The sequence below is a fragment of the Bufo bufo genome, chromosome 2 (genome assembly GCF_905171765.1).
Source record: "Bufo bufo chromosome 2, aBufBuf1.1, whole genome shotgun sequence".
Classification (NCBI taxonomy): domain Eukaryota; kingdom Metazoa; phylum Chordata; class Amphibia; order Anura; family Bufonidae; genus Bufo; species Bufo bufo.
This window is the reverse complement of record NC_053390.1, coordinates 391,076,994-391,365,351: the sequence shown is the minus strand read 5'-3', so window position 1 is coordinate 391,365,351 and position 288,358 is coordinate 391,076,994. Positions and strand designations below refer to the sequence as shown.

The following is a 288,358-nucleotide window of genomic DNA, read 5'->3' as shown; positions in this document are numbered from 1 at the left end:
AGTCGGAAAAAAAAAAGTGCAATTTCACTCCAGTGAGGACCATGCTTATCTTATGAGACTTTTTATGTTTCAAATGCTTTATTGAAAAATAATTTTTTCATCTTCGTATAAACATCATGATGCAGCAAAAACATATGCATTTCGGTCATACATAAATTGTAAACAGGAAAGAAAATAATAATAAATAAATAAAATAAAAATGACAATAACAATCGTCAAAGGGAGATCCAATAGTGATTATCAGCTAGGAAGTAGTAAGTAATATTATAACATCATATAATTGAAAGATCTAAGTACTTTTTATTTCTGTGAAAGCTTTATACGGCATAGTTTTCTTTACAAAGATAGACTTTGTTGCACATTGGCGGAGTAGGAAGAGGAGACCCAGGGTTCCCATAAGAGAGTTTTTCGTACAGAAGGATTCTATTAACTCTATCTAAAACTGCTTGGTAGCTTAATGTACTCGTTTTCCATTTTAGAACATGCGACTTTTTCGTAAAAACGTGCGACTTATTCATAAAGATGTGCGACTTTTGTAAAGCTGCTTAGTGATGGATAAACTGCTACCGTCAAACCACATTTATTACAGTCTCAAAGGGCCGATCATAAATCTGACTTGGCTAAAAATGACTTTAGCCATATGTGAAAGTGGAGTGAGCTGTCAGAGTAATGATAAATCTGGCCCTATAACTTTTACCCAAACCAATAAATATACACTTTGTCACGAGTTGGAGATCCCAGGAGAGACCACCGTGTCGTCAAGCAATAAACAAACAGAAATCAGGTACAGACACACAAGAGTTTATTGCACAAACAAAATCCAGGGAAGGCAGCACAGACAAAACATGAGCTCTATGTACCGTCAGCACAGTAGGAGAAAACCCCCACTGCGCCACTGTCTAGCAATACTCCAGAGGGGCGTGACTAAGCAACTCCTGGTATTCACTAGGGCCCCAGATGGTAGGGTTAGACTTTGCAGAAAGAAGTTGCTAGGGTCCACTCTGGAGCGTGAACTAGACAGTGACAGCAGGAATGAATGGACAACAGGTACCAGAAGGTACCGACAGCACATAGGCATACATAACATAGACAGGCAAATACAAACAGGGCAACTAATAACACAAGCAGGAGTACATAGCAAGGAAACAGGAGTGACAATGAGCAGAGAAGGACTTGCTCCACCAGTAGTAAACTGTATGGCCTTACCCATGGCACTCTGCTGCAAAGAAAGGTGCAGCAAGGGCTTGCTGAACAGAGACATGAATACACACAAGGTAACTAAAACATAACTGGCAGAACAGATAACAGAAACACAGGAAAGAGGACATCAATGAACAAGTAGGGAAACCCACAGAGCACAGACAGACACAGATCCCATGGGTCAGCAGCATGGGAGAGTGGGTACAAACAAGGAGCAGGACAAGACAACACACACCAGGAGAGCTGACCCAGAACTGAGGAAACCTCAGCCTAATATTCAGGTTCCATGGGTGCAGCAGAGAGGCCACACCCATGGAGCAGACAGAGAGGATTAACTCCTAATAGGCACACAGGGGAGTTAACCCACAAAGAACCACAAATAACACACAGGAACGGAGCTGCAGCGAGAGCATAGACAGAAGGTCACAGCCAGATGTAATGACTGTGACACATTTATTGCATTTTTTTTATCAAAGACATGTAGAACAATAAATTTAGAGAAAAATTTATATAGAAATGTAGTTTTTTTTAAAAAAATTTACAACTGAAAGTGAAAAATGACATTTTTTTGCAAAAATTTCGGTAAATTTCGATTAATAACAAAAAAAGTAAAAATGTCAGCAGCAATGAAATACCACCAAATGAAAGCTCTATTAGTGAGAACAAAAGGAGGTAAAATTCATTTGGGTGGTAAGTTGTATGATCGCGCAATAAACCGTGAAATTAGTGTAGTGCAGAATTGTAAAAAGTGGTCTGGTCATTAAGGGTGTTTAAGCTAGGGGAGCTGAGGTGGTTAATTCCCTTAGAATAGGGGGGTGTATGCCATCCGGTCCTGGCGATTTGTCTATTTAAATCTTTTTAAGTCGCTGTTGTACTTCTTCCTGGGTCAGACAGGAATTCATCTGCTTTATAAACCAAACAATGATTGTCTTTTAAAGTACATTTAAAATTTTTTATTTCCTTTACTTTTACAGCGACCGACAACTTGTTAAAAGACATGCAAAAAGTGCAGCGGGAGCAGTGTGAAAGGATGAAAAAGTTGAGGGCCATGCAGATGAAAAAAATAAGGGAGATGAAGCTCCAATTCTCCCATGAGCTGACCGTAATGGAGGAGGCCAACCAAAAGGCCATGGATGAACTGTTCCAAAAGCTCCAAAAAATGTAAAAATTATCTTAATTTTTTTTTCCATTTGTTTTTTGGGGCTTCGGTTATTTATGTTCTTAATATTTTTCTTTATTTAAATATTGTTTTATAAAACTTTATTGTTCTATAAAATTTGTTGTGTTTTGTTTTATTGTAACCAATAGGGTTACAGTACGGACAATTTAGTCTGGGCCAAAGTAATAATTCATTATCATTATATACAGCAGCCGCCATTACATGGAAACAGGGTAATGGACATGGCGCCGCTTATGGTCGCACCACTTATTCACTATGACTATTTTCTTGTGCCGGTGGTCATGTGTGTGCCACAATACAGCAGACTGTGTCGCTCATAGCAGCACGCGTGACGGGACCAGGTCCAATCATAGACCTTTTACAACATGCATACATGTAATCAAAAACTTTGAAAATACAAGTATTAGTACTTAATGTGATCATGTCATCAAAAAAATAAAATAATGATGGCTATAAATGGAAAATATTTGATTTTAGGTTACCGTTATACCATTACATTGTATTTAAATTGTAGGTGTGTGGGGTATGAGCAATGGGGTATTGGCCAATGGCCATCTGAGGAGAGGTGTACCTGTGTAGTGAGGTGACGGTACGGTATGGGGTGTACAGCTGGTTTGCCTCTACGTGGTGCACCCTGGGTTATGGTAAATGAACCAGCCAATACTGAAATACTGGAGGTCAATCATTACTTCTCATACAGTGTGTGTGAGTGAGGAGGTGGGGGGGGGACGTGATGGAGGGGGGTTTAAGTTGGTGGAGGGTTTAAGGTGGGAGGGTGGGGTTGGTGTGGGTTTTATAGCGTGGGATATACAGTGTGTAGCACGTAAATAGAGGTGCTATGTGCATATGAGAGATATTTGTCTGCTATCCATACATACATGTTACAGACATTGTAGTGTGATGTAACCACTTTAATTTGTGCCATAATCATTTACCGCTTCACACGCAATGACGTAGCTATCCTTCATCCAGCAGAATAATTAAACATGGATCAATCTTTATGCGGCCTCGTGGCCACCTGCTTTGTGTGGCTGCATACACCCACGGCTAATGTCCATGACCGTCAGTAATACCGATGGTGGACATTTAACCCATAAGATGTAGTGGTCACTTGTTAACTATAACAATACAAGCAATACGAATATTTTAGCAATAGTGTTGAATTCGAAATGCAACTAATATTTTATTGCATTGCAATTCCAGCTTTGGAGATTTTGCTATAGGTGGTATTGGTAGAATTAACTAATAAAACAAATATAGTACTGTATGTCAGAATAGTGCATTATAAAAGTTGGATTCGCAATGTGGTAATAATAATAGCAAATATTATCGCATTGTGATTAAAAATTAGCACTGCTAGATTCAATATTAGTTAAGTTTGTTAATTCTAGAAAGCGGACCCATTCCATAGAGACCCAGCAGCAGCCTCAAGTTGAAAGCGCAATGCGATTAATACAACTTGAATTAATCGCATTGCGATTTCAACTTGGACCTGGTTTACTATGGTTGGCTTGGAAGAATTAGCGAATATGACGAATGTATTCGTCATATTCCTCAAAACGAAGATAACAAAGTATTCTCCATCTTCGTTTTAGCTCCATATTCATCAACTTCGTTAATTCTAGCAATCAAATAGGAAAGTTGACTATAGAGACAGCTGTGTTTAATTCGCTATGCGATTATATTACTTAGCTTTTTTTTTTTAATAAATAGAATAATTTTAATAATTATCAAGTATTATAATTATTCTATTTATTTTTTTAAAAAGTTGGGGACTATATGTTGAACGTGGCTGGGGAGGGGGTGATGTTGTTTACACAGGACTGTATGTTTAAGGCGGCAGGGTGGGTAGAAGGTGATGTTTAGAGATGGCCTTGCGGTTTGCGGCGAACTTTACTCATTCACGGTTCGCCGAACATGCGAACATATGGCGATATTCGCTGGCGCCATATTCTTTTACATTGTGAAGAACTTTGACCCATGACACATCCATCAGGTGGTACAGGACAGCAAATTGAGACGTTTCAGCACATGGACATACCCCCTACCTTATAAATAGACCTGATCTGGCCGCCATTTTACATTCAGTCTTTTGTCAGTGTAGGGAGGGGTTGCTGTGTGGAGCAGGGACAGGCTGTTAGTGACACAAATCGCTAACTAATAGGGCCACAAAAGTCCTTTTAAGGACTGGTATAGGTGTGCTATTGATTGGTGTGCAGTAAATAGGGGTGTAATACACATAATATAGAAAGCATATTATAGTGGATTTGTATAGTGCAGCATTGTGACTGGAGATCGGTTCTGCAGCGATACTACAAAGAGTGACAAACGCAATTAGAAAAAAGTATTAGAACTAGTGTGATAGGCCAGTGGCCCCCAAAACCACATATTGAAGCGGGTGTTATCTAAGAATATACTACTCAAATAGTGTATTTGGGTGCTGCAGAAATGTATCCGCTTTCACTGCGTTACCTCTGCTACACACAGTGAGAAAATTTTAAGGATTTTTTTTTTATAACTGGTGTGATTATATACTAGTGGCCCCCAAAACGACATATTGAAGCGGGGTGTTATCTAAGAATATCCTTTTCAAATAGTGTATTTTGGTACTGCAGAAATTTAGCCGCTTTCACTGCATTACCTCTGCTACACACAGTGAGAAAATTTAAAGGATTTTTTTTTTAGAACTGGTGTGATTATAGACCAGTGGCCCCCAAAAGAACATATTGAAGCAGGGTGTTATCTAAGAATATACTTTTCAAATAGTGTATTTTGGTACTGAAGAAATTTAGCCGCTTTCACTGCGTTACCTCTGCTACACACAGTGATAAAATTTTAAGGATTTTTTTTTTATAACTGGTGTGATTATATACCAGTGGCCCCCAAAACGACATATTGAAGCGGGGTGTTATCTAAGAATATCCTTTTCAAATAGTGTATTTTGGTACTGCAGAAATTTAGCCGCTTTCACTGCATTACCTCTGCTACACACAGTGAGAAAATTTAAAGGATTTTTTTTTTAGAACTGGTGTGATTATAGACCAGTGGCCCCCAAAAGAACATATTGAAGCAGGGTGTTATCTAAGAATATACTTTTCAATTAGTGTATTTGTGTGCTGCAGAAATGTATTCGCTTTCACTGCGTTACCTCTGCTACACAAAGTGAAAAAATTTCCTGGACATTTTTTTTTATAACTGGTGTGATAGACCAGTGTCCCCCCAAAACGACATATTGAAGCAGGGTGTTATATACCTTCTTCCACATACACTGCGCTTCTCTAGAGACTTTTTTCACAGTGTCATTTAAAAAATGACAGGCAGAGGAAGAGGCTGGCCCTTCCGCAGGGGTGGTAGGGGTAGGGCAGGAACACCAGGCCGGAGCCAAAGTGGGAAGTTGCAGAAGGTGTGTTCAATTACGTCAAAGGACACACCAGACTTGGTTGAGTGGCTCACTCAGCCTTCTGCTTCTGTACCCTCCTCATTCTCTTCATTCTCTGCTGTGTGCACCCCCAAAGACACCACCACCAACCCCACCATATACCCTCCACTTGAGTCACAGGAATTATTTTCCGATCCATCACAAGACATTTCCGATGCGCAGCCATTCTTCAGGAAGAGGAGGTAGCAACGGCCGCCACTCAGCAGTCTGACGACAGTACTCAGATCAGCCCAAGGAGGTTGGTCCCCGCTGTTGCTGCCTACTCCGAGATCTCTAATGTTAGTTGTGGGGAATGTGATGTCGATGATGACGTGTCTATGGACGTAACGTGGGTTCCCACAAGAGAAGAGGAAGAGGAGGGGAGTTCAGAGGGAGAGATGGACCAGCAGATAGGGAGGAGAAGCAGGCCGAACTTACATTGCACAGGAGGGACAAACCAGACTGCTAATGTATCAGGAGCAAGCTATCAACCATGTACGGTCACATCTGGCGCTCCCAGGACGCCGGCACATGGCTCCGCAGTGTGGGCTTTTTTTAATGTGTCAGCTGCTGACAATAGTGTTGCATCTGCAGCCAACGCATAAGTCGCGGTAAGCCCAACACTCACCTAGGGACGACCGCCTTAGGCACCTTCCACATGGGCGAGTATTCCACGCGGATGCGATGCGTGAGTTGAATGCATTGCACCCGCACTGAATACCGACCCATTCATTTCTATGGGGCTGTTCACATGAGCGGTGATTTTCACGCATCACTTGTGCGTTGCGTGAAAATCGCAGCATGCTCTATATTCTGCGTTTTTCACGCAACGCAGGCCCCATAGAAGTGAATGGGGTTGCGTGAAAATCGTAAGCATCCGCAAGCAAGTGCGGATGCGGTGCGATTTTCACGCACGGTTGCCAGGAGACGATCGGGATGGAGACCCGATCATTATTATTTTCCCTTATAAACATGGTTATAAGGGAAAATAATAGCATTCTGAATACAGAATGCATAGTAAAATAGCGCTGGAGGGGTTAAAAAAAAATTCTAAATAATTTAACTCACCTTAGTCCACTTGATCGCGATGCCGGCATCTCCTTCTGTCTCCTTTGCTGAACAGGACCTGTGGTGAGCATTCATTACAGGTAAAGGACCTGTGGTGACGTCACTCCGGTCATCACATGATCCATCACATGATCTTTTACCATGGTGATGGATCATGTGATGACCTGAGTGACGTCACCACAGGTCCTTTACCTGTAATGAATGCTCACTACAGGTCCTGTTCAGCAAAGGAGACAGAAGGAGATGCCGGGCAGCGCGATCAAGTGGACTAAGGTGAGTTAATTAATTTATTTTATTTTTGTAACCCCTCCAGCGCTATTTTACTATGCATTCTGTATTCAGAATGCTATTATTTTCCCTTATAACCATGTTATAAGGGAAAATAATACAATCTACAGAACACCGATCCCAAGCCCGAACTTCTGTGAAGAAGTTTGGGTTTGGGTACTCGAGTGGAAAAATCGTGGGTGTTCCCGTAACGCACCCGCACATTTTCCCGCAACGCCCATCTGAAAGAGGCCTTAAGAAGGCACCTGGCCTCCCATCACCGAGCCCAGTGGGAGCAACGCTGTCAGAACCCACAAAGCCACACTCCAGGCTCTTACCGTCCAGCCTCTTTTCCTTCTCCTCTCTTCTCACAATTGTCCTCCACTCCACCTAACATCATGCCGTCCTCACGTTTGTCAGGAAAAAGGCAGGCTTCCGTGGCCCAAATGTTTGAGCGTAAAAAAATGACGCCGGAAAACCCTCTTGCCCAACGGTTGACCGCTGGCTTGTCGGAACTGATAGCCCGTCAACTACTGCCATATAAACTTGTGGACTCTGAGGCCTTTCGAAAATTTGTGGCCATTGGAACACCACAATGGAGGGTCCCAGGACGGAAATATTTCTCGCAAAAGGGCATCCCAGAGGTATATGGCCACGTTCAGAGGCAAGTGAATGTATCTCTGGCACACAGTGTCGGTGCCAAGATACATATGACCACAGACACGTGGTCTAGCAAACACGGGCAGGAAAGGTATATAACTTTTACTGCCCACTGGGTGAACCTTCGGACGGCCGCCAAGCATGTAACCCGTGGCACCAGTGTAGATTTGGTTTTAACGCCACGGATTGCATGCAGGCCTGCCTCTTCTTCTCCTCCTCCTCCTCCATCCTTCCTCTCCTCCTCGGCTGACTCTTCCTTTTCCGCTGCTACCGTCTCTTCCGCTGCGCCCGCCAAGATCCCTAGAACCTATTCGACATGCCAGGTGAGACGTTACCATGCTGTGCTGCGTCTGTTGTGCCTGGAAGCCAAGAGCCACACTGGTCCTGCACTCCTTTCAGCTTTGCGTTCACAGGCAGATCAGTGGCTAACACCGCTAAATTTGACAGTTGGTAAAGTGGTGTGCGACAACAGTGCCAATCTGCTGAGCGCGCTGAAAAAGGGCACAATGACACACGTGCCGTGCATGGCACACGTCCTAAACTTGGTCGTGCAGCGATTCGTTGTCAAATACCCTGGTGTCCAGGACGTCTTGCGGCAGGCCAGGAAAATCTCGGGCCATTTCAGAAGATCTTACACAGCCATGGCTCGCCTTGCTGACATTCAGCGGCGACACAACCTGCCCGTCAGACGTCTTATTTGTGACTGCCCGACGCGATGGAACTCAACCTTGTATATGCTCGATAGGCTGCTCCAGCAGAAACGTGCAGTTAATGGCTACCTGTACGAACTCTGCGGCAGGACAGGTTCTAGGGAGCTTGTTTTTTTATCACCGCGACAGTGGCTGCTCATGCGCAACGCATGCAGACTTCTGCGGCTATTTGATGAGATCACCAAACTGATCAGTCGCAGCCAGGGCGCCATCAGTGACATTGTACCTTTTGCCTTCTTTCTGGAACGTGCATTGCGTCGTGTCATTGATCAAGCCGTTGAGGAGCAGGAAGATGAGGAAGTTGCAATGCTGGAGGAATTCTCAGGGGAAGCTACTCCATCTGAGACAAGTCAACAACAGGAGTATGAAGAGGAGGATGGTGCTGGGGAGGAGAAGGAGCAAGAAGATCATGCTTTAAACCTTTCTGGGATTCCTGGTGTTGTCCGTGGATGGGGGGAGGAGAACGAGGACGACATTATCCTGGAAGATGTGCAGGAGCCGGGCCACTACACCGCTTCCAGTTTAGTGCAAATGGGGGCCTTCATGCTCCAGTGTTTTAAGAGGGACCCCCCATATAAAAAGCATAAAGGGCAAGGACCAGTACTGGGTGGCAACGTACTTAGACCCCCGGTACAAACAAAAAATGGCGGAAAAAGTTACCAACAGAGGGCTGTCAGAATGCAGCACTTCCAGGCCTTGCTTAGAGAAATGCTGCATTCTGCTTTTTTTGGGCGCTGGCAGAGGAATTTCCACTCACAGAGAAACAGTTGCGGGTACCAATCCAACAGCGCCTGCAAGAAGAGGTCGGTTTGAAGATTTGTTGGTCACTTCTGATATGAGAACATTCTTTCAGCCGACCCATCGACAGCTGTCCTCCGGATTCAGCCTCAGGGAACGCCTAGGCCGGCAGGTGTCCGACTACATCGGGTTAACGGCCAATTTGGACGCTCTGAGAAGTGATAAACCCCTGGACTACTGGGTGGGCAGGCTTGACCTCTGGCCAGAGCTTGCACAATTTGCAATGGAACTGTTGGCTTGCCCCTCGTCAAGTGTCCTGTCTGAAAGGACGTTCAGTGCAGCAGGGGGGATCGTGACCGATAAGCGCACTCGCCTAGCTCTCGACAGTGTTGACTACATCACATTTCTAAACATGAATGAGGCATGGATCTGGGAGGAATTCAACACATGTGACCAGTAGACCATGTTTGATTCAAATTCCTCATGACAGCCCATATCCGCCACCACCCATAACAATTTATGGTCCCTGTCTTCGGTAAATACAGCGGCATAAAAGGCCTTTTATGTCCGTTGAATGCCTAATTTTTGGGGCCTGTAATGGCCGACACTTACTTCTGTATCCTGCGAATGCCTAATGTACCACCAGCCACAGAATACAAATTTTGTTGCTGTCAGGGGAACGCCTGTCGGCTAATTTTTGGGGCCTGTAATGGCCGACACTTGCTTCAGTATCCTGTGAATGCCTAATGTACCACCAGCCACAGAATACAAACTTATTTGCTGTCAGGTGAACGCCTGTCGGCTAATTTTTGGGGCCTGTAATGGCCGACACGTACTTCTGTATCCTGTGAATGCCTAATGCACCACCAGCCACAGAATACAAATTTATTTGCTGTCAGGGGAACACCTGTCGGCTAATTTTTGGGGCCTGTAATGGCCGACACGTACTTCTGTATCCTGCGAATGCCTAATGTACCACCAGCCACAGAATACAAATTTATTTGCTGTCTGGTGAACGCCTGTCGGCTAATTTTTGGGACCTGTAAAGGCCGACACGTACTTCTGTATCCTGTGAATGCCTAATTTTTCAGACTGCAATTTAAAATCAATGGGTCCGTAAACGTTCCTCTCAATTGTGAAACGGATGCGGACACATTTTACAGACGTGTGAATGGACCCTATATGTAATTGACATGTATTTACCGGCTGCTGTCAGTTCTGGCTGATTTAGGTCAAGCTATTACACTAAAACCGAGCAATATTACAAAAAACAAAATACACGTTATAACTGTACAAACGATTTATATAACTTATTAGAAAAAAATAATAATTATGGCAACTTTTCCAAAAGCATGATCATCTCATGCACCCCCTTCATGGCCTGGCGTTGCCTCTCCTCCATGGCCTTCATGCGCTCCTGAATGGCATTTTGGCCAATTTGGCCTTCAATGTCTTCATTCCTGTTTGAAAAAAATATATATGAACATTATTAAACTTTATGATTGCTTTTGTAATAAAAGTTGTCCCAAAAATTTTTTCCCCTTTTTTTAGTTAGCCTTTTTTTTTTGTCTGTTAGGTTTAGGGTGAGTTCGCAAACACCCGTGCCCCCACACACACGCACACCAAATAAAGATTTACACACACACGCAGACACACACTCCCCTATGGCCCGCCGGATGTTCTAGGCCGAGGAGGCATACGCCCAGCTTGCCTCCGAGTCTGAGAGACCCAGTGAGGACGACCCCACTTTCCTTTTGTCATCCGCGTCCTCCTCATCATCTAGCGATGATGAGCCCCCAAGGCGGCAGAGACGCTGCCAGGCGGAGCAAGGGGACCGCCATGCTAGGGACCCTGTGGCCCACCCTAGTACGAGCAGCTCTGGGGCTCGTACTAGTTTTCCAGCCCACCAGTTAAATACACCGGAGCCCCCTGCCGGTGAACTTGTCTGGTGTACCCCAGAGCGTTATGAGCCCATGATTCCTGATTTTGTAGGCCAACCAGGAATCCACATTTCCACAGTGGGCTTCACTGAATACGACTTTTTTAGTCTTTTTTTCAGTGACCACTTTGTAAATGTAATGGTGGAGCAAACAAACCTGTACGCCCAACAGTTCGTTGCTCAACACCCGGGCTCCTTTTTGGCTAGGCCCGGTGGCTGGACTCCGGTCAGTGCAGCCGAGATGAGGACATTTTGGGGCCTCGTGCTGCATATGGGCCTAGTCAAGAAACCTAGTGTCAGGCATTACTGGAGTGGGGACGTCCTCTACCAGGCCCCACTTTACAGTATGGCCATGACACGCTCCCAGTTTGAGGCCATCCGTAAATGCCTGCATTATTCAGATATGGTGATCCTGCCTATGACCGCCTGTACAAAATCAGGCCGGTCATCGATCACTTTGGGGCCAAATTTGTACAGGCCTATGTACCTGTAAGGGAGGTCGCGGTTGATGAGTCTCTCATTGCGTTCAAGGGGAGACTCCTTTTCCGCCAGTATGTTCCCTCTAAGCGGGCGAGGTATGGCGTGAAGCTGTACAAACTTTGTGAGAGTACCTCAGGGTACACTTACAAGTTTTGTGTGTACGAGGGGTGAGATTCCCGTATTCAACCCCCAGAATGTCCCCCCACTCTGGGTGTTAACAGGAAACTTGTGTGGGACCTTATGCACCCACTGCTAGATAAGGGTTACCACCTGTACGTGGATAACTTTTATACTAGTATCCCCTTGTTCCAGTCCCTCGTCGCCAGATCTACGTCCCCTTGTGGGACTGTGCGGAAAAATCAACGCGGCCTCCCTACCTACCCCCTCCAGGTACCTATCCCCAGGGGTGAGACCCGTGCCCTTACCACTGGAAACCTGTTGCTGGTCAGATATAAGGACAAGAGCGATGTCCTTGTACTGTCCACAATTCATGGTAACGGCATCACCCCTGTCCCTGTGCGAGGTACCGCGGCAACGGTCCTCAAGCCTGATTGTATCATCGACTACAATCGGTATATGGGAGGAGTTGATCTCTCTGATCAAGTCTTCAAGCCATATAACGCCATGCGATAAAACCCGGGCATGGTACAAAAAAGTTGCGGTCTACTTGGTGCAGGTTGCCTTGTACAACTCTTTTGTGCTGTCCCGGAGCGCTGGCAACACAGGGACATTCCTTCAGTTCTATGAGGCAGTCCTCAAGGCCCTGATCTTTTCTGACCGTGAAAGAGCAGGCCGGAGTACCTCAGGAACTGTAGGCGCCCGGATCGTCCCTGGCCAACACTTTCCAGGTGTGGTCCCCCATACTGGAAAGAAGGGACAGACCCAAAAAATGTGCAGAGTGTGTCACAGGAGGGGGATACGGAAGGACACCACTACTCAATGTGACACGTGCCCCGATCATCCGGGCCTCTGCATTATTGGTTGCTTCAGGGAGTACCACACTTCCATGGAGTACTAAATTTATATCCCAATTTAGCCACTGACAATCGGATAAAAAACTGGTTCTCAGACTTGAGACACAAAAAAAAAAAAAACGGTGCCACAAAAGCAATTTTTGGGCAAATTTTCCATTTTAATCCGTTTTTTTCCAATAACAAAGTAAGGGTTAACAGCCAAACAAAACTTAATATTTATTACCTTCATACTGCAGTTTACAGAAACACCCCATATGTGGTCGTAAACTGCTATATGACCAAACGGCAGGGCGCAGAAGGAAAGTGTAACGGTCACGTCCACACACACACAGGGGGAAGGGTAGTGACCACTGCGCTTCACCCTCACCCCTGGCCCTGCCTACTTGCCTCACGAGTCCTGATGACAGGGGACAACTGGACGGCAGTCCCTAACTTAGGATATGTGCAGGGAAGACAGACAAGACAAAATACGGAACATGAACGGACCGGGTCAGAACCAAGAGAACTACGCAGTACAACAGATTAAGCAAAGAATGGTCAGGAGAAGCCGGGGTCAAATACCAGGAGTGACAACAGTTACTCGATGCCTTGCCCCCTCCAAAAAATGCCTCCACTCCTCAAATGCCCATTTAATAGCCAGCAGCTCCCTATTCCCAATGTCGTAGTTTCTCTCCGTGGGAGAGAATTTCCTGGAAAAGAAGGCACACGGTCTCAGGTTAGTGAGGCTAGCAGGACCCTGTAAAAGAACTGCTCCTGCGCCGTCCTCGGACGCATCTACCTCCACAATAAAGGGTCTCTCCTGATCAGGCTGGATCAGAATGGGAGCGCTACTAAATGCCTTTTTTAATGTTTCAAATGAAGAAATGGCCTTGGTAGACCAATACTCCAAATCCGCCCCTTTCTTAGTAAGGTCGGTCAATGGCTTAGCAATTACAGAAAAATTCATGATAAATTTACGATAGTAATTAGCGAAACCCAAAAACCGTTGTAAAGCCTTTAAGGATGAAGGCCTTACCCATTCCTTAATTGCTAAAACCTTACCAGGATCCATCTTAAAGGCGTGAGGAGTCAAAACATGCCCTAGAAACAGTATCTCCTGTACACCAAAGACACATTTCTCTTGCTTAGCGGATAGCTGGTTCTCCCTCAACACCTCTAATACTTGTTTGACATGAGACACATGAGATTCGAAATCAGGAGAGAATATCAAAATGTCGTCAAGATAGACAATAAATTTACCTAAGAACTCCCTGAGAATATCGTTCATTAAGTTTTGGAACACAGCTGGGGCATTGCTGAGTCCAAAAGGCATCACCTGATATTCAAAGTGTCCAAAGTGTTGATTCTGATTAGATTGTATGCCCCTTTTAGGTCAATCTTGGAAAACCAGGTTGCCCCCAGAACCTGGTTAAATAAATCCGGAATCAATGGGAGAGAGTATCTATTTTGGACAGTGATCTTATTTAGTCTCCGGTAATCAATACAAGGCCTAAGACCACCATCCTTCTTTTTAACAAAGAAAAACCCTGCTCCCATAGGAGAGACTGAAGGTCTAATATGCCCATTAGCAAGGCTCTCCTTAATATAATCTTCCATAGCCTTGCGTTCGGGCCCTGAAAGATTATAAATTCGCCCTTTAGGAAATTCGGCACCCTCTATTAGCTCTATGGCGCAATCATAAGGTCTATGGGGGGGTAGAACCTCTGGAATAGGGGATGAGAATACATCAGAATATTTTTTAATAACTGAAGGTAATGTATTAGACCTTACTGAAACCCCAGCGTGGACCACGGACAAGCATGAGTCAGACTTAGGTCCCCATTTCACCAACTCTCCTTTGAACCAATCAATTGTGGGGTTATGTAAACGGAGCCAAGGCAACCCTAGTACCACCTCAACCGGTAGGTTCTCCAAGACAAAAAGAGAACATTTCTCAGAGTGGCACACACCCACGGTCAGAGAAATTTCAGAGGTACATGACCTCACCGTACCACCAATCAGGGGAGTAGCATCAATAGCCATGACATGGATAGGTGTAGGTAAAGCAAACATTGGAATACCCAATTTACTAGCAAATTCAAAGTCAATAAAGCTGGCCGCTGAACCGGAATCAATAAAGGCCTTACCCGGCCACTTATTAACCCCCAGAGAAATTGTTATGGGTACCAAAAGCTTATATTTAGAAAAATCAGGGTGTACCTGGTCTTTAGGTTGTCTTGCCTTAGGAGACTTGTCAGAGAGGACCCTCTTAGGACACTTGTTGATCCAATGGCCAGGATCTCCACAGTAGAAGCACTCTCCGCGTCTGCGACGAAGATTACCCCGGGTCATGCCAACCTGCATGGGATCCTCGGTGGAGACCTCAGTGTTGTCCCTGGAAAAGGCCTCTGGCTGGACCACCATCTGAGAACAGAACTGTCGTTCTTGTTGTCTCTCTCTAACTCGTCGGTCAAGTCGGACAACTAAGGTCATCATCTCCTCTAAGGTCTCTGGAACTTGATAACTGACTAATAGATCTTTTAAAATATCAGACAGACCAGACCTAAACTGACTCTTCAGGGCTGGTTCATTCCATCCAGAGGGGACACACCACCGTCTGAATTGGGTGCAATACTCCTCTGCAGGGAGATGGCCCTGAACCAGTGCCCTAAGAGCCGTCTCGGCTACCAGGGCCCTGTCTGGTTCGTCATAGAGGGTACCCAGGGCCTGAAAAAACCCCTCCACGGAAGTCAGACAACTGGCCCCAGGAGGTAACGAGAATGCCCAGTCCTGGGGATCACCCTGTAGTAGAGAAATGATAATCCCCACCCGTTGGCTCTCGGGACCGGAGGACATGGGGCGCAAATGGAAGTAGAGTTTGCAACTCTCCTTAAAGGAGAGAAACCTCTTCCGGTCTCCAGAAAAGGGTTCTGTGAGCTTGATCTGGGTTTCAACATGTGGACTGGAGGGCAGAGGAGTGGAAGAACCTTGCCCTAACTCAAAAGAACGGAGTTTCCCTCCTAGCTCCTGCACCATCTGTGTTAAGTTAGAGACATGGTCAGTCAGGGTAATAAGAGGATTCATGATACAGTGGTTGTTGGGCCTGTTATTCTGTAACGGTCACGTCCACACACACACAGGGGGAAGGGTAGTGACCACTGCGCTCCACCCTCACCCCTGGCCCTGCCTACTTGCCTCACGAGTCCTGATGACAGGGGACAACTGGACGGCAGTCCCTAACTTAGGATATGTGCAGGGAAGACAGACAAGACAAAATACGGAACATGAACGGACCGGGTCAGAACCAAGAGAGCTACGCAGTACAACGGATTAAGCAAAGAATGGTCAGGAGAAGCCGGGGTCAAATACCAGGAGAGTAGCGAAGTACAAGAGGAGTCCTAAGAGAGTAGTCAGGTGGGAGCCGAGGTCACAATACCAGGATGGATGCGCAGTACAGGAGGAGCAGGCAGAGGATCGTCAGGGAACAGGATCAGGTAAGTATTCAGTAGTCCAACAAATAGCCAGGAACCTAGAAATTAACAGGCAACCTGTGGCCAGCAGGCTGCCTGTATTTATAGTGGGGAGTGAGGGTCATGTGACGTGGCCAGCGTCACATGACCGACAGGCCAACCAGTCGAGCACCGAGTGATCAGCTCGGCACTCAAGGCAGACTAGGAGCAGGGAGCCACCCAGCCAGCAAATCCGCCCTGGGAATGAGGTCAAGCACAAATCCTCATTCCCAAAGCTAAGCAACAGGTCTGCGGGAAATGGGGGACCGAGTGCACCTTCGGAACCCCGTGACAGAAAGGAATGCCGTATGGTTTCTGGAAGGCAGATTTTGATGGCCTTTTTTTTTTTTTGGCACCATGTCCCATTTGAAGCCCCCCTGATGCACCCCTAGAGTAAAAACTCCATAAAGCGACCCCATCTAAGAAACTATACCCCTCAAGGTATCCAAAACTAATTTTACAAACGTCTGTAACTCTTTAGGTGTTCCACAAGAGTTATTAGCAAATGGAGATTACATTTCAGAATTTCTATTTCTGGTAACCTTGCCTCACAAAAATGTAATATAGAGCAACCAAAAATCATATGTATCCTAAAAATAGTCCTAACAAAACTGCCACCTTATCCCGTAGTTTCCAAAATGGGGTCACTTTTATGGAGTTTCTAATCTAGGGGTGCATCAGGGGGGGCTTCAAATGGGACATGGTGTAAATAAGCCAGTCCAGCAAAATCTGCCTTCCAAAAACCACACGGCGCACCTTTCCCTCTACGCCCTACTGTGTGCCCGTACAGTAGTTTACGCCCACATATGGGGTGTTTCTGCAAACGACAGAATCGGGGAAATAAATATAGCATTTTGTTTGGCTGTTAACCCTTGCTTTGTTACTGGAAAAAATAGATTAAAATGAAATTTGAGAATTTACATTTTTGGGCAAATTTTCCATCTCCATTTGCCAATAACTCTTGTGCAACACCTAAAGGGTTAACAACGTTTTTAAAATCAGTTTTAAATACCTTGAGGGGTGTAGTTTCTTAGATGGGGTCACTTTTATGGAGTTTCTACTATAGGGGTGCATCAGGGGGGCTTCAATTGGGACATGGTGTAAATAAACCAGTCCAGCAAAATCTGCCTTCCAAAAACCATGCGGCGCACCTTTCCCTCCACGCCCTACTGTGTGCCCGTACAGTAGTTTACGGCCACATATGGGGTGTTTCTGCAAACTACAGAATCGGGGCAATAAATTTGGCATTTTGTTTGGCTGTTAACCCTTGCTTCGTTACTGGAAAAAATTGATTAAAATTTAAAATTTGCCAGAAAAATTTTAATTCTCAAATTTCATCCCCATTTGCCAATAACTCTTGTGCAACACCTAAAGGATTAACAAAGTTTTTAAAATCAGTTTTAAATACCTTGAGGGGTGTAGTTTCTTAGATGGGGTCACTTTTATGGAGTTTTTACTCTAGGGGGTGCATCAGGGGGGCTTCAAATGGGACATGGTGTAAATAAACCAGTCCAGAGGACTTCCGGTTCCGGCGCTAGTATGTGAGGACGCTGGAGACTGCTGCTCCGTACCGCCGCCAAATACATCTGCTAACATCGGCCAGTTTGGAGCTGTGAGAGGGCTGCTTCTGGCGGAGTGGAGCCCTGAAGGGTGTATGGAGCGTTACCTGCTAAGAAGTGGGCAGAAAGCTTCTACTCAGACGCCAGCCGACGCTGATAGTGCAAGCAGAACTTTTCTAAAGATGGCGCCGCTTCCTCCCCCCTCGCCGAAACCGGCGTCTCCTGAGGAACAAGATCCCCAGATGGCTGACACTCAGCTAAATTTGTTTGAAAGCGCTGGTAAGACGATTGATGTGAAAACTCTGGCCATTGAAGTGGCGAAACAGCTAGCCCCCGATATTATAGCATCTCTATCTACTACCCTGCAAGCTGCACTGAACAAGCTTAAGGAGGAGGTGGACTTACAAGACCATAGGGTATCTGAAGTGGAACAACGGGTGGCCTGCATGGAGGAGGAAGCATCAGATACCGCACAGAAGATGCGTGATTTACATTTACTAACGGAGAAATTATATGACCGCGTTGAGGACCTTGAAAACAGGTCCAGACGCAGCAATTTGCGTTTGGTTGGGGTGCCTGAATCGGTACCGGTGATAGAGCTTCGCCGAGTTTTTGAATTGGAATTGCCTCAGGCCTTGGGGCTTCAAGGTGGAAGAAGAAAAGTGGAAAGGGCTCACAGAGTAGGTCCATGGAAGGACCAAGGCTCATCGGCTAACACCAGGGCAGACCAAAGGCCAAGGCAGGCGATTTGCAAATACTTAGACTACTCTGACAAAGAGGACATTCTGCGGGCTTACCGAGCAAGAAGGGAGCCATTAATACTGAGAGGGTCAAAGGTGCTACTTTTTGCTGATTACTCCGCAGAAGTGGCGCGAAAACAGAGGGCTTTTGGGCCTGTTTGCTCTAGCCTCTACAAAAACGGAACCAGATTTCAGCTAGCATATCCTGCTATTCTACGCATACAGTTGTCGGATGGTGGCGCTAAACAGTTCACGGATCCAGTGGAAGCGGAAGAATTTATGCGGAACCAAGTGAACCGTGGTCCGGGAGCTGCTGATATTGAGGAGGACCGTCGAATTACTTCCATACGACAGGGAGATAATGGCTGGCACCGGGTTCATCAAATCTCCTCGTCTCTTCCTCAGAGGATGAATAAGATTTCAAAATCTTCGGGAGCAAAGTTTGCACGGTAGACGGGTGGACTGTGATATCAATGTCAGGTTATGTTTTGAATACTAGATATTACCTTCATGGCTTTGGGGGAGGGGGAAGGGAGTTTATTTCATGTTAGCTATGACTGAAGTATTCACAGTGACTTTTACAATGCCCGTAGACTCTGATATGTGCCTGCTAATAGGCGGTGGTGGCGAGCGTCTAATACTAGAAAAAAGGGAGTTCTACAACAAATTGTGTTTTATATATGGTTCTTCTTAGTTTACTTATATTGCTTAACCATAGTTCCTATGTGGTTTATTTTGTTTTCTTTATGTTATAGGGCAGTCTATGTGCAATCAATGTATGATGATGAATGGAGTGCTGTCGGGCTGGGAGGCAGTGCTTCTTTGAATAATATTCAGGACATAACAGCAAGGTGGGGAGGGGTTCTCTGCCGTCAGGTGGGTCTTACGTAACTACTCCATTTATGAGAATTATCTCATGGAACGTAAAGGGGTTGAAATCTCCTTATAAGCGTATGAAAATTCTAAGACACTTGCGCAGATTAAAGGCTGATATTGCCTTGTTGCAGGAGACCCACCTGGTGGCGGCGGACTTCCATAGGATGAAGAAGTTATGGGTTGGGGAGGTATATGGCTCTGCGGCGGTGGACAGAAAAGCAGGGGTTTTAGTCTTGATAAGCCGTCACTTGTCACATACTGTGCACTCAGTAACCGCAGATGATGCAGGCAGGGTGTTACGTTTGCACATTTCTGGCCTGTTTGGGGACATTAGCCTTTACAACATTTATGCACCCAATATGGGCCAGAAAGCCTTCCTTGATTCCTTATGTACCAGACTGTTGCAAGATACACATGGTGTAAAAGTACTAGGGGGTGATTTTAACGCCGTAATGAATCAGCACGAGGACAGGAGGACTACTAGTGAGAGTTGTCGTTATAATCCTCTGGGGGACTTTGCCGAGTCGTTGTCTCTCAGAGATATGTGGAGGGTCTCCAATCCCCAAGGTCGGGAGTTTACACACTATTCTCATGTGCACAAGAGTTGGTCGAGAATTGATTATTTTTTTGTATCGGCAGCTATTGTGCATAGAGTAACCGACATTGCTATAGGGGATATGGTAATATCGGATCATTCACCTCTCCTAATGGATATCAGGGAAGTGTACAAGGGGGGAGGGGAATATATATGGAGATTTCCTAATTACTTGGTGAAGGATGCCGAATTTGTAAAATTACTGAAAGGATGGTGGATGGAATTTGTTGATGACAATGGGCAGCATGTGAATGATCCGGTATTATTTTGGGAAACGGCCAAAGCTGTATTGAGGGGAAGGTTGATGGCGTATGTGTCCTCCATTAGGAAAATAGCCAGGAGTCATTATGAGAAGGCAAGTACATGTTTAAGAGAAGCCTATAGCAACTTTCTCTTGGCCCAGACCCAGAATACTAAAGAACGCTGGATCTCGGCTAAGAGAGACTTTGATGAATGGGCAGAGAAAATAGAGATTTCAAAGAGGTCTTATATGGAGGCCAGGTTGCATAGATTTGGCAATAAGTCAGGGAAGCTGTTAGCTTCTTTAGCTAAAGGTAGACGTCCTCTGAATCATATCCAGGTAGTGAGGAAAGGGGATGGGACCAGGGAGCACAGACCACAACAGATCAATAAAATGTTTGAACGGTATATGGCAGCATTTTATCAAAATACCGGGGATAGGGTGGAAGAGGGGAAAGTTTTCTTGGAGCATATGTCCTTGCCAACTCTGACAGTAGAACAGCTGGAGGTTTTGAATGCCCCTTTGACAGCAGTTGAGGTTCAAGCAACTATAAAGTCATTTCCTTCCGGTAAAGCCCTAGGCCCAGACGGGTATACGGCAGACTTTTATAAAGCATTAGATGCTCAGGTAGTGCCTTATTTGACGACACTGTATTCTTCTATAGTGGAGGGGACTCCGTTGTCAGAACATATGAACACAGCGTATATAACGTTACTCCATAAAGCTGGGAAAGATCCGGAGGATTTGGCATCTTATAGGCCAATATCCCTGATCAACCATGACATCAAGATCATTTCAAAATTGCTTGCCAATAGGTTGGCATCGGTTCTTCCCTCTTTGATCTCTCCCGCACACGTTGGGTTTATTAAAGGTAGGGCGGCTGTCACTAATTTGAGAAAAGTATTGTTGGCCCTCTCTGTGACTGGCAGGGCGGAGTACCGGTCTTCTTTCAGGGTTAAAGATTAATAAATCAAAAAGCGAGATACTATTTCTAAAGAGTGGAGGGCAGAGGGTGTCAGGTGATGAAATGGGGGGTATACCTATTGCGAGATCTTACATAACTTACTTAGGGATTAAAGTGGGGATTACTCCCGAGTCTTTATATAGACTTAACTATGACCCATTAGTTACTAAAATAATTCAAGAATTGCATAGGTGGCATGATCTGCCGCTGTCATTGTTGGGGCGTAATCATCTTATTAAGATGATGTCAGTTTCTAAACTGCTTTATCCCATGCAGACGATTCCTATTTTGTTAAAACATAAAGATGTCTCCAAACTGGTCAAAGCATTCAAAAAATTTTTATGGCATGGCAAGAGACCTAGGATATTAATGCGTTCCTTGACGAAGGGAATTGAGCAAGGAGGGATAGCATTTCCTGATATTAGAAACTACAATCTGGCGTGTATGGCTAGGCATATTTGTGACTGGATTAATGATTCTAGTTTTTACTCAGCTTTAACGTTGGAAAAGGAATTCTGTGCTCCCTGGTCTCCGGTGGCGTTGCTGCATTCGAGGTTGCAGGTGATTCCTGTTTGGATCAAACAGTCTTTATTGATTAAGGACACGATAGCTGCATGGAGGATTCTTAGAAAAAAGTACTGGTTGTCGTACAGGGTCTCCAAGCATCTTCCATTGTGGAACAATCCTGAATTCCCACAGGGTAACAGAAACAAGCTGTTCGAGGAGTGGAGGAGGAAGGGGATTTTAGGTGTAAAACAGTTATTACATGATTCGGACCCTAGGTGGCTCACAGGAGAGGAAGTGATTGAAAAGTTTTCGTTGTCGTCATTTCAGACTATTCAGTGGGCTCAAGTGAAGGAGGCAGTGGTGAACCAATTAGTGTTGGTGCAGAAGGAAATACGAAAGAACACTCTGGATAAGATCTTGGACCTGGGGGGAGGGAGGGTCTCGATTTCTACGATATACGCAGATATGCGGAAAGAAGAAGGGATTAGGGATGGGAGTAAATGTTTTGGAAAATGGGCGGAGCAATTGGATGATGACGACATTGAAACAAAGATAGTGAAAGGGTGGGAAGTAGTAAGGAGACATATAATTAATGAGTCATGGAGGGACACCCAGGTTAGACTAATGCACAGAGCTATTTATGGGTTTAATATCCCCCCTCATCCAGCTAAACCAGACAGGATTACAAGTTGCCCGAAATGTGGGATAGGGTTCCCTGTTCTATTCCATGGGATATGGACGTGCCCAAAGAGTAAAAGGTTATGGGAGGAAGTGGGAAACTTGGTTAAAGGGATTTGGGGAAGAGAGCTTCCATTATCAGCCACTTTGTACCTGTTTCACTATGAGGAGGGAGAGGTAGGGCAAGGTGGGATTCCCCGCTTGTTCCATACGATATGCATGGTAGCGAAGCGTAGCCTCCTGCGACAATGGCTTCAAGATGATACCCCTAGTTTACAGGTTATAATTGAACAGCTAAAGCATGTCTTTCATATAGAAAGGTTAAATTCTCTTGCAGAAAAGGAAAAACAAGCAAAAGGGTTGTTTCAAAAATGGAAACCGTTTATTGAGTATTAGTAACATAGTAACATAGTACATAAGGCCGAAAAAAGACATTTGTCCATCCAGTTCGGCCTGTCATCCTACAAGTTGATCCAGAGGAAGGCAAAAAAAAAACCCTGTGAGGTAGAAGCCAATTTTCCTCACTTTAGGGGAATAAAAAATTCCTTCCCGACTCCAATCAGGCAATCAGAATAACTCCCTGGATCAACGACCCCTCTCTAGTAGCTATAGCCTGTAATATTATTACACTCCAGAAATACATCCAGGCCCCTCTTGAATTCCTTTATTGTACTCACCATCACCACCTCCTCAGGCAGAGAGTTCCATAGTCTCACTGCTCTTACCGTAAAGAACCCTTTTCTATGTTTGTGTACAAACCTTCTTTCCTCCAAACGCAGAGGATGTCCCCTCGTCACAGTCACAGTCCTGGGGATAAATAGATGATGGGATAGATCTCTGTACTGCCCCCTGATATATTTATACATAGTAATTAGATCTCCCCTCAGTCGTCTTTTTTCTAACGTGAATAACCCTAATTTTGATAATCTTTCAGGGTACTGTAGTTGCCCCATTCCAGTTATTACTTTAGTTGCCCTCCTCTGGACCCTCTCCAGCTCTGCTATGTCTGCCTTGTTTACAGGAGCCCAGAACTGTACACAGTACTCCATGTGTGGTCTGACCAGTGATTTGTAAAGTAGTAGGAATATGTTCTCATCACGGGCATCTATGCCCCTTTTGATGCAACCCATTATCTTATTGGCCTTGGCAGCCGCTGCCTGACACTGTTTTTTGCAGCTTAGTTTGCTGTTTATTAAAATTCCTAGATCCTTTTCCATGTCAGTGTTACCGAGTGTTTTACCATTTAGTATGTACGGGTGACTTGCATTATTCCTTCCCATGTGCATAACCTTACATTTCTCAGTGTTAAACCTCATCTGCCACTTATCTGCCCAAGCCTCCAATCTATCCAGATCCCTCTGTAGTAGTATACTGTCCTCTTCAGTGTTAATTACTTTACACAGTTTAGTGTCATCTGCGAAAATTGATATTTTACTATGCAAGCCTTCTACAAGATCATTAATAAATTTATTGAAGAGAATAGGGCCCAATACTGACCCCTGAGGTACTCCACTAGTGACAGTGACCCAATCTGAGTATGTACCGTTAATAACCACCCTCTGTTTTCTATCATTGAGCCAGTTACTTACCCACTTACAGACGTTTTCTCCGAGTCCGAGCATTCTCATTTTATATACTAACCTTTTATGAGGTACAGTGTCAAATGCTTTGGAGAAGTCCAGATACACGACATCCATTGATTCGCCGCTGTCAAGTCTAGTACTTACCTCCTCATAGAAACTGATTAAATTAGTTTGACATGACCGATCCCTCACGAAGCCATGCTGATATGGCGTTATTTGCTTATTTCCCATAAGATGCTCTAACATAGCATCTCTCAGAAAACCTTCAAACAGTTTACCCACAACAGATGTTAAACTTACCGGCCTATAGTTTCCAGGCTCTGTTTTTGGACCCTTTTTGAATATTGGCACCACATTTGCCATGCGCCAATCCTGTGGGACATTCCCTGTCAGTACAGAGTCCGCAAATATCAGAAATAAGGGTCTGGCTATGACATTACTTAATTCCCTTAGGATACGGGGGTGTATGCCATCCGGTCCTGGCGATTTGTCTATTTTGATCTTTTTAAGTCGCTGTTGTACTTCTTCCTGGGTCAGACAGGACACTTTTAATGGCAAATTTATTTCAGCATTCAGCATTTCATCTGACAGTTTATTTTCCTCAGTGAATACATTGGAGAAAAAAATATTTAACAGCTTTGCTTTCTCCTCGTCGCTCTCTGCGACTCCCCCCTCATTACTCTTTAAAGGGCCGACACCTTCATTTATACTTTTTAACATTTATATAATTGAAGAACATTTTAGGGTTAGTTTTACTCTGTTTGGCAATTAATCTCTCGGTCTCTAGTTTGGCCGCTTTTATTTGTTTTTTACATGTTCTGTTTTTTTCCTTATAGTTTTTCAGTGCTTCCGTGCTACCCTCCTGTTTTAGGGTTTTATATGCTTTCTTTTTGTCATTTATTGCTTTCTTTACAGTTCTGTTTATCCACATTGGTTTCTTTTTGTTCCTTAACCTTTTATTCCCATACGGTATGTACCTCTCACAATGAGATTTTAGGATGTTTTTAAAGATATCCCATTTTTTGGCTGTATTTTTATTTTTGAGGACTTTGTCCCAGTTAGTTAGGCCTATGGCCTCTCTTAGTTGGCTAAATTTAGCTTTTTTGAAGTTTGGTATTTTTGTTTCTCCCTGTAGAAACGCTCTTTTGAATGATAATTGGAAGGTTATTACTTTATGGTCACTATTTCCCAGGTGTCCCCCAACCTGCACGTCTGTTGTTCTGTCAGGTCTATTGGTTAATATTAAGTCCAGTATGGCCGTCCCTCTAGTCGGGTCCTGAACCAGTTGGGAGAGATAATGGTCTTTGGTTATTGCCAAGAATCTGTTTCCTTTATGAGATATACAAGTTTCAGTTTCCCAGTCTATATCTGGGTAGTTGAAGTCCCCCATAATAACCACCTCATTATGATTTGCCGCCTTGTCTATCTCGTTTAGTAGTAGATTTTCTGTGGACTCTGGTATATTAGGTGGTTTATAGTAGACTCCTATTAGTAATTTATTGTTGTTTTTAGCTCCATGTATCTCTACCCACAGTGACTCCACATGTTCATGTCCCTCACTTATATCTTCACGGAGTGTGGGCTTTAGACAAGATTTTACATAAAGGCAGACCCCTCCACCTCTCCGGTTTTGACGATCCTTTCTGAACAGACTGTAACCCTGTACATTAACTGCCCAGTCATAGCTATCATCCAGCCATGTCTCAGTTATTCCCACTATGTCATAGTCCTCCTCACACATCACTAATTCCAGTTCACCAGTTTTATTAGTCAGACTTCTGGCATTAGTATACATACATATGAGAGGTTTATGTATATTTTTTACCCTACACCTTTCCTTCTGAACTGTTCTTGTCCCTCCTTCCATTTCTCCCCCAGTCCCACTACCTTGCCCCCGGTCTCTATCTGCACTATCTTCCCCTTCTATAGTGTAATTACCCTCCCCCCCAGTCCCTAGTTTAAACACTCCTCCAACCTTCTAGCCATCTTCTTCCCCAACACAGCTGCTCCTTCCCCATTGAGGTGCAGCCCGTCCCTACGATAGAGGCTGTAGCCGACAGCGAAGTCGGCCCAGTTCTCCAGGAACCCAAACCCCTCCATCCTACACCAGTTCTTGAGCCACTTGTTAATTTCCCTAATCTCCCGCTGCCTTTCTTGTGTGGCCCGTGGTACCGGTAGTATTTCGGAAAATACTACCTTTGAGGTCCTTGCCCTAAGCTTTTGCCCTAAATCCCTGAAATCATTTTTAAGGACTCTCCACCTACCCCTAACTTTGTCATTGGTTCCGATATGGACCATGACCGCTGGATCTTCTCCAGCCCCTCCCAGTAATCTGTCAACCCGATCCGCGATATGTCGAACTCTAGCGCCAGGAAGACAGCACACTGTTCGGCGATCACGGTCTTTGTGACAGATTTCCCTATCTGTTCCCCTAATAATTGAGTCTCCCACTACCAGCACCTGTCTGGCCTGCCCTGCTCTCCTGGTCCCCTGCTTACCGGAGCTGACATTCCCCTGACTGGCAGAGGAAGTGTCCGGCTGCGGCAGTGCCGTCCCTGGACTGACATCCCCCTCATCTGCCAAACGTGCAAACTTGTTGGGGTGTGTCAGATCAGGGCTAGCCTCCCTGGCACTCTTCCCTCTACCCCGCTTTCTAAATGTTACCCAGCTAGCTACCTCACTTTCCTCAGCCTCCTCTCTGTCACCCTCTCCCTCATCTACCCCAAAGAGTGCTTGCTCGGTGAGAAGCAAACTTTTTTGCAAATTGTCAATGCCTCTCAGTGTTGCAACTTGCCCATTTAGAGACTCGATTAGCGATTCCAAACGGGTAATTTGCTCACATCTTGAACAAAGAAATTCACCCTGGAACGGCTGTTCCAGGACTGCATACATCATGCAAGATGTGCACTGGACTGCGTTGTCAATTGTGCAACACATACTAAATGGGGATTACACCACAAAAGAAAAAAATACAATACAATGTAGTAATAATATACAGGCTAATTGCAGCCCCCCTCCGAAGTCCCTGAATCTAAAGTCACTTAATCTTAAGTCACACACTTAATCAAACACGCGTCGCGGTCAAACTCGCGTTATATATCTGCTTATATTAATATAAATGCAGCTCACTGCACCAGCCTGGTTTGCTTCCCCTCTGGAATCAAAAAGGCTGTGCTGTTCTTACTGCTGAGTTTTTAAAGTCTCCTAATTAGACAGCCACACCCTAATTAAACAGCCACACCCTAATTGCTCACCTGTGCAACCCCTGGAGAAAGAAAAAAAAAAGTGTTATCACAGCACAAAATACAGTCAAACACAGCCACTTATCAATGTCCACAAATAATTTAGTATTGTATGTCAAATACGGAGATACAGTTGATTATGAAACCATTTACACTCACGGAATGGTACATAATGGGACAATTGAAAGGGACACTTGGTCGTCTGATACTTAGTCTAGCCAACTCTTCTTGATTTAATGCAAGTGTATTGATTGTTTATACTTCCTTACATTGATTGTAAACTATGGCTGCTTTGTACTGCGGAAAATATACTGCTCTATATTTATGATTGTACTGTCAGGGGCACATGAAGTGCCTTACTTTGTTTTGTTGTTTGTATTTTAAAAAAGAAAATAATAAAGATTTATTAAAAAAAAAAAAAAAAACAGTCCAGCAAAATCTGCCTTTCAAAAACCATACAGCGCACCTTTCCCTCTACGCCCTACTGTGTGCCCGTACAGTAGTTTACGGCCAAATATGGGGTGTTTTTGCAAACTACAGAATCGGGGCAATAAATTTAGCATTTTGTTTGGTGTTAACCCTTGCTTTGTTACTGGAAAAAATGGATTAAAATGAAAAATGTGCCAAAAAATCTAAATTCTGAAATTTTATCTCCATTTGCCATTAACTCTTGTGGAACACCTAAAGGGCTTCTAAACTTCTAAGCCTTGTAACATCCCCAAAAAATAAAATATTCCCAAAATGATCCAAACATGAAGTAGACATATGGGGAATGTAAAGTAATAACAATTTTTTGGAGGTATTACTATGTATTATAGAAGTAGAGAAATTAAAACTTGGAAATTTGCAATTTTTTAAACATTTTGGGTAAATTTGGTATTTTTTTATAAATAAAAATTATTATTTTTTTACTTCATTTTACCAGTGTCATGAAGTACAATATGTGACGAAAAAACAATCTCAGAATGGCCTGGATAAGTCAAAGCGTTTTAAAGTTATCACCACTTAAAGTGACACTGGTCAGATTTGCAAAAAATGGCCTGGTCCTTAAGGTGAAATAAGGCTGTGTCCTTAAAGGGAGTCTGTCACCACATTTGAGCATATTAGACTGATCATACACACCCAGAACTTAAAAACGGTACCTTTGTTGTATCTAATGGAGTTTTCTTTCAGCCAAAAATGAACTTTTAAGATTCTGTAAATGCGCCCTCTCAAGTGCCCAGGGCGGCGTCTCAATCGTCCGAGCCCCAGGCAACACCTCCTCAACGGCTCATAACCCCGCCCTCCGCGTGCCTCTGCCCGCCCGTTTACCCTCCTCCTCTCTCCTTTTCCACTGCGGCTGCGCGGTCAAATTCGTAGCGCAGTGGAAAAGAAGAGAGGAGGAGAGTAAATGTTTTATTTATTTTTTACATCAGCCTGATGAAGGGCATTCTTTCTGCCCGAAACGTTGTTATCAAAAGGACCACTATGTCCGTCTAAGCAAATAAAAATTACCTAAGCAAAATCTGGAGTGCTGTCTAAATTGATGAATATTTATAGTTCCAAGAGGTGGAGCTAGGAACATACCACGACGTGCACCCGAAGCGGTCAGAATAGATAGAGTGCTGTGATTACTACAAGATTCCAATACTAAGGTTTACTCCACCACGGATCTACAAGCACCATCTCTGACATTCTCCATTATCAACATTTTCAATGTCGTTCTCAAATCCAACTTCACAAAGTACTAACAGTGGAGTATTCTCATTCTCTGAAGAGGACGCAAGAAGAATTACGTCATCTATAACCGCTTCTAACGAATTCCTATCCAGTACTAATCAGAGAGTTTCCATTGACTCGCTGGAAGAGGTTCATAAAAAAATCGATCTCACTGGAATTACACATAGCCACATTGGTCGAATACCACAAAAAGAAAATCATTCCGAGGGGTCTGCGGTGCAATTTGCGAACAACGCTATTTTCTGATGATTCCGAATTTTGCAACCAATACGAAAGAATCCTGAATAAAGCATCCCTCGACATCATCCTCCTCCTCACCTTGGAACGTGCAAGTACAGAATTAAGAAAAGTGAAAGACGAGATTAACTCTTTAGAACAGAGGCTTTTCCAAGAAATACCTGGGGAAGAGGCTGTATCAATTAGAAATAACATCACACAAAAAGATAATTTCTTCAGACGAAATCTAGAGCATCGTAAGAGGTCAAAATTTCAAAGGGACGTCCAAGACTACGCAACATTTGGACCATCCACCGCTCACGCATCAGCCTCATCCAGCACCAGTGGTGAGACTGATTTTTTAGAGAGGGGTTCGCCAAGATCCCAAGGTTTCGCCTACAATGACATCGTATATCGTATATACCAATGAGTTGTTTTGCCAATATATTAAATGTTGGTACAGATATATTGATAACATCTTCTGTATTTGGCAGGGTCTGTCAGAAGATTTGCATACATTTCACAGAACAATTGACTCGGCCACAGACTCCATCTCTCTCTCCTTGGATTGCAGCGATACCGAGTTTTTTTTTCTGGACGTTCACCTCAAGGTAAGAAACAACACATTACATACAGACCTCTACACCAAACCTACAGATAAGAACAGTCTTCTAAGGCACAATTCATTTCACCCCCCAGGGCTAATTCGCTCTCTCCCACGTTCGCAACTCATGAGAGTCAAACGTATTGTGTCGGATCCAGATATTTCCAATTTTCGACTATCAGAGATGTCCAATAAATTCCTCAATAGAGGTTTTCCACAACATGTCTTAGAAGACCATGTTGAGAGAACGACTCACCTTTCCAGAACTGACTTACTCAAGCCTAGACCTCTTAAACTTGACCGCCAACATACACGTATCCCATGCGTTACCACATTTTCTCACCTGAGTCCTGAAATTAAACGGATCATATACAAACATTGGTCCACATTATCAGGTAATTTCCCTAATATATTTCACGAGAAACCCTTAATGTCCTATAAGAGGGCTAAAAACATAAAGGATAGAATTGTGCGATCCGATCTCGGCTCCAACAAGGCACACAGTATTCAAAGCACAATTACTGGCACTATCAATAAGGGAACATACCCCTGTCTTTCCTGTGCACAGTGTGGCAATGTGACTAAAGGTCCTACCTTTACACACCCATCTACCGGTAAGACATATAGTATCAATGGACACTACTCCTGCCTTTCCAACTATGTAGTTTATTTAATCAAATGTCCTTGTGGCCTGGGATACGTTGGCGAAACAATTCAAAAAATCAAGGAGCGTATATATCTCAACACAAATCCAACATACGCACTGTAAAGATAGAGGCCCCCCTGGTACAACATTTCATAACACACAATTATGCAGTTAGTCAACTTCGCTTCCAGGTTATTGAATGGATACCCCCTCTAAGACGAGGTGGTAATCGTGAGCTGCAACTACAGGAGAGAGAGATGTCGTGGATCCGACGTCTCAATACCCTCCAACCTAATGGACTTAATAAAGATTATGTTTTAGACTATTGAAAATTCATTCGCTTCTTCCTTTCAAATTTTTCCTTATATTTTATTCTAGGGCCAGAGCCGTCTAATAACAGATGGCGACACCCGCGAAGCACGCCCTAGCCTGATGGGTTTGTATACCCTGTCCTGAAGTTGGTATATATTCCTCACTGGTGTCTGTTTCAAGATTATAATCATTATGTATAACCAGAATAACTGTATTATTGAGGTCATATTACTCTCCCCATATATGCTCATAAGGATTTTATAACCTCTTACTAGATGCTGATGTACTTATTCACCAACTATCTGCTAGGGCTCCTGTGCATACCAATATACAGTCAGGTCCATAAATATTGGGACATTGACACAATTCTAACATTTTTGGCTCTATACACCACCCCAATGGATTGGAAATGAAACAAACAAGGTGTGCTTTAACTGCAGACTGTGAGCTTTAATTTGAGGGTATTTACATCCAAATCAGGTGAACGGTGTAGGAATTACAACAGTTTGCATATGTGCCTCCCACTTATTAAGGAACCAAAAGTAATGGGACATAATCAGAAATCAAACTTTTACTTTTTAATACTTGGTTGCAAATGCTTTGCAGTCAATTACAGCCTGAAGTCTGGAATGCATAGACATCACCAGACGCTGGGTTTCATCCCTGGTGATGCTCTGCCAGGCCTCTACTGCAACTGTCTTCAGTTTCTGCTTGTTCTTGGGGCATTTTCCCTTCAGTTTTGTCTTCAGCAAGTGAAATGCATGCTCAATCGGATTCAGGTCAGGTGATTGACTTGGCCATTGCATAATATTCCACTTCTTTCCCTTAAAAAACTCTTTGGTTGCTTTTGCAGTATGCTTTGGGTCATTGTCCATCTGCACTGTGAAGCGCCGTACAATGAGTTCTGAAGCATTTGGCTGAATAAGAGCAGATAATATTGCCCGAAACACTTCAGAATTCATCTTGCTGCTTTTGTCAGCAGTCACATCATCAATAAATACAAGAGAACCAGTTCCATTGGCAACCATACATGCCCACGCCATGACACTACCATCACCATGCTTCACTGATGAGGTGGTATGCTTAGGATCATGAGCAGTTCCTTTTCTTCTCCATACTCTTCTCTTCCCATCACTCTGTTACAAGTTGATCTTGGTCTCATCTGTCCATAGGATGTTGTTCCAGAACTGTGAAGGCTTTTTTAGATGTCGTTTGGCAAACTCTAATCTGGCCTTCCTGTTTTTGAGGCTCACCAATGGTTTACATCTTGTGGTGAACCTTCTGTATTCACTCTGGTGAAGTCTTCTCTTGATTGTTGACTTTGACACACATACACCTACCTCCTGGAGAGTGTTCTTGATCTGGCCAACTGTTGTGAAGGGTGTTTTCTTCACCAGGGAAAGAATTATTCGGTCATCCACCACAGTTGTTTTCTGTGGTCTTCTGGGTCTTTTGGTGTTTCTGAGCTCATCGGTACGTTCCTTCTTTTTAAGAATGTTCCAAACAGTTGTTTTGGCCATGCCTAATGTTTTTGCTATCTCTCTGATGGGTTTGTTTTGTTTTTTCAGCCTAATGATGGCTTGCTTCACTGATAGTGACAGCTCTTTGAATCTCATCTTGAGAGTTGATAGCAACAGATTCTAAATGAAAATAGCACACTTGAAATGAACTCTGGACCTTTTATCTGCTCATTGTAATTGGGATAATGAGGGAATAACACACACCTGGCCATGGAACAGCTGAGAAGCCAATTGTCCCATTACTTTGGGAGGCGCATATGCAAACTGTTGTAATTCCTACACCGTTCACCTGATTTGGATGTAAGAACCCTCAAATTAAAGCTGACAGTCTGCAGTTAAAGCACATCTTGTTCGTTTCATTTTAAATCCATTGTGGTGGTGTATACAGCCAAAAATGTTAGAATTGTGTCAATGTCCCAATATTTATGGGCCTGACTGTATACATATTAGATGTAGGACCGCGCTCCCGCGCCCCCTAATCTGTGCGGTCATACATCATTTGTGATCACATTGCCTTAATATTAATGTGCTATCCCTTACACATAATTTTGTCGCCTCGCGATTTTTTAGCACATATACACTCACCTAAAGAATTATTAGGAACACCTGTTCTATTTCTCATTAATGCAATTATCTAGTCAACCAATCACATGGCAGTTGCTTCAATGCATTTAGGGGTGTGGTCCTGGTCAAGACAATCTCCTGAACTCCAAACTGAATGTCAGAATGGGAAAGAAAGGTGATTTAAGCAATTTTGAGCGTGGCATGGTTGTTGGTGCCAGACGGGCCGGTCTGAGTATTTCCCAATCTGCTCAGTTACTGGGATTTTCACGCACAACCATTTCTAGGGTTTACAAAGAATGGTGTGAAAAGGGAAAAACATCCAGTATGCGGCAGTCCTGTGGGCAAAAATGCCTTGTGGATGCTAGAGGTCAGAGGAGAATGGGCCGACTGATTCAAGCTGATAGAAGAGCAACGTTGACTGAAATAACCACTCGTTACAACCGAGGTATGCAGCAAAGCATTTGTGAAGCCACAACACGCACAACCTTGAGGCGGATGGGCTACAACAGCAGAAGACCCCACCGGGTACCACTCATCTCCACTACAAATAGGAAAAAGAGGCTACAATTTGCACGAGCTCAACAAAATTGGACTGTTGAAGACTGGAAAAATGTTGCCTGGTCTGATGAGTCTCGATTTCTGTTGAGACATTCAAATGGTAGTGTCCGAATTTGGCGTAAACAGAATGAGAACATGTATCCATCCTCTGATGGCTACTTCCAGCAGGATAATGCACCATGTCACAAAGCTCGAATCATTTCAAATTGGTTTCTTGAACATGACAATGAGTTCACTGTACTAAAATGGCCCCCACAGTCACCAGATCTCAACCCAATAGAGCATCTTTGGGATGTGGTGGAACGGGAGCTTCGTGCCCTGGATGTGCATCCCTCAAATCTCCATCAACTGCAAGATGCTATCCTATCAATATGGGCCAACATTTCTAAAGAATGCTATCAGCACCTTGTTGAATCAATGCCACGTAGAATTAAGGCAGTTCTGAAGGCAAAAGGGGGTCTAACACCGTATTAGTATGGTGTTCCTAATAATTCTTTAGGTGAGTGTATATTATATGTTGGAACGCACCCCTGCGCCCCTTAGGCTGTACGGTTACATATTATTACTCCTGTCACATAGCCTCATTGTAATAGTGCTATCCCTTACTTAGGCTATGCCACATATGTAATTCTTGTTACCATGCGATTTCTACAGCCATGCAATTACATTCATACTAGCCTTCATAATAGTATTTCACAATCTGCTCAGTTACTGGGATTTTCACGCACAACCATTTCTAGGGTTTACAAAGAATGGTGTGAAAAGGGAAAAACATCCAGTATGCGGCAGTCCTGTGGGCAAAAATGCCTTGTGGATGCTAGAGGTCAGAGGAGAATGGGCCGACTGATTCAAGCTGATAGAAGAGCAACGTTGAATGAAATAACCACTCGTTACAACCGAGGTATGCAGCAAAGCATTTGTGAAGCCACAACACGCACAACCTTGAGGCGGATGGGCTACAACAGCAGAAGACCCCACCGGGTACCACTCATCTCCACTACAAATAGGAAAAAGAGGCTACAATTTGCACGAGCTCAACAAAATTGGACTGTTGAAGACTGGAAAAATGTTGCCTGGTCTGATGAGTCTCGATTTCTGTTGAGACATTCAAATGGTAGTGTCCGAATTTGGCGTAAACAGAATGAGAACATGTATCCATCCTCTGATGGCTACTTCCAGCAGGATAATGCACCATGTCACAAAGCTCGAATCATTTCAAATTGGTTTCTTGAACATGACAATGAGTTCACTGTACTAAAATGGCCCCCACAGTCACCAGATCTCAACCCAATAGAGCATCTTTGGGATGTGGTGGAACGGGAGCTTCGTGCCCTGGATGTGCATCCCTCAAATCTCCATCAACTGCAAGATGCTATCCTATCAATATGGGCCAACATTTCTAAAGAATGCTATCAGCACCTTGTTGAATCAATGCCACGTAGAATTAAGGCAGTTCTGAAGGCAAAAGGGGGTCTAACACCGTATTAGTATGGTGTTCCTAATAATTCTTTAGGTGAGTGTATATTATATGTTGGAACGCACCCCTGCGCCCCTTAGGCTGTACGGTTACATATTATTACTCCTGTCACATAGCCTCATTGTAATAGTGCTATCCCTTACTTAGGCTATGCCACATATGTAATTCTTGTTACCATGCGATTTCTACAGCCATGCAATTACATTCATACTAGCCTTCATAATAGTATTTCACAATCTGCTCAGTTACTGGGATTTTCACGCACAACCATTTCTAGGGTTTACAAAGAATGGTGTGAAAAGGGAAAAACATCCAGTATGCGGCAGTCCTGTGGGCAAAAATGCCTTGTGGATGCTAGAGGTCAGAGGAGAATGGGCCGACTGATTCAAGCTGATAGAAGAGCAACGTTGAATGAAATAACCACTCGTTACAACCGAGGTATGCAGCAAAGCATTTGTGAAGCCACAACACGCACAACCTTGAGGCGGATGGGCTACAACAGCAGAAGACCCCACCGGGTACCACTTATCTCCACTACAAATAGGAAAAAGAGGCTACAATTTGCACGAGCTCAACAAAATTGGACTGTTGAAGACTGGAAAAATGTTGCCTGGTCTGATGAGTCTCGATTTCTGTTGAGACATTCAAATGGTAGTGTCCGAATTTGGCGTAAACAGAATGAGAACATGTATCCATCCTCTGATGGCTACTTCCAGCAGGATAATGCACCATGTCACAAAGCTCGAATCATTTCAAATTGGTTTCTTGAACATGACAATGAGTTCACTGTACTAAAATGGCCCCCACAGTCACCAGATCTCAACCCAATAGAGCATCTTTGGGATGTGGTGGAACGGGAGCTTCATGCCCTGGATGTGCATCCCTCAAATCTCCATCAACTGCAAGATGCTATCCTATCAATATGGGCCAACATTTCTAAAGAATGCTATCAGCACGTTGTTGAATCAATGCCACGTAGAATTAAGGCAGTTCTGAAGGCAAAAGGGGGTCCAACACCGTATTAGTATGGTGTTCCTAATAATTCTTTAGGTGAGTGTATATTATATGTTGGAACGCACCCCTGCGCCCCTTAGGCTGTACGGTTACATATTATTACTCCTGTCACATAGCCTCATTGTAATAGTGCTATCCCTTACTTAGGCTATGCCACATATGTAATTCTTGTTACCATGCGATTTCTACTGCCATGCGATTACATTCATACTAGCCTTCATAATATATGAGTGTTTTCCCTATTCTAAGATGGCCCTTTTCCGTCCCCCGTCTCTTGTGCGCATGCGCGCGGACGTGTATCTAACCACACGTCACCTGACTGGGCCGGCGCTTCTCAGTGACATACTCGCGATATCGCAAGATTTCGAGCACCCACCTGTAACATGGCGCGAAACCGCCTATTTAAAGAGCGGATATGAGCGCATCCATCATGCCGGACATCCACATTCCCATGTGTATATGACTAGGTAAGCAACTCGCACTTCACTCTTTATATAGCCTGTAGTGACTTCTTTCCTGGCTTTCCCTTTGCTGATATTGCATGGTTACCTTCTCGGACGGCGTCTCACTTATCTTCCACTTATCTCTAACATGATGGGAAGGTCCAGACTTCCCCCTTCCTCCTTGTATACACGACGCAGCTTAGTGTATACAATTAGTGCCCTTGTCATAGAGTATTTCCTGAAGCCTATGCATAAACATGAAACCAAGACATACGGGGCAGACATACACAGACAACACAAATACAACACATAAGGATAAAGACAAACTACAAGGTATCTTCCATATAAGCAAACATCATCATTCTGAAATAACCGGAGATGAACTGGTCCAGTCTAGCCATTCAGAGAACCCCTGGGACCCCTTGAACAAAACCCATAGCATCCACACTTTCCAATATTTCTGGTCTAGTCCCGCATCCTCTGCAATCAATTCCTCCATTCTACGCATATTCTCAAACGTCTCTAACCATTCTGTCATCTTCTGGACATCCTGAGACTTTCAATGTCTAGGCAACACCACACGAGCCGCCTGCATAAAAAATCTCAGGAGGCCCTTTTTAGCTACCTGAACGGAACCGGCAAACATTGACAGCAAAGCTTCCTCCAGAGTCCAGACAGATGTCGAACCCGACATACTGTTGTACAACTCATTTAGGGCTGACCAGAAGGGGACAATTTTCTTACACTGCCACCAGATATGGGACATTGTACCCACCTCCTCCAAACATCTCCAACACAGGTCAGAGCATTCCGGGAAAAAGGAATGCAAAATAGCAGGGGTCCTGTACCACCTAGAAAGGACCTTAAAGTTCTTTTCTTGCACCCCACAGCAAATAGAGGACTTGTGAGACAACACAAATGCTTTTCTCCAATTGATCTTTAGAGAATACTTTTCCAAGTTCACTCTCCCAAGCCCGAACATAAGGCAAGGAAGAGGCAGGTCCAGCATTCTCCTGCAGCAGCCCATACACCAGAGACACCAAATGCGTAGGTGGAGACGATTGTAAACATACTGCTTCGAAGGGGGTCAGATCCCTAGCAAGGGCTTCCAACGGTCCTAAAGATAGTATGTAATTCCTCAATCCACTATACAGAATCCACGCCCCTCTATTCCCACACCCTGGCAAGTCATTTAAAGTACGGATAGAGGTTCCCGAGATCAGTTGATGTACTCTAATCCCTTCCTCTTTGCGAAAACCCAATAATTCTCTCCTACCCTTACTCAACGGAAAAGCTGGATTGTCAAAAATTGGTGTCATAGGGCTCGGAAAGGATGAGCAACCGAGCACAGCCGCACACCTGTCCCAAACTTGCAGCACCCCAGCCGTAATAATCGGGAGTTCACCACTACGCAAATTTTTGGGTACCCACAGAAGATTTTGAGGGGGGACTTCTATCTCACTTCTCTCAAACCCTACCCATCTCTTGTTGGAGCCGTTGTGAAACCAGTCTAAAATGTATGCAGGAATTGCCACTCTGTGGTATAGCTTAATATCAGGGACTCCAACTCCACCTCTATCCTTAGCTCTGAAGAGGAACCTGATCTCCAGCCTAGGTGCAGTCCCAGCCCATATGAAATCTAGAAACATGGGTCTCATGGTTTTGAAGAACGCACATGGTAGTGGGATGGGGATAGTCCTAAGAACATACAGAATCCTAGGAAGTACATTTATTTTTAACGCGTGTATTCTACCAAACCACGACAAGGGCAAATGCTTCCAAACAGCGAGATCTTTTTTAATCTCCTCTATTAATGCAGAGAAATTCAGCTGGTATAAATTCTCTAAACGGGCAGGGATGGACACCCCCAGGTATGAGATGTGATCCGTCTTCCATTGAAACGGAAAAGCTTGTTTCAAGGCTTGCACAGTGGTGTGTGGAACCGTGACATTCAGTATCTCAGACTTGTGGAAGTTCACTTTGAAGTTGCTCAAGTCTCCAAATATAGAGAACTGAGAGAAGACACAGAGGCAACCCGCCAGCCCTAGCCTTCGCAATATGAGCCAGAGATCTGATAGTATTGTCCCTTGCCTCCCTACCGGGGACAAACCCCACTTGATCCGCAGAAACCAGGGAAGGAATATGAACCTTTAGGCTGTTTGCCCAAATTTTGGCGTAAATTTTAACATCTACATTGATTAAAGAAATTGGCCGGTAATTACAACAGGCCAAAGGGTCCTTTCCTGGTTTAGGGATGACACATATGTGTGCCGTAACCGCCTGCGCCGGGAACACATCTCCATGGTCCATGGAATTGCACATAGCCTTCAAAGGCCCCAATACCTCTACTAAAAACTTTTTATAAAAACGGGGTGTGAACCCATCGGGGCCTGGCCATTTACCGACCTCCAATGTTTTCACTACCCCCTTGATCTCTTGTTCGGTCACCTCCTCCTCCAAATCCAAACTATCTGTACTTGAAAGTTTAGGGCCCTTCAGCTCAGATAGATACTGTCTTATTTTTTGAGCTTTAAGTTCAGTAGCTAAATCCGCGTATTTACCATTCAAGCTGTATAGCTCCTCATAATAGGCCTGTAACTCCTTTAAAATGTCCCCAGTAGCATGGACCTTCCCCCCTACCCTACAATTGAGAGAGGGAATGTAGCCAGAGGCTGTCCGTGGTCTCAGCGCCCTCGCCAGGAGTCTGCCACTTTTATCGCCTAATCTATAAAACAAACTTTTCAATTTGTCTCTGGCCACTAAATACTTCTGGTCAATGAGTTTCCGCAAGGCACTTCTAGTGTCACAAAGCTCCTGGAACACCTTAGGATCCAGGCTATTCTTGTGGAATTCCGCTATTTTCCACAATAATTCAACAATCTTAGCGGACCGCATTTTCTTAAGTCGGGACGCATGGGAAATCAGGCGACCCCTGATCACACACTTAAGCGCCTCCCACTTAATAGTGGATCTAGAGGAGTCCTCTGCATGAACCTCCACAAACTCCTCAATAACCTTCTTAATGTCAGCCACACACACACTGTCTTTCAGTACGTTATCATTCAATTTCCAAGAGCTTTTTGAACGAGTGGGATCACCTAAGTCTAAAGCTACCCATGTCAACGAGTGGTCAGAGAAGAGGATAGGCTCTATTGCTGCAGTCGGGCGTAGATCTAATAGCTCGTGTGAAATGAACACATAGTCCAGGCAGTGATATGAGTTATGTGTCATAGAAAAAAATGTGAAGTCCTTCACTGACGGATGTAGAATTCTCCACACGTCAACCAAACGCATTAAATGTAAGTGTCTCTGGAAGCCCCGGGCCACCACAGGAGAAATAGAGGACTCACCTGAAGACGTGTCCAACTTAGCCTCCAGAGGGAGATTAATGTCTCCACCCAGAATAATCTTTACGCCGTCCGCAAAGTCCTCCAATGCTGCAAAGGTCATATTTGCAAAACCACTCTGACCTGTGTTGGGACAATATATGTTAGCAAGAATCAATAATCTGGAGGCAATATTAACTTTCAGGAACAGGTAACGGCCCTGATCGTCCCGGCAAGTATCCAGAACAGTACAGGGTACATCTTTGTGTATGGCTATGGACACCCCCCTCGATTTAGATTCAGCATAGTTACTATGAGCCCATGTGGTATAGTACCTATTTTTGCACGAGGGGACATGACCTTCTTTAAAATGGGTCTCCTGCAGGAGGGCTATACCCACTTTCTGTTTATGGAGTTTATATAACACCTGATTCCTCTTGACCGGTTCATTCAATACATTGACATTATAGGAGCAGACCTTAATGGATGACATCGCAACCAAGAGATATGTTTATGTTAACAGTTGGATACCTAACATATAAGGGCAAAACCAATGCCCTGGGGAAGACAAGACACATCAGGGGAGACGTACAAACGACACATATAACAAATAAGCCCTCACAGTATGAGGCAATGATAATGACAATTCTTGTAAATAACAATAGGTAGTGGAACAAAGCAACCATCCACAACCCACACATCTAAGGGAGAAGAGGAAGCTCTAGATGACAGAGCAGGCCTCCCCCCATCTCCATATGATAATATCAACTGATATTCAAGGAAAAGCTATTCATAAGACAAATATATGAAAAAAAGGAAAGAATGCTAAAATACATCCTGCATTAAGTAAACATTATAGGCCCCTGCGGTCCTACTAATTTCTTGGCTAGAAATCATTTTGAATCAGCGTGTCCCATATCATAATAACATTCGTCCCCCATAATGTCCTGAACAGTATGAAAACATTATGAGCGAACATAACAGGATAGCCTAATGGCTACAACCATATTAGTATGGGACAAACTTCAACTCACAGAAGTGGCCTACTATTCGACCACTGTGAGAAGTTAAATAACCCCTTGGATATATAGACCAGCTTCATGGTGTTTTCTTTTGCTTAGAAGCCCTTGGGGAAACCTCAGACCATCTTTCTCTCTGTGGCCTTGGGGCAGGCTCCAGGACCAACGGCCACTCCGGTAATGAGACACGTGGGAGCGACAGAGTCTCCAGAAACTTGGGAAGGTCCTCCGGATCTTTGAAAACCGCCGATCTGCCATTTTTACCAAGCGTGCAGCTGGAATGGGAAGCCCCATCTATATGGGATCTCTCTTTATTTTAGTAAGGTGAGTAGGGGCTTCACCGCCCTTCTAAGTTGGAGAGTACGTCTAGAAAGATATGGTAGAATCTGGACTGCAGAACCTCCAAGCTCAAGAGTGTCCGCTTGCCTGGCCGCTCTTATTATATCCTCCTTCACTTTAAAGAAGTGCACCCGGCACACAATGTCCCTTGGTCTGGAGACGTCCGTGGATTTAGGACCCAAGGCCCTGTGCAGGCGATCTAACTCCACCGGTAGCTGTGCTGAGTCCCCCAGCAGCGTACCAAAGAAGGTCTGAATCGTTGCCTCTAACTCAGACGTGGATATTGGTTCCGCTACCCCTCGGATCCGCAGGTTATTCCTGCGATGGCGGTTTTCCAGGTCATCCACATGGGATAACAGGTGATTAATCTGCTGTGAATGCGCCGACAGTACCTTATGCTGGTCGTCTAGCTGATAATGAAAGGTCTCCTGTATCTTCTCAGCAGCCTCGACCCTGGTGCCCAGATGTTTAATTTCCCCTTTCAGGGTCTCCATCTCGGAGCGGTACGTCTGCTCCAACCTCTGTACCGATTGAGCCAGGTCGTCCTTGGTAGGGAGTGCCTGTAAAAACGTGCGGATGTCCCATTCACCGTCTGTAGCACCGGCCGCCGAGCTTCCCGACTCTCTATCAGCATGCGGCGGGCTCATATTACCAGCGGTCGCAGGCACATTCTTCCCGGTCACCATCTTGGGCGTCTCTGCAGGCCCTGTGCCGCTCGGCTGAGATCCGAAAAACTTCTCAATCCCGGACCCATCCGGCTGCTGTGCAGGCTCCTGCGACCCCTTAGCAGTTTTGCGGCCCATCAGGGATCATAAATGAGCAGGTATTCAGGTGAAAATAGCTATTCAAGCGGAGATGGCGGGAGAGCTTTACTTCCCTGCGTCCTACTCCGCCATGAGCAAGCCACGCTCCCGTGCCCTTGCCTTTGTACTACTACCTTCCTTTACTCTCTGTTGTACACATCATATATGATTTCTACCTGGTGGTCCCCTTGTCCTGATGTTTAATGTATTTAAGTTTTTGAATGTTTTCTTTGACATATAATTGTCTGCATCATGCATCTAATAGCCATATTTAAGTGATATTGCACATTATTTGATTATGAATTTATCCCATGGAGGAAATGGGATCAACTATTTTTTCATAAGAATCATGTACCATATGAATCATGTATTTATATAGGTTTTTTTCTTTGTTGTAATCATGTATCACACGAATCATGTATTATAAGAATCATGTATTTACAAATGTTTTATTTATTTTTTACATCAGCCTGATGTAGGGCATTCTTTCTGCCCGAAACGTTATCAAAAGGACCACTATGTCTGGCTAAGCAAATAAAAATTACCTAAGCAAAATCTGAAGTGCTGTCTAAATTGATTAATATTTATAGTTCCAAGAGGTGGAGTTAGGAACATACCACGACGTGCACCCGAACCGGTCAGAATAGATAGAGTGCTGTGATCACTACGAGATTCCACAATGAAACATGGTGGTGGCAGCATCATGCTGTGGGGATGTTTTTCAGCAGCCGGGACTGGGAAACTGGTCAGAGTTAAGGGAAAGATGGATGGTTCTAAATACAGGGATATTCTTGAGCAAAACCTGTACCAATCTGTGCGTGATTTGAGGCTAGGACGGAGGTTCACATTCCAGCAGGACAATGACCCCAAACACACTGCTAAAGCAACACTTGAGTGGTTTAAGGGGAAACATATAAATGTGTTGGAATGGCCTAGTCAAAGTCCAGATCTCAATCCAATAGAAAATCTGTGCTCAGACTTAAAGATTGCTGTTCACAAGCGCAAACCATCAAATTGGAAGGAGCAGAATCAGTATTGCAAGGAGGAATGGGCAAAAACGCCTGTGGTAAGATGTGGCAACTGCTCATAGAGACTTAACAAAAGCGACTTGGAGCTGTGATTGCCACAAAAGGTGGTTCTACTAATTATTGACTTTAGGGGGGTGAATAGTTATGCACATTGACCTTGAATTTAAAAGAAGGTCTAAGTTGTGGGTATGTTCTACAAATTAAATGAGGCAAATCCTCAAACAATCCATGTTAATTCCAGCGGGTGAAGCAACAAAAAAAAGAACGAAGTCAAGGGGGATGAATACTTTTGCTTAGCACTGTATACATTACAAAGTGTTGGCAAAACATACAAAAGTTATTTACGTATGTACCTGGGCATTTTTCGTCCCGGATTCTTTTTAAAAACCGGGGCTGTCTTCTCTTCATGTCTGACCATTTTTTTATAATGGCCAGACGGCACTGTTTGCGACCCATTTGGCGCCACATTTCATAGGCCAACTCCCGCACAATCCTCTGTTTCTCGGCGTGGGACCGGGTGCAGTCATATCCACGACCCAACATCTGCTGCAAGAGAAAAATGCAAGCATATAATCCCAATTTTTAACAATATTAGTATTGAAAATAATTTACTCAAGTAAACTGCAAAAAGTATTTAATGCTTTGAGGTGGAAATATTAGATTTAGGCCACCTGCACATGGGCGTGTTTTTTCAAAACTACGGACCGTACAAACCCGTCCTACCGAGTGGACAAGCGCACGGCATCATTGGTTGCTATGACGACGTGCGCTTCCGGCCACCACCGCTGTACTGTAATACACTTGTATGATCTATACAAGTGTATTACTGTACAGTGGTGGCAGCAAGAAGCGCACGGCGTCATAGCAAGTTAGCAACCAATGACGCTGTGCGCTCGTCCACTCTGCAGGACGGCAGGCCGGGTTAGTACAGTCCGTAGTTCTGAAAAAACAGGCCCGTGTGCATGCAGCCTTACTGTTACGGTTAGAAGATGGGATTGTATTACGACTGTATGTGGGTGGGGTCTGAGATATCAGATACTGTCCAGCTAAGCAGAGATGTACCTGTCTAGTGAAGTGACGGTACGGTATGGGGTGTACAGCTGGTTCGCCTCCCCGTGGTGCACCCTGGGTAACTCTAAATGAACCAGCAAATACTGGTGGTCTGACAAAGAAAACTTCTGCTGAGTCTTGACCAACAGGATACAAACCATAATCTATAGACTTTGTGTGTGTGCGGTATATAGTGTGTGTCTGTGTGTGTGCAGTATAATAGTGTGTGTGTCTGTGTGTGGGGTATATAGTGTGTGTGTGCGGGGTATATAGTGTGTGTGTGTGCGGGGTATATAGTGTGTGTGTGTGCGGGGTATATAGTGTGTGTGTGTGCGGGGTATATAGTGTGTGTGTGCGGGGTATATAGTGTGTGTGTGCGGGGTATATAGTGTGTGAGTGCAGGGTATATAGTGTGTGAGTGCTGGGTATATAGTGTGTGTGTGTGCGGGGTATATAGTGTGTGTGTGCGCGGTATATAGTGTGTGTGTGCGCGGTATATAGTGTGTGTGTGCGCGGTATATAGTGTGCGGCATAACAATGGATGTGCAATGTGCATGTTAAATCTATTTCTCTGCTGTCTATACAAATATGCTACTAACATAGTGGGTGTGATGTCACAGGAATACTTAGTGCAGAAATCAATAATATCTAGTGAGACCTTATAAAATGTGAAGTTTTGTGCACTTAAGAAAAATTAGAATCGCAGAAGGTCGCACTGGCGATTTTTTTTATAACACTCTTTATGCATATAAAGCGATTGTTCAGACATGTAGGTGAAATGTAATCAAATACACTACTTTAATGTAAGATTACTTACAGTCACCAGGAGTTCTTCCTCTTCGTCGTTGAACTTCGCTCCAACCATCGCATCCATCTAATTGCTAGTCGGTGCAAACCAGTTGCTGTAGGCCACGCCGTCAGAGCGCATGTGCTCTTGCGATTAATACTTTGCCGAAATTTCACAGATAAAAAAACAATGTTTGTCGATCGCAAATTCGCTTAATACTTCTGGTATGTCAGTGTCCATGTTGTGGGACTATGTGTGCGCATCTACTAAGTATTTTGTGGCTGCAAATATGACATGGAGGTTTTTCATGTTCGCCTGCCATTAAAATGAATGGGACCCGCCACAAACCTGCGGTTCGCGAACATTTGAGCGAGTTTGAGCGATCGTGTTCGTGAACCGTCCCATCAGATGTTCGTCCATCACTAGTGATGTTATTTACGTGGGACTGTATATTGGAGGGGGCAGGAGAGATGGTGTGATGTTATTTACATGGGACTCTATTGCGGAGGGAGGGAAATATGTTATGGGACTGTATGGTGGAGGGGCTGAGGAATTATAATTTCTGGGGACACTAAACTGAGGAATATAAATACTGGAGGCACTTCAGGACGAGCATTATAACATTAGGGTACAATATAAATACTGGGGGCACTGTAGAGGTATTATAACAGTAGGGGGCGATATAAATACTGGGGGCACTGTAGGGGCATTGTAACAGTAGGGGGCAATTTAAATACTGGGGCACTTCAGGGTAAGCATTATAACAGTAGGGGTCATTATAAATACTGGGGGGACTGAGGGGCATTTTAAATCCAGGTGACATTAGGTGTTCTTATTACTACTGGGGGCTCTATAGGAGGGACTTATAGAACCACATTATTTCTACTAAGAGCACTATGGGGGCCGTATTACTACTGAGGGGTCTGCAGAAAGCTTTATTACCACTGGGGGAACAATAAGGGGCCTTATTTCTACTGGAAGCTCTGTAAGGGCATTATTAATACTGGAGGGCTCTTCTACTAATGGGTGCACTCTTGGGGAGCACTATCACTGTTGGGGGCACTGTAGGGGGCAGTATTACTAATGAGGGTATTCTAGAAGGGAATTACTATTGGTGGGACTATGAGGAGCACTATTACTATGGGGAAGAATATTGTTAATGCTCATCCCTGTCTGATGGGCTGGAACAGATTCGGTTATATCTGATGGCTTGACTATAAATGATGGACTTTTTAATATGTTAGGGGTGGAAGCTGTCCCATTTGAGGTATGTAGGCCGATCAATAGGTTTTCGATACAGGGATGTCTGTATTGAGCCATCTTAAAGCTTTATGATGGTGTTGAGAAAGCTAACTTCTGTGTGTGAATGGTTTATGGTGGGATGGAATTTGTTGAATTGTTCATTAAATTTTATCAGTTCATGTTCAGAATCGGTCCAGATTATTAGGATGTCATCAATGAAACGGAAGTAGGTAAAGGGTGTGGCAGGCGCAGCACTATGAAGTGCCTTTTGCGCTCTGGCATTAGAAGAATTTTGATATCTCTAACTTTTTAGTCCAACCAGACTGTTTGTTACTCTGTAATTCTTCTAGTGCCGTTCTATGGAAACAGTAGGTTTAAAGAGCACACCAAATGCTTGAAATAACTTTTTTATTAACTTCAACTTTTCTTCATATATAACACTGCCGCCTCCGCAGCAGATAGTCCATGTACAAAACACGTTTTGAATAAAAATACAAATAAAGTTTACAAGGGAAATAGCTCGCCTCCTCACAATCACAGAAAGGTGCTCAGATCTATATTGATTCACCCTTCAAAAATGCATATATTGTCTAGTACTAAAAGACTGGCACACTAAACATATGGGACATATGTACAAGTCCGAATCACAAAAAATGTATTACACACACAGAAAAAAAATATATAATAAGGATAAAATATTGGTAAAAATGAATACATAAAAAAAAGCCTAAAAATACAAGGTTTTGTACAATGTTGCAATAGGTGTCTAATGGCTACCTCAGTGAATTACACCATTAATACCTTGTAACCAATGACTAGCTCATGTTAGAACTGGACATCTTCAGATAAGTTCACCATAAATTAGTAGCATGGATATAACATCATTGATTGTGTCCTTTGATAGCAGCAATGTAGGGAAATGGTTGTTTCACCACTGCAATGAGGTCAGTGATATAGCCAAAATAACAGTTGGTTGATGTTAATTTAAATGTAGTTATGTCCTTTTATAGAGTATTATTTGCTGGTCCTCTAAATCTTAGAACCGGTAATGATAACCCACTTTTGTGGGCTTACCTTCCCTTGTCCTGGCTGATCGGCAGAGTTGTGATATTTTTCGGGACCCGCTGGACACCGGCGTCCCGGCTGTTTCTCAGTCGGCGACCCACGTGTATTTGAAAGATGGTTGGTAATGCCGGTAATGACGTAACTGGCAGACAGGACTGGGACTTTCGATTTTTCTTAGTCCGGATCTTCGATCCAACGCTCGATGATATCAAAGCGATGATCGCATACAAACTTACAGTGTACTGTTAATCCTCCCGATAAAGTCAATTCTTTTAGGAAAAGGGTCATATCTCAATCTTATGCCAAACGCGTTTCGGGGACGGCTCTCCCCTTCTTCAGTGGTGATGACCCTTCTGTATGTATTGTGGGTTTTTATACCCTAGTTGGTTATCTCCAAAAAACGATATGGATTATTTTTTATGCCATTTTTACGGATTTTCCATATTTATTTTTACTTGATTTTTGCTGGAGAGTCTATATATCATTTTTGTTGGTTATAGTTTCCATTCATTCGATTTTGCACTCGATTTTTCCACCTGCGGTTTTGTTGCGGTTCTTTTGATATAGGTTGCAATTTGTTGTATTGCACATACTCCATAAAAAATGTAATTAGTATATCACTTCTATAAGAAAATAATACGTTTTGAATAAAGTATCATAAAATGGCGGTATGCATAAGATGGTGCTTTACCTGTTCAATCTTGTCATTCAACATAAAATGGTGGATATATTTCTCTCTTCAGTATCTGTACTCTGACTTTAAGTTATTTAAGCACTTTATGATCTCTCCGAGAGGTATATCTGAGGTTAACCAATAGTTCTACTTGCCGAACTTAGTTTGCAGCTTGCTCTATACAATTGCTTATGATCTGGTATGAGCAGTTCGCAGTTTGTATGCAATTTGCAATTTGTATGGTGGAACTGTAAGTAAACATATATAACTTGTTCAGTATACAGTTCTAATCACTACATTAACAATAGGAACATTATATAACTGTTCTAAATACCTATTTTGGCCTCTTGCTTCCATAAAACACAGCTCTTAGTGGAGTGAATGTCTGTTCAGCTCCTCTCCTCTGGTGAAATGATTCCAGCTAGGGGAATTTCCCACACAGGCTGAGTGTGAGGCTGGCTGTGATTGGTCAAGACTCCTGCTCATGTGTGAGGCTGGCTGTGAATGGTCTTACCTCTTGCTCAGTAAGAACCGTTTAACTCTATGCTTTCTGTTGTGTCATTGAGCTTACCTTACATCCATATAATGAATCTTAAAGGCATATTATATTTTATGTTTCTGTAAATATAATTTATAACTGTTACATGACATCCAAAAACATGAAGTCACAGTAAATAACTCTGCTTTTGTCTTTAACATATAAACATAGGAACTGTATTAAGGTTGTTAGCAGGTCTAGCTGTATACACATATAAGCCATATTAGCAACCTAGGACAGGTCAAAGGTTTTTTTTGGGGGCCAGGATACCAAAAAGTCATTTTCCAGTTTTGCCAAGAAGAGATTTGCATATTGCGGTGCCATTTTACTGCCCATGGCGGTCCCAGTGCACTAAATTTATCTCCTTGTCAAAAGAGAAATAGTTATGGGTGAGGATGAATTTGGTCAGTTGTAGCACAGACTCTGAGAAGATCCCATTCGCCTCCAAGTACTGTATACTCAGCAAGCAGTTAATCCATCATTGTGCGGGATATTCGAATACAAGGATTCCACATCCATGGTTGCCAAGATTGTGCCTTTAGGGAGGGGAACTATGGTTGACAGTTTGTTCAATAAGTCAGTGGTGTCCTGTAGATAACTTGTTGTGTTCCTCCCTAATGAACACTTTGGACTATGTAGAAGAAGCACACTGACAACTCCCAGACACACAATACTATATAAAAATGGAGGGAGACTCAACTCCTGAGAATCCCAGGATCTGAGTATTCTACATGCTTCCCAAAATACACAAAGCAGGGAATCCAGAGAAGCCGATCATTTCAGGTGTGGGAACCCTTACTGAAAAAATCTCAGGTTGGCAGGAGGGCATCCTCAAACCATTAGTGAGGAACACAACAAGTTATCTACAGGACACCACTGACTTATTGAACAAACTGTAAACCATAGGTCCCCTCCCTAAAGGCACAATCTTGGCAACCATAGATGTGGAATCCTTGTATTCTAATATCCCGGACAATGATGCTTGCCGAGTATACAGTACTTGGAGGCAAATAGGATTGTCTCAGAGTCTGTACTACAACTGACCAAATTCATCCTCACCCATAACTATTTCTCTTTTGACAAGGAGATATATTTACAGTGCACTGGGACCACCATGGGCAGTAAAATGACACCGCAATATGCAAATCTCTTCATGGCAAAACTGCAAAATTACTTTTTGGTATCCTGCCCCAAAACACCCTTGGCCTACTTCCGTTTCATTGATGACATCCTAATAATCTGGACCAACTCTGAACATGAACTGATAAAATTTCATGAACAATTCAACAAATTCAATCCCACCATAAACCTGACCCTCAACTATTCACACACAGTGTGAACACAAGTCAGCTTTCTGGACACCACCATAAAACTTCAAGATGGCTCAATACAGACATCCCTGTATCGAAAACCTATTGATCGGCCTACATACCTCAAATGGGACAGCTTCCATGGGTCTATGTGCAGAGATATCTGATTGGAGCTGACTTCCTATTTTCTCTTTTGCACATAAATGGTTAAACTATATTCCTTAGTGAAAATGACCAGTCCACACCACACCATGAGGGCCCCCCTGCCCTGAGCAAAGATTAGTAAATGTGGCCGGGTGGCCCCAGGCCACAGTTCAGCAGCAGACAGAGAGAACCAAACCCCTTATGTCTCCTGGGGCTGGGGCCGTCTCTATAATAATCCCCCACTAATTTATGAATGGGGTAAGGGTTAATTAATAATTCGATGACCTGACCGACTGACCGGTCTAAATTTCTAATATAAATAAAGTCAATATGCGTGCAGCTCTAGCCTCTACCTACCTCCTCCTCCTGGCGCGGAAGTGGCAGGTCTGCCTGTGTAAGGTAAGTGAGTCACTGGTGGTCACGTGAGTCCGTAACTCACCACCCAATCCCTTCAGCTCCGGAGGCGGAGACTTAGTCCCTGCTGCTGGCTGCTCCGCCGTGGCGCCACTCACCACACACCCCCCTTTACCAACCACGTGACGGCGCCGACGACGTGCTTGCTTGTAAGTTGTTCTGAAGAAGACTGCATAGTGAAACGGGAAACGGAGCTCCCTTGGGCCCACAGGAGCAACTGGGCTTGGGGCAGCTGCCCCTTTTGCCCTGCGGCAAAGACGGCCCTGGGTGGACCACCGAAGACCCCTTTTTTGCCATTGACTTTGACAGGGAAAATTTTCTAATCGCTCCCACTCGCACAGTTTTGCAACTACACTCCCCAAACTTAGACCACATATTGTTGTGGTCAACCCAAATAAAAGGGTACATTTTTAGGGGACACCCCGAAGTTGGCGGAGCTAGCAACGGCCAATGAAAATTTTGATATTTTCTATACGCTACGCCTCCCACAGTTTTAGGAGTACAATGACCAAACTTTGCACACTTGTTCGGCACATACCCGAATAGGTTGCTTGTTCTTTGTTAACCGATCTCACCCTCCTGGCCCCTGGGCGGCCCCCCGAAGACCCCACTTTTTGTCAGACTTTCATTGGAAAATTGTAAACATTTGCCACTCGTACATCTTTGAAGTTAAACTCACCAAACTTGGGTCACTTAGTCATGGGGTCAACCTGAAAATTTCTGTCACATTTTGGGGACTCTAAAAAGTAGGCGGAGCCTCAAACAACCAATCAGATTTTCCCTATTGACTTCAATAAGAAAATTTTAATTGCTGTCATTCTCACAGTATTTAGGCCAGAATACCCAAACTAGGCACCGTGGGTCACTGGGTACTGGGGTTAAAATTTACAAAAATTGGGCGGAATCTACAACGGCCAATTAAATTTCAGCCATTTGTTTAAATGGGAAAATTTAAAACTGACGCTGCTCTTAGACTGTTAATGGCAGGGTCCTCAAACTTGGCACAGTTGGTCAGGGGAGGACTGGAGTTAAAATTCTGAAAAGTGGGCGGGACCAAAAACAACCAATCAGATTTATTAGATTGATTTAAATGGGAAAAACTAAAAATGCTGCCATTTTCACATTATTGATGTCATGGACCTCAAATATCACAAATGTGGTCATTAGGTGTTTCCACTCAAAGTTAGAAAAAGTAGGCAGAGCCACCAACAACCAATCAAATTTCACTAATTGATTTTCAATAGAAAACAATAAAACTGCTGCCTATATTTACACGTTAAATGCCATAATTCCCAAACCTTAAAGTGTTAGTCACTGGGTGACTGTGGTTCACAATTAGGAAAAAAGGGGCGGGGCAACAACAGCCAATCAGATTTCAGCCTTTGACCTTAATGAAAAGCAGATAAACTGCTGCTATTATCACAGTTTAAATGCCAAGTGTCCCAAACAGCACAATTACTCACTGGATGACTGTGGTCAAAATTTAAGAAAAGTGGGTCTAAAACAGCCAATCAGATTTGACCTATTGACTTCAATGTAAAACTTTCAAATACTGCCATTCTCACAGTTTTAAAGCCAGAGGCCCCAATCTTGGCACAGACCATGACTGGGTGACTGGGCTTAAAAACTGGGCAGAGCTTAAAACAGCCAATCAAATATTACCTAGTGCTATTCAATGGGAATATTTAAATTGCTGCCATTCTTACACTGTTAATGGCAGGGTCTTCAAACTTGGTACATTCGGTTACTGGGTGAGAGGAATTCAAATTTAAAAAGTGGGCAGAGCCACAAACAACCAATCAGATTTCCCTGGGGAAGACACCAGAGGTTAGTGATAGGTTGAAGAGAGAGAGGTGCAATGGGATTGGGTAAAGTGCACAGGTGGTGAGATGTGATCTGCAGAGTAGAGTAGAGAGTTTTTCTTCTGTAATGGCAGAGAAGTGGGTTTTGGGAGAAGAGGACTGAGCAGTTGTGTAGAGGGTCTGTGGGGACTGTGTACTGAAGCTTTCTCTGATGTTGACTATCTTTTGTTTGAAGTATGCGGCAAAGTCCTCAGCTGAGATGAGAGGAGAGGGTGGGGGCACTGGGTGACGGAGAAGGGAGTTAAGCGTGTTAATAAAGTTTTTTAGGGCTGTGGGACAGGGAATATATGAGAGATGAGAAATAGGCCTGTTTTGCATCAGCGAGTGAGGATTTGAATATGAGGAGGGATTGCTTGTGTGCGGTGAAATGATCTTTAGAATGGGATTTCTTCCATCGCCGCTCAACAGCCCTGGAAGCTTGTCTGAGTTTTTTGATCAGATCAAGTTCAAGGCCATATACCACAGAAAATGGAACCCATCCCTATAATATAAGAAAATGCAAAACCTGTTCCCATATAATGACAACAGATAAGATCCGGATCCCCAACACACAGCAGGACTATAAGATCCCTGAAGCTGAGCCTCCACTGCACCCAGAAGCACTTTGTATATTGGCTGCTGACCGGCTCATGTGGCTTTATATCTGCTCCCCTATTCTCCCAAGATTGCTGGACTATCGTACATAACAAGCACTTCTACCTTCTGTGTCACCCCTATCCCCTCATAGATTGTAAGCTCTTACGAGCAGGGCCCTCATTCCTCTTGTTGTAGTAATCAACTTGTCTGTTGCTATGTTATTTATGACTGTTTGTACATGAACCCCTGAATTGTAAGGCGCTGCGGAATATGATGGCGCTATATAAATAAAGACTATTATTATCTCTAGATATTATATGAGGGTGTTCTGTGTGATGATGTGCATTGTAGTATGGTGCCCTACTGTGCTCCTTTTAGGGGCTATGAAAGTGACGACTGTACATAGTCCACACAGGCGATGGTTAGTTCTGTTCTGTGCAGGAGCTTTTGGTATAGTCCACCCTCCCTGTTTCTTGGCTGCAGTGGCACAGGCCGGGGGGTGTGGTGAGAAGCTCATGCTCTGCTGCACGTTTATAGAGCTTGCAGACCTTGAGGCAGAGTGTGACCTGGGCCTTGTCACTTAGTGTCACTTCTACTTTTCTGTATCCCCAGGGGAATAAGACGATCAAGATATGTGCTCACTACGGACCTTGCTCTTAAAGGGGAAACTGCCTGTCTCATCTGTGTGGCGTGAGGGGACGAGAAGTACTCTGGTAAGCTCATGTGCACACTATATGCATTATGCAGATGTCAGCAGAGCTCTGGTTTCTAGACACTTTAAAGGGGCTGTCCAGTTTTATATAAAGTGTCTATTGTTATACAGTAGCACCAGCTCATAAAATGTCTGTTTTAAAGGAGTAATCCAGGTTGTAAAATTGATGACCTATCTTTAGGATCAGGTTATGCCCAAAACCAGAAGTGTCCTTTATACTTTCTCTGCTTTTATGATCCACTCCTGATTTTGGCTTCCATAACTGCTTGCAGAATCCTGACTGTATAGGATAGGTCATCAGTATAAGGTGGGGGTCCTGCTGATCAGCTGTTTGCACCATACTGTACTTTTCCTAGCTGCCCTGCTTGATGTCCAATTCAAGTGAATGAAGCCCCTACTTGTGCACAAATGAAAAGCTGTAGATAGCCTATATCAGTAACCTCCAGCTGTGGTGAAACTACAACTCCCAGCATGCTCTATTCATTTCTATGGAGTTCTGAGAACAGCCAAGCAAGTGTGCATCTTGGGAGTCGTAGTTTTACCACTGCTGGAGCGCCGGAGGTTAGTTATCACAGGCCTATATGATATACACTCACCTAAAGAATTATTAGGAACACCATACTAACTAGCTCACAAGCGGAGCCCCAACGCTAGTGTGAAAGTAGCCTAATATGTAAGGTTCCAAGCAGAAACGCCATTCTGAGCTCAGCGGCTGATGTGATTGGAAATGTCTGTCACAAACACAGCAATTAGACACATAAGACAACTAGCTTAAGGTCTTATGGGAGTATTGTTGGGGATTGGGAAGATACCATATTTTTTGATCTATAAAGGCACACTTTTTAGCAACAAAAAATATATCATCTAAAGAAAATAATGTGTATATACACTCACCTAAAGAATTATTAGGAACACCATACTAATACGGTGTTGGACCCCCTTTTGCCTTCAGAACTGCCTTAATTCTACGTGGCATTGATTCAACAAGGTGCTGATAGCATTCTTTAGAAATGTTGGCCCATATTGATAGGATAGCATCTTGCAGTTGATGGAGATTTGAGGGATGCACATCCAGGGCACGAAGCTCCCGTTCCACCACATCCCAAAGATGCTCTATTGGGTTGAGATCTGGTGACTGTGGGGGCCATTTTAGTACAGTGAACTCATTGTCATGTTCAAGAAACCAATTTGAAATGATTCGAGCTTTGTGACATGGTGCATTATCCTGCTGGAAGTAGCCATCAGAGGATGGATACATGTTCTCATTCTGTTTACGCCAAATTCGGACTCTACCATTTGAATGTCTCAACAGAAATCGAGACTCATCAGACCAGGCAACATTTTTCCAGTCTTCAACAGTCCAATTTTGGTGAGCTCGTGCAAATTGTAGCCTCTTTTTCCTATTTGTAGTGGAGATGAGTGGTACCCGGTGGGGTCTTCTGCTGTTGTAGCCCATCCGCCTCAAGGTTGTGCGTGTTGTGGCTTCACAAATGCTTTGCTGCATACCTCGGTTGTAACGAGTGGTTATTTCAGTCAACGTTGCTCTTCTATCAGCTTGAATCAGTCGGCCCATTCTCCTCTGACCTCTAGCATCCACAAGGCATTTTTGCCCACAGGACTGCCGCATACTGGATGTTTTTCCCTTTTCACACCATTCTTTGTAAACCCTAGAAATGGTTGTGCGTGAAAATCCCAGTAACTGAGCAGATTGTGAAATACTCAGACCGGCCCGTCTGGCACCAACAACCATGCCACACTCAAAATTGCTTAAATCACCTTTCTTTCCCATTCTGACATTCAGTTTGGAGTTCAGGAGATTGTCTTGACCAGGACCACACCCCTAAATGCATTGAAGCAACTGCCATGTGATTGGTTGACTAGATAATTGCATTAATGAGAAATAGAACAGGTGATCCTAATAATTCTTTAGGTGAGTGTATAAATGAATGGCTGCAGGTAGAGCGCATGAGCTTTAAGGGATTGTCTAACTTTTATTAAAGGGAACCTGTCACCTCTCCAAACCATTCCAAGCCGCCAGCAGTACCTGCGTGTAGCCAGCAGCGTGTTTCTGATGATGCCTTTCTTCCTGAAGGCAGATGCAGCAAAAGTACTGAAAACGTTCTTTTATCCCCTGCCCGGCGCGCTTCTCCACACATGCTTGAAGTCAAGGAGGCAGCGGCCTCACGGTAACCACGCCCCCTTCCTGCCCCTTCGCTCTGACTGACAGCGCTTATGCAGAGAGTTCGGCTGCCTTTGCCGAACAGCCGGCTGTTAGTCACAGCGAAGGGGCAGGAAGGGGGCGTGGTTACCGTGAGGCCGCTGCCTCCTTGACTTCAAGCATGTGTGGAGAAGCACGCCGGGCAGGGGATAAAAGAAAGTTTTCAGTACTTTTGCTGCATCTGCCTTCAGGAAGAAAGGCATCATCAGAAACACGCTGCTCGCTACACGCAGGTACTGCTGGCGGCTTGGGATGGTTTGGAGAGGTGACAGGTTCCCTTTAAGTGATGACCTCTCCTCAGGATAGGCAATCACTAGTTGATCATCAGGGGTTTGACATACAGCACCTTCGGGTGTAGCTTCGGTGCTGAAATTACGCAGCACCCCCAACCGTGTAGAGTGGGGATCAGCAACCTCTGGCACTCCAGCTGTTCTGAAACTACAACTCCCAGAATGCTCCTTTCATTTTAATGGAAGTTGCAAGAACAATCGTTTAAATGTGCATGCTGGGAGTTGTAGTTTCACAGCAGCTGGAGTGCCGAAGGTTGCTGATCCCTGGTGTAGAGGACAGCGCTCTTTACTGGCATGTCGTGACTTCAGTGACAAACTCCCTCCACTACACACAGATCTACACCCAAGCAGCTGATTGGAGGAGGGGCCATCACTTGATAAAGCTGGACCGTGCCTTTAAAGTTGTGTCCCTTGGTGGGGATCATTCCCATGAAAGATCTGGTTACATAATGATGTCAAAGGGCTACAACATGATGATCTCATATGGACAGACACAGACTGTTTACAGACCAGGCACATTATCTATGCAGTATTAAAACCGTCATCATAAATACCTTTATAGCAGCGATGAGAATATGGAAATACCAGTGCTTGTGTTACGATGAGGGAATATGCTTCATATCACTTTGTCTGCATCCAATCCGCATTATTTACTGATCGGATGCGGACCTGCTCATTTTAGTCGGAGCGCAAAAGATGCATCCGTATGTCCATTTCGCGGCCCCGCAAAAAAATAGAACATGTCCTATTCTTGTCCGTTTTGCAGACAAGTATAGGCATTTCTACAATAGTGTGGGACCTGGGGAACGAGAAAGTGTAGGGCACACACAACCGGTAACCATTTTTTGCGGATCTACAGTTTGAGGACCCCAAAACGGACACGTTATGTGCCTGAGGCCTTAACAGGGTTCTCCTCAGGATAGGTCATCAATATCAGATCAGCGGGGGGGCAAATACCATAGACCGCAGCGGAAAGGAAGAGAGACAGGAAACAGCACACTGCACGCCCCGTCTCTTCATATAACTGATCTGCATGAGTGCCAGGTGTCGGACCCCCGACAATCTGATATTGATGACCGATCCTATCATTAGTAGAACCGGACAACCCCTTTAAAAAGATTAAGGGTACAACCACATGGCGCAGTTATGTTTCAATTTCACTGTGGTCAAGTACCGCGTGGCCATACGGACCACAGCTGGCTCTTGTTAACCCATGAAGACCGCACTCGGTCTGCTTTGTGAATAGCTGTGTGGCATTGAAGGTGCCCGCGGCCATTAGCAATGCAGACCGACTAAACAGTGTGGTCTTGTTAGGCTAACAAGAGCCAGCTGTGGCCCATAGGGTACTCAGACGTGGATCAGCTGCATCGCAGCCGCGCAGTGTGGTCGGAACATTAGATGCCATATTTAATTGGTATCTGTAGGTGCTACTCTACCCACAGAAAGCCAGCTCCTATTTTGGGAGCATTTAAAGGGAACCTGTCATCGGGATTTTGTGTATAGAGCTGAGGACATGGGTTGTTAGATGGCCGCTAGCACATCCGCAATACCCAGTCCCTATAGCTCTGTGTGCTTTTATTGTGTAAAAAAAAAAAAAGATTTGATACATATGCAAATTACCTGAGATGAGTCCTGTCCCTGACTCCTCTCACATACAGGACTCATCTCAGGTTAATTTGCATATGTATCAAATCGTGTTTTTTTTTTTACACAATAAAAGCACACAGAGCTATGGGGACTGGGTATTGCGGATGTGCTAGCGGCCATCTAGCAACCCATGTCCTCAGCTCTATATACAAAATCCCGGTGACAGGTTCCCTTTAAGCTGCACAGCGTCCTCTCTCCTACCCACGTTGATATGCCCCATAGTTGAAATGAAGCCTATTCCATAAACCCCTCCACCCACCTTCCACTGGCCAAGTTAATACAGTTTAAAGCAAACACTATATGAGATTTGTATTACAGGTCCAGCAGGGCGATTGAGCAAGCCATGGACCTGTAATTCATTCTCTCATGCTGGTAGTAGCTGTCCTAGCTGTGTAGAACAGCTCCAAGGCTACTGCGCATGCCCTAGAGCTGTTCTACACTACCTACAAGTGCAGATACAAGGTGGTTGGTGATAGGTGTCGCTGTACATGCGCACATTTACAATCCCAGCCACCAGAGAGGCTGGAGCTATGTTTTACAAAGTGGAAGTACGGGCACCACTGCTGGATTGCAGCGATGGGTGTAACTCCTGACAATGAGCACTCTATAATGGGATGGAAAACTGGATTAAACACAGGAAAGCACACAGTTTGGATAAAAGGATTACATTAGTAAGTCACTTATTCATGTTTTAGGCATGATAAAAGGTGTGATATGAGGTGAGACAACCCCTTTAATTGGTTTTAGTCTGTGTTAGGCTACATGCACACGAACGTTGTTTGTTTCCGTGTCCGTTACGTTTTTTTTGCGGATAGGATGCAGATCCATTTATTTCAATGGGTCTACAAAAAATGCGCACAGCACACCGTGTGATGTCCGCATCAGTATGTCCGTTCCATAGCCCCGCAAAAAAAATAGAACATGTCCTATTCTTGTCCGTTTTAGGCATTGTTACAATGCATCCGCAAAAAAAAAAATGGATGTCATCCGTTTTTTTTTTTGCGGATCCGCAATTTGCACATACGGTCGTGTGCATGTAGCCTTAGTCTTAGGGCTGGGCCATATGGCCTAAAACCAATATTGCGATATAATTTGAAGCATGTGCGATATAACGATATATCACGATATATTACTATTTTCTTCTGTATGTATACAAATTACAAAACTTTTCAAGAAATTTTTTAAGATGTGTATTGTGTAACAGATCTTTTTCCAAACAATGTAAAGATGAAGTGTTAGTAAAACACAAAATTGTTTAAAATAAAGTGCAAAATGTAAAAAAAGAAACATTACATTTCTTCCTGCTGTCCTGATTACACAAAAATAAGGCTACATGCACACGACAGTGAAAAAAAAATCTGTTAAAAAATGGACACACTCAGTTTTTCATGGCCATTTTGCATCAGTGTGTGCATTAATTTTCTGGCCGTGTGTCCGTTTTGCATCAGTTTTTGAAAATTGGAAGAATTTAATTGGCAGTTATTTCTAGACCCACCCTTCTGATAACACCCACAGGATGGTAGGCCCCCAGCTAAAATAATGTCCCCCATAGTGTAAGATTATTATTTTTTTACTGCCCCCAGCTTTAATAATGCCCCTTATTTTGGCCCCAGCTAAAATAATGTCTTCCAAGGTGTAAATAATTTTTTTATAGTGCCGCCAGCTTTAATAATGCCCCCAATGTAGGGCCCCATCTTAAATAATTTCCCCCATGGTTTAAATAATGCCCCCATAATGGCCCACCACAGATTTTTTTTTATTTTTATTTTTTATTTTTTTTTATTGACAAAACAAAACTAAACATAAACCTCACCTTATCTCTTCTCTCTTCATTGAACGGGACCTGCCGAAGGTGCGCGATGACATCACTGCACGCTTCCACGTGGTTACGTCACCATGCATATCGCAGGTCCTTCGGCAGGTCCTGCTCAATGAAGAGAGAAGAGACTGCTGCATCGCGAGCAATTGGATGAGGTGATTTTTTATTATTATTTTTTCAACCCCCTCCTGGGTAAAGTGTACCCGTTTTTAACTCCCGTTAGACGGGTGCACTCCTGTCAATCGGCCGTTAAAAACTGTACCATTGATTTCAATGGGTCCGTCTGACGATGAAAACTGGCAAAAATAGGACATGTCCTATTTTTGGACGGACTGTATTCACTGGCCGTTAAAAGAACGGTCATGTGAATAGCCCCATAGACTTTCATTGTTGCTAAAAATGGCCGTGTGACGGCCGCTACTCAGACGGCCGTCACACGGCCATTATTCACTGTCGTGTGCATAGGGCCTAAAGCCTGCACATATTTGAACTGCTCTCCCTGCCCACCTGCTGATGATTGACAGGCTTCTACCTAGTTTTCTCCCTTTCTCTCTAGGAGAGAACTGCCAATCATCAGATGGGTGGGGAGAGCAGGAGATCATGAATATCCATGACTCTTCTCAGGTAGATTTGACTCTTTTCAAGGCCTGGGCTGCAATGATGGTGATGCTGGTTCTCAGCAACCACTGACTTTTAGCTGATGTGTGACACACCGGTGACATCAGTGAGGTCAGCATAAAGCTGATGACAGGTTCCCTGTAAATATACAACAAATTTAAAACTTTATTTGCAACATGTAGTGCAAATACGAACATGACTGAACAACATCAGTGTTTATGCTCCTTGCGTGCCGTGATTAAACTTCTTGCACATTAGACGAGGTTTTTCGCCAGGAACACAAGTTTGTCCACAGTCTCGGGCTTCAGTGCAGATCGGTGGCATGTTACTATGTTGCCACTGGTGCTGAATGCCCTTTCTGAGGGGGAACTCCTTGCCACCGAGGGAAAATAAGCCTAGTGCAGCCTCCACCACACCAGTAGGTCAGCTTCTCCTTCTACATCCAGTGCCTGCAGGTAAGGCTACTTTCACACTTGCGTTTTGGGTGGATCTGTCCCCATTGACTTACATTGAGTGTCAGGACGGATCCATTTGGCTCAGTTTCGTCAGACGGACAGCAAAGCACTGCAGGCAGCGTTTTTGGTCTCCGTCTCCAGAGAGGAATGGAGACTGATCGGAGGCAAACTGATGCATTCTGAACGGATCCTTTTCTATTCCGAATGCATTAAGGACAAACTGATCCGTTTTGGGCCACTTGTGAGAGCCCTGAACGGAACTCACAAACGGAAAGCCAGAACGCCAGTGTGAAAGTAGCCTAACTCTTAAGCTCAATTTCAATTGCTTCTCTGTCAGTGAGTGCAGCTGGGCTAGGCTGAGCGGATGCATTTTTGCCCAGACTTCGTTTACTCCTCTTGGGTTCTCTCTGGGTTTCTCCATCAGCTTCTGTGCTTGTGTGTGATGGTGGTGACTCTGTGGCAGACACAGCTTACGTCTCTAGCGGTTGAATTTCTGCTGCTGCTTTTGTGAAGATGAACTCTCTTTGGTCATCTGCTATATATGATGATCCGAAGCGTGGGTCAACAGGAGGCCATATCCAGGAGGTCATCAGTTGCAGGGTTTGAGTACTTCTCAATTAAATACTTGAGGATGGCTCTCTTCATGTCCTTCATCAGGTCTGTGTCAATGTCATCATCAGCTAGAGGAAGAACTGTGGTGTTTAGAAGGTGGAGCACAGGTTTGACATACGACACACTCGTATACTCTTCTCCAGACAGAGCATCTGTGAACTCCAACAGGGGATTGAGGGTCTTGTTCATAGATTCTAACACATCAATGTCCTGCCAAGTTGGCACCAGGTGCCTGGTTTTCTTGTCTGCTTTCAGGACCTGTGATATGGCCTTCTCTTGTTCAAGCAGCTGCTAAATCATCTGTTGTCGAGACCCCCATCTTGTTGGTGTTTCAGTGATGAGGCGGTGAGGAGGCAGGTTTAGCTCAGCCTGGGCATTAGCCGTTTCTCTCTTCCTTTTCCAAGTGTAAGAAAAGGCACTCACTATTTTCTTGCATTTGCCAATTGCATGTTCAACACGGGCGTCTTTCACACTTCTCTCTAAGGACAAAATTTGAAGATATTAGAAAGATACCCCCGCATAATGTTGAACTAGTCTAGGACTAAAAGAAACGTTTACCTACCGATGGCGAGGTGGAGCCTGTGGCCGAAGCACTGCAGTCTTGTTCAGTCGTTCATTTCCACTGCTTTCACGATATTTGTGCCATTGTCGGTGGTTATGCAGACTTGTAACTCTTCTAGTCCCCATGACTCCAGTGCTGCTCCATTGTGCGACTGGACCACAAGTCTGTAGTAGTTGCATAGTGTTTTATGCTCTGGAGTTCTTTCTTCACTTGCTCGCGGACTTTGTCATACAGTTTGGGCATTTCAGTTTGGGTAAAGTGTTTGCCGTTAGGTACAGTACCTCGTAACGTGGATCGAGTGTCTTAATCATGTTCTGAAAGCCGCTTTTCTCCACTGTAAGAAACGGCACCATGTCCTTACACAGGTACATGGTAATGACATTTGTAATATCAATCCACCGCCTGTGTTTGGGGTGGAAACTGTCCCATCTGAGATATGCTATGCGGCCAGTTGGTTTCTGGTAAAGTGATGTCTTTATTTAATTGTTCTGTATCTTGATGATGGTGTCCAAAAAGTTTATTTTAGTAAAGGAGTTGATGAGTATTGCATTTCTGGTTGAATTTAACTAACTGTTTTTTGATTTCTTTTGTCATATGGAATGCCTTTTAGAAAATGCTTTTAAAATATTAATCTGGTGTGTAGGGGCAGGGCCACCTTTTTGGTTTACATTTGACTAACTGGGCGTTTGTGGAGGGCGCAGTTTTCAGCTATCTTCGTATACAAATTTGTTGTTTTCCCCATCTTTGCTATTATTCTCGCCCGGCATAGTTTGCAGATTATATTTTTCTGCTCAACATCTGACTCCTTTAACCCAAACCAGGTCCATATGACCGATTTCGCACCTGTCTTCTTTATGAGCACCTACTCCTTCTCCACACATGTAGGCTCCTTCATGCTTGCAAGTTGACTAAAACAGGCACACAGCTTAATAACATCTAGGGCTGCAGGAAACAATTATTTAAGCAATTGAGTATTAATCGAGTACTCTAATAGGAAAAACCTTAACATATTGCTAAAATTGCTTTATGAAAACAATATTTTTATCAGCCCCATGCCATTGCCACCATCATCATGTCCCTCAGCCAGCGCCATCAGCCCCATGCCATTGCCATTGCCATTTGCCACCATCATCATGTCCTCCAGCCAGCGCCATCAGCCCCATGCCATTTTTTTGCCACAATCATCATGTCCCCCATCCAGCGCCATCATCCCCATGCCATAGCCATCCAACCACCGGTAGATTCGGGCCCCTGCTGCTACTTACCTTTCCTGCAGGGCGGGCTGATGGAGTCCGCAGGAGACGAGACGGGCCGCGTTTTCTTCCCAGCATGCACGGGAGGGACCTGACGTTACACACAGCGTCAGCCAGTGCACTGACGATGTGTGAACGCAAGGCCCTGCAGCGCGGTGCAGAGTCGGGAGGCCACGGAACGGTGAGTGAGAAGCTTCTTCAATTCACTACCCTCTGTGGTCATCTATCGCGATATGGTGATATAACTAAAATCTATATCGTCGGCCGAATTGATGACGATAATATTGTATATCGTTTATATCGCCCTCCCCTAGTTAGTCTTACATTATTTGTGTATCATACACAACATAATTTTTTCAATAAAAGATAGCGGGGAGAATTTATAATGAGAAGGAGCATATCTACCATGGAAGCAGCTGCTATGGGGCCTGAGCTCAGGAATGAGCACAGGAGGAGGACAAATGAATTTACTTTCAGGGCTTAGGGAGAGTTGAGTATGGTGGTCCCAGTTCTAGCACTGGTATTTCTCACCATTCACCCGTCTTCTTCTTCAGGTACTGCACAGTGCACAGATTCAGAACGGGACATAGGCGAGCACACTATGATGTGACACTGTGCAACGTCAGGTCAGTGTAGTGCATGCCTAGACACAGTGCTGCATGGCGAGTAGAGGCCCCAGTGGGAGGAGAAGAGTATTTTTTATTTATTTATTTTGTTCTGGTCTGAGGTCTGCTTTAAGGTGACCGAGTAGGAGGGGGGCTGGTTCAAAACCTTGCTGTGGGGCCCTGTCAGTTCTAGTTACACCACTGATCATAAGGGTAATATTTGACGTTGGTTTTGCTTGAGTCTGCATTATTGTTCTTTGCAATAAATTTATTAAACGGCAAATTAAGTGGCATTTATTAAAGGGGTTCTCCGGGAAGTAAGAAAATGAAAATACTTAAATATTGCTTTATTATAAATATATTCCCAAATACATTTCATTAGCTATAATGGCTTGCTTTGTCTATGGAGCAGTCATTAGGAGAAATAAAATGGCCGCCGTCCTATCAATACACAAAAAAACCTGTCCTAATCACACAGGAGGACAAGTTACTTTACCACAATGAGTGCTGCCTCATCCTCCTCTCTGCTCTGCTTGTCAGAAATCATGATCCTGAATACAGGAGAATCTCTGTGGGAATGGAGACCTGAGAGGAGTGTGAGGTGTGGCTAATGAGCAACAGCACTTGTATGTAGTCTCCATTACCACAGCCCCACATTACCACAGTCTGTCCTGTCCGTCCTCTCTGTACTTCATGTCTCCTCGTGAACTAAATTCCCCAGATATTCAGCTAAAGTTCTTATCATTTGTATTCAGGATTATAATCCCTAACAAGTAGGAGGGTGAGGGCAGCTCTTTACCTCAGTGTTGTGAATTAACTTGTCCTCATGTGTGATCAGGACAGGTTTTGAGTGACAGTGGCCATTTTGTTTCCCCCGATGATTGCTCCCCAAACAAAACGAGCCATTATAACTAATGAAAGTTATTTGAGAATATATTTATAATAAAGTAATATTTAAGTATTTTCATTTTCTTAATTCCCAGAGAACCCCTTTAACATATTTGTGCCACTATTGTGGAATTAAAAAGTCACAAATTATGGCACATGCCATAATTTTCTTTCTTTTTTTTTTTTTTTAGCTTGTCGCAAGAAAAGGGAGTGAGACTTAGGCTACTTTCACACTGGCGTTTTGGGTTTCCATTTGTGAGATCCGTTCAGGGCTCTCACAAACGGTCCAAAACAGATCAGTTTTGCTCTAATGCATTCTGAATGGGAAAGGATCCGTCCAGAATGCATCAGTTTGGCTCATTTTGCCTCCGTTCTGTCTCGTTCCATTTTGCAGCATTTTGGTGTCCATCTGGCGAAACTGAGCCAAACGGATCCGTTCTGACACACAATGTAAGTCAATGGGTACGGATCCGTTTTCTATGACACAATCTGGCACAATAGAAAACGGATCCGTCCTCCATTAACTTTCAGTGGAGTTCATGATGGATCCGTCTTGGCTATGTTAAAGATACTGTAACACAAACGGATCTGTTCTGAACGGATGCAGACGGTTGTATTATCTGAATGGATCCGTCTGTGCAGATCCATGACAGATCCGCACCAAACGCGAGTTTGAAAATAGCCTTAGTGGGAGGGGCTGAAACTCACTGGATTTACTATAACTGTTGCCAGAAACTTCTGTAAGTTTATAGCTTAAGTCTATGCCAGCCCCTAGACCCTTTCTGAAGAACAGAGGGCCAGAGATGCATCTAATTTATTAAGAGGCATCTTCCTGTTAATAAATTAGGCACTTCTCACTCCAGCACACAGAGGATCTCCCACCGTTTGTTAAATTTGGCTCATCTGTAAACCTGACGTTTTTGCCTAGAAATGCTACTCCAGTTTCTTTATGCCACCTTAGTGTCATGTGTATGATTCTTCCCTTCCCACTATACCATCTTTCCACTTCTTGGGGGAGTGATGGTGATTAAGTGCCTGTACCCTGTGCGGTGCACCAGGATTCCCACTGCTGTGCTTCCTAATTGGGATGTTCCTGTTCCCTAACAAATTCTCCTGCGGTGCTCCACTATTTCATAACATATATTAGCTAACAAAATAAAATGATACAATGAATTATATATTTACAAATATCAACTACGGTATAGTTTAATCCCAAGTTTATATATTGTAACCTAAGAGGCCATATACACGACTGTGACCGTTTTGCAGACTGCGGATCCGCAAAACATGGACTCCATCCGTGTGCACCATGCGGTAAAGATTCATTGACTTCAATGCGTCTACGATCCACATGTTGCGGATAAAGATAGGACAAGTCCTATCTATTGCAGCACGGCCACACAGACATGGAAACAATACATGATTTATGTACTTAGTTTATTTCTTAAGACATTTAGTGAAATAAATGAAAATACATCATCTAGGGAGACATAGTCTTCACGTGATGCAATTATCTTTTTTTATTATATTGAGTGTCATTCTGTGCAGCCTGTCTGGTGATTTAACGAATGTCTCTATAGTAGAGAATTGCATATTATTCCAGTATGTTTTGGGAGAATGTCAGCAGGTTGCATGGCACAGAAACTGAGGCATCACAACCACAAGTGTGCAGGAGGCAGTCCCTTCACGTTCAGTGCCCTGGACACTGAATCGCCTCCCCTCTGATTTAAGTGATGGCTCTAGCGGTCTCCTCATTGGTTGCTAGAGCTGTCACTCAGAGTGCATGACTATCACACAAGGTATGTTTTAATTTGTTTTTGTTTTTTTGCTCCTCTCATCAGCTACTTATATATTGTGCTGTAAGCAGTTTTGAAAGGTCAAAGCTGCTGATAGATTCCATTCAACAAAGTGGTGATGCATGCTGAGTATAGAAGGACAACTTGGTGGAATATGTTGGCTAAGTAAAAATAAATGGTTAATAAAGTAATCCTCCTATGCCTTCTGGAGTTTAGCCACGGTGCAATAGAAGTAAATTAGGACCAGTGTTGTAAGCCAGTAATGTGCATCTTGTTTCAGGTCTTATAGCTAACCGGTGTGATGTGTATGTTGCCATCTAGCATGGTCTTGTCCTAGCTGACTAGTGGGTACATTCAATTGATTATTATATTGATTGTTATAGATTAATGTTTACTAAACTTTCAGATTTTGGCGGAACGGGACAACCATCTAATGTGTATAGTGGCCTTCTGACTCTCTCCACGACGTCTGGAAAAAGAAAGGCAGTTGGATTCCAGCATTCCCAATCATTTTGTTCTCATTTATAATCTGACACCAGAGGTGTCTAACAGGGGCTTAAAGTCCTTTACATGGGACTGTTATCTGACTGATTAACAACGAGCATTTGTACGATATTGGCCCTTGTAAGGGTACTTTCACACTAGTGTTTTTCTTTTCCGGCATAGAGTTCCGTCCTAGGGGCTCTATACCGGAAAAGAACTGATCAGGCATATCCCCATGCATTCTGAATGGAGAGTAAGCTACTTTCACACTTGCGTTGTTTGATTCCGGCAGGCAGTTCCGTTGCCTGAACTGCCTGCCTGATCAGGCAAACTGTATGCAAACGCATGTCATTTAATCTGACTGATCAGGCATTTTTCAGACTGATCAGGATCCTGATCAGTCTGAAAAATGCCTGATCAGTCAGAAAAATGCATTGCAATACCGGATCCGGTATCAGGCGTAGTGTTAATCATCATATCTAAACTGTGCTCCCCATGTGTACCGTACTTACCGGTACATGTCACGCTCCTGTAGTAAGCACTAGCAGCTAGCAGGCAGGCCGGGCTGCAGGCGGCCGTAACTCACTGAGGTCACGTGCCTGCTCCGCCTACTTCATTCATAAAGTAGGCGGAGCAGGCATGTGAGTTACGGCCGCCTGCAGCCCGGCCTGCCTGCTAGCTGCTAGTGTTTATTACAGGAGCGTGACATGTACCGGTAAGTACGGTACGCAGGGGAAGCGCAGTTTAGATATGATGATTAACACTACGTATACAGTACATACTGAGCGGCGAGGCCAGAGTACAGTGCCTGCCCGGCCCCGACGCTCTCCCCGCCTACTACAGACCCTCCTTAGGGATCTGTGGATGGGATAATGATGGAGGGGGGTCTGTGGATGGCATTATGATGGGGGGATTTGTGGATGGCACTGTTATGGGGGGATCTGTGGATGACACATATAGCAGTGTCATCCACAGATCCACTACCCCATAACAGTGCCATCCACAGATCCCCCCCCATCATAATGCCATCCACAGACCCCCCCCCATCATTATCCCATCCACAGATCCCCTCCACCATCATAATGCCATCCACAGATCCCCCCCACCATCATAATGCCATCCACAGATCCCCCACATAACAGTGCCATCCACAGATCCCCCACATAACAGTGCCATCCACAGATCCCCCACATAACAGTGCCATCCACAGATCCCCCACATAACAGTGCCATCCACAGACCCCCCCCCATCATTATCCCATCCACAGATCCCCCCCACCATCATAATGCCATCCACAGATCCCCCCCACCATCATAATGCCATCCACAGATCCCCCACATAACAGTGCCATCCACAGATCCCCCCCACCATCATAATGCCATCCACAGATCCCCCACATAACAGTGCCATCCACAGATCCCCCACATAACAGTGCCATCCACAGACCCCCCCCCATCATTATCCCATCCACAGATCCCCCCCACCATCATAATGCCATCCACAGATCCCCCCCACCATCATAATGCCATCCACAGATCCCCCACATAACAGTGCCATCCACAGATCCCCCCCCATCATAATGCCATCCACAGACCCCCCCCCATCATTATCCCATCCACAGATCCCCTCCACCATCATAATGCCATCCACAGATCCCCCCCACCATCATAATGCCATCCACAGATCCCCCACATAACAGTGCCATCCACAGATCCCCCCCACCATCATAATGCCATCCACAGATCCCCCACATAACAGTGCCATCCACAGATCCCCCACATAACAGTGCCATCCACAGACCCCCCCCCATCATTATCCCATCCACAGATCCCCCCCACCATCATAATGCCATCCACAGATCCCCCCCACCATCATAATGCCATCCACAGATCCCCCCCCACCATCATAATGCCATCCACAGATCCCCCCCCCACCATCATAATGCCATCCACAGATCCCCCCCCCACCATCATAATGCCATCCACAGATCCCCCACCACCATCATAATGCCATCCACAGATCCCCCCCACCATCATAATGCCATCCACAGATCCCCCACATAACAGTGCCATCCACAGATCCCCCACATAACAGTGCCATCCACAGATCCCCCACATAACAGTGCCATCCACAGATCCCCCACATAACAGTGCCATCCACAGATCCCCCACATAACAGTGCCATCCACAAATCCCCCACCACATAACAGTGCATCATCCACAGATACCCCATAATAGTGTCATGCACAGACCGCCATTAGTTCAAACCCACCAAGAGCACACCTTTTGGTTAAAAATATATTTTTTCTTATTTTCTTCCTCAAAAACTTAGGTGCGTCTTATAGGGCGAAAAATACGGGTAATAATTTACGGAGATACCAAAATTTTAGTTTCTGGGTAGAAGACCATCCAGAAACCATTAAGGTTTATGCACATGACCATATTTTATTTTATTTTTTTGCAGCCAATATGCGGAACCATTCACTCAATGGGTCCGCAAAATAAGGGAAATGACTGTATGTGCATTCCGTTTACGTATGTCCACATGGCCATTGCACAAAAAAGATAGAACATGTCGTTTTCTTGTCTGTTTTGCGGACAAGGATAGGCATTGTTACAATAGATCCGCAAAAAAAACAACTGATGCAATACGGATGTCACACCGACATCATCCGTGTTTTGCAGAAAGCAAAATGCATATGAGCCCTTAATCTGTATGAGGACAAGTAATCGCAGTAGCCATCGCTTATCCCCATACAGTGGATGTGACTGCTGAATGTAAATGCAGCAGACAGTTATGGGGAATGAACGGTTCCTTTTCAGTCATTGTCTGCTCAGTCGTCGTTTGTAAATGTTCAATTACCCCATTCTGCCCAGTCAGAACGCATGTTGTTTCAGTCTAGCATTCATGTGTATGTGGGAGTCAGGAGAGAGCTGTCTGCCGACAGCTATTTGAAGTGTATGGCCAGCGTTAGTCACGCAGATTACAGGATTCCCACAGTTATACAGTCCCTGTAATACTGTGATCTGGGTCTTGCTGCCTCTTGATGTGGTAACCTAATAAGGCCTCTGCCCTATCTGATGGCAGAGTCAGCTCTGAGTAAACACTTAGGGAATCTGGGCCAGTGACTTCAGTATTCTTCAACTAAGGTCAGGTACAAAAGCATCAGGTGTTCTGGTTGAAGCTTAACAGAGAGCATGACCTTTCCCTGCTGAAGCATGGAGACAGAATACCTCTCCCTCTTCTTACAGTGTTAGTACCCTATATAATGTGCTACTCAAAGGCAAACTTTAGATCAGTAGAGTAGGGTTTGTCGGTTGGAAAAGTACTAAAAGTACAGTAGTAACATTATCTTCAACTGTCTCTGAAAACATCTGTCCATTCTCTGCAGACCTTATATGCTGACACTTGCTGGATATTTCCAATTGGTATTAAAAAGTAGCACTTTGGATATTATTTATGTGATGCATATTAGACCAATGTTGGTAAGTGTCTAGGGCAGCAGTCAGCAACCTTCGGCACTCCAGATGTGTTGAAACTACGACTCCCAGCATGCTCCATTCACTTTTATGGGAGTCCTGAAAATAGCTAAGCAAGTGTGCATGCTGGGAGTCGTAGTTTCACCACAGCTGGAGTGCCGAAGGTTGCTGATCCCTGGTCTAGGGGTTGTCCAATTTAAGGCAGTTTATCCCATAGCTTTTCTGTTAAATGTAGTGCCATAGAGTTGAATGGGCCAGCAGTGAACATACATACTGTAACTGTCGCTCTATTCAAGTGGAGGAGCATAGGCCCCTGTTCTGATGATTGGCAGGAGCCCCAGTGGGCAGACCCCGACTGATCAGGCTCTTACCCCATATCCCGTGGATAGGGGATAAGTTAACTTAATGAGACAACCCCTTTAAGATTTTTCTTGAGCTCACAAATGATATAATTTGTCCTTCTTTAGGCAAAGGCTACATTTGCCACAGGCCCCCGCCAAAATGACACTACTTTATATGAATTTCGCACGTATTCTATCAAGCCCTCGATGATGAATGCATTCATGCAGCTCTCAAAGGAGAATTTTCATCTGCGTACAGCGCATTCTGAGCTGGTTGGCTTTTGGACGTATGAATTGGGTGGACTGAATAAGGTGTTCCACATATGGAAATACGGTATGATGCTAACTAGACTTGATGTTGTTTATTGATCATCTTTATACTCTTTGGCTTCTCATTTTGGCTCATCAAGAAGTGGTTACTAGCATTGGCCCTCCTTATGATATCCATATAACTTAAGATTTAAAAAGATTTTCTGAGATATTTTTACTGAGGACCTATCCTCTGCATAAGCCATCAGTGGGTGTCCGGCATCCAGGACCACCGCCAAATCAGCTGTTTGAGAAGTCACCAGCACTCGCAGTAGCGCCGCGGCTTTCTCGCTGCTTACAGAGCACAGCTCCATACATTGTACAGTGGCCATGATTGGTATTGCAGCTCAGCCCCATTCACTTCTTCAATGGGGCTGAGTTGCATCTAGGCCATGTGACCGTTGAACATGACGTAAAATGGCCTAGGGAAAGCAGGGATAAGGCTGTGGCACAAATGCTAGTGCCGATGCCTCCCCCAAACAGCTGATCGGCATAGTTCCCTGGTGTTGGATCCCCTCCAGAGGATATGTCATCAGTATAAAGATCTCAGAAAACTCCTTTAACTATCTTGCAAGACAAATTAATGACACATATCTACAGTAATTTTAAGGCCCCTTGCAGACGAGCGTGTCCGGATGCGTCCCGGTGCATTGCTGCAAACCCGCGCGAGTAGGTACGCAATTGCAGTCAGTTTTGACTGCAATTGCGTTCTGTTGTTCAGTTTTTATCGCGCGGGTGCAATGTGTTCACAGAAGTTCAGGTTTGGGTTCAAGGTTGTGTAGATTGTATTATTTTCCATTATAACATGGTTATAAGGGAAAATAATAGCATTCTGAATACGGAATGCATAGTACAATAGGGCTGGAGGGGTTAAAAAAAAAATTAAGGTGAGTTAAATAATTTTTATTTATTTTTTTTAACCCCCTCCAGCCCTATTGTACTATGCATTCTGTATTCAGAATGCTATTATTTTCCCTTTATAACCATGTTATAAGGGAAAAAAATAATGATCGGGTCCCCATCCCAACCGTCACCTAGCAACCATGCGTGAAAATCGCACTGCATCCGCACTTGCTTGCGGATGCTTGCGATTTTCACGCAACCCCATTCATTTCTATGGGGCCTGCGTTACGTGAAAAACGCACAAAGAGGAGCTTGCTGCGATTTTAACGCAACGCACAAGTGATGCGTGAAAATCACCGCTCATGTGCACAGCCCCATAGAAATGAATGGCTCCGGATTCAGTGCGGGTGCAATGCGTTCACTTCACGGATTGCACCCGCGCGGAAATCTCGCCCGTGTGAAAGGGGCCTAACAGATTCCAAGAGTTTTCCTCTTTTATGACAAAAAACATTTCCATTCTTTTCGAAAGATACTTAATTGATCATGTCTGGTTGGCATCTTTGAGATGGCGTTAACTGTTCGTTGTATGGTGTGTCTGTTATGTTCTGATGGAAAAACCTCCTCGACATGTTTTAAGACACATATATTTGCTCAGTTTCTACCTCTCTGGATAAGAGCACCTTAAGTATTTTTTCTGTTACTATACAGTAATGGTGTAAGAGAAGATTAAAATGGCCCTTGCTGCACATTTGCTTAATTTGTTCTGATTAGTTACATGTAAGTGTGGTTACCCCTTAGAATGACACAGACTGATGCGAATGAACAGTCAATATTGGCATAAATATTGTCTGAGCAGTACTTACACCAAAGCTGGTACCTTACAGTACACCTAGATAGACTCTTTTACACTGCCTAAACATCAGACAGATCATCGCTAACAAGCGTTAGTAGGAACGCTCTTTAGTGATCACCTGCCGGTGTAAAGGTGTCTCCAATCGCACGATGAATGAGCAAAATGCTCGTTCATTGGGTAATTGAATCTTTCATGAGGTCACCTAAATTATCGTTTGCTGGCAGCAGATCAAGCTGTCTAATCTTGCTACGCTGCCGGAAAATAATGATTTTGTATGGGGATGAGAGATGGCATTAGCGATCGCTCGTCCCCATACTGTGGAGAAGATTGCATGTAAATGCAGCAGTCTCCTTCACTGACGAGCAGGTGTTTCCTGGGTAGGAATGCTTCCTTCCCAAAAACAGTCTGTTCAGTTGAGCAGTGTTAAGAGCCTTAGGCCCCTTTCACACGAGCGAGTATTCCGCGCGGATGCGATGCGGGAGGTGAACGCATTGCACCCGCACTGAATACCGACCCATTCATTTCTATGGGGCTGTGCACACGAGCGGTGATTTTCACGCATCACTTGTGCGTTGCATGAAAATCGCAGCATGCTCCTCTTTGTGCGTTTTTCACGTAACGCAGGCCCCATAGAAATGAATGGGGTTGCGTGAAAATCGCAAGCATCCGCAAGCAAGTGCGGATGAGGTGCGATTTTCACGCACGGTTGCTAGGAGACGATCGGGATGGAGACCCGATCATTATTATTTTCCCTTATAACATGGTTATAAGGGAAAATAATAGCATTCTGATTACAGAATGCAAAGTAAAATAGCACTGGAGGGGTTAAAAAAAATTTAATTCACCTTAATCCACTTGCTCGCGTAGCCCGGCATCTCCTTGTGTCTCCTTTGTTGAAGGACCTGTGGTGAGCATTAAATACAGTTACAGGACCTGTGATGACGTCACTCCGGTCATCACATGGTACGTCACATGATCTTTTACCATGGTGATTCACCATGGTAAAAGATCATGTGATGTACCATGTGATGACCGGAGTGACGTCATCAAAGGTCCTTTACCCAGGTCCTAAAGAAAGGAGACAGAAGCAGATGCCGGCTGCGCTATCAAGTGGACTAAGGTGAGTTAAACATTTTTTTATTTTTTTTTAACCCCTCCAGCGCTATTTTACTTTGCATTCTGTAATCAGAATGCTATTATTTTCCCTTATAACCATGTTATAAGGGAAAATAATACAATCCACAGAACACCGATCCCAAGCCCGAACTTCTGTGAAGAAGTTCGGGTTTGGGTACCAAACACGCACGATTTTTCTCACGCGAGTGCAAAACGCATTACAATGTTTTGCACTCGTGCAGAAAAATCGCGGGTGTTCCCGCAACGCACCCGCACATTTTTCCGCAACGCCCGTGTGAAAGAGGCCTTAAGGTTTCACCAGAGTTGGGTTGAAGTGACTTTTGGATTTTATTTGTCTTGCTGTGCTGGGGTGGGTATCTGGAAGGCTATCCCCTGCCACATCCTACCCTGTCTATACCCCACCCATGGGTTTGCACCAGCCACTTACTTTGGACACTGTTCTGCACCTCCTTGGTGGTCACTAGGCCACTACCTTTCACAGATACCCTACCACCCATGTCTGTGCCTTGTTCAATGTGCACGTCACACATTACTTACTAACACCGGTAGGAGTATGCTCCAGGAGTGCAAGTCTTTGGAAGAAAGGAGTACTTGCAACCACTCCATTTAAGTGGTCACTATCTTTCAACAAATTTAAAACTTTTGCTAATTTAATGGCCAATGTAATGACAATCCAATTAGCAAATTACCTTATCTACTGAAAATTATGTTTTCTGCCTGTCTGCAGAATTTGCCAACAACTCCCACTGTCCTCGCTGAAGTCACAGAGACCTGGGTGAGACATTCTTCTGAAGGGTGATACTGTTACCAGATATCGCTAGTGGCTTTTTATCTACCAGCATAACTAGGATCCATCCTTGAAATTCAACGCTCCCAATCCTTCTCTCCCCTGACATCATCGGTTGGTGGAGTCGGGAGCTTCCCATTCACATTAGATTGCTAGCTGGTCCAGTCCAAAACGTCATGGTAGAGTTATGGGTGTTAAAATAAATTGATGGGTAATGTGTCTTCACCCCATACATACAAATCAGGTTCATCACATTTACGCCTAATCTGACATGGGGACCTAGTGTGTCATTCTCTCTTCTTTTACAGACAGCTTTGCACATCGGTCAGCTGTACGCTCCAAGCTAGCTCAAGACAAGCTGTGGCAGGAAAATTACATTTTGAAAGCACTGCCCATGATGGACAAACAGGACAATGAGATTGCTTACTTGGTACCATGGTGTAAACTTCAGAAACCAGAAAAAGAGGGTTAGTATGTACATTGCTTAAATCCTATTATGATGCTTTTCAAACTCCTGAAATAACATGACTCAACAGTTCCCTTTTCCTCTATTTCAATCCAGTTTTTAATGAGCTCTTCTTCTAGTGTTTAAAGGGGTCACTCCCTTCCCAAAGTGAAGGAGAGCACAACGCGAATGTGTGGCCACCGTCCATTAACAGCCGAATGAACTTTCTCTGCGGTGAACGGAGAGGTCACCGCGCATACACAATGTGCTCTACTTCACTTCAGAGGCACTGTTCTGGACATGGGTATGATCCCACCACTGGAACTTACTACTATCCGATATTTGTGGCATATACTATAGATATTCCACAAATGTTGAGATGGGAAAACCACATAAAGTGTTATAATTTTTTCTTTTGTGACTAAAGAAATGTATACCTGCTCTGTCTATACAGGGTTGACCCCTTAGATTTTAAAGTGTATATGTCATTATTATGTGATGTTGCTTAAAGGGGTTCTCCAGGAATTAAGAAAATGAAAATACTTAAATATTGCTTTTTTATAAATATATTCCCAAATACCTTTCATTAGTTATAATTACTTGTTTTGTCTAGGGAGCAATAATCAGGAGAAATAAAATGGCCGCCATCCTATTAGTACACACAAAACCTGTACTAATCACACAGGAGGACAAGGTACTTCTCAACGCTGAGCTAAAGAGCTGCCTCATCCTACTCTCCTACTTGTCCTGAATACACATGATAAGATATTTAGCTGAATCTCTGTAGAAATGGAGTTCATGAGGGGACATGAAGTACAGAGAGGAGGCGAGGATGTGGCTGATGAGCAGCAGCTCTTGTTTGCAGTCTCCATTGCCACAGTCTATCCTGTTCATCCTCTCTGTACTCCATGTCTCCTCTTGAACTCCATTTCTACAGAGATTCAGCTGAAGATCTTATCAGCCGTATTCAGGATCATAATCCCTGACAAGTAGGAGAGGAGGATGAGTCAGCTCTTTACCTCAGTGTTGTAAAGTAACTTGTCCTCCTGTGTGATTAGGACAGGTTTTGTGTGTACTAATAGGACAGCTGCCATTTTATCTCTCCTGATGATTGCTCCCTAGACAAAACAAGCTATTATAACTAATGAAAGGTATTTGGGGATATATTTATAATAAAGTAATATTTAAGTATTTTCATTCTCTTAATTCCCAGAGAACCCCTTTAAATTTAGCAGTTTATGTGAATACATGGTTTTGTAGTATATCTTATTAGCAGACAGTGTAATCTTCACCTTCTGTCAGATGGTAGTCCATCTCTCCCTGCCTGCAGGATCTTTGTAAATGTTTAGAAACTTCTACAGTCAGAGGCCAACTATTTTATTTTAATGGTGGACTCCTGAATGGATTGGGCATGTTGAACTTCATCAAGCCAGATTCTTTGTTCCTGCTTGAGGTCAGTGGTGCCTAGCAGCGGCCTACTCTCTTCTACCCATTGAATACACATGCATGCTCAGCCAAACTAAATGTCCCTGTGTATGGGGGAGTAAGGAGGAATAGCTGCCAACCGAACAAGCGTTTGGCCAACAGCTGTTGAAGGTGTATGGTATGGTCACCTTTACAGGAGAGGGAATGGGAGGAAGGGGATTATGTTGCAGTTTCTGTGTCATTGGAATGGTCAGAGATAATATGCAGTTTAGAAATAGCATTTCTGGCTGCACTAAGGCTTTGACTGCATCAAAACTCCAGCCTAACCTTAATTTCTACCGTATCTACAGCAGCCTGAGAGGGAATTATTATTTTTTATAGGTACTTTTGGATTAGTAATATGTAAAATTTTCTGAATTTTTGCTCAGCTGTGGGCATGTTCAGAGTGCAGTAGCATATGCACTGGGAAAGCTCTGGGTGCATGTGCTGAACATATCCATAGTGGATCTATTGACCAGTCAGATGCCAACAGTATCCTTTTGTTAGCCTCCAAAGCAGTGTGTGACATGCATACCTATTTTATATTCTGTATTTAATAGTCATATCTACTACCCTATTCAATATGTAGGCATCCTGTTTAACAAAAAAAACAAAAACTGTATGCCTATACAATAGCATATAATCTCCTCTCCACTGCCAACAGAAGGCTCTGATGTCATGTGAACAGAGCCTAAAGGCCCCTTTACACGGCCTAGAATCTACCAGATAATCTCTAATGAGCATTCATAGGAACGCTTCTTAGCGATTATCTGGTGGTGTAAAGGTGTCACCAATTACCCAATGAAACAGAAAAACGCTCGTTTGTCGAGTAATATACTCGTTTGTGCAGTCGCCTAAATCGTTGTTTGCTGGCGGCAGATTTGTGCTGTCTAAACATGGTCTGCTGCCGGCAAATAATGATTCTGTATGGAGATGAGCGATTGCATTAGTGATTGCTCCTCCCCATACTGTGGAGGAGATTACTGCATGCAAATGCAGTGGTCTCCGTCACTGACAAGCAGGCGATTGTCTGAAGGAATGCTATCTTCCTAACAATTGCCTGCTGAATTCTCCCGTCTAAAGGTACCTTAACGGCGCACTACTTCATGAAGGTGCAGTATACTAAACAATCCTAATGAGGGCCAAATCTAGCCTATCAATGAAAGCAGTCCTTCAGTCCTACAGGTTCAGAATAGTGCTAAAAACAGTAACCCAGACAATCAATACTGAACCCTGCTCACAAGCAGTGCTGTATTCTCCTATCAAGTACAACACATGTCAATTCTTTGTTTGTTTTATGTTAGGGGTCTATGAGATGGTCTCCTTCCAGTTTAAGCCTGGAGGACCAGCAGTTTGGGGCGAATCATTTCGAGCTGCCATCTCTACTCATGTTCATACTGGATACACAAAACTTGTTGGTGTTTTTAACACTGAATATGGATTACTTAACCAAGGTAATTTTCTATAGATATGTTCTCGTACTTCATACCAGTCATGATGAGGAGGGGATCATGTCATCCTAAGTGGTGGTCATCCAACCCTAGGCACTAATATGCGTCTGGCGCATTAAATTGGCACTAATGTGGTAGCCAATAACACTGAATGCTGTTAGAACTGTTACTGGAAGCTATTATAGCTGGTATTACCCATGGGCACAATTGTATGGGCAGAACGTTTTGGTTATTTTTACTGTATTAAGTCTTTTTGGCCTACACTATCACAGTGGCAAGTCTATATTCAGTAATGGATTTTCAGGTACAAAATGCTTGATGTCACAGAAAAGAAACAGAAAAAAATCTATGCATTTTCTGTATGTTTGCACACTTGTGATATTTGCTAGCAAACAGGTCTATGGATGTTTTTTTTGTAAAAACACACTGTAATGAGATTTGTGAATTTGATCTGAGACATGACTTGCAGTCTCACCTCCCCCTGCACGGTAGACGCAGCACAGCCATGCCTCCGTGCTGGTGCAGCTGTACTCCCTGAAATATTTATAGCAGGGGTCACAATATCCCCCATCTGTTTCAGCTGTCATAGCATAGCTTCCTTCCATTAGTCATAGGAGTCTACCCAGGAGAAGAAAGTGTATTCGTAGTCACTGCATTGTCCCAACAGTGATTACAAATGTGGTATTACCTGTGCCCTACCTTCCTCCAGTTATCACAGCAGGGCCCATCCATTCCTGAAGCATAATTTGAAGCTCCTGGGCACTGATGCAACAGGGAATCAGCAAAATTTATAGCACTGTTAGGCCCCTTTCACACGAGCGAGTATTCCGCGCGGGTACATTGCATGATGCGAACGCATTGCGCCCGCACGGAATCCGGACCCATTCATTTCAATGGGGCTGTGTACATGAGCTGTGATTTTCACTCATGACTTGTGCATTGCGTGAAAATCGCAGCATGTTTTATATTCTGCGATTTTTCATGCAACGCTGGCCCCATAGAAGTGAATGGGGCTGCGTGAAAATCGCATCCGCAAGCAAGTGCGGATGCGATGCATTTTTCACTGATGGTTGCTAAGAGATGTTTGTAAACATTCAGTTTTTTATCACGCGCGTGCAAAATGCATTAAATCGCATTGCACCTGCGTGGAAAAAAACGAAACAACTGAACGCTATCGCAGACAAAACTGAATGGACTTGCTTGCGAAATTGCGCATTTCTCACTGAACGCATCCGGACCTATTCCGCTCACGCTCGTCTGCAGGGGGCCTTAGTCTTTTATGAGGCAGAAGATCCGTAGTGCCACCTCAGACACCAGTTCCCAGGTTCATCTACAAACTAAGGGGGCATTCACAAGACCATATCCATTTCGCTGTGCCCTGCATTTTCCTCTTCCACACGTCCCACCCTTTGTTAGAAATGCCTATTCTTATCCGCAAAATGGACAAGAATAGGACATATTCTGTTTTAATTGTCGGGCCGTGGAATGGACATACAGATGGGGACAGCACACGGTGTGCTGTTCGCATCTGTTGTGACCCCATTTAAATGAATGGGTCCGCAACCGATCCCCAAAAACGTGGATCAGATGCGGAAAGAAAATACAGTCATGTCAATCCCCCCAAAACTTGTGTTCCTGAACATGCAAAGGGACGATACCCAGTCCCACCACCGCGAAGTCATAAAACCGGGATGGTAAACACAATAATATCACAACACAAATATAATAAACAGTCATATCTCTGCACGTAGTGGTGTTACAATACAGGATAATGACCAGAGGGAAGTAACAGCATAGGAACAATAGGAACAGTGAACATATTGTTCTGTAGCAGTCAGCAGAGAGAGAAAAGTCCTGTATACATGGTTAAAGGGGTTGTCCAGGCTTTTTAATATTGATGACCTATCCTCAGGATAGGTCATCAATATCAGATCGGTGGGGGTCCGCACCTGGCACTCCAGACGATCAGCTGTATGAGGCGAGGCGAAGCTCGTGTGCCGACTCCTCAAACAGTTGATCTGCGGGGGTGCGACGATCTGATATTGATGATCTATCCTGAAGATAGGTAATCAATACAAAAAGCCCGGACAACCGCTTTAATCCATTGTCATTTTACTACTGCTGTAAGGATAAGATGTAATGATAATAGTAGGTGTAGAATTAGGATGACAGTATGATAGGGTTTTAGTACAGCAAACTCAAGCCTCACTTGACTTTCTAAGAACATTCACTTCGACCAGAGAGTGATGAAGGATGAGTGACTCAATAAGAGAATCACAAATCACACTAAGTGCAATGCTTTTCTGTGGACATCTAGGCCCATCAAAGAGAGCAGAGTTGTGATACAATGGTACAATCTACCATTATACTAGCAGATGACATGTTCCAGTCACAGCAGCAGTAAACTAAATAATGGACTACTTAGGCTACTTTCACACTAGCGTTCGGGGCTCCACTTGTGAGTTCCGTTTGAAGGCTCTCGCAAGCGGCCCCGAACGGATCCGTCCAGTCCTAATGCATTCTGAGTGGATGCGGATCCGCTCAGAATGCATCAGTTTGGCACCGTTTGTCCTTCGCTCCGCTCAGCAGGCGGACCCCTGAACGCTGCTTGCAGCGTTCGGGTGTCCGCCTGGCCGTGCGGAGGCAAACGGATCCGTCCAGACTTACAATGTAAGTCAATGGGGACGGATCCGTTTGAAGTTGACACAATATGGCTCAATTTTCAAACGGATCCGTCCCCCATTGACTTTCAATGTAAAGTCAAAACGGATCCGTTTGCATTATCATGAACAAAAAAAAAGAAAAAAATTTTTTTAATTTTTTTTTGTTCATGGTAATGCAAACGGATCCGTTCTGAACGGATCTAAGCGTTTGCATTATAGGTGCGGATCCGACCTAAACGCAGGTGTGAAAGTAGCCTTATTAGTACAGGAGTTTTATTTCTCTGTGCTGACTACTGCAGAAGGACAATATTTTATTTTCAATGGTATAGTACTGCCAAAATACTAAAAGAAAGAACAGCCACACATTGTAAATTTTCTATGAATATTGAGTAAAATGACAGTAGGGCTCCTCCATTCTCCTTTTATACTCGCGTCAAGCACACTGACAATGTGCCCTCTGCTGGCATGTCATACTGTATGTATTAGCAGCCTATTACCAGTTCCTGCCTCAATCTCTAAAAACGAAGGCGCTTACAGCGACTTTTAGCTGGCAGCTTCAGTGTGCCCTCTTAGCCTGTGACCACCACTTCCAGTTCTCCGTCCATAGATTTGTGTCTACCATGTCTTACAGCAAATTTCTTCCTGTCTATATTATGTGGGTACTATTACATAAAGTACGTGATTCTGTTAATTCAGTCTGATAGTTCTTCTTAGAACTATTTTTACTTGTTCATATGAATAATTGTTAAAAAACCCTGTGAAATATGCTGTTTACTACCTGATTCAACAAGTGTACTTTGTTTGTACCCAGTCCATGTTTTGTGGTGGAATGAGAATGCTGACAATCGGGCGGCAGGAAGGCATTTGGCTCATGAGCATGCCAAGGTAGTGGCAGCAGGTAAATGAATTCCTTTATGAAATATGTAGATTACTATCTTGTGGGTTTATTGGCTAGTCTACATTTGGAAAAGTATATTAAAAGTCTTCTTGTATGGGTCATATATACTTGACTCTTTCTGTGCAAGGCCTAAAGAGGATATATTGTACAGCAGTAATGTGTGCAAAGCTGTGTGTGAATTGGATGTTAAATAAGTATTAAGGAGATTTTGGAGGAAAGAAATCCAGATTATTTCAACAATATGGACGATTATTGATAATTAACTAAAAAAAAAAGAAGAAGAAAAGCCCAACTAGACCAGCTATAGTCAGGGTGGCCACTTTCATAACCCCAAAAAGGAGGACACTCCCAAAAGAGAGACATCATAACCAGGACAGTGACAGAATGGAAACCATAATCTATATAACAGCATCAGCAAAAGTACACTACAAAGCTACAATGTAAAAGATGGCTTTACTCACCAAACTCGGCACCTACTTGTGATATTTAATTCCTTTCCCCGCTGCTTCCATTACAGGAAGGAGATATAAGAGGAGAGAACTACAACACTCAGCATTCCCTGGCTCGCTCACTAAATCCATCACTTCTCCAATTTATTCCCCTCCCCCTCATGTCACATGACATCTCAGGTCCTTCCCCACCACTTCTCCCCTACATTGCTGAGCTCCACCCCCTCCTGCACTGATCACATGATGGTTACATCATCACAGGTCCTTCAGTCCCTGCTGCCTGTAGTAGGTACTGAAGATACTACACAGCCTTTGCTAAAAGAAAAAATTCTATATCATGATTTATTTATTTATTTTAAAACACACTAAAATGGTAAATTAGTCAAATTAATTTAATTAATCGCCCAACCCTAATTGTACCACACAAAAGATCAGTCAGGAAAGCTGAATATGAGTGAATTTTCTCATACTTTTCAGGTTCGACTTGAAAGTGCACAATTGCCCTGAAAAGTGGTGTAAGACACTCAGGGGTAGGATACAATCCTAGGAAACCTCAATCATGCCCTTTAACACCAACACTGCATTAGTAATATCAAAGTGACAGTGACATGTATGGCTATGGGTAAATGCATGGGAGCCGGTGGCTGGTGTTTATACGCTGGACTCTGAAAATGGCTGCTGATGGAGGTCCCATCTATCAAAGGCCTCCATTCATTTACACTGGGAACGCCTTTTCGGCACAGGGACACATCCAATTTGATAAAATGAAGCTCTTTAGATGATGATAAAACCTCTTATGGACAATGCGTTTCGGAGCACCAGGACTCCATTTTCAGGTTCAGTTCTGCCTGCAGGAGCTGATTGTCTGGAAGAAGACTGGACGGAGCTTGCCTAGGAGTCTGCTGCTCAATGTGCTCCAGTCTGGATGACAGATCAGCCAGTCTTTTTCCAAACAGCCAGGCATGAACTGGACTTGAAAAGAAGTCTGAAATGCATTGTCCATAAGTGTTTTTTGGCATCTAAATAAAGAGCTTCAGCTTATCAAGATGGTCATGTCCCTGTGCTGAAAAGATATCTATTCACAGACAGGCCACTCTGGTCTAACCATCCTTACCGTTTCCCACGGGCGTTTCTAGGTTAAAACATTTGGGGCCTGGGCCTCTGATGTTTTGTCCCAGGCCCCGAATGTCCTGCCTGCCTGCTAGATACAACTGTATTGCCATCCTCAGGATGGCAATACAATTGAATCTAATAGACTGGAAGAGCTGAAGGACCTGTGATAACATCACAGGTCATGTGACCAGCAAAACAGGCAGTGGTTGAGAAGGACCTGCGATGATGTCACCATCATGTGACCAGTCCAGGAGAGGACGGCAGCGAAGAGGAGAAGAATCTGTGGTGATGTCTGCTACATAAGGAGAGGTAAGTGAAGGGAGAGGCAGAGCAATGCTGGGAGTTGTGGTTATTTAACTGGGACTGTATGTTAGGGCGAAAGGGAGGGATGTTATTTACATGGAACTGTGTGTTGGAGGTGGCTGTAGCAGGGAGTGATGTTATTTACATGGGACTGTATTTTGGAGGGGCTGTAGGTAGAGAGGGGGCTGGAGAGATGGTGTGATATTTACATGGGACTCTATGGCGGAAAAGGGAAATAGTGTTATTGTGTTGGCAGTCTTATTACTACTGAGGGCTCTATAGGAGGGACTTATAGATCCGCCTTATTTCTACTAAGAGCACTATGGGGGGCCTTATTACTACTGAGGGGTCTGCAGAGAGCTTTATTACCACTGTGGGAACACTAGGGGGCCTTATTTGTACTGGGGGCTCTGTGAGTATTATTAATACTGGAGGGCTCTTCTACTTATGGGGGCACTCTTGGGGAGCATTATCACTCTTGGGGAGCATTATCACTCTTGGGGGCAGTATTACTAATGATGGCATTCTAGAAGGGAATTACTATTGGTGGGACTATGAAGAGCACTATTACTATGGGGGCACTCATTTTCCTTCAGGATAGTATTTGGGGGTATTGGGAGCACAGCGAGCAGCAGGATAAGGGTCCATTCACACGTCATTATTTTGTAATCCGCATCAGTTCCGCAAAGAATGCGGACCCATTCATTTCAATGGTCCCGCAAAAAATGCATCCGTTGTTCTGTTGCGTTATGCGGATATGCAAAAAAAATTGAGCTTGTCTTACTATTGTCTGCAAAATGCGGTCCGTGGTCCCATTGTAGTCAATAGGTCCGCAAAAATGCGGATGACATGCGAAATGCATCAATATGTCATCCACAATTGCGGAGCCGTTTCCAGGAAATAGATTTTTTTTTAGGTACCCTACCAACATATATTCCTTAGGTTTTTTTTGCGGAAAAACAGAACGGATGCAGATGTACAATTGGTGAAAACTGAAGGTTTTTGCGGAAACACGGATCCACAAAAAAAAAAAAACGAAAATCTGGAAAAGAAAAATTCAGACGTGTGAATGGACCCTAAGGGCTCATGCACACGAATGTATTTTCTTTCCGCTTCCGTTCCGTTTTTTTTGCTGACCGTATGCGGAACCATTCACTTCAATGGTGCTGTAGAAAATGCAGAAGTTACTCCGTGTGCCTTCCATTTCCGTTTGTCCGCATGGCCGTTCCGCAAAAAAGTATTGAATGTCCTATTATTGTCCGCAAATCACAGTTTGAGGCCCCCAGGACAGGAAACAACGTAGAAGCGGAAGATTTAAAAGGCCTCCTCCCCCTTACCTATTCAGTCGTTGTTTCCTGTCCTCGGGATACACGTGGAAGCCTCTCCTGGAGTGTCGGGAAAACTCTTGCTATGTCGCCCAGCCTTGCCTTCTTCTTGGGGGTCCTTCCCCACGTTTATGTGGCAGGGCTGGAGCAGGGAACGGGTCGTGCGGCAGTTCTCTGAGCAGGAACTATCGCGGGATCCGGCACGTGACGTCATCAGGCGAGATTCTCCTTGGCAAGAGAATCTCGTGGGTGGGCGGAGTTTCCGGCGGCGCGGCATTCAAATTTCAATGGAGGAATTCACAGACGTCCTCCTTGCTTTGCGCTGACAGCATGCTGGCCCCGGGAAACATGGACACCGCCAAAAAGCCTGTGGATCCCTCTGCCTCAGCCCGGTAAGCCTCCTCCCAGAGGAGAGATATGGTTGCTGCCTGCATCTTTTTTTTTCTTATAGTCTCCGCTCACAGGGTGCTTGTAATGTTTCTTATCCACCACCGGTGATGGGTCTTGGCCTCCTTAAAAGTTTTTAGTTGGCCCTATTAAGTGTAATCCCCTTTTTTGATTCTTTAGGCCAGAGAGACCTCGATCCAAAAACCGACTGGTGGAGACCTAAAAAAAACGCTGTGCCCCAAAGTCACAGAAAAAATTGTTACTGACAAATCTCCGTCCTTCCTCGAGACCATGAGATCCATGATAAAAGAGGAAGTTAGTGCTGCCGTGGACTCAAGCATGCCTCTATCTCCAAGGTCATCTACCTCGCAAAGATCCCTGACCTCAGATACGGCTTTTGACTTAGACAAAGGGGAATTCTTCTCTGAATCTGACTCCTCCTCCTCTGATGATGGCTCAGGGAAACCTCTGTTTCTGCCAGAGGAGACGGACGGACTCTTAAAGACTATTAGAGCAACTACAGTCCTGACTTGAAAAATGGCAAAAAATCATATTTAGCATGGCTGGATCTTAACAAGGTTCCAAGTAGTCACTACCTGACAGAAAATGACAATGAATCCACATCTTTGCACAGATTTGGCCTTTTAAAGGCATGTGGTCCTAAACTTTTGATCAGCTGAAAAACAGCCTGTTTCACTTTAATCGTTATTTTCAATTAATTGAATGCTCAAAAAATGTTTTGTCTCACTCTCATTTCTTCTTGTTGCATGTTGAAGCTTTACTTGGAACCTTGTTAAGATCCAACAATGTAAAATATGATTTTTTTTGGTCTTAAACTTTTGATCAGGACTGTATGAATATTGAGGAGGTGAAGGAGCCACATTCTATACAGGATCAAATGTTCCAGGGGTTAGGAGAAAGAAAGAAGAAAACCTTTCCCATTCACAACCATATTAAAGCGCTTATTTCAAGAGAATGGAAGGATCCTGAGAAAAGATCGGCCATCACCAACTCCTTTAAACGTAAATACCCCTTCTCAGAGTCCGACTCAGGCTTATGGGATAAAACTCCTAAAGTGGATGCGCCGGTGGCCCGAATCTCAAAGAGAACCTCTCTGCCCTTAGAGGATACCGGTCTCCTTAGGGACCCCATGGATAAAAAGTGTGAAAGCCTGTTGAAAAAATCGTGGGAAACGAACACAGCAATGTTACGGCCAGGTATAGCATCTACATGCACAGCGAGAACGCTTTCAGTTTGGCTAAACCAACTGGAAGACCATCTGGCGTCCAATTTCCTGGCTAATGCCTCGGCGGACCTGGTCAGACTCTCCGCCAGATCGTCAGCCCTGTCTAATGCCACCAGAAGGGCAATCTGGCTCCGAACATGGTCAGGAAATGCGAGCTCAAAAAACGGTTTATGTTCTATCCCATGTGAGGGTGACAGATTATTTGGCTCCACCCTGGACGACATCTTGGATAAGGCTGCGGATAAGAAAAAAAGTTTTCCAATGGAAAATCGCTACTTTCATTAGAAGCGTTCCTTTCAGAATAAAAAAAGATCCAAAATGGACCCTAAGAAGAAGGAAGGATCAAAGAGATGGCAGCCCTCTAAAGGTAGGGGTAGAGGATTTCTTTTCAACCCTGAGAACTCCTCAAGCTCAAAGCAATGATGCCAGATGCCAAGTGGGGGGCAAACTAAGGCATTTCGCTTCCATCTGGGAAGATTTAGGAGCCTCTCCGTGGGTGGTAGACACCTTAAAACAAGGCCTGAGGTTGGAGTTTCGTTCCTTTTCTCCGGACCGCTTCTTGGTCAACAAGAAGCTGCCTCAGAAAGAAAAACAGGCCTGTCTGGAGTCAGAGATTTTATCTGTAATTCAAAAGAACATGATTTGTCCGGTCCCGAAAGAAGAACAAGGCAAAGGCTTCTATTCTCCCGTTTTTTTACTCCAAAAGCCAAATGGGTCATACCGTCTGATAATAAACTTAAAATGTCTAAACAGAGCCATCATATACAAACGCTTCAAGATGGAATCAATAAAATCCACAATAAATATTCTTCCACAGGATTGCTTCATGGCGACCATAGATCTGCAGGACGCCTATTATCACGTTCCAATTTCCATCAACCATCAAAGGTTCCTCAGAATTGCTGTCTTCCTAAAAATTCATTTCCAGTTTGAAGCCCTCCCATTCAGGCTCTCTTCAGCTCCAAGGGTATTCTCCAAAATAATGGCAGAAGTCACCAAGACCCACCACCTAAGGGGCATTCAGATCGTACCATATCTTGATGATTTCCTGGTAGCTTCACCATCTGTGGAAGTCCTCCAGTCCCACCTGGCAGAAGTCCAGAAGTGTTTCACCACTCTCGGGTCAATTATACATTTCAAAAAATCGGACTTGAATCCTTCTGGATTCTCATCTATTAATGTCATTTCTTCCTCAGGAAAAACAAAACGATCTGCTCCTGAAAATTACCCAGTTTTGCAGCCGGAATATAACATCAATACGGAACATCATGACTATCCTGGGGCTTCTAACAGCGACAATCCCGTCAGTCAGGTGGGCCCAGTTCTACACAAGAACTCTACAGGCATTCCTTCTATCCTCCTGGGACGGCACCCCCTCTGCCCTAGAAAAAAAATACTTAATGTGGTGGAGAATTCGGAAGCACCTTCAGACAGGGGTTTTCTGGCGGCAAGGGGAACAGATGATTGTGACTACGGATGCCAGCAGTACAGGTTAGGGGGGGGTCATTCAGACGGAAAAGTGGTCCAAGGCACCTGGGCAACAGATATGGAGCATGCCTCCTCCAATCTAAAAGAACTCTCGGCCATTTACAACGTTATTGTCTCCCTTCACACTCCCTTATCGCCAAAAAGTATAAAAGTATCTTTGGACAACACTACAGCAGTTGCCTATTTGAACAAACAGGGGGAAACCAGGAGTCGCTCCCTAGCGGCAGTAGCCACATTGATCTTCTGCTGGGCAGATAAAATTCTTACATCACTAACAGCTATACATGTCAGAGGGGAGGACAATACGTTGGCCGACTTCCTCAGTCGCCAAACCTTAAGAGAAGGAAAATGGTCCCTGAATCCTCATGTATTTCGTCAATTATGCCTCAAGTGGGGGACTCCAGAATTAGACCCGTTTGCCACAAGGGTCAACAAACGGACCAAACTATTTTGCTTCCTCTCCCAGGGGGATCAACCACTGTGGGTAGATGCTCTGTCCAGGCTGTGGCCCAGATGTCTTCTTTATGCCTTCCCCCCCTTCAGTTTGATCCCCAAAGCTCTGATGAAGGTGGAGGAGGAGGGGGCCAGGGTAATTTTCATAGCCCCCTACTGGCCAAGAAGGTCATGGTCCCCCCCTACTGCTCAGACTTTCCGCAGGAACCTTCTGGATTCTCCCATCGACACCGGATCTCCTACACCAGGGGCCAGTGCGTCATCCGAGTGTCAATCAACTAAGCCTGACGGCCTGGAGACTGAACGCTGGGCCCTAAAGAAAAAAGGTCTCTCAGATGCGATGATTAAAACTCTCCTGCTCAGTCGGAAGCCCATAACGTCAAAGATCTACCTGAAGACCTGGAATGCCTTTCTGTCCTTCTCAGGTAACATAATTTCCCCGGGGACTCTTCAAATTTTGCAGTTTCTTCAGGCAGGACTTGATAAATGCCTTACACCGGCAACTCTCAAGGTACAGATTTTGGCCTTAAAGGGCTTCTGTCACCCCACTAAAGTGATTATTTTTTTTTGGGCTAGTTAAATTAGTTATATTGCGATATATGAAAATATAATGGTGTTACTTACTTTGATCCAGCAGTTTCTTCCAAAAACGAAGTTTTATAATATGTAAATTAGGTCTCTACCAGCAAGTAGGGCGGCTACTTGCTGGTAGCTGCTGCAGAAAACCGCCCCCTCGTCGTGTTGATTGACAGGGCCAGCTGGGATCTCCTCCTCCGGCCAGCCCTGTCGGCATTTCAAAAATCGCGCGCCTGTGTTCATTCGGCGCAGGCGCTCTTAGATGAGGAGGCTCGTGTCCTCAGCACCCCCTCAGTGCGCCTGCGCCGATGACGTCTTCTATTTTGGTGATGTCATCGGCGCAGGCGCACTGAGGGAGTTCTGAGGAGGCGAGCCTCCTCATCTCAGAGCGCCTGCGCCGAATGAACACAGGCGCGCGATTTTTGAAATGCCGACAGGGCTGGCCGGAGGAGGAGATCCCGGCTGGCCCTGTCAATCAACACGACGAGGGGGCGGTTTTCTGCAGCAGCTACCAGCAAGTAGCCGCCCTACTTGCTGGTAGAGACCTAATTTACATATTATAAAACTTCGTTTTTGGAAGAAACTGCTGGATCAAAGTAAGTAACACCATTATATTTTCATATATCGCAATATAACTAATTTAACTAGCCCAAAAAAAAAACAAAACACTTTAGTGGGGTGACAGAAGCCCTTTAAGTGCATTCTTGGACATTAAATTGTCAGAATCCCCATTGGTCAAGCGCTTTCTGAAAGGTGCTATGAGAAGTGTCCCCATATCTCGTCCTACTGCTGCGCCCTGGGATCTCAACCTAGTTCTTTCGGTTCTGATGTATCCTCCGTTTGAACCAATTGACGAAATCCCTCTAAAACTACTCACGCTCAAAACAGTGTTTTTTTTACTGCAATAACAACTGCTAGAAGAATCAGGGAAATCCAGGCCTTTTCCTGCAAATCTCCATATTTAGTAATTCTGGACGATCGTATAATCCTAAGACTGTCCAGCCTTCCTCCCCAAGGTTGTTTTTAGATTCCATTGCGAGCAGGAAGTCTCGCTGCCTTCCTTCTGCCCTTTACCATCCTCTGAGAAGGAGGAAAGGTATCAGCTTGGATGTGAGAAGCGTACTTTGCTACCTCAACAACACTACCTCCTTCAGACGTTCTGACCAGTTGTTTCTCCAGTTCCAAGGCCCCAACAAAGGTCGTGCGGCCAGTAAGCCAACTATAGCAAGATGGATAAAAAGCATGATCAGATGTGCCTATTTACAGAAGGATCTTCAACCTCCCGAGGGTATTAGGGCTCATTCCACCAGAGCAGTATCCTCCTCATGGGCCGAAGCAGCATCAGTCTCGTTGGATCAGATTTGTAGGGCGGCCACATGGGCCAGCCCTATGACTTTCTTTAACCATTACAGATTGAACGTTAATAGAAACCAGGACTTGTCCTTTGGTCGCAGAGTACTTTCAGCTGCAGTCCCTGCCTAGGCATATTTACTCTGTCAATCCTCCTGTTAGTGCCGTTGTGGAGGCGCCGGGGAAAAAAAGATAATTACTCTTACCGGTAATTGGTTTTTCCAATAGCCTCCACAACGGCACTGGGATTTCCCACCCTGTTATATTTCTCTTTTGTTGTTTGCTATAATGATGTAATTATCCTTTGTTGTTAATACATATTCTTTCTTGCATCATTTCCGTGTCCTCTTTTATTGACTGAATAGGTAAGGGGGAGGAGGCCTTTTAAATCTTCCACTTCTACGTTGTTTCCTGTCCTGGGGGCGGGGACACCCGTTGTGGAGGCTATTGGAAAAAATAATTACCGGTAAGAATAATTATTTCTTTCTCAGCAATGAGGACACATATGAACATGGGACCAACACAGATGTCTTCAGCTGCCAAATGCACATGTAACAGGTCAGCCAGTGTCATAGGTACAAATCTGCTGACTGATGCCTTTTAACACAAGAAAGACATGGAAAATTGCTCTTCTTTTCTGTCTTCAAAAACCTCTGTCTCGGTGTGTGACCTGGCAAATGTCTGCCATAATTAATTGATTTGCCCGGGACTTACCCTTCCTGAACACAAAATATGGTTTCTCATCAAACTACTGCCCGAATTGTGGATCTTGTTGAAGCAGCCCCCAGTTTAAGAATAATCTTCCTATCTAGATTGTAATGGGCATTGTATGAAGTGAATAGTAACTTACCACCCTTTTTCTCCCTTGCAATGCCTTTAGGGGCAATCGGGGAGTCATGATCCATGTGGTACCCTTCCATCCCAACTTTCTCTACTATTTCTTTAGTGCACCCTCTAGCTGTAAGCTTGTCAATCATTTTTTCCATATTCCTTAAGTAGTCAGTTTTATCACTACAAATTCTTCTCATCATTTAGCTTTCAGGGATATTTTCAAAAATCTGAGGGGCATAAAAGCTATCTCTCCTCAGCAGAATATTCCTGTTGATTTTTGTAGGCACTGTAGTAGATAAACTCTGTCAGTTTGCCTCCGATCAGTCTCCATTCCGCTTTGGAGGCGGACAGCAAAATGCAGAGTTTTGCTGTCCGCCTGACAAAGCGGAGCCAAACGGATCCGTCCTGGCACACAGTGTAAGGCAATGGGGACGGATCCGTTTTCTCTGGCACAATAGAAAAGGGATCCGTTCCCCATTAACTTTCAATGGTGTTCAAGACGGATCCGTCATGGCTATAGAGGACATAATACAACCGGATCCGTTCATGATGGATGCATGCCGTTGTATTATTGTAACGGAATCGTTTTTTGCAGATCAATGACGGATCCGCAAAAAACGCTAGTGTGAAAGTAGCCTTACTCGCTTACTGTATTCATAGACATGAGACACATCCATTAGGATACACGGTGTGTCTACATGCAGAAGTGTTGTATACAGTTAAAACTGGGGCACATATTGTATGTCCATCCCTGAGTTTACCTAAGCAACAGTCAAAAAGCAACATGCTCTATAGGAATGCCCACAAACAGCTGGATTACTGAAGGCACAAATTTTTTTTTTTACCTGTCACAGACTATTGATACATTTGTCTTACAAGTAAAATGACGTCACAATTTACTCCAAAATAAAAACAAAACCAGTTTGATAAATCTGGACCACAGTGTCTTAAAAAGCAGTTGATTAAATGAGTCTAGGGGAGGTAGCCATGTATTAGAGCTCATGGGTCTGCGATCCTCCGCACCGACATGTCTTTTCTTTTGCCGAATATTGTGGATCGCAGACCCATTAAAGTCAATGGGTCCACACCGCAATACAGAATTCATACAGATGGTGCACACACGGTTGTGTGAATGAGCTCTAATACATGGCTACCTCCCCTAGACTCATTTAATCAACTGCTTTTTAAGACACTGTGGTCCAGATTTATCAAACTGGTTTTGTTTTTATTTTGGAGTAAATTGTGACGTCATTTTACTTGTAAGACAAATGTATCAATAGTCTGTGACAGGTAAAAAAAAAAAATTGCGGACTGCAATACAGTTGTGTGAAAGGGCCCTTAGACTCTATCTTTCCTCTGTTCAAGAGCAGCTACATTATTCAGAGCTGGAATCTAGTGTTTTATTCCATACATGCTGAAAAACTTATTCTGCCTTTTTTTTTCAGTAAGAGAAAGTGTGAGATTCCTCGACTCGCAGAGAAACGTACTTCTGGTGCCAGCTCCATTTTCCCCATTGAAGTAAATTCCGCCATTCTACACATCAATAGACTCTTCACTTCACGCTAACATTACCTTTTTCAAGCTACAAGGGAAAGAAGATCTTACTGCTTTGTGGATATTTTAAATACATTTCTGCATGAAGTTCACTTCTTTACTTGTGGTAACTGTGTGAAGACATTTCTGTATGAAAAAGATTAGGTAACACAGAAAATTGGATAGTTTTTGTGAATAGTTTGAGAACTTGGCAAAGAGGGAGCAGAAAAGCAGAATTTTCAGAAATTGCTTAGCCCAGAAACCACTTTCTGTATAAAATAAAAGTAAGGCTACATGTACATGACAGTGAAAAAAAACAGCCGCCTCTATTCACCAGGCTTGATCTCCCTGCACTGGCGTGAGATGCACCTGATTAAGGCTACTTTCACACTTGCGTTCGGGGCTCCGCTTGTGAGCTCCGTTTGAAGGGGCTCACAAGCGGCCCCGAACGCATCCGTCCAGCCCTAATGCATTCTGAGTGGACGCGGATCCGCTCAGAATGCATCAGTCTGGCGGCGTTCAGCCTCCGCTCCGCTCAGCAGGCGGACACCTGAACGCAGCTTGCAGCGTTCGGGTGTCCGCCTGGCCGTGCGGAGGCAAGCGGATCCGTCCAGACTTACAATGTAAGTCAATGGGGACGGATCCGTTTGAAGATGACACTATATGGCTCAATCTTCAAACGGATCCGTCCCCCATTGACTTTCAATGTAAAGTCTGAACGGATCCGTTCAGGCTACTTTCACACTTAGAAATTTTTCTAAGCTATAATGCAGACGGATCCGTTCTGAACGGATGCAAACGTCTGTATTATAGGAGCGGATCCGTCTGATGAAACATCAGACGGACCCGCTCCAAACGCTAGTGTGAAAGTAGCCTTAGGAGGCAGAAGCCTCTTAACAAATCAGGCATAGCTCTGTCCTGCCTGCGCCAGAATCTGAAGTCTATGCCACCTACAAGCAGGCGTAGACTTCGGCTATAACTTCCTCTATTTTCTGTAAATGCGGCGTGTGGTGCAAAGCCATGCCCCCTTTTCCTTGGCATTGCAGAAAAGTGCTGAGAAGCTAAAGAAGTCGCAAATTATAGTGTACACATGCTGCGCGCCATAACCTGGGACTTTTTTTAACTCCACAATAGTATAAATGTCCCAGTCAGTTTTTCATGGCCATTTTTTAACCATTTGTGCATCCATTTTCTGTCTGTCTGTTATGCATCCATTTTCCATGGCCGTTCAAAATGGATGAATTTCATTGGCTTTTTTTTTTTTTATAAAATGTCAGCCGCTGTAGTGCCCTCAGTATACATAATGTCCCCCATAGTGGCCCCCAGCTGTAATGTTTGTTTTTAGCAACAACAAAAAAAAAAAAACACTCGCCTCATCCACTTGCATGTACAGAGTCAGTTGCTCCTCATGGTTGTGAAGGACCTGTGCTATGTTTCTAGTATGATCGAGTCGTGACATCACGCTGAGCACAGATCCTTCACAGCCATGCCCCATAGACTGCAATGGTTCTGAAAACTGCTGTGTGACATGTGTCAAAGAAAAGTCGTGTGTGTGTGTGGCCTAAGAGAGGCAAATTTTTAAGAGTAAAACTAGCATGACCCATTGCCATGATGGTCTTTGCCACGGGTACACACAGCCCAGGGTCTTTGGTCTCTTTTTGATAACCTTGATTTCAGACCACCACCATCATATTTTTATCACTTGTGTGAAATTTGGGGCACTGACTAAGTTGCTGATATCTGACTTCATCAGGGAGCCCACAGCTATGTTCAGACAGGGGGGATTTGTTATGAATTCTAGATAAATACCGGTAAATAAAAGTCTGTAAGGGTACATCCACAACAGTTATCTGCCACGTAAAGTTACATGCTGCGGAATCAAAATCTGTATCACATGTCAAGTTATGTGTCGATTTTGTTGTAAAAAATGTCCACACAGTGGAAATCTCTTCTACTTAAAGGGGTTTTCCAGGATTTTAATATTGATAGCTCTTTAATATCAGATTTACGAGGGTCTGACACCCGGGACCGGGATCAGCCGGTTGAAGAGAAGGCCGCTCTCCGAGTCTCCATGGGATGGCTTGTAATTATACCTGCTCACTACTGCCATATGGAAATGGCGAGCAGGTAAACAATGAAGGGAAGGCTGCGCTCACTGAGCATGGCCTACCCTTCAACCAGCTGATTGGCGGGGGTGCCAGGTGTCAGACCCTCACTGATCTGATAGTTATGACCTATCCTGAGGATAGGTCATCAATATTAAAATCCTGGAAAATCCCTTTAACTGCTACTGGAAATGCTGCTGATTTTCTGCATGCACTTCTGTTGTGGAAAATCTGCAGCATTTGTCCCACATATGTCCTTATCCTAAGAAATCCCTGTAAAATGCCAATGACTGGGGATTTACAAGAACCAATAAAATGTGTGGCGCATGCCTACCTTATTCCAGACTTGTTGATTATTGTTTTTAATTGCAAATCCATATGTAAGGCTGGGTTCTTATGTTTTTTGCCTTACATGTTTTTAAAAAAAAAAAAAAAAAAAAAAAAAAGGATAAATGTTAAAAAGTATAAATCTGAAGGTGTCAGCCCTTTAAAGAGTAATGAGGGGGGAGTCGCAGAGAGCGACGAGGGGAAAGCAAAGCTGTTAAATATTTTTTTCTCCAATGTATTCACTGAGGAAAATAAACTGTCAGATGAAATGCTGAATGTAAAAATAAATTCCCCATTAAAAGTATCCTGTCTGACCCAGGAAGAAGTACAACAGCGACTTAAAAAGATTAAAATAGACAAATCGCCAGGACCGGATGGCATACACCCCCATATCCTATGTCATAGCCAGACCCTTATTTCTGATATTTGCGGACTCTGTACTGACAGGGAATGTCCCACAGGACTGGCGCATAGCAAATGTGGTGCCAATATTCAAAAAGGGTCCAAAAACAGACCCCGGAAACTATAGGCCGGTAAGTTTAACATCTGTTGTGGGTAAACTGTTAGAAGGTTTTCTGAGAGATGCCATCTTAGAGGATCCCAACAGAAATAAGCAAATAACGCCATATCAGCATGGCTTTATGCAAGATCGGTCAGGTCAAACTAATTTAATTAGTTTCTATGAGGTGGACCCTTTTTAAAAGAATCGCTTTTATTAGTTTTATTTAAAAAAGCATAAGTATAGACACCCTATGATAACTGGATATCCAAAACAAATAATAGGACAAGATGTTGCCCAGCTACCACCAATTCACGGTGGTAGCTGGGCAACATCTTGTCCTATTATTTGTTTTGGATATCCAGTTATCATAGGGTGTCTATACTTATGCTTTTTTAAATAAAACTAATAAAAGCGATTCTTTTAAAAAGGGTCCACTACAGGTTAAAAACTCACGTATATGGACACTTAATATATGTAATTCTTTAAGATTTTTTCTATGAGGTGGCAAGTTCTAGACTTGACAGTGGCGAATCAATGGATGTCGTATATCTGGACTTCTCCAAAGCATTTGACACTGTACCACATAAAAGGTCAGTATATAAAATGAGAATGCTCGGACTGGGAGAAAATGTCTGTATGTGGGTAAGTAACTGGCTGAGTGATAGAAAACAGAGGGTGGTTATTAGTGGTACACACTCAGATTGGGTCACTGTCACTAGTGGGGTACCTCAGGGGTCAGTATTGGGCCCTATTCTCTTCAATATATGATGATGATGATGACGTATAGTCTTGTGTACACACAGTCTTACCCTTCGGGCCTCGATGCGCTGTAAGTATGTCTTTGGAGTGTGGGAGGAAACCAGAGAACCCGGAGGAAACCCACGCAAACATGGGGAGAACATACAAACTCCATGCAGATGTTGCCCTTGGTCGGATTCGAACCTAGGACCCCAGCGCTGCAAGGCAACAGTGCTAACCACTGAGCCGCCTTGTAGAAGGCTTGAATAGTAAAATATCAATTTTCGCAGATGACACTAAACTGTGTAAAGTAATTAACACTGAAGAGGACAGTATACTACTACAGAGGGATCTGGATAGATTGGAGGCTTGGGCAGATAAGTGGCAGATGAGGTTTAACACTGATAAATGTAAGGTTATGCACATGGGAAGGAATAATGCAAATCACCCATACATACTAAATGGTAAAACACTCGGTAACACTGACATGGAAAAGGATCTAGGAATTTTAATAAGCTGCAAAAACCAGTGTCAGGCAGCTGCTGCCAAGGCCAATAAGATAATGGGTTGCATCAAAAGGGGCATAGATGCCCGTGATGAGAACATAGTCCTACCACTTTACAAATCGCTAGTCAGACCACACATGGAGTACTGTGTACAGTTCTGGGCTCCTGTGAACAAGGCAGACATAGCAGAGCTGGAGAGGGTCCAGAGGAGGGCAACTAAAGTAATAACTGGAATGAGGCAACTACAGTACCCTGAAAGATTATCAAAATTAGGGTTATTCACTTTAGAAAAAAAGACGACTGAGGGGAGTCCGAATTACTATGTATAAATATATCAGGGGGCAGTACAGAGATCTATCCCATCATCTATTTATCCCCAGGACTGTGACGAGGGAACATCCTCTGCATCTAGAGGAAAAAAGGTTTGTACACAAACATAGAAGAGGATTCTTTACAGTAAGAGCAGTGAGACTATGGAACTCTCTGCCTGAGGGGGTGGTGATGGCGAGTACAATAAATGAATTCAAGAGGGGCCTGTATGTATTTCTGGAGTGTTATAATATTACAGGCTATAGCTACTAGAGAGGGGTCGTTGATCCAGGGAGTTATTCTGATTGGAGACGGGAAGGAATTTTTTATTCACGTAAAGTGTGTAAAATTGGCTTCTACCACAGTTTTTTTTTTTTTTGCTTTCCTCTGGATCAACTTGCAGGATGACATGCCGAACTGGATGGACAAATGTCTTTTTTCAGCCTTATGTATTATGCTACTATGATACAAAAGCGTAGTACACTATACTTTTCCATCCTGTTCAGTAAAAAAAAAATTATATATACATTAATGTATATACTATATAATTATATACAGTCGTGGCCAAAAGTTTTGAGAATTACATAAATATTGGAAAAGTTGCTGCTTAAGTTTTTATAATAGCAATTTGCATATACTCCAGAATGTTATGAAGAGTGATCAGATGAATTGCATAGTCCTTCTTTGCCATGAAAATTAACTTAATCCCAAAAAAAACTTTCCACTGCATTTCATTGCTGTCATTAAAGGACCTGCTGAGATCATTTCAGTAATCATCTTGTTAACTCAGGTGAGAATGTTGACGAGCACAAGGCTGGAGATCATTATGTCAGGCTGATTGGGTTAAAATGGCAGACTTGACCTGTTAAAAGGAGGGTGATGCTTGAAATCATTGTTCTTCCATTGTTAACCATGGTGACCTGCAAAGAAACACGTGCAGCCATCATTGCGTTGCATAAAAATGGCTTCACAGGCAAGGATATTGTGGCTACTAAGATTGCACCTCAATCAACAATTTATAGGATCATCAAGAACTTCAATTCTTGTTAAGAAGGCTTCAGGGCGTCCAAGAAAGTCCAGCAAGCGCCAGGATCGTCTCCTTAAGAGGATTCAGCTGCGGGATCGGAGTGCCACCAGTGCAGAGCTTGCTCAGGAATGGCAGCAGGCAGGTGTGAGCGCATCTGCACGCACAGTGAGGCGAAGACTTTTGGAAGATGGCCTGGTGTCAAGGGCAGCAAAGAAGCCACTTCTCTCAAAAAAAAAACATCAGGGACAGATTGATCTTCTGCAGAAAATATGGTGAATGGACTGCTGAGGACTGGGGCAAAGTCATATTCTCCGATGAAGCCTCTTTCCGATTGTTTGGGGCATCTGGAAAAAGGCTTGTCCGGAGAAGAAAAGGTGAGCGCTACCATCAGTCCTGTGTCATGCCAACAGTAAAGCATCCGGAGACCATTCATGTGTGGGGTTGCTTCTCATCCAAGGGAGTGGGCTCACTCACAATTTTGCCCCAAAACACAGCCATGAATAAAGAATGGTACCAAAACACCCTCCAACAGCAACTTCTTCCAACAATCCAACAACAGTTTGGTGAAGAACCATGCATTTTCCAGCACGATGGAGCACCGTGCCATAAGGCAAAAGTGATAACTAAGTGGCTCAGGGACCAAAACGTTGACATTTTGGGTCCATGGCCTGGAAACTCCCCAGATCTTAATCCCATTGAGAACTTGTGGTCAATCCTCAAGAGGCGGGTGGACAAACAAAAACCCACTAATTCTGAAAAACTCCAAAGAAGTGATTATGAAAGAATGGGTTGCTATCAGTCAGGAATTGGCCCAGAAGTTGATTGAGAGCATGCCCAGTCGAATTGCAGAGGTCCTGAAAAAGAAGGGCCAACACTGCAAATACTGACTCTTTGCATAAAGGTCATGTAATTGTCGATAAAAGCCTTTGAAACGTATGAAGTGCGTGTAATTATATTTCACTACATCACAGAAACAGCAGCAAACTTTGTGAAAACTAATATTTGTGTCATTCTCAAAACTTTTGGCCACGACTGTACAGTCGTGGCCAAAAGTTTTGAGAATGACACAAATATTAGTTTTCACAAAGTTTGCTGCTAAACTGCTTTTAGATCTTTGTTTCAGTTGTTTCTGTGATGTAGTGAAATATAATTACAAGCACTTCATACGTTTCAAAGGCTTTTTATCGACAATTACTTGACATTTATGCAAAGAGTCAGTATTTGCAGTGTTGGCCCTTCTTTTTCAGGACCTCTGCAATTCGACTGGGCATGCTCTCAATCAATTTCTGGGCCAATTCCTGACTGATAGCAACCCATTCTTTCATAATCACTTCTTGGAGTTTGTCAGAATTAGTGGGTTTTTGTTTGTCCACCCGCCTCTTGAGGATTGACCACAAGTTCTCAATGGGATTAAGATCTGGGGAGTTTCCAGGCCATGGACCCAAAATGTCAACGTTTTGGTCCCTGAGCCACTTAGTTATCACTTTTGCCTTATGGCACGGTGCTCCATCGTGCTGGAAAATGCATTGTTCTTCCCCAAACTGTTGTTGGATTGTTGGAAGAAGTTGCTGTTGGAGGGTGTTTTGGTACCATTCTTTATTCATGGCTGTGTTTTTGGGCAAAATTGTGAGTGAGCCCACTCCCTTGGATGAGAAGCAACCCCACACATGAATGGTCTCCGGATGCTTTACTGTTGGCATGACACAGGACTGATGGTAGCGCTCACCTTTTCTTCTCCGGACAAGCCTTTTTCCAGATGCCCCAAACAATCGGAAAGAGGCTTCATCAGAGAATATGACTTTGCCCCAGTCCTCAGCAGTCCATTCACCATACTTTCTGCAGAAGATCAATCTGTCCCTGATGTTTTTTTTTGGAGAGAAGTGGCTTCTTTGCTGCCCTTCTTGACACCAGGCCATCTTCCAAAAGTCTTCGCCTCACTGTGCGTGCAGATGTGCTCAGACCTGCCTGCTGCCATTCCTGAGCAAGCTCTGCACTGGTGGCACTCCGATCCCGCAGCTGAATCCTCTTTAGGAGACGATCCGGGCGCTTGCTGGACTTTCTTGGATGCCCTGAAGCCTTCTTAACAAGAATTGAACCTCTTTCCTTGAAGTTCTTGATGATCCTATAAATTGTTGATTGAGGTGCAATCTAAGTAACCACAATATCCTTGCCTGTGAAGCCATTTTTATGCAACGCAATGATGGCTGCACGCGTTTCTTTGCAGGTCACCATGGTTAACAATGGAAGAACAATGATTTCAAGCATCACCCTCCTTTTAACATGTCAAGTCTGCCATTTTAACCCAATCAGCCTGACATAATGATCTCCAGCCTTGTGCTCGTCAACATTCTCACCTGAGTTAACAAGACGATTACTGAAATGATCTCAGCAGGTCCTTTAATGACAGCAATGAAATGCAGTGGAAAGTTTTTTGGGGATGAAGTTAATTTTTTAATGGCAAAGAAGGACTATGCAATTCATCTGATCACTCTTCATAACATTCTGGAGTATATGCAAATTGCGATTATAAAAACTTAAGCAGCAACTTTTCCAATTTCCAATATTTATGTAATTCTCAAAACCTTTGGCCACGCCTGTACACCTGTGACTATGAATATGCTAGTCTAAATTTTCTTGTAAAATGTATACTGTATATATATATTTTACATTTTCTTTTTTTTTTTTACAATGGAACTCTATGGTGATGGATGCCACTATATGGCATACGTTTTTGTATAAGTTAAACATAAGACAAAAAGTGATGTGAACACAACCTGACAAATGAGAATGGAAAATTTCTCCTACATCTAAACATAGCCTAAATTATGCCCTAATGAATAGCCACAATGGGAACATTTTACTGAAGCGTTTTTCAAAACTGGAACAAAGGTTTAAGTGAGCCGTACAACATGGAACAAAAGGCAAAACCCATAACTTGGGCGTCACTCTTTAATTTTATTTTACGTGACAATACAAGGCAATTAACATAGATCTAAGTCTATACTTTTTAACTTTTTTTTTTTTTTAATACTTAAACAGTTAATAATACAAATAGTTTTCAGTCATGGAAATTTCAACAGAAGGATTTAACTTAAAAACTAATATATTGTAAAAAACCTTTTATTTTTATTTTTTTGTAATGTTAATGGCTATTCCAGTGCAAAAATAGATCCCATTAAAAACAGCTTAAAGTGCTTGGAATGAGGGACCACAAATAATGAAACACAATGTAAAACATCACATCACATGGGAGAAATGTATTATGATTAGGAGCTACACAAATATGCGTACACATGGAAAGCTCACTCACCACTCGTGGTCTTTTTGAGCCCACCAGAATGGAGAACTGTGTGGCACATGATTTCTGAAAACCAAGTTAATTCACAAAATAAGAAAAATGATCTATTTGTGAATTCTTGTCCTTTTTAAAAATGCTCATTTTAACAAAAAGCTGGAGAAACTTGCCCAAACTGTTAGACCTGAGTCTTAGTCTTTCCAGGAATTGGTTAAATGTTCCAGTAAATGCAAACCACAGGCACAGATGATAACAAATATGCACCGTCACACTGGCACAAACAAATGTGTATGTGCAGAATATGTTGTAGTAATCTGGTACAGTGAACCAGTATGGTATCACTAACTTGGTTGGCACTATACCCATTACATAATATAGGCACGCAATACAAGCTTACAATTTTTTGACTTGTTACTTATGGTATCCTGACATTTTCTTTATTGTCCGTGGCCTCTAGTAAGTCTACTTTCACACTAGCATTTTGGCTTCCTGTTTGTGAGATCCGTTCAGGGCTCTCACAAGCGGTCCAAAACGGTTTTGCCCTAAAGCATTCTGAATGGAAAAGGATCCGCTCAGAATGCATCAGTTTGCCTCCGATCAGTCAGCATTCCGCTTTGCCGGCGGACACCAAAACGATGCCTGCAGCGTTTTGCTGTCCGTCCTGGCACACAGTGTAAGTCAATGGGGACGGATCAGTTTTCTCTGACAATAGAAAACGGATCCGTCCCCCATTGACTTTCAATGGTGTTAAAGACAGATCCGTCATGGCTATAAAAAGACATAATACAACCGGATCCGTTCATGGCGGATGCATGCGGTTGTATTATTGTAACGGAAACGTTTAGTGTGAAAGTAGCCAGTGTTGAAAAGAAAAAAATATATCACACTTTGTGTAACACAGAAAAGGTGCAGGAATAAAACTTCTTGCATAGACTGCGATAAAGACCACACAAAATTGCATTGATATGTATGATAAGCTTGTTCTATAAAGTCAGGAAGGCTGATTCACAGGACACGCACTGCAACAATAGCTTCTCATTGTCTTTCTTGTTACCACCGAATCAAAGCAGCTTTCCCTGTTCTAAGTTATTGTGTGCGTATGTGGGGGCTTTTCATCTAACATTTTATAATAGCATTTTTGCATATTACTATGTGAAAATGCTAAGAATGTTAACAGTGACCGCCAGCAGCATACGTAATGTTTCCAGATATATATATATATATATATATATTTTTTTTTTTTATACCGTGAATAATTACTACAGGAAGCACTAGCGCTTTTCTGCTTGTGTAAAACTTATATTAATAACATATACAAGCTACTAATTTTACTAATGCCCTGGGCAGGGGGTACCTGTAAACCACACATTCGGCACTCAGTTTGAGCAGGTCGCCTTGGATACAATATTTGTCAAGTGTGTGTTTATTAGTTACTGGCATGATGTTACTTTAGTGGTAATTTTTCCATTAGATATATGTATAAGATATCTACAGTCCATGACGGCAGTAACACTCCCTACATGAGCTTCCATTTATAAGAGTAACAAGTACTATGTTCCATGGTGGCACTGATGGACCAAGCTATTACAGTATACATGTAGCAGGGCCAAGTTTGTATATGAACAACTTTATAAGCAATGTTGTTTGTGCCCGGTAATACTTTTCTGCAGAGGTTTGCCTGAAGTCCTATGTAAAAATCACTAAAGGACTTCATAATAGGACATCTAGGTCAAACCTAGTTCTGCTCCACCTGAATGTCACTGTTCCACTACATTTTCTTCTAACTGAGCAAAAGATTAAATGTGGCAGTGAACCAGTTTGACCACATAAAAAAGTATATTTTGGCAAGGCTCTGTTTTGTTCTGAAGAAAAAAAAAATAAGTGTTTGAACAAGCCTCTTTAAAAAAAACTCTGGTACAAAGGTAATAGCCATAGTATGTTCCTGTCACACACAGAAAGTAATCAATATACAAATAAATGTAAAGGGTCATGTCAATAAAAAAAACTGTAGTTTGCTTGTATAGAAAATAGATTTTTCTGAGGTGCATTTTTGTGTCATAGCATTATTTCCATCTTTTAACCACCCTCTTCATAGCTAGGGAAATTAAACTACACATCACCTCAACTAACTGGGCATGAATTAAAATGCACTGGAGTCCCGTTATCCTGGAGTGCACTGGTTTAGTTTTTGGGAGAATGTGAGCCACAAAACCTTAGGACAACAGAATTATCCTAAAATTAAAGTTTTGGCTTTGCAGTCTGAGTAGAAATTAGACAGAGGAAACCAAAATGTTACTTGAGGTTCAAAAAGAATACAAACAGAGCTAAAGACAATCGTAAAATGCAAAAATAACACCACAGGACACATGTAACAATGCTACCAAAAGAAATTTAGAAAAGCTGGACAGCCTGTAGTACAACTGGTACCGTGCACTGCATCCATGCATGATACTTTGTGAGCTAGGATCCCCTTCGACTGATCTAAAACGCTGATGTGATTTCTGGCACATATATAAATGCTGGATGCAATGGCTTCTCACTGGCCTGGTTTGAACTGCCGCTTGTTTCTACGTCCATATTGCTGTTATCTGACCGCTAATGGAAGTCACTACAAAATGATAAGCTGTGCTTCAAAGCACGTACAAAATGTACCCACGGTAGCTTAAACGGTAACATCAAAATAACCTGAACCACTTAGAACATCACAAAGGTATTAAAGCTAGTCCTTCTGGGCAAACCATGTCTGGATCTTCTGACACACATGTAAAAGCCCAACCCATTAATAAATAGTTACTAGTAATGATTTGTCAGTGGTAAGATTGTTGCGATCCTGGAAAAGAATACAATAACAAATACAAAAATTTATATTGTACGTAATAGCTATTGTTTCAAACCCACTTTGGAACAGTGGGTCCAACACTAGAGATTCACATTGTCATACTGTTGGCATCTATGTTCAAGTCTTTTACTTGCATACAGTACAACAAGGCAACACAAGAGGCGCTGCCTCCGTTATGGAAATGTGTCTGTCATTGCATTGATTTGCATTGCATTGAGTGGTAGCTCTAGTTGTCCAGTATATGATGCCTCCCTGCTTCGGTCCTAGAGTCCTGATTCCCTGGCATTTATGTCCATCCAAGGAAGGCTTTTCATATAAATCCTCCAGATGTCTCCTGTTTGGCTTGTCACACGTAGCTTTCTTTTACCTTCTCATCCTGAAGAAAAGATGTCAGGACGGACATATCTACTACAGTCTGGTTTTTGTGTAATGACAAGTCCTTCAAAAGATCATCATCACTTTGGTCCTTGGCAAAATTAACAAACACCTAGAGAGGATAGAGAAGGCTTCATGTTCATTTTTGAATATTATGACACATCGACTTGTCAATAAAAATATAAGTATATTATAGTGTAAACTCAGCATTATACATACTTGTGTGTGTTCCTTGCCCACACTGTAACCAGTGTTACAGTATGGCTTTCCCTTTGTAGCTGCTATCTCCATCTGGAGTTCCATTAGGCCAGTCTCACCACAGCATTGTAATGATTTATGATGCTGTGTGCCCCTGCCAGACATCAGCTGTAATGAAATGTACTGATGGCATTATGCGAGTTCATTTCATTACTGCCGATGTCAGGCAGGAACACAAAGAATTATAAACCATTATAATTCAGTGATAAATCACGTTACGGTTTCCTGCAACAAACTTGCTCATTTGAGACTGGCCTTAAACTGTTCTTGTTATTTAAAAAGAGAACTTCTGACATGTCTATATAGCTAAGCACTTCTGCCACTTTATTCTAGTGCCCAGACCCCCAAGTATCAATCCATGGCTTCCTTTCAGAATGTGTCCCTGAAGTCTGCATGAGAAATAACTGCTCTGCGCACTGTCCAGAAGAGGGAATTCCTATTTGGACCTCTCGGGCAAGTCCTGAATACACTGGCGGTTTCTGAAAGGGTTGTTAACAGATCAATGAAAATGTGTTGCTTGTACAGGTCCCCGATTTTAGAAAGAAACTACTGTATGTGCCAGAGAATAATATACAAATGCTTACCTATTTCAACCACCCCGCTACTACCAGCACTGCAGCTCTAAACCTCACACCCATGCTTTTTGCGTTTTATATCAGGCGATGATATGCCCATATACCTCATGTGACTGCTACAGCCAATCACTGGCTGCAGAAGAATAGTGCCATATACCACACATGCCAGTGATTGGTTGCAGCAGTGTATGGTTTACACAGGCACACATCACCCCAGCCAAGAATATGGTGTCATGGCTGTGAGGAGGAGGATCATAGTGGCAGGATGGGGAATATATGTTCTTTTACAGTTTTACAACAATGCTGTCTTAAAAGAATTTTTTAAAATAAGTTGGACAACAACCTAACAGCCACACGTCCACCATATAGGCCAAAAGGAACAAAAGAAAAGTTTTTGAATGCAGAAGGCATACAATTTCAAGCTAATAATTTATGCCATACGATAAATTGCAGGATGACCCATTATAAGAACTATTGTATATTTGATAAACACGTACTTGGTCAAGAGTGGTCTGAGAGACTGAATAATCTTCAATGTGAAGTCTTTTCTTGTTCTTGGAAAGGATGCTGAAGATCCTGGCCAAGGAGGACTGTGAAGAGCACAGCTGGTACTGCAGCATTCCTCTATGTTTCTCTTTTAAAACGCTCCCTGGGAAAGCATGGTTGAAAAAGTCCTCCACAGGCTTCAAATCAGGGTTTGATCCGGTTATTCTCACTATGATGGTATACCCATCACCAAACCTGTTGAGCAGAACAAATCAATGACTAATTTTTCAGTCTACATGTAACTTACTAAAATCAGAGAAAACAGTGTAAGGCTACATTCGCAACTGTGGCTGGGTGTTCCGACAGGTCCGTTGGACAAAAAGCTGCATGCAGCAGTTTTTGTCCACCCGATTCTCAGCTTATTTGCCAGGAAGTAGCCAGATCTCTGCTGGTCCCCATTATAGTCAATGGGGTAGTATCTGGCAATGCCAAATCCAGAGAATTCTGGCAGGCTGTTCTCTTCTGGAACAGCCTGCCAGAGTTCTCTGCTGCAGCTTGATTTCCTAACATTTATATGTATTATAAAAGATTATTCATGGTACTGCTAGCCTTAGTTTATATGAAAGAACATAAATCTCAGAAATCCAATGTATGTCTGCCTAGTGTCTTGAGACAATTGTAGAAAAAAAAAAAAGAAGATAATTATAGCATGAATGCATACATACTGGACCAATTAAATAATATATGCTAATATAAGCAATGCCATTAAGTGAAAAAAAAAATTGAAATGTGAATTACTTATTCTTTAGATGCTGTACGCTCCCCAGGCATCTGAATCTGCCATTGACCATTATAGCCATTCTTGTGCAGAGAGCTTCACATTCTTCCATACTGTACAAGACAAGAGACAATACAGAGTTAATAAACAGAATTTGTTCAAATTGCACACGGGGTTCCTCAAGTCGAGCTCCTATTGAGTACAACTATAGATGGATTTCATTAGCTCTACTTAAATACGTGCCTATCTCCTGCCAGCTCCTATTCAATAACTGGACAGGACCACTATAGAAATGCACAAGACTTCAAGTTCTAATTCTTCTTCACCACACTTTCCTGAAATGTATTCTAAGAAGTAACACTAACCTGTGTGAAGTTAACACAACGGATCTTCCTTCTTTAATAACGCTCAGGGCACAGTTCCATAAGAAGCGCCTTGCTTTAGGATCCATTCCTGTGGTTGGTTCATCCTATTTTTTTTAAAGATAAAATCCCTTTTGAGATGCTCTGAAATTACTATTGACATCAAGCATAAACCCTTTCAGAGTATGGCAGCCATTCTATAATTAGCATGTTGTAAATGATATTTATAGGCTGCAAAGGTATACAGAGAAATAAGCACAGTGGTGTGTGGTATCTTACCAGAAATACTACAGGCGGTCCTCCTATTAAGGCAATAGCTGTAGACAATTTACGCCTGTTTCCTCCACTGTAGGATCCTGCGCATTTGTCTGAGTATTTCACTAAGCCTAGCTTCCGCACAGCCCATTCAGCAACCTAACAAAGAACAAAAACACTGTCAACTTTCCACTGCTGGTGCACTGGAAGACAAAGTATTACTCCTAATTAGTGATGAGCGAAGCGCGCTTCAGATCCTAGATCCAAAGTCACTTTGCTCAAAACTTCAGATTAATGCTGTACAGAGATCCGTCTCCAAACAGCATTAAAATGTATGGGCCCCGATGGGACGAAGTTAGTTATTCGCAAAGTCTCGTGACAATTCGATATTTTATTGATAGTGGAAAACCACTTTAAAACTTGGATGCAAACTTTGCTTCGGTTCAGAGGTACCAGTTTTCCACTTTAAAAGTCAAATACCGAAGTTATCTCCGGATCTCTGTATAGCATTAATCAGAAGTTTTGAGAGAAGCAACTTTGAATCTAGGATCTGAAGCTCACTCATCACTACTCTTAATAATGAAACAGGTACTTTGAGAATTTAAAGGAAAACTCAGCACAATAATGCAATGTAAGCTACCAGCACCATGTTATAGAGCAGGAGAAGCTGAGCAGAAATACTTTTATTAGGAAAATATTGAGTAAAACTTGTCATTTATACATTTAAATTCCTGCTCACTCTGGGCTTTGAAGTCCAGGAGACGGTCCTATCAGTGACTGACAGCCTGCCCTCTATGGCTGTGTATACAGAGATATCTGTTAGCCACTGATAGGACCTCCTCCTGGACTTCAAAGCCCAAAGAGGTACATTACAGGTTTTACTGAATCTTTTCCTGTAACACTATATATCAATCTGCTCAGCTCCTCCTGCTCTATAACAATCTGCCCTCAGCTCAAAGACAATGTTCAACCCGACAGGTTTCCTTCAAATCAAACAAATGCCATTCGTTATGAAAACAGAGAATCTTGTCTGTCAAGGCATACTTACATCCTATAAAACAGGCTTTACTTCTTACATGTACGTACTGCACATTCATGAAGCTACATCTCATTATAACCAACTAAAATTATTAGAAGCTGAACAATATAATTTCCAGTAAATTATGCTGTGGCGAGTCTTTTAACCGTGGAGTTACAAGATGGCAAAGCGATTTAGAAACGGATTGTAAAGCGGTTCTTATTCGCACTGACAGCATACCACTAGAGATTAGAGACATTTGAGAAAGATGAGATGACCCCGGCTGCCAGTAGCATGGTTCCTGGGTTTAAAAGGTAACAGCTGCCAGAACAAAGAACCAAAATCAGCACACACAGGCCAACTTGGAGTTCACATGTGGTACTACAGAGACTGGCATTTCTAAACATAAGGTATGCCTTTTGTATTTTTAATATGGGAAAAGGGGGTGATTCAATGTTTATATATTTTTTTTTATATTTGTAAAAACTTTTCTTTACACTTTTTTTTTTTTTTTTAATTCCCCTAGGGGACTTAAACTTGCAATCCTCAGATTGCTTCTCCCGTAGACTGCAATGCCTTTTGCAGCCTATAGGAGTTTAAATTTTTCCAGTGGAGCCATAGCAGGCTGGAGGCTACTACAATGAATGAATAACTACCCCAATTTACCTACGGGGAACTGTTTGGGCCCCTGGAACAAAGCGCTCCTGTGAAAAGGCCTCTAAAATGCCACGGTCACAAATGACCATGCCATCTAAAGGGTTAAAGGACATCTGCGCTGCTGTTTAAAACAGAAACCTGGCAGCTCCAGAAGGGGTTAAAGGGATATTGAAGGTTATGAAATGAGCTTTCTCCCAAAACTCCTGTCCATTAGTTGGGTCTGGTATCGCAGCTATGCTCCTTTAAAGAAAATTGTGGCGACTTGAAATAAACACAACCTATAAAGAGATGTGGCAGAGTTTTGGAGGAAAACGGCCATGTTTTGTTAAAAATCTTGGGACAACCCTGTTAAGTCCTACAAACGGAGCACTAAAAATCTTACCTTGCAAACCTCCTTGTCAGGCACCCCACGCAAAAGGGCATACAATTCCAGATGCTCCCGGCCTGTCAGCAGCTCGTTGATGGCATCAAACTGAGGACAGTAACCCATATTCTGATGGACTTCATGAATATCAGACAAGATACTGTAAAAATAAAAATATATATCATTAACATAATTTCTTAGAAGGTCTTACTTTCTGCATCTGCAATTCAAAGCCATAATAATGGTCATTTTGCAACTAGGTTTTCACACTACAGCATTTCTGGACATGTCAGTAACACCATACATGACAAAGTGGCACTTGTCGCAAATTTAACCCCTTCCAGCCAAATCCACTCCGTTTTTTCCTCCCTGGCTTCCAAGAGCCACAACATTATTATTTTTTTTGAAATACACAGCAATATGAGGGTCTGTTTAGTATGTGTAGTATGTTTAAATGGCTTCCTTTACAGTTCTGTTACGATCTGGGGAACCAGATCAGCTGGGTGGCCCACTCTGACATCGAAGCTCTGGGCCAATGATGTGGCACGCTGGGGTCAACAGCGTCAGGACCCTCTGCCAGGGCTGTTCCTTGCTCAGTATATTAGGCCAGCACCTGAATGTACAGGTAGGGATAGTGGGTCTGGGAAGTTTTAGGGCTACACTATCCCTGTTTGTGTGTGACGGTAGTCACATTATCCTGACAGGTTCCTTATAATGTATTGCAAAGCTGAAAAAAAAATTATGCATGAGGTGGATTACGTAAAAAATATATCACAATTCCAGCATCGTTTTGTCTTTTGGGGTTTCATTTTAATGGTGTTCACCAAGCAGTAAAAATTGTGTTATAACAGTTTTTTAATTTTCCATCTCTGGAGTTGTTAGGTCTCGTTTTTGGCGAGGTGAGCTGTAGTTTTTATTCATACCATTTTTAAATATGACTATTTATTGTTTAACTTTTAATAATATTATGGTAAAAGAACCAAACACCAAAAAATATATATACTATAAAGATAAAGTAGATAGCTTAATATCTGATGCCTACACTCAAGATACAACAGTCAGTGTAGTGCATACTGTACATCAACAAGCAGTAAGGCGCAGTAACCAGCATGACACCTGCACATTTGATAGAGCTTAGAGCATACAATTAAATAACCAGAGGTGGTTTGTTGTAAAACTCACGGTTACTTGTCACCAGATGTTGAAGGACTCAGTTACTTGTCACCTAATGGTCTGTAGGTCAGCACCCAGGAAAAAAAGGGGGGGGGGGGGGGGGGGGGGGGGAGGTGCACTTTCCCTAAATAGTCCCTACTGGCTGTCCCTGCCTGAAGGCAGAGCACCCACCCAGATAGGGGAGACCCCACTTCCAGGTGACAAAACCTATCTACTTTATCTTTATAGTGTATATATGTATGTATATATATATTTATTTATTTATATTTTTTTTGGGGGTTTGGTTCTTTTACCATAATATTATTAAAAGTAAAATTTTAGGGGTTTCATGTTCAGTGATAATTTTCATTTTCCCCTTATGCAAGTATATATTGCATTTCTGTGATTTATTATTTATTGTTACTCAATGTTTTTCAGAGGTGAGGTGATCAAAAACTAAAATTTGGAGCTTTGTGATTTTTTTTTTATGATGTGATAAATAACATGATGGTTTAATATTTCAGCCATTTTTGGATTTGGTGATACCAATTATGTTAATTTTATTCATCAAGAGAAATGGGAATAGGCAGTTTTTTTTTATTCTTTATATTTTTTGTTTAAATAAATAAATAAACTATAAGTAAAACAAATTAACCATTTTTGTTTAAAAACTTTTTTAGTCACCTAGGAACCTGCAATCAAACATATATTGCAGTTTAGGCTACTTTCACACTTGCGGCAGGACGGATCCGACATGCTGTTCACCATGTCGGATCCGTCCTGCGGCTATTTCGCCGTGCCGCCGCTCCGTCCCCATTGACTATAATGGGGACGGGGGCGGAGCTCCGGCGCAGCACGGCGAAAGGCCGCCGGACTAAAATTACTGCATGTCAGGCTTTTTAGACCGGCGGCTTTCGCCGTGCTGCGCCGGAGCTCTACCCCCGTCCCCATTATAGTCAATGGGGACGGAGCGGCGGCACGGCGAAATAGCCGCAGGGCGGACCAGACATGGTGAACAGCATGTCGGATCCGTCCTGCCGCAAGTGTGAAAGTACCCTTATAGCGATTTTACCAGCATTCTAGTAAACCAGTCTGTCATAACAATCAACTGGCACCCCGCAATTGATTCACGGAGTGCTCGATTGGTGGATATAGGGAGCCCCCTCCCTCTATCGAACCGTTCAGTGCTGTGACATCTGAGGGACTGAATGACCCGGACCAGAGTTATTTCCAATCCCAGTCACTGCAGGTGGATAACACAACCAACACCCGCCTCGCATGGAGTGAGGTTTGCTCCTGAACATACATTGTATAGATACAATGTGTTGGGAAGAGGATAAATAGGTGTCCCATCTGACAGAAGCTGACTCTTTTGATTAACATCTCACAAAATGTAATTGTTAGAACACCAGTGACACTTTAACCGATTACTCCTATAAATGAATATTATACACAAAGGGGCAAATTTACTAATCCTGTAGATGACCTAGGCTGCCTAGACATGCATCAGATTTATCACAATGCCTCATGCTGGATGATTTTGGTATGGCTAGACCCTTTTGACTCACTGTATACCATCTACTAGTTGGCTTACTTTACAACAATTTCGAAATTGTGGAGCAATTTTGGTGCATAATGTCCTGCCCTTTTCACTTAAGCCACTCACCCTGTCCGGCTAAGAACAAATACATTATCTAAACCAAGATGGGCCAAACTGGGCCTTATTTTGCCACAATTCACAACACAATCTAGGAGCAATAACATTAGTAGATGTGGGCCATACATTTCAGCTACCACTATGCTGGGCTACCTGTGTAACCAGAACCTCACCTGTGTCCCTTCAGGAAGGCTTCTCCAGCAGTCACATCAGTATCTCCAGTGAGCATCTTAAATGTAGTAGTCTTACCAGCGCCATTAACCCCAAGCAGGCCGAAACACTGAAAGCAACAGAGAGTCTATTAACTTTTTTGAAAATAATCATAGTAATAATAATTACAGTGTACCAGTTTAACCAAAACTGTGCAAACAGTGTGTTATATATTAATGGCTCTTTCATATGTGAGTGAATCGCAGACGTGGGCTGTCTGATCTCTAAACATCAGTGGTTTTTCACTGAAGCACGCCCTATTTTTGTCAGTTATTAGGGATCCCTCATGCATATTATAGCCTACAGCTCTGAAAAGCACAGACACAACATGAATGCCATCTGTGTTTGGTCTGTGGTTTTCATGGATCGTTGCTAGGAAATGCTATGGAAATTAATTATCAGCCTAGCAGTGTATGTGGAATACAGATGAAACACAGAATGCAAAAAAGACGGACATGGACCCAACACAGATCCTTCATGGACATCTTTACAAATGAACCACTGACCATCTTGTCATGGGGTCATCATGGATGTGTGAAAGTGGCCAAACGGTTTCATATGATAAGTTCACATTTTTCAACTACCATCTGTGGAATGGTTTACACTAGCAATCTATGTAAGGATCTTTTTAATGAGAAGTCAGTTGGATTGATTGGAAGATAAAACATTAAAAATAGAAAAGTAGCAGAAAATTGGTCTAAAAATTAGTAACAGAAATGTATTGTAGATGGATGGTGTATTAACCATAGGATGGAACAGTACCTCTCCTGGGGGTATTCCCACACACAGTCTATCTACAGCTGGCTTTCTTTTCATTCTGTAGATCTGAAAATGAAGACTTTGATTAAGTGACCATTTAAAACAGGTGAAATATGTTCTGCAGTGTGTGCATACTTCACAGTACTATATGAAGCATTAGAACCTTTAGGATCACCTTTACTAGAGGGTGATATGTCAGCAGAGGACAATTTTTGGAATAAAAAGTACGGAGGTGATAAAATGACCTTTTTCATAAAAAAAGGTTGCCCCAGCTGGACAACTCCTTCTCCAAAGAAGGCTGCCTGAGGAATAAAGTGCAGGTCCAGCTGCTGAAAGTGAAACAGAACCTGTGGATTACCCTAATGGAAGCAACACCTTTTAGCAACTTTTCGCTCTGGCCAAATGGAGGTTCCCAATAAAATATACGGAAATGTATCCAGTAAAATAATCCTTTTTGGCACTATATTCTCATCTGCACTGAGTGATGCTACTGACTTTACTAAAACAGTTTGACTACAAATGAATGCAGTTTAGCTCCACAACATTTCTTTGGTCAGCACTGAACTGCAATACAATTACATACACATGGAACAGTGTAAAACACAAACTTGCAGATGATCAGTAATAGATTAGATTGTAAATGTGTAAAACAGGCCATCATAACTTTCTAATTCTGAATGCCAACCTGAACCATAGTATAAATATTTTAAAAAAAATGTATAAAGCATGGCATTGTAGCCTGCGGAACTCCAGATATTCATAACATGTGTGAGGCAGATGCGAAGCTTGCCGGTTATGTGCCTGAGGAAACATACCGATCACGAGTCACGCAAAGGGAGCATCACCATACTAAACAGGTCTGAGCATGTCCATACCTTTGTCAGTCCTTTTATTTCCAAGATGTCACTCCGACCCCCTTCATTCGTTATCCTCTGCCTCTCTCTCGCCACGTCTTCATCCTCGTCAATTACTGGAGGAAGCTTTGCAGTCACTGGCCTAGGGAGAAACAGGCTCTTGTCATATGATCACATATAATTTGTATTACAATGCAGGGATATTATCAAGTTTCTAATGCCTTTTATTGCCACTAGCATTTCTTGAAACTATCTGTGCTAAACATTATATATTACGGGTCTATGACTTTTATTCTAAATAGTTTATTTTTTATGAAAATAAATGATACAGGAATATCTGCTGGGTTTAAAGGAGTCAGAGCCAAGTCAACAATTTGAATAGTTACCTTGGTTTGATGAAAAAGCGGTACTGAATCAGCAGAGTTATGACAAAAAACACCACTCCTTCTACAGCCATGGCAAAGAGATTTCTCCCAACCAGATCCCAGGACATAGGAGAGACAAAGCGATTTTCTCCTGAAAAGTTAGAGAGGACCCACAGTCAGACACCTGAAATTATAGCCTACTATATTAAAGGGTTGTCTCATCTGAGACAATAAAGGCATATCGCTAGGATATGCCCCTATTGTCTGATAGGTGCAGGTCCCAGTAGTGGGACCCGCACCTATCTCCTGAACGGCGCCCTATAGGTGACGGAGGGTGCACTACACATGCACAGCCACCCTCCATTCATTTCTATGGGGCCTCCGAAAATAGTGGCCAGTCATGCACGGTGCGCTCCCATTCACTTCTATGGTGAGAGCTTGGTGGTGGCTGGACTGGAGTTCTTCAGCAACCACTTTGGCCCGCTCCGTTCTTAATATAGGTGCTGGCCGCAGCGGTGGGACCCACACCTATCAGACAATGGGGGCATATCCTAGCGATATGCCCCCATTGTCTCAGATGAGATAACCCCTTTAAAGACAGAATACAAAAAAGACTACTCACCAAATCTTTCTAGAGCGTCAGCCATAGCCTGATTCTTCACCATATCTATGAGTCCTCTTCCAAGACAGAAATGAGGGAAGATGAGCAGCACTGACTTCAAAATGTCATTGATGTGGTTTAGTTTCTGAAAAAAAAGTGCTGCATGTTATGTAATGTCTATATGATATCATGCACACGATATACAAGTATGATTGATAAACTTACATTATTTGTAAAAAGTTCAAGTACAAACGTGGCCACACTGCCATTGATCCCAATGAAAAGATTGATGCTTGTTAACACCACATAGGCTGTGCTGGGGATCTTAAAAATAAAGGATGCTGGGTACATCAGAGGAGTTATGGACCACCTACAAGAGAAAGCAATTATTCCAGATTTCTTTAAGGACTTTCAGACTCTAAATAATAATTAATTTATATAATCATCACTAAAAACAAAATGATTGTGCTTGTCTACATTAACATCTCTGCAGCGCCAGTGATGAAGACAAGCAAAGTGCTGCTCAAGTAGTAGCTTCAAATATACGCTCTCCTTTCAATACATAGCATATGTGCGCTGCAAGTTAAGCCTTACTAACAGAAAAAAAACCTATAACTACCCCCACCAAATATACCACAAAAAATAAAAAATATCTTACCCATATAACAAAAGTAAAAGTGCCAACACTGGTAAATTGGAAGAAGATACATAGGAGTCTTGCTGGAAGCAGATGAATATTATAATGACCAATGTTGCTGGCACAATGTAGTTACACTGGAAGGAGAAATTACAATGAAATAATTAGTTTTGGGACACCAATTTCATATCCTGACAACAAAATGATGGGCTTTTTGGTTTTCTTACCATATCCCACACAAAGTTGGCCAGCCAGTAGATCACAGGCTTCACTCCACTAATACACTGCAAATGTTTGGCTTTGCTCACTCTCTCTTGGATCAGGAAAACTACAAAGCTGGCTGGCACAAATGACATTGCAAAAATGACACAGATGGAAACCAGGACATCTACTGACGTGGTCATCCTACAGAATACACAGAAGAGAAAATACAAAGGAATCAGTCAATCATCACAGCAAGTGTACTGCTTAGGGTATGTTCACATCTGTGTTGGAGGCTCCGTTCAGAGCTTCCGTCACAGAAATTGTCCAAAATATCGGAGAGAAAAGTCCTCCATACAGGACTTTTCTCCACAAAAAAAAAAATGTTTACCAGAACGGAAACCGAATGGATCCCATTAAAGTCAATGGGATTTGTTAGGTTCCGTTCATGTCAGTTATATGTCAAACATGGCATTTCCGTTAAAGGGATTCTGTCACCACGTTTTGGGCTATAGAGATGCGGACATGCACGGCTAGATCGCCGCTAGCATGTCCGCAATATACCTGTCCTATAGGGCTGTGTGCTTTTATTTTCTTTAAAAAAGGATTTTAGAGATATGCAAATTAGTCTTGTAGGTGCCCAAGGGGCTATACGAACCTTCCTGGAGCCCAGCCACGCCTGCCTGTGAAGGAGCCCAGCACCGCCTATGTCCTCCGAATCTCCTCCTTTCATCACCGATAGATTGCCGTAATCTCGCGCATGCGCAGTTCTTTCCCTGAGGCTGATGCCAGCACAGGGAAGGAACACTATACCGGCACTGCGAGCTCACGCATCACGAGATTACGGCAATCTATCGGTGATGAAAGGAGGAGATTCGGAGGACATAGGCGGTGCTGGGCTCCTTCACAGGCGGGCGTGGCTGGGCACCAGGAAGGTTCGTATAGCCCCTTGGGCACCTACAAGACTAATTTACATATCTCTAAAATCCTTTTTTAAAGAAAATAAAAGCACACAGCCCTATAGGACAGGTATATTGCAGACATGCTAGCGGCGATCTAGCCGTGGATGTCTGCATCTCTATAGCCCAAAACTTTAAATACGTTCTTTTGCTGTTATAACGGAACAGAAGAACAGAAAATAGTGGTGATGTGAATGAGTTCTTATTGACACTACTTTTTAGTATTCAGGAATATCAGGGGTAATACTTACAGTGCAACCTCCGATAGCTGTTCTTTGGTGAGGTTTAAAGGATAATTGAAGGCTGTAATCCCATATTTGGCAGCATCCTTTCCCTCAGGTAGTCTGGAGCGGAGGATGGCATTGTTCATCACATTAAGGAAAGCGCTGATAGCATGCCATCCTTTGTTATTAAACCACACCTGAAAACATACAGTGCAGATATGTGATCACTGCAGCACACTCAGAAGTACAATGCATCATTAACAGCCGCTAGAAGACAGAAAGTTCTCAACACTTAGGGTCATCCAGTCGATGCCACACAGAATCTGCACCAGCCATAGGTTGTACGTTGCCCTGTACTGTGCCTTCTATAGACGCTCCCACACTTAGTGTGCCATATAATGTTCAAATGATAAAAAGACATAGTGTGCAAGTAACCATACTGAAGTCCAGATAATACCTCCATAAGGTAACAAAATAATGCCAAATCAATAAGTTATGGAATAATGCTAGATGTAGGTCAAGTGTGGTATCAAGGATGAAAGCTCTGAGTAGACGATCAGGGCAGTACCACACATTAGTGGCGAAAATGATTTGTCCTATGGAACCACAATGTTGTACATCCCAAAAGCTGGACATGCCTGCTGTCAGCATAAGTGCTTGCAGTCTGGTTCTCATCTCCTTTTCGCTTGTTAGTTAATGATCGCAGAGAAGTAAGGGACTGCCACAAGACAGGAGGTATACAGGAACACAGTACATGTCATTTCATTGCTAAGTGCCATTCTTCTCTCTGTGATTGGTATCTAACAGAGTGCAGGGAAGAGAGATGTACAGAGCTACCAGCAGTCAGCACTGGCAGCAACACAGATTAGCAGGGACACAAGCAGAAAGGCCACATACAGGGAGCCAGGGGCTGGGGTAGTGAGATAAGAGGCAGGCTGAGAGACCTGCCTCTATATGTCCTTAGTGTTTAGTAGAACACTGAAGATTTACTCTCCTCAGCAATGCTCAGATAGTGTTGCCAAGAAGACTGTTTAGACCCTGTTTCCTAATAAAATAAACACATTTCCCTTATTTCCCTTTATATTACAAAAATAGTTAAAGGGTTTCTGTCATGAGAAATAACGTTATGTAGCTGACTGACATTAGCGATGTGCTAATGTCAGCAGAACATAACTGTATGACTTGTATCTCCTTGCCTGCCGCCGTTCCCTGAAAATAAATACTTTTATAATATGCTAATGAGCCTCTAGGTGCTACTGGGGCGTTGCTGCAGCACCTAGAGGCTCAGTCTTCTCACCCTTTGGCACGCCCAGGTCCAGTTGATTGAGGTCCGAGTTCACCTCGGTGCCCCGTAAATCCAGCGCTTGCGCCGTCCCGTTTAGGCGCAGTGAGTGAAGGACGTGCTCCTGCTGCCGGCTTCCTCACTGCACCTGTGCCGAATACTAAAAAGGGACGCCGCAGGAGTGGGATTTATGGGACACTGAGGAGAACTCGAAAGTCAATCAACTGGACCTGGGCGTGCCAAAGGGTGCGTAGACAGACTCTAGGTGCTGAAGCAAAGCCCTAATAGCACCTGGAGGGTAATTAGCATATTGTAAAAGTCTTTATTTTAAGAGAACGGCGGCAGGCAGGGAGTTATAAAACACACTGTTATGTACTGCTGACATTAGCACATCGCTAATGTCAGTCAGCTACATAACATTATTTCTCATGACAGAAACCCTTTAAGATGACTACCCCTACATAATATTAAAAATAAAATGAAATAGCAGTTACACTAAGTATGGAAAGTGATCTATAATTACCTTCACATTATCTTTTGCATCGAGTCCTTTCATAAATGTCCCAAAGCTATCAAGGAAACGGTTAGCAGCCCCATTCTAAGAAAGGAAAATAAAAGAGAACCCAAGACTTAACTATTAGTGCATCAATGTAATGTACCGGTAATAGATATATTCACTTCAGTATTACATTTAAAAATATCTTCATATTTTCTAATATAACTGCAAAATGGGAACAACGGTGTCTTACATGAAGTCTATTTCTCTATTCTCAAATCTCAAAGTTTTCATCAATATGATCTAAATGATATGACTAACGCAAAGCTTAATTTTTTTACATGCGTCCCATTTCCATTTCTTAAAAAATCCCAAAATTCTAAAATGGGTTTAAACATAAAATTAAGTAAGAGGAGCAGGCAATGTTGAATAAACAAAACACAACAGGTTTCACAAGGTTTTTTCCTTTTTCAAAAGCGAAAATCTTCAAAACAACATACCTTTGAGATGTCCAGTTGTTTCTTGATGTGTTTAATGGAGGCCAAAACGTCTTCACTTGGTGGTAATGCTGGGGTGCTACTTGCACCAAGGGAGAAACCACCATACCTGAGGAACAAAATGGTTCATGCAGGAAAAGTTTACTAAAATTACGATTACCGGCATCACCACCCAATAAATAAAAATCAATATTACGCCTTTTTTAATAAATTAAAGCATTTATAGTATTTCTGCATGTATATACTATAAAAAATAAGTTCCAAACAGAGGAAGAACCTCTGCTATCTTGGCCTCTTCACAGACAGGCATATTTATGTATAAAAAGGATCGCTTACTCATTTAGTGGTAGGTAACATTTCTTCACAGAGCATTCTTTAAAGTTTTGGGAATATTACCTGTACATACATTTGTATATGTAACAAGCTTATATGAGTAATATTAGGATCCGCTAATATTCCATTATACAGGGTGGGCCATTTATATGGATACACCTTAATAAAATGGGAATATTAACTTCCTGTTTGTGGCACACAAGTATATGTGAGGGGGGAAACTTTTCAAGATGGGTGGTGACCATGGCGGCCATTTTGAAGTCGGCCATTTTGAATCCAACTTTTGTTTTTTCAATAGGAAGAGGGTCATGTGACACATCAAACTTATTGGGAATTTCACACGAAAAACAATGGTGTGCTTGGTTTTAACGTAACTTTAATCTTTCATGAGTTATTTACAAGTTTCTCTTTGTTTACAGCCATTGACATGTCACCGAGGTTAACACGTGAGGAGCGGATAGAAATTGTGTTGATGTCTGGTGAACGCAGTAACCGGGTCATTGCAGATTTCAATGCAAGACACCCTACGAGACCACCCATCTCCCATGCTACAGTTAGCAAACTGTTTGCTAAGTTTCGTGAAACTGGTTCAGTGTTGGATTTGCCAAAATGTGGACGCATGAAATCTGTCTCTAATGAAGAAACATCAGCGGCTGTCCTAGCTTCATTCAGCAAGAGCCCACAGCGTAGCACTCGCGCATGTCACTGGAGAGTGGCATTAGTCGAACATCCCTTCGGCGGATATTAGCTACTCACAAATGGCACCCTTACAAACTCCAGCTACTGCAGCATCTCAACGAGGATGACCCAGATCGGCGCACTGAATTTGCAGAATGGGCAAAACAAAAATTGGAACAGGACCCTCAGTTTACACAGAAGATTTTGTTCAGTGAGGAGGCAAACTTTTATGTGAATGGTGAAGTTAACAAACAAAACCACCGCTATTGGTCTGACACTAACCCACATTGGATAGATCCCTCCAAGACTGTTGAAACAAAAAAATTTGATGGTATGGTGTGGTATATGGGGTACAAAGATAGTGGGGACAATCTTCATCAATGGAAACCTCAAGGCCACTGGATATGCGAAATTGCTACATGATGATGTGTTTCCCTCTTTATGCACTGAAGCTGGCACGTTCCCTGAGTTTTTCCAGCAAGATGGTGCACCACCACATTATGGGTGTCAGGTCCGAGCATTCCTTGATGAACAGTTTCCTGGAAAGTGGATTGGTAGTCGTGGGCCAGTTGAATGGCCCCCAAGGTCTCCCGATCTGACCCCCTTAGACTTTTATCTTTGGGGTCATCTGAAGGCAATTGTCTATGCTGTGAAGATACGAGATGTGCAGCACCTGAAACTACGGATACTGGAAGCCTGTGCTAGCATTTCTCCTGCGGTGTTGCTATCAGTGTGTGAAGAGTGGGAGAAGAGGGTTGCATTGACAATCCAACACAATGGGCAGCACATTGAACACATTTTATAAGTGGTCAGAAACTTGTAAATAACTCATGAAAGAATAAAGTTACGTTAAAAACAAGCACACCATTGTTTTTCTTGTGAAATTCCCAATAAGTTTGATGTGTCACATGACCCTCTTCCTATTGAAAAAACAAAAGTTGGATTCAAAATGGCCGACTTCAAAATAGCCACCATGGTCACCACCCATCTTGAAAAGTTTCCCCCCTCACATATACTAATGTGCCACAAACATTCCCATTTTATTAAGGTGTATCCATATAAATGGCCCACCCTGTAGATTGCTTTCGTATTAATTGGTAAAGCATATAATACTGGACACAATAGATGCTTTCCTAAAGCGAGGTTAACACGCCCTGCTAGACCTGACACATGACAAATACCATTGGTACCCAACTAACCATGTAATAGTGTCCATCGGGTTCCACCAAAGTATCTGTTGCTTTGACAGGAAAAACAATGCTGCATGAAGTTCTATTTTTCCTGTCAAATATGATTTAGGGCTTGTTCACACGACCGTATGGCTTTTTCAGTGTTTTGCGGACCGTTTTTTCATGGATCCGTTGTTCCGTTTTTTGTTTCCGATGTGTTTTCGTTTCTGTTCCGTTTTTCAGTTCCGTTTTTCCGTATGGAATATACAGCATACAGTAATTACATAGAAAAAATTGCGGACCCATAGAAATGAATGGTTCCGTATAAGGACAGTATACGGAATGCAATAAACGTTCGTGTGAACGAGCCCTCAAGCTGCAACAGAAAGTACAAGCGGAGCCTCCAATGCAGATGGTAACAGGATAATAATAAACTGTTCTTATTTTCTGCAAATATACATCTAGAGATTAAAAAGTATGAACAAGAGAGATTACATACCGAAACTCATTCACCGCGATCTTGTTCTTTAAGCTAAAAAATGGAGTAAAAATCATTACAAATTCATGCACAATTTCTGGACTAAATGTTTGCATAAAGGATTTATTTTATTTTTTTGACCGTAATCAGTTATCACTTACCTTTTTCCAATAATTTGAGCATAAGTCTTTACTAGATAATCAGATATGTTCCTTCCTGTCAGGTTTTGCAGGACAACTGAAGAATTTAGCTTTTTCTTTTTGTTTGGAAAGAGACAAAAATCACAAGCATTAATACTTGCACAGCAAATAGCTTAGTCTACTTTCACACTGGCGTTTTGGTTTCCGTTTGTGAGATCCGTTCAGGGCTCTCACAAGCGGTCCAAAACGGATCAGTTTTGCCCTAATGCATTCTGAATGGGAAAGGATCCGCTCAGAATGCAGCAGTTTGCCTCCGTTTCGTCTCCATTCCGCTCTGGAGGCAGACACCAAAACACTGCCTGCAGCGTTTTGGTGTCTGCCTGACGATGCGCAAGCAAACGGATCCGTCCTGACACACAATGTAAGTCAATGGGGATGGATCCGTTTTCACTGACAATATGGTGCAATAGAAAATGGATCCGTCTCCCATTGACTTTCAATGGCGTTCACGATGGATCTGTTTTGGCTATGTCACAGATAATACAAACGGATCCATTCTGAACGGATGCATGCGGTTGTATTATCTGAACGGAAGTGTTTGTGCAGATCCATGACGGATCCGCACCAAACGAGAGTGTGAAAGTAGCCTTAGTATGCACATGCAACTTTTAAAAAACCTTTTTTGAATTGCTATGCTCCTTTCTAAAAAAAAAAAAAAGAGGTTTGATTATATACCTCTTATCTCTACCTCTGACATCCATGAGCAGCACACACATAATTTTGTAACACTCTGTTCACAACCATCTACATTAGACAAAAGCCAAACCTCTATGACTACTAGAACTAGCAGAGCACTGGCGTGATGAAATGCATAAAGAAAATCATTAATAATATATGCCTGCTCTGTGCCACAATGTTCCAGGAATTGTCTGTTAACTACATAATGTACTCCACAACAGGATATGACGCAATGCATTTCCAGCAGGTTATCTGCCTGCTTGGAACTTCTAGTTAACAGAAACACGGAAATATTTGCTTGGTTGTGCTTAATCCAGTGTAAACTGAAATTTAAGCAATTTTAGGTGATGTAGGTCAAAAGGCAGAAAACACTAGCTGCAACCAATTTCTCTCCTCTAAATGTGCAGTGGAAAAGCAGGATCCACACATTTAGACAAAAGCAAATGTGATATACAACAGGCCCAACTGTCTTTATTAGCTGAGCCAATTTATTCTTGTGTTCTGTATATACAGATGTGATTTGCATGTTGTCCTGGCTGGTGCAGAACTTAAACCAGGACTTGACTGGCCAATGAAATCAATTGGCGAAATAAAATTGTAAAAGGCAGAGGAGCGAAAACATGCGGACTTCAGTTTCAGTAAATTCGTTCAAGGGGTTCCACGAAAAATATTTAGCAGATTTCAAACCAGCACTGGATCTGAACACTTTTGTAATTGCATGTAATTAAATAAATATTTAGATGAGCTATTCAATAAAATGTATCTGTATAGCGCCACCTGCTGTTTATTCTTTTCCTTATTTCTCTGTCCACCTCACTAAGGTGATGCACATGGTCAGTGTCTTTCCTTCAACTGCCTGCTGAGTGGTGATAGGGAGAGAGTTGCAGTAGAATGGACATGCCGCCTGAACTGCAGAAGAAAGGACAAAGCCCCTTAGCTGCCAGCTTGATATAAATCTAGCAGAGCAATTGGAGCAATGAATGGTGCGATCTCTGGATCTATGTGAGGTACAGGGTTGGTTCTAGCTTTGTTACAAAGAGATTGTCATGTACTATATGATGTCTGATTTTCTTTTTTATATTATTCAAGATATAACCCCTTTAAGACAACTGCTACGGCAGGTCCTCTAATCTTATCTGGAACACAGTTAAAACTATCCTGTGAGCCGTGAAAACTTACACAACACGGAAGGCAAGAGAACGAGCAGTATTAAAGTAATGGATCTGGTGTGATAACTGCCCATAGTGGGACTGTTTTATCAACTTTAAATTTTTTTACTGAAAGGTCAATTACGTAATATAACCTGTATCTGCATAGATTGCACAGAGGTTAGAAGACATTTTCCCCGAATTTTTGCAAACCATAGTTTGAAAATCTACTCTACAGGACAAAAAATTCTAGGACTTCAATATAAAACGCACCTGCATTGTTGGAAATATGGGTGGTGTATTTCTTTTCGCCTCTCCTTAAGGATGCATTCACACAACCGTAAGGCCCCTTTCACACGGGCAAGTATTGAACGCATTGCACCCGCACTGAATACCGACCCATTCATTTCTATGGGGCTGTTCACATGAGCGGTGATTTTCACGCATCACTTGTGCGTTGCGTGAAAATCGCAGCATGCTCTATATTCTGCGTTTTTCACGCAACGCAGGCCCCATAGAAGTGAATGGGGTTGTGTGAAAATCGCAAGCATCCGCAAGCAAGTGCGGATGCGGTGCAATTCACACGCACGGTTGCTAGGAGACGATCAGGATGGAGACCCGATCATTATTGTTTCCCCTTATAACATGGTTATAAGGGAAAATAATAGCATTCTGAATACAGAATGCATAGTAAAATAGCGCTGGAGGGGTTAATAAATAAATAAATAATAATTAAACTCACCTTAGTCCACTTGATCGTGATGCCCGGCATCTCCTTCTGTCTCCTTTACTGAACAGGACCTGTGGTGGGCATTCATTACAGGTCAAGGACCGGTGGTGACGTCACTCTGGTCATCACATGATCCATCACATGATCTTTTACCATGGTGATAGATCATGTGATGACCGGAGTGACATCACCACAGGTCCTTGACCTGTAATGAATGCTCACCACAGGTCCTGTTCAGTAAAGGAGACAGAAGGAGATGCCGGGCATCGCGATCAAGTGGACTAAGGTGAGTTAAATTATATATATTTTTTTTTTAACCCCTCCAGCGATGTTTTACTATGCATTCTGTATTCAGAATGCTATTATTTTCCCTTATAACCATATATGAAAATAATACAATCTACAGAACACCGATCCCAAGCCTGAACTGTCTTCTGTGAAGAAGTTCGGGTACCAAACACGTGCGATTTTTCTCACGCGAGTGCAAAACGCATTACAATGTTTTGCACTCGTGCGGAAAAATCGCGGGTGTTCCCGTAACGCACCCGCACATTTTCCCGCAACGCCCGTCTGAAAGAGGCCTAAGTGTTTTGCGGACCGCACATGGCCAGCGCTATACAGAGAATGCCTAAGCTTGTCCGCGGTTGCGGACCAGCTCTATCTTTTTTGCGGGGCCACGGAACAATGGATGCGGAAAGCACACGGTGTGCTGTCTGCATATTTTGCGGCCCAATTAACATGAATGGGTCCGCACCCATTCTGCAAGTTTGCGGAACGGATGCAGATCCTTTTATATGGTCGTGTGAATGCACCCTTATTCAAATAGCACAACTTTTTCATTTTTATACTGATTAATTTTACTAGCTGTAAAAAGCCTATTTTTTGCCATTTGGGGATCCCTACAATGTGGTGATTAATTTTATTATATTTCTAGTAAAATGTGCCATGTATTTAATTTTTCTCTTTTTTCGTGTTAACTTTGTTATAGGTGTTGTTACAGTTATGGGGATACCAAATAACTACCTGAAAAGGTGGTAGGCCCCCAGCCCCAGGAGGACAAACTGGAAGCATCTTCTTGACATTTTCATTACTGCACTCGCAGGCCGGAGAAGGGTTTTCCATTGACCAATTGCCATTAAGAAAAATCTCTTCCACAGACTCTGGGACAAACTGAGTCCTCCATTCTAAGTCCTCCCCCGAGCAAGGAACACCCCTATGAGGTAAAATACACATTTCATGGCATTAAATGTCAAACACTATAACTACTTCTCAGTAAAATAGAAACAAAATGATATGTAAAATGCAAAACACTAATACTCACTGAATAGAATATCCATCCATGCATGCTGTTCCAAAGCCAGGCTTTTCGAGCAAAGCTTTTATAAGAGCTTGTGTGCCAGAGTCCTCTGGGGCATCATTGCTATAAGCATCACAAAGGCATTTGTAAGTCAAAGGCAGCAACTTCAATACCATAAGCCAGGCATCATAGACTATAACGCAGGCAATACACATGAATTACCTGTGGGCAGAACACTTGTTCAGCCGACAGCTATCTTTCATACATGTCCGCTCAGCTGAGCATGCTTATGTAGTGAATGGGGAGAAGTGAGAAAGTCGCTGACAACTATTGCGACCTATCTTCACGAAAATAAAAAAGGACTGGGTAGCTGAAATCCACCTCCCTATTACTAATCTTTCCTGAATCTGGTGTCAGGGGAGAGTTGGAAGGCCCCCCCATACACAGTAGATGGCAGCGGACCCACCCTGAAATCAGCAGGTTTGGGGCAACATTTATTTAATGTGTTATCTAAGGGGTGCTTAAGTCATTCAACAACATGGTAAACAAGTTAAGGCACAAGTATAGTTCTTCCTCAAGGGGACATTGTTGACTAATTATATAATACATACCAGAAATCAGATCATGTGATACATTTAATGGTACATCATAAACATTACTGATGCAGGAGTGATAATAAACTAGAAACGTGAGTGTGGTGAGTAGTTATTTTTGGTGATGCTCCAATATTCTTTCATCCCAGTTTAACAATATAATATTCCTTAAAAAATAGTAAAACAGTTTTCCAAGATTTTAATACTGATGACCATTACAGAAGATAGGTCATAGATATCTGATCAGTGGGGGTCCGACACCACCGTTTGAAAAGGCACTGGTGCTCCTGTGTGCGCTGCTGCCTTCTTGTAGCTTACCAAGCACAGCACCGTACATTGTATAGCGGCTGTGCTTGGTATCACAGCTCAGCCCTATTCACTTCTATGCGTCTGAGCTGCGCCTAGGCCATGTGACCAATAAACGTGTCATCAATGGCCTAGGAAAAACTGAGAGAAGGCTGTGGTGTTATTGCGAGTGTGGATGCCTTCTCATACAGGTGGGGGTCCAGGGTGTCAGACTCTTTCTAGGCCCTGTGACATCACCGTGCACTGGTCACATGGCCTAGTTGCAGCTCGGCCCTATTGAAGTGAATGGGGCTGAGCTGCGATACTAAACACAGCGGCTGTACTCACCAGAGCTTCGGGGAGTGCAGTGGCTCCCTGTAACAGCTGATCAGCGGGGTTGCCAGGACTCGGACACCTGCTGATGTGATAATGATGACCTATCCTCAGAATAGGTCATCATTATCCATTCCTGGATAACCCCTTTAAAATCAAACAACTTAAATGTTATATACCATAAGAAAGAAAAAGCAAATATTGATATTTATATAGGAGTACCTGAAAAAGGTAAATTGTTCATCATACATCCAGGGATGGAGCTCAAGGCTGGGGTATTTTCCAAAAGGTGGCACAATGAGGCTAAACAGCAGTGCAATGAGCACAAAAACAGCTGGTAACACAATCTGGAAGTAGAGGAATACTTAGTTACTTTAAATACTACACCTAAAAATTCTAACATGTAGGTAAGCCTTAATAATTCATATTCCAACTCTAATTTTCTTTTCTTTTGAGGGGGGGGGGGGGGGGCGTTAAAGTATTATTGCAATGGGTAACATCTCCATTAGTGCACTAATTTTGAGAAAGCTACACCAATGTAGCAATAAGTTAATGAACTGTATGTGTATGCCTGAAAGACTTGACATTTACTAAGGAAAGCCATGGTGCAGTAAATATTTATTAGCTTTAAGTGCCACCAGCAATTCTTTCCCCTGAACTTTTCAGATTAAGAGAGCTGCTAGTTTATAGTACCGCAATGACCTGTATTAGGCAAGTACAATTTTTGTTCACAGTATGAGAGAAAGGGTAGAGGAAAGGCTAGCTTACATCTAATGGAAATTACATTGGTAGACAGATATTTGCCAATTTATACTAAATTAAAAGGGTTTGTCCAGTACCTCCTCACCTACTGGCCGCTGGGTCCCTGAGGCTCAGAAACACGTCAGCAGTAAAGCCATTGCATTTTTTTTATGAATACATTTACTATATAGAGGAACTTTAACAGATGCCAATTAGAACAGACACCTACAGGGTACTTGTCAGCCAAACAAGTTTGTTTGTTTGCCAAGTATCAATCCTGACCCCTCCATAAACAAGCACATTCAGCAGAGCATGCATGTGTCCTGAAACGGGATATGGTAGAATACCACTAACAGTCTTGACGTGTTGCACTTGCATCCACTAATTTCCTATTCTATGTTTACACTTACCTGTGCAAAGAAGCCTTTTCTACTGCGCCTGGCATAGAGTAACCTCTTCCAAAGTAAGGCTGTAAATTGCTGTCTCATCAGGCTCCAGCTTTTCATGTGGTAGGACCCTTTTCCATCTATGCCACTGAGATAATCTGTCTCTCGCGATTCTGCAGGAAAACCCCCCCACAAAAATTGGTCCAAAGATTGATGAAAATTACAATGAAACAAGCAACAATTTTGTCGGTAATTTAAGAAACTGAACTGGGTTTAATCAATACCGAAAGATCTTAATGTCCTAGTTTAGTATGAATCAATATGTTTCAGATACCTGGATCCAAATCAGAATCATTGGTTTCTAGATTGTCGTCTTCTGTGAAAGGTCGTAGGCAGCTCTGGTGGTCTCCAAAAGCATATCTTTTCCTCCTGGCAGGTAGTGTCCCATCTATAAATTAAAAGATAACAGTCTATGAAGTATCCTAATAGGACAATAATCCCATCAAAAATTTGTACTACAAACCGCTATTTACCTGATGTCTCCGCATCAACTCCCGTGTCATTAGCCACTTTAAGGAATATCTGTAGCAACAAACAATCAAAACCAATATAAAAATATATGCTTCACATTACATTATCTTTATCTAAGGAAAAGCATGCTACTACAGCCAGCAGAGTTAGGCTTTATTTTGTATGTTGTGTATGCTTGTTGTTCAACTTTGATTGCTAACATTAAGTTTTATGGGGGCGCAAAGACACAATAATTTGAGATATGAATTCTACCATTAAGCCATTTAATCATCAAGGGCAAGCCTTTAGATTCCACCAGGGACTGATACCTTACCTCTTCAAGAGTGGTATCTGAGATGCCATAGCTGGAGATGCCAAGGTCAAACAAACGATCATCAATTTCATGGAAAAGCTCAACAAATGCACCTTCTTTTGCAGCCTCGTAAGGCAAGACATAGGTGAGTTCATGTCCAATATCTTCTACAAAGCGGGCTTCAGGGACATGTTTGTTGATGAGGTTTGAAATGGCAGAGACATCTGTGAGACCCATACAAGAGAAGAATACAGAAGCCTGTTGTAAGGATTTTATGTTGGTTCATGTACATGTAGTAGAGTTTACATATTACACAATGTAATAGTTACCAGAAGTTGTAGGTACAAAGTTTAAAAATTAAGTGGAACCTGTCATGAGTTTCATGCACAACAGGCTCCCTCACAAGAAAGGACTACATGACATTTTGGAGAAAACATAGGTCCCAATTTATCAAAACTGGCTTAGTTTCACATAGAAACCAATCAGATTTCACCTTTCATTTTTCAGAACTCCTTTTCCCAACATTTGTAGTTGAGCCAGGCAGGGAGAACTGCCAAGTGGACACTTTTTCCCCGTGTCTAGCTTTATCTAGGTTTTCTTTCATATACCAAAGCAGTTGGAATGCGGAACCCTGTTGACATTTCATGCCTGTGGTTAGAGCAGTATAAATGGGGATGACACTTTACTTTTAAAGGGAGTCTATCACCTACTTTGAGAGTTTTAGACTGCTCACACTGCGTTATAGCACAGTTGCCCAACATAAAAATAGTACGTTTATGGTGTCTGTCCCACATCCAGAAGCTGAATAAACACTTTATAAAGATATTCAAATTAGGTTCCGCAAGTGCCTAGGCTCCTCTTCTATGTACCCACATAACCGCTCCCCTTGCAGTCTTTTGGCCTGCCCTCCTCCTCTGGCTTGAAGATCTCGTGCAAGGGCTGGTCACTGCTGGGCCCGCACATGTGCACTTTTAAGATAGGTGCCTCTGCCCATAGGAGATCTCCAAGCCAGAGGAGGAGGATGAGGTAGGAGAGGAGGGTGGGCCTCAGGACTGCAAGGGAGCGGTTATGTGGGCACTTACGGCAATACCGCCAACAGCAGGAAACTTGCAGGACCTAATTTGGCAGCTCTCCTATGGAACCTATAACTGAATTTTCAAAGTCGTGAACCAATGTTCGTGACAACTTTGATAAATAATTCTACTAACATCCTCATTTGTCATGTGCCTATCTCCCATGGATGTTTCTCTGAAATGCAGTCTGTGCCTTATCTAATGTGTTTCTCTACACTGGAAAGCCTACAGGCGGGGTAGGAGAATATGTAGATGAGTAATAAGTTGCCATTCTGGAACAAACCCTTTAAATCCACCTCTATAAGGTGCCTCATACATGTCTAGTAAATTTGTCATAACACAAAACTAGAACAGATAAAAAGGTGCTACTATGGTTTAATTGACTTGTAATTCTAAAGCAATTGGGACTGAAAAATCAATTTGTTTTACCTATTGTCAAAGTATCACTTTCATGGTCACTGCCCAGTCCAGCATCAGAACTGCTCTGAGACACGCTATCCTCCTGCAACAAAAATACCAATAAAATTGGTAAAAAGACAGTTATGAGTCTACTCTCTATTGCAAATTATGTCCTCACAACAGCAGAGACAAACACCATTTCCTTGCAGAAGTAAACTCTATGGCTTAGGTTGTTGTATAGCAGGAGTATAGGCAAGGGAAGATTGTTAGTTTTCAGAGATGTGCTGTGAAGGAAGCAATTCACTTACAAAAAGGTTAAAATGCAGCAGCATTTAAATCAATAGCCACTGTGTGAGCAAATAGTTGCCTTTTGATTCTGACCTGATCGTCATCAGGCTCCGGGGCTACAGTGGCGGTGATTACAACAGTCGTAGTTATACTTCTGATTGGACAGAATGGAGGGTTAGGTGTAGGATTAGGAAAGGAGCTAATTGGAAATAATTACCCTACTCTTGGTTTCTCTCTTCCGATGCGTGGTTTGTTTGCTATTTTTAATAATCACCGCTTCTGTGGTCCCCGCTCCTGTTGGCGTTGCCAGCATCAGGCTCCTATTCTGTTTGCAATCAAGAGCTGATCTGCTGCTTTCCTGCTCATAAATGACGGGGTACCGTCATCCCAGATGTTAAATTAGGTAGGTCGTTTATAAGGCAGTAATTCCCTGGTATTGAGCTTTAATTCTTCTCTAACAATTATGCATTAATAACATAGAAATTGGCCAAATGTGTAACATCTGGCTATTTTTGGTAAATTAGTTGGTCAACTAACATTAGCAAAGTTATGTGGCATGAATACTGCTATAAATATTACACATCAATCTGAATTTCCTATGAAGGTTTTCAGCTTAACATACATATACTGTACATATATTTCATTAAAGAATTATGTGGACACTATATTGTGATCTGTGAGAGTCTGATCAGTTGAATCCTCATTGGCAAACCTCTTTTAATGAATCCAGACCATTTACTCGTCATTGGCTTATCATCCATTTGAACATTACAGTGCATGGAAAACTTGTCTAAGTAAGAGCTGAATGTACCTTTTTCAAGTAAGACATTGTACTGCTGCTGTTCCGGCAGGAGCTAAGGGAGGAGTCTGTGTCCCTCTTCACTAATGTAAGGTAATAGCCAGTGCCTAGTTGGTTCTTCAGGAACAGAGAAGATCCTACACAGCACAATTTGCCTTGTGAGATTATAGCAATTCGATCTCCCAGGATGTCAGCCTCATCCATGTGATGTGTGGAAAGGATAATTGTTCTTCCTGGATGAAAGGCAAAAAAAAAAAAAAAAAAAAAAAAAAAGTCAATCCATCCAACTTCCAAAACACAAAACTAGAAGTTTGACTTTAATCCTAGCACAATAAATCAATGTTCATTCTGAACGCTTTATCTTTGACAAATGCGTCCAAGTTTTTTCATGCCCACTAAACAAACACTTAATATTTACCTTGTCTGTATTTAAGTAGCAGATCCCAAATGCCTCTTCGTGAATATGGGTCAACGCCGGCTGTGGGCTCATCAAGGATGACAACCTTTGATCCACCAACAAAAGCCAAGGCTACAGACAGTTTTCTCTGCATACCACCTGTAACAAATAAAGCCATATATGCATAAACATTAGCAAAGAGTGTAGGAGTATAGATGTTTGCATTCAATAGAGAATTATTAAGATGCCATTTTCTGGTCACGTTCTACAGGCAACTGGTGAAGGCTTATGTGTGAATGATTAATTAGTCCTGTGTGCCACCAATCACACACAAAGTGTAAAATGTCTTATACTGTACACAGTCTGGGTATGTTCACAGGTCTTGGGTTTGTCTACACTTGGAAGCCTGCCATGAATGTGTCATCAGATTCGCAGGAGATTATGCAGAATCCTGGAGAATTATAAAAATGCTCATTATTTTTGCTTATGACTATTTCTGGGGCCGAGACAAAAACTTGTGCTGTTTTTTTTTTTTTTTTTGTGTCCTGGAGCATAAGAATGGGGTATAATACACCCCATTAAGTGTCACTGGATATGCAAGGTTAGCAGATTAGATGAGAATTTAGGCACAGAATCTACACTGAAATCTTCAGCGATCCTAAATGTGTAGAGTACCAGATATGAACTTAATAATGGCATCTGTCAGGAATACTCTGTACCATTTTTTTTAAATCGACAGCTGTTTTGTTGGTCACAAAATGGCTTGAAATGTCCTAACAATTTTCTAACAGACCCTAAAAGTCACTAGGTTGATCTGCTATCTTTGGAAAACCGAAGCATAGCAATTACAGTTAACATTACAATAAACTCTGGACATTAACTCTGCAATACCTGACAGCTGACTTGTTTTGCACTTTTTCTTATTAGGGAGGCCAACATCATTTATAATCTGTTCCATCTCAGCTTTTACTTTTTCTTCAGAAAGCCCTTTCAGTCGTGCATAAAACCAGATGTGTTCTTCAACAGTGAGTCTGAAGGGAAATGGTAGAGAGGCACAGATGAGGAAGCATATCTGCATGCCTCAGTAAAGCTCTACAGACACGCTAGCGTGCTAAAAAGGGGACCCAAAGCTTCTGAGCTCTGGACACTTCAATTACTAAGGAGAAATCCATCATTTCCACTTATACTGGACATAGCTTATTTGTCACTGCTTTACAGCACTGAAACAGGGTAATTACTGAGTGTCAGAGCATATACTATGACTGGTCTTTGACAAGTGGTATACAAGATCAGTAAAGTTCTCAGTGGATGACATGGATGAAAACTGTAAAGTAGGAGACATTTCAGTGATTATCCTTACTAATACACGAGACAAACTAAAGCTAACTCCATAAACAATGTCAGGCTGCTTCCAGTGTACTCCGCTCATTATCTGACAGTACACAAGAACTCTGGATCAACGCATTATCAGAAACGGTTTGTTGCCAACTGCACAAGTTGTAAACTGACAGATTCACCTTAAAAAGGCCAAACAAATCTTTAAAAATTAAGCAGGTGTTTAATAGACATGTTTTTGAGTTTCCCAGTGTTCAGTCTTGGACATGATTTAACAGGATTAATAGGTATAAGCGGCATTCTTTAGATATCTATCGTGCTAACAAACGCTTTATCACTGAGATTTTACAGTAAAAGTATGTGGTTATCTGTTAATGGTTAAAATATATGATACTGTTATATATGGGCAAGTAAACAAAGCTACCTCAATTCAAAGTAGTACATCTGTTTTTCTGTTGCAACAGAATACCTCAAAACTGTATGAAATGCGTACTTGCGTAATAAATGACAATATCACAACATAAACAAGCCAAAGGATTCTAGCACATACAGTATAAAGTCTCACAAGTGATAATGCCTGATACTTGTAAATTAGGCTGGCCACATAGATCAGATTAACATCAGTCATATCTGTAGATTTAGTTGGCTTCACCGACCATTTAAGGTGTATGGGGGCCGAAAGCTGTTAGAAGTGTATGGAAAGCTTTAGGATTACCAGATGAACATGCACTGAAAACTAAGTTTTTTTTCCCCCAGTTTCAGATGTCATTGATACCTACTATATAAATAAAGAATAGATTTAAGTGATAGGACACATACATATATATATATATATATATATATATATATTACACACACATTTGTATATCTGTATTGTGTGCCACTAACTGGTCTTACTTACATGTCAAAGAGGACGTTATGTTGAGGACAAACTCCCAAATTCTGTCGAATAGAGTTGAGCTCAGTGCGAATGTCTTTTCCCAAGATGTAGGCAGTTCCAGAGGTTGGTGGGAACAAGCCTGTTAATATGGACCTTTAATAACAGGACAATAAAAAACGGTATTGTTATATTTTACTCTTATTGTATATATCTAAACACAAATTACTATAGTCAGAAACCACACTATGTGAGAAGTTACTTAATGTCCAGACATCAAACAGCTGATTATTTTACAGTATCTAGAAGATGACCTACCATAAAAAAAGCGAGTATGAACTCTACCTTTATCTTATTATTTGAATACATATTCATATTAAATATCTTTATTAATAATAAGTTTCTTACATAGTGGTAGTTTTTCCAGCTCCATTATGTCCCAGAAATGATGTGATCTGTCCTTCGTAGAAGCTTAGTGACAAGCCATCCACGGCCACTTTCTTTCCATCTCGATAAATTTTTACCAGATTCTGAATGGAGACTCCTAGTGAAAGATGACAAGGTTCTTCCTCCATGCAAACTACAAAAAGAAGCACCAAATTAAAGATACATTTTAAAAAGGTCAGACATTAAATTTTATAGATCATAGACATGCAGAATTACAAGGCCAACCATTTACCTTCAGACGATTCCCTCTGTAAAGAACTGTTATGATGTATCTGTTTTGGTTCTCCACACCAATAAGACTTTGTGAATGGGAAATACCAAGATCTGGGAATTCCATACTGGCCTAAATTGTGGATCAATAACCAATTATTCAAGAATAAATAAAAAAAAAAAAAATGTGAATTGCTTACTCTTTAATTTGCTCTAGTACACAGTGGTGGCCACAGATTTGGTGGCTAAAGAATTATTAGTGATATCATTTATAGAACTTATTTATTAGTGCTAAGTAGTGAAATTCCACTCAAACTAATGGCGGATTTACACAGCCCGATAGCTGGACAGATCATCAGGGACAAACGTTCCTGTGAACACTCGTTCCCAACAATCTACCTGTCTAAAGGAGCAGCCTATTTCCTGATGAAGGAGCTAAACACTCATTCATCGGGTAAAACTGTTGTTCGTGCACGCAAGTAAATTATTGTTTAATTGTCTAAACAGCACTCTGCTGCTAAAAAAACAATGCTGCTATAGCGATCGCTCATTCTCATTTTGTGGAAGTGATTGGCGCTTCACCCCCTCTAAACAAGCAGCCAGCTGTCAGGAAGAAACACTTCCTTCCCGACAGTCGACTGTTCCTCGGCCCAGGTAAACGCACCATTACTCAAACTAAAGGTCCCTTTACAAGGGACAATTTAGCAGGCGATTGTCAGGAGGGAACCGTTCCTTTCTGGCAAGCGCCTGCTTGTCAGTGAAGGAGACCGCTGCATTTACCTGCAGCGATCTCCACTACAGTATGGGGGGGAGTGATCGCTAATGCCATTGCTCATTCCCGTACAGAAACCTTGTCTCCTGGCAGCAGAGCTTGTTACACAGTACGATCTGCTGCCGCAAATGACGATTTAGGCGACTGCAAAAATGAACAGATTACCACCAGACAAATGAGCGTTTCGCTCGTTCATCGGGTAATCGGCGGCACCTTTACACTGCCAGATAATCACTAATGAGCGTTCCTATGAACGTTCATTAGATATTATATGGCCGATTCTCAGCCTGTGTAAAGAGCCCATAAGGCCTAGTTCACACAGTCAGTGATTTGGTCAAAGGCAGTTTCCATTATTCCTTAGCTCTGTGTTAGCTCCACTCCTGGTCTTGGCTCACTATCACTGATCATTGAAGTGTGGACTAGGCGGACTAGGCCTAGCTCAGGTAGGAAGTGTGGACTAGGCCTAGCTCAGGTAATTAAAATCACTGACTACTTTAATCGTAGTCAGTGATTTTAGAAATACCACACAACAGTGTAGAAATACCACACAATAAACTGCTGTACTGTATGCCAAGCATCAACAAACACATTTGCAGAAAACAAGGCATCATGCATGCATTTACTACAGCTTTAAATTAATCTGCTTAACGTCTGGGAAATCCTTGCTCGTCTGTCTGGTTGAGGTGATTAAGTTATGCAAAGCAGATTACCTGGAAAGACGGCTTCAATATACCAAGTCATCACTCCATACAAAAGTGTATCAAACAGCATCATGAAGGAAGACGTAGTCAGACTGTACCCATCTTCTTGCAGAGGACTATCTAACAGATTGCTCCACTGTACACCAACTCCTTGTTCTTCAAACTGTGAAAATACCTCACAACCAAACCCAAATGCGACAGGTGACAAGAAGCTCTAGAAGGAAAACATGGAGACAAGATCTTTCAAAATTCAGTTGTCAGGTGGTAATCAGGCTGTGGTAATCCAAGTAGTGGATGCATGTGGCAAATAGTGAAATATGACACGTATTCATGCCATGCAAGCTTTCAAACAATAGGTTTGTAAGTATCAATTTCAATTGTAATTAAACTGTAAATGTTCTTTTGTGGGCACCACATTTTGAGACTGCAGACAAATACCTTTGGTTCATGAATGAATATTGAAAGAAATAACTCTGACTTACAGCAAAAATCTTGAGAGTGAAGCCCACGTAGTCTTGCCACGCAACACAAATTACATAGGGTAGGTAAAGTGTAAAGTAAATGATGCCACCACAGGCTGCTGCTAAATTGGCTCTGGAGAAAATGGTGCTTATCAGGAAACACTGGGAGATGGTCACTACTCCAAAGATAGACAAGAAGACAAATACCACACTTGGGTCACTGTATGGCAAAAGGTTTCCAGTCTGGAAAAACACAAAGTTCACATGTTAGCATGGAAGATAACCGCTGATCAAGATCATATTGTATGCCCTCATAGATTGGTTCACTAGGGCCAGGATCAGTCTGAAAAACCAGAAACTATTTATGCTTACCTTAAGGATCAACACCAACAGCCCCGCACTTATAAGAAGTGGAATGAGGCTGCTTATAAACCAACTGAGCCACAGAATGCCATTGTCCAGTCCCATGATCCGCATGGTCTCTTTTAGACGAGCCTCTTTTTCATATACAATTCCCTTAATGATTACAGCAACAGAATAGATCCAAGCTAATGTCATGAACAAGGGCAGGGATCGACTCATGACACGTAAAAATCTGAATTCAAGAAGAAAAAAGCCAGAGATAAGGATTAAAGATGTTACAAGATCAGGTTAGATATATACAACTCAAAGATTTATCACTAAAACTGAAAAAAAGTAAATGACCTAAAACCACCATGTAAAGAACATGACTAGCGAGTGTTTGTTTCCAAATGCTATGTACATATTCAGACACATTGGGACTTATTATAAAAAATGTGACAGTTTATGTGTTTGGCACCACATGTTTAGACACTTCATTATTTTATTTTTTTACGTGACAAGGGGTGTGGCTTAGCAAGGAGTGGGCGTGGTTTCACTGGTAATGGGTGTAACCTTAATGCACCTCATGTGTTAAAAATGTGCCAAAATTTTGTCGCATTTTTGGAGTAAAACTACACCAACTTATGGGTGGTGTGATATTAGACTAGACAAATTTTTTTTGGCTTACAAACACATTTCTGGTGCATGGACAGTATTCTAGCATAAACTGGTGCAGGGTTTATGATACTCAAAATTTATAAAGGTCTGCGCACCAGAACGGTAAATTTGTCTAATCTCACTAGCATTCGGGAGATCTAGCAATTTATTGGATCTCCGCCAGTCCCCATTATAGATAATGGGGCCAGACAGCATTCATGTAGCTTCTGGCAATGCTGGATCCAAAGAGACCCGAGTGCTAGTGTGAAGCTAGCCTTAATATTTAGCAGCCGCAATGGATTAAACTAATACAAGACTGCTGCTCGTTTACCGGCAAACAAAAGACTACAGCTCCCTAGCAAAGAGAGGGAGCCAGACTGGTTGCGATATGAACCAGATTTTTAATGGGCCTTCAGTACTATTCCAGGAAAATCCTCAAAGTTTATTACCATGTATTTATTTTACACTTCTACATAAGATCTGTTTACTTCTTTTACTTATTACTCAACATATACCTCTGGCGGAAGCCTCCCATAAAAGCGACTGCATAGGCATACAGTGGAATAGGTTAGTCATTCACTCAAAAAAAAACTCATAAAAATTATACAGTAAAGGAAGTGTATTTTTTTACTTTAACGCAGTAGACCAGGTTTTCCTTTATAGCAGGGAAAAAAAGGTATTCCAACGCTTATCAGCCCAACATATGACAAAGGAAAACCTTTTGACATAGATTTGCAGAATAGGGGCATATGAACACATTTCCTATGTACCCCAGAAGCTTTCCATGTGTACAAAAAACAAAATGTGAACCGAGCTTAAACCATTTATAAAATGGTTCTCAGCACATGCTGGGTGGGTGCCCAAAAATACATATTTAAGTTGCAGAGAGAAGCATACACATTGCAAGAAGCTGACCTACAATCACATGATAAATCCGCTGCCTTGGAGTGACCTTGGATTCTGCCCTCTCCTTCGGACCGCACATCCAAATCCTTTCCAACACTTGCCGCCTCTAACTCAAAAACATCTCCCGCATCTGCGCTTTACTTAAATTTGAATCTGGGAAAATGCTTGTACATGCCCTCATCATCTCCCACCTAGACTACTGGAACATCCTCCTCTGTAGCCTTTCATCTAGCACTCTCGCACCCCTCCACTCTGCTGCCCAACTAATCCACCTCTCACCCTGTTACTCCTCTGCCTCTACCCTCTGCCAATCCCTTTACTGACTCCCCATTGCCCAGCAAATTCAGTTCAAAATACTAAACCAATACATACAAGGCTGTCCATAACCTGTCCCCTCCCTATATCTGAGCTACTTTCCCCATACATCCCCACACGTAATCTCTGATCCTCACAAGACCTCCTTCTCTCCTCTCCTCTTATCACCTCTTCCCACAATCACCTCCACGATTTCTCCCGTGCATCCCCCATACTCTGGAACTCGCTACCCCAACATATCATACTCAGATATCTCCTACAGTGGAATCCTTCAAAAGAAACCTAAAAACCCAACTCTTAAAACAACCCTTCAACTAGTGACCCTGCTGCCTCTATACCGCCATGACCAGCTTTACCCTCTCCTACTGTGTCCTTCTCCCATACCATGTAGATTGTGAGCCCTCACGGACAGGGCCCTCTCCTTCTGTATCAGTTTGTAACTCGCCTTGTTCATGCTTAGTACAATTGTCTAAATTATGTATGTATACCCCTTTTCATATGTACAGAGCTATGGAATGAATGGCGCTTTAATAATACATAATAATAGGGAGTATGTCTGTGCACATTATGCTACGTTGGCTGTGAAGGCGTAGATAAAAGTCATTGAACATAAGTCTTATCTTCTTAAAACATTCTGCCATTTCAAAACACTGCAAATGACTGTTTATCAAATATTAATATAATTTCTCATATTAGGTTTTCATCATGCTATAGAGACAAAGTAGAAATGTATCATTTGCGGTGGTTTTGCTGTCAGTTTTAAGTATGTCTTTGCTTTGTGAGGTTGCACCAAATTTATAAAATGGCGCACAGTTAGAATATATTTGGCACAAGTGCAATGTGGTGTACACCCATGTCTGTACATGTACACCAGGGTTCTGCAACTTTTGCAAGTAGTAAATGCACCGTCAAACAGTTCTAAACACAAAACTTCCAAAACATACACCGCTTTAAAAAGTGGCGAAGTATGGTGTAATTGGGTAAGTGTTGCACAATTTTGCACAAAAAAAAAAGTGACAAATCATGCAACAAATTATTGTCAAAAAAACCAGACGTACCTAGAATAAATGTCCCCCAAAGATCTTACTTACATGTCATCTACGTAACAAGGATAGGGCATCTGCTGAACATATATTCCTGTCCTCTTCTCTGTGCCAGTCTGTACTCTAATGATTGCCTGTTCAATGACATCCTGTAGATAGGCAAATCCACCCCAGATATAGCGCATATCTTCAAATGGATCAGCACGAGGACCCGGATCCCAGTAACTATGTAGAAGTAAACACAAAAAGGCTTTTAACAACTTGTCACTATATAGAGTCAATATTAAAATACAATTTAGTGCACATATCAGGAATGTAATAGTTAAACAATTAAAATATAAGGGTATATTTAATAATATACTTTATATATACCACTAGTCAGCTCTCGCCAAAAGTGCTATTGCTTAATGTGGCAAAAAAAACACGATATATAAGTAGCAATAAGCATAGCAACTGGACTTTTTGTATCTTCTCTTAAAAGAAATGTGTCACCAAAAATTTTATTTGACATTTAAAACCAGATAGTAACACATCTCTTTTTTTTCTAATCTGTCTTTATTTTCTGATTGTTAATTATTTTTTATTTGGTTTCCTGAACATGATTATGGGGGCAGCCATCTAGGAAGAGCTGTTCTTAACAGCATTTACAAAGCATTAAAAAAAATAAAAAATGCTTTAAGGCAGACCCATAGGCCATAGACAACGGTCAGGAGGGGGCCCTATTGACTTCTATAGGAGAGTTTTCTAGGCATGCTCTGTGACCTGTGCAGAGGTCATTGTACAAGGAAAGAATAGATAAGATCTGACAATCACCTGTCTTATCTATACACAGAGGTGATATAATTACAGGCAGGAGTAGAATGAGTTAACTGCAGTAAAGTGATCTGTACAAACCAAGAAGTGGCGCCAATTATCTCGCAAAGTGGCCAGTGAAAAAAACTGATGGATTTTTGGTCTTAGTTTAAACACACTGCTCAAAAAAATAAAGGGAACACAAAAATAACACATCCTAGATCTGAATTAATTAAATATTCTTCTGAAATACACTGCTCAAAAAAATAAAGGGAACACTTAAACAACACAATGTAATTCCAAGTCAAATCACACTTCTGTGAAATCAAACTGTCCACTTAGGAAGCAACACTGAGTGACAATCAATTTCACATGCTGTTGTGCAAATGGGATAGACAACAGGTGGAAATTATAGGCAATTAGCAAGACACCCCCAATAAAGGAGTGGTTCTGCAGGTGGTGACCACAGACCAATTCTCAGTTCCTATGCTTCCTGGCTGATGTTTTGGTCACTTTTGAATGCTGGCGGTGCTTTCACTCTAGTGGTAGCATGAGACGCAGTCTACAACCCACACAAGTGGCTCAGGTAGTGCAGCTTATCCAGGATGGCACATCAATGCGAGCTGTGGCAAGAAGGTTTGCTGTGTCTGTCAGAGCATGGAGGCGCTACCAGGAGACAGGCCAGTACATCAGGAGACGTGGAGGAGGCCGTAGGAGGGCAACAACCCAGCAGCAGGACCGCTACCTCCGCCTTTGTGCAAGGAGGAACAGGAGGAGCACTGCCAGAGCCCTGCAAAATCACTTCCAGCAGGCCACAAATGTGCATGTGTCTGCTCAAACGGTCAGAAACAGACTCCATGAGGGTGATATGAGGGCCCGACGTCCACAGGTGGGGGTTGTGCTTACAGCCCAACACCGTGCAGGACTTTTGGCATTTGCCAGAGAACACCAAGATTGGCAAATTCGCCACTGGTGCCCTGTGCTCTTCACAGATGAAAGCAGGTTCACACTGAGCACATGTGACAGACGTGACAGTCTTGAGACGCCGTGGAGAACGCTCTGCTGTCTGCAACATCCTCCAGCATGACCGGTTTGGCAATGGGTCAGTAATGGTGTGGGGTGGCATTTCTTTGGAGGGCCGCACAGCCCTCCATGTGCTCGCCAGAGGTACTGAGATAAGATCCTCAGACCCCTTGTGAGACCATTTGCTGGTGCGGTTGGCCCCGAGTTCCTCCTAATGCAAGACAATGCTAGACCTCATGTGGCTGGAGTGTGTCAGCAGTTCCTGCAAGATGAAGGCATTGATGCTATGGACTGGCCCGCCCGTTCCCCAGACCTGAATCCAATTGAGCAAATCTGGGACATCATGTCTCGCTCTATCCACCAACGTCACGTTGCACCACAGACTGTCCAGGAGTTGGCAGATGCTTTAGTCCAGGTCTGGGAGGAGATCCCTCAGGAGACCGTCCGCCACCTCATCAGGAGCATGCACAGGCATTGTAGGGAGGTCATACAGGCACGTGGAGGCCACACACACTACTGAGCCTCATTTTGACTTGTTTTAAGGACATTACATCAAATTTGGATCAGCCTGTAGTGTGTTTTTCCACTTTAATTTTGAGGGGGGCTCCAAATCCAGACCTCCATGGGTTGAAAAATGTGATTTCCATTTTTTTTTTTTTTTGTGTGATTTTGTTGTCAGCACATTCAACTATGTAAAGAACAAAGTATTTCAGAAGAATATTTAATTAATTCAGATCTAGGATGTGTTATTTTTGTGTTCCCTTTATTTTTTTTGAGCAGTGTACTTTGTTCTTTACATAGTTGAATGTGCTGACAACAAAATCACACAAAAATAAAAAAATGGAAATCTAATTTTTCAACCCATGGAGGTCTGGATTTGGACTTACACTCAAAATTAAAGTGGAAAAACACACTACAGGCTGATCCAACTTTGATGTAATGTCCTTAAAACAAGTCAGAATGAGGCTCAGTAGTGTGTGTGTGGCCTCCACGTGCCTGTATGACATCCCTACAACGCCTGTGCATGCTCCTGATGAGGTGGCGGACGGTCTCCTGAGGGATCTCCTCCCAGACCTGGACTAAAGCATCTGCCAACTCCTGGACAGTCTGTGGTGCAACGTGACGTTGGTGGATAGAGCGATACATGATGTCCCAGATGTGCTCAATTGGATTCAGGTCTGGGGAACGGGCGGGCCAGTCCATAGCATCAATGCCTTCGTCTTGCAGGAACTGCTGACACACTCCAGCCACACCAGCATATGGTCTCACAAGGGGTCTGAGGATCTCATCTCGGTACCTAATGGCAGTCAGGCTACCTCTGGCGAGCATATGGAGGGCTGTGCGGCCCTCCAAAGAAATGCCACCCCACACCATTACTGACCCAATGCCAAACCGGTCATGCTGGAGGATGTTGCAGGCAGCAGAACGTTCTCCACGGCGTCTCAAGACTCTGTCACGTCTGTCACATGTGCTCAGTGTGAACCTGCTTTCATCTGTGAAGAGCACAGGGCGCCAGTGGCAAATTTGCCAATCTTGGTGTTCTCTGGCAAATGCCAAACGTCCTGCACGGTGTTGGGCTGTAAGCACAACCCCCACCTGTGGACGTCGGGCCCTCATATCACCCTCATGGAGTCTGTTTCTGACCGTTTGAGCAGACACATGCACATTTGTGGCCTGCTGGAAGTGATTTTGCAGGGCTCTGGCAGTGCTCCTCCTGTTCCTCCTTGCACAAAGGCGGAGGTAGCGGTCCTGCTGCTGGGTTGTTGCCCTCCTACGGCCTCCTCCACGTCTCCTGGTAGCGCCTCCATGCTCTGGACACTACGCTGACAGACACAGCAAACCTTCTTGCCACAGCTCGCATTGATGTGCCATCCTGGATAAGCTGCACTACCTGAGCCACTTATGTGGGTTGTAGACTCCGTCTCATGCTACCACTAGAGTGAAAGCACCGCCAGCATTCAAAAGTGACCAAAACATCAGCCAGGAAGCATAGGAACTGAGAAGTGGTCTGTGGTAACCACCTGCAGAACCACTCCTTTTATTGGGGGTGTCTTGCTAATTGCCTATAATTTCCACCTGTTGTCTATCCCATTTGCACAACAGCATGTGAAATTGATTGTCACTCAGTGTTGCTTCCTAAGTGGACAGTTTGATTTCACAGAAGTGTGATTGACTTGGAGTTACATTGTGTTGTTTAAGTGTTCCCTTTATTTTTTTGAGCAGTGTATATGGAATCCATGGAAAATAACATCTTCAAAAATTATTTAAAAATCTGCTAAACATAAAAAAGTGATTTAAACAGCAGGTCATTTTCTGATGACACATTCCCTTTAAAGACATTGCTAATCATCTGACAATTTCTAATTAAGAAAAACAGTCAGATGACTAGTGAAATAGCTTCATGAGAAAATGCAAGTCCGGTTGTTCTGACTTATTACTACTGATATACTATGCTTTGGATGAATGAGAACCTTCACACTTCTAGCTCTTTTTTGTGGAAGGTAGATTATTACACAGTTTATCCAAAAAAAAAACTGTTAAACTCTATGAAGACTGAATTATCAGCGAACAAAATGTGATATGGGGTCTAAAATAACAGCATACCACACAGCATTTTGGGAAAAAAGGCCTTCGTTTTAGTGGCACTTTTTCATGCAGTTGTTTGAGACAAAGCCAGAAGTAGAATCAAAAAGAATGGGAAATATAATGGAACATGTGAAAACTACCCTTAGTGAACACCCACAATACTTATGCTAAAGCCAACAGTAAAAAAAAACAAAACAAAAAAAAACATTTTAGGGTCAAAGCTGTTTCCTTTTATCTATTAGCTACTAAAGTCCTTGTGAAATGACAAGTGGATAACACTGATCAGATAAACTCTGGACTTGTAGACAGGAACTGTATGTAAAAAATAAAGCGAGATAAATAACAAATCTGTTTGCTGCTCACCCATCTCTAATCTTGTTGGTTCTCTCCACATTATCGATGTCCATTCGGATTTTATATTTGATGTGTTGAGGTAGTAAAGTATCATCTTCTGGCAAGTCAACAAAAACAACACCTGCCCAGAACTTCCTTTCATTTAAAAGCAACATGGACGTGTGAATAAGAATTTCTTCATTATCCACTGGTTCTATCTTGTCCAGATTGACACACTGTAAAGATGTAAGTAATGACATTGGTTGCGGCTAACTGTAATAATTGTGACAGCTAAACAAGACCAAGAGGTCATTATTTTTGATCAAGCCCATGGTGTAATTTCTGCACTTACTCTACATACTTTTTTGACAAAGTAGCATGTGTATTATAGCTAACTTTAGGATAAAAGTACATAAATAGAGGCTTCTAGTGGCGGATAAAACTAAGTACCATTACAAAATGATGTAAGAAAAAAAAAACAAAAAAAAAAACTAGACAACACAGTGAGGCTTTCTATATTTTCAGAAGGCCTCTGAAAGACTCACCTCCATGAACCGTGACATAGTCAGCACAACACGGTCAGTCTCATTGAGTGCTTCTCGCCAGGTGTACAAGGTTTTACCCTCAGACTGTCCTACCGATTCTTTGGCCAAGAACCTTGCAATGTCTTCTGATGTCCAACCTGTTGAATTTAGCTGGCGATCCAGGAAGTGTTTACTGCCCTTATTGGTCAACAGAGTCTGAAAAATTGTTACAACAATGCATTCATTTATTGTGCTTGAAAATTATCTGAACCAAGGGCCAGATTTATCATAACCCAGCGCTATGATAACCAGGAGTGTTGCCGGGTCCTGATTTCTGACGAATCCATGTGCCTGAATGATTTCAGTATTCTTCTACATCAGAAAACTAGTGTAGAAGATGATAAACGGGAACTGCCCCTTCCCAGCCTCTTTTCTGGAAAGTGTAGAGGTTAGTTGAGAAACGGCACTTATTTGCATAAGTACCAAAGAAAAAGTTGCAAATGTGCAGTTTGCAACTTTTTCACGCCAGAAAAGTGGAATATCTTTATGATAAATCTGGCCCCACGTATTTCTCTTGTTGTGCACAATGCCCACTTACAGTACGCTTTCGGAAAGTCTTCAGACCCTTTGTTATGTTTGTGCTAAAATAAAGTTCTACATTTTCCTCATCATTCTGCACTCAATACTCCATAATGAGAAAGTGAAAACAGAATGTTAGAAATCTTTGCAACTTAAAATGTGAACAAACATTAAAGGGTCTGAAGACTTCCTGAATGCACTGTATCTAAAAAGGTAGATAACAGTTTGATTTACATGAATGACCTTGGAAAATGTGAAGCCAAAATCCCCATCATACACTTTATTACAAATGCTAAACAATCCTGTCATCCTTGAGGGAAATGTTTCTGCTTAGGGTGGAGATCTGCATCACACCATGTAATGCCTGTGCATATAATGTGCCACATCACTTCCATATCATAATGGTCACATATGTTTACTACTTGTTCAACTACCGTAGTAAGAAGGGAATGAAGTCTATACAGATGCTGCTGTTCCAAGATAATGAGCAAAAACAGTCATCCAACAGCTGTGATAATTAAAATGTGTCCCGGAATCCTTTGAGAAGACAACCACTGTACATATGCCTTATTACGGCATACTGACATAGTAGAGCGGGTGACATGAGAGGAGACATATGTTCCTGAGGTTCTGTTTTGCTGGAAGTGGGACCCAGGCAGTAGTAGTTTAAAAGGTAGTGGTCTCTGATAACAATCCCTTTAAGGGCTCATTCAGACGGCCGTATGCTGTCCGCAAAAATGCGGATCCGTTTTTGTGCAGATTAGATGCTGTCCCTTTCACTTCTACGGGGTCTTTTCTTACATTGCACGGCTCAGCAAAACAAATGAAACATGTCCTATACTTGTCAGTGAAAACCAGGACATGGCCCCATTGAAGGCTATGGGTCAGCAAAAAAACGGAATGCAATCAGTTTTTTCTGCGGACATGCTGAACTGTCCGCAAAAAAACGGATCCGCATTTTTGCGGGCAGCATACGGTCGTCTGAATGAGCCCTAAGGCATAGAAGTTCATGTAAATCTTTTTGGAAAGGTGATGGCATGCTTAGAAATATGACAAGATTTGGAAAGCTCTCTTTTTTACATTTCTTACATGAGGAAATCTGCTATAAATGCGGATACTATCATGTTCATTTTGCAAGTTTAAAATACATATTGCCTGATAAACTAACCCTGATAAGATCCATCTCTTTACTGCTCTCCAGGAACGTTTTGATCTGTGGACGAACTTCTTCCCACATTGCTCCGAGATCTCGAAACACACCCAGCTCTTGGAAAGTTTTATTGACCTAAAAATAGGAGTTAGAAACTACTGATACATATGTTAAACATATGAACCTACGAAAAATTCTAATATATAGGTATATATCCAAACATTCATACATTTGTAACAAACATACCATACACAGATATTATTACTAACGGTCAGTATGTAAGCATCAGTTTATCGTGTCTGAACTAGAAATGGCAAACAAATTATGCGAATAGGTGAGTATGACTGCTTGAATGACATCCTAGCAGGTAAAGAAGACACAAATGACACTATGGTCACACCACTTTTGCGATGTATGTTTAGTGTGCACACCAGGCAAACTCCATAGGCTGTAAACATATCCATAGGATTAGACTAGCCATTCAGAGGCTAAGAGAGTATTTTTGACCAGCATATATCTTGGGATATCATGACAATCCATATATAACAAGCAGTTGTAAATTTGTTTTGCAACCACATGTTATGTATTCATTTTCTGAAATAAAATTCTGAGATGCTGGACTATTTTCTACTGTAGTTTTCTCCGTTTAAGAGCGGAATCTGTGCAGCAAAGATCCTGGGGGCACAACGAAGGGTAAACTGGCTACAATTTTTTTTACCTATGTCACATGCATCCATCTAACATATCTATGCAGAGGCCATAAACCTGACGTGAACAGGGCCTTAACTATGAGAAATGAGTTGGCTCTCTCAGTGTGAGACTTACCTCTGACATTAACATACGTGTGGCTGGTGTGTTTGGCGTATAGAGGATTTTGCCGATCAGTAATGGTTTCAGTGCTCTCCAGACCATCCTGTACAGAGGGTTGGACTCCAGGGTCATCATCAGCTCATTGCAATAAGGAGCTATTTGCATAGGCAGAGTATTAGTATTGTATATTACAGAGTATAATAGATTGAAATGAGTTGTCAAACATTCAATATAATAGTTTTCTAAAACCTTCAGTTATTCTGCCTTGTATAACGAAATGCTAACACAACCGTTTCTATGACTAGCACAAGTATACTTTCCAGTGTATGGTCATTATGGTTTTAAGATTTCTATTTTATATTGAAAACAGACTATAGAAAATGAATGTGTTTTAATATTGTGCAGTTTATATGGCAGGCATTTTTACGATTCCCTTTTGTCTTGCTATCCTGATTCTGTCTAAATAAAAATACACATACTTGTAGAATTATCATAGATGGCTGATGACTCTTCCTCTGTGCCATTCTCTCCTCCTTCGGTTCCTCCAAATAGTGTCTTATAGTTGCTATCTTCATACCAGTTGAGGGATTTGATCTTTAGACCCCCTGCCTCAGGATGACCACATACAATTCGGGACACTGCTTGATATAGGGAGGTTGGTGAAGCTGTAGAGTTCTCACTGGTAAGGAACATAACCTCCTGCCTCATGTCAGCCCAACTCTTCATCCCAATAACCTGCAGGTGTCACAAAGAGCTCACCGGTCAGTTCACAGCCAGTTAAGTATAAAGCAATTCCAATTGACAAGTCAAATATGAAGGAAATGTATTATGTTTGTTATGTTCACTACAGAATATATATTGCAATACTGAGAGCAGCTCAAAGTGCCAAAGTAAAAGGGGAATATAGTACAATATAATAAACACCGAACACTGTTTGCTAAATTTGGAACGTAGTTTATCCACTTAACAGTCACATTAAAATTGGAAAAACCCTCCCAAAAATGTCACTTCTTTACGGTCAGTAAAGCTGGCGCACAACTCAGCGGTCACAAGTGCATTTTTAACCCCTTAGGGACATAACTCTTTTTAGCCTTAAAGGGGTTGTCTCACTTCAGTAAGTGGCATTTATCATGTAGAGAAAGTTAATACAGTCCTGATCAAAAGTTTAAGACCACTTTAAAAATGGCAAAAAAATCATATTTTACATTGTTGGATCTTAATAAGGTTCGAAGTAGAGCTTCAACATGCAACAAGAAGAAATGGGAGCGAGACAAAACATTTTTTGAGCATTCAATTAATTGAAAATAACGAATAAACTGAAACAGGCCGTTTTTCAGCTGATCCATATTTTATGACCACATGCCTTTCTTTAAAAGGCCACATCTGTGCAAAGATGTGGATTCATTGTCATTTTCTGTCAGGTAGTCACACGTTGTGATGGCAAAGGCAAAAAAACTCCCTTTTTGAACGTGGTCGGGTTGTTGAACTGCATAAGCAGGGTCTCTCACAGCGCGCTATCGCTGCTGAGGTGGGACGCAGTAAGACAGTCATTTGGAATTTCTTAAATGATCCTGAGGGTTATGGAACATAAAAGTCAAGTGGAAGACCCAAAAAAATGTCATCAGCACTGAGCCGGAGGATCCAATTGGCTGTCCGTCAAGAGACTGGACGATCCTCGACCCAAATTAAGGCCCTTGCTGGTGATGACTGCAGCCCCATAACCATCAGACGGCATCTGAGACTGAAGGGCTTCAAAAACAAAAACGTCTTCAAAGACCTCGTCTCCTTGAACGCCACAGAACTGCTTGTTTGGACTTTGCAAGAGAGCACCAAACATGGGACATTCAAAGGTGGAAGAAAGTTTTATTCTCTGATGAGAAAAAATTTAACCTTGATGGTCCTGATGGTTTCCAATGTTACTGGCATGACAAGCAGATCCCACCTGAGATGTTTTCTACGCGCCACAATGGTCTGTGGTGCTTTTTCCTTCAGTGGAACAATGGAGCTTCAGGAAGTGCAGGGGCGTCAAACGGCCGCTGGCTATGTCCAGATGTTGCAGAGAGCATTCCTCATGACTGAAGACCCTCGTCTGTGTGGTAACGACCGGGTTTTTCAACAGGACAACGCTACAGTACACAATGCCCGCAGGACAAGGGACTTCTTCCAGGAGAATAACATCACTCTTTTGGCCCATCCTGTGTGTTCCCCTGATCTAAATCCAATTGAGAACCTTTGGGGATAGATGGCAAGGGAAGTTTACAAAAATGGACAACAGTTCCAGACAGTAGATGGCCTTCGTGCGGCAGTCTTCACCACTTGGAGAGGTGCTACTCATTACGGAGCTACTAATTACTGAGTTCATGTTTGGAAGTTGGATTTCCGTTTTGGGGTGGGGTTAGGTTGTTTTTGGAGGTGTGGTCCTAAACTTTTGATCAGCTGAAAAACAGCCTGTTTCAGTTTATTCGTTGCTTTCATTAAATTGAATGCTCAAATTTTTTTTGGTCTCACTCCCATTTCTTCTTGTTGCATGTTGAAGCTCTACTTGGAACCTTGTTAAGATCCAGCCATGTGCTTATATGATTTTTTGCCATTTTTCAAGTGGTCTTAAACTTTTGATCAGGACTGTATATTGTAGACACTAGCCATCGCATTTCTTCCAGTAAAACAAAAAAAACAAAAAAAACTTCTTCTTTAGGGGTCAGGTCAGCAATTTAGAAGAGGAGTATGACTCCAGAGGCAAACAGCACAGATTGTTCTGTACAATAGAAAAAGAAGTCTGAAGCTCCCTCCAGACTATGTGAATTCCTCCCACACTGGGACCTCTGCCAACTTTATTTTACTAAAGTCACAATAAGCCACATCAGCAAGATAAGAACTGCATGCTTTGTCCATAATTTTTATACTTCTTACCCCAGACCTGGGGGCAATCTATTACTTGGAACAGCAAAATCACATAAGACAAGTTTATGCTGGTCTGTGGTTCAAGGCTCTTACCCCAGATGATTTAGATTACACATATATGATTCACTGTTGACAGTGTATCACATAGTGAAAATAGTTATAATGATGAACCACCTGTAGACAGCTGCCCCTCAGGCTTAGTGTAAATGCAGCGATTCTGTGACAGGGGCAGTGTTTCTTTTTAAAATGCCTCTTCTATGGATACCTTCAATATATTTTCTATGAGTTTTTCTGCTTAGGATTTAAATGTATGCATTTGTTAAGTGATATACAGGGTGGGCCATTTATATGGATACACACTGATAGCAACACAGCAGGAGAAATGCTAGCACAGACTTCCAGTATCCGTAGTTTCAGGTGCTGCACATCTCGTATCTTCACAGCATAGACGATTGCCTTCAGATGATACGAGATGCGCAGCACCTGAAACTACGGATACTGGAAGCCTGTGCTAGCATTTCTCCTGCGGTGTTGCTATCAGTGTGTGAAGAGTGGGAGAAGAGGATTGCATTGACAATCCAACACAATGGGCAGCACATTGAACACATTTTATAAGTTGTCAGAAACTTGTAAATAACTCATGAAAGAATAAAGTTATGTTAAAACCAAGCACACCATTGTTTTTCTTGTGAAATTCCCAATAAGTTTGATGTGTCACATGACCCTCTTCCTATTGAAAAAACAAAAGTTGGATTCAAAATGGCCAACTTCAAAATGGCCGCCATGGTCACCACCCATCTTGAAAAGTTTCCCCCCTCACATATACTAATGTGCCACAAACAGGAAGTCAATATCACCAACCATTCCCATTTTATTAAGGTGTATCCATATAAATGGCCCACCCTGTATAACAGCTAAAGGTGGTAATTAGGTCAAGCCACAGCAGACAAATGTTCACTTATTAACGAAAAACTTTACAGTGGATGTCCATCATTTTGTGTTCGAGTTAAAAAAATAATAATACAATTCAGGCTAATATAGTAAACAATAAAGCTCAAAGCTCCGTCTAGTAGAGAACTCTAAATCTATGTAGCAAGTGCTCTTTATCAGAAAACGAGGGATCAGGCCACTATTGATTATTTATATATATATATATATATATATATATATATATATATATACACATATATATATATACACACACACATACATATACATATACATACATACATACACACACACACACGAAACCGGTGAACACAGAAGATCCAAACCACTTGCCATTGACTATATACATGCAGGTTGTCCAAATTTAACTCTGCAAGGATGTTCTTGGACGTCCTTGCGAAGTTAGCAGCTCCACACTAATCATGCAGCTGCATGGAGCCCACAGTCAGTGACAGTTGAGCTCCCTGCAGAAGAGGCAGGGGTAGTTTTTAACACACTCAAAGACGGCTGTTTATACAGATCAGGAAGTGGCTATGCCGCTCCTATTCTGGTCCAGAGAAAGCATGTAATCATTGGGGGCTTCCCACTTCAACCCCAGCGAACCCAGACTATATACTCCCCATATCAAAATGAACGTTACAAAGAGGGCACATCATTTAAAAAAGTATTTTAGTTGCATTTTGTACTACTAAAAAAAACATGAAAAAATATGAAAACAGATTTTTTACATTCTCCTGGGTATTAAAAAAAGAATATTTTTTTTTTTACATAACTGAACATTTTAACAAAAATGGATGGCCTTCACATGTACTGAAAAAAAAAAAAAAAAAAAAAATGAGCCCGGGGGTAAACGGCCTGGTCATGAACTGGTTAAAAACCAACGTGCTCTTAAAAGGTCGACATTCACTTTAAAAGAAAACGGTTCACTAGAACATTAAGATTTTGGTTACTAATCCAACTCTATCAAGATGAACCATGTTCTAGCTTTCTATGGTGACTTTTCTGGCAAGTACTAGTTATCTTCCTGTATATCCAGAGTAATGGGAAAGCCCTGATACACCTTTCACACTAGTGTTCAGAGAGGATCCGTCTGCTGTCTGCACAGACGGATCCTCTCCTATAATGCAGACGTTTGGATCCGTTCAGAACGGATCCGTCTGCATTATACTTTAGAAAAAATTCTAAGTCTGAAAATTGTTCAGAAGGAACAATACATTGAAAGTCAATGGATGCGGAGGCTGAACGCTGCCAAACTGATGCATTCCGAGCGGATCCGCATCCACTCAGAATGCATTGGTAGCTGGACGGATGCGTTCGGGGCCGCTTGTGAGACCCTTCAAACAGAGCTCACAAGCGGAGCCCCGACGCTCGTGTGAAAGTAGCCTTAGGCCTGGAAGATTTTGTATTTAAGAAAAAGAGAACATACATTATAGCACTTTACACCCATCATCATAATGAGTGGACACAAAAAAAAAAAAAGCATAAACCATTTTTGAACCTCTAACATCTGGTCTACCACAGTTCAGAGCTGTTCTTTTGTGGCTTAGATAATGGAGGCTACCATAGTCACTCCATCTAGGCCCTTACACATCATTACCCTATACTTTTACCTCTTTGGCAAGATCTCCCATGCTGTGCAGCATGTTTTCTGTAACCTCTCTTAGAATGGGGAAAGAGTTTGATGACATTTCTTTCTGTAATTATCAGAATCAAAAAGAGAAAACGCTGGTTACTTAAAAAAGCATCCCATAATCTTTTTCACAAAAAATAGATGTTTGCATGCACAAGTTGTTCTCATTTAGGATCAAATTAAACAAACATTAAAAATAAGAAATGTATGCTATCCATATTGTACTACTACAAGGGCACAATATTGGTTCAGGATGCAGTACACATTAAACAGCAGAGCAATTCCTGGAAATAATTTGTTTCTTTCGGTCTGCTCATTTGACTGACCCCTATCGCTCATGACTCTCTTAAACGCAAATGCTCAGGCCAAGCATGAATGCTTATTTTATTAGGGTAACGATGATAAGTGGGTGCTAAACACCTCTAGTAGATACTATAAAAATCAATCCTTGCTTCTTTTTTTTTTTATGGTAGATATCAGCAGGATCGGACTGGCCCATCAGAGTACCACAGGATCAGTGGCGGATCCTTCAGTGGCCCCAGGCTCTGACACTATAGTGGGCACCAAAAGTTAAAAAAATTTGGAGCTGCCTTCAAAGCTAATCACTTGCTATTTTATAGATGATATAAAGGTTAAACTCCGAGAATAATTTACTCTGGTGGGCCCAAGGAACCCTACTCTGACAATGGATATCAGGGTACTGTCAGGCCACTGCCATAAACATTAGACTATATAAATAGTTAACAAGTCTAGTCACAGAATGAGTATGGACCTTATAAGGGTTCTCCAGGAATTCATAAAATAAAAATTACTGAAAGTACTTAATTACTTTATTATACATATATTCCCAAATACCTTTCATTAGTTATAATGGCCCGTTTTGTCTAAGGAGAAATCAAGAGAAATAAAATGGCAGCCATCCTATTAGTACACACAAAACCTGTCCTCATCACACAGGAGGGCAAGTTACTTCACAACACTAAGGCTGGGTTCACACGGGCGTTGCGGGAAAATGTGCGGGTGCATTGCGGGAACACCCGCGATTTTTCCGCGCGAGTGCAAAACATTGTAATGCGTTTTGCACTCGCATGAGAAAAATCGCGCATGTTTGGTACCCAAACCCGAACTTCTTCACAGAAGTTCGGGCTTGGGATCGGTGTTATGTAGATTGTATTATTTCCCCTTATAACATAGTTATAAGGGAAAATAATAGCATAGTAAACTAGCGCTGGAGGGGTTAAAAAAATAAAATAAATTTAACTCACCTTAGTCCACTTGATCGCGTAGCCCGGCATCTCCTTCTGTCTCCTTTGCTGAACAGGACCTGTGGTGAGCATTAATTACAGGTAAAGGACCTTTGGTGACGTCACTCCGGTCATCACATGATCCATCACATGGTAAAAGATCATGTGATGGATCATGTGATGACCGGAGTGACGTCACCAAAGGTCCTTTACCTGTAATTAATGCTCACCACAGGTCCTGTTCAGCAAAGGAGATAGAAGGAGATGCCGGGCCGCGATCAAGTGGACTAAGGTGAGTTTAATTTTAAAAAAATTAACCCCCTCCAGCACTGTTTTACTATGCATTATGTATTCAGAATGCTATTATTTTCCCTTATAACCATGTTATAATGGAAAATAATAATGATCGGGTCTCCATCCCGATCGTCTCCTAGCAACTGTGCATGAAAATCGCACCGCATCCGCACTTGCTTGCGCATCCGCGCGGAAAGGGGCCTAAAGAGTTGCCTCGTCCTCTCTGCTCTACTTGTCATGGATTATGATCCTGAATGAGGCTGATAAGGCCTTCAGCTGAATCTGTAGGAATGGAGTTCGGACATAAAGAACTGAGATGACAGACAGGATAGACAGTGGTGATGTGGGGCTGTGGTAATGGAGACTGCATACAAGTGCTGCTGCTCATTAACCACATCCCCTCCTGCTCTCTTTACTTCATGTCTCCTCGTGAACACCATTCCCACAGCCCCATATTACCACAGTCTGTCCTGTCCGCCCTCTCTGTACTACATGTCTCTTCTTAAACTCCATTCCTACAGAGATTCAGTTGAATCTGTATTCAGGATCATAATCCCTGACAAGTATGCGAGGAGGATGAGGCAGCTCTTTACCTCAGTGTTGTAAAGTAACTTGTCCTGCTGTGAGATTAGGACAGGTTTTGTTTGTACTAATAGGATGGCGGCCATTTCATTTCTCCTAATGATTGTTCCCCAGACAAAACAAGCCATTATAGCTTATAAAAGATATTTGGGAATATATTCATAATAAAGTAATATTTAGGCATTTTCAGTAATTTTATTCTATGAATTCCTAGTGAAATCCTTTAATGTTGTAAATGTCAGAGCCAATCACAAGCTCTGTGTGAAGCAAGGTCTGTTTATTACAAAAATTCATCTGTCTGGCCAGTTTTCATAAGAAGCATGCGATTATTCTATAGCCATTACATGACCTCATGTTACAGAGGGGAGAACAATGGCACTCACTCATATTGCTGACTGACACAGGGCACAGTGACTTAATAGATTCTTTGAACTCCCCACAGTGAACTCTGGGTAATGTGTCAAAATTCTTTAGATCACAGTTCACACATAAGCCAAAGCACACATCGTGACGAGGAGGGCACAACCACTAGTTTACAATGTTTGCAAAGCAAATTGGTAGTTCTGTGGGCCCTGGCTCAGGATTTGTTGTAATGAATAGGGAGTTATGTACTCGCATTGCTAGTCTAGTACTCCCATCACTCTGACACCATTATGAAGACTTTACATCAAGGAACGGAACCATGCAATACATAGTAAAATCAACCATAGCAAGCCATTAGGCTGTGAATTTATCTGTATAAACCAACATATTCTAGTCCATACTTCTCAATTCCAGTTTTAGGAGTTCTATGATGTATACATAGTATATTTCTATACAAATACATGGATTATATTCTTAGTTTCCTGCTTAACTTGCTAATGTTAGAAGTAATGCTCTAATATCTTAACACACTGAAAGATGATACCCACATGAATATGAGAGATCAGACACATAATCCAGCATAACAGAAATGTTACAGTATATGCCTGAAAGTGCTGTAACGCTGTACAAATCTCACTGACTATGAAAAATATACTGTACAAGCATGTCAATTATCTGAAAGCATTGACCCTGGAAAAGAAATTCTACTGCTGTATGTTACTTCCCAGAAATGTCTAATATTTCCTAAAAACCTCACAGGGACAATTTCCTGAGCAGGCATGTGGAAACCAATCTGGCTTTTAAGCTTCCAGCCACTGAAATGTAATGAAAACAGTATAGTTAGTGGGTCACTGTGCTGCTGCCTGCTAACCCAATAGTAAGGGGCCACGTCACTGAGCTCGCTTACGGTATGCAGCTGTCACTGGGGAGAAAACAGTAATAAGCTCCACACTGGACGCACATGAAATGCATGTCTATGGGAGGCTGCTTATTGTTCCTTTTCTACCTGGCATCGTGACATATGAAGAAGGGCAGTAGTAACACCATAAACCTAATACGGAGACATGCCATCACAAGAAGATCCTTCCATGCACCTGGTGCTTCCATATCTGGGCCTGTCACTGCAGCTTATCTTGCACTCATATACAACATGTTCTGAGAAGGCCATGAGCTTTGCATTTTTCTTATCAGGCTCTGAAGCACTGCTAAACCTTGTGACCTTACTAATTCACTCCACTTCTGTCCCACGTCTCCACGCCACACAATTACCTCCCATAGTCCAAAAAATATTTATGTGAATGGCTCTTTATGGTTTTGGTTAAATTATGTTGAGATTAGGTAAGTGATGTCTTCCCAAAGGCACATGGATGTCATGAGCAGAGGGGATGGGGAGAGTTCTTTGGAAGTCAATGTGGCTCTGGTGGATCACATACTGCATGTTCACTTTTTGACTACAAATATGAACAAACTGGCAAGGTTCATTGCTCTGCAGGGCAGTCTCGTGTAACTCAATATAATATTATGATTATTATTAATCATAATGATGCAGATTTGCCATGATTTACTTAAAGGGGTTGTCTGGGATTGGGGACATTGCTGTAAGTGAACACCAAGCACATAAATATTACATACAGTCCTGTTGTACCTTTGCCAGACTTTTCTGATGCCCCGTTTTGTTGTCATAAATTCTCTGCTGGAAGTGGCGCTTTTCAAAGATTCAGTAACGTACCGGGTCCCTTTCTGCAGAGCGAAGCCTCTGCTTCCGCATCGCAGGGAGCCTGATGATGTCACCACCAGCCTCAGTGATTATGCGGCGGAAACTAGGCGGCAACACATTGTGCTAAGCCCCGCCCCTCTGGTCCAGTGATGTCACCGGACAGGGTGTATTTTTAGCAAGGAAGGAGGGACTGAGTCAGGAGGCGTTTAGGGGTGTGACTAAGGGAGAGGAATAGTTGCGGCAGGAGGCGGCATATGAAATAGGGGGGCGGCTGCACAAAGGAAACAACGCAATGCTGCGCTGGAAGTTACTGCACACAAACATAGGTGTAAACAATCAGTGGGGGACTGTAGGAGCCCTGCTGAAGTGTAAAAATACCTAAAAACATCTGGGGGGACCTTCAATCCGCTATTAACAGTGATTTAACCGTTTGTTTTTTTAAATCTTGATCCCAGACAACCCCTTTAATATTGTGTCATATTGTTTGTTACGGATGGTACAAAATACAGTAACGGTCAGTTGACCAACAAATCCCTTTAGGGGTCCTAACTAGTATTTATTAAAACTACATTCTTTATTTTACTTTATTTAGAACCAAAAGGAAATAAACAAATGTGTAATTTAAAACTATCAGGGTGTAGCAGGGGACAATTATCAATTTTAAAGATTGTGGGGGCAATAGAGTCAGTGCTTTATATTATAACACTGTGCTATTAATAAACACTTTTTTAGGTGAGTTGTGTGGTATTATTACTTACCCTCCATTTTGTTGATACTCAGTGAATATCCATTTTTTTTAATTTAATATATTTTTTTATTTTATGCACTGCCTTCTTTTTGACAGTGTCTAATGACTGATAGTGTAAATGTACTACCTAAAAATTACAGTGCCCTACAGAGGGGAGGTGGGAGATACAGTGACGCTCCTGATTACTGCCATCACTGTGGTGATTGCCGCCCTTTTATTCACTTTCCTGTCCACATCGTTCGGAGCGGATACAATGTGGCAGTGAATGGATCAACTCAAAGGGCTACACTGCTTGGGCAGCCAATGTAAGCTCCCGGACCTGGTCTCTTCTCACATGCACTCACTGTTTGTTTAGCACACACATGCTGTTCACCTAACCACATATTTCACCTATTGCAAACACACTGTTTGCTATATCCAAAAACACAAACTGTCCCTATATAGTCTCTCCCTGCAAATTGCTAGTAGCGTCCCTCTGCTATTACCTGCCTAAGATCTGACAAACACTACCCCTCCCGACATGTTTCGCCGCATGTGCGACTTCGTCAGGGGAGTTAGGGGTATTAGCGTCATCTAAGTTGAGTAAGTTTAGTTTACTTACAGTGATGGGCTTGAGAAGGTCAATGTTGGAGCGAAACTGATGCTCCAAAAGGTTGAGCTTGTCTTCAGGAAGCGCACATATCACCGACTGGCTGAATTTCGCAACTTCTTCATTGTGAATGGTCACATACTCCTCCAATCTAGAGCTATTGCAGAGATCTTTCAAGCGTATTTGAAATCCAGATATCAGAACCTGAGTTGACAGACACACGCATTAATGAATGTAGAAGGACAAACTTAGCGATTAATATTCAAAATTACGGTATTACTGTTCTTTCGTGTCTCTAAGCTCTAGCGTCATGTATAAATTCTATACCTATAATGAGAATTACTACAAAATAGTAAAAACTCTGACATCTGGAGCTCATAGCCGGACTAAAATCAGCCATGTGAGAAAATAATAGTTTGCAGTCAAATTCTGAGCACCAGCTGTTAGAGTTTTGCCATGTGAAAGGCCGACTTTGCATTTAAGTAATGCAGATGAATATGAAGGTATCCATCACATTTCCATCTGATTGGCATAGCTGATAGACTTGCTGGGAGCCTGGTGTCTGCTCACTGAGACCTTGGATACGTTATTGTGTTTCTTTGCCCATGGTCTCTATGAATCCTAGGCACTAAACATGAGATTGTAAAGTCTACCTATAAAACGTGCACTCTTCATAAAAAACTGAGGTATTATTATTACCTGCTCCACTTTGAGATCAGCATTTAGTATTTCCTCCACCACGATGGAAGGCATGCTTATGTTTTGCTGTAGAAAAGTTGTGAATTTTTCATTATCCATTAGGCAATCCCTAAGTTTCATACCTGTTGAGAAACAATATAATAAGCTGCAGTCAATGGGGAGGTGGGAGTTCCAGAAAGAGCAGAGTGGGTATGCTCAATACCCCCCACTAATATAATTTAGATATCATTCTGACATCCTAGATATTTTTATCTAATAAACCTGGGTACGTTCAATGAGCAAGGTGATGTATGTAAGTATACATGAACAATATTACTGTAGTGTACAGACCGATGACCTTAATATTACAAACGGAGAATGGCAAATTAATATTTTAAAATAGTTCCAATAAAAAGGATAGGCTACATGGAGTGGTAGACAGTATATCAAATTCAGGCTATAGCAATGTGCTGTACTACAGTGAAAGGCAATACACATAGTAGATAAGTGGCTTTTTTTTTAAAATTATAAGAAATAAGTTTAATAACAGGTCTGTGAATACTATCTACTCAAGGAAAAAAAGATAACACGTAGCTCAAGGTACACCAGATCGCTAGGTCTCCGTCCTTTTCGATTTGCACCATGTAGTAAATAAGATTCTGACTCAATTGATAACCCTAGAAGAGTACTGGCACGAAGGACTGCAGAGAGATAGGGGTGTAAACTGGTGTAAAGTAGAACTGGCTTAGTTGCCCATAGCAACCAATCCGATTCCACCTTTCCTTTTCCAAAACAGCTCTGAAAAAGTCAGTCAGAATCTGACTGGTTGCTATGGGTAACTAAGCCAGTCTTCCTTTACACTGGCTTTGGGAAATCTCCGTAGTTTGAAACTCTGGGTTGGCAATGCCGATTCTGTAAACGGCTTCCCCCCAGCCATAAATTGCATTTTCTACTGATGTCTTCAAGTGTGGCAGGAAGATCTTAGGACAACCTCAGGTACCACAGCCTGGGTGTGACTGCGACCTCTGAATGTGCAAACTGGACACAAAAAGTCAGCATTGCTAGCAATGCGGCCTGAAAGCAATACCGTATTTAGCTTACAGGGCAAAATGAATAACGAAAGAGGAACAAACATGTCTTTGCCACTGTGGGAACATCCTTTAAGGGACTTTCTATTCTCTAAAAATAATGGCCTACCCTTCGGCTAGTTTCACACTAGCGTTCAGAGATCCAGCAGGCTTTTCCGGCCAGGAACAGCCTTTCCAGAGTTGCCTGGATCTGGCATTGCTGGACTCTGCTTGAAAGATCCAGCCACAACCCAGCAAATATGCAGAGAATTGGCCAAACAAATACGGTTGCGTTGTCCAGATGATTCTCTGCATATTTGCCAGATTGTGACAGATCTCCGCCAGTCCTATTATAGTTATTGGGGTCGGCGGGCATTCAGGCAGCGTCCAGCAATGGCGGTTCCAAAAAGCTCTGCCGGGCTGTTCCCAGCCGGAACAGCCTGCCGGACCTCTGAACGCTAGTGTGAAACTAGCCTTAGGATAGGTCATCAATATCAGAATGGTGAGGGTCCCAATCTTGGCATCCACCAATCAGCCATTTGAAGGGGCAGTCTAATTCACGGTTTATAAGGTACAGCTCAGTACTTTTAGAAAATGGCTGTCCGATATTACAATTCGCTACAGTTTCTCCATTCCAAGAGAATGGGACTGAGACACTTCTAAAAGTATGTAGGTGTGCAGTTCAGAGCACTAAAAACAATGAAGGAGATGCAGTTCCTTGGCTGCTTCAAACAGTCGGGGTGTCAAGTTAAATCACACAACGCAGTGCAATCTGCAGGCATGAGCATACGCCTCGTCATAAATTACCTGCATCCTCCTGTAGTCAGTGCGTCTAACCAGAATTCTAAGACAGCTCAGAGCTGCCATAGATTTCGGTCTTCATTTACGCCAAATTGTTATGGTACTGTAGCTAGGCAGCGACCATCAAGTTACAATAATCCTCACAGGGCTTGTTCACACGACCATTGCCCCTCCGTACCCGTGCTGTGGACCGCAAATTGCGGTCCACAATGCACAGGCACCGACTGTGGGCCAGCTGCATGTGGATCCCGGATCCGTCCGTTCCGCAAAAAGATAGAGCAAGTTCTATCTTTTTGCGGTGCGGAGGCACGGAACGGAACCCCAGGAAGCACTCCGTAGTGCTTCCATGGGATTCCATTCCACACCGCATCTCCGGATTTGCGGACCCATTCAAGTGATGCAGAAGGTACACGGCCGGTGCCCGTGTATTGCGGACTCTCCTTATGCGGGCCACAATACGGCAAAGGAGGGGCAATGGTCGTGTGAATGAGCCCTAAATGAGTGTATGGAAATGAAAAGGCAGAGGCATAACGTGAAGCCATACAAAATCTGTGAGAAGGCTCATCATATGTGTCAGATAGGCTTTTGAGAACCCTCGAGCACCAGGGCTGGGGCGTTACTGTGAGCTCTATACACTTATAGCTGTAGATAAAACTCCACGCAGTGACAATAGATCATACATATGTTGCAATAGTCTGCTGTTCTAGAGAAGAGTACCTTTTTTATGCCCATGCTTATTATTTTCTATTGTACTGTTTTCTATCCATCATCGTTTCCTTGAAGCAACATACAATAATCCAAAGCTATATGACATGTCTGTCAAATGTCAAGCCAAGGCACATGTAACCCCTTAGTGACCACTAATACACTTTTACTGACGTAAACAAAGGGGTTTTTAGCTAAACAGCTTGCTTTAATTAATCATTACATGTATTTAAAATGGTGCATCAAAAACTGTAACTTGTCCTGCAAAAAATAAGACCTCATACAAGTACATTGATCAAAAAACCTAAAAGTTATAGCTCTTGGAATGCAATTTTAAAAAAAATGTGCGTGGTCACTACTGCTACATCTGTGACTACTAGATCTGCCTTTGACAACCTTCGGTGCCAACAAGCCTGCTTGCAGTTTTCATAAATAGAGGAAATGAATGACCTGGTTTTACCCTGTATGTAGATAGGCAAGTTGTCCCAGAGATCATATAGTGAAAACAAGGACTTTACAAGGGTCTGCGAAGATGATCAGCAATATGACTTGTTTACCATGGCAAGCAGTAGGTGTATAACACCCGAGTATCATTGTTCCATTGCTTTGGAAAACAAGAAATGATGGACCCGTGTGAGGCTCTCACAATGTAACAGATTTGCAATCTGGAAGAATATTTGCTTGGACATAGCATTGATCCAGATCCTGGCTGATGTAATCAGGCTTGTAATATGTACTGTACAATGTGTACTAAGTAATGGCCTCTTGCCCTTAGAATCCTGTACTCTAGTCAAATACATGTCCTTCAAATGACAACATTCCAAACTGAATTTCCTATGGACATCTCTGAGAATAGTCTACACAGATCCTTTAATAGTACATTTCTCCCATGGTCAAGGCTTCTAGCTTTCATTTTACAGGCTTCTCAGCTTAAAGGGAACCTGTCATGTGGATATTTGATTATAATCTAACTAATTACATACAATCATTAACTACTAAAAATTGCCTTAGGCTACTTTCACACTTGCGTTCAGAGCGGATCCGTCTGCTGTCTGCACCGACGGATCCGCTCCTATAATGCAGACGTTTGGATCCGTTCAGAACGGATCCGTCTGCATTATAGTTTAGAAAAAATTCTAAGTCTGAAAGTAGCCTGAACGGATCCGTCCAGACTTTACATTGAAAGTCAATAGGGGACGGATCCGTTTGAAAATGGAGCCATATTGTGTCATCTTCAAACGGATCCGTCCCCATTGACTTACATTGTAAGTCTGGACGGATCCGCTTGCCTCCGCACGGCCAGGCGGACACCCGAACGCTTGCTGAGCGGAGGCTGAACGCTGCCAGACTGATGCATTCTGAGCGGATCCGCATCCACTCAGAATGCATTAGGGCAGTACGGATGCGTTCGGGGCCGCTTGTGAGCCCCTTCAAACGGAGCTCACAAGCGGAGCCCCGAATGCTAGTGTGAAAGTAGCCTTAGATGTATTCACTTACTGGTGTGACAGATGGTTACCTCATAATATACAAACAAAAATGCCACATGCCGCATGCTAATGAGCTGATTTGAGTCCAGCGTGATGTCATTGAGTCCAGCGTATATTTAAAGGGAGTCTGTCATCAACATTTCACCTTTGTAACCCTTTCCATAGGTTTCTAGCATCCTTACAGTTAATAAAAACGTTACCTTTAGCATCAATCCTGGACTTATAAAACCGGCAAAAAACATCTTTGTAGCATATGCAAATGGGGGCTCGCAAGTGCCCATCCTTTCCCTCTGACCGCCCATCTACTAACTTGTTGTTTCGCCGCGATCCCGCGCCTGCGCACTCAGTCCGTCAGCCGGCGCATGCGCACTGCGATGCCCATTCCTTGTACGGCATCACAGTAATTAATGCGCAGAGAGATAGGCGGTCAGAGGGAAAGGATGGGCGGGCGGAGGGAAGGAAGGGGCGGGGGGGGGGGGAAGCGAAGAAAAGGCTGAGCTAGCAGGGCACCTACGAGGGTAACGCCGCCCCTGGGCACTTGCGAACCCTCATTTGCATATGCTACAAATATGTTTTTTGCCGGTTTTATAAGTCCAGGATTGATGCTAAAGGTAACGTTTTTATTAACTGTAAGGATGCTAGAAACCTATGGGAAGGGTTACAAAGGTGAAATGTTGATGATAGACTCCCTTTAATTCAGAGCTATAGCCACTCCCCTGCCCACCTGCTGCTGATTCATATGGAAAATAACTGTCATTCAGCAGCAGGTAGGCGGGGAGAGTCAGGAGCTCATGAATATTCATGACTCATCATTATGAGCTGGAGCTTTTCAATACAAGATGTTGGCAGATTGACTGGGTCAATTAAAGAAAGTCACCCAGCATTTTGCTAAGAGAATCAGTCACTTATTTATGTTGCCCTTAGTTAGGACACCATAAAACTGGTGACAGGTTCCCTTTAAGGACATTAATTGTGTACTTGAAAACTAACTAGCCTGAGGAGCAATATCATCACAATTGATTCTTATTATATACCAGTTCTTTTCTCTTTATCCTCAAAGAAGAAAACAGCTATTGTTACAAAGTGCTCGGTATATCCATCCCTCCCTTTGGCACTAGAGAAATGTCTTACATAATCCTCTAGTTGCATTAGTAGACAGGCGGTGTCTCATGGTGAAACAGAACATATGAGCCCTTTAGGATGTACATTTCTAACATGGGTGGCAGGAAAACTAAATGAATTCACAGCTTCGGCCTCACAGACCTAATACATGAACTTATAAAATACCACAAAATGTTATTTTCTTGGTGGGTGAGACAACTGGATTACTAAACAGGCATTGCTCAAATATTGCATAAAGGGTTGTGAAACTTAAAGCGGTACTCTGGTAGATTATACGTTAAGATGAAAGAACTGGCCACTAGAAGTGCATATATTTCCTAAATTGCTGTCTGCTACAGTTCAGGCATAGCACCAATGGTTTTACATGGATGTTAAGGGATAACCCCGAAGTCCATGGACCAAAAGTACATAAACAAATGCTTTTCAGACAGTTCTCAGGATCAAAAATTGTGACTGCCACTACATTAGTACCCGATGCAGAACAGAGGAGAACTTCTGGCGAGCCTCTCTCATGTACTGTGCCTGTGCTGGGTACAGAAGCGCACGGAAAGGAGACTAGAGACGTCAGGGCCAGGCGTGATGTCCTTTACACGGTTTGGCTTCTCAGCAGCAAGAACGGAGACTCTAGGAGTAATGGCATCGCCCACGTGGCTCCTAGAGGCTCATTTGCAAATATTAAAAGTTCAGTTTTCTCAGAAATAAAGCCACAGATAGGGATAGGACCAAGACTGTTATCTGCTGCTTACCTGCGCACATGTTGCAGATTAACCTGTTAATATCTCCCTGTGAATGTCGAAACCAGAAACAAACAGCTGTCCTTACATCTTTAATAAAAGAGAATACATGTATACTTAAAGAATTCCTTGTACCCTGTACTCTTTTCTTACTAACAGAAAACCAGTCCGTATTTTCTGTACTAGACAGATTCTTCTTTAATTTATCAGAAAGGTCATCACAGAAAGACCAGTGGGGCAGACTTAATAACTGGCCTGTCAAGCTCAAATATACACTTTATTGGAAACATGGCACTGACCTAAATGCCACTTTCGACATCTAACCAACACAATTCCAGTCAGTGAGGGTCCATACTGTACTCAACATTTCAGTGATGTGTGGCAAAGACTAAAATACATCCAATAAGAACTACAGTACAAACCTACTCTTGCTTAAACCGCAAGATCAATTGACAGCCTCTTAAGACAAGTGCTTTGCTTATTCCACTATCATCTGAAGGAACGAGGTTCAAAGGATTACAGTACAAAACAAGGAGGGTCTAGCTGATCTTCTCAATACAGAACGGATTTGAATTACATCAGATCTTCTAGATAATAGTTGTGTTTCAGGTTTCTTTAAAGGGTACCTACCATTTTATCAACCTTAGTCACATAGTGACAATTCCCATCTCCACTCATCCCTTAGTTGAACTTCATGTCTTTTTAACCATACTAGGTTACAGAATATGGTACTCCCTGTACACAGGAGGTCTTATTAATTGAAACAGCACCACATCTAAACCAGAGACAAGCTACACTTGTGATCTCGAACATACATTAAGGTCTTAAGGCCACCCAGTAGATATAACGCCAAAATAATTTACATACCATTTGCATATTTCCTATCATATAACATCTCATTACTTAGGCATCAATAATAACCACAGAGCATGTAGCTCAGGGTGGAAGAAATCCATGCTTTCAAGATGAAGTTGGGAGGCAAACCAACCTCTGTACCACCTATGAGTTTATGTAAGCTCACAACTGTTAAAGAGAAAGTAGAGATAAACCACATTCACCAACGTCAAACTGTGTGTTATATATAAACCACTCTTCACTTTCATGGAATTTTTCCTCACTCTGGCTTGGGGCTGGTTGGGGGGAAAATGTCATAAAACGATAAAAGAACCATTACTCAACTGACAAATCCCCTGCCGTTCTAATGCTGTGGGTATTTGTTGACTGCACTATGGGTGATTATCCCGGCTACCTACGTAACCACTGCAACCAATCACTAGCCTCAGTAGTGTACAGCATGAAAACACCAAGGCCAGTGATTGGCTGCATTGGTCAGAATAGTAGCAGTAGAACAGCAGCACATTTATCATAATGGAGGTTTTTTAAATTATTTTATGGCATTATTTGACCCAAATTTTTTTTTTATTTAGAGAACCTCTAAGAAAATAAGTATTCTTCAATACACAAAAAGATGGCACTATTACGCAAATGACCTCAGACAAAAATATTGTTGCAGAAAAAAAAAAACTCAAAAAATTACATGCGTCAAAGCTAAGTGTTGAGCAAGATTGTTGAACTCGGCTCCAAGGCTACATACAAAAACATTAAGTACCCATCAAAAAATATGTAAAGTGTAGAACTGAAAAATGGAGGAAACAAGACATTTTTGTTAGCACTAGTTCTGCTGACTCAATGAATTAGGTCACAATTCTGATTTCTGCTGTGCGTACAATTTCCTTATCTTGTCCATGTCATCAGTTCCAGGTATGTCACCATGTGTAGGAAAGGAATTCAATTTATCTGATTGTAATTATCTAGCCATCAAGGATTCTTGAACCCTGTAAAAATGGCTTCATTTATTAAAAAGGTTGGCAATCAAAGCCCTTTATTTATGGCATTGATAAAACAATCTCTTGACTTCCATGGAACATAGTAATGGAATTCAACTACCACAGGAGTCAGTACTCAAAAAATATAAAGACACACTGGACTGGATCTCTGTGGTGTGTTAGAAGTATAAGTAGGTACGTGAACAGTTCGTACATAGTCACTCAAATGCCGTTTACTTCCATGTACTGTATAGTATATGCACACCAACCAATGCAGTAATAAAGAACACTGAAATGCAATAGTCATGGATTTATTTTATATGTGGAATATTGTAGTTAATGTAGCCACAGGTTTGCATTGCTAGTCCAGTCCTGTTAAAACACACTGACAAACTGACGATTAACTCAGAACATAACAGGTTATGTGAATTTTTTTAAGGCTTGGTTTCCACATTCAGTTTTTTTTTTTACGCAGTTTTGCCTGGGTTTCAGGCAGAAAAACAAAGACATGAACAAACCATAAGTAGAGGACACATTTCTAAGAAAAGACAGACACCGACTGCTCCTCTTTGAATACACTTCTGGCTTTGACTTCAAAAACTCCATAAAAAAAAACAACATGTGGAAACTAAGCCTAAACCAGAAACACCTTTTAAACTGTCTCTTCTTGAACTCCTTAGTGTAAAATGCAGAAAATATTTGGCATGGGAAGCACTATGTTGGCAGACTATACTGTATATTTACAGCATGGAAATGGCAGAGGCTCAGGAACTGAGGCGCTGCCATCAGCAGTGAGTGTGTGCTGTAACATACAGCTGACACCCCCCTGGAATGATTGGTACTAGTACCGATTCTAGCGGGTGACGCTAGGGAGGCTCGTCCTCGTCTGCCATTGGCTGCCCCCCGACACCGGATGTTTTCATCTGCGCACTGGGAGAAGCAGCGGCGGCCGTGCGGAGACCAGGAGCGGTGCAGGGAGTGGGAAGCCAGGCAAGTCGAATCAGTGTGAGGAGCCGTAGTAGGGGAGGCATATCCAGCCTCAGATGACCCCTTTAAATTTCACCTTTGATTTGGTTTCATTTGTGTAAAACCCCTAAAAGTGTTAAACTTTTTAAATGCCAAATTTGCATACTTTGAGGTGCAGTTTTTAAAATTGTGATATATGGGAGGTTCTAATATATAGGGCTCTCAAAGCCGCTTTAGAACTGAATTGGTCTCTAAATAGGATTTGGAAATTCTCTTGGCAATAATAAAAGAACTTCTCAAAAATAAAGCCAACATTAAGAAGACTTTATTAACTTTGTTTGGTATGACTATCTGTCTAAAGAATACAATTTTCAAATCTTGAAAATTGCATATTTTTGTTAAATTTGGGATTTTTTTTGACATAAAACGTAGCAACCTAAATTTGCCACTAACATAAAATACAATATATCACAAATAAACAAAGTAAGAATTGCTTGGACATGTAGAAGTGTTCCAAAGCTATTAACACAAAGTAACATGTCAGATTTGAAAAAATAGGCTTCGTCCTTAAGGGCTGGAACATTTGTGGTCATTAAGAAATAGTTACCCCTGCTCTACAGACAACTGATTTTCTTAAGCAGAAGAGAAACTGACCTCATTCTGCAGAATTACCATGCGACAGATGGCTTTAAAGTCAGCAAGATTAGCCCATATATGTCAAATATAGTCTTGCTAATTACCACATGCATTTCATCCCTATAGCATGTTGACTACTGTTAATGTATACCGTTATAATTCAGATAATACCAAAGAAAAAAGTATTACATGAGTATAACATGCCATTTTAGACTCATTTTACACAATATTGTACACCTAATCCCCAATTTGGTGTTTTATTCCAATGTTATATACAAGTGTGTACTGCTTAGAAAATTACCTAAGATAAGCGAAACTAAGGTCCTCAGCTGAATGCACATAGGAAGGGATACATTGTGGCTGGAGTCAGTAATTGTTCCAGTAAAAGCCCTTTGCTCTGTACAGGTTGTATGCTGCACTGTATGCCCTTTGCCGTAAACAGTTTATCAGTGGCTGATAAAGAATGACATCCTGCTACACTGACCTTAAAGGGGTTATCCGAGATTACATCAGACCTGCACACGTGGCTGATACCAATGAGATGAAGACCTCATAAACATAAGTTTATAATGCACAGCTAGCCTGTCTGTCCTAGCTATCAATCTAGCAAGCTACCATATTTTTCGGACTATAAGACATGAGGTAAGTGAGGGAAAAGTGGCAGTGTGTCTTAGTCCAAATTCTAATTCCCGCTTCCATTGTGGACGCGGTCATCAGCATGCGGGAGGCGCAGGGAGCAGTGAGGGATGCGCTGCGCGGCTCTACTCACCCACCCTGGTCTTCTGGGCCCCGTTCTGCACGGCTTACAGCATCAGGACATTGTGATAGTGCACGTAGGCATGCACTATCACATGACACTGTGCAACATCAGGTCACAGTGCAGCGTGGGACGGAAGAAGACCAAGGAGAAGTGAGTGGCAGCATTCATTTTTTTTTTAACATCTGATCTAAGGTCTGATGGGAGTCCAATCTGAGGCTGACTGGGGTCTGATCTGAGGCTTATTTTCCACCTCCAAATCCTAGGTGCATCTTATGGGCTAAAAATACGGTATCTGAATAACACAAATGTTAATTCACTATATATATACATAGCTGTCAGTCACGGATAAGATTCCCCTGTGTACAACTGAACTCTGAAAAACAGAAATTGTAATGAATGAATTGCAAGTTTTGCTGAATCTTTTCCCATGAAACTATGTATCAATTTACTCAGATCCTTCTGCTCTATAAACTAGATCGTCTAAGGCTACTTTCACACTAGTGTTTGGGGCTCCACTTGTGAGCTCCGTTTGAAGGCTCTCACAAGCGGCCCCGAACGGATCCGTCCAGCCCTAATGCATTCTGAGTGGATGCGGATTTGCTCAGAATGCATCAGTTTGGCTCCGTTTGCCCTTCGCTCAGCAGGCGGACACCCGAACGCAGCTTGCAGCGTTCGGGTGTCCGCCTGGCCGTGCGGAGCCAAACGGATCCGTCCAGACTTACAATGTAAGTCAATGGGGACGGATCCGTTTGAAGTTGACACAATATGGTGCAATTTTCAAACGGATCCGTCCCCCATTGACTTTCAATGTAAAATCAGAACGGATCAGTTTGCATTATCATGAACAAAAAAAAAAAAAAAAAAAACATTTGGTAATGCAAACGGATCCGTTCTGAACGGATCTAAGCGTTTGCATATAGGTGCGGATCCGTCTGTGCAGATACCAGACGGATCCGCACCAAATTTATCAAAGTGGCTGATGCTGGATTAGAATTGAGGTGCATTTTAGGTCTAATTTGTCTAACCACCTACTGATTGGCTTATTTTGATTGTTCATACCACCTACTGATTGACTTATTTTGCTGCATAAATTTGCCCCATTTGCACAAATTTTAGCCAGTCTGGTGCATCTTAGCCCACGGCCTTTTCTAAAAGTCACACTCCTTTCCTGCTAGAACTTGCACACTTGTCAAAGGAGGAGGAAAAGTGTCTAAAACACATAATAAATGTGGTTCAAAACATATTCACCAGCTTTTTTGGCACAAATTAAGTCAAAATTTGTGATCTTTCGCTTAGTAAATCTGAACCATATACTTGCTTTCACTCAAATGATAACTTACCTGTACCTCGAAATCTATGCAAACTTGTCAGAAACTTATGCAAGTCCTTCCCACTTGTGTCTTTTCGACTGTATAGCAGCAATTTTCTTGCATCAGAAAACAATCGAGAAACTCTAAAATGTTACAAAAAGCATAAATTAGAAATATATGCCAAAAAATTGGAAATTTCATTATGAAACAATTTAATAAAGGCATTGTTCTCAGTTAGGCTACTTTCACACTAGCGTTCGGGGCTCCACTTGTGAGCTCCGTTTGAAGGCTCTCACAAGCGGCCCAGAACGGATCCGTTCAGCCCTAATGCATTCTGAGTGGATGCGGATCCGCTCAGAATGCATCAGTCTGGCGGGTTCAGCCTCCGCTCCGCTCAGCAGGCGGACACCTGAACGCAGCTTGCAGCGTTCGGGTGTCCGCCTGGCCGTGCGGAGGCAAGCGGATCCGTCCAGACTTACAATGTAAGTCAATGGGGACGGATCCGTTTGAAGATGACACTATATGGCTCAATCTTCAAACGGATCCGCCCCCATTGGCTTTCAATGTAAAGTCAAAATAGATCCGTTTGCATGGTTATGGTTTTTCATGGTTATGCAAACGGATCCGTTCTGAACGGATCTAAGCGTTTGCATTATAGGAGCGGATCCGTCTGTGCAGACACCAGACGGATCCGCTCCTAACGCAAGTGTGAAAGTAGCCTTAGCCGGTGGCAGGGATGACAATTAGGGCTCTTCTTACAACACCCAAGTGTCCTTTTAGGCCTCTTTCACACGACAGTATGGCTTTTTCAGTGTTTTGCGGTCCGTTTTAAACTGATCCGTTGTTCCGTTTTTTGTTTCCGTTGTGTTTCCGTTACGTTTTTCCGTATGGCATATACAGTATACAGTAATTTCATAGAAAAAATTGGGCTGGGCATAACATTTTCAATAGATGGTTCCGCAAAAAACGGAACGGATACGGAAGACATACGGATGCATTTCCACTTTAATGGAGCCACGGAACGTGATTTGCGGCCAAATATAGGACACGTGCTATCTTTCAACGGAACGGAAAAACGGAAATGGAATGCATACGGAGTACATTCAGTTTTTTTTGCGGAACCATTGAAATGAATGGTTCCGTATACGGAACGCAAAACGGAAAGAAAAACGGTTGTGTGAAAGAGGCCTTAAGCTGCAAGCACGCCACAGTATGCAGCCTTCAAACTATGGATCAGAGTTCTATGGTGGGGGCTGTCAGATGCTCTTGATTAAAGAGGCTGTCTGGGATTTTAAAAGATTTGCCAAAGTGCTAAAAAGTTGATAAAATACAAAATAAACCTATACTCACTTATTCAATTCACTGCCACTCTAGCACCACAGGTCTGGTGGTCCATGGCAATCTTAGTTTTGTGCCCTGCAGCGATGATATGCTGTATATGCCTGTAACCGCTGCTGCCAATTACTGGCCTTAGGTCCCTTTCACACGAGCGAGTTTTCCGCGCGGGTGCAATGCGTGAAGTGAACGCATAGCACCCGCACTGAATTCTGACCCATTCATTTCAATGAATCTGTGTACATGAGCGTTGTTTTTCACGCATCAGTTCTGCGTTGCGTGAAAATCGCAGCATGTTCTATATTCTGCGTTTTTCACGTAGCCCTGGCCCCATAGAAGTGAATGGGGCTGCGTGAAAAACGCATTGCATCCGCAAGCAAGTGCGGGTGTGATGCGTTTTCCACTGATGGTTGCTAAGAGATGTTGTTTGTAAAGATTCAGTTTATCACGCGCGTGAAAAACGCATCAAAACGCATTGCACCCGCGCGGAAAAAAAACTGAACAACTAAACGCAACCGCAGACAAAACTGACTGAACTTGCTTGCAAAATAGTGCGAGTTTCACTGAACGCACCCGGCCCCAATCCGCAACGCCCGTGTGAAACCAGCCTTAGTGGTAGCGACTGACTGCAGCTATCACGTGGAAGTACGTTACACCCTCTTTGCAGGACAAGTGAACAGGAAGTACCAATGGAAATGTGGCAGACAGCAGACAACTAAAAATGTGAGACTAGCTTTTTTTCAGTTTTATCAACTTTCCTGCACTTTGGCAGTTCTTTTTAAGATCCTGAACATCCCCCTAAGGCTGGGTTCACACGAGCGTGTCCGGATTAGTTCCGGATGCGTCCCGGTGTGTTGCGGCAAACCCGCGCGAGTAGGAATGCAATTGCAGTCAGTTTTGACTGCGATTGCGTTCCGATGTTCAGTTTTTATCGTGAGTGTGCAATGTGTTTTGCACGCGAGTGATAAAAAACAGACTGTGGTACCCAGACCCGAACTTCTTCACAGAAGTTCAGGTTTGGGTTCGGTGTTGTGTAGATGTTATTATTTTCCCTTATAACATGGTTATAAGGGAAAATAATAGCATTCTGAAAACAGAATGCATAGTAAGTGATCAGTTGAGGGTTAAAAAAAATAAAAAAAATTAACTCACCTTCTCCGTTTGTTCGCGTAAGTCCCGGTCTCTTCTTTACTTCTCAAAAGATGAACTATGGGCTAAAGGACCTTTGGTGACGTCAGATCACATGCTCCAATCACATGGTCCATCACCGCGGTGATCTGACGTCACCAAAGGTCCTTTAGCCCATAGTTCATCTTTTGAGAAGTAAAGAAGAGACCGGGACTTACGCGAACAAACGGAGAAGGTGAGTTAATTTTTTTTATTTTTTTTAACCCTCAACTGATCACTAACTATGCATTCTGTTTTCAGAATGCTATTATTTTCCCTTATAACCATGTTATAAGGGAAAATAATAGTGAATAGACTGTCACCTAGCAACCATGCGTGAAAATCGCACAGCATCCGCACTTGCTTGCGGATGCTTGCGATTTTCACGCAACCCCATTCACTTCTATGGGGCCTGCGTTGCGTGAAAAACGCAGAATATAGAGCATGCTGCGATTTTCACGCAACGCACAAGTGACGCGTGAAAATCACCGCTCATCTGAACAGCCCCATAGAAATGAATGGGTCAGGATTCAGTGCGGGTGCAATACGTTCACCTACCGCATTGCACCCGCGCGGAATACTCGCCCGTGTGAACGCAGCCTTAGGCCTCTGCAAATCACAGATCTGCAAAACATGGATCCTGGCCGTGTGCATGCCATAAAAAAAAATTCTCTCAACTAAACAAGAATAGGACATGTTCCATCTCTTTGGCTGTCCACATATTTTGGGGCCGCAAAATATGTGAATCGGATGTGGATCGAAAAAATGGTCGTGTGCATGATCAGTGTTAAGTGCTACAAGGAATTAATGAATGTCAAATATCGTATATATTGTATTTTTATCCAAATATCTTTTCCTGTGTAAAGACATGCAATACGAGATCCCCTCAGTAGATACCAAACAGCTACATTTTAGGACACAATCTTGTATCATCAGCAAGGTAATAATAATTCAAGCAAATTCACTTACATGGACCTATTGAAATTCCCAACAATTCCTGGCGACTCCCCTGGTGTTGAGTATCGAAAACATGGATTATTGGTATTGCAAATAATCCCCTGTACCCACGGCAGTGTGCCGGCAGATGGCATTGCTTTGTTGGGGAAATGGCCTGTTGAAAAACAAAATAAAAAGCGTTAAATATAAAATATATAATATTGAGCAAAAACAGAAATAACCACTTTGGAGAGCAGCTGTACGGGGAGAACACCTGTTAAAGCACCTAATGGTAACACGGATGGAAGAGCATGCACCTCATTATCAGGAAGCCCGCTGTAGGAAGAAAAGGTTTGCATATAAAGAGGACTTCTAAATGTGTGTTACAATGGCAATTCACTAGTACCATTGTACCGTGCGCTCAAGCGTCGCCTTCTTGTGGGTTTGAATTTGGGCCACTGTTTCTATGGCGGTTCATGTCGTCATTGTTCCATGTGTTCTGGTCTCGGTTACTTGTGGGTGTGAATTTGGGCCAGTGTGCTTGTAGCTCTCCCCAGTTCAATACGGTGCGAGCTAATGTTCTCTGGCCTTGTGTCTGCATCTGTTACTCTGCTATATATTTCAGTTGTTCGCTTGCTATGGCTTTTCCTGAGTTCCATGTCCTGTCCAACATTGATTCTGTTGGATCTTTGCACGTTCTGTCTGCATTCTGTGAATTCTGTTCCATGGATTTTACCTGTGCGTGTCTAAATTCTGGCTAAGTTCTGTTTGCCACCATGCATGTCTGGTTTCAGTGAATTCCCTAGTTCTTGTTCTCGTCTAATCTGCCTTGCCAAGTTTCTGTATCTGGACCTCTATGTCTGAACTGTGTCCAAGAGTTCTGTGCCTGTTCCATCTTGCCAAGTTTCTGCTAAGGCTGTACTGTGCCCTGATATCTGTTCTGTGGATTTTGCTTGTACTTCCAATGCCTTGCACTGGTGATTCTGACCTGTTGTGTCAGCTGCCAACTACACCGGGTTGTCTATTCCATGAGGTAGTGGCCTGGTGGCTCCCCTGCAGTAAAGTCCAGATCCCTACATAGAGTTTAAAGGAGTTGTCTGGGTTCATTTTCACCCAGACAGACCCTCTCATATGAGCATTGGAGCATTTCATGCTCTGATGCTCTCCCTTGGCCTGCGCCGTATAGCACAGGGAAAGGGCTGTTTGTTTATATTTCTTACACTGCTAGGAGGAGGCTTCCGCTAAAGCCTGCCCATCAGGCTAGGACAGCGCTAAAGCCCGCCTATTAGTGCAGGTGACATCACTGGGCTCACTGCTAGGTGGAAGCCTCCACCTAGATTTCCCCATGGAGAACCAGGTACGTCACCGAACCTCCAGAAGAAGCCTTTGCCCTGCGCGATTCAGCGCAGGGAAAAGGAGAGCATTTATAGCATGAAATGCTCCGATGCTCATATCAGAGGGTCTGTCAGGGTGAAAATGGGAATATGTATGGGTTCAGCTCTGAACCCAGACAATTCCTTTGAGGGGTGAATACAAGTTACTCGTGTGCATTCCGTATGTTCTATTTTTTTTTTTTTGCAGAACGGAAATACGAACATGTCCTATTATTGTCCGCATTACGGACAAGGATAGTACTGTTCTATGAAGGGCCAGCTGTTCCGTTCTCCAAAATATAGAATGCACACAGATGGCATCTGTATTTTGTGTGGATCAGTTTTTTGGGCGGACCACAAAATACATACGGTTGTGTGCATGAGCCCTTAATATGTTATTGCACCAGAAAATGGATGTAACCTCTACTGGTTTAGAAAAGACAGACTACAATCATAAAGGCAAGACTTTATGCACACGGATGTATTGCAGCACTGCACTGAACCACAATACCATGTTGTACAAAGCTGCGTAGTGGGCCTCCATGCACATGGCTCTGCTGCGTGCATGAAGTCTATGGTGTTAGAAGGGGAAATGGACGCCTATAAAGTCAAACTGACCAATGTGTCCCAGATAATTGTGGGGTCACAGAGCATTTTACTCTTTAGAATCTGTCATGCTGTTTGGCCCCTTACCGCCATACAGTCACATCTCCATGCCCTGTGTGAAACACTGCCTCCTATTTTACATAGATTGTTCTGTCGCTGAGGGTGACACTTTCTTTGTACAGTTCAATCAGGTGGTCAGTAAACAACAAGCCAGGAAAAGGAAACCTTTGCTTATGACAATCCATTCACAAGCCGTTTCCCTTTTCAGTTGCAAACAAGTATGGATCTGAGAGTGCAATGCGACCAGAAATTGCTTGTTTGTGCACAGCGGGTAAATAAACACAGTAAAGCCTAGTTCACACTTCAATCATTTGGTCAGTTATTTCCATCAGTTACTGTGAGCCAGAACTAGGTGCAGGTCAAAAACACAGAACAGGTACAGATCTTTCCCTTATACCTGATCTCTGTGCAGGCTTCACTACCGGTTCACAATAACTGATGGAAATAACTGAACTGGGCCTATGAAAGGTGTTTCTGAGAATCAATTTAATCGATTATACTTAGAAAAAGCAAACCAGGAGTATGATACAAGTCTGCACCAATGTTCTCAGGGCTCATTCAGACGCGTTTTCAGAACCATTGCCATCTAAGAGGCTATTCACATGGCAGATTTTTTAACGACCAGTGAATAGCGCCCGTCAAAAAAGAGAACATGTGCTATTTTTGGCCAGATGGACCTCACTGAAAACAATGAGACCGGTTTTAACATCCGCTTAGACAGGATTGCACCTGCCATTAAAAAAAGGTACACTACTGAAAAATCGCCTTTCAGGTATTAAAAAAAAAACAAAAAATAAAAACAACCTGATCCACTTGCATGCGCTGGGACACTCGCTCCTCACAGGATGCAGAAGGACCTGAGGCTCCCACCTTCAGTGAAGAGTGAGTGCATTCAAGTGGTTACAGTACCATGGCATAAACATTACAACAAATAAACCTTTTCACACTAAGGCTACTTTCACACTGGCGTTTTGGTTTCCGTTTGTGAGATCCGTTCAGGGCGGCTCTCACAAGCGCTCCAAAACGGATCAGTTTGCATTCTAATGCATTCTGAATGAAAAAGGATCCGCTCAGAATTCATCAGTTCAGTCTCCATTCCGCTCTGGAGGCGGACACCAAAACGCTGCTTGCAGACACTGGAGATACACCGGGAAACCACATGGGACAAACCATTTATTCTTAATCCTTTACATGCTGCAATCAGGGATGCACCACCAATGAGGCAAGGTGAGGCGATCGCCTCAGGCAGCAGCAGGTAGGGGGCAAGAGGGGGCAGCGGAAGGACCATGGAGAAAGAGTGCTTTTATTGTGGCAACGAGTTAGGTTAAGAAATTGGCATGGGGGGGGGGGGGGGGCGGTTTCAGTTTTTGCCTCAGGCAGCAGAAAGGCTAGGTGCACCCCTGGTTGCAATTATCCAATATGTAAAGGGAAGAATGATCTTTACTACGATCATTTGTCCCGACGCAGTGTTATTGTTTGCCAGCAGCACATCTCTGTTTATACAGGGCAACTGCCGTCCGACAATGATTTTTGTATGTGCTGCTTGTTGGGTGATTGGAGCAAAGTAAGTTGGGTTTCCACAGGCTGCTACATCATGGTTGCCCTGTGGAAGCCCAGCCATTATCGGTGACCCAGTAAATTATTGGGAATGAATGTTCGTAGGAACATTTGTTCCCAATAATTGGTCCAATTACTGCTAATGTATATGGAGCCTAAGTCTAGAAATATACACTTTAGGTGGCATTGCTCGCAGACCCATTCTGGGTGTGCAAAAAATGCAGACAGGGCACGCATGCCAACCGTGTGCTGTCTGCATTCGTGCGACTGAGACGCAAGTGATAGAACGTGTCCTATTCTAGTCCATTTTGCAGGGAAAAAAAAAAGACATTTTTTCAATGGGGCCCGCGAAAAGTGCAGGATGCACCTGGCCCGCTTCCGTATTTTGCAGATCCACGATTTGCAGACCACCAAAGAACATGGCCGTGTGAATGCACTCTTATGCAGCAGGACAACCACACGGGAAGAAAATAAGGTAGCGTATAACTTGCAGTCATAGCTGATAGTTGGGAAGCAAGAGGTGCCCTTTATTGCAAAGGCAGTTGACAAACCAGGCTAACAGACCTTGAACAATATTTTTTCTCTACAAACAGCAGATACCTACTGATTACAGAGGTCAGAGTGACTACAAACCGATAACGCCTCGCATTTGTACAAACAGAGTAGCCTCAAATGAAATGAAGCAAGTCTGATCAAGTAAAGGAGTACCCTTTGCCCAGCTTGTTTTTTCATTTATTGACCTGTACCAACATAAAGGGCCACATCTAGTTTTTCCCCTACATTCAGTAATTGGGCTAAAAAAAAAAAGGGTTCTGGTGTGTACGCTGAACAAGCCCTCACTGACCCAGTGAAGGCCAAAAGAATGTCATATGCCAGGCTAATATGTGCTGACATCCATTTTTTTGCAGTATGTAATGGCATAGTAGACTTTGCTATGCTATCCATCAGCGCTTCTCCCGACAAATACATCGGACAGAAGGCTCTTAATGGATGTGAATGGAGCCAAATTTGCTATTATTATTACTTGAATACTTATCATCACTTTGACACTTAAAAGGGAAGCTGTCAGCAGTTTTATGCTGCTAGGTTCTAACAGGTCCAGAACATGCCAAGAAGTCCTGATATTGATGAGCTCCTGGCCTTCTCCATCCCAGCCACTGATTGACTGTTTTTGTCCAACTGATTCGGCAGCAGAGAAAGCCGGGAGCTCATGAATATTCAGGACTCATCGGCATGCACTGGAGCTGTTCAATACAAGATTTTAGTAAAACGGCTGAGTCAATTAAAGAAAGTGACCTGGCATTTAGCTAAGGGGATCGGTCACTAGTTTATGCTGCCCTTGGTTTTGTCACCATAAAACTGCTGACAGATTCTCCTAAAAAAAATATTTTTTCCTGATTTTAGGGTATTTAGGAGCCATATAAAGTATATTTTGACCACTAGATTTTCTAATATATTTGTGTATTTTTTTCCTAGCACTACCTACGGTACTCTATTGCATATAGAGTACAACAGGGCTACTGGATAGACTACAAGACTAAAAAGTAAAATGGCAAAACATGTTGGGGACACAGGACCTCACCAGGGAGTCTTGAATGTGGCCCACTGCAGGTGGTTGCATAAAAGAATGGCTTTTACACCCTTGCGTTAGACAGGGGAGGGAGTGTTTTTTGGTTCAACATTTGCTTTCAAGGTTTAGTGTCCTGAAAACTTCAGAGTCAACAAGGAAATCGCAATCTGTGCTGTACAGCATTGGCAAGGTAAAAAAAGAACATTTCCAAATCTCTAATAAAGAACTACCGGTATGTGAGCTTCTCACCCTTTTACTGTTGGACATACCCCCAAGCCGCATACAAGCTGCAGAGCCAACAGCATGAAATCATGTACTGACATATCGCAGTCAATCAATATAAAACAGGTTTCACTCTTTCCCACCACCGGCAGTCTTATTTTCCATAAAGTAATCGTTAACTTATGTGAACAGAGCCTAAGGCCAGCTGCAATAGAAAGTGTAGAACCCATATAAGAGTCAGAACTTACTACATTACATGAAACATTGATTTAGGCAGGAGCTGTAAACAAGCATGTACAGTATATGGATCACACCCCTAGTGGTGGAAGAAGGCCACCAAAATAGGAGTGAATGAAAAAAAAAAATTGCCAACTAAACAGAGCACTGAGACGTGGATAAGGCCTCCTGCACACGACCGTATGGCTTTATCAGTGTTTTGCGGTCCGTTTTTCATGGATCTGTTGTTTCGTTTTTTTTGTTTCCGTTGTGTTTCCGTTTCTGTTCCGTTTTTCCGTATGGCATATACAGTAATTACATAGATAAAATTGGGCTGGGCATAACATTTTCAATAGATGGTTCCACAAAAAACGGATGGAAACGGAAGACATACGGATGCATTTCCGTATGTGTTCCGTTTTTTTGCGGACCCATTGACTTGAATGGAGCCACGGAACGTGATTTGCGGGCAATAATAGGACATGTTCTATCTTTAAACGGAACGGAAAAACGGAAATACATACTGAGTGCATTCCGTTTTTTTTGCGGAACCATTGAAATGAATGGTTCCCTATACAGAACACAAAAAAACGGCCCGTACACTCGCAAAAAAAACATTCGTGTGCAGGAGGCCTAAGTGTACTGACAATTCTTACCAACCTTTATAATACAGGAGCTTCATGTTGCCCAAATCTTGAGCCTATTAAAATCTTAAAAAGGCTCCCTGATTACCAACAGTCATATTTTACACTGACATGCGGCAGCATTTAAGACGACAGTGAAGGAGATTTATCAAAACTGGTGAAAAGGAAAACTGGCTTAGCTTCCAATAGCAACCAGATTCCACCTTTCATTTTCCAAAGGGGCTCTGAGCGCTCAAAAACAGTGGTGTGCCTAGGGTACACCCCCCCCCCCTCCCCCAATACTTAAAAAAAAACTAAATTGTACCCCCTCACAGTAGTTTTGTACAGATGGGTGCCCCCTTCACAGTAATAAGGCCCACTGTGCCCCCTTCACAGTAATAAGGCCCACTGTGCCCCCTTCACAGTAATAAGGCCCTTTGGCTCTGTGCCCCCTTCACAGTAATAAGGCCCTTTGGCTCTGTGCCCCCTTCACAGTAATAAGGCCCTCTGTGCCCCCTCCATAGTAATAAAGCCCTCTGTGCCCCCTCCATAGTAATAAAGCCCTCTGTGCCCCCTCCATAGTAATAAAGCCCTCTGTGCCCCCTCCATAGTAATAAAGCCCTCTGTGCCCCCTCCATAGTAATAAAGACCTCTGTGCCCCCTCCATAGTAATAAAGACCTCTGTGCCCCCTCCATAGTAATAAAGACCTCTGTGCCCCCTCCATAGTAATAAAGCCCTCTGTGCCCCCTCCATAGTAATAAAGCCCTCTGTGCCCCCTCCATAGTAATAAAGCCCTCTGTGCCCCCTCCATAGTAATAAAGCCCTCTGTGCCCCCTCTGTATTAAAAAACACAGTAACTACTCATTTTGTCCTGTTCCTGAAGCTCACATACCTCTTCCCTGCTGGCACAGATCGCTCTGCAGCACTGTGCGGGCGGAGATTATGCTGATTTAGGGGCTGCAGGCTCCGCCCACAGTACTATTTGTGTCTGCAGGCTGAATGGTGGAGCGGGGAGAAGTCTTCCTGCTTCACTATTCTGTGCGCTGCCGGCCTGAAGGAGGGGAGGATGCGGGGAGAGGAGCGGTGAGTGACAGGACGGCAGCTCCCTGCGCTCCAGCAATAAGTGCTTCTATCTGTATTGATGGAAGCGCTCATTGCTTCTGGCACCCCCCTGAGAGCCGGTACCCCCTCAGTACACTACTGCTCAGAAATAAAAGGTGGAATCTGATTGGTTGCTATGGGCAACTACGGCTACTTTCACACTTTCGTTTGGTGTGTATCAGTCTTGTATCTGCACAGACGGATCTGCACCGATCATGCAAACGCTTGTATCCATTCAGAACGGATCCGTTTGCATTATTCATAAAAAAAAAGTCTAAGTCAAAACGGATCTGTCTTGACTTACATTGAAAGTTAATGGAGGCGGATCCGTTTTCAATTGCACAATATTGTGTCAGTGAAAAATGGATCCGTCCCCATTGACTTACATTGCAAGTCAGTACGGATCCGTTTGGCTCCGCATCGTCAAGCGGACATCAAAACGCTGCAAGCTGCGTTTTAGTGACCGTCTAAAAAACGCAACGGAGACCAAACGCAGCAAAATTTATGCATTCTGAACGGATCCTTCAGAGTGCATTGGGGCTGAACTGATCAGTTTTGGGCTGCTTGTGAGAGCCCTGAAACAGATCTCACTAGCAGACCCAGAAACGCCAGTGTGAAAGTAGCCTTAGCCAGTTTTCCTTTTCACCACTTTTGATAAATTTCCTCTAGTGTAAAGACAGGGAGAAGTGGATTTACGCTGGCTTCCACCCACCTGGCTCAATTTGTAGGTCTCTACCTGTACACAAATATCATTAGAGACCTCTAAATCTAGGAGTACCTGGTGGGGAGTCATCCCAGTGCCTTTGCTTTCGGTTCCTGGCTTTTTTAAACTATGTTTTATTCAAAATGCACCATTTTAACATAAAAAAACTGTTGTTTGTAACCAGGGAGTCTGTCGGGATTTGAAGCAGCCCATTGTTTGAACCACAGGCAGGATGAAGTTCCTGACAGGCTGCTTTTAAGATAATTACGGCAAGAGGATCATTTTGAAGGGGATAGCCCAAAATGAAAATCAGACATCATATAGTACATGACAATCTCTAACAAAGCTAGAACCAGCCCTGTACCTCACATGGATCCAGAGATCGCCCCATTCATTGCTCCAATTGTTCTAGATTTATTTCAAGTTGGCAAGCGCATGTCATGTCTCAGGGGGCATGTCCTTACTGCTGAAGCTGGTGGCAGTTGAAGGATAGAACTGAGCATGAGTGACCAGCCCAATGTGGACAGAAATTGGAAAAAGAACAAACAGCAGGTGGCCCTATACAGACAGATTTAAGTGAATCACTCAGTATCTATATTACATTTTTAGTTACAAGAAATTTTAAAAGTACTCAGATCCAGGTGCTGGTTTGAAAACCGTAGAATATTTTTCGTGGGACAACCCCTTTAATGTTTCCTTCTTGTAGATAAATATGCAATCACAGACATATGGGAAAAGAAATCAAACATTTAATGAGCAAAAACTCATTTTGAAATACATTTTCATGTGCTCAGAGCTGTATTGACCTTGTCCTCATACTTACATTCATGCTGTTCGTAAGGTGGAAAAGAAAGTCGTACAGAGATCAGAATGAAGAAGATGAAAAGTGGCCAAGCTATTTCAACCAGCAGCTGCAACTGTAAAAAAATAAAATAAAAATTGGATCAGTTATTACTTACATGACTATAGTATGCACTGGAAAGGAACATGTTAAACAGGGTTGTGAAAGAATTGTATAAATCGTTCAGCACACAGGGGCCCTGCTGTAATTCAGTTCCAAGAACTGCATCCCGTCAACTTTGTGAAGGCGAACTAAGCTAGTCCGATCTCTCTAGGGGACCTTTTCAGGAAAAATAAAAGCGCTCTGCAGGGCCCCTGCCAGTTTCATTTCAGGCCTTTTCTTGTTCTCTGCATATACTTCACTAAAGTCTCCTAGAAACCGAGATGGGCCCATAAAGTATGTCTTACACAGGGTAGCCCAGAAGTAAAGGGTTCTGTCTAGGAAGAGAGGAGAATTGTCCAGAAAGGGCATGCAGTGGGAAGGTGGGCTGCTAAATACATGTTAATAACCACAGCTTTTCCTATAGAGAAATCTGGGCGCTTTTTTTTTTTATTAAGTCTACATTCCCGCCATCATAGTTACATTCATTCTATAAAAGTACTGTAATCTTGACAGGAATTAACAAATTATAGTTTTTCTTTCTTCAAACATATAATAAGATCATTCTTCTAAATTTTTGTTATACGTCAACACTTTATGGCTGTCATGGGCAACACTTCAAATAGAGGTCTGTATAAAATGTCCTACTCATGAGACTTCCTTTGGTCGAGAGCCTGTCCAGCCTGTTCATTCGCTGCTGCCTGCACCATTAATCCTGGCCTCACATGCAGCGCTCCCGATTACCGCAGGAGAGCTGCACTGACTGAAGTCGGGCTCCCACCGTAATGGATAAAGTTAACTCCAGTAGCTTAAACTCCTTAGATGCTGCGGTCAATACTGCAGATTCTCCCAAACTTATCATAAACTAGTCCAAAACTAAGCCCAAACTTTTTTTTACCCAAAAATTTCTATTGCCCATGTTTTGAACGCAGCCTGTCACATTAAACGTGGTATAACTTTTATTTCATTCATTTAAATCTCTACTCATTATGGTCTTAGGAGTCCAGTCCTATCAGTGATTGACAGCTATCTCAGTATACACAACCATTCAGGGTTGTCTGTTAGTCACTGAATAGGTCTGTGCACTACACTCCTTAGGCTACTTTCACACTAGCGTTAGTTTTCTGGTGTTGAGATCCATCATAGGGTTCAGTTTTGTCCCCATTCATTGTCAATGTGGACAAAACGTAACTGAAAGGAATGGAATTCTCCAAAATGCATTCCATTCCGTTTAGTTGCGTTCCCAGACCGGAGAGCAAATCGCAACATGTTGTAGTTTGCTTTTCGTCCTGGGATGTGGAGCAAGACAGATCCAGCATGACCCACAATGCAAGTCAATGGGGACAGATCCGTTTTCTCTGCCACAATAGAAAATGGATTCGTCCACCATTGTCTTTCAATGGAGTTAATGACAGATCCGTCTTGGCAATGTTAAAAGATAATACAACCCGATCCATTCATAACGGATGCAGACGGTTGTTTTATCAGTAATGGAAGCGTTTTTACTGAACCCTGCCGAATGCAGCAAAAACGCTAGTGTGAAAGTAGCCTAAGCCCAGAGAGAGAAGAGAATAAAATGTATAAAGTACAAGTTATACTGGAAATCTTCCTAGAAAATGATCTATCAATCTGCTCAGCTCAGACACCATGTTCACCATCACAGGTTTCCGTTCATTTCGATCTAAGAATACTGGCATAAAAACACTGATATAAACGGATTGGAGTTACAAAGGTTCTTTTGGCAGAATGTGGAAACTGCGGAACGCAATACTACTCGACTGCACTGTCAGATCTATCCATGTCTTATCGTTGTAACATGAACTTTGAGCAGTAATCAAGACAGTATCAACCTATTGATTTCTATTAGAAACACTGTAATACAGTAATCAGAAATCTCTGCAAATATCATTTATAAACACACATTTCCATACTAATTAACAATGTTTTAAAAATGTTAAGTGCTGTGCACATAGATTGATAGCAGGAACGAGCACGATTGGGTTGATCGCAGGAAAAAGTGACGTTTATAAGGGTATTTCCAGGTTGGTTGGTGACCCAGAGTCTGGTCTCTAAGGCCTCTTTCACACTTGCGTTGTCCGGATCCGGCGTGCACTCCATTTGCCGGAATTACACGCTGGATCCGGAAAAACGCAAGTGAACTGAAAGCATTTGAAGACGGATCCGTCTTCAAAATGCTTTCAGTGTTACTATGGCACCCAGGACGCTATTAAAGTCCTGGCTGCCATAGTAGTAGTGGGGAGCGGGGGAGCAGTATACTTACAGTCCGTGCGGCTCCCGGGGCGCTCCAGAATGACGTCAGAGCGCCCCATGCGCATGGATGACGTGATCCATGCGACACGTCATCCATGCACGTGGGGCGCCCTGACGTCACTCTGGAGCGCCCCGGGAGCCGCACGGACGGTAAGTATGCTGCTCCCCCGCTCCCCGCTACACTTTACCATGGCTGCCAGGACTTTAGCGTCCCGGCAAAGCTAAACGTCGGATCCGGCAATGTGCCGAAACGACGTTTAGCTTAAGGCCGGATCCGGATTAATGCCTTTCAATGGGCATTAATTCCGGATCCGGCCTTGCAGCAAGTGTTCAGGATTTTTGGCCGGAGCAAAAAGCGCAGCATGCTGCGGTATTTTCTCCGGGCAAAAAACGTTCCGTTCCGGAACTGAAGGCATCCTGATGCATCCTGAACGGATTTCTCTCCATTCAGAATGCATTAGGATAATCCTGATCAGGATTCTTCCGGCATAGAGCCCCGACGACGGAACTCTATGCCGGAAGAAAAGAACGCAAGTGTGAAAGAGCCCTAAAACAGCAAGGGTGAAATCACACGTGGTGGCTATGCCATGGATTTTTATGTGGCAGATGCGCAGCGTTGTATAGTGGCAACCCAATGAATGAGATTTTAAGAAATCTCAATCCCTTTGTAAATGTGCCCCACTGTTTGCGAAAAGTGCTGCAAAAAACACAGCTGGCCAAACAAATCTGCATGTGGTTATTCTGTATTTTTTTTTAAATTTGAGTGTCACAAATTCTGTCTGACTTTTTTTACCACAGCCATGCATTTTTGGCCACTTGAGTTTTTGCTGCATTATTTGCAAACAGTGTGTCTGTCTACTAGCATTGTCTTCATGCCGTTTCTTCATGAAGGGGACGTGAAATTGCTTCTTTTCAAAAGTGCAGCATGCTGAAAAGCAGCAAGAAAGACAAAAACACCAGGAGAAAAACAAAATGTCTGTGTGTCCTGTTACATATTTCCCATTAACCTTCATCTAACATCTGGAGCTGGAGTTTTTACTGCAAAAAAAATAAAAATTAAATAAAACACGAAAAATGCTGGTGCCAAAAAAAAAAAAAAGCCACTAAAAACAAAGAAATGCAAAAAGCTGCCAGACAAAATCCACATGTGAATGAACACTTAGGGCAGATTTATTAAACTAGTACAAGGGAAACCTGAGCACTTGCCGATTATCTAGAACAGGGATCAGCAACCTCCGGCACACCAGCTGTGGTGAAACTACAACTCCCAGCATGCACAATTGCTTAGTTGTTCTCAGGAACCCCATACAAGTGAAAGGAGCATGCTGGGAGCTGTAGTTTTACTACAGCTCGAGTGCCAGAGGTTGCTAATCCCTGATCTAGAAGCCCCTTTGCAAATAAAAGGATTCATTTTAGGGCAACTGCTCCAGTTTTAATATATTACCATATGATGCGTTGATTCTCCTACTGACTACCAGCAACCATCTGGACATTTTGTTTTTAAGCAGTAAGCCAAGAAACCTGACCCAATTACTGCGTGTGAATAGAGCCTAAAAAGCTATTGTAGGAGGCCAACACAGACTGCAATACTCAATATAACATTGTGTACAGTGATGGCCTCTCACCCACTCTATCCAGGTTACGTACTCCACAATGATAATAAGACATCAGACTTTGCCTGCTGCGGTGTCCATGATCGCATACTATACCGATACTGGAGATCTGTAGCTTTGGTGCACCTCATTGATCCTTGCCTTAGATCTTATTTGCATCTACTCTTGGAAGCAGATATCACATTGACAAAGTGTTGTAACTAATTACCTGCCGGTTCTATTGGGATTTTAGGCATATACAGTCCCAGACTGCTGGGACGAGTAGTCCTACAGACGGTGTGAACGGCTATTCCACAACATTTAAACAGACCATCTCTTAGGCTACCTGCGCACGCTGCAGATTAAGCGCATTTTTTCCACAGACAAAATATACATTAGTTTCATCTCTAGCATCAGTTAAAAGAATAGCCGCCAGTGATCACTTAGATGACATGTAAGAGACTCCTGTTACCCAGAGTGTGAGGGACAGCCTGGAAAACGTTAAGTGATATAGGACTGGGGATACTTACAGTCTGCCTCCGCCGGTAGGTGAAGTTCTTCCAGAGGAGCAGTCCTAGTTGAGTACAGTAAGTCATCTTCCTTCTCCCTGAGAGTCCACACTGCTTCACCTCTGCTGCTCGGGCAGAAGAGCTTGCAGTACCAGAGACGTTGGGTTGCTCATTAACTGGAAGAGAGTCAGAAAGGGAAATGATCATAAGCTGTCTGTGGTGAGCAAAGCTCCACCAGTCTAATCAGTGTGCGAGACAGATACGCGACAATGACAGCGGCCAACGTGGCCAAAATCTTCAAGTGCCTGATAACGACCAGAAACTGTGCAGCTATTCAGTGGGGGTGAGGATGAAGGGCCTCTCAGGTGAACAAGTGACTTATTGTTGCCTGTTCTCAGGACACAGGTCCATCATAGGTATCCGGTCACTTATGGGGACACACTGAGCTACTGAGTGCTTACAATAAATGCAAACCTTCCACCCACTTTTTATACAGTAACTGGTCCATTTGCAGTAAAATAATGAGATATTTTTGGTGGAAATAGTATATATTTTACGGTATACCAGGTATGGACTTTTTGCGTTACATACATAGTCTCAGGGAAGTAACCCAATTGACCTGCCCCAGAACTTAACATTACAGAGTGTCCGTCACCTCTCGTCTTTTTTGTAAAAACCTATATTCAAGAAATAATTCATCATAACATCTTTTCTTAGACCTTTGTGTTGTTGCGTAACTTCCGTTCTCCAATTATTCCTACTAGGTGTTTATGAATAAACTGACATTGGTGACCAGTGTGGGGGAGGGGGGGTCCAATCAGTGCTGACAGTGCCAGGACTGGGGCATTACTATGAACAATGCATGCTATATAGTAAAGTCTCAGAGGTTCTTGAACAGGTCCAGCATACAAAATATCAGTTCTCCAGTAAAAGTCCAGGTCATACACCGCTCTTGTAGATTATGTGTGTGAGCGTTAATGGTTTCCATCCATTGTATACACAAATAGGACTATTGGGAGTGCCTTTAAGCAAATATGCAGTGCATTTCTCAAATGTCTAAAACGGCGCATATGGCATAGTAAAACCTGAAAAAGGTAACTATTTAACCCAAACAGGCATTACTGAGTGCTTAAAATAAGCCTTCAAAACCGGTTTCCAAGATATGTAGAATCTAAAAGATAATACACTATAAGCAAAGAAAAAGTGTTAGGTTAGCTTTTCATACACGTCCAGGGTGTAAATGAAGTTTCATATGGGTCATTGAAATGTATTTCCAACGCATGTCTCCTTAAAGGGGTTGTGCATTGCTAAGATACTGAAGACCTGTCCTTACTCCCGACACCACTGCAGATCCTCTGTTTGAAGGGGTAGCGGTGCTCGTGTGAGCGCTGCGTCCTCTTTAAAATGACCCGTGTACCGTCTCCTTTGTAGAGGCGCTGCAGTGTTACTACAACTGCTTCTCCCGTTCAAGAGAACAGGAAGGGCTGTTGTAATTACACTGCGCCACCACTGCAGAGGAGACAACGCACATGAGCACTGCTAACCCTTCAAACAGCGGGGGTGCCAGGAGTCAGACCACCGCAGATCTGATATTGATGACCTATCCTGAGGATATATCTTCAATATCTTAGCACTGCACAACCCCTTAAGAGTCCCTAATATATGCATTTTGCACAGCCATTTATTTACCACCAAAAAACTGCCAATATAGCTGCTGTTTTTTTTTTTGTTGCTACCTGCATTTTTCCATGATGGTTTTTTTTTCAGGCATTTTTGCACACAGTGGCCCAGATATACTAATGCGTCTGTGCCAAAAATCTGTCTACAAAGTGAAGCAAAGTGGCACATCTATGATTTCTATACCTTTTTCGACATGCTCAGCAAGGGGTTGCAGCTTAGCTGAAAGAGCTAGGGCTTCGTGAGAAGGGGGGGGGGGGGAACTAAGATGCTCCATTTTGCACCAAAGTTGCACCACAAGTAAGCCAACTCATAGTTAGACACATTTCACTATCCCTGCACTAAAGCTATCATTAGGGCCTCCTGCACACGAACGTTGTGCATCTGTTCCATGCATTGGGGACTGCAATTTTCAACAGACAACATCCGTGTGGCGGCCGGGACAGATCAAGACCAATTCAACTTGAACCAGCCCGTGATCAGTCTGCACTACAAAAAAAATAAAAATACAGAACAAGTTCTATTTTTTTGCAGTGCGGAGGCACGGACAGAAAGACCACAGAAGCACTCCGTAGTGCTTCCGCGGGGTTCTGATCCGTGCTTCCATTCCGCATCTCCACGATTGCGGACCCATTCAAGTCACAGACCCTCAGCTAACATCTGGAGCTGGGGTTTTTACAGCAAAAAAAAAAAAAGCTGCAAAACGTGCAGGAAATGGCAGCAAAACTTAAGGGTGGCTACACACACAGCAGATTTTGTTGCCGTTTTTCGAGCCTAAGCAAGAAATGGATGCAGCAAGTAGGAGACGTTTGAATCCACTTCGGTTTTTGATCAAAATCAACATGAAAAACTGGCATAGGAATTGTGTGAAAAGCTGTGTGTGAACAAACTCCAAAAAACAGTAGTAAAGGCTATAAAGGCTGGCCATAGGCTTTTACCCATTTCCTGACCCAATGGAGACACTAAAGACTCATTCTGAATCCCAGGTGAGTTTTTATGCAGCCCAGGCAAAATACAGTAAGTAGATTTGATGTCCACCATCTGCTTGCATGGACGGTTAAAGGGACCTTTGTTCAGACTGCTGGCTCTCAGCCTTAAACAAGTAGCATACAGGAATAAAGTAAAAATAGATGTGTGCTGACTTAGCAGTGCTGTAGAGTGATGGCCCAACCATTTGCAATACCTCAAATGCCTCCATTTTTTATTGCGAAACATGAAATATCGGTAGGAACCGGCTTTACTTTGGGTTCGCAGGTAGCCCTATCCACTTCCCCGGTTCAGGAAGGGAACGGCACTTCAATGAGTGAGCTGGAAGTGGTCAGATCTCATCAGAGAACAAGAGCACTGAGTGAACAGCACTTTGCGTCATCAGATTTTCATTTCTATCCATTGGCCACGTTCGTCCAGTAATACATCATACCCCGACAGTAAAATCAGATAACACACTATTTTTGGCTCTGTAATGCTATTGGCAAATTGATCAAGCCTAAAAAAAGATGTTTGCTGCTTCACATCAATACTCTTCAGAAGCCATCTGACACTGGAGCCGCTTTTGTTCTTAGTCATGTAGTCTTCATTTTCCATTTACCGTTATATGGGACACACACATCAGAGGGGAAACATAAGATATACAGGCCATGGATTACAGTACTGTCAAAAAGCAGATCGGGCGGAGGCACAGAATGACTGTCAGATTTCTGTTACAATGTGCCAGGCGTAGTGGGTTCAATATTCTAAAATTGCAGCCCGACATTGTTTGGAGAGGAAAAGGACCTGCATCTATACTGTGAAATTCACTTTATTTTATATATAATTTATTACAGGCACGTTGAAATCATAGGTTGAAGCAGAACCTTTGAACTTTACGGATACCCACCATTTCAGGTTCTACTACTAGAGATATACTGCAAGTATTACACATGCAGCTATGCAAATTACCGCATTTTTTGCCCTATAAGATGCACCTAGGTTTTAGAGGAGGAAGATAAGAATTTTTTTTGTTGGGTGTGTTAAAACACTGTTGCCACATTATGGGGGGGAATCTGCTGAGGCACTGTTATGGGGGGGGGGGGGGAATCTGCTGCGAGGCACTGTTATGGGGGGGGGGGAGAATCTGCTGAGGCACTGTTATGGGGGGGTCTGCTGCGAGGCACTGTTATGGGGGGGTCTGCTGCGAGGCACTGTTATGGGGGGGGAATCTGCTGCGAGGCACTGTTATAGGGGGGGAATCTGCTGCGAGGCACTGTTATAGGGGGGGAATCTGCTGCGAGGCACTGTTATAGGGGGGGGAATCTGCTGCGAGGCACTGTTATAGGGGGGGAATCTGCTGCGAGGCACTGTTATAGGGGGGGAATCTGCTGCGAGGCACTGTTATAGGGGGGGAATCTGCTGCGAGGCACTGTTATAGGGGGGGAATCTGCTGCGAGGCACTGTTATAGGGGGGGAATCTGCTGCGAGGCACTGTTATAGGGGGGGAATCTGCTGCGAGGCACTGTTATAGGGGGGGAATCTGCTGCGAGGCACTGTTATAGGGGGGGAATCTGCTGCGAGGCACTGTTATAGGGGGGGAATCTGCTGCGAGGCACTGTTATAGGGGGGGAATCTGCTGCGAGGCACTGTTATAGGGGGGGAATCTGCTGCGAGGCACTGTTATAGGGGGGGAATCTGCTGCGAGGCACTGTTATAGGGGGGGAATCTGCTGCGAGGCACTGTTATAGGGGGGGAATCTGCTGCGAGGCACTGTTATAGGGGGGGAATCTGCTGCGAGGCACTGTTATAGGGGGGGAATCTGCTGCGAGGCACTGTTATAGGGGGGGAATCTGCTGCGAGGCACTGTTATAGGGGGGAATCTGCTGCGAGGCACTGTTATAGGGGGGAATCTGCTGCGAGGCACTGTTATAGGGGGGAATCTGCTGCGAGGCACTGTTATAGGGGGGAATCTGCTGCGAGGCACTGTTATAGGTGGGAATCTGCTGCGAGGCACTGTTATAGGGGGGGAATCTGCTGCGAGGCACTGTTATAGGGGGGAATCTGCTGCGAGGCACTGTTATAGGGGGGAATCTGCTGCGAGGCACTGTTATAGGGGGGGAATCTGCTGCGAGGCACTGTTATAGGGGGGGAATCTGCTGCGAGGCACTGTTATAGGGGGGAATCTGCTGCGAGGCACTGTTATAGGGGGGAATCTGCTGCGAGGCACTGTTATAGGGGGGAATCTGCTGCGAGGCACTGTTATAGGGGGGAATCTGCTGCGAGGCACTGTTAAAGGGGGGAATCTGCTGCGAGGCACTGTTATAGGGGGGAATCTGCTGCGAGGCACTGTTATAGGGGGAATCTGCTGCGAGGCACTGTTATAGGGGGGAATCTGCTGCGAGGCACTGTTATAGGGGGGAATCTGCTGCGAGGCACTGTTATAGGGGGGAATCTGCTGCGAGGCACTGTTATAGGGGGGAATCTGCTGCGAGGCACTGTTATAGGGGGGAATCTGCTGCGAGGCACTGTTATAGGGGGGAATCTGCTGCGAGGCACTGTTATGGGGGGGAATCTGCTGCGAGGCACTGTTATAGGGGGGAATCTGCTGCGAGGCACTGTTATAGGGGGGAATCTGCTGCGAGGCACTGTTATAGGGGGGAATCTGCTGCGAGGCACTGTTATAGGGGGGAATCTGCTGCGAGGCACTGTTATAGGTGGGAATCTGCTGCGAGGCACTGTTATAGGGGGGAATCTGCTGCGAGGCACTGTTATAGGGGGGAATCTGCTGCGAGGCACTGTTATAGGGGGGAATCTGTTGCGAGGCACTGTTATAGGGGGGAATCTGCTGCGAGGCACTGTTATAGGGGGGAATCTGCTGCGAGGCACTGTTATGGGGGGGGGCCCCCCCATCTGCTGCTGACACTTGTGGGAGGGGGATGTCCAGTGATAGGCTTTTGGGGGGACACTTTAGGTACCTTTTGTCAGTAGTTTAGCTGCACTCCAGAGAATTTTTCACAGCAGCACAGTCACCAGGGGACACAGGTACACAGGAGCAGGCATGTGGGAAGACATAAGAGCAGAGCAGCCGTGTGTGACAGGAAAGCCTGCTCCCACCCATTGTCTGCCTGCTTCAGTGCACCAGCCACTAGTCTCCCTGATACTGTGCATCTGCCGGCTCAGAGACGCGCTCTCCTACCTCCAGCCTCCCCCCACAAGCTCTCCAGCAGCCCATTCCTCCAGCCCCCGATGCACTTACTCTGCAGACAGGGTAAGTAAGTGAAAAGATGGATGTCCGGTATATCGCAGGCTGTTATCCCTATGCTGCACAGCCTGCGATGTACCAGCAACATGCAATGCACCGGCCATTTTTTCCTCCCCCTGCACTGTATTTGCCCCATAAGATGCATTAACATTTTACCCCCACTTTGTAGTGGGGGGGGGGGGGGGGGTGCATCTTATGGGGCGAAAAATACAGTACCTCTCTTTCTGAAAAGAAGGCAAACCTCTAATGCCACCATGTAAGGTAGATATCCTGCTGTGGGGAGCTACAGTTCATTGAGGGAACCATGAATGCCAACATGTACTGTGACATACTGAAGCAGAGCATGATCCCCTCCCTTCGGAAACTGGGTCACAGGGCAATACTCCAACATAACGACCCCAAACACACCTCTAAGACGACCACTGCCTTGTTAAAGAAACTGAGGGTAAAGGTGCTGGACTGGCCAAGCATGTCTCCAGACCTAAACCCTATTGAGCATCTGTGGGGCATCCTCAAACACAAGGTGGAGGAGCGCAAGGTCTCTAATATCCACCAGCTCCATGATGTCGTCATGTGGAAGAGGATTCCAGTGACAACCTGTGAAGCTCTAGTGGACTCCGTGCCCAAGAGTTTAGGCAGTGCTGGAAAGTAATGGTGGCCACACAAAATACTGACACTTTGGGCACAATTTGGCCCAAATTGTGTACTCACTTTTGTTACCAGCAGTTTAGACATTAATGGCTGTGTGTAGAGTTATTTTGAGGGCACCCCAAATTTACACTGTTATACAAGCTGTACACTGACTACTTTACATTGTATCACATGTCATATCTTCAGTGTTGTCCCATGGAAAGATATAATAAAATATTTACAAAAAAAGTGAGCGGTGTACTCAGTTTTGGGAGGTACTGTATGTAAGCGAGTACAGCAAGTACTATGCTCGCTTACATAGCCCTTTCTTGCGAGATTTACCAAATCTCACGAGAACAGCTCTCCTTCTCCCTGCCTGTGAAGCAGGTCCACTGCAATTGGACCGTGTCACAGGCAGGGAGAAGGAGACGGCCACTGAGAAAAGCTGATGTCTCCTCCTCCCGATGCAATTAATTAGCATAACAGGTGCCAAAACCAAATGGGGACACAGCAAAGCAATGGAGGAGCGGATCATGAAAAATAAAAATTAGCGAGTTGGCATCTCCTGAACATGGACTACAGTGTAAGGTATTGCTTTTATTAAGTAAAAACTGGTGAAAGGTCTAAGTATATGGAACAGCAGACAATGGTTCTTTTGGGTCATTCTGATTCCACTTTTTTCAAACCTGGAATAAAGAGAAGGAACCTGCCCTAGCCCTGGATTTTGGGGGCAACAAAAACACTGGAGGCAGATAAAAGGTTCAATCAGATGTAACGCGGTCAGGGGCGGATTGGCCATAGACCTTATAGAGAAATTCCCCGATGGGCCAATGCCCAAGGTGCCGCCTGGGCCCTCCTCACGGTCTGCCAGTGGAAGTTTTTGTGGATGCTGGCAGTATTTTGTGATGGACTGTGGTATATGGCTCTGTTGGGGTGGTATAATGTACCGCAATATTGTATTGCTGGCCCTGCCTTCGATAAATTTGGACCAGAATACAAAACGGGGACACTTAGTATTTCCAGAGCCACTTTAAAGAGGACCTTTCATGGGTCCAAACATTATAAACCAAGCATCAGGATACAAAGGGCATAGATCCCTGCACTTACGATTTTTTTCTGGGCGCCGCTCCGCTCGCCCGCTGTGGCCCTTGTTGTATTCTCCTGCCTGGTATGCTAATTTTAGCATCGGAGCAATCAGGAGGAGACGCAGTCTTTCTCCGTGGGCGTCCTCTTTAAGTTCCCAGTCCGCCCCTGAACGCGGTCTAGCTGTGACATAGGTTTAGAAGTCTTCCTGTAAATGTACTGCATTCTTTTGGAAGCTCCCTTAGGTGATGTACTGTACTGACATGTTTTATGTATAGGAAAAAAAAAAATCTATGAAGAAAAGTGATACTGACTGGATATCTAGGTGGTGAGCTGATATCAGTGTTGAGTGTGCTGTTCTATGGGCGCCCAAGGTCAATCACACATAGCATTAGCAACACTACCCACATATACATACTACACATACAGAAATCCTGACATATTATCCGTCCAGAACAAAGATCACACCATTTGCTGTGACACTGTCAGGCGGCATGAGCTGAGCATTGGTGTAATCAGAATGGTACAATGTAACTGTGGGGTCATATCACCTGGAGAGAAGAAAAGCAGCCATAGCCACACGTCCAGGATAAATGACTGTACTTGCACATGACATGCCTTAAGGCCTAACACTGAGGGAAGGGAGGGGGAGAGCAGAGAGAGCCATCAGAAACGGGAGCAGTGATCTGATAGTTTTATATGAAAACATACAGCAGCTACTGTAGGTGAAGAACTTGAACATACTTTGCAGAAGTAAGATGATGGGAAACTTTGTAGAAAGTTTTTTAAATTTGTATTTAGGAAGAAACTGAACAAACAAGCCACTTTGCAAGGGAAGTATCAGATATTTTCTGTAATACATATGTTACTGGGAGGGTCTGGAACTAAGCGGTGAATATCAGGAGGTCTGAAAATGAACGACTGAAGATTGCAAAACTAAAACCTAGTTTACAATCTTGAGTAAAAGCTTTTTTACTCTAGGTAACCTCTAACATATGTAAAAATCATTATATATCAAACTCCTGATAAAACTCTAAGGCGGCCCACCTCCTTCTAGGGGCTCCGTGGCGAGTGTCCTCGTAGATTAAAACGTTTAAAATTCCATCTGCTGGCAGGACAGGCTATTCACCTAGAGTTATGGCACTAAACTGCTAGGTCTTCGTCTAATATGCCCTTCTCCTTCCCAAAAGGGAACATCCAAATGCCAGTGAAGCCAAGAGGTCAGAGCACATTTTAACTCAGCCTCAGAAAAGCTGTCATCTTTTCTCCATGGCTCATGCTTACTGTAATGCGGAGTAAACAACAATCCTAAAATCAATGTCCCCTGTCTCATCTCAGGTTTAGTCATTCTGCCCTGACCACCATCCACGTGACAACATCTACAATTGTGCAGCCATTTCTTCATAATCCGACTTGTTCACCAGGTATTTCAGGTAAGGATTAGATCACAATGTATGTTGAAGCTATTACTGCTGCATGAAACATCTGCCGTGTCACCTATTTCATCTAATCTTTACTCCACGCTTATATTGGCAGCCTCAGTTCAGGCAGTCCAATGAATTACTCCATATTAGTCATCATTATAAACGGTTAGAGATACTAAGAATTTATAAAAAGGTAGGAGGAATGTATGGCTAACCAAGGCATCCCCTGCAAAAAAAAACAAAAACTGCTGGATGCCAGGACTCTCAGGAGCAGGCAGACAATCCCTTTAAGAACCTCTTCCTAAGGTCTCATGCACATGACCGTTGTTTTGCTGTCCGTTTTTCACGGATCCGTTGTTCCGTATATGAGGTTTATTTTTCTCCGATTTAAGTCCTCTTCCGTTTTGTTATTGCACAGAACATATCCGTATGGTTTCCGTATTTGATCAGTTTTTTTGCTGATCGGAAACACTAACTTATTAATCACCAAACACATGAGCAATATGGGCTGGGCATAGCATTTCTACAGTATGGATCCGCAAAATACGGATGTGTTCCGTGTACGTTCCGTATTTTTTGCGGAGCCATTGACTTGAATGGGGCCTCGGACCATGATTTGCGGACAATAATAGGACATGAAGTACTTTTTTGACGAACGGCCATGCGGACAAACGGAAACTGAATGCACACTGAGTAACTTCCATATTTTCTACAGCCCCATTGAAGTGAATAGTTCTGCATACGGTCCACAAAAAAAAAACGGAAAGGAAGCGGAAAGAAAATACATTCGTGTGCATGAGCTCTAAGGGTCCATTCAAGTGACCATGTCCGTTTTAGGCACCACAAACAGCAGATCCGCAAAACAAGGACACCGACTATGTGAGGAACCATTGCATAAAGCACAAAATAGCTCTTTAAGCTGATAAGTATTTCTGTGAGTTAGCTTTATTGCTGTAAACAAAATTCCTATTACGCTAGCAAGTCTGTATCTTCTGGTGCTACTGGTCTGGAGGATGGGTGTGAAAGGTCATCTGCGGTGAACATTATATGGGAAGAAGGCTCCATCTCAAGAATGGAACGTTGGTAACATGAATATGGTGTCACAAATAGATGCATTCTGTGAATGCTCAATATACACATTCATTCCCTGTCAGACATATCACTTAAAGGGCATCTGTCAGCAGATTTGACAGCATCTGTGTTGGTCCCATGTTCATATGTGACTGCATTGCTGAGAAAAAATATTTAATATATGCAAAGGAGTCTAAAGCAGCAACGGGGGTGTTGCTGTTACACCTAGAGACTCGGCTCTCTCTGCAGCTGCCGTGCCCTCTGCACTTTCATAGACAGGGCCAGGTGGTGTGAGCATGTTTTCACTGCCTGGTCCTCTCAAAGTAGAGAGGGTGTGGCAGTTGCAGAGAGAGCAGAGCATCTAGGTGTAATGGCAACGCCCCCATTGCTCCTAGAGGCTCATTTTCATATATATAAAACTTCATGTTTCTCAGCAGTGTGGGCACATATGAACATGGGACCAACACAGATGTCTTCAGCTGCCAAGTGCACATGTAACAGGTCAGCCAGTGTCATAGCTACAAATCTGCTGACAGATGAGCTTTAACAGACGTCCTCAGACATGTGATAAATGTGCTGGCCTAAAGCTGTTTACTGTCAGTAAGCATCTTCAAACCTCCGATTAATGTACAATAATATACCCCAACCTACTTTCGGAGTGCCCATACAACTATACAGTTCTAGCTAAAGGGAATCTGTCCGCAGTTTTGACCAGCCTCTAACTAGTGCAATCACCAGTTTAGCATGGTAAAAACTGCTGTGGCTTAAAGGGGTTCTCCAGGAATGATTTAAAACGGTCGCCAGCAACCTGTCCTAGAATGTGAGCAGGACTGGTTGCCACCACTTGCAGAGCTGTCTAGGGGTGTGAGGGGACTGGGCCTCACTACACACTACTCTGCTCTACAAAAGATAATAATGTGATCTTGCCTACATTATGTCATCATGGATGAGCAGCCCGACAGGAACTCTGACGATTGTGTAGTATATGCAAGTGTCAGGCTGGGTTCAGACCTGAATATATTTGATATGCGCGTTTAACGCGCGTTTGTGTCGCGCGTTTTTGTCCATAGTCAACATGCATATTACGCGCGTTTGTGTGATTAACAGCAGTGTCCTAGGGCTGCAAACGCGCGACAAAACGCCCCAAAGAAGCTGAAGAACTTAGTTGAGCGTAGGGCGTTTTTCAGCGCGTTCAAACGCGCTGTAAAACGCTCAAGTGAGAACCAGGTCCATAGGGAAGCATTGGTTTTCATGTGTTGAGAGCGTTTTACAGCGCGTTTGAACGCGCTGTAAAACGCTCAAGTGTGAACCCAGCCTCAGAGCGTATTGTGTAGCGAGGCCCAGCAGCCTCACGACCCTAGGCAGCTCTGCAAGTGGAGAAAAACAGTCATGCTCAGATTCTGGGACAGGTTGCTGGCAGCCATTTTAAATAATTATGTGAGAACCCCTCTAATGATGCACTGGCCTAACACTCCTTCCAGTCTTAGGGCTCATGCGCACGACCGTGATTTGGTTCCGCATCTGAGCCGCATTTTTTTTTTCACTTCAATGGGGCCGCAAAAATTATAAGTCATGTCCTATTCTTGTCCATTTTGCAGACAAGAATAGGCATTTCTATAAAGGGCCGTCCGTTACATTCCGCAAATTGCGGAAGGCACACGGATGGCATCCGTGTTTTGCGCAATTTGCCGACCGCAAAACACGGCACAGTCGTGTCAACAAGCCCAGTGTAAATATCAAGAGGCTGTGATGATACAAAAGTCTTCATTTTTTTACATTTTTATTAAAATGCTATTCTGGTAGATTTGAGACTACTCTCATACATGAAACACTAAACCTGGGGGACATTTATGAAAGATTTAGGCCACCATCTTAGTAGGAGGATCGGAGCTTAGTGTGGCCTAGGGTTGGGCCATATCAAAAATATTTCCACGATAATGATATTAAGAAATTTATCGAGATAACGATATGTCGCAATAAATACCCATTTAGAAGAAAAAAGAAAAAAACACTTGGGGCCACAAGGAGAAGTTATACTGTATGGGGGCCGCCACAAGGACATAATATATACTGTATGGGCAGGCAGCGGGGCACAAGGAGACAATATATACTGTATGGGCAGGCAGCGGGGCACAAGGAGACATTATATATTACATTGGCTGGCTGCTCGGCAGGCAGTGGGCCACAAGAGTCACTATACTGCATGGGGAAAGAAGGTGACATTATACTGTATGGGACAACAATATGTAACCCCTTTGCCATCCGTATAATAACGTCTTGTGGCCCCCATACAGTAATGTCTTCTTGTTGCTCCTGTATGGGGGAAGGGGGGGGGGGGAGAAGACATTGGGGGGCAATAGGGAGACATAGTTTATCAAGTGCCATCACCATGTGCAGTGCAGCTTGCAGGCAGGACCAGGGCCACAGAAGACAGACAGTACTACCTTTATTTCTGACACCTGGGCCGTTAGGGTCTCTCACTCCTCTTCCCCCACCTTGGCTTGGACACGGACTGCTGACTGACTTTGCGCGCCTCGCTCCTGTGCTCGGCCAGTGGGCGGAGACTTGAATTTGGGAGCGAGGAGGAGCCGGGGGCGGCCGCTGCAAGAAGTAATATGTACGGTACGCATATGCACGATGCAAGGGCAGGCTGACACAGATTTAGGAGCGGTCAGCACACATATGACATCACCAAATACCACTGTTTCCAAATAACCCCGGTATCTCCTTATCGCCGTTTCTTAATACCGTGGTATATTGTTGACACCGGTTTACCGCTCAACCCTAGTGTGGCCCAACAAATTTAATATAATTTATGCAAGAAACTGGTGTAAGTTATAGATCAAGTCTGTAGATTTGAGTCTCTGGAGCAAAGAGTGACAGAGATGCAAATAATTTATTAATAAATGAAAAGTATGTTACGCCTTCGCAGGAGGATCAAGACTGGCATATGAATCCCCCTCAGTTTTATTTTTCAGAGGTTTCTTTTTTAAAGTAGTAAAATATAATGTAAAGTATTGAAATTTGGTACCCCTGCAATTGTTCTGACCCCCAGAATAAGGTCATCGTGTCCCTTTTAGTGCAGAGTGAATGCTGTAAAAACAAAACCCAAAGAACTATTGTGCTTTTTTGCAACTTCACCCTGAATATTTCCCCCCCCCATTTTTCAGTACAATATATGGCAATTTCATTGGTGTTATTAAAATACAACTTGCCCCTCCAAAAAACAAGCCCATATATGGGCTGAACATAACATTTATGTGGACATAAAAATAAAATGTATGGTTCTTTGAAAGGTGGGGAGGAATAAATCCAAAAGGCAAAAAGGAAAAGTGGCCTGTTCCCAAAACAATATAGTCAATCGCTATTGTCCCAAGGTGACAAAACACTCTAACTTCACACATGAGGATTCCACATTATCACTCTGAGAAAAAGGTCACCTGTGCTCTATAATCTAAATCCAATCTGCCAAGACTATTTAGACCTGTGTAGTGGTCAGATAAGTCTCAGTACTCTACCTTTCTGTACTGTGGATCTTGCCCTGACATCTGCTATAGAGTGAATACACACCTGTGCATGTGACCTTGGCTTGCTCAACTTAATACCTGACCATCTGTCATTGAAAACCATAGGTGACCACCTTATTAAAACCCAAAGCAAGTTCGTTTTTAGGGTCTCTCCTTTTCCTTTGGCTGGGTTTCCATGTTCAGAACTTTTTATGCCATTTTTGAAGCCAAAGTCAGGAGTGGATTCAGAAACAGGAGAAGACTCTCTTTTAAACATGTCTTCCATTTATGATCCGTTTCTGGCTTTCGGCATCAAGAAACCTAAACATGGGGACTCAGCCTGAGGGTCCATTCACACATCCGCAATTTCGTTCCACATTTTGCGGAACGGAATTGCAGACCCATTCATTTCTATGGGGCAGCACGATTGCGGATCTGCACTTCCGGGTCCACAATTCCGATCCTGAAAAAAATAGAACATGTCCTATTCGTGTCCGCAATTGCGGACAAGAAACTGCATTTTCTATGAAAATGCCAGCGATGTCCGTATTTTGCGGATCCACAAAACACACACGGACATGTGAATGGACCCTTACGGGAGTTGGTCCTCTCCATCTATTTTGATGGGTCTATCCCCAGGGTAGACCATCAATATCAGAACGGCAGAGGTTTGACACCCCACACAACCAATCAGCTGTTTGGGAGTAGCTCTAGCACCAGAAATGGTCCACCGCAAGCAAGCAGCTATGTCCACTGTGTTGTGTACATTCACTTGAATGCACTGCGGTAACCAGCTCTGTCCACTGCACAATGGTGTCATTTCAGCTCCGGAGCTACTCCCAAAGAGCTGACAGATGGGAGTGTAGGGTGCCGGATCCCTGCCAGACACTAATGGCCTATTTTCAGAAACTTAAGTCTACGCCAGCCAGGGGCTGTCATACACTTCAGCTGTAAGTTACGCCAGTTTCTGGTGTAAGCTACAGTAAATCCGGCGGGTTGCACTAAGCTCCCCCTTGTGAAGCCCCACCCCTTTTTTAGAAAAGTGGTGAGAAGCTTCAGAAGTCGCAAGTTATTGCGCGCATATAGGGTGTTCCATAATTTGCTACTTTTTTATACCACAAAGGATATTCGTAAATGCCCCTCATTATACTATTAAAGGGGGTACCCCATGAAAATACTTCATTTTAAATGAAGTATTATTGCAATATACATGCAATAAAAATAAAGTTTAGTTTTTCTATGTAAATTACATTTTCCTCTCTGGTAGTGCCCCCTGCTGTTCATCTCATTGAGTGGACTATAACATTCAGTATCTTTCCTGCTCCCTTCTTGTCCATTCAGTTCAGGTGTAGCAGTCTCATAGTGAAGCAGGTGAAGTGGTCCGGACACCTTTCACTCATTCATCCCTGCTTCTAAATTCATTAAAATATAGCTAGGAGATGCAGGTGTATGATGAGCTACTGCCCCCCCACAGAAATGAAGAAAATCACCCAGATATGCTAATAAAAAACGGTTTGAAATTCATGGGAATTTAACAGAACCTCCTGAAGACTTTAAGACAGAAATTTTAATCTTCATTGCAGATGTTAACAATTTGTTACTGCCAAAGTTGCAGTCAATAGGCGATACTGTAAGATTATTTAAAGGGGTTATCCACCTATTGATGTAAAAAATCAGACATCATATAGTACATGCCATGCGCCTTACGCAGATGCAGAGATCTACCCATTAATTGCTCCATTTGCGATGCTAGGTTTTCTTCAGGCAGACAGCTCAGGGAACGTGTTCTTTCTGCTGCAGCTTTCTCCCTATAACAGCTCAGGGAATTATACACACATACACCTATATATCTACCGTACATAGTACATGCCAAATAACTGTCACAGCTTCGAGCAGTAGATACAGTTAGTGGCAGCTGAAGGGAACTGAGCATGTGCGTCCATGCTCATCTAGTAGGAGGACGTGCACATTACTATACAGATTCCACTACAAGAGTTAGCACAATATGGTGGAGATTTCTCTGTATGTATAGCACTACTATTACATCACAGCAACGAGTGCAATGCTTCCTTGGTGGTCTCAGCAGTGGAGAACACTTCTAACCTTCTTCCTGCCTGTGCCTGCCAATAACTGTCTACTAAATGCCTCACTCAGTAGTATTGACGGTAAGGAGGCTGTGAACCGGCATGTTCGGAGCCTTGACTAGCCTAATCGCATTCATACCATGTTATATAATAAAAACACTAGCAAATATTAACTGTGATGCATAGAATAGGCTGTAAGCCCCTACGCCTATAGTCTGTAATGTCAGATCTGTACACGCACCCTCTGATAGTAAAGTGCTGCGGCATATGTTGGCGCTATAGAAATAAAGATTATTACTACAGAAAACAGTATAGCACTACTACTACAATTCCTATTATAGCACCGAGCATAGAACTCACATTACTGAAGACATGCCTACATGTGCGCTTGGTGGAAGGGGGGGGGGGGGAATATTTGACATGATGTGCAGGATATACGGTATTTCTTTACAATTTGCATTTTCCAGGGTGGATGCTGCATACCGGTATAATAAATGCCTGTCACTCCTAGTAAGCTGCAATTCATATACAGACATGCCCACAAAATGGGATTTATGAGCTACACTTATAGTACGGTTGAAAAAGACAGATGTCCAACCAGTTCAGCCAAGATACTGGACAGGACGTGGTATGGGTAATAAACAGCAGTAACATGGCGATACCTGCACTGCACAACTATTACAAATACCGCACCTCACCAAATCAATCGCTGATTGAATATTCACCATAAAAGTACAGTATTTGTAAAACGTCGTATAAGCAAATGACCTTTTTTAAAGATGTGGGGAAATAAAATACTGGCAAGCCGACAGTTTTATTCATTTGGATCCAATAGAGTATACATGTAAATAACAATTGAGCCGCATGGAGGCCATTAGGGAGGAAATAGATGGCAGTCCCAAGAGAGTCGCACACTGAAGGCTTACTACATTCCAGTAAACACGATCCACTGTTACAGGACTATTCAAACGGTTATCGGAATATGTAGCCTTCAACCTATTGAAACTGCAGACAGCGGCCCAGATTTACTAACGTGTCTGGGCCAGAAATATTTATCTAAAAAGATGCGCAAATTGGTGCAGCTAGGGTTACTACACTCCCCCCCCCCCCCCCCCCCCCCAGCATGCTCGTCAAGGGATGGGGCTTAGCAGAAAGGGGCGTGGTCTAAAATGCTCTATTTTGCCGCAAAATTGCGCCACAGTCCTGAAGTAATAATCTATTTAAGTAAGCCAACCTATAGCTGGTAAAGTGTCCTCCAACCTGAGCCCCTGTCACAAACCTGGTGCAGGTCTAGCCAGCCTGGCTAAGGCTACTTTCACACTAGCGTTCTTGCTGGATCCGGCAGGGTTCAGCAAAAACGCTTCCGTTACTGACAATACAACCATCTGCACCCGTTATGAACGGATCCGGTTGTATTATCTTTAACATAGCCAAGACAGATCGGTCATGAAGTCTGTAACGGACCGTTCAGCACACAGCTCCGTTCAGACGATATTCCCCTTTCAATGCACAGGCAGCTACTGCAAGCACCAGTCTGCCGAACTGCAAACTACACGAACACTGGAAACGGCGGAACAGGAAAAGCATACAATCGGCTTACACTCCTGGCAATCAGCATACAATCCAATTCCCCCAAGAACGAGACGGCACTTCGCTTTGAGGTCAAGCAGAACTGACTGTCCTGGGGCATACAGCCTCTTTTATTTACAATCCACAAACATAGTACCGCCCACAGGGTTTTGAAATACAACCAATCAATATATTACAACACATACAATGTAAGTACAGCAGCAAATTGGACACAATGGGACAATAGAAACACACCCAGCCTATTCCTCCCCTCTGTCTAGGACATAATTGAGTCAATTTCTGTATCTACACAACTATCTCCTAAGCTGAAAAGTTACACTTCTTATAAATTGTTACAACTTTGTGAGTTTACATTGTACATACTAGGGCAGCACGATATGGGAATTTTGTGCGATTGCGATTAGGGCCCTAAAAATTGCGATAACGATGTGCGATGCGATATTTTAAGGGAATTGTGCTAGAGGTCTATTTGCTTGGATTTTCCCATATGAGCCGCTGACGCGGCTGGGTATGACATAGTTATGACATGGGGGATCTGCAGAGGACACTGCTATGTGGGGGATCTGCAGAGGACACTGCTATGTGGGGGATCTGCAGAGGACACTGCTATGTGGGGGATCTGCAGAGGACACTGCTATGTGGGGGATCTGCAGAGGACACTGCTATGTGGGGGATCTGCAGAGGACACTGCTATGTGGGGGATCTGCAGAGGACACTGCTATGTGGGGGATCTGTGGATGGCACTGTTATAGGGGATGTGTGCTATGACACATGGGGCCATGAGGGGGGCCAGCATAAGACACACATAGCATCTTATGCTGGTCCCCCTCATGGCCCTATGTGTCCCCTCATGTGTCCTAAACTGCGCACATAACTCTCCTATTCATAAAATGGCCAGCCTCTGTACTTTCACTATGAATGCACTCACACTGCAGAGAGCGGCAGCGAGCGAGCCGGCCGGCGCGTGACTGACGTCACTGTTACGCTCCTCCCACTTAGTCACGCTCCTGCTTCCTGAATTAAGTGACGTCAGTCACGCGCCGGCCGGCTGGCCGCCTTGCTCGCTCCCGCTCTCTGCAGTGCATTCATCGCGAAAGTGAGTACAGAGGCTGGTCATTTTATCAATAGGACAGAGGACATTTTATCAATAGGGGCCCCTTCATATATAATTGCGTCATTTTTGGGTCGGCCGAATCGCCATATTGGATTTGCCGATTATCGCGATTCGATTATTTTTGCGATATATCGTGCAGCCCTAGTACATACATATAACTTATATCAATTTAACCAGTATAACTTGGGGACAAACCTATCCAAAATTCACTTGAATAGGTTCAGGGGTTTAAAAGTTAGTAAAAGTATCTTAAAAGGGCCGTAATCCAGGGGCAGGAGGCGGGCAAACAGCCCCCTCCAAAACACTGTGGCGAAGTGGCTTTCGCCACAAACTCCATTGAAGGTCAATGGGGGACGGATCCGTTTTCTATTGTGTCAGGACGGAAAGCAAACTGCAGCATGCTGCAGTTTGCTCTCCAGTATGAAAACGGAATGGAACGCATTTTGGAGCATTCTGTTGTGTTCAGTTACGTTTTGTCCCCATTGACAATGAATGTGGGCAAAATAGAAAAAAAAAATTCCGGTATTGAGGCCCTATGACGGATCTCAATACCGGAAAATAGAAACGCTAGTGTGAAAGTAGTCTAAGCTTATGTCATTTTTTACCATTAGTAAATCTGGGCCAATGTTATTTTCTTATGTTCTCCACCTATTAGGCCTCTTTCACATGACAGAGTTTTCCATCTGGATGTGATTCGTGTAGATAACGCATAGCATCCGGACTGAATCTTGACCCATTCATCTCTGACGCATCATCTCTGCATTGAGGAAAACTCTCAACATGTTCTATATTGTGCGTCTTTCGCCAAGCCTTTGCGCCATAGTAGTGAGGGGGGGGGGGGGGCTGCATAAAATATCTGAATGCATCTGGATGCAAAGCGTTTTTCACCGATGGTTCCTAGGAGATGTAGATGGTTATTCTTCTGTTTCTTTTCACGCGCGTGAATAACGCATGCAACCTGGTTGCAATCCAGATGGAAAAACCGCACACTGAACACAATTGCAGAAAAAAAACTGATTGAACTTGTGTGCAAAAGCATCCGTTTTTTCCTGACACAATGAGGCCTAACATAGGATGCTTCTAATGCAGTTGCTCACATAGGGTGCATGCCGTCCTAGAGCGGAGCTGTGCCGCCATGCAGATAGAGGGTGGCTCAGTGCCAGCAGAAGTGAGAAAGCCCAGGCCAGTCATAGGGTAATACCGAATGTAAATCTCTTCTAATGGTCAATATACTGGGAAGGAAAAAAGATCTCTGGGCCGACAGCAGGATCATTAGCACTGTTATATGACAGTCTTTTGGAATCATATTTAATTGTCAGTTTGGGTATATGATGGGCTGAGTTTTGGCACTGGTTCCATTACTCCTGGCAGACGCTATGATACCACAGAAAAGAACAGACTGAACAAACCGCTCTCCAGCTTATCCGTAATGAGCTTCTAATAGACACAAGACACTAGATGAGGATCTCAGGAGAAGACTGGGCTAAGAAGCTGCATCTCTGAAGGCTAAATATTCAATGGTGATGTAAAAATAGAGAAAACACTGCTCTGCTAGTGGAGCGGGAAAAGGGAACCGCCACAGAGTAGGAACACTCGGCTGGCACATGGCATGAGGGTAGTTTATGGTGCACAGTCTTTTTGGTCTTCTTTGCACCCCTGTGTTATGCACCCTCCCATGGTGTCAGCTTTAGCTGTAATACTGTAATACCACTCAATGGCTAAAGGGCCTAATAGACTGAGAAAACTGCCTGACTGGAAGATCATTAGTCGCCGCCACACCCCCTGGTGAAATCAGAAATCTGCTAGGGTCAGATGATGGCACCAACGAGCAAACAGCAAAATTACTCAGCAATTATTGTCTCGTCTAGTTGGACGACTTTTGAGTGAAAATGACTTGCTAAAATCGCCACTGGCTGCTCCTTCACTAAGGCCTCATGCACACGACCGTTTTTCAGGTCCACATCCGAGCCGCAGATGCGGACCCATTCACTTCAATCTGTTGCTCCGTTCCGTGGCCCCGCAAAAAAAATATAGCATGTCCTATTCTTGTCCGTTATGCGGACAAGAATAGGCATGTCTACAATGGGCCGCCCGTTCCGCAAATTACGTAAGGCACACAGGCGGCTTCCGTTTTTGCGGATCCGCGGTTTGCGGACCGCAAAAAACTGAACGGTCGTGTGCATGAGGCCTAAAGCATATATCTGTCTGTTGGGACTCCAACTTTAATTTTAGGTTCCTTTAAAACATATGGCATAAGGCACACTATGTGATGATCCACAAGGGCCTACATCAAACACTGAAAGAGGAATCTGACTCTGTACCGCCACCTGTTACCCACAAGTGGTACTGCAGCCAGCTGAACTTGGTGACTTTAAAATCCCCCAACTGACAGCGTTTTACCTGGAAAACAGCAACAGATTCCAGTCTCATCTAATAATCGCAATATTAAAACACACAAAGTATACGGATTAACTTGGCAGCATATTTTAATTACTAATAACAAGCTCGTCCATCCTTGTGTATGGACATGGAAAAGCATGATATCTATACACAGTGTGGCATGCACCATATTCATCAACATGGCGCACACCCCGTTTATGAATATTGGGATGTGGATTAAACACTCCATCCTTAACTTCTTTTCCACCACATTTATATATATATATATATATATATACACACCATGATACAGATGCGGTCCATGTGCCATCTGCATTTTTTTGTGGACCTTTTGACTTCAATGGGTCCGTGGTCCTCATTTTACAGACATATCTTTTTACAAAACGGACATATGGATGTGGACAGCACACGGGTGATCTATGTGCCTTCTGCGTCCATATGTCAGTTCCACAAAAGGATAGAACATGTCCTATACTTGGTCGCAAAAGGTGCATGAGGCTTTGGTGTGAGCAGGGATGATCCAACATCTAGCCAGGCTTCAGTAAACTCTCTACTGCATACATGAAGTCACACTGGAAATTCACATTGGTCTTCTAGACCTTGCAATTACTATTTGCAGCCTACAGATCATAGTGAAACCTTCCACATGCACATAACAAGCGGCCAGGATGATTCACATCCATCTACTTGTGCAAGAAAACACACAATGTTATTTGGACAGGAGTAACGCTCGTGAGGGTCAAACATAGGACCTGACTGTAAGCACCCACTTCCATTAAAACCACTTGTGGTGCAACCGGAGCACAATCATGTCTATTCCCACCATTGTATAGAAATTGCTGAGTCCATTAAGGAAAGCAATGCCAGATAATGGCTCTAAAACTATAATAAATCATAGAAATATCCAGCATCCCAGCAAGCCCCGGGGCTTCCTCTTCTTCTGAAAAACATCCTCTTCTCTTGCTAAGTAGACAAAGGGCTTCATGTTTGCATGCATGGCAGACCAGTGCTGATGCTGCGCTTTGTGCTGTACTTTACCTGGCAATCCCATCTTCCCTTTGTCTGCTTATGTCAATAGAGACATGTATCAAAAACACGCAATATCTGCATAAGCCGCTGATGGAGAAAAAAAAAAAAAACACGGAGTGCCAGTATGGAAAATAATGATTCCGGTTTCATGAAATTGATGACCTATCCTCAGGATAGGATCGCCAGCAGTGTTGGATTTCTTGCGACATACACAGGGATCACATTCATATCTACGGAATCATCGCTATTCTGTTATCCTGGCCTTGACAGCTGCCACGCGACCAGTGCCTCCATGTAGCCATACCCTTAGAGAGAACACAGCTCCCGCCCCGCTGCCCAACACTGCTGGATTGTTTGTGATTCGCATGTCATGGTCGCAGCCAACAAGCGAGTTGCGCTGTGATCCATTCATCCCTATGGCAGCCCAGCTACACTGCGATCTGTGGTCGCCCCCAACTAAGATGGCCACATAGACATACCAAAGTTGTAAAAAGCCAAAAAGGCATTTGTAAAAGATATCCAGGTGCTTCTTCATCCTAGTACTGGGCAGGTATTGAACATACAAATGCCATCTACCTTCCAGGGAATGGAAGCGCCATTAGACCCAGTGTAGGTGACTGAGATGTTATAGACCTATAATGTACACCACAGGTTTCCACTGGTTGGGATCCAGGCTCTCGAACACCAGTTAGAGCAGATCGTAGCTTCAGGCTCCGTTGACCGGTTTCAATCTTTACTCATAAGATGTGAAGATGAACGTCAGACTATCCAAAGTGCAGTTCAAAAATAAGAAGAATTATAGACAAAAAAAAGCATTAATAAGGCAAGTCGATCGGCCATCTTCAGCTCTGCTAAGGACAGAAGCTAGGGCTACTAGGTTTTCTCCAAAAAACTTTAGTGATACCTCATCAAGACCCCCTGACGAAATATGTGACCAATTTATTAACTGGCACATGCCTTTCGATAAATTTCTCACATCTGTGAGGTTCGTGTGCCAGAAACTGAAACCTACCCTGGTTGCAATTTCATTCAATTTTCTGGCGTAAATTATACTAAGTGGCACTGACCTCTTCTAAACGCCACCCAAAAAAAAAAAAAAAGTGTGAAGCCTTTGTAAATGTCCCCCAATGTCTTTACATTATTCAGATATGACTCAGGTTAACGACTATTACATGAGCCCATTACTAAGATCCCAAATCCTGCCAGTGGTCATAACCATAACTGCCCAGTGTAAGTACCAAAAAAAAACTAAAATCCTGTTACTGCCCAGTAATCATGAGCTGGTACACGTTCCTGTGGGATGTAGTAGTTACACTATGCCCCTGCTCTACTGTACTACTAGTAGGACTGAAGAAACTGCACACTGGACTTTACTAAAGGCGTCTGTTTTATGGTTATAACAGTTTCACCAACTCCTCTTGGTATTAACCCCTTCCTGACATTTTTCACCTTCCTGACGGCCTATTTTTGTAAAACGTGCCACTTTATGTGGTAATAATGTTGGAACGCTTTTACTTATCCAAGTGATTCTGTGAAAGTGTTTTCTAGTGACACATCGTACTTCATGTTAGTGGTAAATGTCAGCCGATTATTTATAAAAATAAATCCAAAATTTACAGAAAGTTTGGAAAAATTCCCCATTTTCTAAATTTTTATTTCTCTTAAGACAGATAGTGATACCTCATACACGCCTCAAAGTATTCAAAAAACAGATTTTAGAAACTTTGTTAACCCTTTAGGTGTTCCACAGGAATTACAGCAGATTTAACATTTCTATTTTTTGTGCAGATTTTCCATTTTTATCTATTTTTTTTTTTCATGTAACACAGCAAGGGTTAACAGCAAAGCAAACCTTAATATTTATTACTCTGGTTTTGCAGTTTACAGAAACACCCCACATGTGGTTGTAAACTGCTGAGCATACTACAGGTCTCAGAAGAGAAGCAGCACCGTACGGTTTTTGTAGGGCATGGATCGTTTTTTTGGGCACCATGCCCCATTTGAAGAGACTCTGAGGTACCCCTACAGTAGAAACACCCCAATTATTTTTTCAATTAATATTGAATGCACATGGATACTGGCCATGTGCATTCTGCGGAATGGAATGGCTAGCCCACAATGTCCGTAACGTGGACAATAATAGAACATGTTCTAATCCTTTGCGGAACGGACATACGGAAACAGAATACACAGAGTAATTTCTAATTTTTGCGGCGCCATTGAAGTGAATGATTCCACATACGGGCTGAAAAAAAAAATGGAAGGGTCCAAAAATAAGTTTGTGTGCATGAGCCTTTGCACTGACCCCATCAGTGAGATGATCTGACGACTTGATCTGTAGCCCTTATCTCTGAAGTCCTGACAGCTCATAAGCTCAATTCTTATCAAACTGACAGGAAAGTCAGAAGCTATTAGATAAGTATAGATAAGGGCTGTAGACTGAGGGTAAAGGCTGTATTATGCATTCATCAGCGCTCATTAGGGTAGGCTCACATATGTGGCAAAAACTCTGGTAGTTTGTTCCGGCAGAGGAACAGACTACTGGGGTTTACCATATCCGGCATAGCCAGATACCGCCATGCACCCACTGACTATAATGGGATCTGAAAGGGAAAGCAGCAATAGGCATCCAGTGGTGCGTTGTGGACTACCGGAATGTGCTGCGTATAAGAAACCTACCCTTACACAGGCCGATATGCAATGATTGTTCCCCCCTCATTCAGTTCTATTCATCATTGGCAGCACATTCCTGATTACACCGGGAGATCTGCTGCCAATAACCCTGATAAAAGTAAAAAATATACTATTCCACAATCAAATGTACACCTCGAGTGCAACCACAGACATAGCAAAAACAAAGTGCCCATCACACTGGCATAGAGCCTGTGCGGATCCTTTAGTACAGAGCGTACCAGCACTGCTGTACGGGGTCAGACGCCACATGTACAGAGGAATACTCCCCAAGAGGCAACGCATACACGGAATCCAATGGAGCGTGCCAGGTATGACACTGGAGGCACATGTATGTACAGTAAACAGCCCAATATATGCTGTGTGCATGAGCCAAAGTCTGTAGTACTGTAACTGCGTGTAATAAATCATGCGCTTACAGAGAGGCAGTTGAGCCGAGTGTCTTTTTCGGCACTTTTACACACACACATATATATATATATATATATATATATATATATATATATATATATATATATATATATATATATATATATACACAATAATAATAATAATATTATTATTATTATTAGATAAGACGGCATTAGCCAAATATCAGTAAATCCAGAGAGGTGAGAGATATACATCATTACTAGAACACTGGTGTAAGGAGCCCCAGAACACACTGGGAGGACTGGTACATCTATCTAGTATATTTCACATGCTCCACTTCTTTCCTGTGCACTTATCTTCCCAGTGACTACACAGAAAGGTTACTGCCGGTCATTCCTCTCCGCAGATCTCGACAGATCAGCGCCTGGCTCTAATGGTGAGCGGCCCATGATGATGGAGGCTGCAGGGGGGGGGTCACAGCCAGGGTGGGGGACCAGCAAGGTAAATCACTGGTCATAGAGCCTGGAGAATGGGGGTCACAGCCAGGGTAGGGGGATCAGCAAGGCAAATCACTGGTCATAGAGGCTGCAGATGGGGGGGGGGGGGGGGGGGGGGTGTCAATGCCAGGGTAGGGGATCAGCAACAAGCCAATCACTGATCTGGGGACAACACTAAGATACATCTACACACAAGCTTATGGAGAAATCTTGGGATCAATAATGAGTATAATGTCCTCCCGCTCACAGATGAGGGGGCCAGCACTGCATTTCTCCCTGTGTATAATGTCCTCCTGCTGACAGATGAGGAGGGGGCCAGCACTGCATTTCTCCCTGTGTATAATGTCCTCCTGCTGACAAATAATGAGGAGGGGGCCAGCACTGCATTTCTCCCTGTGTATAATGTCCTCCCGCTCACAGATGAGGAGGGGGTAGCACTGTATTTCTCCCTGTGTATAATGTCCTCCTGCTGACAGATGAGGAGGGGGCCAGCACTGCATTTCTCCCTGTGTATAATGTCCTCCTGCTGACAGATGATGAGGAGGGGGTAGCACTGCATTTCTCCCTGTGTATAATGTCCTCCTGCTCACAGATGATGAGGAGGGGGTAGCACTGCATTTCTCCCTGTGTATAATGTCCTCCTGCTCACAGATGATGAGGAGGGGGTAGCACTGCATTTCTCCCTGTGTATAATGTCCTCCTGCTCACAGATGAGGAGGGGGCAGCACTGCATTTCTCCCTGTGTATAATGTCCTCCTGCTCACAGATGATGAGGAGGGGGTAGCACTGCATTTCTCCCTGTGTATAATGTCCTCCTGCTCACAGATGAGGAGGGGGTAGCACTGCATTTCTCCCTGTGTATAATGTCCTCCTGCTGAAAGATGAGGAGGGGGCAGCACTGCATTTCTCCCTGTGTATAATGTCCTCCTGCTGACAGATGAGGAGGGGGCAGCACTGCATTTCTCCCTGTGTATAATGTCCTCCTGCTGACAGATTAGGAGGGGGCAGTACTGCATTTCTCCCTGTGTATAATGTCCTCCTGCTGACAGATGAGGAGGGGGCAGCACTGCATTTCTCCCTGTGTATAATGTCCTCCTGCTGACAGATTAGGAGGGGGCAGTACTGCATTTCTCCCTGTGTATAATGTCCTCCTGCTGACAGATGAGGAGGGGGCAGTACTGCATTTCTCCCTGTGTATAATGTCCTCCTGCTGACAGATGAGGAGGGGGCCAGCACTGCATTTCTCCCTGTGTATAATGTCCTCCTGCTGACAGATGAGGAGGGGGCAGCACTGCATTTCTCCCTGTGTATAATGTCCTCCTGCTGACAGATGAGGAGGGGGCCAGCACTGCATTTCTCCCTGTGTATAATGTCCTCCTGCTGACAGATGAGGAGGGGGCAGCACTGCATTTCTCCCTGTGTATAATGTCCTCCTGCTGACAGATGATGAGGAGGGGGCAGCACTGCATTTCTCCCTGTGTATAATGTCCTCCTGCTGACAGATGAGGAGGGGCCAGCACTGCATTTCTCCCTGTGTATAATGTCCTCCTGCTGACAGATGAGGAGGGGGCCAGCACTGCATTTCTCCCTGTGTATAATGTCCTCCTGCTGACAGATGAGGAGGGGGTAGCACTGCATTTCTCCCTGTGGTAGGGTCCTTCTCCACATACTGTCCCAGGGGCTCTTTCTATAATCTTTGGATATTGCCATGACAGGACAGATGGGACTCAGAAAGAAGCACATCTGCATGGAGTTTGGAGCTTTCTCAGCTTGTTCCCTCCAGCTGTACCCCACACTCCAAAACCAGAACTGGGCGGTGGGACATACTGTACAGTAAACAAGACCCTGGTAATACCGCATCTTCCAGAAGTCACTGAGGAGTGACAGTCTATAGGAAGCAGCGACCCCCACAATCCCGACTCCCCGCATACAGGGGTCCTCTCGCACACCCTCAGGATTCGGTCAGTGGGTTTGTTTTTATCAGTATTTGTACAGCAAAATCACAAACAAACCCGCCCTCCGCACTTCTCTGGAGGGTCCTCTCCTGGCTTTGGTCTACAAATACTGGGTGAGAGAAGATCTGACCTTGGCCACCACAATCACAAACAAGGTGACACCGCTGTCACCAGCACGGCCACCTCACCCCACAGAAGCCTCATTTACCTTGTGCCCAGGGTGACGGCTCCTCAGAAGAAAGCCCCCGAATCAGTAGCCCCTCATTTACCTTGTGCCCAGGGTGACGGCTCCTCAGAAGAAAGCCCCCTCATCAGTAGCCCCTCAGCACAGCCACGCTCATGGGACTGGTGTATGCTGCAGCCCGGACACAACAGATGTGATGCTTCCCCTGGCGTGCACTGACTGGATATGTCCTGCACACTGTCTCCCCCTCTCTGCCTTGGAGAGAAAAAGAAGAAGAAGAAAAAAATCCCCGGCAGCGTGCGGTTATCTGGCGGAGTTCCTTTTATAGCCGGCGCAGTGTGCAGGGTTACTAGCGGTCACCGCGAGCAGCGCTCTGTTTATGTGCGGGCAGCACGTGTACTCAGGCCCCGCCCCTTAAGAGGGCGATGCGGCCCGTGCAGTGCGGACGGTGCTTCACCTGCTGCCCCTCATTGTGTTCCTCCCGGGCTGAGGGGAGATAGTCATGTATATTGGAGCGTGCAGTGCGGACGGTGCTTCACCTGCTGCCCCTTATTGTGTTCCTCCCGGGCTGAGGGGAGATAGTCATGTATAATGGGGTCTTCTCTCATGTATATGGGAGCGTGCAGTGCGGACGGTGCTTCACCTGCTGCCCCTCATTGTGTTCCCGGGCTGAGGGGAGATAGTCATGTATAATGGTGTCTTCTCTCATGTATACGGGAGCGTGCAGTGCGGACTGTGCTTCACCTGCTGCCCCTCATTGTGTTCCCGGGCTGAGGGGAGATAGTCATGTATAATGGGGTCTTCTCTCATGTATATGGGAGCTATGGTAAACAAATGACGTCTTCTCCTCGGCTGCTTCTGAGTCATACATGGCGCAGGGCTGGCCCGGTGACTACACTGAGACAGGCTTCCTTGGAAGAACAGGTTACAGCACACACGGATATGTCATTAGCATGCTAACCGTAGTGCTGGCTTCTGTCAGCCTAGAATGTGTAGCCATGGGGTGTCAGGTGCAGGGTATATGGCAGTACATGTGAGGAAGGGGAATGGATGGCATAATGGAGTGGTGTTAAAGGGGTTTTCCTATCACAGCCAGGCTCGGACTGGCCCACAGGGGTACAGGGGAATCCCCCGGTGGGCCCCTGAGTAAGGTGGGTCCCTAGTCTCCAAACCCCTGCACAAGTGGCACATAACACATTGGATTTACTGCACTACATACATATACTCAATGTACAGCACCTCAACCAGCCTATGTTCATATAAAAAACGTGTTAGATTATTTATTATATTTGAATGTATCCATACGGTGGGCCCCAAAATAAATTTTACTGGTGGGCCCTAGGTACCCCAGTCCGACACTGATCACAGCCACCCCTAACCAGGAATGTCAGATGTAAGGCAGCACCCGCCTGAGCCCTTCTGGCCCTCATAGGGACGGGAAGTAAATCCGCCAATGCCCCGGCTACTCATCACAGTGACAGCACTGTACAATAGATGTAAATCACCAGGCCGCAGGGCACGGTATATGACATGGCACCCACCACCGCCGCACTATTTACATGTGGTGATGGTGTGTCCATCTCAGTCATTTGCCATCAATGTCAGATAGGTGTGGGGCCCACCTCTGAGACCTGCTGCTGTCCCCAGAACGGGCCCGCCGAAATGAAGGAGTGCGCCCACTCTCCGTTCACTGCTTTGCCGAGCACTCACTGTGTAGTGGACGGAGCTTGTTACCATGGCGAAGCTCCAGTTTACTGCCCACTATCTAACGGACGCAAGAGCTACGGCAGAACAGCTGATCAGCGGGGGTGCCGGGAGTCGGACCACTGCCATTCTGATATTGATGGCCTATTCTATGAATAGGTCGTCAGTGTAAAAGTCCCTGAAAACCCGCTCAGCTTTTAATTCCTCACTAGACTGTGGCCCTTGTTCCAAGTCTAGACAATCCTCTGTGAGCCCATGGCTTCTAACTCCTGATACATTGTATTCTATCAGAACGGAATGTATCGCCTATACTGGATACAGTGGTACAAAACATGCACTTGGTGCCTCATCGTCTCGCATACTTGTCAAGAATGATGATCCTGTATACAGATGATAAGAACATCAGACTGTGGTGATGTGGGACTGTGGCAATGGAGACTGCATACAAGTTCTGCTGCTCATCAGCCACATCCCCTCCTCCTCTCTGTACTTCATGTCTCTTCATGAACTCCATTCCTACAGAGATTCAGCTGAAGATCATATTAAATTGTATTCAGGATCATAATCCCTGACAAGTATGCAAGGAGGATGAGGCAGCTCTTTACCTCAGTGTTGTGAAGTAACTTGTCCTGCTGTGTGATTAGGACAGGTTTTGTGTGTACTAATAGGACGGCGGACATTTTTTTTCTCCTGATTATTGCTCCACAGATAAAACTAGCCATTATAATTAGTGAGAGGTATTGAGGAATATATTTATAATAAAGTAATATTTAAAGGGTTTCTACCATCAGAATTTCAGTTATGTAGCTGACTGACATTAGCAATGTGCTAATGTCAGCACTACATAACAGTATGTTTTATAACTCCCTGCCTGCCGCCTTTCTCCTAAAAAACACACTTTTACAATATGCTAATGAGCCTCTAGGTGCTATGGGGGCGTTGATTCAGCACCTAGAGGCTCCGTCTACTAACCATTTATCCCGCCCAGGTCCTCCGTTTAGCCTGCCCCGCTCCTCTTGAGTGACGTCCGAGTTAGCTGGATCGCTGAAGAAATCCTGCGCCTGCGCCGTCCACTTCTGTATTCGGCGCAGGCGCAGTGAGTGAAGGACAAGCTCCTGGTGCCAGCTCCCTGACTGTGACTTAGTTGGCGCAGGCGCAGTGAGGGAGCCGGCACCAGGAGCAGCTCCTTCACTCACTGCGCCTGCGCCGAATACAGAAGTGGATGGCGCAGGCGCGGGATTTCTTCAGCGATCCAGCTAACTCGGATGTCACTCAAGAGGAGCGGGGCGGGCTAAACGGAGGACCTGGGCGGGATAAATGGTTAGTAGACGGAGCCTCTAGGTGCTGAATCAACGCCCCCATAGCACCTAAAGGCTCATTAGCATTTAGTAAAAGTGTGTATTTTAGCAGAACGGCTGCAGGGACTAATGTTAGAAACACACTGTTATGTAGTGCTGACATTGGCGCATCGCTAATGTCAGTCAGCTACATAACAGAAATTCTGATGATAGAAACCCTTTAAGTATTTTCATTTTCTTAATTCCCGGAGAACCCCTTTAAGGACTGTTACCACACCTTTTGGAAATTAGTGGGGATAGATGTTATCTTCTACCGAGCTTAGTTGTCCAACCATAGCAACTCATCATCTATCCACTCCGCTATTTCAATCATCCCTACAGACCTGTGGCTAGATGATAAGTTGCTATGGTTGGACAACCCCTTTAAAGGGCTCATCTGACATTTTGATATTGTTGGCTTATCCTCAGGATAGGTCATCAATATTAGATCAGCTGTTTGAAGAGGCCTCGGCTTGGTCCCGTGACTGCTGTGGCCAATCACAGGCTTCAGTGGCCACAGCAGCCTAATTGGTACATTACTGCTGTGGCTTAGCGTTCAAGCTGCTATGACCTCTGAGGCCTGTCATTGGTCCTGTGGGGACTTGAGAAGTCCAGGAATGGAGCAGCGGCGGGACCGAGGGCAGATTGGGGGGGTTTTATGTTCAGGGGCACAGGTTAGGACCCCAGGGGTCGTCAAGCATTTAGGATCTAGTTAAATAAGGATCTTTAATCAATGTATTTATCACGTCTATGTAATGAACACTGTTGTACCATTTCATTGTAAATTAAAGTGAAGTCTACCGTAGCTGCCACACAGGTCAGTCAAGTAGTAGGAGTGCTCCCATATACTTCCCATGTCTGTATAATAAGCTCAGGCGGTTGACGGGGAGTATGTATTTAAAGCGAACCTGTCACCGGGATTTTGTGTATGGAGCTGAGGATATTGGTTGCTAGATGGCCGCTAGCACATCCGCAATACCCAGTCTCCATAGCTCTGTGTGCTTTTATTGTATATAAAAACCGATTTGATACATATGCAAATTAACCTGAGATGAGTCAGAGCTTGAAAATATGACTCTTCTCTGGTCACACAAGTAAGATATGACTCTTATGTTAATTCGCATATGTATCAAATAGTTTTTTTTACACAATAAAAGCACACAGAGCTATGGGGACTGGGTATTGCGGATGTGCTAGTGGCCATCTAGCAACCCATGTCCTCAGCTCTGTACCCAAAATCCCGGTGACAGGTTCCCTTTAAGCGTTACTAATATTCCATAGAATCCAGCGCATGCTATATAAAGCCAGGTCAAGATAACCCCGCTCCATTGTTTTGCTTTATTTTTTTCCATTGTGAAACAGGATGTGAGTCACATGAGGTAAAAAAACATGTCTCCTCAGGAGGTAACTAGGGACAGCTTTTCTGGATACTGCATTGGACATATCTCCATGTAGAAGAGGTGACTTTGCCATGATGTGCTGTAGCATTGCACCGCATCGTATGTGGTTTTTCAGCTATCACATGTATAAAAGAAACAATCACAAAGCAAATTCGTCTCTGCTACATCTGTGTGTATGCCTGTCCACTCTAGGTCATAATATCAAGGAGAGATGCTGAGACAAATAATTCAGCGAAGACAAGATGGGCATACTTTGTAACACAGGAAAAGCCTTCATGAAAGTCATTCCATAGAGAAGGGTCCTGGTTCTCTGATACTAGCCTACAGCCAGTCTCCGTTCAGGCTTTGTAGTGCTGGCGGTCCTAGCTTCTTTTCCTGCATCTTGCCGATTGCATATCAAAGGGCCATATCCTCAGGATAGGTCATCAACAGTGATGGTTAGCTCGCAGTGTTCGCCAGCGATCACATGCGGGCTGCCATCTTGACTCACCCGTCCGGCGATGCACAGGTAAGCCCTTACCTGTGTCTGTGCCGGGAGCCGGTCTGAAATCAAATGCGGTCACCGGGGGTAGGCAGTTCCGAGAACAGCCCGATGAAGGCCCCCGGCGGCTGTTCTCGGAACTGCCTGCTCCCGGTGACCGCATTTGATTTCAGACCGGCTCCCGACACAGGCACAGGTAAGGGCTTACCTGTGCATCGCCGGACGGGTGAGTCAAGATGGCAGCCCGCATGTGTTCACTGGCGAACACTGCGAACTGACCATCACTGGTCATCAATATCTGATCAGTGGGCACTCCTGCTGATCAGTAGTTTGAAGAGGAGGCGCTCCATGGGAGCACTGCTTCCTCTTCATTAGGCCTCTTGCACACCACCCTATGCCCTCTGAGATATATACGGCCCGTGAGCGGGCCATATGTCCCGGAGCGGCATTGATCGTGCACACGGGAGCGCACAGCATCATAGATTACAATGATGCTGTACACGTCAGGCTATTGTCCTGCACTTATATGATCTTATAGTCCTGTGGGCGGCCCGACGTGCACAGCATCATTGTAATCTATGATGCTGTGTGCTCCCGTGCACACGATCAATGCCGCTCCGGGACATATGGCCCACTCATGGACCGTATATCTCGGGGGGCCTATGGTCGTGTGCAAGAGACCTTACACTGCCTGTCGTCTCGGAAGTGCAGCAAAATTCACTTGAATGGAGTGAGTGCTTGTAATTACACTATGCCACCACTACAGGGGAGATGACGGGCAGTGTAATGAAGAGGAAGCAGCGCTCGCATAGTGGCCACCTCCTCTTCAAACAGCTGATAGGTGGGGGTGCTGGGTGTCGGACTCTGCCATTCAGACATTAATGACTTAAACTGAGGATAGGTCATTCATTTATATGCCAGGACAACCCCTTTAACTGATAATTGGCACACTGATTTTCTTGAATGGATTTGTGACACATGAGGCGTCTTGAATGGTTTCCAGCTTTTTGCCCCTTTTTTTAAATTTGAAGCCCAGCCAGCTGTTCCTGTTGAAAGTACCATACTCACTTTCTCCCTGCTCTGCTCCCAGGGTGCCTGGCTTTCCTCTAAAGTCTCCCGGTCACTGTCCTGTAGACGTCTAGATGGATGAAATCACTTGCGCTGTTGCAGACAATGATTGAACTCAGCAGTGACATGTCCCCAAGCCCCACATCACTTCTGGGTTATGTGCTGCTTGGGGACTTGTGACTGCTGAGGCCATTTATTGACTGCAGTGGCTCATGTAACCCTTTCCGTCTGGAAGCTTACAAGATGGGGAAAGCTGTAGAAAAGAGCCAGGGAGACAAAAAGCAGCAGTGGGCAGAAGGTGAGTGTGTTTTTTTCAACAGTTACAGCTGGCTAGGCTTCAAATTCTAAAAAGGGCAAAAAAACTGGAAAATAACTTAAAGCTATGGCCAATCTCCAGGTCATTAAGCCAACAACCCATCTCAAAGGACTTGTAACTGTTGGGCAGTGACTGACATGGCCAGGGGCGGACTGGGGTCTTAAAGTGGTCATGGAAAAAAAAAAGAAAAGTCTAAATTAACAGATGGCGGGGCAACACAATAAGGCGCGGTCAACAATACCATGTGCAAAATACCATCCCAGCAGAACCAAATAAGACAGTGTAGCACAATATACTGCCCCTAAAAGCTGGCCCTCTGTGGTGGCCACTGGCCATCAATAGCTCCCATCTTCTGTCCTCCTCCTCCAGTTGTCTATGGAGCAGGGGGCTTAGAAGGTGAGGTGCGGGCCACAGCAGTGGAATTTAAGAGGGCATGTGCAGTTGCTGGCAGGGTTCATGAGTATCTGATTCTCACAGCGTTAATTACTGATCTCATTATGTACCCGGTCAGCAGCAGACAGGAGGACTTGGGTGCCCCCCTGGGGCATCGGTCCACCAGGAAATTACCCTGTAGGGTCTATGGCCAATCCGACCCTGGACATGGCGAGCAGAGCTTCAGTAGTAAAGTATCTTATATACTGCTAGACATCTCAGCATATGCGAGTCCATGCAAGCAGAATGCCCTCATGCTTAACCACCTCCCGTCCGCACGTTGACTATAAACGTCCGGGAGGTGGTTCTCTATTTCTGAATGGACGTTCTAGAACGTCCGTTCAGAAACTGCAGCTGCACGCTAATAGTGCAGCTGCTGATCGGGTTGCCCGCTGTCAGTGACATCAGGGCAACCCAGAGAGAAGGCAGGGACAGTGCCCAGGTGTCCCTGCCTTCTGGATCGCTGCATACACAGCCGGGACCGGAGAGTGCAGGAGCTGTGTGAGGTCTTTCACAGACCTCAATCAGCCCTGCACTGAGGCTGTATTGCGCTGTACAGCCTCTCTGGGGGGGGGGGGGGGGGGGGGGGTATTTCTCCTGTAACTGGGGCTACTATGTCAGCCCCAGTTACAGGAGAAATCAACAGTGAAAAAAAAAAAAGAAAAAAGTGAAGTAAATGTCCCCCAGAGGTCTTGTATGACCTTATGGGGGACGAAAAGTGTAAAATAAAAAAAATAAAGTGTTAAAAAAATAAAATAAAAAAGGTTTCACATGTAAAAAAAATAAAAATACCCTAGGAAGGAATAAAAAAAAAAATGTTAAAAATAGAAAAAATCTAATAAATTAGACATATTTGGTATTGCCGCGTCCGTGACGGTCGGCTCTATAAATATATCACATAATCGACCCAGTCCAATAAACACCATAAAAAAATATATAAATAACTGTCAAAAAAAGCCATTTTTGTCACCTTACATCACAAAAAGTGCAACACCAAGTGATCAAAAAGGCGTATGTCCCACAAAATGGTTTCAAAAATGCTATTATTGTGTTAAAGTGAAATAAATAGAAAAAAGTATACATATTAGGTATTTCCGCGTTCGTAAAAACCAGCTCTATAAAAATATCACATGACCTAACCCCTCGGATGAACACCGTAAAAAAAAAAAAAAAATGTCAAAACTAGCTATTTTTGTCACCTTACATCACAAAAAGTGCAACACCAAGTGATCAAAAAGGCGTATGTCCCACAAAATGGTACCAATAAAACAGTCACCTCATCCCGCAAAAAATAAGCCCCTACATAAGAAATTCTCTCAAAAAAATTTAAAAAACTATAGCTCAGAACATGGACACATTAAAAAATGTTTTTGTTTCAAAAGTGCTATTATTGTGTAAAACTTTAATAAATAAGAAAAAGTATACATATTAGGTATCGCCACGTCCATGACAATCTCTTCTATAAAAATATCACTTGACCGAACCCCTCAGGTGAACGCTGTAAAAATAAATAAATAAAAACTGTGCTAAAACAACCCATTTTTTGGTCACCTTGCCCCATAAAGTGTTATAATGAATGATCAAAAAATCATATGTACCCAAAAATAGTACCAATAAAACTGGCACCTTATCCCCTAGTTTCCAAAATGGGATCACTTCTTGGGAGTTTCTACTGTAAGGGTGCATCAGGGGGGCTTCAAATGAGTTCCTTTTCTTCTGCGCCCTGCCGTGTGCCCATACAGCAGTTTATGACCACATGTGGGGTGTTTCTGTAAACCGCAGAATCTGGGTAATAAATATAGAGTTTTGTTTGGCTGTTAACCATCGATATGTTAAAGAAAAAATTGGATTAAAATGGAAAATCTGCCAAAAAAGTGAAATTTAAAAATTTGATCTCCATTTTCCTTTAATTCTTGAGGAACGCCTAAAGGGTTAACAAAGTTTGTAAAATGGGTTATAAGTAATTAGAGGGGTGTAGTTTCTACAATGGGGTCATTTATGGGGGTATCCACTATGTAGGCCCCACAAAGTGACTTCAGACCTGAACTGGTCCTTAAAAAGTGGGTTTTGGCAATTTTCTTAAAAATTTGAAGAATTGCTTCTAAACTTCTAAGCCTTCTAACGTCCTAAAAAAATAAAATTACATTTCCAAAATGATGCCAACATAAAGTAGACATATGGGGAATCACTTTCTGTTTTAAAAGCAGATAAATTGAAATGTAGAAAATTGTGAATTTTTCTAGATTTTTGGTAAATTTTGGATTTTTTCATAAATAAAGGTGAAATATATTGACTCAAATTTATGACTATCATGAAGTACAATGTGTCACGAGAAAACATTCTCTGAATGACTTGGATAAGTAAAGGCGTTCCAAAGTTATTACCACATAAAGTGAGATATGTCAGTTTTGCAAAATTAGGCCTAGTCAGGAAGGGGGCAAATGGCCCAGATGGGAAGTGGTTAATGATGTCTAGATTCAAAGTGCATTTTTAGCTGGTCACGTGAAACAAGGTGGTCACTGCTGTGGCCATCGACTGGCTCCAGTTGCATTAAGGCGGATGTTGACAGTGGAAGACCCAAGTGAGGCAGCCAAGATCGGGGAGCAAAGGTGCAGGGATGAAGCTTCATGGAGAAGTTAAGTATGTTTCCCTTTGCAGGTCTGCCCAGGGGGGCAGGATGGCGCTCCACCCTTACCCCTGGCCCTACCTACTTGCCTCGCAAGTCCTAATGACAGGGGACAACTGGACGGCAATCCCTAGCTTAGAATAAGTGCAGGGATGACAGACAGACAAACAGCAGAACGTGAACAGACCGAGTCAATACCAGGAAAGCTACAAAGTACAAATGGAGCAAGCAGAGAATTGTCAGGAGAAGCCGGGGTCATAAATACCAGGAGAGACGTGAAGTACCAAAGGAGTCAGCAGAGGATCGTCAGGAGGAGGCCGGGGTCAGATTACCAGGAGAGCAGCAAAGTACACAAGGAGCAGGCAGAGGATGGTCAGGAATTCAGCAGGAGGTAAGTACGCCAGGAAAGACAAAATCACAGGTGGAACCTAAATTAACAGGCAACCTGTGGCCAGCAGGCTGCCTGTATTTATAGTGGGGAGTGAGGGTCACGTGACGTGGCCAGCGTCACACGACCAACAGACCAACCAGTCGAGCACCGAGTGATCAGCTCGGCGCTCAAGGCAGACTTAGGAGCAAGGAGCCACCCAGCTAGTAAAGCCGCCCTGGGAACGAGGTCAAACACAGATCCTCGCTCCCGAAGCTAAGCAGCAGGTCTGCGGCTAATGGGAGACAAAAGTGCACCTTTGGAATCCCGTTACAGTAAAACTGTAAAGTTTTTGATGCAGTCTATTGAGCTGAAGCCAGAAGTGGATTCAAATATAATCAAAAATATAAAAGGATGGACTGATACTTCTCTTTCCTTCCAGTTCCATTTCTGGTTTTGTTTTATAAAAAAAAAAAAAAAAAACTCCATCAAAAACAAATATTGCAGTGATATTTTTCTAAATAATGGTGTGTGTGAAACTACACTTAACCCCTTCTACCCCAGGCCAGTTTTCGCCCTCCTGCCCAGGCCATTTTTTGCAAATCTGTTATGTGTCACTTTATGTGGTAATAATTTTGGAACACTTTTATTATCCAAGCCATTCTGAGATTGTTTTCTCGTGACACATTTTATTTAATGATAGTCATAAATTTGAGTCAATATATTTCACCTTTATTTATGAAAAAATCCCAAATTTACCAAAAATTTTGAAAAATTAGCAATTTTCTAAATTTCAATTTCTCTGGTTTTAAAACAAAGTGATACCTCATAAAATATTTATTAATTAGCATTTCACATATGTCTACTTTATTTTGGCATCATTTTGTAAATGTCATTTTATTTTTTTAGGATGCTAGAAGGCTAAAATTTCCAACACCCACTTTTTAAGGACCAGTTCAGGTCTGAAGTCACTTTGTGGGGCTTACAAAGTGGAAACCCCCCATAAATGACCCTATTGTAAAAACTACACGCCTCAAGTTACTCAAAACTGATTTTACAAACTTTGTTAATCCTTTAGGTGTTCCACAAGAATTAAAGGAAAATGGAGATGACATTTCAAAAATTCACATTTTTGGCAGATTTTCCATTTTAATCCATTTTTTTCTTTAACACATCAAGGGTTAGCAGCCACACAAAACTCAATATTTATTACCATGATTCTGCAGTTTACAGAAACACTCCATATGTGGTTGAAAAACTGATGTAAGGGCACATGGCAGGGCGCAGAAGAAAAGAAGTGCCATATGGTTTTTGGAAGGCAGATTTTACTAGACTGGTTTTTAGATGCCATATCCCATTTAAAGCCCCCCCGATGCACTTTTACAGTAGAAACTCCCAAAAAGTGACCCTATTTTGGAAACTTGGGGATAAGATGCCAGTTTTATTGGTACTATTTTGGGGTACATATGATTTTTAATTGCTTTATATAACGTGTTTTGTGAGGCAAGGTTTTGGCACTGTTTTTATTTTTTACAACATTCATCTGACAGGGTAGATCATGTGCTATTTTTATAGAGCAAGTTGTTTCGGACGCAATTATATAAAATATGTCTACTTTCTTTGCTTATTTCAGTTTTACATAATAAAGCATTTTTGGGGGAAAAAATTATGTTTTTGTGTCTCCATTTTCTGAACGCCATATCTTTATTTTTTTTCTGCCGATCGTCTTGTACAGGGGCTTGTTTTTTTGCAGGAAGAGTTGAAAGTTTTATTGGTACCATTTTTGGGTACTGTGGGGATTCACTGGTAGAGAGGATAAGCAGACGCACCAACCAGTTCTTAAATCAAACAGTTCAGTGTTTATTCACACTCTTGGCAAGTTCATAAACAAAAAGTCACATTCAACACAAAAAGTCACCTTGTGGTTTTGGTGTTCACACCCTGCTGGCAGTTCTGCCTCAAAGAGTCCATGAACACGCTTTAGGCGGCCTGTTTCCCCTCACACGGGTCTCAGCCCTCCAAACTCAGCACAAGCCTCAGATCCCAATACAGAGATACTTTCTGCTGAACCCAGCTGTCTTTTAAAGGCAGCTAGGTGTTGCCAAAACCCGGACCGGCACATGAGATCCAGTCCTGTGTTTGACCCCACCTGGCCGCTAATCAGTCCAGCTACACACACTGGGAGGAAAATACCTGCCTCCCCATACAACTCCTCTTACTGTGTCACAGTACATATGATTTTTTGATCATTTATTATTACACTTTATGGGGCAAGGTGACCAAAAAATTGGTTGTTTTGGCACAGTTTTTATTTATTTTTACAGTGTTCACCTGAGGGGTTAGGTCATGTGACATTTTTATAGAGCAGATCGTTATGGACATGGCAATTACTAATATGTATACTTTTTCTTATTTATTAAAGTTTTACACAATAATAGCATTTTTGAAAACCCCAAAAATGATGTTTTAGTGTCTCAATAGTCTGAGAGCCATAGCTTTTTTAGTTTTTGACTGATTGTCTTAGGTAGGGTCTCATTTTTTGCGGGATGAGGTGACAGTTGGATTGGTACTATTTTGGGGGACATACGCCTTTTTGATCGCTTGGTGTTGAAATTTTTGTGATGTAAGGTGACAAAAAATGGCTTTTTTGACACTGTTTTTATTTTTTACGGTGTTCAGCTGAGTGGTTAGGTCATGTGATATTTTTATAGAGCTGGTTGTTACGGGCATGGCGATACTTAATATGTATAATTTTTATTTATTTATTTCACTTTAACACAATAATAGCATTTTTGAAACAAAAAAATTATGTTTTAATCTCTCCATGTTCTGAAAGCTATAGTTTTTTTATTTTTTGAGCGATATTTTTGTGTAGGGGCACATTTTTTGAGGGATGAGGTAATAGTTTATTTCGTACCTTTTTGTGGGACATACGCATTTTTGATTACTTGGTGTTGTACTTTTTGTTATGTAAGGTGACAAAAATAGTTTTTTTTGACACAGTTTTTATTTTTATGGTGTTTATCGGACGGGGTGGATCATGTGATATATTTATAGAGCCGTTCGTTACGGACATGATGATACCTAATATGTGTGTTTTTTTCCTTTTTTTTCAATTTTTTATTATAAAATCAGGGGAAAGATTTTTTTATTAACCACCTTCCATCTGGGCCATTTGCCCCCTTCCTGACCAGGCCAAATTTTGCAAAACTGACATATCTCACTTTATGTGGTAATAACTTTGGAACGCCTTTATTTATCCAAGTCATTCAGAGATTGTTTTCTCGTGACACATTGTACTTCATGATAGTCATAAATTTGAGTCAAAATATTTCACCTTTATTTATGAAAAAAAAAAAATTTACCCAAAAATTTTAAAAATTCGCAATTTTCTAAATTTCTATTTCTCTGCTTTTAAAACAGAAAGTGATACCTCATAAAATATTTATTATTTAACATTCCCCATATGTCTACTTTATGTTGGCATCATTTTGGAAATGTCATTTTATTTTTTTAGGACGTTACAAGGCTTAGAAGTTTAGAAGCAATTCTTCAAATTTTTAAGAAAATTGCCAAAACCCACTTTTTAAGGACCAGTTCAGGTCTGAAGTCACTTTGTGGGGCCTACATAGTGGATACACCCATAAATGACCCCATTGTAGAAACTACACCCCTCAAGGTATTCAAAACCGATTTTACAAACTTTGTTACCCTTTAGGCGTTCCACAAGAATTAAAGGAAAATGGAGATCAAATTATTAAATTTCACTTTTTTGGCAGATTTTCCATTTTAATCAATTTTTTTCTTTAACACATCGATGGTTAACAGCCAAACAAAACTCAATATTTATTACCCAGATTCTGCGGTTTACAGAAACACCCCACACGTGGTCATAAACTGCTGTATGGGCACACGGCAGGGCGCAGAAGAAAAGGAACTCCACATGGTTTTTAGATGCCATGTCCCATTTGAAGCCCCCTGATGCACCCTTACAGTAGAAACTCCCAAGAAGTGACCCCATTTTGGAAACTAGGGGATAAGGTGCCAGTTTTATTAGTACTATTTTTGGGTACATATGATTTTTTGATCATTCATTATAACACTTTATGGGGCAAGGTGACCAAAAAATTGGTTGTTTTAGCACAGTTTCTATTTATTTATTTTTACAGCGTTCACCTGAGGGGTTCAGTCAAGTGACATTTTTATAGAGCAGATCGTTACGGATGTAGCGATACCTAATATGTATACTTTTTCTCATTTATTAAAGTTTTACACAATAATAGCATTTTTGAAACAAAAAAATTATGTTTTAATGTGTCCATGTTCTGAGAGCTATAGTTTTTTTATTTTTTGAGAGATTTTCTTATGTAGGGGCTCATTTTTTGCGGGATGAGGTGACGGTTTTATTGGTACTATTTTGTGGGACATACGCGTTTTTGATCACTTGGTGTTGCACCTTTTGTGATGCAAGGTGACAAAAATTGCTTGTTTTGACACAGTTTTTTTTTTTTTTTTTTTTACGGTGTTCACCCGAGGGGTTAGGTCATGTGATATTTTTATAGAGCTGTTTTTTACGGACGCGGCAATACCAAATATGTCTATTTTATTTTATTTTTTCTATTTTTAATTTTTTTTTTTATTCCTTACTTGGGAACCTCTTTTTTTTTTTACATGTGAAACTTTTTTTATTTTATTTTTTCAACCCTTTATTTTTTTTATTTTATTCTACACTTTTCGTCCCCCATAAGGTCATACAAGACCTCTGGGGGACATTTGCTTCACTTTTTCTTTTTTTTTTCACAGTTGATTTCTCCTGTAACTGGGGCTGACATAGTAGCCCCAGTTACAGGACAAATGCACCCCTAGAGAGGCTGTACAGCAGCAATCCAGCGCTGTACAGCCTCAGAGCAGGGCTGATCGAGGTCTCTGAGAGACCTCACACAGCTCCTGCACACTCCGGTCACGGCGGTCACATGACCGCCGGGCCGGAACAGGAAGCGTACAGCGCTTCCTTCTCTGCAGACACAGCGCTCGGTGAGCGCTGTGTCTGCAGCGATCTAGAAGGCAGGGACACCTGGGCACTGTCCCTGCCTTGTCTTAGGGTTGCCCTGCTGTCTCTGACAGCGGGCAACCCGATCAGCAGCTGCACGATTAGCGTGCAGCTGCACTTTCTGAAAAGACGTTCTGGAACGTCCGTTCAGAAATAGACGTCCACCCATAGGACGTTTATATCCTATGGGCGGACGTGAAGTGGTTAAAAACACTTTTTTGCCTTTTTTTTTTACTTTATTTCTGTGCCACTCTGGGACTTCAACTTTTGGGGGTCTGATCCCCTCTGCATTGCATTACAATACACAATACACTGAGTAATACACTAACAGGTTGCCTAGGAGACCCAGCCTGGGGCTGGATCTCCTTAGCCCCCGTAGAAGGCAGGTCCCGATGCTGTGCAAGGCATTGGGCAGCCTGTGCATGGCATCGGGCTACCTTGTCACCCATCGTGTCCCCGCCACAGCAGCGCGGGGACCCGATGGGCTCCCTCACCCGCCACACATGCACCTTCTATGCCGCGGTCAGCACTGACCGCGGCATAGAAGGGGTTGATCCACCAGCATTTACAGCAGGACCTGTGCTGACGTCACCGCGTTCACCACGTGGTGAGCGCAATTACGTCATCAAAGGTCCTTTTGCAGGTCCTGAAAGAAGAACAAAGAAGACAATGTCGGCTGCGCGAACAAGAGGATGAGGTAAGTAAATGTTGATTTTTTTTTTAACCCCTCCAGCCCTTTTGTACTATGCATTCTGTATTAAGAATGCTATTATTTTCCCTTATAACCATGTTATAAGGGAAAATAATACAGTGCTCATCCCTATCATCTCCTAGCAACAATGCGTGAAAATCGCACCACATCCGCATTGCACCCGCGCAGAATTCTCACCTGTGTGAAAGGGGTCTTAGGCCTCTTTCACACAAGCATGACGGATTAGGTCCGGATGCGTTCAGTGAAACTCGCACTATTTTGCAAGCAAGTTCAGTCAGTTTTGTCTGCGATTGCGATCAGTTGTTCCTTTTTTTCCGCACAGGTGCAATGCGTTTTGATGCATTTTTCACGCGTGTGATAAATAAATGAAGGTTTACAAACAACATCTCTTAGCAACCATCAGTGAAAAACGCACTGCATCCTCACTTCTATGGGTCCAGGGCTGCGTGAAAAACGCAGAATATAGAACATGCTGCGATTTTCACGCAACACACAAGTGATGCGTGAAAACAATGCTCATGTACACAGACCCATTGAAATGAATAGGTCCGGAATCAGTGCGGGCGCAATCCGTTCACTTCACGCATTGCACCCGCACAGAAAACTCGCTTGTGTGAAAGGGGCCTTAAGGGTAGCTTCAGATATTTTTTTTACACATTTTTTGCACATGCATTTTTGGTGAAAAAAAGCTAGCTCCATATTTTAGCCGAACGTCTATGTGAAATATGAAACACACAACACAGAAGCGTTTTTTTTGTTTTTGCAAGTGATTTTTTTTTTCAATTTGGTGACGTTTTTAGTGTCTATGGCATGTTTTAAAAACACAGTATGTTGAAAGCAGTGGCATATTTTTTTCATTTCAGGCATTTTTCCTTCCTCTTCTCTAAAGGGAAAAAAACAATAAACACTGCTAAAAAAATCTAAAAAATTCATGTGATATGCACAAAATGCATGCAGTTTTAATATCGGTTTACACTTGAACTCTGTCACACAATATCACTTGACAACACTTGTATCTTCTCCAGCAGATGGAAAGTTCTGTGTGAAATTCCCACCCTTTGGTTCAGCAAATTTAAGATCTTTTCTTGTTCTTCTCTAAGGCCCCTTTCACACGAGGGAATTTTCCCTGCGGGTGCAATGCGTGACGTGAACGCATAGCACCCGCACTAAGGCTCCATTCACACGTCCATGGTGTGTTGCGGACCCGCAAATTGCGGATCTGCAACACACCCGCCCGGTACCCCTATAGAAATGCCTATTCTTGTCCGCAAGCTGCGGACAAGAATAGGACATGTTCTATCTTTTGCGGAGCTGCGGACCTGAAGATCGGGGCCGCGCTCCGCAAATGCGGATGCTGACAGCACACTGTGCTGTCCGCATCCATTCCGTCCCAATAGAAAATGAATGGGTCCGCACCCGTTCCGCAAAATTGCGGAACGAATGCGGACCCATTTGCGGACGTGTGAATGGAGCCTAAATCCTGACCCATTCATTTCAATGGGTCAGTGTACATGAGCGTTTTTTTGCATCAGTTCTGCGTTGCGCAGCCCTGGCCCCATGGAAGTGAATGGAGCTTCAGTGAAAAACCATTGTGTTGTTGCACCAAATGTATAAAATGGTGCACAGTTTTCTTGTATGTGGTGCAACTGCATTGTGTTGTATGACTTTAGTCTTATGAAAGGTTACAACTTTTTTGTGACATTTCCAAGGGTCACACATAATAAAGGTGCCATAATCCAGGTCTAACATCATTTTTCAGCCTCAAAGGGCATATGTCAGCAGATTTGTATCTATGAAACTGGCTGACCTGTTACATGTGCACTTGGCAGCTGAAGGCATCTATGTTGGACCCATGTTCATAGGTGGTCGGACCTTGGCACCTATTGGACAGTGTTCATACACTATAGGTAGGTTAGCAGTAGGTCCGTGCTACACGGAGATACCTTGGCGGGGTGCGCAGGCTCTGATATGTTCCTGATAGGAATATATTGGCTAAAATCTCATTTTTTAACATCAGTGTGACGGTTTAGCCTTGTATTGTCAGTTGCATACTATTATGGTGCACCATTTGCAGTGATCTATTTACTCTTATATTTTCATCCACACATTATTTCATCTTGTGTAGGATGTTTTTGTGGTACATGTGGTCCGCTGCCAGCATCCTCCATTGTATGCATTTTTGCTGGGGATTGCCGTTAGCAACAGATCACTTGTGGAGGATCTGTTCCCCCGGTTATAAATACACTACAGTATTTGGGGTTTGAGTATTTCCTCCCAGTTAGGCCACTTTATTCAGTGATTTTTCTTGATACGTAATGAATGTGCGGACGCTTATTTTTGGTAACATTCTAGTGCACCTGGTACCCTGTGTCACATGGCCTGTTATAGGTGGGGCTCGCAGCCTCCTCCTCCCATGGAGGTATGTGGGAGTTTGGCTGTGAGTCGGACCTTGGCACCTATCGGACCGTGTTCACACACTATAGGTAGGTTAGCGGTAGGTCCCGCGCTACACTGAGATACCTTGGCGGGCTCCGATATGTTCCTGACAGGAATATATTGGCTAAAATCTAATTTTTTAACATCAGTGTGAGGGTTTAGCCTTGTAATGTCAGTTGCACACTATTGTGGTGCACCATTTGCAGTGATCTATTTACCCATGTTCATATGTGCCAGCATTTGGATAACCCCTTTAAGTTTTAATATATGCAAATGAATGGGCTCAGCTCTATCTCCAATGACAACGCCCCCATTACGCCTAGAGGCTCATTTGCATATATTAACATTTTTCTCTATAACGCGGGCTCATATGAACATGGGACCAACACAGATGCCTTCTTCAGCTGCCAAGCGCACATGCAACAGGTCAGCCAATTTTCAGAGGTACTAATAGATGTCCTTTAAACATAGACCACTTTGAAAAGTGGTGTGGCTCCTAAATGTTGCAGAAAACACCACACTTGGCATGTCATGTGACATTTTTACACCAAGAACCAGACGTATCTGGTTTGATAAATGTCCCCCAGAGTTTTTAGATAGACCACCACAGACCTTTGGACCTCCTGGTAGCTAGTCTTCACTACATTCTGTCTCTGATCCTGGGCTATTATGTTTCTTGAACAAATCACTGAAGAAGGATAAATAGGTAGGTATCCACAAATAAATATTAGCTCTGCGTGAAAGGATACTGAAATAAAATAATAATGATTTTATTGATAAATAGCTCTAAAAACACAAAGGAGAAGGGCGCTTGCCCTCTATATTTTAGACACAGCCTCAATGTTTAATACACCTGGCAGGGGTCATAGAATCAAACAGAACCGATATACACCCAGTCCTTCCCCTTTGTCTACCCAGAGTATAGCGCCCTTCTCCTTTGTGTTTTTAGAGCTATTTATCAATAAAATCATTATTATTTAATTTTAGTATCCTTTCAGGCAGTGATAATATTATGTTTCTTGGCCTACATTAACTCAGCTTTGGCTCCCACTGTCAATCAGACTTACAAGACCCTCGGCTTTCTTCATTGATGCTTCTGAGGTTATACTCTGCACTTTAATGATTTTTGGATCCAGTGGTCCCAATGTTAGCATACATTGTGTTTTTTTTTACAGCTGCCATTCCGGACCTCACAGCCTTCTCAACCCAACCACCAGTGTTGTGGCACAGTGCTTCAGCTCCACAATGCTCGCCATCTCATCAGCCAAGGGCTACAATAACAGTCCCTGCTGACTGCCACCTACTCCTCCTGGGAGCTGGCATCCACAAAGCCCTATTTCTGCTGCCAACTACAGTGACAGGGTATGGTGGTAGCGCAATGTACAGCTGTTTACCATTCTGTGGGCTAACAGGTACTGTATGGTACATAGTACAAACCTGTCATATTAACACTATACAGCAATAGACATTTTTATGTAGGGGGTGGGAAACGTGTATATCTGTGGTCCCACCCATTTACACATGTGCCTACTTTGTATAAGTGATAATTGAAAGAAGCATTGTAAAGCTACCGGGCCCAGTTGGCAAGAATGATGCATGGCTTTACACTATTGATGGGAGTTATGGTTTGGATAGTTCCGTGATACAGTCTTGTAACCTATGTGATGGACAAGCACCTTGGAAATGTCTATGATCAGGGATAGAGCCACCTCAGCTCCTAAAGGATTTCAGAATGTACGTACATTGCCTATGTTGTGTTTTATAAGCCGTGAACACTGCCATAGATGTGAAATCTAAATGTCTGGAAATATCTGTATGATGATGGAAAATACCTGTGTGGTAAAGAAACATTAGCAGTCATGGATCCTGAGGAGCTTGTCTAGCTGATGGTTGTATACAGGAAGGCTGCAGAGCACTACAATCAGCAGTATGATGCCTCTGAGTCAACATGAGTATTCGGGTCATTGGAGCTAAATGAAGAGAACTAAAGCATTCATGACCTATGCATATAACAAACTAAAGAGATGTGCCCTTTTAACCAGGGTACTACTATGTCACATCGTGTTTACTGCAAAATCTAATGGAATAATGCTAGCCATACAGAATGGATTAAATGAGTTTTTTGAGATTTTCATGCTGATGGGCTATCTTCAGGATAGGCCATCGATATATAATAGTTGGGATTCTGACTCCCGGGAACCCTGTTGCTCCGCAGCCTCTTCCTAGTCCTGTGATGTAAGAGAGAGAATATTGAGTAACTGATTTTGCCCAATTTATAAGTAGTTTATACAAATCATTGTCTATGTAGATAGCAATATAATATGATTAGATAAAACGGAATATATACGTGGGAACAAATCTGAGGAACTAATGCAGGTAACAGGTTAATTAATAAAACATCACTTCCGCACACAATTTCCATCTATAGAATTGAACTGTTGAAAGTAGATTAGATTATGTTGTATTGAATCATATTTACATAGATAGTTTGTAAGGCTAAAAAAAAAATCTGTCCATCCAGTTCAGCCTGTTATCCTGCAAGTTTATTCAGAGGAAGGCAACAAAACCCCTGTGAGGTAGAAGCCAATTTTCCTCATTTCAGGGGACAAAAATTCCTTCCCGAAACCAATCAGGCAATCAGAATAAGGGTGGGTTCGCACTAGCATTATGCCATTCCGTTATAGGTTTCGTTTATAACGGAATATAACGGAATATAACGGAATGGCCAGACGGAATGCAAAACGGAAACCTTTAAGAGGCATTCCATTTTGCTCTGTCCTAATACAAGTCTGTGTGCATGCATAACGGATCTGTCTGGTTTCCGTTATGCAGGACAGAAACAAAGTTCTGATATAGAGGGGTCTGGAGTGGTCTAATGGGCATCTGGAGCAGTCTATGGGGGGTCAGGAGGTCTGACTGGGGGGGGGGGTCAGGAGGTCTGACTGGGGGGGTCTGGAGGTTTTTGTACTGACGCACTATCTGTGTGGTACCAGTATTTTCAGGGGGACTGTTTCTGCAGGAAAGTATTGGGGAGCACAGTGGACACAGTATTGGGGGTGGCAGGATGGGGTGTTGAGAAGGTGGGAGGATGATGGAAAAGTAGGAAAGTAAGATGTCTGTTTGTTAAACTCTGCAGAGACGAGGCACGGCTGAAATAAGTCACCATGGTGGTCTGGTCTAACAGGAGAAGAAGAGGAAAGAGAATATCTACATCAGAGAAGAGAAGTCACTGGATGTAGGAGTTACATATGTGGGGCGGTATTGTTCTGTATGTTCTGTGGCGCTGTATGTAATGTTTTTAAAGGGGTTGTCCGCTTTTTATTTTCTTCTCTGCTCTGTTTACCTGCTCATCACTGCAAATGCTGCGGCGAGCAGGTGAACAGAACAGAGAAAGCAGCTCTCATATGAGCACTGACCTCTCTTCAAACAGCTGGGGGCACAGAGGGCATTACTACTATGGAGGGGGCACAGAGGGCATTACTAATGTGAAGGGGGCATTACTACAATGAAGGGGGCACAGTGGGCATTATTTCTGTGAAGGGGCACAGTGTGCATTTTTACTGTAAAGGGGGCACAATGGGCATTATTACTGTGAAGGGGGCACAATGGGCATTATTACTGTGAAGGGGGCACAATAGGGATTTCTACTATGGAGGGGGTACAGAATGCATTACTAGCACAGTGGGCATTATTACTGTGAAGGAGGCACAATGGGCATTATTACTGTGAAGGAGGTACAATGGGCATTATTACTGTGAAGGGGGCACAATGGGCATTATTACTGTGAAGGGGGCATAGTGGGCATTATTACTGTGAAGGGGGCACAATGGGCATTATTACTGTGAAGGGGGCACAGAGGGCAAAACTACTGTGAGGGTGGCACAATGTGGGCATAACTACTGTGAGAGGGCACAATGTGGGCATAACTACTGTGAAGGGGCACACATCTGTACAAAAATACTGTGAAGGACCCGCCCCGGGTGCCAAACACCCTAGGCATGCCACTGCCACGTCCTCAGGTAGAGAGTTCCATAGTCTCAATGCTCTTACTGTAGAGCTTTCCATTTTATTTTTATCATTGAATTCAATGAATGGCGAGTAGAAATGGAAGGTGCTCTGTTTATATCCGTTATTCAATACTTTTTACAGATCTATTTTTTCTGTGTTGTCTTGGCTTGTGCTTCTTGTTGGAAGGTGAACCTTTGGCCTCGTTTGAGGTCTAGAGGACTCTGGATCAGGTTCTCATTAAGAATATCTCTGTACTTTGCTTCATTCATATTACTCTCAAACATGACCAGTATCCCTGTCCCACTCTCTGAAAAACACCCCCACAGCATGATGCTGCCACCACCAAGCTTCACTGTAGGGATAGTATTGGGCAGGTTATGAGCAGTCCCTGGATTGTGCCATCCTCAATATGTATCTGTATTGATGAAATGAAGAAAAAGATGTTTTGAAGACGAAGAGCGTCTGATGGGATTATATTTCCATTGGAGTTATTCCTTTCCCGTGCCGACGAACTGGAAGTCAGGTGCTGACCATTTTTGCAATTTATCCTGGATTGTGCCAGATATGAAACTCAGAATTGAGGCCAAGCAGTTCAATCTTGGTTTCATCAGACCAGAGAATCTTGTTTCTAAGGCCCCTTTCACACGGGCGAGTTTTCCGCGCGGGTGCAATGCGTAAAGTGAACGCATTGCACCCGCACTGAATCCGGACCCATTAATTTTTTATGGGGCTGTGCACATGAGCGGTGATTTTCACGCATCACTTGTGCGTTGCGTGAAAATCGCAGCAAGCTCTATTTTGTGCGTTTTTCACGCAACGCAGGCCCCATAGAAGTGAATGGGGCTGCGTGAAAATCGCAAGCATCCGCAAGCAAGTGCGGATGCGGCGCGATTTTCACGCACGGTTGCTAGGAGACAATCGGGATGGGGACCCGATCATTATTATTTTCCCTTATAACATGGTTATAAGGGAAAATAATAACATTCTGAATACAGAATGCATAGTAAAATAGGGCTGGAGGGGTTTAAAAAAAATAAAAATAATTTAACTCACCTTAATCCACTTGTTTGCCCAGCCGGCATCTCTTCTGTCTTCATCTGTGAGGAAAAGGACCTTTGATGACGTCACTGCGCTCATCACATGGTCCATCACATGATCTTTTACCATGGTGATGGACCATGTGATGAGTGCAGTGACGTCATCAAAGGTCCTATTCCTCAAAGAAGAAGACAGAAGAGATGCCGTCTGCGCGAACAAGTGGATTAAGGTGAGTTAAATTATTATTATTATTTTTTTAACCCCTCCAGCCCTATTGTACTATGCATTCTGTATTCAGAATGCTATTATTTTCCCTTATAACCATGTTATAAGGGGAAATAATACAATCTACATAACCTTGAACCCAAACCTGAACTTCTGTGAAGAAGTTCGGGTCTGGATACCACATTCAGTTTTTTATCACGCGCGTGCAAAATGCATTGCACCCGCGCGATAAAAACTAAACAAACAAAACGCAATCGCAGTCAAAACTGACTGCAATTGTGTACCTACTCGCGCGGGTTTGCCGCAACGTATCCGGACCTTATCCGGACACGCTCATGTGAAAGAGGCCTAACAGGCTGAGAGTCCTTTAGTTTTTTTCAAACTTCAGATGGGCTTTCATGTGTCTTATAGGCTACTTTCACACTCGTGTTTTGTGCAGATCCGTCATGGACAGATCCGTTCAGATAATACAGCCATCTGCATCTGTTCACAACGGATCGGTTTGTGTTATATTTAACATAGCCAAGGCGGATCCGTCATGAACACTATTGAAAGTCAATGGAGGACGGATCCATTTTCAATTGTGCCAGATTGTGTCATAGAAAACGGATCCGTCCCCATTGACTTACATTGTGTGTCAGGACGGATCCGTTTGACTCAGTTTCATCAGATCATCAGATGGACATCAAAAAGCTGCAAGCGGCGTTTTGGTGTTCGCCTCCAAAGCGGAATAGAGACGGAACTGATGCAAACTGATGCATTCTGAGCGGATCCTTTTCCATTCAGAATGCATTCGAATACAAACTCTAATGAAGGTATAGAAATATCTCAAAGAAGATCAAAAGAATACTATAAAGCTAAATTTCAAGTGTCATAACAAAGGGTCTTAATACTTATGTCCATACAAAATTTAAATTTTTAGTAGTTTTTACAATAAATTTGTAAAAATTTCTAAAATTCTGTTTTCACTTTCTCATTATTGGGTATTGAGTGTAGAATAATGGTGCAAAACATATTTTTTTATTTTAGCATAAGGCCTCAAATAACAAAATGTGAAAAAAGTGAGAGGGTCTGAAGACTTTCCAAATGCATTGTGTATATACAGAATATACACACACATACCGTATATATACACATTACACATACATACAACATACGTGTGCAGAACCTTCTTTCTGCTTAAACTGCTCTCTGCAATCTCTCCTGCTCCCTCTTTTGTCTGACCCGACAGAGTTGCTGCCTGGATCAAGTTACAACATTTGGTGAGAGGTTCTGGCTGTAATAAATTTGTGCAGTACAGACGGAGGAGGGAGAGAAGGCGAAGTAGAACTTCCAGAAACCAATGTCCTGTGCCTTGTCCACATCTCTATATGACTGGACTTGGGGCAAGTGGTCTGGATGCTCCCTCTCACCAGAACTCAGCTTTTCATTCCCCAACTTCAGGTTGAGCCCATGATAGAATTGTGTTTATACATGGACTACCTCAGACTCAGTAGTCAGTAAAGCAGCCAATGAGCAAGATCTGAGGAAATAAAATAGTAGTTAAGCACCCTCCGTAGTATCTGAAAAGCTGATAACTGGACAGTCTCTTTAAGGCCTCATGCACACGACAGTATTTTTTTTGCGGTCTGCAAAAAGCTGTTCTGTTGTTCCGTGATCCGTTTCTGTTTTTGTTTCCGTGTGTCTTCCTTGATTTTTGGAGAATCACCAGACATGAAAAGTGAAAAAAAAATCTAAGTCAAGTTTGCCTTGCAAATTATAGGAAAAAAACGGACGCGCGGACGCTGATGACAATCTTGTGTGCCTCCGTGTTTTTTCACGGACCCATTGACTTGAATGGGTCCGCGAACCGTTGTCCGTGAAAAAAATAGGACAGGTCATATTTTTGGACGGACTGGAAACACGGATCACGGACGCGGATGACAAACGGTGCATTATCCGAGTTTTCAACGGACCCATTGAAAGTCAATGGGTCCGCAGAAAATCACGGAAAACGGAACAACGGACACGGAACACAACAACGGTCGTGTGCATGAGGTCTAAGCTGAAATTTTTTAAATGATGGTTATTCAATGGCATCAATGAAGTATCAGAATTAGGGTACATTCACACGACCATATGTATTTTGCGGTCCGTGTTGCATCCGTCTGTTTTTTGTTTTTTTTTATCCATTGTAACAATACCTATTCTTGTCTGCGAAATGCACAAGAATAGCACATGTTCTATCTTTTTTGTGGAATGAACATAAGGATGAGGACAACACACGATGAGCTGACCCATTGGAATGAATGGGTCCGCATCCAATCCGCAAAAAATGAGCATCGGACGCGGACCAAAAATTCAGTCGTGTGAATGGAGCCTAAAAACGAATATCTCTTCCATGTCTCTCTCCTTCTTGTTGGTTTTCAGCCTATGGTCTAGTGCTGTGCACTCCGCTGTAGTCTGCCCTACATAAAATAATATGTTGTTTAGGCCTCATGCACACGACCGTGCCATTTTTTGCGGTCCGCGGATCCGCAAAAAACGGAAGCCGCCTGTGTGCCTTCCGCAATTTGAGGAATGGAACGGGCGGCCCATTGTAGAAATGCCTATTCTTGTCCGCAAAACGGACAAGAATAGGACATATTATATTTTTTTTGCTGGGCCACGGAACGGTGCAACGGATGCGGATAGCACAAGGGGTGTCGTCCGCATCTTTTGCGGCCCTATTGAAGTTAATGGGTCTGCATGCGAGCCACAAAAACTGCTGCTCCCATGCAAAACCAAACAACATTCATGAGACATAAGGCTGTGTTCACATTTGTGTCCTTGTTTCCATTTATAACAGAAAGCACAAAGCAGTGCCAGATCTGTCCCTATTCTAACACTAATGGCACCTGATGGACTCATTTACTTAAAGGGTTTCTGTCACCTGAAAAATAGGTATTAAGCTGGCTGACATTCGTGATGTGCTAATGTCAGCTGAACAAAACTATATTAGTGCCTTTATTGAGAAAAACTAACTTTTATAATATGCTAATTAGCCTCTAGGAGCAGGGGGGGGGGGGCGTTGAACCTGCTCCTAGAGGCCCCGTTCTGACACCTCTGGCCACGTCCTGCTAACGGCAGGCAGCGTTGGTCTCCTACCTCCGGCCCTGTCAGCAGTGTAAATCTCGCGCCGTTCAATATTTGGCGCAGACGCAGTGAGTGAAGGGCGCTCTCCGGGTGCCAGCTTCTTCACTGCGCCTGCACCGAATACTGAACGGGACTGGCACAAACGCGAGATTTATACGGCAGACACGGCCGGCAGTATGAGACCAACGCTGCCTGGCCCTGTCAATCTAGTGTAGCAGGTCTTGGCCAGAGGTGGGAGAACGGAGCTTTTAGGAGCAGGGGCAACGCCCCCCCCCCCCTGCTCCTAGAGGCTAATTAGCATATTATAAAAGTTAGTTTTTCTCAATAAAGGCTTCAGGCAGTGAGATGGCACTAATATAGTTATGTTCCGCTGACATTAGCGATGTGCTAATGTCAGCCAGCTTAATACCCATTTTTCAGGTGACAGAAACCCTTTGTTGTCTATAAGGTTCCTCGGAGGTGCCAATCGTTTTGTTGGACAAAACAGTGCTCGATGTGATGGCCTCTGTGACACAAATGAAAAATAATATCTTAGGGTACTTTCACAGTAGCGTTTTCATTTTCCGGTATTGAGTTCTGTCCTAGAGGCTCAATACCAGAAAAGAACTGATCAGTTTTATCCTAATGCATTCTGAATGGAGAGCAATCCGTTCAGGATGCATCAGTTCAGTCCCTCTTATGTTTTTTGGCCGGAGAAAATACCGCAGCATGCTGCAGATTTCTCTCTGGCCAAAAATCCTGAACACTTTGCCGGAATGCCGGCATTAATTTGCATTGAAGTGTATTATTGCCGGATCCGGCCCTAAGTGTTTCGGCAAACGGATCCGTTCTTTCCGTCCGCGCATGCGCAGACCATTAAATCTGTTAAAAAAAAATAAATACCGGATCTGTTTTTCCGGATGACAACCGGAAAGACGGATCCGGTATTGCAATGCATTTGTGAGACGAATCCGGATCCGTCTCATAAATGCATCCGTTTGCGTCCAGATTGCTGGATTCGATGGAACTGCCTGCCGGAATCCTCTGCCGCAAGTGTGAAGTACCCTTACCGGTTCTGCTCTGGGCCACACTAGCTTTCAGTCATGGACAGACCTCCACTCTTCCTGTGCCTCTGTAAACTGCAAAGTTTATTTTTCTATTTTGAACCCGAATTTATAGAATTTTAAATACAACAAAAAACACTATTACAACTAAAAACAACAACACATATATTTGTGAAAGACTTCAAAAGTATTGATGCTATATACTTCAATATATTGTTATACAGCAAATTAAGTATATCAGCAAATTGTAAAGAGAGGACTTGAAATGTACAGTATTATTCTCAATCTCCTCCTGTTCTGTTACAGCTAACAGCCATGCTGCAGTATGCACTTTGTTTACTGCCATCCCTTATGTGCAAGCCACGTCACTAAATTGCCCCTTTAAGAGTAAGCTTTTGTTACACAGCATGGGGGCGGAGTTAAGGCGTTTGCTTCTGGGAAATGAAGTTCTTCAAGCAGTGCTCTTGATTCTTTCATAACGTGTCAGAACTACAGATCCCAGATCTTGTATTTTTATTACTTCCCTTTTAAACCAGTATAATCCTGTTATACGTAGATCTGCTTTTCAGGAGCAATCTGCGACAGTGTACAGACTGTGCCTGTAGATGAAATGCAGGCATTGTTACTAAAAGCTTTTACACGGACCAATGTTTCAGGCAATTATCTGGAACAAAGCAAACACTCCTGATAACTGCCTGATCATCAGCGGAGGTGAGAGCTGAATTTACATGGAGCAATCATCTGAACTGTATGGGGACAAGTGATCTCTACTGTGATCGCTTGTCCCCATAGAACACCATTGTTTCTGAGCAGCAGATCTTTGTTTACACAGGACAATCTGCTGCAAGAAACAGTGGTTTTAGGTAGCGGCTAAAGGACCCGATTACCAAATGAACAAGTGTTTGCTCATTCATTGGGTGATCGCAGTCACCTTTTAGGGTATGGCCACATGTTCAGGTTTTCTGATGCAGTTTTTGAAGCCAAAACCAGGAGTGTGTTCAAAAAAAGAGGAGGCCTTTAATCTGTCCTTAATACGTTTTCTCCTTTTATGATCCACTCCTGATTTTGGCTTCAAAAACGACATCAAAAATCTGAATGTGTGGCAGCAACCATATACAGGCCAGTCCATGTGTAAAAGGTCCATCTGAACAATAAAGGACCATTTGGAACTATAACATATGGCGTAATGATGAGAATTTATACTATATTCAGCAGGCATATTGTACCAGTGTTTAACTGTCTGTGTTCCTCATGTAACAACCGGACCCCTCACACTTTTATGGAACTGAACTTACGGTGTCATAGAGATCTATGGTGCTATAGGATTGGTTTACTAGAGTTGTTGAAATTATGTTTTTAGTCTTTCCCACTGCTGAGCATTTCTATTCTACAGTTGTTCTAGGTGTTTGAAGCACTTTTTCCTATCTCAAGAGATATGTGCAGCAGTGAAATTGCTAACTCCAAAGAGGGAGCACACCATCTACCAACAGCAGTCCCACCCAATGTCTATCTGGTAAACCCTCATTGCAAGCTTATCCCACCCTGGCACTCCTTTCAAGCAGTACTAAGATCTTCTGCTATTACAAGCCAGTTCACTTCTCTGTTTTTACAAAGGAAGTATGAGCCTATTATTGTGCTACATTCTTAAGTGCTAAGATCCTTGAACTCGAAGCTACTCAGTGCTAATGGGTGCCAAATCATTAATTGATGGAGCGTACACCAGACAGAATTACAGATTGCTTGGATTGTACAGTATCTCTAGACACAATACTCCAGCACTGTTTGCATCTGTTTGCAAAGTGTTACATGTAGGTATGATCTACAGCTCCTCTAACAGTTCCAACATCAACTGGTACCAAAACCATACTTACCAGGTAACCCTGCAGTTAGGGAAACAGACCCTAACAGAGCTGAGATTGACCAAGTATAAACTGCTAGTGGTGCTTGGTCAATGATCGCACAAGCAAGGTGGTGCACCCTTTCTTTTGGGTTCTGCAGCAGGTGTATGTTGAAGCAGGCTGCCACTCTGGCATGGTAAGAGTCATACTTTGTCAGTCTCCGCTCAATCGTATTAAATATCCCAGATGTTCTTTTTAATTTTCTGGTAGTGAATATACAGTATATCAGTTTGAGCTAATCCTCAGTCAACCCCTCCCCCCCTTCTCATATATATACATACACTCATTGACAAAATAATCTACCAAGAAGAAGTTATTCACAAAAAATTAACGCAATCAGCCTTTGCCAGTCCTCAGTGCAAGGTTGCTTAGGAGAAGCAAATCCACTAGAGAAACAAAGTAGTGGGTCCAGCACTTGGGTCTTGAATAATTGAGCATTTATGAGACATTTGTCATGCCATGAATAAGGACTGAGTACAGTCTGAAACACATTGACTGGTGTGGGGAGATGTCCTGCTGTGCGTCATTTTTGGACTTTTAAAAAAATATTTAAAATAAAAAGTATGGTTTTATTCAAGACCTGAGTGCTGGACCCACAACTTTGTTTCTACTAAGAAGAAGTTATTGGAATGAAACTTCATATGTATAAATGTAAGTGATAACAATATTAGAGTGAAAGAATAAGTTTATTGGGGAAAACTGTGCAATTGAAAGGCGGCTCTGGTACTCTTGTCACCGGGCGCCAAAGGCACACTCGGTCTTCCATCAGCCGCAGACCTGCTGCTTAGCTTCGGGAGCGAGGATCTGTGTTTGGCCTCATTCCCAGGGCGGCTTTGCTAGCTGGGAGGCTCCCTGCTCCTAGGTCTGCCTTGAGCGCCGATCTGATCACTCGGTGCTCGACTTGTCTGTCGGTCATGTAACGCTGGCCACATCACATGACCCTCAGACCCCACTATAAATACAGGCAGCCTGCTGGCCACAGGTTGCCTGTTAGTTCTAGGTTCCTGGCTATTTGTTGGACTACTGAATACTCATCTGATCCGGTTCCCTGAGGATCCTTTGCCTGCTCCTCCTATACTGCGCATCCCTCCTGGTATTGTGACCCTGGGCTCCCACCTGACTACTCTTTGCGGACTCCTCTGGTACTTCTCCAGTCCTGAGAACCAACGCGTGGGTATTATAATTTCTCTACTACAGGGTGATCCCCAGGACTGGGCATTCTCGTTACCTCCTGGGGCCAGTTGTTTAACTTCTGTGGAGGTTTTTTTTCAGGCCCTGGGTACCCTCTATGATGAACCAGACAGGGCCCTGGTAGCCGAGACGGCTCTTAGGGTACTGGTTCAGGGCCATCTCCCTGCAGAGGAGTATTGCACCCAATTCAGACGGTGGTGTGTCCCCTCAGGATGGAATGAACCAGCCCTGAAGAGTCAGTTTAGGTCTGGTCTGTCTGATAATTTAAAAGATCTATTAGTCAGTTATCAAATTCCAGAGACCTTAGAGGAGATGATGACCCTAGTTGTCCGACTTGACCGACGAGTTAGAGAGAGACAACAAGAACGACAGTTCTGTTCTCAGATGGTGGTCCAGCCAGAGGCCTTCTCCAGATACAACACTGATGTCTCCACCGAGGAACCCATGCAGGTTGGCATGACCCGGGGTAATCTTCGTCGCAAACGCAGAGAGTGCTTCTACTGTGGAGATCCTGGCCATTGGATTAACAAGTGTCCTAAGAGGGTCCTCTCTGACAAGTCTCCTAAGGCAAGACAACCTAAAGACCAGGTACACCCTGATTTTTCTAAATGTAAGCTTCTGGTACCCATAACAATTTCTCTGGGGGTTAATAAGTGGCCGGGTAAGGCCTTTATTGATTCCGGTTCAGCGGCCAGCTTTATTGACTTTGAATATGCTAGTAAATTGGGTATTCCAATGTTTGCTTTACCTACACCTATCCATGTCATGGCTATTGATGCTACTCCCCTGATTGGTGGTACGGTGAGGTCATGTACCTCTGAAATTTCTCTAACCGTGGGTGTGTGCCACTCTGAGAGATGTTCTCTTTTAGTCCTGGAGAACCTACCGGTTGAGGTGGTACTAGGGTTGCCTTGGCTCCGTTTACATAACCCCACAATAGATTGGTCCAAAGAAGAGTTGGTGAAATGGGGACCTAAGTGTTACTCATGCTTGTCCGTGGTCCAGGCTGGGGTTTCAGTAAGGTCTAATACATTACCCTCAGTTATTAAGGAATATTCTCATCCCCTACTCCAGAGGTTCTACCCCCCCCCATAGACCTTATGATTGCGCCATAGAGCTAATAAAGGGTGCCAAATTTCCTAAAGGGCAAATTTATAATCTTTCTAAGCCCGAACGCAAGGCTATGGAAGATTATATTAAGGAGATCCTTGCTAAAGGGCATATTAGACCTTCAGTCTCTCCTATGGGAGCAGGGTTTTTCTTTAAGAAGAAGGATGGTGGTCTTAGGCCTTGTATTGATTACCGGAGATTAAATAAAATCACTGTCCAAAATAGATATTCTCTCCCATTGATTCCGGATTTATTTAACCAGGTTCTGGGGGCAACCTGGTTTTCCAAAATTGACCTGAAAGGGGCATACAATCTAATCCGAATCAAGGAGGGAGACGAATGGAAGACAGCGTTCAATACTCCGATAGGACACTTTGAATATCAGGTGATGCCTTTTGGACTCAGCAATGCCCCAGCTGTGTTCCAAAACTTAATGATCGATATTCTTAGGGAGTTCTTAGGTAAATTTATTATTGTCTATCTTGACGACATTTTGATATTCTCTCCTGATTTCGAATCTCATGTGTCTCATGTCAAACAAGTATTAGAGGTGTTGAGGGAGAACCAGCAATCCGCTAAGCAAGAGAAATGTGTCTTTGGTGTATAGGAGATACTGTTTCTAGGGCATGTTCTGACTCCTCACGCCTTTAAGATGGATCCTGGTAAGGTTTTGGCAATTAAGGAATGGGTAAGGCCTTCATCCTTAAAGGCCTTACAACGGTTTTTGGGTTTCGCTAATTACTATCGTAAATTTATCATGAATTTTTCTGTAATTGCTAAACCATTGACCGACCTTTCTAAGAAAGGGGTGAATTTGGAGAATTGATCTACCAAGGCCATTTCTTCATTTGAAACATTAAAAAAGGCATTTAGTAGCGCTCCCATTCTGATCCAGCCTGATCAGGAGAGACCCTTTATTGTGGAGGTGGATGCGTCCGAGGACGGTGCAGGAGCAGTCCTTTCACAAGGTCCTGCTAGCCTCACTAACCTGAGACCGTGTGCCTTCTTCTCTAGGAAATTCTCTCCCACAGAGAGAAACTACGACATAGTGTTGTGGAAATTTTATTATGCGGACATTTTACTTTAGGATGTGGGTGTGTTTTTATAGATTGTCATCTGTCTCCCTGTGTCTGATTGAGCCAAAGAGCGCTCTAGCAGAGGGTACTTTGGCTGAATCGGGACCAGTGGTAAAACAGTCAGTATGAAAACCTTCTCGTGGGCTTGGAGACATATCTGCTTTTAAGACATGCATATCTGCCTTGTCGGTATACTAGTACCGTATACTGACAATAGCCGTAGCAATGTCTCGCAGATAATTTCAAGCCTATGGGAACCAGTAGAATGATCTTTATTAGATACTGATCACCTTTGAGCAGTATTGAATGAGGTCCATGCTGACAGTGATGGGGGGTGGGCGGCCACCTGGCTGATCAGACAATGGACATGACTCATCCTTCCTTTTACAGTGCATTGTCTGCCCAGCCACATTGATTGCCCCGCCCTGTCCTTTGACATCACTTCCTGCATGTTATAATTTCCTGTATCCTTGTCTTGGGCCAGCCCCTTTTACACCTTTTGTTAGTAAATAAAGGTGAGCAGACTGAGCAGGGGGAGGGAGTTGCTCAGAATTTTCAATCAAGATGGTAACACGTGTGTCTGTCTCGGACTGGGGCTGAGGGAATAGAGTTTCACCTTTTTCCTTACACAAACTTTGATGCGAGCGGATTACAACTATTAATATTTACCACAACAATAGGGAATAGGGAGCTGCTGGCTATTAAATGGGCATTTGAGGAGTGGAGGCAATTTTTGGAGGGGGCAAAGCATCGGATAACTGTTGTCACTGACCATAAAAACCTAATGTTTCTCGAGTCTGCTAAGAATCCCCGGCAAGCCCGATGGGCTCTGTTTTTTACCCGTTTTGATTTCTCCATTACGTTCAGGCCGGGAAGTAAAAATGTGACGGCAGACACATTATCTCGGAGCTTCCATGCTTTTCAACCCACTGAGGCACCGCCTGAATCCATCCTACCAGCAAACATCTTCTTAGCGGCTCTAACCCAGGATATCTCGGCTCGCATTAAGGCTGAACAACATCTGGCACCGGCATCCACCCCAACAGATAAGTTGTTTGGTCCCGTACAATTTCGTCTCCAGCTGTTGGGGGAGTGTCACGATTCTGCCTTTTGTGGACATCCGGGTTTTGAGGGCACTAAGGATCTGATTTCTAGATCTTATTGGTGGCCCACTCTGACCAGGGATGTCAAGTCCTACGTGTCAGCCTGTGAGGTTTGTGCCAGGTTTAAGACACCTAGGACTCGCCCTGCTGGTAACCTACGACCCCTACCCATTCCCAGTAGACCCTGGTCCCATATCTCGATGGACTTTATAACTGACCTACCGCTGGCGGAGGGTAAGACTGTGGTTTGGGTAGTGGTCGATAGGTTTAGCAAGATTGTTAATTTCATTCCCCTGTCTAAATTCCGAATGCAAAAACCCTGGTGTCTATTTTTGTGAGAGAGATTGTTCGTTTACATGGCATCCCGGAAAATATTGTTTCTGACAGGGGTGTGCAGTTTGTGTCCAAATTCTGGAGGGCCTTCTGTCAAAGATGTAAAATTTCATTGTCTTTTTCTTCCTCCTGCCATCCTGAGAGTAATGGACAGACTGAACGCCTTAATCAGTCTGTGGAACAATTCTTGAGGTTGTATGTTGCTGATGACCAGCAATTATGGGTCAAATTCCTTCCGTTGGCTGAATTCGCTTTGTATAACCGTGTCAATTCTTCTGCTGGGGTCTCCCCTTTCTTTTGTAACCATGGTTTTCATCCCCGTTTTCATTCTGGGTCGTCCGTTGGCCCGGGTTCAATCGAACCTAGAAAAGGCTCAAAGTTCTCAAAAACTCAAGGCTGATAGGAGACGTTCAAGGGGGGTGAACTTTCAGGTTGGGGATAAAGGTAGCTTCTAGAAAATTTGCTCCTCGTTTTATTGGACCGTATAAGATAACGGAGGTGATTAATCCGGTATAGTTTAAGTTGGAGCTGCCCGAGTTGTTCCACATTCATAATGTATTTCATAAATCTCTACTTAAAAAGTATTTTGAACCTGTTGTACCGTTGAAAGCTTCGCCTCCGCCAGTTCTTGTTAGTGATGCTGTCGAGTATGTGGTGTCTAAGATAGTGGATGTCAGGAGAGTGCGTAATTCCTTACAGTACCTGATTCACTGGAATGGGTATGGACCCGAAGAGAGATCTTGGGTACCCGCCAGGGAGGTTCATGCTTCTAGACTTGTTCGAAAATTTCATTTAGAACACCCTGAAAGGCCATCGCCTGAAGTCTTGGGTCCGGTGGCCCCTGGTAAAAGGGGGGGGGGTTCTGTCACGGGGCGCCAAAGGCGCACTCGGTCCCCCAGCAGCCGCAGACCTGCTGCTTAGCTTCGGGAGTGAGGATCTGTGTTTGGCCTCATTCCCTAGCTGGGAGGCTCCCTGCTTCTACATCTGTCTTGAGCGCCGAGCTGATCACTCGGTGCTCGACTTGTCTGTCTGTCGGTCATGTGACGCTGGCCACGTCACATGGCCCTCAGACCCCACTATAAATCTTGGCAGCCTGCTTGCCACAGGTTGCCTGTTAGTTCTAGGTTCCTGGCTATTTGTTGGACTACTGAATACTCACCTGATCCTGTTCCCTGACGATCCTTTGCCTGCTCCTCCTGTACTGCGCATCCCTTCTGGTATTGTGACCTCGGCTCCCACATGACTACTCTTTGCGGACTCCTCTGGTACTTCTCTACTCTCCTGGTATTTGACCCCGGCATCTCCTGACCATTCTTTGCTTAACCATTTGTACTGCGTAGCTCTCTTGGTTCTGACCCGGTCCGTTCACATTCCGTATTTTGTCTTGTCTGTCTTCCCTGCACATATCCTAAGTAAGGGACTGTCATCCAGTTGACCCCTGTCATCAGGACTCGTGAGGCAAGTAGGCAGGGCCAGGGGTGAGGGTGGAGCGGTAGTGGTCACTATCCTTCCCCCTGTGTGTGTGTGTGTGTGTGTGTGTGGACATGACCGTTACAACTCTGTTGGGCCACCTCTAGCCTGGATACAAGATGAGATACAGCTGGAAGAATACAGATTCCATATGGTATCCTGTTGTAGCTGGGCCTGTAGATCCTGCACACTCGTCGATTGCCAGAGCCGGTGTCCCAGCTGGTGCCATAAATGCTCAATTGGCAATAAATCTGGTGGCTGGGCAGGCCAAGAAAGTTTTGCAATCTGTTGAAGACATTCTTGGGAAACCCTTGCTGTGTGTGGGCGAGCATTATCATGCTGAAAAATGCCGGTTGGAAGCTCTGCCATGAGAAGCGACACATGTGGCCCCAGAATTTCCTGCACATATCTCTGAGCTGTTAGTGTCACTTGTGTCACTACCAGGGGTAACTAACTCCCCAGATCAACACATCAGCAGTTGGGGCAGGATTGAAGTGCACACCACAAGGCAAACAATCCTTCATACAGCCGGCCTGCCTGGGTTGTCTAGAGCCTGTTTGCCATGTGTGCATGCCCTCTTGTAACCACTGCTTCCAACACTTCCTATTAGCGAGGTCAGAGCGGCCTAGATGGTAGGCAGTTAGTCAAAATGACCATTCTGCTTCTCTCAGTCCAATGATGTGCCCCCTTGTCAACTGGGCAAAATGTCTTCAAGTGCATCGTAGAGGCATGTCTAGCAGTCAACGATCTGTCACCAAGGGGTACACTAACCAAAAGTAGCCTCTGATAGCCTTTTTACAGGGCAGAAGTTTACAGGGCGGAAGCACTTTTATGCACTCTTGTGGCAAGACCCAGTGTCTAATCAGACAACACCAGTATTCATTTACATAACTACAGTCGTGGCCAAAAGTTTTGAGAATTACATAAATATTGGAAATTGGAAAAGTTGCTGCTTAAGTTTTTATAATAGCAATTTGCATATACTCCAGAATGTTTTGAAGAGTGATCAGATGAATTGCATAGTCCTTCTTTGCAATGAAAATTAACTTAATCCCAAAAAAAACTTTCCACTGCATTTCATTGCTGTCATTAAAGGACCTGCTAAGATCATTTCAGTAATCGTCTTGTTAACTCAGGTGAGAATGTTGACGAGCACAAGGCTGGAGATCATTATGTCAGGCTGATTGGGTTAAAATGGCAGACTTGACATGTTAAAAGGAGGGTGATACTTGAAATCCTTTTTCTTCCATTGTTAACCATGGTGACCTGCAAAGAAACGCGTGCAGCCATCATTGCGTTGCATAAAAATTGCTTCACAGGCAAGGATATTGTGGCTACTAAGATTGCACCTCAATCAACAATTTTTAGGATCATCAAGAACTTCAAGAAAAGAGGTTAAATTCTTGTTAAGAAGGCTTCAGGGCTTCCAAGAAAGTCCAGCAAGCACCAGGATCGTCTCCTAAAGAGGATTCAGCTGCAGGATCGGAGTGCCACCAGTGCAGAGCTTGCTCAGGAATGGCAGCAGGCAGGTGTGAGCGCATCTGCACGCACAGTGAGGCGATGACTTTTGGAAGATGGCCTGGTGTCAAGAAGGGCAGCAAAGAAGCCACTTCTCTCCAAAAAAACCATCAGGGACAGATTGATCTTCTGCAGAAAGTATGGTGAATGGACTGCTGAGGACTGGGGCAAAGTCATATTCTCCGATGAAGCTTCTCTCCAATTGTTTGGGGCATCTGGAAAAAGGCTTGTCCGGAGAAGAAAAGTTGAGCGCTACCATCAGTCATGTGTCATGCCAACAGTAAAGCATCCTGAGACCATTCATATGTGGGGTTGCTTCTCATCCAAGGGAGTAGGCTCACTCACAATTTTGCCCAAAAACACAGCCATGAATAAAGAATGGTACCAAAACACCCTCTAACAGCAACTTCTTCCAACAATCCAACAACAGTTTGGTGAAGAACAATGCATTTTCCAGCACGATGGAGCAGCGTGCCATAAGGCAAAAGTGATAACTAAGTGCCTCGGGGACCAAAACATTGACATTTTGGGTCCATGGCCTGGAAACTCCCCAGATCCTAATCCCATTGAGAACTTGTGGTCAATCCTCAAGAGGCGGGTGGACAAACAAAAACCCACTAATTCTGACAAACTCCAAGAAGTGATTATGAAAGAATGGGTTGCTATCAGTCAGGAATTGGCCCAGAAGTTGATTGAGAGCATGCCCAGTCGAATTGTAGAGGTCCTGAAAAAGAAGGGCCAACACTGCAAATACTGACTCTTTGCATAAATGTCATGTAATTGTCGATAAAAGCCTTTGAAACGTATGAAGTGCGTGTAATTATATTTCACTACATCACAGAAACAACTGAAACAAAGATCTAAAAGCAGTTTAGCAGCAAACTTTGTGAAAACTAATATTTGTGTCATTCTCAAAACTTTTGGCCACGACTGTACATGCCGAGTCTTGCAGTAATCCAACATTTTTATCTGGGTGTCAATGAATGTTGCTATAATAAGTTGTTATGAGCTGACGTAGCTAGTGTGAAGCCTGCTACTTTGCAAATGCACTGAAAGTTGAAGCTGTAGAGGAAAAGACCAACTGCAAAAAATTTTTTTAGCCTAAAATGAGTAGAATGCAATAATAAAAAATTGCCCAAATGTGTACATAGCCTTTAACCGCCTCACGTCCGCCCATAGACTATAAACGTCCTATGGGTGGACGTCTATTTCTGACAGCACGTTTTAAAACGTCCTGTCAGAAATAGCAGCTGCACGCTAATCGTGCAGCTGCTGATCGGGTTGCCCGCTGTCAGTGACAGCAGGGCAACCCTAAGACAAGGCAGGGACAGTTCCCAGGTGTCCCTGCCTTCACGATCGCTGCAGACACAGCGCTCACCGAGCGCTGTGTCTGCAGAGCAGGAAGCGCTGTGCGCTTCCTGTTCCGGCCCGGCGGTCATGTGACCGCCGTGACCGGAGTGTGCAGGGGCTGTGTGAGGTCTCTCAGAGACCTCGATCAGCCCTGCACTGAGGCTGTACAGCGCTGGATTGCTGCTGTACAGCCTCTATAGGGGTGCATTTGTCCTGTAACTGGGGCTACTATGTCAGCCCCACAGCCCCAGTTACAGGAGAAATCAACTGTGAAAAAAAAAAGAAAAAGTGAAGCAAATGTCCCCCAGAGGTCTTGTATGACCTTATGGGGGACGAAAAGTGTAAAAAAAAAATAATAAAAATAAAGGGTTGAAAAAATAAAATAAAATAAAGTTTCACATGTAAAAAAAAAAAAAGTTCCCAAGTTAGGAATAAAAAAAAAAAAATTAAAAATAGAAAAAATAAAATAAAATATACATATTTGGTATTGCCGCGTCCGTAAAAACCAGCTCTATAAAAATATCACATGACCTAACCCCTCTGGTGAACACCGTAAAAAAAAAAAAAAAAGAAACTGTGTCAAAACAAGCAATTTTTGTCACCTTGCATCACAAAAGGTGCAACACCAAGTGATCAAAAACGCGTATGTCCCACAAAATAGTACCAATAAAACCGTCACCTTATCCCGCAAAAAATGAGCCCCTACATAAGAAAATCTCTCAAAAAATAAAAAAACTATAGCTCTTAGAACATGGAGACACTAAAACATCATTTTTTTGGTTTCAAAAATGCTATTATTGTGTTAAAGTGAAACAAATAAAAAAAAGTATACATATTAGGTATTGCCGCGTCTGTAAAAACCAGCTCTATAAAAATATCACATGACCTAACCCCTCGGGTGAACACCGTAAAAAAAAAAAAAAACTGTGTCAAAACAAGCAATTTTTGTCACCTTGCATCACAAAAGGTGCAACACCAAGTGATCAAAAATGCGTATGTCCCACAAAATAGTACCAATAAAACCGTCACCTCATCCCGCAAAAAATGAGCCCCTACATAAGAAAATCTCTCAAAAAATAAAAAAACTATAGCTCTCAGAACATGGACACATTAAAACATAATTTATTTGTTTCAAAAATGCTATTATTGTGTAAAACTTTAATAAATGAGAAAAAGTATACATATTAGGTATCGCCACGTCCGTAACAATCTGCTCTATAAAAATGTCACTTGACTGAACCCCTCAGGTGAACGCTGTAAAAATAAATAAATAGAAACTGTGCTAAAACAACTGATTTTTTGGTCACCTTGCCCCATAAAGTGTTATAATGAATGATCAAAAAATCATATGTACCCAAAAATAGTACTAATAAAACTGGCACCTTATCCCCTAGTTTCCAAAATGGGGTCACTTCTTGGGAGTTTCTACTGTAAGGGTGCATCAGGGGGCTTCAAATGGGACATGGCATCTAAAAACCATGTGGAGTTCCTTTTCTTCTGCGCCCTGCCGTGTGCCCATACAGCAGTTTATGACCACATGTGGGGTGTTTCTGTAAACCGCAGAATCTGGGTAATAAATATTGAGTTTTGTTTGGCTGTTAACCATCGATGTGTTAAAGAAAAAAATTGATTAAAATGGAAAATCTGCCAAAAAAGTGAAATTTAAAAATTTGATCTCCATTTTCCTTTAATTCTTGTGGAACGCCTAAAGGGTTAACAAAGTTTGTAAAATCGGTTTTGAATACCTTGAGGGGTGTAGTTTCTACAATGGGGTCATTTATGGGGGTATCCACTATGTAGGCCCCACAAAGTGACTTCAGACCTGAACTGGTCCTTATAAAGTGGGTTTTGGCAATTTTCTTATAAATTTGAAGAATTGCTTCTAAACTTCTAAGCCTTCTAACATCCTAAAAAAATAAAATGACATTTCCAAAATGATGCCAACATAAAGTAGACATATGGGGAATGTTAAATAATAAATATTTTATGAGGTATCACTTTCTGTTTTAAAAGCAGAGAAATTGAAATTTAGAAAATTGCGAATTTTTCAAATATTTGGGTAAATTTGGGATTTTTTCATAAATAAAGGTGAAATATTTTGACTCAAATTTATGACTATCATGAAGTACAATGTGTCACGAGAAAAAAATCTCTGAATGACTTGGATAAATAAAGGCGTTCCAAAGTTATTACCACATAAAGTGAGATATGTCAGTTTTGCAAAATTTGGCCTGGTCAGGAAGGGGGCAAATGGCCCAGATGGGAAGTGGTTAAACAGTAAGGGGTCATTTACGATCAGAAATATTTCTGGCGCAGTTTGCGGCGAAAAGGTTATTTGCGCCACAGTCTGCGACTTTTCCCTGCTCAGGCCAGGTCTAAAAAAAGTGGGCGGGGATGGGCCGGCATTTTCTACACCTGTTTTAGGCGCAGAAGATGCTCTAATTGCACGTTTTAGGCGTAGAAATGGTCTAGGTGTAAGCCAGCAAGGAAGCTTCGATGGATCCACCACCAGCTAAAGGGCTTATTAAGACTGGCGTCTCAAACGCCGGTCTTAATGAATGACCCCATAAACTTCTCTTTTGATAGTATAATAAATTGTCAACTAGCAGTTACCATTCTCCTTGTCAGAGGGTTGTGTCTCTACATACGAAGAGTGTCCAGTCATTGCTGACAGTACCACGCTGTGCTATGACAGTTGACATACACTCACCTAAAGAATTATTAGGAACACCATACTAATACGGTGTTGGACCCCCTTTTGCCTTCAGAACTGCCTTAATTCTACGTGGCATTGATTCAACAAGGTGCTGATAGCATTCTTTAGAAATGTTGGCCCATATTGATAGGATAACATCTTGCAGTTGATGGAGATTTGAGGGATGCACATCCAGGGTACGAAGCTCCCGTTCCACCACATCCCAAAGATGCTCTATTGGGTTGAGATCTGGTGACTGTGGGGGCCATTTTAGTACAGTGAACTCATTGTCATGTTCAAGAAACCAATTTGAAATGATTTGAGCTTTGTGACATGGTGCATTATCCTGCTGGAAGTAGCCATCAGAGGATGGATACATGTTCTCATTCTGTTTACGCCAAATTCCGACTCTACCATTTAATTGTCTCAACAGAAATCGAGACTCATCAGACCAGGCAACATTTTTCCAGTCTTCAACAGTCCAATTTTGGTGAGCTCATGCAAATTGTAGCCTCTTTTTCCTATTTGTAGTGGAGATGAGTGGTACCCGGTGGGGTCTTCTGCTGTTGTAGCCCATCCGCCTCAAGGTTGTGCGTGTTATGGCTTCACAAATGCTTTGCTGCATACCTCGGTTGTAACGAGTGGTTATTTCAGTCAACGTTACTCTTCTATCAGCTTGAATCAGTCGGCCCATTCTCCTCTGAACTCTAGCATCCACAAGGTATTTTTGCCCACAGGACTGCCGCATACTGGATGTTTTTCCCTTTTCACACCATTCTTTGTAAACCCTAGAAATGGTTGTGCGTGAAAATCCCAGTAACTGAGCAGATTGTGAAATACTCAGACCGGCCCGTCTGGCACCAACAACCATGCCACGCCCAAAATTCCTTAAATCACCTTTCTTTCCCATTCTGACATTCAGTTTGGAGTTCAGGAGATTGTCTTGACCAGGACCACCCCCCTAAATGCATTGAAGCAACTGCCATGTGATTGGTTGACTAGATAATTGCATTAATGAGAAATAGAACAGGTGTTCCTAATAATTCTTTAGGTGAGTGTATATCAGTATATAAGACATTTCAGGAAAGGTGAATCCCCATGACATCTTTTTTGATTGTAGACATTTTCATTCCTTTTATTCAACATCCAGCTCAGGCTGTCATGATCACTTTTCCTGATGGCTGCAGAATTTGCTGCCTAGACATCTTTGGCCCCTCACTACTGTAGTCATCCCTAGTCTCTATAGTAACACAAAAAAATTCATACCCCAGACCAGACCAGCCTAATTTTATGCAGACCTGTACATTAATTTTGACCTCTCCTCCCCATTTATTCACACTGTAGACTAGACCTCATTGACTATAATGGGGTCTGTTCAAGTGTTTGCTTTACTTGCAAAATCAAAAGTGTTGTGTGTAGGATCTGCAGCAGAGACCCTGAATGGAGCCGCCATTCCAGATATGAACATCTCCTACCAGGTCAACAGAATTTTGATCTCTTAAATGAAGTGCAACAACAAAGTTAATCCGAAAACATGCACAGACATCCAGTCATGATGAGGACCTTTCATAAACTATTACAACAGAGTAAAATGTCATGGTCAAATCACTATAACTTGCCGAATATGGGCTTAGTCCAAGGCAGAAAGTCTGTATTTTAATGGCACCACTTACTTTACAATAACATATCTACTGTTTATTAGATTTTTTTTATATGTGCAGGATACATTAAAGATTTATTCTCATCTTGTAAAGCAGGGAAGCACAACCTTTTCAGGGTCAGATTGAACCCAATTCCAAGGGCCACAATAAAAGTGGTTACCATCGAAACCATTTGTGGCATATTGGAAATTTATGCCATAAATCTATGATAGGTGCCAGTTCCACTTCCAGGACTTCCACCTATTAGGAGAATGGGAGTCCCCTTCTTTTATGTTTGAACTCCAAAAAGGGACCATGCAGATATCTGGCTCCCTCCATTGTAGATTATGTTAGTTGCTGAAACAGTCAGGTCTTTAACTACTCCTATAAACTACAATGAGGATAGCGCCACTCATGAATGACAACCCCATCTACTTCTTTCCAAAGTGCCAGACAGGGATCAGGAGACCTCCATTCTGCCAATATATGGGGGTTCCGGAGATGGTAACACAGCTAGTACAGCCACAGCACTGGAACAAAGAAGGGGAGGATTCCTTTTTTATCTTTTTAATATACTGCTGTCTGCCATTTGTTTTTTAAAGGGACTGTCCAATCCTTCACCTGAGATGGACTAGCCTAATGATCAGAGGTCCGACACCCTACATCCCTGCAGTAGCTCCGACACTACACAACTTCATCCATTGTGCAATGGACAGATCTTATCACTCTACCACTGCTTTCAGTGAATGAAGTGAATGACAGCAGCGCTGCAATAACCTTCTCCGTCTACTGTACAATGGATGGCGCTGTGTATTTTTGGTGCTGGAGCTACAGCAGATCAACAGGGTTGTGAGGTGTTGGACCCCTGCCGGTCAGATACTGATGGCCTATCCTGAAAGGAGTGTAAGGCTGGTTTCACACGGGTGTTGCGGGAAAATATGCGGGTGCGTTGCGGGAACATGCACGATTTTTCCGCGCGAGTGCAAAACATTGTAATGCGTTTTGCGCGCGCGTGAGAAAAATCTGCATGTTTGGTACCCAAACCCGAACTTCTTCACAGAAGTTCGGGTTTGGGTTAGGTGTTGTGTAGACTGTATTATTTTCCCTTATAACATGGTTATAAGGGAAAATAATAGTGTGGCGAAACTAACCTCACCACTGGGTTTTGGAGGGGCCTGTTTGCCAGCCTCTTGCCCCAGGATTATGGGCCCTCTCATCAGCCCATGCTAAACTTAAAACCCATGGCGATTTGACTGTGTTTGTGGCATATGAGCGCTGTTCGGATATATTGAGCGCTCAGATCCAAGCCATCTGGGGATAAGTTGAATGTGGGGGTTCTGTTCAGTTTGATAGGAGTTATGTATTTTTGTGTAGTTTTGCTGTTGTGAATAGAGGTATTTTCTGTATCTAGTTGGCTTACCACACCCAGTTAAGCCAATTATCTCACACAGCCTAACTCTGTAAAAACAGGTTCTGGGCAGAAAAGCCATGCTTCCTTTGTTCACAAAGGACTTTTACTAACTTTTTAACCCCTGGTCTAATTCGTGCCATTTTGGGATATGTTAAATGTCTATGTGTACTGTAATGGGTGGGACATTGTATATTTGAGTAGTGATGGCTGTCCTATTGTCTCCACGTGTGTATTGGCGATTTCCCTTTTGTCCTGTGAGATAATTGACTTACTCCTCAGTTGTCTCCAGGACAGAAGACATTGTGTATTCTCCTGCCTGTGATAATTACACACCGATCATCTCCTAGCAACCGTGCGTGAAAATCGCACCGCATCCGCACTTGCTTGCGGATGCTTGCGATTTTAATGCAGCCCCATTCACTTCTATGGGGCCTGCGTTGCGTGGAAAACGCACAAAGAGGAGCATGCTGCGATTTTCACGCAACGCACAAGTGATGCGTGAAAATCACCGCTCATATTTGGAGAGAGTTCAGAGAAGAGCTACTAAACTAGTACATGGATTGCAGGATAAAACTTACCAGGAAAGGTTAAAGGATCTTAACATGTATAGCTTGGAAGAAAGACGAGACAGAGGGGATATGATAAAAACTTTTAAATTCATAAAGGGAATCAACAAGGTAAAAGAGGAGAGAATATTTAAAAGAAGAAAAACTGCTACAAGAGGACATAGTTTTAAATTAGAGGGGCAAAGGTTTAAAAGTAATATCAGGAAGTATTACTTTACTGAGAGAGTAGTGGATGCATGGAATAGCCTTCCTGCAGAAGTGGCAGCTGCAAATACAGTGGAGGCGTTTAAGCATGCATGGGATAGGCATAAGGCCATCCTTCATATAAGATAGGGCCAGGGGCTATCCATAGTATTTAGTATATTGGGCAGACTAGATGGGCCAAATGGTTCTTATCTGCCAACACATTCTATGTTTCTATGTTTCTATCTTCACAGCCCCATAGAAATGAATGGGTCCGGATTCAGTGCGGGTGCAATGCGTTCACCACTCGCATTGCACCCGCACGGAAATCTCGCCCGTGTGAAAGGGGCCTAAAGGAGTGGACTACCGCTTTAATTATAACGGATAACCCCCTTTAAGGATTTAGGGCTTAAAAAGAACCATTTGATAGTTGGTGAAGAACTGATTAGATTGCACATGCGTGACATTGCCTCAGTCTATGTCATCCTCAGGCAATACACACAAGTACATTCCTTTAACAACTACTGGTGGCATGTTGATATCAGCTTTGAAAGACAGGAAGGGCAGGCAACCACTTCGGGCCAGATAACAATAGCTAAGCACTTCTGCAACATCACATGTCTGGGACACATTTTGCAAAAAAAAAAAGAAAGTAATGTATTGTATACAACTGAATAACACATTCACTTTAAATCATAGGTATAACTGGATAAGGCCTCATCCACACGACCGCAAATTGCGGATCCGCAAAACACGGATGGCGTCGCTGTGCATTCCGCAATTTGCCAATCAGCCTTTAATATAACTGCCTATTCTTGTCCGCAAAACGAACAAGAATAGGACAGGTTATATTTTTTTTGCGGACCACGGAACGGAACAACGGATTCGGAAAGCACACGGAGTGCTGTCCGCATCTTTTGCGGCCCCATTGAAGTGAATTTGTCCGCATCCAAGCCGCAAAAACTGCTGCTCGGATGCGGAACCAAAACAACGGTCATGTGCATGAGGCCTAATCGAAAACCCCTTTAAGTTCATTTGTTAACACTGTGTCTGTTATAAATGGAAATGCAGTAGATGACTTCTTAGTTGATGTACACGGCTTGATACATAAAGATATAGCAATCTTCAGTTTCTACCCAGCTGCTAGAAGAAATGTCCTTGGCATTGAAAACCCTGAACACTGGCACACATTGTCCTCTGTGGCTTAACCTCTTTGGTGCTGGAATAGACAGGAGGCAAATGTGTGGACAGCGTGAAAAGAGCCACACAGAGGTTTGAGTTTTGGGTGCACCTGAATAAACCTTACTAGATGTTTCTGTCTGTGTAGGGCTCCGTGACATCCTAGTTCTTTGAACGAGAGTAACCTCAGGGAGGAGGGACAAGCCTTTGTGTAACACAATGGTTCCGTTCCCACTCTTACTGAGTTTGATGAGTAACTTGGCGGTCTGCTGTGTCTGATTATTGTACACGTTGGTAAAATTGCTGCGATTTAGGATTACTTCGTTAAAAGAAACTTTGCAGCGCTATCCTAAAACATTTTCTTTGTGAAATACCGAAGTCAGTTTAACAGTTCGTTAGCCCTGTCTTCTGTATTACTCAGGCTGATCTGAATTTCTAAGGGGATCCGTGTTTATCAGCTTGTTTTGTTCATAGGTCTGTGCCACAGTTTTCATGTACTTTTAGTACAGTATACGCATAGCGTTTAAAGGAGCAAGGTCGTGAGCGGCATATATGCCAAGTTACAAATTGAGACCGCAAGCAAAAATTATGGGGCTCATTTATTAAGACCGGCGTTTTAGACACCGGTCTTAATAAATCCCCTGCTTTGGCAGGGGATCCTCCGAAGTTATGAAGAGGCGCAGGCCTCTCCATAACTTTGCAACATCCAGCGCCAATTCTAAATGTAAGACAGCTTCCGAGTTGTCTTACATTTAGACCTTTTTCTACTCCTAAAACAGGCGCAGAAAATGATGAATGAGACGGCTCTACCAGCCCGTCCCCTTCCCAACCGGCCACAATTTTAGACCTGACGTGAGCGGGGAAAAGTTGCAGATTGTGCCTGGAATTAGTAAATGACCCCCTATATTCTTGAAACACAATAGTGCACATACTGTACATCTTGATTGTCTTAAAGGGAACCTGTCACTGGGATTTTGTGTATAGAGCTGAGGACATGGGTTGCTAGATGGCTGCTAACACATCCGCAATACCCAGTCCCCATAGCTCTGTGTGCTTTTATTGTGTAAAAAAAACGATTTGATACATATGCAAATTAACCTGAGATGAGTCCTGTATGTGAGATGAGTCAGGGACAGGACTCATCTCAGGTTAATTTGCATATGTATCAAATCTAATTTTTTACACAATAAAAGCACACAGAGCTTTGGGGACTGGGTATTACGGATGTGCTAGCGACCATCTAGCAACCCATGTCCTAAGCTCTATACCCAAAATGCCGGTGACAGGTTCCCTTTAATATTGTAAAGGTGCTTCATGCAATTATCGGGAATGAACCAAATGTTCCCGATAATTGCCTGATTGTCAGTGGAAATGAGAGCTAAAGGTACATGCAGCAATCACATCGGCTGTATGGGGACAAGAGATTAATACACTGATCAGTTGTCCCCATAGGAAATCATTGGGGGTCATTTACAAAAAGCAGCGTTTTACACCAGTCTTTGTTTGCCCCCTGCGCTGCCGTGGGACTCCCATTCTTTGTAACATAACCAATCACTGCATATCTTTTACTTATTAGCTCTCTAATTCACTAACATTAGAAACATGGTAGGGAATGTTGTCTGCAGTTTGCTTCTTGAATTAGGATGCTTCATGTCAATATACAGTAGGTCTTATCTCTTAAGTGCTTTTACTTTCCAGGGTAAAATAAGCAGGGCTTATCAGGAGAAGAAGCTAAAGTTAAGTAGGGTCAATGCTCAGATAGAGAAGTAGAGATCTGCCTTTTACCTTTGCACATATAACAGATGGTTTGCGAGAACATGATTCATTTGCATGTGTAGTTAGTATGCACAAAGAGCAAACACAGAATTTAGTTGAATTTAGGGGTTTTCTGGGATTGTAATAATGACCTATCCTAGGGATAGACCATCAATATTATATACATGGGGGTCCATCTCCCAGCCCCTCTACCGATCAGCTGATTGTAGGGTACCCTTAATAATACATTGAGAAGACTCTCTTCCATCTGTACATGGGTGGCTCAGCAAGCATGAAGAAGTGGTTGCTAAGATTCCCATAATCAGTTGTACAGAGTAGAGGGTATGTTCACACAGCTAAAACCTGCCAGAAAACAGGTTTTCTCCGCTGCTGAATCCACATTCAAAACTCCATTAAGGCATCTTCCACATGACTGTATGGCTTTTTCAGTATTTTGCAGTCTGCAAAAAACGGATCCGCAAAAAATACGGATGACCTCTGTGTGCATTCCGTATTTTGCTGAATGGAACAGCTGGCCCCTGATAGTACAGTACTATCCTTGTCCGTTATGCGGACAATAATAGGACATGTTCTATCTTTGAACGGAACAGAAAAACGGAAATACGGAAACAGAAGGCATACGGAGTACCTTCCGTTTTTTTGCGGATCCATTGAAATGAATGGTTCCGTACACGACCATATACAGAACGCAAAAAGAAAAAAAAACGTTTGTGTGCAAGAAGCCTAACAGTTTTTCATTGACTTCAATGAAAAATAAAACAAGAAAATGTGAACACCTTGTACACATGGTAGAATTTTTTTTTCAGCAGCTAAAAGCTTGAGAAGTGACATGTTACTTCTTCTTGGAAGAAGATTTGATTGTGGATTCCATAGAAATCAACGGAGAAGCAGAAAAACCTCACTCAAAAACGCTTCAAAAACTCTTGTAAAAAAACTCCCTCGAAAATACCACCAAATGACCTGTTTTCAGCTACTAATTTTGCTACTGAGTTTTCTGGTGTGGGTTTTAGCCTTTAGTATATGGCCACATGGTCAGGTTTCCGGATGCAGTTTGGAAGCCAAAATGCAGGAATGATTTAAAAAAAGAGAAGTCATATCTGTCCTTTATCATTTCTGTCCTTTTAGGATACCCTCTTGCATTTGGCTTCTAAAACTGCAGCCAGAAATCTGACCATGTGGCCGTACCTTATAATTGGTATAAGGCCTCTTGCACACGAGCACATGACACATGTGCCAGGTTAATCTGGAATATCTCCCAGCTGCCACGTCTAGCATTATTTGACTTCTTCAGAATAAGGCCTCTTGCACACGAACGTTGTGCATCCGTTCCGTGCACTGGAGACCGCAATTTGCTGTTTGCGGGCCGCAATACGGGCCACGGCTGGCAACGGCCGTGTGCATGAGGCCTTAAAGGACATTAGTTATTTTACATTTGATATTTAGGCCACACCAAGAAAGTTAAGTATGACATTTAACACATATTTTCCTTTTCTTTGGAATCAGCCTACTGATCTTACACGAGAAGAAAGCAAATTGCGCAGACAATGGGTTGTACAGAATGCAACACAAAAGGATGTCATTAAGAAAATATCAAAAGTAATCATTTGGCGCTGTCACTCATTTATCACTATGATCCTCCTGGGAATGAAGCCCAGACTCTGTTCACTTTCCAGCCAGCCAGAACTTGAAACTATCTAAAGTCAGGCTACTTTCACATTAGCGTTTTCAATTCCGCTATTGAGATCCGTCATAGGGTCTCATTAGTGGAAGAAAACGCTTCTGTTTTGTCCCCATTCATTGTCAATGGTGACAGAACTGAACAAAACGGAATGCATTTTGGTTACGTCCCCATAGCAGATAGAAAAACGCTGCAACCAGCGTTTTACTGTCTGCGATGTGGTGCAGAGCGAGACGGATCTGTCATGACACACAATGTATGTCAATAGGGATGGATCCGTTTTCTCTGACACAATAGAAAACGGATCCGTCCCCCATTGACTTTCAATGGTGTTCAGGATGGATCCGTCATGGCTATAGAAAACATAATACAACCGGATCTGTTCATGACGGATGTCCCCCGTGGCCGTATTGAATGGGTCTGCAATCACGGAGATGCGGAACGGAGGCACGGATCGGAACCCCACGGAAGCACTACGGAGTGCTTCCGTGGTGTTTCTGGCTGTGCCTCCACACCGCAGAAAAACTGTCGGATGCGGATCGTGGACCCAATTCAACTGAATGGGTCCGCGATCCGCATGTGGCTGCCCCACGGTCTGTGCCTGTGCATTGCAGCATGGGCACAGAGCCCTAACGTTCGTGTGCGTGTAGCCTAAAGGATGATGATGGATCCGCAAAAAACGCTAATGTGAAAGTAGCCCAATACACGATATACACTACATATCTTTTTAGAGCTTGCACCAAAACACTGACTTATCTGTGTGCACAGAGCAGAATGATCTCTGGAGATGCTATTGTAATGTCACCTTCATCATTCAGCCGCTTTAGAAAAGACATGGAGAGGCTGAAGCTGTGGGAAGTGCACAGGCGCAGTAGAGCAGGCGCTGTGTGAACGCTGGTAACCTCCCAATCAGCTGGAGAAGTAGGTGAAAGGTAACTTGATGTCAGCAACAGCTGTGAGCGCAGGCAGAAGATGCAGGCTGTTACACAACGCTCTGGCTGCAGCAGAATGCCACATTCTGGAGACCAATGCATCTCTTTGTTCAAGCTCAAGGGGTTCAGGCTTGATGAACTTCTGTCTGCTAGGGCCTCTTTGTTTCATGAAAAAAACGTATTGGCTGGCGGGATCTAAAAATATGCTTTATGTAGAGTATTAGGTTCCTCTTCTTATTTATTTTAAAGAGCCATTAATTCCACAAATATAAAAATACAATAAACAAGAAACTATTAACAGACTGGTACATCGGGGCAGCAGGTCAATTCTTTGTGTGGATTTCATCCTTTTCAATGCAAGGGTGAGATTCGCCGTAAAACTGCATCAAAGCCGCACCAAAAACCAATGCACAGAAATCCGCACGGAAATTTGTGCGGAATTTCTGCGCGACAGACCGCTCCCGTGTGCAGGCAGCCATAGAGATGAGCAAATTGATTCAGATGTCCCATCAACAAGAGTTCTTCACCTGCGAGGGGCTTCACCTGGCCCTGACAATCTTGTGCTGATGCCGTTGCTCTTAGTTAAACCTCATTTACGCGTCCGTGCTCAAATCCGTGAAAAGGTGGTCAGTGATGCCTCTGTGAAGGATTCGTGTTTGGTCTGTGTGTATGTTTTTTGCTGTCCGTGTTTCACTGACCCTGCACATCTGAAAAATAATTTTCAAAGCATTGCTTCCTAATGATCCGTGAAAGATGGATGGCATCCGTGGTTTTCACAGACCCATAGAGCATAACGCGCATGATGGATCTATAAACACGGACAAAATAGAGCATGCATCCGTGCTAAAAACATGGACCCACAGTCCGTGCTAAACCACTGATGCCTGTATACACACATTAAAATGAATGGATACGTGTGCTGTCCATGGAGAACACGTAAAGCACACGTACGTGGAACAATGAAGTGCGAATGAGGCTTTACGGCCAAGCGCAGAGGCTCTGCTTACGAAAATGCGACTGTTCATGAGGATTGCCAGGACCAATTTCCGCACCGTGTAGGTGAGGTTTTGAAAATTTCACCTGTTTAGTTGGTATTGTATTTTCCGCACCTTGTGCATGTGACCTTATTTATTACCAGCAATCACCATTATAGACTATAAGAACCCAAATTGCTGATAAACATGCATTTTGTGGACACATCCTTTGTTTTATTGTGAAGAAGTCAAATAATGCTACACGTGGCAGCTGGCAGACATTCTGGATTAACCTGGCATATGTGTCTTTTGTTTGCTATTGACATCTGCTAAGCAGGGCAAGCACATTCTGATGAGTAAGGGTTAAGCAGGGAAGTAAGTCAGCAAGAGAATACAAACTGTTTGGTACAGGCTTGCCTTTGCCTACTGTTAGACTGCCCCCTTTTTTTTTAACTCTGCCTGAACGCATAGTGATACCCTAGTTCCTTGACCGAAAGTAACCCCAGCAAGAGAGGAAGGAAGAGAATGTGAGCAGAACTGAAAATTACACATTAATGCAAAACCAGCTTCAACGACTCACCCATACATTAACTATTGCAGCACTAATGTTTAAAAGCCTATATTTCGAAGCTCTTTTGTAACACATAACCAGTGAAGTCCGCTTGCTTCTGTGTTTTTGCAGTACAGGGAACAGCTATGGAGCTGCAGTAGGCTGTCCTTTTATTGACTTGGTTCTCGGCTGCCATACATTTTTAATGTTTCCTGTGCATAGATTCATGTGTCTAATCTTTCAGTATCCATGTAAGGCCCCTTGCACACGAATGTTCTGTGTTTTGCAGTCCGCAAATTGCGGTATTCTGACTCCGATTGTTGTAATAGCGATTTATCCCTAGTGAGACCTCTATGCCTGGCCTGTATAAGCAGATATAATCACTGCGGACAATCCTTATCAGATAGCTTGAACTCACCAACACCAAGTTTATCCGTGTAAGTTGCTTTATTCTGTAAGCCAGATAACAGAGTACAGCAGAACAGATGGCTTCTGGTATTGTACGGTCAAAAGATGATGCTTTTGTAAGCTTACATGAGAATACATGTGTACCTGTTCAATGCCTGGAGCAGTATGGAGAAACAGGAAGTGAGGTACACAGAAGAAGGGGTGGAGCAATGAAATGAATGACATATATCAAAAACAAGAAAAACAAGTGCAATACCAAAAACGGCCACTAGATGGGAGCATATAACCAAATATAGAATATCATATGAATGGTTCAATGAAATAAACGATATACTGTGTGTCTTATGAAATTTGCGGAATGGAACAGACGGCCAATTATAAAAATGCCTATTCTTGTCTGCAAAACAGACAAGAATAGGACACGATCTATCATTTTTGCGGGGCGACGGAACGGAGCAACGGATGCAGACAGCACACAGAGTGCTATCCGCATCTTTTGCGGCCCCATTGAAGTGAATGGGATGCGGAACCAAACCACAGTCGTGTGCAAGACGCTTAAAGGTACAGTACAGACCAAAAGTTTGGACACACCTTCTCATTCAAAGAGTTTTCTTTCTTTTCTTTGAAGCTCATCAAGAGAATGCCAAGAGTGTGCAAAGCAGTAATCAAAGCAAAAGGTGGCTACTTTGAAGAACCTAGAATATTACATGTTTTCATTTGTTTCACACTTGTTTGTTATGTATATAATTCCACATGTGTTAATTCATAGTTTTGATGCCTTCATAGTCATGAAAATAAAGAAAACTCTTTGAATGAGAAGGTGTGTCCAAACTTTTGGTCTGTACTGTACATTACTATTGTATTTTAGATTCCGGAATTCCAGGGGGACAAAATGTAAGAAAAATATATTTCCTAAAGGTAAATATTACTAGGAAATGTTGCACTGGTAGCTGTAATTAAGGGGAACTCCTATGTTGTCTTTACTATATTTCTTCAGGATTGGAGAAAAACAAGCTTTGACTTATGTGCCATTTTATATCAGTGTTGTGCCCTACGGGAAGAATGGCTAGAACTGATAAACACATGTTTATTTTCAGATTTTCTGGCATCTTTTTATTTCTTTAATGTACTGTAATTGAAGATGGGCCAGGTGTAAAGTGACACAGCTTCTATAAAGAGCTATTTTGAGAGGAGTAAAATCCTAATTGCTTCTTTGCCTAAAATAGTTGACCCTGTCTAGTCAAGCCAGTGTATGTGCTAAAGGAAGATGATCCCCTCTCACAAAGTCATATAACTTGGGGTACTGCCAGGGCTGGCATTTGCTTACTTATCTGTCATTAGAAATTAGGCTTCATGCACATGACTGTTTCCATTGTTATGTCTGCAAACAACAGATCCGAATATCCATGATGCAATCTTATTTAATTCTGCATCCATTTCATATATCATTATATTATGGCCGTGTTATATTCATAGAACAACCACGTTTTGCGTGGGAATTGTTGTCATCCTGTTGTCCCAACCCGTTGGCAACACCATTCTGCATAACTTTTACAGCACAGACCACTCTAGATTCGCCTGCTTGGCTAGATTTGGTTTCTGTTTTTTTTTCTTTGCAGCATTTTCTGAAAACCCAGCGGATGATGCCTTCTTGTACCAAGTTATATGGACAGCACGCGTCTTTGCTAGTAGAAGTGCAGCGTCCCACTAGTGTATGTGGGCACTGCAAAAGCTTATCGTGTCGCATGTTATATCATGCTGTATTTCATTCTTATGTAGAATCCCTGTGACCAGGCTGTCAGGTGCACTATATACATTCCACCACTAGATGAGGGTAGCACCACAGTATATATAGCACAGTTCAGGCCTAGTTAGGGAGTTGACAAGATGTAGGCATAGACATGCGCACGGGGTGTGCCTGGTCACACCCTAATCATCACCTCCGTGCTGCACTGCCATCTGCCATCTCCCGATCCCATCCTTCACATAGGCTTCAAGCGAGCGGTCTGAAGCCTATGAGACAGTACAGCGCTAGAATGGATTTGCTCCAGGGAGGTATGATGATCGGAGGAAGAGGCGGAGTCTCGTCATACAAGGGGCGGGGCCTCAAGATGTGCAGGAGATTCAACAGAGCACGTTGTGACGTTGTTGGAGAGAGGAGCAGAAGCTATAGGTCAGTATGTGGAGGAGAAGATTGACTGTCATGTGTACTTGGGGGGCTTTTTGCAGGGGCTGAAGGGAGGAGGAATAATCCTTGTACTGGAGACTGTATGTTAGAGGGGTCTGAAGAGAGGGGGGTGAAGTGATATTATTTACATGGGGACTGTATGCTGGAGGGGCTAAAGGCAGAGAGAGTGATGTATTTTACATGGGACTGTATGCTGGAGGGGCTGAAGGCAGGAGGGGTGATATTATTTTACATGGGGACTGTATACTGGAAGGGCTGAAGGCAGGGGGAGTTTAGTATTTTACATGGGACTGTATGTTGGAGGGGCTGAAGGCGGTCAGTGATGTATTTTACATGGGACTGTATGCTGAAGGGGCTGAAGGCAGGCGGCGAAGAGAGGAAGGGTGATATTATTTACATGGGACTGTATGCTGGAGGGGCTGAAGGCAGGGGGAGTTTTGTATTTTACATGGGACTGTATGTTGGAGGGACTGAAGGCAAGGAGTGATTTATTTTACATGGGACTGTATGCTGGAGGGGCTGAAGAGCGCCATAATTATTACCATTAGGGTCCATTCACAGGTCCGTAGTGTTTTGCGGATCCGCAATACACCCGGCCGGCACCCCCATAGAACAGCCTATTCTTGTCCACAGCTGCGGACAAGAATAGTACATGTTCTATTTTTTTCCAGAGCCGTGGACCGGAAGTTCGGCAGGCCGCTCCGGAAATGCGGATGCGAAGAGCACACTGTGTGCTTTCCGCATCCATTCCGGAATTGCGGAATGGATGCGGACGTGTGAATGGAGCCTAATACAGAGGGGGCCAATCAGTGGCGTAACTACCGGGGAAGCAGCTGCTTCGGGGCCCGGCGTCCCGGCAGCATGTGTGACAGTTTATTTTCAAGTTCGTTAAATATCGATGTCTTACTGTTCAGGGCCCCTTCACAGCAGCTGACCAGGCCCCCTCGCTAATGTGATCTAATCTTACTGTCTCCTAAAGTCTTCTGATTCGAACCCACAACCTCCAATGTCTGAGTGTATCAGAGGCAAAGCATTTACCCTCACAACCATAAAGGCTGCATTACAACTGATTGAAAAAAAATTAGACTTCTACTGTTATAGCTGGCTAAGTGTACATCTATACACATGACAGCTGCCCCAACACACCCAGCACTGCTATATCTCTATATGACAGCTGTCCCAGCACACTAAGCTCTGCTATATCTCTATATATGAGCAGCTGTCATGTGTATAGATGTACACTTAGCCAGCTATAACACTAGAAGTCTCATATTTTTTCAGTCAGCAGCAAGGCATTATGGTCTAGTGGTTAGATGCTTTGCCTCTGATACAGAAGGTCGTGGGTTCGAATCCCAGCAGAAACTTTTTCTGAAATACAAGCACTGACTCCATATATGGACATACAGGGCGGGACACAGGAAGAGGCTGCATCGCATCGCTGACATGGAGGTAAGTAGAAGTGTTTATTATTATTTTTTTAATACCGGACTGTAACTGCCATGGGGTGAGCGGGGGGCACTTGATACTGGCACATGGGGGAGGCACCTGATACTGGCACATGGGGGGGGGGGGAGAGAGGCACCTGATACTAGCACATGGGGGGGAGAGGGGTTGGCACCTGATACTGGCACCTGGGGGGGAGGGGGGGTTGGCATCTGATACTGGCACATGGGGGGGGGGGGAGAGGCACCTGATACTGGCACATGGAGGGAGGCACCTGATACTGGCACCTGGGGGGGGAGGGGGGGTTGGCACCTGATACTGGCACATAGGGGGGGGAGAGAGGCACCTGATACTGGCACATGGGGGGGGAGAGGGGTTGGCATCTGATACTGGCACCTGGGGGGAGGGGGGGTTGGCACCTGATACTGGCACATGGGGGGGGAGAGACGCACTTGATACTGGCACTTTTTTTGTGGGGGGGGGGAGATGGCACTATGATACTGGGACATGTGGGGGGGGGGGAGAGGCACTTGATACTGGCACATGATGGGGGGGCATTATGGGGGACACTAGGCCGGCAGCCTATCAGAGGCCGGACACTGAGGGGCATCTACTGGGGCACTATATATGGGGCATTTTATACTGGTACATTATGGGGGGCACTAGCAGGAAGGGGGGAGAGGAGCACTATGGGGGAATTTACTGGGGGCACTATATAGGGGTATTTTATACTGGGACATTATGGGGTCACTATGGGGACATTAGCTCAACTGGGGGCATTACAAGGGGGTATTTTTTGCACTGTCTAATATAAGGAGAATTATTTCTACTGGGGGGGCATTATGGTGGGCTTTATTACTCCCCCATGGTATGACCCCCTAGTAGCAGCACCAGCCTCTCCCTGCTCTGCGACCCCACTGCCCCTTCTCCAAATCCTTATTATGAAATCTTTCTCATTAGGATAAAGCACAACATCAGCTCCGCCGAGCCCCCGGCCAAGTGTTAAAGTGGTGTTCGAGATCCCCAAGGGCCAAGTAACTGTAAGTTTTCATGTGAAATATGTTTATGTTATACACATATAGCCTACACTGTGCCACACAATATACAGTATACCGCTACACTGTGCCAAAGGAGTGGGGTTTACACAGGAGGAGGGAGGTGCGAAGCGCGCTGGGGGGGGGCCCTTACAAATATTTGCTGTGGGGCCCAGTCACTTCTAGTTACGCCCCTGGGGCCATTATAATATTAAGAATAATAATTACACAGAGGGGCCAGTATATATTATAATTATACAGAGGGCATTATACTTATGGGCACTACGGGTGGAGGGGAGGTCTGTTATCTGAGGATGATAGTAAAGTGAGAAATCTAAACATTTTTCTGTGAAACTCTGCAGAGACGCGGCTGAAAGAAGGTGTCATGGCGGTCTTATCTCCGAATGAAGACGTTGAGGAAGGAGTCTACATCACAGGAGACGTCACTGCATGTAACAGGTATGTGCTGCTGTACTCTACATATAATGGTACACACTGTACAGTAATGTCCATCCACATATCTGTTTGGGAAGGGGGGGGGGGTGGCTATAGGATTTGGCCCACACTGCCGAAGCCTGGCCCTAGACTTCAGGTCACACTGTGCGTGTTCTGAATTCTGGGGCCTCACACCCATCTACTACATTATATGTACTCAGAGTTACCACTGTGTCATCTGTGGTGTTTCATAGGACTGCAGGTGACATCTGCTACATTATCTGTACTCAGTTATCACTGTTATCTGTGGTGTTACATAGAACTGCAGGTGATATATCCTACATTATCTGCACTCAGAGAGTTATCACTGTATTATCTGTGGTATTACATAGGACTGTAGGTGACATGTACAGCATTATTTGTAAAAAGGGGCGTGTCCACAGCTTCTCACTCCATCTCCTTCTTCAACTCCCACACTCTGAACACTCTACTCCTACATCCATAGGCATGCGCAGCCTATTGCATTAGGGTGTGCACCCTAAAGCACAAACACACGCCGCGCGCGCGCGCGTGTGTGTGCGTGTGTGTATGTATGTATGTGTGTATATATATATATATATTATATACACATACACACATATATATATATATATATATATATATATAAATTATATATACACACACAAATATACTAAGGGGTATCAGGGTACATTATTATACAGGGGTAATATAACTAAGGGGTATCAGGGTACATTATTATACAGGGGTAATATAAAGCACCTTTGTATCTAGGTGAAGGACTTATTAGCTTCTGGCAGCCTCACCGTTATTCTAAGGACAGATAAGATTTCTGTTGGATCACTTGTGTGTAGAGGACGAGGACTTGAGCTACCTCAGGGATGGGCAAACTTTGGCTCTCCAGCTGTTGTAAAACTACAACTTCCAGTATGCCCAGTCTGCCTACAGCTATCAGCCTACAGCAGGGCATGATGGGATTTGTAGTTTTACAACAGCTGGAGAGCCGCAGTTTGCCCATCCCTGAGCTACCTCAACTGAGACTGAAGCAAGGCAAAGAGCTGAATATCAGTGAGTACATAACTAACTACCCTAGCCTGACACATTACCACCAGCACAGCCTGTTATTGGGATTCATCAACTTGCATGTGTATCAGAGACTGTTTAATAACTGGATGTAAACTATTATCAAGAACCTGGTTACAGTAAAGTTCCTAGTTGGATTTTAACCTGCCTCATTATTCTAACTCCATACTACTACCACTCAACATTTTGAACCATCAAGGTGTTGGCATCACGACACTACCTAAGTCAGGGGCCCAGCCGCGCAAGCACTCAGAAACCCAATCACCATCAAGGGCACCTCAATCACCACCTGGCCGATGTCCCCTGTAACCGAGTGTGCCCCGGAGAATCCAGTGCTGTTCTCCCTTTCACTGCACTGCTGGCCCAGGGAGGCGACTGCTAAACCGTGAGTAATCGATGAACTGTTTTTACACTTCGGCCCACCGTGAACCTCACGTGTTCTACCCCTGCGGACTGGCACGTTGCAGAAGAACCAAGGAGGAAGCGTTGGGTTCATCCCATTGCTTCCCCAACAGGACACTTCCATAACTTATATGCAGAAGGCAGCACCCAGAAAAATTCCACGACTACTGCCACATGTCCATCCTTAAAGAGGACCTTTCACCAGGATACATGTGTTGAAATAGTTATATTATCTTACGGTGCAGCCCCCAGTGATGTCTTTCCGCTTTTTTTTTTTTAAAAGGACCCCCCCTTTGGTCCGCTGTGGTCCCCATTTGTTTTGGCGCCTCATATGCTAATGAGGCGATTCGGTTCAACTAGGCGGAGACTTGAATTTGTCCTGGGCGCGGTTATCTTCTTCCTGGCTGCCAGGGCATCCAATCAGAGCGCCCCGCTCTTAGCCAGGGAGAAGGAGCTCAAGTTTTCGCAGGAGAAGAAGCTGTGATTCTCGCGAGAACTTGAGCTCCTTCTCCCTGGCTAAGAGCCGGGCGCTCTGATTGGATGCGCTCGCAGCCAGGGAGAAGATAACCGCGCCCAGGACAAATTCAAGTCCCCACCTAGTTGAACCGAATCCCCTCATTAGCATATGAGGCGCCAAAACAAACGGAAAGACATCACTGGGGGCCGCACTGTAAGGTAATATAACTATTTCAATACATTTATCCTGGTGAAAGGTCCTCTTTTACTTCAACTGCCTGCTGGTGGACCAAAGTTCTGGCTTCACCTTCAAGAACACTAACATGCATCAATGTATATTACATGTCCCCTTTGCCACCATGTCACCTTGATCATGCTAGCAGAGCATTAAAGGGGTTGTCCCCAAAAAATACTCTACATTTTTCAAACCAACACCTGGACCTTTTGCGGAAAGCTACAGAGAAAATCGTAGGGCACTCACCAGAATAAAGTTTTTACTTTATTGCTTGTAATCCAAAGCCATAAAAGGAGACATCAAGGTGATACTAGCAGAGCTCCCTCTCACATATCGACACAACAGCCATTTCATGTCATATATGATGGTTCCGAATACTTAATGTGATTGTATGTAATTAATTTAGTATAGTCACTGAGTTATTCAATAAACTCTGTACAGCACCACTTGCTGTTTTTTTTTCTTCTTATTTTCTGTTCACCTCAATAGGTCGCACATGCTCAGTTCCATCTTTCAGCTACCAGTAGCAAGATCTTTTTGTAGAAGCAGTGACAGAGAGACAGCTGCAGAAGAAAATACATCCCCCCCCCCCCCCCCCCCCCCGAGAAAGGACAGACCACCTCAGCTGTGACAGGGAGCGAGCGGAAGCAGAAAGGACATGTCCCTTAAAAAGGACATGCCTCCTGAGCTGTCATTATAAATCAATCTAGCAGAGCCATTGGGGCATTGATGGCGGGATCTCTGGACTGGATCCATGTGAGGTAGAGGGCTGGATCTAGGTTTGTTAGAAATAGGTTGTCATGTACTATAAGATGTATGGTTTTCATTGTTCATTGTTTCATTGTTCATTGCTCATTGTTTACATAACCCCTTGAACTATTCCCTTTGCCTAATGTCGCCATGTCACCATGACCGCTAGAATTAAAAATGAAAACATCAGTCTGCTAATTTTTTTAGTTTTATTCATTTTGTTTTGCATCACTTCATTTTGAGTTCCTGCCGGGGACCCCCACTATTTCATGGATCATCAGAGTGACCTGTGAAGTTATTTGGCAGCCACTCAGACTGGCAGTAATGCAACACCCAGAAGACTGGCTTTGGATTGTCAAGAGCTTTTTCCATTCTACGCAGTTTCCCATCTTCATTGGAGTGATGGATTGCAAACACGTGGGTGTTAAAGGGGTTGTCCGGGTTCAGAGCTGAAGTCGGAAAAACCCACATTTTCACTTAGGCAGCCCCTCTGATGTTAGCATCGGAGCATTTCATGAACCCGGACAACCCCTTTAAGCAGCCTCACTCAGGGTCCTAGTAATTCAATTACAAACAGTTTATCTCAGAGGTGTGAATGTGGATGTGAAAAGTACTTTGACCTTTGGTAAGTAGGCTTGAAGAAAGCTCTACCGCCTGTATTTTACAAAGCCAAGCTACAGGGACCCCTAACTGGCATGTACACTTCTCTGGTTAACTCTATTCCCACTAATGGGTCAAGTGGTATTCCATCTACCCTTTCCACATCCAGTGAGATGGATACCACCCTTCTACCTTCTTTTTTAGTCTCCTAGGCTGCCAGTGCCGACATTGCATCAGCGCTGGTGGTGGGCACCCCCAGTGCAATTCTACCTTCACCACCTAGAATCTGAATCAACAAGATTTGGAGATACTGCAAAAAATTATAAAACCCTCATTAAAAATGTTGTATAACAAACACTCTCAGTTTTAATAGATGTTCCAGCTTTATACAGGAAAATAGAGAATCACGCTATTTTTAGAAAATAAACAGGATTACTGTATTTTACAATTAAAGGGGTTTTACGGTCCATAGGACAGGTCATCAATATCAGCGATTCCGATATAGTTTTCTCGTGACATATTGTACTTCATGTTATGGCTTGTTCACATCACCGTAAGGTGAAAATCAAAACGGAAGCCTTTAAGACAGCGGGCCCAGTGCAGCCCCCAGTAATGTCTTTCCGCTTTTTTTTTTTTAAAAGGACCCCCCCTTTGGTCCGCTGTGGTCCCCATTTGTTTTGGCGCCTCATATGCTAATGAGGCGATTCGGTTCAACTAGGCGGAGACTTGAATTTGTCCTGGGCGCGGTTATCTTCTCCCTGGCTGCCAGGGCATCCAATCAGAAGGAGAAGGAACTCAAGTTTTCGCAGGAGAAGAAGCTGTGATTCTCGCGAGAACTTGAGCTCCTTCTCCCTGGCTAAGAGCCGGGCGCTCTGATTGGATGCGCTCGCAGCCAGGGAGAAGATAACCGCGCCCAGGACAAATTCAAGTCCCCACCTAGTTTAACCGAATCCCCTCATTAGCATATGAGGCGCCAAAACAAACGGAAAGACATCACTGGGGGCCACACTGTAAGGTAATATAACTATTTCAATACATTTATCCTGGTGAAAGGTCCTCTTTAACTTCAACTGCCTGCTGGTGGACCAAAGTTCTGGCTTCACCTTCAAGAACACTAACATGCATCAATGTATATTACATGTCCCCTTTGCCACCATGTCACCTTGATCATGCTAGCAGAGCATTAAAGGGGTTGTCCCCAAAAAATACTCTACATTTTTCAAACCAACACCTGGACCTTTTGCGGAAAGCTACAGAGAAAATCGTAGGGCACTCACCAGAATAAAGTTTTAACTTTTTTGCTTGTAATCCAAAGCCATAAAAGGAGACATCAAGGTGATACTAGCAGAGCTCCCTCTCACATATCGACACAACAGCCATTTCATGTCATATATGATGGTTCCGAATACTTAATGTGATTGTATGTAATTAATTTAGTATAGTCACTGAGTTATTCAATAAACTCTGTAGAGCACCACTTGCTGTTTTTGCTGCAGAAGAAAGGACATTCCCCCCCCCCCTCTCGAGAAAGGAAAGACCACCTCAGCTGTGACAGGGATCGAGCGGAAGCAGAAAGGACATGTCCCTTTAAAAGGACATGCCTCCTGAGCTGTCATTATAAATCAATCTAGCAGAGCCATTGGGGCATTGATGGCGGGATCTCTGGACTGGATCCATGTGAGGTAGAGGGCTGGATCTAGGTTTGTTAGAAATAGGTTGTCATGTACTATAAGATGTCTGGTTTTCATTGTTCATTGTTTCATTGTTCATTGTTTACATAACCCCTTGAACTATTCCCTTTGCCTAATGTCGCCATGTCACCATGACTGCTAGAATTAAAAATGAAAACATCGGTCTGCTCATTTTTTTAGTTTTATTCATTTTGTTTTGCATCACTTCATTTTGAGTTCCTGCCGGGGACCACCACTATTTCATGGATCATCAGAGTGACCTGTGAAGTTATTTGGCAGCCACTCAGACTGGCAGTAATGCAACACCCAGAAGACTGGCTTTGGATTGTCAAGAGCTTTTTCCATTCTGCGCAGTTTCCCATCTTCATTGGAGTGATGGATTGCAAACATGTGGGTGTTAAAGGGGTTGTCCGGGTTCAGAGCTGAAGTCGGAAAAACCCACATTTTCACTTAGGCAGCCCCTCTGATGTTAGCATCGGAGCATTTCATGCTCAGATGCTCTCCGTTGCCCTGCCCTGGATGGCACAGGGAAAGGGTTTTTGTTTATAACAACACACTACTGAGCGGAGGCTTCCGCTCAGCAGTGTTCCCAGTGAAGTCACCGGCTCTGATGGGCGGGTTTGGCGCTACCCTAGCTGTTTTGCAGGCTATGGCAGCGCTAAAGCTCGCCCATCAGAGCTGGTGACGTCACTGGGCTCACTGCTGGGCAGAAGCCTCCTCCTAGCTGTCCTCATGGAGAGCCCAGTATGTAACCGGATCTCCATAAAATGCCTTTGCCCTGCACGATTCGGCGCAGGGCAAAGGAGAGCATCAGAGCATAAAATGATCCAATGCCAACATCAGGAGGGCTGCCTGGGTGAAATTGTTGGTATGTCCAGGTTCAGCTCTGAACCCGGACAACCCCTTTAAGCAGCCTCACTCAGGGTCCTAGTAATTCAATTACAAACAGTTTATCTCAGGGGTGTGAATGTGGATGTGAAAAGTACTTTGACCTTTGGTAAGTAGGCTTGAAGAAAGCTCTACCGCCTGAATTTTACAAAGCCAAGCTACAGGGACCCCTAACTGGCATGTACACATCTCTTGTTAACTCTATTCCCACTAATGGGTCAAGTGGTATTCCATCTACCCTTTCCACATCCAGTGAGATGGATACCACCCTTCTGCCTTCTTTTTTAGTCTCCTGGGCTGCCAGTGCCGACATTGCATCAGCGCTGGTGGTGGGCACCCCCAGTGCAATTCTACCTTCACCACCTAGAATCTGAACCAACAAGATTTGGAGATACTGCAAAAAATTATAAAATCCTCATTAAAAATTTTGTATAACAAACACTCTCAGTTTTAATAGATGTTCCAGCTTTATACAGGAAAATAGAGAATCACGCTATTTTCAGAAAATAAACAGGATTACTGTATTTTACAATTAAAGGGGTTTTACGGTCCATAGTACAGCTCATCAATATCAGCGATTCCGATATAGTTTTCTCGTGACATATTGTACTTCATGTTATGGCTTGTTCACATCACCGTTATGCATTCTGTTATGTCTATAACGGAATCCGTAAGGTGGAAATCAAAACGGAAGCCTTTAAGACAGCGGTACCCAACCGCGGGCCGCGGCCCAGGACCGAGCCTTGGAAGATTGTTTGCCGGGCCGCGTCAATAAAGAGGAGCGGAGACGCCAGGCCAGGGGCTAGTGGGGGGGGGGGGAGGGCCTGCGGCCCCGCAAGTGCTTTTTTTAAGTGCAGCAGCCGGACCCTCCTTATATTTTAAGTGCGGCTGCGCTGCGCTTCATAACCTGTCATCATCCCGCGAGACCTGTAAACCCTGCGTTGGTATCGCGGGATCACTGCTGGAATGACGCAGCGGCCCGCCACAGGCATAATGAGGGGGCAATATGAAAATGAAATATATAGAGGGGCAAAAAATGAAATATATAGAGAGTGGGGGCAAAATGATATACAGGTAGAAAGGGGGCCTCTAACAAAACTTTAGCAAAAATAACCGGGTTATTATTGCCAAAGTTTTGTCAGTGGCCCCTCTCTCACTATATTTCATTTTGCCCAAACTCTCTGTATATTTCATTTTTTGCCCCTCTATATAATTCATTTTTATTTTTCACCCTCATTATTTGTTGCCCCTTTCCTCCCCTTTCTGAATTCAGACAAATAACCGGCACTAATGTCTGAATTCAGAAAGGGGGGGCCCACGCCGGCCATATGAGGGCAGGGGCAGCAAATAATGAGGGGGCAAAATGAAAATGAAATGCATACAGAGAGGTGCAGAAAATTTAATATATAGGAGTGGGGGCAAAATGAAATATAGTGAGAAAGGGGGCCACTGACAAAACTTTGGCAATAATGACCATGAGCACTGCTGTGCCACATTGGCCACATGAGGGACACGGCGGTGTTCATGGTTATTATTGCCACGGGGGGGGCCCAAATTCAAAGTTTACCCTGGGGCCCATAGAATTCTAGTTACGTCACTGCGCCTGACGCGCACATCACACACAGCGAGCGGCCGTACAGCGGGAAGGAAGGAGATCGTTCCTTCCTTCCAACTGTGATGCCGGCCAGCCACTGCCACCAATGAAAATGCTTAAAAAGGGCTAGTGAGGCAGGGATTGGTTAGGTCCCACTGCCCCACCAATGAAAATAAACATGACGGCCCGAGGGGGGGGTTGTCGGCATTCAGTTTCAGCTAGTATCTGAAGGAGTGAGCGGGAGAATGACCAGCAGTTCCTCTTCCATGTCACCTTGAAAATATCAGCAGTGCAGCAGAGACAAGTGCAGCAGAGACCCTAGTCAGTTTTGAGTCACATTTAAATAATAAATGTAATAGTTATATATTTTTACATGCACCTTGTGTTTTGTTATGCACGTGAATCAGTCAGCGCCAACCAGCCCCCCTAATCCCCACCGCAAAAAAGGTTGAGGACCACTGCTTTAAGAGGCATTCCGGTTTGATCAGTCATAATAGAAGCCTATGGGAATGCCTAACGGATCTGTCTGGTGTCTGTTATGCTGGATGGAAAACAAAGTCCTGTCGACAGCCCTTAGTGGCCAATTTGAGTGAATATGTTTTTTCTTTATTTATAAATAAAATCACAAATTTATGGAAAATGTGGAAAAATTCCCTATTTTCTAAATTTGAATTTCTCTGCTTTTAAGACTGATAGTGATACCTCATAATATAGTTATTTCTTGGCATTCCCTATATGGCCTACTTTATGTTGGCATAATTTTGTAAATGCTAGAAGGCTTTAAATGTTAGGCTAATTTCACACCAGCGTTTTTGATGGATCCGTCATGGATCAGCAAAAACGCTTCCGTTCTGATAATACAGCCGTCTGCATCTGTTATGAACGGATCCGGTTGTATTATCTTTAAAATAGCCAAGACCATTCAAAGTCATTGGGGGACCGATCCGTTTTCTATTGTGTAACAGAAAACGGATCCGTCCCCATTGACTTACATTGTGAGTGTGAGGAATATGGATTATTATTTACTGTCAGCCATGTTCCCACACCAGCTATCTGCTGTCAGATAGCAGAGGTAGAAAACTCCACAGGGGGCCCTGCTTCAAAGCCCAGCCAAATGGCAGTGAACTTCTGGCAGGCCACCTTTGTTTACAATCTCTTGCCTCCATTCAGCCAGCCAGGAACCCAGCTAATGGAACAGGAAAAACCTCTTTGCAGGGGTCAAGGCCATTCCCCAGTCCAATCAAATTTATCAGACATAATGGAACCGGCTATTCATAAGGAATTATGAATTGTCCGGCCATCACAGGCATAAACCGGACACATACAGTGGGGGAAATAATTATTTGACCCCTCACTGATTTTGTAAGTTTGTCCAATGACAAAGAAATGAAAAGTCTCAGAACAGTATCATTTCAATGGTAGGTTTATTGTAACAGTGGCAGATAGCACATCAAAAGGAAAATTGAAAAAATAACTTTAAATAAAAGATAGCAACTGATTTGCATTTCATTGAGTGAAATAAGTATTTGAACCCCTACCAACCATTAAGAGTTCTGGCTCCCACAGAGTGGTTAGACACTTCTACTCAATTAGTCACCCTCATTAAGGACACCTGTCTTAACTAGTCACCTGTATAAAAGACACCTGTCCACAGAATCAATCAATCAAGCAGACTCCAAACTCTCCAACATGGGAAAGACCAAAGAGCTGTCCAAGGATGTCAGAGACAAAATTGTAGACCTGCACAAGGCTGGAATGGGCTACAAAACCATTAGCAAGAAGCTGGGAGAGAAGGTGACAACTGTTGGTGCGATTGTTCGAAAATGGAAGGAGCACAAAATGACCATCAATCGACCTCGCTCTGGGGCTCCACGCAAGATCTCACCTCGTGGGGTGTCAATGGTTCTGAGAAAGGTGAAAAAGCATCCTAGAACTACACGGGAGGAGTTAGTTAATGACCTCAAATTAGCAGGGACCACAGTCACCAAGAAAACCATTGGAAACACATTACACCGCAATGGATTCAAATCCTGCAGGGCTCGCAAGGTCCCCCTGCTCAGGAAGGCACATGTGCAGGCCCGTCTGAAGTTTGCCAATGAACACCTGAATGATTCAGAGAGTGACTGGGAGAAGGTGCTGTGGTCTGATGAGACCAAAATAGAGCTCTTTGGCATTAACTCAACTCGCTGTGTTTGGAGGAAGAAAAATGCTGCCTATGACCCCCAAAACACCGTCCCCACCGTCAAGCATGGGGGTGGAAACATTTTGCTTTGGGGGTGTTTTTCTGCTAAGGGCACAGGACAACTTATTCGCATAAACGGGAAAATGGACGGAGCCATGGATCGTGAAATCCTGAGCGACAACCTCCTTCCCTCTGCCAGGAAACTGAAAATGGGTCGTGGATGGGTGTTCCAGCACGACAATGACCCAAAACATACAGCAAAGGCAACAAAGGAGTGGCTCAAGAAGAAGCACATTAAGGTCATGGAGTGGCCTAGTCAGTCTCCGGACCTTAATCCAATCGAAAACCTATGGAGGGAGCTCAAGCTCAGAGTTGCACAGAGACAGCCTCGAAACCTTAGGGATTTAGAGATGATCTGCAAAGAGGAGTGGACCAACATTCCTCCTAAAATGTGCGCAAACTTGGTCATCAATTACAAGAAACGTTTGACCTCTGTGCTTGCAAACAAGGGTTTTTCCACCAAGTATTAAGTCTTTTTTTGTTAGAGGGTTCAAATACTTATTTCACTCAATGAAATGCAAATCAGTTGCTATCTTTTATTTAAAGTTATTTTTTCGATTTTCCTTTTGATGTGCTATCTGCCACTGTTACAATAAACCTACCATTGAAATGATACTGTTCTGAGACTTTTCATTTCTTTGTCATTGGACAAACTTACAAAATCAGTGAGGGGTCAAATAATTATTTCCCCCACTGTATTTGTGTCCCTGTGGCCACGATGAACAGGCACATGGTCATAGTTTTGTGGTGGGATGCCAGGGAGGGGAGATATACTTATCTCCCCACGGAAACCAAATAACGGTACCATGCTTGGACTCTACTGGTAGCCGGATCCCAGGCAGATCCATTGGTCCCAGAACCACCTCCCTGCGACATTCTGGTCTGGAGCCATGAGCCTTAATCGGTTTTCTGGCTCATTTGCTGCCAGCCCCAGAAGAGGGGGAGTGGAGCCCTCCCAGAGGCCGGGAGGGGCTGGCTACAGGTTAAAAGGCTTGTGCCAGCAAGCAGGCATGTCTTTTCTCTGAAGGGAGGTCACATCGTGCCATGTGTTTAGAGGGACCTGCAACCTGCTGACATCACTGCTTCCCATGTGACTACAGCTAAGAACTCATCACAACCCAACGGATATACCTGGTAAACTGACCTTTTTGTTCTGCTTAACCCGGTTTGTACCACGCCATCTGTATTTACCACTCAGACCACTATATATTTTCTGTGTATATTGTGTTAAGTCTAGTGAGCTCTTAGGGGAATTAAATATATAATTTAATCTTGTGCTGTTCTGGTATCTCGATCATGAATCCCCACGTCCGTGTTTCGGCCTAGTTATACGCTACTGTGGGTTGGTTTCTAACCTTATATAATCCTGTTAGCGGACGGGGCTCATATCAAACAAGAAACTGGTGGCAGTCTTCCCGGGCTGAGGAAGCGCTGTTTCACTGGGGCAGTGAAAAGGCTCCCTCAGCGTTTTGCCTCTCTGTGTCTGTGTGGACAGGAGGAGTCTGTGAACACTGTACCAAGCTGACCTTACCTGCTCTTCAGGGACGACGTAATGTCACACCTTGGTAACCAGTGACCATACCATATCTCTCTGGCTCTACATAGTTGACGTCCGGCGGCAGCGAGGTGAGATATTCGTCATGACAGATCCGTCTTGCTCCGCACCACATCGCAGACAGAAAAACACTGCTTGCAGCGTTATTCTGTCCGCGATGGGGATGCAACCAAACGGAACAGAATGCATTCTGGTACATTCCGTTTAGTTCAGTTCAGTTCTGTCCCCATTGACAATGAATAGGGACAAACAGAAGCATTTTCCCCTGCTTTTGAGATCCTATGACGGATCTCAATAGCGGAAAGGAAAAGTGCGAGTGTGAAAGTAGCCTTAGAAGCAATTTTGACATTTTTTAAGAATATTTCCAAACCCACTTTTTTAAGGACTAATTTAGTTTTGAAAACATTTTGTGGGGCTCACAATTAAAGGAAAATGAAGGTGAAATTGCAAATAGAATTTTTTGCAGATTTTCCATTTTTAGCAATTTTGTCCTGTAACACAGCAAGGGCTCACAGACAAACAAAACTCAATATTTATTACCCTGATTCTGTAGTTTACAGAAACACCATATACAGTATGTGGTCTTAAACTGTTGTGTGGGCACAAGGCAGGGCTCAGAATAGAAAGAGCGCCATAAGGATTTTGGAGGGCAAATTTCACTGGGATAATTTTAAGTTGCCATGTCACATTTGAAACCACCTGATGCACCCCTACAGTAGAAACTCTTAAAAAGTGATCCCATTTTGGAAACTATGGGATACGGTGACAGTTTTATTGGTGCTATCTTGGGGTACATATGATTTTTGATTGCTCGATATTACGTTTTTTGTGAGGCAAAGTAGATACAAAATGGCTGTTCTGGTACCGTTTTTATTTTTAGTTTTTTACAGCATTCTCCTGACAGGATAGATCATGTGCTGTTTTTATAGAGCAGGTTGATATGGATGCAACAATACCAAATATGCCTATTTATATTTTTTTGTTTCAGTTTTACATAATAAAGCACTTTTGCGAAAAAAAATCATGTTTTTTGCATCTCCATTTTCTGAAAGCTATATTTCTTTTATTTTTTGTTGCTTGTCTTATGTAATGGCTTGTTTTTTGCAGGAAGAGCTGATGTTCTTATCCATTATATGAGCAAAACAATGAAAATAACTGAAGTGCCATAGTCATTGCATGATGGTTACAAACGACTGACTAAATCTAAATTAAGCAGGGTTTTATTTTCCATTGACAGGTACTTTTTTTAAAATAAAACATGCAGCTAAAACAACTTCCACTCTTCTAGGAAGGCTTTCTACAAGATTTTGAATTGTGTCTGTGGGAATTTTCACCTAGAAGAACATTTGTGAGGTCATACACTGATGTTGGATGAGAGGGCCTTGTTCACATTCTCCATTCTAGTTCATCCCAAAGGTGTGACGTTCTTCCATACTAGTCAGTTACTTACCCACATACAGACGTTTTCTCCCAGTCCGAGCATTCTCATTTAATATACTAACCTTTTATGCGGTACAGTGTCAAATGCTTTGGAGAAGTCCAGATATCCATTGATTCGCCACTGTCAAGTCTAGAACTTACCTCCTCATAGAAACTGATTAAATTAGTTTGGCATGACCGACTAGTCTCACCAGTCTCGCTATTAGAATTTATTGACAAGCGTGGATCTGGCATGTAAGATAGCGTCATAGTGAGCTTTTTTGCTCCGCTGGAGCAGAACCACTCACCAGGTGAGCCTCCTGCTGGCCTCGTCTGACGGGAGGGTGAAAGCAGGCACAGACCGTTGGCATCGCATGCACAGTAGGAGTAGCCAAGCGTTATATTCCATAGCTTGAAAAACGAATCAAGGTCATTTCTAAGAGCAATTTCTCTCTCCAGTTTTCTATCATTGTAAACATTGATAGGTTTATTGACATCTTAAAGAGGTTCTCCTGGACTTTAATGGGCATTTGTCAGCAGATTTGTACCTATGAAACTGGCTGATCTGTTACATGCCTTCAGCTGCCAAGTACACAAGTATGTTGGTCCCATGTTCATATGTGCCCACATTGGTGAGAAAAATTATGTTTTAATATATGCAAACGAGCCTCTAGGAGCAACAGGGGTGTTGACATTACTCCTAGAGGCTCTGATCTTCCTGCAACTGCCACGCATTCTCCACTTTGATTGACAGGAACAGGCAGTGTAAATGTCATTACTGCAAAACAGCTGATTGGTGGAAGTGCAAGGTGCTGAACTGATCAAATATTGCTGGCCTATCTTATGGACAATAGTAAAATCTATCCCAAAAATAGTATAATCTTGGTCAACCCTATTAAATCTAACCAATGAAAGGAATTCTCCTTTAACAGAATTACTGACGATAAGGAATAATGTCAGTGCATATGCTCTGCAGCTTTGTAGTATATATCAACCATATAAATGAGAAATAAATATTTTATTAAAAAATTTTAATATTTAATTTTCACATTATGTATTTCATACTCTTTAAAGTTACACTTTGCTATGCAGTTTACCTTGTATAGCAGGCTGAACAAATGAGTCATTATAGCCAAATTTCAGGTCAGGTGAAAAGTACAATATCTGAAGATAATAGCCATTGTAGTTGTGTTCAGTGGTGTAATCGGCATTATCTAAGTTGTGCATTGAGGGTGGCCAACCTAAAGGTCTCTTTACATGGGCCAATGTTCTGGTTAATTATCAGGAAGGAGTTTTACTAGGATTTCTTATTCACGATAATTGCCCTGTGAAGTTGCCACTGATCACATTTGGGAATGATCCGATCATTGCCGATAATTGTCTGCTTGTCAGAAGAGGTGAGAAATGAATTTACATGCAGCAATCACATCCACTCTATTGGGACAAGGCATCACTCCTATTCCCCATACAGAGTTAAAATTGCTGGGCAGCAGATCGCTGTTTAGACAGCAGGATCTGGTGCCCAGAAACAATGATTTAGGTGGCTGCGTCGGTGATGCTCTCACCCGATGAGCGAGCCTTTTGCTCATTCATCAGGTGAGTGGCAGCATCTCTACACAGGGCAGTTATTGGGAATGAGTGCTTCCATCATCATTTATCAAGTGGAGAAAAACAGAACTGGATCGCACATCCACAATGCTACGCTTAGATCTAATTAAACTCACTTCTCAGCACAATATTAAGTGTATAACCTCCTATACTACATGCTGTACAAGAGGCATCAGTGTACATTTTGATCAAAAGGCATAAGCCCATTCACCACGTCAAGGTTGCCTCTTAGAGTGAGACCTACTCTGGCAAATAGGCGCAGGAAAGTGCGGTGACAACGTGGCACTGCCCTAGTAGGCGGCAGGACCCAGGAGTCAAACAGCAACCCTGCTATATGACCCACAGCACTGGGTCCCACCGACCCACCAGTACTGCACGATATGAGCAGTTGTCTAACACAACATGTCCTTTGCTTCAATTACCACTTATATGCAGACTTCTGCTAAATGAAAACCACATGTGCTGAATGGGAGGAGTGCTGATACCAGTAATACTGTTTTTCTCCCCTTGATACTTCCATGATCATTGCCACGTGTATAGAGACCTTTAATCATTGTTCCTAGGCTCCAGATCCTGCTGTAAACTGCTGCTGCCCACAAACAATAAATCTCCCCATCCCCATACAGCAGAGGTGGTTGCTGCATGTAAATGCAGTTCTCATCTCCTCTGACATTCCTATTCATTCCCAATAATTGCCTGTTGTGTCAGCTAATGTAAAGGGGTCTTTAAGCAAGGCAAAGTACTGTATATATAAAATTTGAGAAGCCTTCATTTGCCATGCACCTAACTGAAACATCTTACAAAGCACTCCTATGGAGCTGAGTTTTCATGGTGTGGGTTACAGATTACAGACACGTACATTTGTGTCAGCAGTTTGCTGAACCTTGTTCCAGACAATTTGCAAGAAGATACATATTACTTCTGGCACACCCACTTTAATACTACTGGAAACAGAACAATGCTTTGTAATTTGCAATAAGTTTAAATATTGTGGCAAATTTGCTTTCTTTGAAAAAATATAAGTTACCATACTGTGCCACAATCTAAAAAATTGTACATAGATGTTTAACAATTTGATGCATGCTATATATTATATACGAACACTACTTTCAAATACCCTATATTGACGTACAGTACAATAAATGGCAGCCATAGAAGGTGACCGGTAAGTACAATATACCTTGCAAACTTATTTCACTTATAATAATTGACATGTTACAGAACGCTACAAAAGTCTAAGGGGAAATGTATTCATACACAAAGTTTTGCTCAGTTTTTTGGAGTGTCTGTACACTTGTTTTTTGTGACAAATTTTCTAAATGTTGCACACCATTTGTTAAATTTATCACATAAATTACCTATGGATTTTTCAAAGTCTAGTCATATACAAAGGCTCCATCAGTTTGTAAGCCACCAGGGGACTAGCAAGCCACCTGCAACTTTTAGCAAAAAGTCACAATGATAAATCTGGCTAAAAATATAGCTCCACTCA

General features: G+C 43.4%; 2 protein-coding genes and 1 long non-coding RNA gene across 4 annotated transcripts; 1 reads left to right on the top strand and 2 right to left on the bottom strand.

Annotated features, from left to right (window-relative positions):
* Nucleotides 1-52,857: 52,857 nt before the first annotated feature.
* Nucleotides 52,858-92,334, top strand: LOC120989241 (protein NipSnap homolog 3A-like). The gene is made up of 6 exons (XM_040417214.1): nucleotides 52,858-53,069; nucleotides 70,261-70,468; nucleotides 74,372-74,530; nucleotides 77,277-77,426; nucleotides 80,898-80,984; nucleotides 91,951-92,334. Exons 1-6 carry the CDS (start codon nucleotides 52,989-52,991, stop codon nucleotides 92,025-92,027), a joined length of 762 nt encoding a protein of 253 aa, XP_040273148.1. The 5' UTR covers nucleotides 52,858-52,988; the 3' UTR covers nucleotides 92,028-92,334.
* LOC120989242 lies at nucleotides 92,010-93,831 on the bottom strand. The gene is made up of 2 exons (XR_005776245.1): nucleotides 93,391-93,831; nucleotides 92,010-92,417 (listed from the first exon to the last, which is right to left on the bottom strand). It is a non-coding gene; the product is annotated as an uncharacterized LOC120989242 (long non-coding RNA).
* A 10,201-nt stretch (nucleotides 93,832-104,032) lies between these two features.
* Nucleotides 104,033-215,188, bottom strand: ABCA1 (ATP binding cassette subfamily A member 1). 2 transcript variants are annotated; one of them, XM_040417212.1, is made up of 51 exons: nucleotides 214,913-215,188; nucleotides 187,311-187,465; nucleotides 182,801-182,894; nucleotides 173,979-174,120; nucleotides 170,538-170,650; nucleotides 159,115-159,236; nucleotides 158,428-158,619; nucleotides 152,859-152,942; nucleotides 147,879-148,134; nucleotides 147,415-147,554; nucleotides 146,608-146,724; nucleotides 144,882-145,076; nucleotides 144,367-144,572; nucleotides 139,651-139,827; nucleotides 136,712-136,934; nucleotides 136,361-136,582; nucleotides 135,888-136,092; nucleotides 134,428-134,538; nucleotides 134,157-134,328; nucleotides 133,773-133,904; nucleotides 132,428-132,567; nucleotides 131,558-131,695; nucleotides 131,152-131,372; nucleotides 130,558-130,698; nucleotides 130,083-130,155; nucleotides 128,602-128,813; nucleotides 128,291-128,339; nucleotides 128,092-128,205; nucleotides 127,782-127,930; nucleotides 126,853-126,977; nucleotides 125,444-125,542; nucleotides 125,146-125,335; nucleotides 121,528-121,622; nucleotides 121,388-121,420; nucleotides 118,712-118,817; nucleotides 118,239-118,313; nucleotides 116,461-116,630; nucleotides 115,277-115,454; nucleotides 115,071-115,186; nucleotides 114,638-114,782; nucleotides 114,434-114,557; nucleotides 113,833-113,962; nucleotides 113,468-113,588; nucleotides 112,596-112,658; nucleotides 111,797-111,903; nucleotides 108,833-108,974; nucleotides 106,800-106,934; nucleotides 106,524-106,627; nucleotides 106,179-106,271; nucleotides 105,392-105,635; nucleotides 104,033-104,173 (listed from the first exon to the last, which is right to left on the bottom strand). In XM_040417212.1, the coding sequence occupies exons 1-51, from the start codon at nucleotides 214,953-214,955 to the stop codon at nucleotides 104,033-104,035; spliced, it is 7,074 nt and encodes a 2,357-aa protein (XP_040273146.1). In that variant the 5' UTR covers nucleotides 214,956-215,188. The 2 variants fall into 2 exon arrangements, with proteins under 2 accessions (XP_040273146.1, XP_040273147.1); XM_040417213.1 differs by lacking the exon at nucleotides 130,558-130,698 and having other exon boundaries at nucleotides 128,602-128,804; nucleotides 214,913-215,185.
* Between the last annotated feature and the right edge of the window lie 73,170 nt (nucleotides 215,189-288,358).

Bases quoted from the DNA above. Each gene is read 5' to 3' on its own strand.
- LOC120989241 (XM_040417214.1), top strand. From the start codon at position 52,989: ATGTGCTCACTACGGACCTTGCTCTTAAAGGGGAAACTGCCTGTCTCA. The intron at 53,070-70,260 runs GTAAGCTCATGT...GTCCTTCTTTAG, and splicing joins AGGGGACGAGAAGTACTCTG to GCAAAGGCTACATTTGCCAC. The intron at 74,531-77,276 runs GTTAGTATGTAC...GTTTTATGTTAG, and splicing joins TCAGAAACCAGAAAAAGAGG to GGGTCTATGAGATGGTCTCC.
- ABCA1 (XM_040417212.1), bottom strand. From the start codon at position 214,955: ATGAGGGGGCTTTCTTCTGAGGAGCCGTCACCCTGGGCACAAG. The intron at 158,620-159,114 runs GTAATAATAATA...CTGTCAACTCAG, and splicing joins CTGATCTCAAAGTGGAGCAG to GTTCTGATATCTGGATTTCA. The intron at 146,725-147,414 runs GTAAGTCTCACA...TCCTATTTTTAG, and splicing joins CACGTATGTTAATGTCAGAG to GTCAATAAAACTTTCCAAGA.